General features: G+C 55.5%; 13 protein-coding genes, 4 long non-coding RNA genes and 1 other non-coding gene across 52 annotated transcripts; 5 read left to right on the top strand and 13 right to left on the bottom strand.

Annotated features, from left to right (window-relative positions):
• Window positions 1-7,485: 7,485 nt before the first annotated feature.
• LOC103566841 (very-long-chain 3-oxoacyl-CoA reductase-B-like) lies at window positions 7,486-28,360 on the bottom strand. Of its 2 annotated transcripts, XM_008543384.2 has the most exons (11): window positions 28,090-28,357; window positions 27,754-27,800; window positions 24,091-24,166; window positions 23,439-23,549; window positions 23,216-23,283; window positions 9,871-9,915; window positions 9,608-9,642; window positions 9,305-9,386; window positions 8,775-8,840; window positions 8,129-8,269; window positions 7,486-7,954 (listed from the first exon to the last, which is right to left on the bottom strand). In XM_008543384.2, the coding sequence occupies exons 1-11, from the start codon at window positions 28,247-28,249 to the stop codon at window positions 7,850-7,852; spliced, it is 936 nt and encodes a 311-aa protein (XP_008541606.1). In that variant the 5' UTR covers window positions 28,250-28,357; the 3' UTR covers window positions 7,486-7,849. The 2 variants fall into 2 exon arrangements, with proteins under 2 accessions (XP_008541606.1, XP_008541607.1); XM_008543385.2 differs by lacking the exon at window positions 27,754-27,800 and having other exon boundaries at window positions 28,090-28,360.
• Window positions 28,361-54,591: 26,231 nt separating this feature from the next.
• On the bottom strand, window positions 54,592-57,189 carry BLOC1S3 (biogenesis of lysosomal organelles complex 1 subunit 3). The gene is made up of 2 exons (XM_070632953.1): window positions 57,048-57,189; window positions 54,592-56,579 (listed from the first exon to the last, which is right to left on the bottom strand). Exon 2 carries the CDS (start codon window positions 56,569-56,571, stop codon window positions 55,969-55,971), a length of 603 nt encoding a protein of 200 aa, XP_070489054.1. The 5' UTR covers window positions 56,572-56,579; window positions 57,048-57,189; the 3' UTR covers window positions 54,592-55,968.
• Window positions 57,190-57,454: 265 nt separating this feature from the next.
• TRAPPC6A (trafficking protein particle complex subunit 6A) lies at window positions 57,455-67,048 on the top strand. Of its 20 annotated transcripts, none has more exons than XM_008543380.2 (6): window positions 57,455-57,731; window positions 64,605-64,672; window positions 64,894-65,011; window positions 65,670-65,753; window positions 65,935-66,028; window positions 66,710-67,048. In XM_008543380.2, the coding sequence occupies exons 1-6, from the start codon at window positions 57,600-57,602 to the stop codon at window positions 66,739-66,741; spliced, it is 528 nt and encodes a 175-aa protein (XP_008541602.2). In that variant the 5' UTR covers window positions 57,455-57,599; the 3' UTR covers window positions 66,742-67,048. The 20 variants fall into 20 exon arrangements, 18 of the variants coding, with proteins under 18 accessions (XP_008541602.2, XP_008541601.2, XP_008541600.2 ...); XM_008543379.2 differs by having other exon boundaries at window positions 57,571-57,731; window positions 65,653-65,753; XR_011543805.1 differs by having other exon boundaries at window positions 57,579-57,731; window positions 64,836-65,011; window positions 65,653-65,753; window positions 65,912-66,028.
• A 2,218-nt stretch (window positions 67,049-69,266) lies between these two features.
• Window positions 69,267-78,954, top strand: NKPD1 (NTPase KAP family P-loop domain containing 1). 3 transcript variants are annotated; one of them, XM_070632936.1, is made up of 5 exons: window positions 69,267-69,390; window positions 70,146-70,261; window positions 71,066-71,500; window positions 73,686-73,817; window positions 75,115-78,954. In XM_070632936.1, exons 2-5 carry the CDS (start codon window positions 70,162-70,164, stop codon window positions 76,908-76,910), a joined length of 2,463 nt encoding a protein of 820 aa, XP_070489037.1. In that variant the 5' UTR covers window positions 69,267-69,390; window positions 70,146-70,161; the 3' UTR covers window positions 76,911-78,954. The 3 variants fall into 3 exon arrangements, with proteins under 3 accessions (XP_070489037.1, XP_070489038.1, XP_070489040.1); XM_070632937.1 differs by lacking the exon at window positions 71,066-71,500; XM_070632939.1 differs by lacking the exons at window positions 69,267-69,390; window positions 71,066-71,500 and having other exon boundaries at window positions 70,035-70,261.
• A 1,917-nt stretch (window positions 78,955-80,871) lies between these two features.
• PPP1R37 (protein phosphatase 1 regulatory subunit 37) lies at window positions 80,872-120,789 on the bottom strand. The gene is made up of 13 exons (XM_070632928.1): window positions 118,765-120,789; window positions 88,800-88,897; window positions 87,186-87,231; window positions 86,827-86,927; window positions 86,102-86,221; window positions 85,481-85,631; window positions 85,215-85,370; window positions 83,958-84,070; window positions 83,205-83,346; window positions 82,952-83,118; window positions 82,089-82,827; window positions 81,700-81,790; window positions 80,872-81,617 (listed from the first exon to the last, which is right to left on the bottom strand). Exons 1-12 carry the CDS (start codon window positions 118,964-118,966, stop codon window positions 81,708-81,710), a joined length of 2,118 nt encoding a protein of 705 aa, XP_070489029.1. The 5' UTR covers window positions 118,967-120,789; the 3' UTR covers window positions 80,872-81,617; window positions 81,700-81,707.
• LOC139085480 (uncharacterized) lies at window positions 109,407-112,714 on the bottom strand. 2 transcript variants are annotated; one of them, XR_011543803.1, is made up of 3 exons: window positions 112,551-112,714; window positions 111,726-111,886; window positions 109,407-110,599 (listed from the first exon to the last, which is right to left on the bottom strand). It is a non-coding gene; the product is annotated as an uncharacterized lncRNA (long non-coding RNA). The 2 variants fall into 2 exon arrangements; XR_011543802.1 differs by having other exon boundaries at window positions 112,440-112,691.
• GEMIN7 (gem nuclear organelle associated protein 7) lies at window positions 118,995-132,703 on the bottom strand. Of its 5 annotated transcripts, none has more exons than XM_070632932.1 (2): window positions 129,470-129,693; window positions 118,995-119,220 (listed from the first exon to the last, which is right to left on the bottom strand). In XM_070632932.1, the coding sequence occupies exons 1-2, from the start codon at window positions 129,691-129,693 to the stop codon at window positions 118,995-118,997; spliced, it is 450 nt and encodes a 149-aa protein (XP_070489033.1). The 5 variants fall into 5 exon arrangements, with proteins under 5 accessions (XP_070489033.1, XP_008541595.1, XP_008541594.1 ...); XM_008543373.2 differs by lacking the exons at window positions 118,995-119,220; window positions 129,470-129,693 and adding exons at window positions 120,796-121,603; window positions 132,377-132,703; XM_008543372.2 differs by lacking the exons at window positions 118,995-119,220; window positions 129,470-129,693 and adding exons at window positions 120,796-121,603; window positions 132,437-132,672.
• On the top strand, window positions 131,420-135,574 carry ZNF296 (zinc finger protein 296). Its single transcript, XM_070632931.1, has 3 exons — window positions 131,420-132,177; window positions 132,397-132,546; window positions 134,505-135,574. Exons 1-3 carry the CDS (start codon window positions 131,880-131,882, stop codon window positions 135,470-135,472), a joined length of 1,416 nt encoding a protein of 471 aa, XP_070489032.1. The 5' UTR covers window positions 131,420-131,879; the 3' UTR covers window positions 135,473-135,574.
• A 447-nt stretch (window positions 135,575-136,021) lies between these two features.
• Window positions 136,022-160,122, bottom strand: CLASRP (CLK4 associating serine/arginine rich protein). Of its 3 annotated transcripts, none has more exons than XR_011543801.1 (21): window positions 160,008-160,098; window positions 158,924-159,054; window positions 150,754-150,851; window positions 150,089-150,190; window positions 149,792-149,871; window positions 147,576-147,660; window positions 146,216-146,364; window positions 145,329-145,425; window positions 144,256-144,334; window positions 144,100-144,173; window positions 142,735-142,776; window positions 141,628-141,843; window positions 141,222-141,512; window positions 139,389-139,646; window positions 139,065-139,108; window positions 138,671-138,731; window positions 138,381-138,439; window positions 138,237-138,283; window positions 136,618-136,700; window positions 136,380-136,404; window positions 136,022-136,160 (listed from the first exon to the last, which is right to left on the bottom strand). XR_011543801.1 is itself a non-coding variant. In XM_070632930.1 (21 exons), the coding sequence occupies exons 2-21, from the start codon at window positions 159,020-159,022 to the stop codon at window positions 136,118-136,120; spliced, it is 2,028 nt and encodes a 675-aa protein (XP_070489031.1). In that variant the 5' UTR covers window positions 159,023-159,054; window positions 160,008-160,122; the 3' UTR covers window positions 136,022-136,117. The 3 variants fall into 3 exon arrangements, 2 of the variants coding, with proteins under 2 accessions (XP_070489031.1, XP_070489030.1); XM_070632930.1 differs by having other exon boundaries at window positions 139,069-139,108; window positions 160,008-160,122; XM_070632929.1 differs by having other exon boundaries at window positions 139,069-139,108; window positions 158,881-159,054; window positions 160,008-160,066.
• Window positions 160,123-160,237: 115 nt separating this feature from the next.
• On the bottom strand, window positions 160,238-185,171 carry RELB (RELB proto-oncogene, NF-kB subunit). Its single transcript, XM_070559525.1, has 13 exons — window positions 185,090-185,171; window positions 184,734-184,904; window positions 183,562-183,609; window positions 180,680-180,688; window positions 178,600-178,946; window positions 171,435-171,592; window positions 170,020-170,111; window positions 169,697-169,828; window positions 168,093-168,197; window positions 163,830-164,045; window positions 162,964-163,032; window positions 162,750-162,827; window positions 160,238-161,054 (listed from the first exon to the last, which is right to left on the bottom strand). Exons 1-13 carry the CDS (start codon window positions 185,169-185,171, stop codon window positions 160,672-160,674), a joined length of 1,890 nt encoding a protein of 629 aa, XP_070415626.1. The 3' UTR covers window positions 160,238-160,671.
• A 4,169-nt stretch (window positions 185,172-189,340) lies between these two features.
• Window positions 189,341-216,623, bottom strand: CLPTM1 (CLPTM1 regulator of GABA type A receptor forward trafficking). 4 transcript variants are annotated; one of them, XM_070632925.1, is made up of 14 exons: window positions 215,506-216,623; window positions 209,758-209,870; window positions 203,636-203,759; window positions 202,480-202,638; window positions 200,429-200,546; window positions 196,052-196,137; window positions 195,229-195,349; window positions 194,526-194,770; window positions 193,825-193,918; window positions 191,687-191,877; window positions 191,330-191,425; window positions 190,896-191,031; window positions 190,158-190,325; window positions 189,341-190,049 (listed from the first exon to the last, which is right to left on the bottom strand). In XM_070632925.1, exons 3-14 carry the CDS (start codon window positions 203,636-203,638, stop codon window positions 189,766-189,768), a joined length of 1,701 nt encoding a protein of 566 aa, XP_070489026.1. In that variant the 5' UTR covers window positions 203,639-203,759; window positions 209,758-209,870; window positions 215,506-216,623; the 3' UTR covers window positions 189,341-189,765. The 4 variants fall into 4 exon arrangements, with proteins under 4 accessions (XP_070489026.1, XP_070489025.1, XP_070489027.1 ...); XM_070632924.1 differs by having other exon boundaries at window positions 215,666-216,591; XM_070632926.1 differs by having other exon boundaries at window positions 215,532-215,820.
• Window positions 216,624-219,125: 2,502 nt separating this feature from the next.
• Window positions 219,126-221,565, bottom strand: APOC2 (apolipoprotein C2). The gene is made up of 4 exons (XM_008506824.2): window positions 221,453-221,565; window positions 220,650-220,725; window positions 220,324-220,483; window positions 219,126-219,372 (listed from the first exon to the last, which is right to left on the bottom strand). Exons 2-4 carry the CDS (start codon window positions 220,702-220,704, stop codon window positions 219,282-219,284), a joined length of 306 nt encoding a protein of 101 aa, XP_008505046.1. The 5' UTR covers window positions 220,705-220,725; window positions 221,453-221,565; the 3' UTR covers window positions 219,126-219,281.
• Window positions 221,566-222,014: 449 nt separating this feature from the next.
• On the bottom strand, window positions 222,015-225,091 carry APOC4 (apolipoprotein C4). The gene is made up of 3 exons (XM_070632922.1): window positions 223,905-225,091; window positions 222,758-222,899; window positions 222,015-222,224 (listed from the first exon to the last, which is right to left on the bottom strand). Exons 1-3 carry the CDS (start codon window positions 223,978-223,980, stop codon window positions 222,059-222,061), a joined length of 384 nt encoding a protein of 127 aa, XP_070489023.1. The 5' UTR covers window positions 223,981-225,091; the 3' UTR covers window positions 222,015-222,058.
• Window positions 224,163-229,818, top strand: LOC139085479 (uncharacterized). Its single transcript, XR_011543800.1, has 2 exons — window positions 224,163-224,468; window positions 225,469-229,818. It is a non-coding gene; the product is annotated as an uncharacterized lncRNA (long non-coding RNA).
• A 3,745-nt stretch (window positions 229,819-233,563) lies between these two features.
• LOC103540272 (uncharacterized) lies at window positions 233,564-238,714 on the bottom strand. Of its 2 annotated transcripts, none has more exons than XR_011543798.1 (4): window positions 236,368-238,714; window positions 235,696-235,853; window positions 235,038-235,185; window positions 233,564-233,935 (listed from the first exon to the last, which is right to left on the bottom strand). It is a non-coding gene; the product is annotated as an uncharacterized protein (transcript). The 2 variants fall into 2 exon arrangements; XR_011543797.1 differs by having other exon boundaries at window positions 236,787-236,837.
• Window positions 238,048-243,029, top strand: LOC139085478 (uncharacterized). Its single transcript, XR_011543799.1, has 2 exons — window positions 238,048-238,220; window positions 239,799-243,029. It is a non-coding gene; the product is annotated as an uncharacterized lncRNA (long non-coding RNA).
• Window positions 243,030-243,765: 736 nt separating this feature from the next.
• LOC103540274 (apolipoprotein C-I-like) lies at window positions 243,766-246,959 on the bottom strand. Its single transcript, XM_070632921.1, has 4 exons — window positions 246,934-246,959; window positions 245,804-245,877; window positions 245,146-245,317; window positions 243,766-244,048 (listed from the first exon to the last, which is right to left on the bottom strand). Exons 2-4 carry the CDS (start codon window positions 245,859-245,861, stop codon window positions 243,952-243,954), a joined length of 327 nt encoding a protein of 108 aa, XP_070489022.1. The 5' UTR covers window positions 245,862-245,877; window positions 246,934-246,959; the 3' UTR covers window positions 243,766-243,951.
• A 10,444-nt stretch (window positions 246,960-257,403) lies between these two features.
• On the bottom strand, window positions 257,404-260,336 carry LOC103543835 (uncharacterized). Of its 2 annotated transcripts, none has more exons than XR_011522688.1 (3): window positions 259,433-260,336; window positions 258,620-258,791; window positions 257,404-257,521 (listed from the first exon to the last, which is right to left on the bottom strand). It is a non-coding gene; the product is annotated as an uncharacterized lncRNA (long non-coding RNA). The 2 variants fall into 2 exon arrangements; XR_011522689.1 differs by having other exon boundaries at window positions 259,603-260,197.
• Between the last annotated feature and the right edge of the window lie 15,770 nt (window positions 260,337-276,106).

Here is a 276,106-nt window from a genome sequence, read left to right as displayed (position 1 = left end):
CAATGAATTTGGCAACTTAGTTGAAATGGACAAATTCCCTGAAACACGCAAATTACCAAAATTGGCACAAGAAGAAATAAGATATCTGAATAGCATTATAACTATTAAAGAAATTAATTCATAATTGAAAACCTTTCCCCAAAGAAAATTCAAGGGCCAGACAGCCTCACAGTTGAATTCTATTAAACATTTCAGGAAGATGTGAAATCAATTTTACAGAAACTCTTTCAGAGCAGAGAGGAGGGAAGAGAGCTCACCAACTCGCTTAACGAGGCCAACATTACCCTGAAACCAAAATCAGACAATACAATAAAAAGAATTTTATTGTACAATAAAAGAAAAAGTACCACCTATATCCTTCATGAACATAGACATAAAAATCCTTAACAAGATATTAACGCATCTATTACAGCAATATATAAAAAGGAAAATATCTCTTGGGAAAGTGGTATTTACTCCAGACTACAAGATGGATTTAACCATCATAAATCTGTCAATGGAATTCACCACATTAATAGAATTTTGGAGACAAATCATATCATTGCAATAAATGAAGAAAATAACTTGACACAATTCAACACGCATTCATAATAAAAATTCTTGGCAAACCAGAAATTGAATGAAATCTTCTCAACTTAATACAAGGCATCTACAAAGACTCCTACTAACATTTTACTTAATGGTAAAAGACCGAACACACCCCCTCTAGGATCAGAAACAGGGTAAGGATGTCCACTGTCACCACTTTTACTCAATACTGTAGTGGAGATCCTGGCCAGGGCAACAAGGCAGGAAAAAGGAAATAAAAGGTAGCAGATTGGAAAAGAAGTAAAATTCTCTTTATTTGTGGATGACATGATTACGTACATAGAAAATCCTAAGTATTTTAACAAAAAAGAAACTAGCACTAAAGAGTGATTTTAACAAGGTTGCAAGATACAAGGTCAATATATGAAATTAATTGCATTTTTATGTATTACTAACCAACAACTGGAAAATAACATTTAAAAATATTATTTATAACAGCGTCACAAAATATAAAATACTCATATATAAGGCTAATAAAATATGTGCAGGATGTGGGCACTGAAAACTATAAAACACGGATGAGAGAATTTAATGAGAATGTAAATAAATGGAGAGAGAAACCATATTCACGAGTTAGAAAGCTCGCATTGTTAAGATGTCAATTCTTCTCAAATCTACCTATAGTTTTCAATGCAATCCCAATCAGAATCCCAGTAATTTTTTGGTAGAAATTGACAAGCTGATATTCAAATTCACGTGGAAATGCAAAGGACCAGGAATGGTCAAGATAGCTTTGAAAATAACAAAGCTGCAAAGCGAACACTATCTGACTTCAAGATTTATTATACAACTATAATAATCAAACAGTGTGTTATTGATATAAATACAGACAAATAGATCAATGGTATAGAATAAAAAGTCTGGAAATAAAACTGATCAAAACCCCAGCAAACTCTTGTAGAAAATGACAGGCCGATTCTAAAGTTTATATAGAAATTCAAGGACTTAGAATATCAAAGATGGAGGGCTTTACTATCTGATTTCAAGACTTCCCATAAAGCTACAGTAATCAATAGCGTGGTATTGATATAAGGACGTATGTCACACACACAGAACAGAGAGCCCAAAAGTAGACCCACAATTGCTTTTCCATAAACATGTCCACATAATTCTATGGCAGGAAAAGAGAGTCTTTTCAATAAATGGTGCTGGGAACAACTGGATATTTGCATGAACAAAATTGAACCTAACACACACACACACACAAATTATCTCAGAATGAATCATAGACTTAAATGTAAGGGCTAAAACTATAAAACTCCTAGAAAAAAAAATTGGAGAAAATCTTCAGGAACTTGGGGTAGGCAAAGATTTTTTAGACAAGACGCTAAAAGCACTGACCATAAAAGAAAAAGAAAAAGATAAGTGGGACTTCATCAAAATTAAAAACTTCTGTTCTTCAAAACACATAATTAGGAAAAGGAAAATGTATGCCAAAACCTGGGAGGAAATATTTGCAATATGTATTTCGCAAAAGAAGTTGAGTCCAGAATATATAATTACCCTTATAACTCCATAATAAAAAGATTAAAAAATCCAACTTTAAAAAGAGCAAAAGCCTTGAACATTTTCAAAAAGAAGACACATGAATGGCCAAGAAACCCATGAAGATATTCAACATCTACAATCACCATGGAAATTCAAATTAATGCCACAAAGAGATATCACCACATGTCTTCAGAAAGGCTAAAATTTTTAAAGACTGACAATACCAAACATTGGCAAAAACGTGGAGCAGCTAGAATTCTAACAACTTGTTGAAGGGAGTGTAAAACGGCACCCCCACTTTGGAAAACCCGTTGGCAATTTCTCGTCAAGTTGAACATACATTTACCCTATGACTCAGAAATTTCTCTTGGGTATTTACTCAAGAGAAATGAAAACATGTGTCTACAAAAAGACTTGACACAAATGTTCACGGAAGCTTTATTCATAACATCAGAAAACTGGATATAACCCAAATGCTCATTAATAATAAATTGCAGTGTACTCATACGATGGAATATCACTCATGGGCAAAAAGGAACATACTACATCCGTGTGACAACATGGATGAATCCAAAACTGTTACGCAGAAAGAAAGAAGCCAGTCCCCAAAGTGTTCAGACATTATTTCAATTGTATGAAATTCTAGTCCGGGCAAAGCTCATCAGTCGTAATGTAAATCAGATCCGTGATTACCTGGAGGAGTTAAGATTGGCTGGAAAGAGGCTCAAAAAGACCTTCTGGGATCATAAAAAGGTTCTATATCTTGATTTGTTTGGTGATTACACAAGCACATATATTTTTCAGAACTCAATGAACCGTACACTCATAGTGTGAGTGTTTTAGTATACATAAATTATGTTTCTATAATGTTGGTTTAAAAAGAACTCATTGAAGAGATTTAACAGCAGATTACTGACAACAGAAGGAAAGAACAGGAATCTTGAAGACAGATCCATAGCAATTATCCACGATGGAGCTCTAAGACAAAAGAATGGTACCAAAAGCCCCGCAAAAGACGTGCATGAAATATGGGGCCACTGTTAAACGATCTGCCACGTGTAGAATGAGGGCAGCATAAGGAGAGAAGAGAGAGCATGGGTCCAGAAGTCATTTTTAAGAAGCGCTTTTTGGAGAAATTTCCAAAATGCGTGAAGAACATCAACTCACAGATTAAAGAATCTCAGTGAACCCCAAGCAGTATAAAAACCAAGCAGGAAAAAACACCTAGGCATTTCATGGTAGAACTGCTGAAGCCAAAGAAAACTGAAAATCAGGAAAAGCATTCAGAGAGAAAAAAACATCACATTTAAGGGGAAAACAAGGGCGTCTGACTTTTCTTTTCTTTTCTTTCTTTTTACTGAGGAAGACTGGCCCTGAGCTCACATCCGTGCCCATCTTCCTCTACTTTATATGTGGGAAGCCTACCACAGCGTGGCTTGTCAAGCGGTGCCATGTCCGCACCCGGGATCCGAACTGGTGAACCCCAGGCCACTGAAGCAGAACGTGTGAACTTAACCACTGCACCACTCGGCTGGCACCCCCTACATATCTTTTTGGGGAGGACACCATTCAACCCACAATACATGCCAGAAGACAATGGAATGACACGTTTAAAGCACCGAGTGAAAAAAATGAACTGTTAACCTAGAATTCTATACCAGCGGTAACATCCTTTGAAAATGAAGCTGAACAAAAGGAGAAATAGATCAGTTGGACTTAATGAAAATTAAAAGGTTTGGTGCTTCAAAGGCTAGCATACCGAAAGCGAAAAGACAGCTCATGGAATGAAAGAAAATATCTGCAAAGCGTGGATTGGATAAGAGGTTTGCATCTAGAATATACAAAGAACTTTTGCAATTCAATCGTAAAAAGACAACCCAATTTTAAAATGGGCAAGGATCTGAGAAGACGTTTCTCAGAGAAGAGAGACACCTTCTCAAGTGTCCAAAAAGCACATGAAAAGATGCTCATTTGCTTTTAGGAAAATGCAAATCAAAATCACAATGAGGTACCACTTCAACCCACTAGGATGGCTGGAACAAAAAAGACAGGTCATAACAAGTGTGGGCAAGGATGTAGCGAATTTTGAACTATCATACAGATGAGCCACTAATGAATTCCTAACCTGCAGAAAGTGAGAGATAATAAATGATTGCTATTGTCTCAAGCCAGTAAATTTTGGGGTGATTTGTTACACAGCAATAGGTCACTAGCGCAGTGATCTTAAACACAACTGTATTACCAAGTATATTAAATATAAATGAAAATAAACACCCTAGTTACAGGGAGATATTGTCAGACTGGATGAGAAACAAGATCCTTTTATATACTCTGTTAGAAACACATTTTAAATATAAAATCAAAGAAGAATTTAAAATAAAAGAAATGCAGATGATGCACAAAGCAAACAGCAACCAAAAGAAAGAAAAAAGCTGGTGTGGCTATATTAATATCAAAGCAGACTTTAGATAGAAGTATTACGAGAGTTAAAAAGTGACAGTTCATAATTTAAGATGGGCTCATTAGGACCATACAACAATCCTAAACATGCATGCACCTAATAACATCCTCAAAAACATAAAGCAAAAGTTGACAGAACTAAAAGGAGAAGTGGACAAACCCACAATCAGAGTTGGAAATTTTAACATGCTTCATGCAGTAACTGACAGAAGAAGCAAAAAGTATATTTCAGAAAGAACATAGATTTGAACAGTATAATTCATCAATTTGAACTATCAACACATATAGAACGGTAGATCAAACAGCTGCAGAATATACATTCTTTCTAAGTGTATATGGCCTTTTTAGGTAGCTTCTGGTTTCCAGTTTCACATATAAGGAGCTTGGAAGTTGCCACTCTGTCTTAACAACAAATAAAAAGCTGAACAGAGATGAGGACACGGGGTGAAACACTGCCCCTAAGATTGGATAGACGGAGAGGCAAATACAGGCAACCACAACTTTCCGGAGCAGAGACTCGTGGGCAGACACTGCCGCGGGAACCAGTGCTGGGGTGGGAAACCGGCACCGTGATTGATGAGGCTCAGTGTGGACAAGCGTGAGAGTTGAAAACTCTAGGGGAACCCAGTCATAGGAAGTTTTCCACAATTTGGGGATTTACCTCTAGGAGCTCAAGCCACTTCCCACAGTAAATATCAGAGAAAAATCCCCTTGTGTTCCTGGCAGGGGGACGGGGGAAAGGAGCATCTTGAAATTCATCAGAAGCACTCTGCTCTTCTTAACAAAGACTGCCCTGGAGGGACTAGTGACCCAGAGCCTAATCTTCTGGGATATTATCAGATTCTGACAGAGCAGGGTGTAGGGAAGGGAAATGCCCAATCTCAGCCCACACTAGCCACACTCTCCTGCTTAAGAAAGAGAAAAAAATTAAAAACACTTGTGAAGTTCACAATCTAGAGGCACTGGCTTACTAAACGACTGAGATCTAATCATGGGACTACAGAATGCACCACCCCCCCCAACTCACACCTCACCACCACGTTACGACAGACCTATTCAGTTCCTTTTACCCAGTACATCATGTCCGGCTATCAAGAAAAAATTACAAGGCATACCAAAAGGCAAAAAAACCCCCACAATTTGAAGAGACAGAGCGAGAATCAGAGCCAGACGTGGCAGGGGTGTTGGAATTATCAGACTGGGAATTTAAAACCGCTATGATTAAGGGCTCCAATGGATAACAGAGACAGCGTGCAAGGGCAGATGGGCAATGGAAGCAGACAGATGGAAATCTTAGGAAAGAACCAAGAAGAAATGCTAGAGATTAAAACCACTGTAATAAAAATGAAGAATGTCTTTGATGCTTACTTGCTAAGTAGGCACAGCTGAGGAAAGAATCTCTGCGCTTCAGGCTATCTCAATAGAAACTTCCAGAACTGAAAAGCAAAGAGAACAAAGACTGAAAAAAACAAAACAGGACAGAACAGAATATCCAAGGACTGTAAGATGGCTACCAAAAGTGTAACACGTGCATAATGGAAACACCAGAAGGAAGAGAGAAAGGAACCGAAGAAATATTGGAAAGAATGACTGAGAACTTCCCCCCAAATAATGTCAGACACCAAACCACAGATCCAGGAAGCTCAGAGAACACCAAGCAGGATAAATGTAAAAAAAAAAAAAAAAAAAAAGACACCTTACCTAGAGAGGAACCAAGACAAGAGTTACATCTAACTTCTCTCCAGAAGCCATGCAAACAAGAAGACAGTGAAGTTGAGCATCGTTTCATATAGTTAAGGACTGTCTGTGTTTGTATCTCTGTGAAGTGTCTTTTCACTCCTTTACACATTTTAAAACATTGGGCTTTTAGTCTTTTTCTTTCTTTTTGAGGAAGATTAGCTCTGAGCTAACATCTGCTGCCAATCCTCCTCCTTTTTTTTTTTTTTTTTTTTGCTGAGGAAGAAGGGCCCTGAGCTAACACCCATGCCCATCTTCCTCTACTTTATATGTGGGATGCCTACCACAGCATGAATGCCAAGTGGTGCCATGTCTGCACCCGGGATCAGAACTGGAGAACCCCAGGCCACCAAAGCGGAATGCACGCACTTAACTGCTGTGCCACTGGGCCGGCCCCTAGTCTTTTCCGTATATATTAAGGAGATTCACATTTTGTGCATAAGTTGTAAATATTTTCTCTGAGATGGTCACATTTTTACTTTGCTCATGGAATCATCTTTTCCAAAGTAACTTCTAAATCTGCTTAAGTAGTTTTATTTTATTTTATTTTTATTATTTTATTTTATTGCTCCTGGATTTTCCCCACTATTTTATTATGAAAATTTTATTATGAAAAGGGTGAATTTTATGGTATGTGAATTATATCTCAATAAAAATAATTTTTAAAATGGAGACCCCCTAAGTATATGTATATATAATTAGATCCATTCCTCACACCATACACCTGCATAAACTCCAAATGAATCAGAAATCCTCATGTAAAAGAGAAACACACAACTAGAAGTGTACACGAATAGAAAAGTTGAAAGAAGTGTACAGTGAAAAAGCATGTATCTACCACTTAGGTTGTATTACTAACATTTTACCAGACTTGTCTTATCTCTATCTGCTCCATCTATCCCACTATCCACGAGTGAATTCATCTCACTTTTCAATGCATTTCAGAGGAAGCTTCAGACACTTTCCCTAAGGAATTCAGCCTGCATGTCATTAATAGTTCAATATTTATTAGCGATTCTTTTTGTTGTTGCTTTTAATTTTCAGTATTAATTAGAAACATTCTCCCACTCCCAAGATGGAGAAGAATTCATTCGTGTACACTTCTAGTTGCGTGTTTCTCTTTTACATGAAGATTTCTGATTCATTTGGAGTTTATGCAGGTGTATGGTGTGAGGAATGGATCTAATTATATATACATATACTTAGGGGGTCTCCATTTCAAAAATTATTTTTATTGAGATATAATTCACATACCATAAAATTCACCCTTTAAATGTGTACAATTCAGTGGATTTTAGGATATTCACAAAATTTTGCAACCATCACCGCTACAATTATATGTATATTTTTTGTTTTTCCCCAAACGCCACATATTGAATACTCCATCTTCCCATTAGAGGTTTGAGATCTGCAGTTGTCACCAAATGTGCAGGTGTTCGGGGGGTCCAGTTCTGTTCCATTGGCCTGCCTGTCTGTCTGTTCTCCCGGGTGGGACATCTTTGCTAACAACGACAGCTCTGGCCCGGGATTGGGGGGCGGGGGAGGATGGACAAGCGGCCACGCCTCTTCAATGCCTTTAATTCGCGAACTTCTCGTTAAGCCTGTTCGCCCACAGAGATGTCAACTTCACTCCCCAGCGCGAGAGAGAAAACCAACTGGGCAGCAGAGGCAGCAGGAAACTCTGGGAAGGAGAGGTACCAGGGATCAGGATGTGCCCCCATCTCCTCTCCTGTCTCCCCAGCCCAGGGTGGGGGACCTCCCCTCCCCTGGACGTCTCTCCGCTCTAAGGACTAGTGGACCGGAGCCAGGGAAGGTTCCCTCCAGCTCTCTGCCCGTGATTGCCCCGTGAAGGCACCTGCAAAGCGTGGCTCAGGCACCCAGGCGTTTGCGAGGTGAGGCCAAGAGTGTCCAGCGCCTCCCGAGCAAAGTCTTCGGCATTCTTTCCGAAGCTCATGTCACGGGTCATGTTTGTGGCAACCGTGTAGGGGCTCACTGTCTGCAGGAAGGAAGCCGGTAAAGAAAAGAAGTCCCCTCCCACCCCAGCCTACCCTCCCAGGCCCTCTCTGTGGATCCCAGAGGCTCGCCTTCTAGCTGCAGTCCCACGTGGGTCCGAGTGTCTGCCCTGAGACCACGCCCCCTAGATGCCACGCCTGGAGAGACCACGCCCTTAGACACCACGCCCCCCAGGAGGCCACGCCCCTAGATGCCATGCCAGAAACACGCCCCCAAGAGGCCACGCCCGTAAATGCCACGGTCCCAGGAGACCACGCCCCTACATGCCACTCTTCCAAGAGACCATGCCCCCCTGACACCACGCCCCCTAAGCAAAGCCACAGCTCTGAGCTCTGGTCACTCCAGCTATTCCAAATCACTATCCTCTTTCAGACATCTCTCTGCTCCTAGAAGCCTCCACTGTCCCTTAGCTCCTACCCCGTGTCCATGCCCCTCCCGTTCTGAGCTGCCACGTGCCTTCTGAGCCCCGCCCCTGCGGAGTCAGGTACCTGTACGTCGACGCCCTGAGAGAAGTACTCTGCGCCCACCGCCCGGGAGAAGCTTCGCACAAAGGCCTGTGGAGGAAGGAGAGGGAGGGTCCCAGGACCGAGAGCCGTCCCTGTGCAGAGCACTCCGTCCGTGGATCCAGCAGGCCCCGCTCCTCGCGGCCCAAGTCCTCACCTTAACACCTGAGCGCTTGCGTGTTCTGAGCCCTCTCTCTGTTCCCATACACGCACTCTCCACGCCAGCCAGGCCAGTCTCTGAATTCCCAGACCTCCTTCCCACCTCACGTGCTCCCTTGACCCCAGCCTCCCTTTCTCTTAAAAAACAAACAGAAAAACCTAGCTTGCCCACTGGATTGTGTCCCAGATGTCTGTCTGACCTATGAACAGCTCCAGATTCAGGTGGCACACCTCTGTCTCACACATACACACATTCAGGACTTTTCCCCCAGAACCTTCAATGCCAGAATAAAGGGCTACAGCAGGAATCGAGAATGGCAGGACAGCCCTCGCCCTGGGTCTGTGGGTCTGGGTACCTTAGAGGCTGCATATGCTGCTAAAAATGGACAGGGTCTCCTGTCAGATAACGAAGAGATGTTGATGATGATGCCTTTGCCCCTGGAGGAGGAAGCATTCGTTGGAAGGTGATCAATGCCAACCGGAAATAGAGGGTCCAGGTGATTCCCCCACTGCCACCCCTTAGCCCGAGCCCTCATCTGAGAAACCTCAGAGGGACAGAGAAGAGTTGGAAACGTGGGTGGGACCAGCGGGGAACGGAAAAAGCCTGGAGGTTGGATGGGAGAGGATCCAGAGTGGAAGAGAAAGAGACTGCCTCTTACCTGGCGACCATCTGGGGCAGGACAATTGCAGTCATCTGTAGAGAAGAGTGGGGGAAACTCCACCTTTCCCTTTGCAATCCTTCCACCCGCCCAACGACTCCTGCTCCCTCCTCCAGTTCACTCCCTCCGCTCCCTTCAAGCCTCAGGGAATAGCCCCTAGCACCTTCTCCATGCCAGGTCCGGTGTGGAGGGATGCTGGGGACCACCCAGAGTAGTCAGAGCTACACTGACCGTGGACCCAGCGCCTCCTGGCCCAGACTCACCTGGACCACAGACATCACGTTGCAGTTTACAACATCCGAGAGTCTCTGGGGAAGAAAACAAAACCAATCATCACCAGCCCCGCCACAGCGCCCACCTTTTCTTATTTCCTAACTTAGTTTTACTTTAACACAACACATTTTGTAAAAGTAGCACCTACTGCACGTACCCTTTGACCCACCAACTCCACTTCCGGAAATTTATTCTTTTCCAAGATACTCACCCGTGTGGGCAGTGAATTTTCATCGCAACACTCTTTGTAGTCACACAGAACAGGAAACATCCTGAATGCTGATCAATAGCAAAGTGACTAAATAAATACAGTGTAGCCAATGGATGGATCGCTGGGCCGCAAGTAAAAAGAATGGGTCATGGGGTCACCCCGTGGCGAGTAGTTAAGTTCACGCGCCCGCTTCAGTGGCCTAGGGTTTCCCTGGTTTGGATTCTGGGCGTGGACATGGCACAGGTCATCAGGCCATGCTGAGGCGGCGTCCCACACAGAAGAACTAGAAGGACCTACAACTCAAATATACAACCATGTACTGGGGGACTTTGGGGAGAAGAAGAAGAAAAAACAAAAAGAAGATTGGCAACAGATGTTAGCTCAGGGCCAGTCTTTAAATAAAAAAAATAATAATAAAAAAGAATGGGCCAGCGATTTATTCTGATTAGAATGATCCCCAAAATACATGCCTACTTGTGAAAGGTGAAGTAGGAAGAAATAAAGTATTGACACTTTTCCAGATTTCCCCCTGTAGTCACTGTCCTTGCCTCCCCCTGGGTTACCCACTATCCTGACCTCTAATACGCTCTAGAATAGTTTTGTCTGGTTCTGACCTTCATATAAGCGGAGTCATACAGTATGTACCGTTTTATCTCTGGCTTCGTCTGCTAAACATTTTGTTTGTAAGATTCATCCATGTCGTGTGTAGCAGAAGTGCATTCATGTTCATTGCTGTAATTTTCCACTCGATGAATACAGCATGCTTTATTTATCTCATCGACTACTGACTGACATTTAGGTTGGGTCCAGTCTGGGGCTATCATAGATAATTTATCTAGGAACACTCTCGAATGTGTCTTTTGGAGCACCTGCGCACTCACACACCACCAGGAGTGAAATGGAGGGATGCTCGTGTACGCCTATTTCCAATCTTAGGCGGTATTGCAAAACAATTTCCCCAAATCGTCCAAATTTATATTCCCACGAGCAAAGCTTAAGAATTTCGGTTGTTCCACATCCCCAGCAGCACATAGTATCGTCAGTACTTTTAGGGTTAAACTTTTTAGTGGCTGTGTAGCTGTATCTCATTCTGGCTTGAATTTGGAGCTCCCTAATAAGAATGAGGCTAAATACATTTTCATGTGTTCACTGATCTCTTGGATTTCCTCTTTTGTAGGGTGGCTATTCAAATCTGATTCCCCTTCTTTAACTGGGTTGTTTGTACTTTAAAAAGATTTATATAACATATATAATATATAACATAATATAATAATATAATATATATTAATATAATATATAATATAAATAATATATTTATATATGATATATTAATATATATAACTTGTATATGACATATTAATATATGTAAATTCTAAATACAAGCCCCTTGGTGGTTACTTGCACTGCAAATATCTCCTCCCACTTTGTGGCTTGTCCCTTCACTCGCTTGTTTGTGACTTTGAATGAACAAGAGCTCTTAATATTAACGTAATCCAGTTTTCTGATCCCTTCCTTCATGGCTTATGCTTTTTGTTTTCTGTTTAAGAACTATTTCCCAGGCCAGCCTGGTGGCGCAGTGGTTAAGTGCGCACGTTCCACTTCAGTGGCCCAGGGTTCGCCGGTTTGGAACCCGGGTGCAGACATGGCACCACTTGGCACACCATGCTGTGGTAGGCGTCCCACATATAAAGTAGAGGAAGATGGGCACAGATGTTAGCTCAGGGCCAGTCTTCCTCAGCAAAAAGAGGAGGATTGGCAGCAGATGTTAGCTCAGGGCTAATCTGCCTCAAAAAAGAAAAGAAAAGAAAAGAAATATTTCCCAACTGTAATTATGTGAGGTGACAGGTGTGTTAACTAACCTTATTGTGGTCACCATTTCACAATATATATGTGTATCAAATCATCATGTCGTACACCCTAAACTTACACATTGTTATATGTCAGTTATATCGCGATAAAGCCAGGGAAAAAAAGACAAATATTTCCCTGCTCCATGGTCGTGAAGACATTCTCATAAGTTACCTAAATGTTTCTATGCCTCACCAGTCTGAGTTCGTAGTCAGATCCATGATCCAAGAGGAAATGACTTCTGGGTAGGGTGTGAGGTAGGGAACAAGTTTCCCTTTTTCCCAGATGCCCACATCCACTTTGATTGATTGACAGAGCCTCTTCCCCCTCACTGATCTGTAATACAGTCTTGCTATAATTTCGATGCCCATATATGTGGGAGTCTATTTCTGGACTCTCTTCTGCTCCACTCTTCTATTTCTCTATCATTGTACCAGTGTCACACCATCTTATTTACTGTAGCTTCATAATAATTCTTGTCATCTGGTAGAACTTTTCTTCAAGATGTTCTTGGCCCTTTGCGTTGTCAATTTACACTAAAGAATCTGCTGGGAATTTGTCTAGGATAGCCCCGAATTCAGTGAGAGTTTCTTTACACACTGAACCTGCCAATTGATGTATATTGCCTACAATAGAGGTACTAAGTATGCCCCTCTTTTAATTTAGGTCTTTTAAAATTTCTCTTAGTGATGTTTTATAGTTTTCTGTAAGGAAAAGTGGTCTTACATATTTTATTTCAGATTAATGCCTAGATATTGGATGTCCTTACTGCCATGATAAATCTTGCCTCTTAAAAAAATTACTTTTTGTTGTTGTTGTTGAGGAAGCTTTGCCCTGAGCTAACATTCGCTGCCCATCTTCCTCTTTTTGTATGTGGGATGCCACCGCAGCATGGCCACTGACGGGTGAGTGGTGTAGTTCTGTGCCTGGGAAGTGAACCCGGGCCACTGAAGTGGAGCATGCTGAACTTAACCACTAGGTCACTGGGGCTGGCCCAAGAAATTACTTTTGAGGGACTGGCCTGGTGGTGCAGTGGTTAAGTGAGCACGTTCTGCTTTGGCGGCCTGGGGTTCACCAGTTCGGATCCCGGGTGAAGACATGGCACCGCTTGGCAGGCATCGCACATATAAAGTAGAGGAAGATGGACACGGATGTGAGCTCAGGGCCAGTCTTCCTCAGCAAAAAGAGGAGGATTGGCAGCAGATGTTAGCTCAGGGCTAATCTTCCTCAAAAAAAAAAAAAAAGAAATTACTTTCTAGTTGTTCATTACTGATATATAGACATAAAATTTGCTGAGTTGATTAATAAATAAATTCTTCTGGGTTTTCTACATAGAAAGTCTTATCATCTGCAAATAATGACAATTGTACTTCTTCCTTTCTTAGCCTTATAACTTTGATCTCCCATAAAATGTTAAATAGAGAGGTCATAGCAGACTTCCTTGTCTTGTTCCCAACCTCATGGAAAAAGCATTCAACATTTCACCATTCGGTATGATGCTAGTTGCAGGTTCTTTGAGGATTGTTTGCCAGATTAAGGCAGTTTTGTTCTATTCCTAGTTGCTTTTTAAAAAGTAATGAACATACATTAACTCTCAGCAATTGACTCTTACTTTCTCTGTATCTATGCAGATAATCATGTGGTTTTTCTCCCTTTTTTCTATTAATATGGTGAAGTATACAGATAGATTTTCAAATTCTGAATTATCCTTGCACTCTTGGAATAAAGCTCATTTGATCGTGATATTTAATTCTTTTTATGTATCACAGGCTTGGTGAGCTAATTATTTGGTCTAGGATATTTGCATTTATGTTCCTGAAGGAAATTAGGCTCTAATTTTTTCTTCCTTGTAATTTCCTTATTGGGAGTGGGTATGATGGTTGTATGCCCTCATAAAATGAGGCAGAAAGTGCATACTCTTTTTCTAGTCTTTGAAAGAGTTTAGATGAGATTGTTTTTACTTTGTGCTTAAATATTCGGTAGCTCACGGATAAAGACATCAGGGCCTGGAGCTTTTACTTACAGGAAGGTTTCATCTTTTTAAACTTGCTATTGAAGAATAGCATGGATGCTGAAATGTGCCCACACCATAGATGTAGAGCTCAATGAATTTTCACAAACTGGATACAGCTATGTGACCAGCATCCAGATTTAGAAAAACAGAATTAACAGCTCCCAAGGAGCCCCCACCCACGTACCCTTCCACACACTACCCCTCCAAGAGTAAACACTATTGTAAGGAGCTTTTACATGATGGGTTCAATTTCTTTAAAGATATAGCACTAGTTAGATATTCTATTTCTTTTTGTTTTTGTATACATTGTGTTTTCTAGGAAATAGCTCCAGTAATCTAAAATTTCAAATTTTTGCCATTATATCTTAGTAGGATCTTCTTACAGTTTTGATATCACCAAGGATATCCTCATTTTCATTTCTTTTTTTTTTTTTTTGAGGAAGATTAGCCCTGAGCTAACTGCTGCCAATCCTCCTCTTTTTGCTGAGGAAGACTGGCCCTGAGCTAAGATCCATGCCCATCTTCCTCTACTTTACACATGGGATGCCTATCACAGCATGACGTGCCAAACGGTGCCATGCCTGCACCCAGAATATGAACCGGCAAACCCCGGGCCACTGAAGTGGAACATGAGAACTTAACTGCTATGCCACCAGGCTGGCCCCTCATTTTCATTTCTGGCATTACTTATCTGTGCCTTCTCTCTCTCTCTCTCTTTTCCTGATCAATCTCGCAGAATTTTCTCAATTTTATTTGTCTTTCAGCTCAAATTTTTTACTTTCTAAATCCTGCTTTGAAAGTTTCTATGCAATTGCATTGGTGGTCATAGTGATCCTGGAATTTGATTTGTGCTTGATGTCTTTTGTCAGTACTGCACAATATTTAGCCATTATGTTTTTAATATTTACATCATGCCTATTTACTCCTTTTTGTATTATGGGACTCCAGTTACACACATATTGGGCATTTTCACAATACTTCATATATCTCTTATCCCTTTCCATGTTTTCTATCCTTTTGCCTCTCCAGGCAAGTGCCTGAGTATCTACTTCTGTCCTTACTTCCAGTTCACCAATTCTCTCTTCAATTGTGTCTGTTTCATTATGAAATCTATCCATAAAGTTGCTTTTCAATAAATGCATTTTTCAATCCTAGAATTTGAATTTTCTAAATTTCCAGTTTTCTGAGTAAATTCTCTGTTGTGATTTTTAGTATGTTGAATATATTAATCATAGTTATTTTAAAATCTATGCTGAACAAGACAACACAAAATGGCAGAGCAGGAAGTGCTAGGGGTCATTTCTTCCATCAAAGCAACTATTGAGCTGGAAAGAATAATTGGAATGAACTATTTTGGAACTCTGGGACCTGACTGGACACTTATAACAATCAGAGGAGTGCTTCATGGACAGGCTGCTGATCTTTCATAAGTGAGTGGTGTGGGCAGAACACCCAGCATCCTCTACTTCTCAGCCCCACTGTGGTTTTGGGAATAGCATCTTGCATTCCTGAAGTAGCTGGCTAGTACCAGGGAGGGCAGTGAGGACCTTGTCCTCCAAAACTGTGAGCTTATGCATTTTGGTTGGTCTGGTGGTTCCCTAAGGGAAGGGTGCAGACACTTGCCTTGCCTTTGGCCATCTTAGAAGCAATGGCTTCCCCTGGCACTATCTATTAGAAGATTTAAAGAGATAAGAAAGACACTACCCTCCTCTGCTTTTGGAGCCGGACACTTAAGGAAATATTTGTCAGGTCACTGGATGATCCCAGAGATAATGGAACAGAAACTCCAGTGACCACACACCACAAGAAGACACACTTTGCAAAAATAGTTTTTAAAAAGTCACAAATGACTTTTTCTCAGTAAGCAGAAGTCAGCAACCTCTGAGGAGTGAGGAAGTCAGATTTCAAGAGTTGACATATTTTAATACTCTGAATGTCCAGTTTTCAACAACAACAAAAAATACAAATAAAAAGGAAAGGGTGGCCCATACATAGCAAAAAAATAATTTCACAGAAACCATCCCTGAGAAAACCCAGAACTGGAATTACTAGTCAAACACGTTAAGCCAACTGTCTTAAATATACTCCACTTGTTAAAGAAAGCCATAGAAAAAAAAGAACTAACGGAGATGTTTAAAAAATGATATATGAACAAAATTAGAATTCAACAAAGAGAGAGAAATTATAAAAAAAAAAAAAAAAGAACCAAACAGAAATTCTTCAGCTGAAAAGTTCAATAACTGAAATGAAAAATTCACTAGGGGGGTGTTCAACTGCACAATTGAGTGGGTGGAAGAAAAGATCAGCATTCTTGAAGATAAGAGAATTGAAAGTATCTGGCTGGAAGAGCAAAAGAGAAAGAAAAGAAGAAGAAAAATGAACAGAGTCTGAGGAACCTGTCAGACATCATCAAACAGCATTATACACATCATATAATAATAATATATAATATATAATATAATAATGACTGAAAACTTCTCAAATCTGATGAAACATACATATCCAAGAAGCTCAACAAACACCAAGCAGAATAAATTCAAGGAGATCCACACCAAGACACACTGTAGTCAAACTGTCGAAACCCAAAGAGAATTTTGAAGGCAGCAAGAAAGACGTCCTCATGATAAACAAATAGAATTAACAGCTTACTTCTCATCAGAAACCACAGAGGCCAGAAAGCAGTGGGATAACAGATTTAAAGTCCTAAAAAACAAAAGTACAAAATCCGTCAACCAAGAATTCGATGTCCAGCAAAACTATCCTTCAAGAATGAGGGGGAAAATGAAGACATTTCCAAATAAACAAAAGCTAAGGGAAATCATTATCTGTAGACCTGCTCTAACAAGAAATGCTAAAGGGAGTCCTTCAGTTTGAAAATAATCAAAAACTAGAAAATAATCAAAGCCATAAGAAGAAATAAAGAAACAGATTAAGATAACTACATAGGTAAGTAGAAAACCCACCACTGTTTTACTTTTGGTTTGTTACTCCTGTCTTTTCAGCATTATTGAAAAGGCAAATGTATAAAGTAATCATTATAAATTTGTATTATCTATGTTAATGGACACACAATGTATGAAGATGTGACAATAACAGTATAAACAAGGAGGGAGCATATGTATAGGAGCAGAGTGTTTGTACACAACTGAAAATAAGTTGGTATTATTAAAACTAGTTTGTTATAAGTTTAAGATGTTAACTGTAATACCCAAGGTAACTTACTAAGAAAATAACTTTGAAAACACACAGAAAAGGAAAGAAGAAGGAAATCAAAATGGTACACTACAAAAATTCAACTAAATAAAAAAGTTATTAGGAATAGAGGGGAAATTAAGACATACAGAGAAGAAACAGCTAAATGGCAGAAGCAAATCTCTTCTTATCAATAATCACTTTTTACAAATAGATTAAACGCTTCTATTAAAAGACAGAAATCGACATATTGGACTTAAAAACGTCACCCAACTATATGTGTCTACAAGATATTCACTTTAGATACAAAGACACAGAGACATTTAAAGTAAAAAATTAGAAAAAAGATAGCCCATGCAAACAGTGATGGAAAGAGAACTCGGGTGGCTATAAATATGTCAGAAAAAATAGACACTAAGTTTCAAAAACAATGCAAAAAAAAAAAGAAGGGCATTATACATATATATTTTTTTTTCCAGAAAGATTAGCCCTGAGCTAACATCTGCTGCCAATCCTCCTTTTTTTGCTGAGGAAGACTGGCCCTGAGCTAACATCTGTGCCCATCTTCCTCTACTTTATATGTGGGATGCCTGCCACAGCATGGCTTGATAAGCGGTGCCATGTCCAAACCTGGGATCTGAACTGGTGAACCCCAGGTCACTGACAGAGAATGTGCAAACTTAACTGCTGCACCACTGGGACAGCCCCAGGGCATTATATTTTTTAAAAGTTCAATGCAGCAAGAAGATATAACAATTATAAATATATACAGACCTAACAACAGAGCCCCAAAATATATGAAGCAAAACACTACATACAAAAACCTCAAAATGGATCAAAGCTCTAAAGGTAAGAGCCAAAATTACAAAACTTTTGAAAGAAAACATAGGGGAAAAGCTTCATGACACTGAGTTTGGCAATGATTTCTTGGATATGACACCAAAAGCACCACAACCAAAGAAAAATAGATAAACTGTACTTCATCAAAATTAAAATGTTTTGTACATTAAAAGACACTATCAATGGAATAAAATGGCAACTCACAAAATGGCAGAGAATGTTTGCAAATAATACATTTGATAAGGGATTAATATCCATAATACATATTGAACTTCTACAATTCTTAAACGCCAATGAGTCAAAAAAGAAATCACAAAGGAAATTAAAAAATATTTAGAGACAAATAAAAATGAAAATAAAAACACAACATAGCAAAACTTACGGGATGCAGGGAAAGCAGTGCTAAGGGGGAAACTTACAGCTGTAAATACTTCCATTAAAAGAAAAAAATATCTCAAATCGACAACTCTATACCTTCAGGAAGTAGGAAAAAAAATAACAAACTAAACCCAGAGCTAACAGAATAAAATAAATAATAAAGATTAGAGCAGAGAAAAATAAAAGAGAGAATAGAAAAATAACAAAGAAAATCAGTGAAACCGGAAGTTGCTTCTTTGAAAGGGTTAACAGAATTGACATTTATCTAGACTGACTAAGAGAAAAAGAAAAAACATTGAAATTAATAAAATCAGAAACAAAAGTGGGACATTACTACTGATTCTACAGAAGCAAAAAAGATGATAAGAGAGCACTACAGACAACTGCACGCCAAAAAATTGGATAATCTAGGTAAAATGGACAAATTCCTAGAAATACGAAACCTACTAAAAGCGAATCAGGAAGAAACAGAAAATCTGGATAGACTCGTAAGTAGTAAGGAGATTGAATCAGTAGCCAGTAATCAAAAATTTCCCAAGAAAGAAAATCCCTGGACAGACGGCTTCACTGATGAATTCTACCAAACATTTAAAGAGCTAATGCCAACCCTTCACAAACTCTTCCAACAAATTGAAGAGGAGAGAATACTTCCTAACTTCTGTAAGCCCAGCATTGCCCCGACACCAAAGTCAGACAAAGACATCAGAGGAAAAGAAATCAACAGACTGAGATCCCCTATAAACATTCACACAAAAAATCCTCAACAAAATACTAGCAAACTGATTTCATCAGCATATTAAAAGGATACACCATGACCCAGTGGGATTTACTCCTGGAATGCAAAGATGGTTCAACATATGAAAATTGATCAGTGTAATACAACACATTAATGGAATAAAGGGGAAAAGTCACAGGATCATCTCAATTGATGTAGAAAAAGCATTTGACAAAATTCAACACTCTTTCATGATTAATTAACAAATTAGGAATAAAAGGAAACTACTTCAACATAATAAAGATACGAATAACAAACATACGAAAAGCCCACAGCTAACATCATACCCAATGATGAAATACTGAAAGCATTTTCTGCTTTTTGCTGTTTCTATTCAACATAGTATGGGAAGTTCTAGCCAGAGCAATCAGGCAAGAAAAAAAAAAAAACAAAGGCATCCAAATTGGAAAGGAAGAAGCAAAGTTATCTGTTTGCACATGATCTTATATGTGGAAAATCCTTAAGATTTCACGCAAAAAAATGTGAGAACTATAAAGTGAATTCACAAAGCAGCAGGATACAAAAATCAACATTGAAAAATTAGTTGCGTTTCTATACACTAATGACGAACCATCCGAAAGGGAAGTTATGAAAACAATTCCATTTATGATAGCATCAAAAAGAATAAATATACTTAGGAATCAACTTAACCAAGGAGGAAAGACTCATATACAGAAAACCACAAAACATCACTGAAAGACATTAGAGAAGAGATAATTAATTGGAAAGACATCCCGCGGTCATGGATTGGAAGATTTCATACTGCTAAGACGTCATTACTACCCAAAGCGATCTACAGATTCAACACAATCTCTATCAAAATCCAAAGAGCATTTTCTGCAGAAATAGAAAAACTCACCCTAAAATTCATAGGGAATCTCAAGAGACCCTGAATAGCCAAACCAATCTTGCATGCATCATTTCCACTTCTGGGTATATGCCCCAAAGAATTAAAAGCAAGGACACAAACAGATATTTGTACCCCAATGTGCATAGCGGCATTATTCATAACAGCCCAAAGGTGGAAACAACCAGAGTGCCCATCAATGGAAGAGTGGATCAACAAATTGTGGTGTATCCATACAAGAGAATACTACTCAGCCTTCAAAAGGAAGGAAATTGTGATACATGCTACAACAGGGATAAGCCTTGAAAATATTATTCTAAATGAAATTTCAGGCACAAAAGGACAGATACTGTACGATTCCACTTATCCGAGGTACATAGTGTAGTCACATTCACAGAGACAGAAATTAGAATGGTGGCTTCCAGGAGCTGGGGCTAGGGAAGAAGGGGGAGGTATTGAAAAAGTTCTGGAGGTGGATGGTGGTGATGGTTTCACAACAATGTGAGTGTACAAAATGCCACTGACCTGTCCATGTAAATAAATGTAAAAATGGCCAATTTTATGTCTATTTGTCACAATTAAAAAATAAAGAAAATAAAAGGAATGAAGTTGTGATACTTGCTACAACAGGGATGAAATGGAAAACATTATGCTGAGTGAACTAAGCCAGACACAAAAGGAAAAATATTCTAGGATCCCACTGGTATTTAGAATCAGCAAATTCATAGAGACAGAAAGGACAGGGGTTGGGAGTAGGGAAGAATGAGGAGTTATGGTTTAATACATCCAGAGTTTCTGTTTGGATATTATATAAAGCTTACCACAATTTTAAAAAAATCTATGCTGATATTTCCATTATCTTGGTCACATGTGGACTAAATTACATGATGTATTATTTATTTTGTTTTCTGTCATGATTTTTCTCCTAAGATTCCTGGTTATATTTTGTCGAGTGCTGGATATTTAATACATAAAAAATCGTATGGCTAATTTGAGGCTCTGAACTATATTGTTTTCGTCTAAAGATGATGTGTTGGTTTTTTGTGCTTCCAGCCAGCTAAACTAGGGGGCGCTGAAATATCAGGTCACATTAATCCCGACGGGAATGGAATTCACTGGAAACTCTGTTTCAGTTCCCATGCAACCTAGTTTATTCTACTTTACCCCAACTCCTAATTGATAGTTTCTCAGGGTACCATCTTAAAACTTGGGATATTTCCCAAAGCTTTGAACTACATTATTCGTTGGAGCAAGAGTAGGTTGAAAGCTGTGCTTCGGTTCTTAAACTCTGAGCCACCTTGAAGTGAAATTTTGCTCCAAATGTCAAATTCCCTTCTTGGGTTCTCTCCTCCCTCAAATCTTGGTGCTAGGTTCTTCATTGCCTTCCTAGCTCTGTGATGTCTCCAGTTATTTTTTATAACATTGTATCCCGCTTTCCTAATGGTTCTCATTCACAGCGTTAGCCTCCAACAACTTCCTCTAATACCAGAAGCAGAATACCCAGCTACCCTCTCGTTACGTTTTATAAAATGAGCATATGTTTTCCTCTTGAAATAATAATATTTAAAATTTAAAAACCACCCTGATCTTCTGTTTTGTCTATGTCTAATAGTAATAGCCAACATTGATGGAGTGCACAACTTAGATTTATGTTCATTATTTCATTCCATTGTCATAACAGCTCTGTGAGCCCAGCAAAAATATTTATTTTCATTTTATAGACATGAAACTGAGGCTCAGAGAAATGAAGTCATGTATGCAAAGTTGCGTAACTGATAGAAAACAGAGCTGAAATTTTTACCATCCATGCACCCTTTCTCAGAATGCTACTGGAGGACATGCTCCAACAAAATGAGGGAGTAAACCGAAGGAAGCTATAACATGTGATAGAGAAAATAGGGGCTTCCTAGGAGAAAGATAAAGAGAGGTCCCAGGATTTGTGACACAGAGGGTAACCAGTCCAGACTGGAGCAGGACAGAAGGCTCTTGGAGAGATTCCTTCAAGAAGATGAAATTGCCTGGAACATTTTTATATTTTTGGATTACAATTCGGAGTTGAAGTAATGATAAGCACATAGCAATCCAAGCAGATGAAAAATCGAGGCAATCACTAACTCCAGGGAGAATAAAAAGTTGTTATAGAAAGGAAAACTACATGGCGCCACCATGGACAGCATTTTCAAATGCACAGTAATGTGATTCTGCAGCCACACCTATGAAACATTATCCTGGGGGATGGGAGGCCTGGGTGTGTGTTTGTGGTGGCGGCACCGGTGTCTGCGAACCGGAAATAATCCTCCTCTTCCGCTGGGGGTAGTCACCAGATAAGGGCTAAAGCTGAGAAATCAAGATGTACCCTCTAAACAGGATTATTTGAAAGGATGAATTATATACTTTTTCAGGTTGAAAGCGGTAGCTTCCAGGGCAGTGGTTCTCAGCCGGGTGGGGTTTTCTCCCCAGGGGATATTCGGGCGTGAGTGGAGCCATTTTCTGTTATCACAGCTGGAGGGCGGATGCTGCTGCCATGTGGTGGGTAGAGGCCAGGGATGCTGCTGAACAGCCTACAGGGCACAAGAGAGCCCCCACGACAAGGAACCATGAGCCCAAATGTCAGCAGGGTGGATGTTGAGAAACCCTGCTCTGTGGAATAGGAGATGAGAATGGCGTATGCCGTTTTCTTCAACAACCCTTGTAGAACTATTTGACTCTTTATAACTTTGATATAATTTAAAAGACAAAGAAAACAATTAATTTAACAACAGAGGTTGGCAGCAGAAACTGAGGTCCAAGTGACTACTGGACTCTCCTAAGAAATACCATGGGGCTATATGCACAGGTGATTAGGAGAAAAGAAGCTGTGGGTTCAAGAATGATCCCAAATAAAAATTTAGAAAGCCACACGCTCCACAAGGCAGGCACTGGTTTTCTCATGTGGGTCCCCTTTCCCACGTGGGTCCCCTTAGTGAGCACCAGGGAATAGGAAAGGGCAGAAGCAGGCTCAACTTGAACAGTCGTGCCGGTTGGGCACTGCACAAGGGCGCCCCGTCGAAGGAGACCGCCTTCACGTCCCAGACATCATAAGATCTGTAGGTTTTAAGACAATTTTCCAGCGGAAGGCAATAGAGTACCTTGTTCTAACATGGGTAGCGCACTGCGTGAGTTTTCCAACAGAGGGCAGTAGCGTGAGAGGAGGGGCTGGAGAGGCCAGTCCTGTCCTCGGTTTCACTCACTTTGGCGACATTGTCACAGTCGAGCAGTTTCTTGAAGCCAGGTGTATACAGCATGCCCACATTGTTCACTGAGCGAGAGGGGACAAATTGTCTGAGTCACTCCAACAGGCCCAGGGAGACCAGGTCGGGGCAGAGGGAGGGCCACCACAAAAGGGTCCCAGGTCACGGTGACCTTGGGGGCAGTGGAGGGAAGGGCTGCCCCCGAGCAGGCACGGGGACTTACCCAACACTCCGATCTCCAGGTCCTTCAGTCCTGCCTCGATGGCGCCGTAGATCTCCAGGCCCCCGGTGAAGTCGGCCTGGATGACTCGTGTGATCCTGCCATGAAGCCGCTCTGGGAAGCGAGGACAGCGGGAGCCAGACCCTCAGCTGGAATCCAGTCCCACCTCTGGCCCAACCCCATCCCTGTGCCTGTCCAGCCCAAGCCTCTGCCCCATGCCTTCCCAGGCCCCCGCCTCCGCCATGGCCGCGCCCCCGACCACTGGGGGCCCCGCCCCCGCCCCCGCCCAGACCACACCCCCGCCCCGCCCCCTGACCACGCCCCCGCCCGCGCTGGCCACGCCCCACTCGCGCCCTGGCCACGCCCCCACCCTCTCGCCACGACCGCACCACGCCCCGACCACGCCCCCGCCCCCGCGATGGCCACGCCCAGACCACGCCCCCGCCCCGCCGTAGCCGCGCCCCCGACCACGGGGAGGGGCCCGGCCACGCCCCCGCCCAGACCACGCCCCGGCCACGCCCCGCTCGCGCCCTGGCCACGCCCCCACCCTCTCGCCAAGGCCGCGCCACGCCTCTGACCACGCCCCCGCCCTGGCCGGGGTCTCGCCCCGGGCACTGTCCCCAACTTCCCCAGCGCGGCCCCCCCTGGCTCTCACCTATCTCCTTTGCCTCGTAGTCCAACTTGCTCAGGCTTCGACTGATGAGGACAATGTTCAGACCTCTCCTGGCGAGCTGCAGAGAATTCATCGATTGACTGATTGATTCGTTCTACAAAGATTTCGTGTGGTGCCTGCCCGGGGGCACCGTGTGGTAGGCGCTGCGGACGCAGAGGCGAACGAAAGAGAAAAAAGATGCCTGCGCTCCGGGGAAGGCGCAGTCCAGGCAGGCGGAGCAGGAAGCGCAGAGGCCTTTGCACAAAGGCTGGGAGGACAGCAGGAGTCCCGCGTGCCCTGGGGGCAGTGGCCCGTGGCACAGGAGCCCAGTGAGATAGGCAGGGGACCAGATCATAGGGCCTCGGATGCCCCGGTAAAGACTTTGGCTTTTATTTGCAGTGACAGAAAAGTCCAATAACTCAAGCGTTTGTTCCTTCCTTCCTTCAAATATTTGTTCAAGGTGTGTTTGCAGAGCACCTGCTCTTTGCTGGGTGGTGCTGGGGACACAAGGTACCCGTGGCAAATTCAGTCTCGCTCCCTCCTCTTCACCCTCCACTCGGCAGCCAGAGGGCTCTTTCTAAAGCACAAACCTGCCCCTACCTCTCCTGTCTTGACTCCCCAGGACCCTTGGGACAAAACCATGTTCCTCACCCTGGCTCCACGTGACCTGGTACCAGCTCTCTATGGGAGTCCAGGCACAACAGATGGTTCATCTAGCCCCACAAGTATCTCCTGGATTTTCCTGCCTCTGGGCCTTTGCACATGCTGCTCCTTCTGCCCTGAATGCCTTCCCCCTTGAAAGAGAGTTAGCAAATATTTGTGGAATGGGCGCCAAGTAGCATTTTGGCACACATCTGACCCTCTCCTCCTGTGTGTCTGAGGGTGATGTATTATGTGGAGCTCAGTGTCCATCAGCTTCGGAGAGAGGCCAGGCACAAACATCTCAACAGCTCCATGCATCTGAGAGGTTGGTGCTATGAAGGCCATTCATTCATTCCACAAACATTTGCATAGCATCTGCTTGTGCCTGGTCCTGTGCCGGTGGCCCTGACCAAGACAGTCCCAGCACTGCCCTCACGGGGCTCAGAGTGCAGAGGTGGGACAGACCAACTCTCAGCCAGCAATAACCCAGAGTGGCCATCAGGACTCGCTGACTTGCAACTAAACACAATCCTTTCCCTTTCCCCCAGGGTCACCCTTCTACTCCAGCCCTAGCTTCCCCTCCCTTCTTGCCCGCTGAAGGACATTGCTCCAGCTTTTCTCCCACCTTCCCCTGCATCACGACTTCTCGCTCTTCTGGATTATTCCCATCAGCATACAAATCTGCTGTGGTCTCTCCCACTTTCCCTGTCCAGGTGTTGCCCCATTTCTTCTCACCCCACCTGCTCCCTTCACTCAACATTCCAAGAAAGGATTGTCTACACTGTTCTCCTCCCGTACCCTCTCATACCCACTCCAGTCGGGCTCCTGCCCCGACCTTGCCACCCAAACCACTCTGGTCACCAATAACTTCCCCGTTGGTAAAGCAAATGCTGTATTCTCAGCACCTCCCAGCGGTGATTGACACGGTGATCACTGCCTCTTGCTGGAAACATTCTTTATGTGGCTTCCAACACCTCTTCTCCATCCCTTATACTCTGGTTTTCCTCCTACTTTGTCTCATTTCTTGTTCCTCCTCATCTTCCACGCCTCTTGACTTTGGATGGTCCAGGGAGCTCTTTGGGGTGATTCAGACTGTGCTCCCCTTCTCCATCTCCACCCACTCCCATGGCCATCTCATCTAGTCTCATGACTTTAAATGGCATCGCTATGTTGATGATGCTTACATTTATATCTCCACCCAGACTTCCCCTCGGGACTCCACAGTGCTATACCCAGCTGCATACTTTGCAACTTGGATACCTAATTGGTATCTCAAACTTAAAATGTCCAAAATTAAATTCCTGTCTGTTTTTCCCCAAACCTGGTCCTCCCTCAGTTCAACCCCATCTCAGTAATGGCAGCTCCATTCTTTGAGGTGTTCTGGCCAAAAATCTTGTAGTAGTTTATTTTGTGAGGCAAGCATTATCCTAATACCAAAACCCAAACAAAGATATTACAAGAAAAGAAACTCATAAGTTTACACACAAAAAATCCTCAACAAAATATTAGTAAATCCAATCCAGTAATATATAAAAAGGACCAAGTGGGATTTATCTCAGGAATGCAAGGTTGGTTCAACATTTGCAAAAATCAATCAATGTAATTTCCCATATAAACAGACTAAAGAAGAAAAACCATACGATCATTTCAATAGATACTGAAAAATTACTTGACAAAGGATAAAAACTCTCAGCAAGCTAGGGGTAGAAGGGACCTTCCTCAACCTTCTAAAGGGCACATAAGTAAATAAATGAGTAAATAAGTAAATGAAACCTAGAGCTAACATTACGTTTAATGGTTAAAGACTAAATGCCTTTCCCCCAAGATCAGGAATAAAGAAGGATCTTCACTCTCACCACTCCTTTCAACAGCATATTGAAGTTCCTAGCCAGTGCAATAAGGCATGAAAAGGAAATGAAAGGTATACAGACTGGAAAGGAAGAAATGATCTCTATTCACAGATGATGTAGAAAAATCCCAAGAAATCCACAAAAAATTTACAATAACCAAGAAGTGAGTTTAGCAAGGTTTCAGGTTACAAGGTAAAAAGCTGAGTCATACTCCACATCAAACCTTTCCGTATATCCTGTCAGCTTTATCTTCAAAATAATCCAGAATCCAAGAACTTCTACTTCTGTCACCCTGGTCTGAGTCATCACCATCTCCTGCTCAGGTTGTGCAAGAGCACCTTAGCTGATCTCCTACTTCCACCCTCACCCCCTACAGTATCATACCCCTCTTCTGCTCAGAACCCTCCCAGGATCCCACCTCACTCAGCAAATAGTAAGGTATCCACGATAACCTACCAGATTCCCCAGGATATGCCCTGAAATTGCATCTCTCTCCTCAACTCCTATGACTCCCCTATTCTTCTCACTCTGACACAATCACAGTGGCCACCTCTCTGCTTCTCTAACAAGCAGTTCTCCCTACCTCAGGGCCTTTGCACTGGCTGTTTCTTCTCCCTGGAAATCCCTTCTCCCAATTATCCACATAACTCCCTCCTTCACCTCCTTCAAGTCTTTTCTCCATTTCACCTTTTCAGTGACATCTTCTCTGATCATCCTATATAAAAATGGGAACCCACACATCCCCAGGATTCCCTGTTCTCCTTTCTTGATTGATTTTTCTCCTTAACCCTTGGCACCATTTGACACACTGTATATTTTATTTATTAATCTTATTTACACCTGTCTCCCCTCACTAGAACATAAGTTCCATGAGGGCAAGTTCTTTTGGTTTTTTAAACCTAGTTTGTTCACTGCTGTACCCCCCAGGACCTGGAAGATGCCTGGCACGTAGAGGGGGTCAATAAATATGTTTTGAATGACTAAATCAGGGTGACAATGGGAAAATGTTGAGGGGCTGTAGAAGCCTGGAGACCAGAGGGAAGGCTTCCTGGAGGAGAGGACATCTGAAGGAACCAGATAAAGCATGCAGTTTTCAGTCTAGCAGGGGCAGCTGCTGCAAGCTAACAGACAGAAACTCCTAGCATTCCCTAGGCTGTAAGACATCATGACTCACCTCGTGCGCATAGGCTTTGCCAATGCCGCTGGTGGCTCCTGTCACCACTAGAGACGAGAGGAGGAGGGAGGGCAGGAGGAGGCAGCCACAGACTTTGCCCCAGCCCAAGCTCAGCCCACCCCAGATCCTTCCCCCTGCCGGCTCCTCCACTCTCCCTCCTGGCCCTTCTTGTGCCTTTTCTGGGTGCCTCCCTCGCCCTGGTCACCGCAGCCTTCACCTATCTTGCTTCCAGGAGTCCTCCAGCCTCTGTTCTGATCGGGGGTCCTCACCTGTCACCCGTCCTCATTCCTGCAGCCCCCACCCATACCCACTTGGCACAGAGCCCTGGCTCCTCACCTGCCCAGGCTCCATGTGCCCGGAGCCAAGGGGCGCCCCGGCGTGCCTGGGGCAGCAGGTAGACATAGACTAAGTGGCCCACCTCCCAGGTCACCCTCAGCAGCAGCCACAAGGCGGTAACCGCCCCCAGCGCCCTCAGCGCGTCCCACTCCGACTCCATCGCAGCCCCCAGCAACGGGTCACCAGACCTGAGGACAAAACTAGGAGGCTGCCTCCGGGAGCAGCGATTTGAACGCTGGCCTGCCAACTCCGGGTTAGCCCCGCCCACACTGCCAGTCAAGCCTTAGGCCCCCCGCTTTATTCTGGCGGACAGGCCACGCCCATCAGCCCTAGCACCGCCCCTTGCCGTCTAATTAGGTCACATCTGGGCTTAACGCCCAGGTACCTTCCCGGACCAGAAGGTCTTATCTCCCCTCACCCTGCACGGCTGGGCAAAGGACACCCACAGACTCCCTCTCTGTTTGGGTCGCTGAACCCCTCTTAGCTGCAGGTGGTCTGACCTGATAATACCCATCCCAAGGGAGTTTTGTCAATAACACAGAGTTTGTAGGAAAAACGTGCCCTTCAGATTTTCTGCTGAGGCACAAGTCAAAGCCCTGACAGTGGGCTTACATGACCCCGCTCCTCATTTCCCCTTACAAAGTCTATATCTTTTGTTTTTTTTCACTTGTTCTGAGTGTTTATAATTATTGTGATAAAATATACACAGCAAAATTTACCATTTTAACCCTTTTTGTGTTTGTTTTTTTTTGTTGAGGAAGATTGGCCCTGGGCTAACATCTGTGCCCATCTTCCTCCATTTAGTATGTGGGATGCCACCACAGCATGGCTTGATGAGCAGTGTGTAAGTCCATGCTGGGGATTCAAACAACGAACCCCGGCTGCCCAAGCAGAACATGCGAACTTAACAGCTGCACCACTGGACCAGCCCCATATCTTAACAATATTAAGTGTTCCAATCCATGAACATGGGATGTCTTTCTATTTATTTGTGCCTTCTTTAATTTCTTTCAGTGATGTTTTATAGTTTTCAGTGTACAAGTTATTCACCTCCTTGGTTAAGTTTATTCCTATTTTTTTTTGATGCTATTGTAAATGAAATTGTTTTCTTAATTCATTTTTTTGGTGTGTTCATTGTTAGTGTGCAGAAACACAACTGATTTTTGTGTATCTATTTTGAATCCTACAACTTTGTGAATTTGTTTAGTAGTTCTGACAGATTTTTTGTGGACTATTTAGGGTTTTCAACATATAAAATCATCTTGTCTGAAAACACAGATAATTTTTTTCTTCCTTTCCAATTTAGATGCCTTCAAGTTCTTTTTTTTGTGATTAATTGCTCTGGCTAGGACTTTCGGTACTACGATAAACAGAAGTGGTAATGTTGACATCCTTGTCTTGTTCTTGACCTTAGAGGCAAAGCTTTCGGTCCTTCACCATTGAGTATAATGTCAGCTGTGGGGTTTTTCATTTATGGCCCTATTACATTAAGGTAGTTTCCTTCTATTCCTGATTTATTGAGTATTTTTATCATGAAAGAGTGTTGAATTTTGTCAAGTCATTTTTCTGCATCAATTAACATAATCTTGTGCTTTTTCTTTATTCTGTTAACGTGTCACATTACATTAATAATTTATAAATTATTACTGTATGCATTTGTCTTTCAAATTCTGTAGAAAATAAAAAAGTGGAGTTACAAGCCAAGATTAAAATAATACTGGCTTTTATATTTGCCATTATATTTGTATTAGAGGACTTTGTGTCTTCACATGGCTTCAGGTTACTGTTTAACATTTCAACCTGCAGGACTCCCTTTAGCATTTCTTGTAAGGCAGGTCTAGTGGTCATGAACTCCCTCAATTTTTGTTTATCTGGGTGGAAGCTTACTCTTAAGGCTTAAGGCTTCCTAAGGTGGAAGCCTTAGGGGAGAAGAGAGAATGGTGCTTGGAGAGTCGGTGCTGGCGTCCAGATTATTTTGAGCTGAAGACATCTGAGAATCAACAAATGCTGGAAAGCCTTTCTCTGAACTCTCCTTCTCTGACTAAAATCACCTCCCCGGGAGTTTCATCAACCAGAGAAGATTGACTCATCCCAGGAGAGCAGACTAGAAGCCCTCACCACACTCAGACGGACGTTGTTACAATTTCTCCCTCCCTTTCCCCATTAAGAGGTAGATAAGCTCTCAAATCCCACTTTTCTGGGGGACGCACTTTTTTCTTGATACCCCCATGCACATGAAATGAAAAATTAGTAAATTGCTCCTGTCATGCCTCTTCTCCTGTTGATCTGCCTGTTGTCAGTTTATTTTGCAGACACAGCCACTGAACCTGGGAGGGGAGAAGGAAACTCCTTCCTCCCGTGTGGTTTCTGGCAATGGGGATGGGATATCATTGGCTGGAAGGCTCTTCACACTCTGGAGGCTGCAGCTGAGAGATCCTGGGACCTCACAAAGGCAGCAAAGGGCAAGAATTCTGGGGGCCAGCCCTGTGACTGAGTGGTTAAGTTCACGTACTCTGCTGCAGCACCCTGGGGTTTGCTGGTTCGGATCCTGGGCACAGACCTGCACGTCGCTCATCAAGCCATGCTGTGGAGGCACCCCACGCAGAGGAAGTAGAAGAACCTACAACTAGGATATACAACTATGTACTGGGGCTTTGGGGAGGAAAGGAAAATGAAGGGAGGATGATTGGCAACAGATGTTAGCTCAGGGCCAGTCTTCCTCATCAAAAAAAAAAAACCAAAAAACCTTTTCAGTTTCCTTTGGTCTCTGTATGGGGGGACCAAGCCAAGCAATATTAGTCTGTACTGTCTTTTCCCTTTCTAAATTTACATTAGCCGGAGAAAACATTTGTAAGAACTAGTCTTTTGGGTACAGCAACTCTTGTGATTTTTCTTTTGAGTACTCTTGGTTTTCATTGATCCTTTCCCTTCCAGAGATGGTCATCGTGTTCCTTCGCCTCTGTCTCTTGTGTTGTTCGTCATAAGGAGAATCACAGGGTAGAACAAAGGCATAGTTCCTACCAGCCTGTTGTTTAAGCCGGCCTCACAGCCCGGTGAATTCACGGTTCTCACCAGACTGCCCTCTCTGTGGACAAACTTTGCTGTGGGTCACCAATAAAAAAACAAACCAGGGGCCCTCCCGGTGGCGAAGAGGTTAAGTTCGCACGTTCCGCTTCGGCGGCCCGGGGTTCCCCGGTTTGGATCCCGGGTGCGGACATGGCACCGCTTGGCATGCCATGCTGTGGCAGCATCCCACATAGAAAGTAGAGGAAGATGGGCACGGATGTTAGCTCAGGGCCAGTCTTCCTCAGCAAAAAGAGGGGGATTGGTGGCAGATGTTAGCTCAGGGCTAATCTTCCTCAAAAAAAAAAAAAAAAAAAAGAATTAAGCCCAATAAAGAGAATCCTTGTATCTTCTTTATAGTTCTCTTTACACATTTCTAATTGTAAAGTGACTCTCTTGGCTCTTGTCTTGGCAGAAGCATTCTGTCCATCCCCATGTCATCCAATCCCCAATACAATTGTCCCCATTGAAATAACATCAGTAGGATTGCATCCTGGCTATTGTTTCCAATGGTCATCTCTAGTGTCCTTGCCCAGGAGGAAACATTAATTAGTTGTACCATCAGTGCTCTCAAGTGAATGTGTCAAAGCCTAGGAAGAAATTCTTGGCTTTGGAGTAATTGTTCCAGTGACTGTGCTTTCTCCAGCTTCAGGTGTGCTAATTGTTACTGCATCATCGAACCCAGACATGAGGGAATTAGGAAAAACAATGCACAGCATTAAAATCAATAGTTCTATCTTTTCTAGGGTTCAGGGGAGGTAGCCGCCATCGAGTGTAATCTTCTTTACTCCTTACAGGAATGCAGCACATTAGCTTATTCATCCAAAGAAGTTTGTACTGTTCAACATGTAAGCTTTTTTTTTTTTTTTTTGCTGAAGAAGACTGGCCCTGAGCTAACATCTGTGCCCATCTTCCTCTACTTTACATGTGGGACGCCTACCACAGCATGGCCTGTCAAGCGGTGCCATGTCCACATCTGGGATCTGAACCAGCGAACCCCGGGCTGCCAAAGTGGCACCTGCACACTTAACCACTGCACCACCAGGCCGGCCCCCAACATGTAAGCTTTTTTGTCTGCAGCATCCTATGTTGTTCTTCCAACATCTTTGGACTTCCCAGCCAGCTGATTGGCTCTGGGTGCATCCCCGTGAGAGGTGGGACCTCTCCAGAGACTGAGACATCAGCAGCAGCCACCATCGTGACCTAGGACAGGTGCACTGACACAGACGCCGGTGGACGTTATTGGAGTTCTTCCCTTGGCCAAGAGATCAGCTTTATTCTGCGAGACTGACCTGCAGGGAGACATGGGGCATGTGACCTCATGTCTGTCTCCCCGATTCAGGATTTGGGGCAAAATTTAAGAGGTTAAGGAGAACAGGCTGGCACATGGAAAGGCTGGTGGGGCAGGTTTTGGTTGGTGGGCTTCAAACATTTAAGACGAGGTTCTAAACATTTATGACAGGGCTGTAAACACTTATGGTGGGTAGGGAAGGAATTCTAACACCGGATCTTCCTGAATGAGGGACCCCTCGCTTCTTGTAAGAGTCCATCTTTCAAATTCCAGTCGTGTCCTGGTCCTTGGGTGCCGTGGGAAGGAGGGTCTCTGGTTCTGTGGTCATTTCAGTCCAAGATTTCTTCTTCTGCGCACGCTCTGGCTACGTGACTTGGCAAGTTTTCTGAAATGCAATTCTGAATCACTCTGTTGATAAGAGATGGGGTCAGCTGAACTGGTCCAGGAGGGGCCGAGGTCACCGAACCAGGGAATTCTTGTTTGTTACCTTCCATGGATAATCTAGAGAAAAGCCAGACGTACTCTCTCCCTTTTTGGACATATGTGAAATCTAGTTGTAAGTTTTTTTCCTCTTGCCTGCACGTGCGCTGTTTTGTGAACGAGAGATGAGCGGTGCCTGCACTCACGCGTCCTGGAGCGGTTCCATCAGCCTGCTCTGATGGACTGTTTCCCGGGTTCGAATTCCTCCCCTTGGTTATCAAATAGACTCGTTTAATTAACCTTTACCAGGACTCTTTATCTCAGTCGACACAGGAAATGGCACAGATGGAGGCCGATACACAAGGTTTGAAAGAGGGACCCTGGACGCCTTTCCTCCGAAGGTGACCTGGCCCAAGGGTGAACTTAGGGCCCAAGGGTGCACTCAGAAAGAAGGCCAGCACCCCCAAGCTTTGTGGGGCGCGTCACACAGGCTTTCTATAGACACTGCAACAAACCGGGAAGCCTCAGAACACATCCCTTCTTTAGTTGGAAATCTTCTCCTTGATATAAAGGGGGAGGATCCGGACTGGATTTCTTAATTGATGCCGGTGCAACTCTTCCTGCCGTCGGCTCAGAGGATTTATCTCCACTTGTCGCCTCTAATTCTGTTCAAGCTGTGGGGTCTCTGGGCAGCCTGTCCTATTGCCTCCATAGCAGGCCACCCCGACATTCTTAGGTCCTCTCTACACTCCCTGTGTCTTTCTAGTTTCCGATTCCTCACCAGCAAATCTTTTAGGTAGAGATTTGCTATGTAATTTTTTTTTTTTTTTTTTTTTTTGGTGAGGAAGATTGGCCCTGAGCTAATATCTGTAACCAATCTTCCTCTTTTTGCTTGAGGAAGACTGTCGCTGAGCTAACATCTGTGCCAATCTGTGCCAATCTTCCTTTACTTGGCTTGACAAGCAGGCTGTAGGTCCACACCAGGATCCGAATCCATGAACCCCGGGTCACCAAAGTGGAGTGTGAGAACCCAACCACTAGGCCACTGGGTCAGCCCCAAGATTTGTTATGCAAAATTACTGCCGCCACATGCCGTAAGAGAAAGGGGGTTTTTTATGTCCCTGCCCTCAGACCAAACCTCAAACTTCCTACTTTCCTTAATGGAGACTCATTTCGATTGAAATTCCTCTGAAGAGGACTTGACCTTAAAATGCGTCCCAATCAGTCTTTGGGCCTCATATGCAAATAGGGCCGAATTACTATTAAGTACAGAACCTTTATGCCTTGCCTGGGAAAGGAATAAAGCTCTCCCATGCGTAGCCCAGTTCTCATTCTCTCTTTCCCTCTCTCTCTCTCTCTCTCTCTCACACACACACACACACACACGCACGCGCACACACACGCGCGCGCACACACTCGCGCTCGGGGCGATGCAGGATAAGGACTTGACCTCACGATGCACTTTCCTTGACATGGGAGTGCCCTTATCTTCCCTTCCTCGCCCTGCAAGATTCCGATCTCTGCCTGCCATAAAAGAAGGGAAGATCGATTCAGAAGAGCATCAAGTCTCCCGAGGGGTGCAAGGTCGAAGAGCCAACGCCCCTTGTAACTCCTCGCCGCCCCGCAGCCCCCGGAGCAGCCGCTGTCCGCGCGCGAGTCCTGCTGGCTCCGCCCGGCTGCCTTTCCATCCATCGCCTCCTGACTCGCCATGGCCCTTTGCGCTGATGTTTGGAGGGAGACGGGGAACACGGGCTCGCACGCCAGGGCGGCTGCGAATCTCCCTCAGTGTTGTCCCGAGTCCTTAAAGCTGGCTGAGACTCTGCACCTCTAGGCCAGACCCCACCCTGTTCAGCATGTTCATGTTTTCTCGCTCTGTAACTGCACTGGGCAGGGAGATCTCACGACGCCCTCGTTCTCCTTAAGGTGCTAGCGGAACACACCCAGAGAGCCTTCATGTCTAAAATTCAGAGGGTGCGAACCGCTGGCACCCGCTTACGACACGAGCTATCTCAGGGTATTCAAATACTCACCCCAAAATGCCTTGACTCAATTCTGTCCGTCCTTCTCCCCCAAACAAAAAAGCAGCTTTGTGAATTTCCAGGGGCAGCTGGGTACTGCCACCTGGATCCCTATTTTTCCTGCCCTTGTTAATCCCTTCTATGCCCCCTTCCTGGATGCTACTCTAGGGACCTGAAATTGGCCACCCCAAGATATGTCTCTTTGGCATCAGGATTATTTGAGGCTGATTGCTTGATGCTCTTCTGAATCGATCTTCCCTTCTTTTGATAAACTTCCCTGCTTTTGATAAACTGGGACACGGAAGGAGGCTCTGAGGAATGGAACTTGCCCTTTGTTAGGACACATTTACATTTGTGGGGTAAATCTCTATCTGTAAAGGGTGCCTCCCTCTCTGTACGAGGAAGAAGAAAGGAGATGACCTTCTCTCTAGAAACTCTTAATCAATGCCAAAGGCAAGGACTTAAATCTGCATTTTATTGTGCTTCTCTGGTAACCTCCTGTAACTGACTTCCCTCCCCCTCCCAACGTTGGCATGTCCTTAAAGCATCTTTCTTTAGGCTGGGAACCGATTGCAGCGCTCACCTGTGACCCCCCAGTCCGAGGTAACACACCTGCCACCCCACTGCATTCACTGAGACAGCAGACCTATTTGCCGTTTCCATCAAGAGCTGTGCTGACAGAGCAGCCTCGTGACTATTGTAAAAGGGACATTTCAATCACGCGTGAAACACCCTGTTTGGGGCTATATAACCACTCTGTGCACCCCACTTCTTCGGTGCCCTTTCTTCCTTCGGGAAGAAAGGCCCCGGGCCATGGTTCCTCATAAAGCTTTGTTTAATTTTCTCTTGCTATTCTGTCTCATGTGAATTTAATTCGTTCTCCGGCCAGACGAACCCACACTTGGGAAGAGGAAATGTCTTCCTCCCCTACACTACTCAGAACCCACCTCCTGGCTCCTGGAGGCATGAACCTCCTTTGAAACTTTAAAACAGCATTTTTAAACTCTTTTATTTTTAAACTTTTAAAATAGCATAAATAAGCATTGTCCACACCCTCAGCTCTCAGCTTACCTTTTTTTTTTTTTTTTTTTGGTGAGGAAGATTGGCCCTTAGCTAGCATCTGTTGCCAATCTTTCCTCTTTTTGCTTGAGGAAGATTGTCACTGAGCTAACATCTGTGCCAATCTTCCTCCATTTCATGTGGGACGCTGCCACAGCATGGCTTGAGGAGCGGTGCTAGGTCCGCACCAAGATCTGAATCTGCAAACCCCGGGGCCACGAAAGTGGAGTGCACGAACTTAACCGCTAGGACACTGGTGAGCCCTCAGCTTACCTAATTTTGGCTAAGCTCTTCACCTACACTGCCGTGAGGATGGTGGAATGGCTGCACTTATTTTAGGACGATCTTTTGCCGCTCAGATCCGTCCTGTAGCATATTTCTCATGTCACTTAGACCCTGTGGTGTCACATGTCTGTGTAGGGCGGCCGCAGCTGCTGCCCTAATTGACAAAGCCGGGGCTCTCACGTGAGGCTCCCTGGTCACCTCCATACTCCCCACGCTGTGTCTGCTCTCTTCGGAGTTCAGAGGACACAGCACCCCTCTACATGGCGGCAGACCATCTGCGAACAGGCCCCGTGAACCCACCCCTTCATCATCTTCCGTCGCTGTAACTTTCCATCCGGCTACTCTAGGGTCCCTCCCTGATGGTGGAGAGCCCGGCTGCATGCCCATGATTGCCCTGCAATGACAGAAATGCTCTCCGAGCCAGGAGAGGACCTCTTACACCCCCACCTCCAGCGATAACCCAGACTTATTTCCATCCTCTGGCGGCTCCTGCAGATGAGATTTCTGGGGAAACATAACAACGGGTCATGCCATCCCTTCCCCACGTGAAACCCTTGAAGCATCCTCTTCGCCCACTATGTAACCAGCCCATGTGGCTGGGCTCATGGCTCTTACTAGAGCTCATCGCTGGCAAGGGGGAGAAATGCCGCTACTCCCACTGACGCCAGATATGCTTTTAGAGTCGGCCAGGCTGCTGGCACAGCTGGAAATCCTGTGGATTTTTTTTTTATTGAGGTTTATAATATTATATAAGTTTCAGGTTACAGCATTATGTTTCAATTTCTGTGTAGTTTACGGCATGTTCACCCCGCAAAGACCAATTACCATCCATCACCACACACCTGTGCCCAGTCACCCCTTCTTCCCTCCTCCTTTTCCTATGGTAACCAGCACTCCAACCTCTGTGTCTATGTACGTTTGCTTTTGTTTTTCATCTTCTACTTATGAGTGAGGTTGTACGGTATTTGACTTTCTGCCTCTGATTTATTTCACTCAGCATAATACCCTCAAGGTCCATTCATGTTGCCACGAATGGCCGGATTTCATCATTTCTCATGGCTGAGAAGTATTCCATTGTGAATAAATACCACACCTTCTTTATCCATTCGTCCCTTGATGCGCATCTAGGTTGCTTCCAAGTCTTGGTTATTGTGAATAACGCTGTGATGAACATAGGGGTGCAGGTATCTTTATGCCTTCGTGTTTTCAAGTTCTTCGGATAAATACCCAGCAGTGGGATAGCTGGATCATATGGTAGATCTATCCTTAATTTTCTGAGGAAACGCCATACTGGTTTCCACAGTGGCTGCACCAGTTTGCACTCCCACCAGCAGTGTACAAGGGTTCCCTTCTCTTCACATCCTCTCCAACACTTGTTGTTTCCTGTCTTGTTAATTACAGCCATTCTGACTGGAGTGTGGTGATATCTGATTGTAGTTTTGATTTGCATTTCCCTGCTAGTTAGTGATGTTGAGCATCTTTTCATGTGCCTGTTGCCCATCCATATATCTTCTGTGAAAAAATGTCTGTTCAGATCTTTTGCCCATTTTTTTACTGGGTTGTTAGTTGTTTTGTTGTTGAGATGCATGAGTTCTTTATATATTTTGGATATTAACCCCTTATTAGATATATGGTTTGCAAATAGCTTCTCCCAATTATTAGGCTGTTTTTTCGTTTTGTTGATGGTTTCCTTTGCTGTGCAGAAGCTTTTTAGTTTGATGTAATCCCATTTGTTTATTTTTTCTATTGTTTGCCTTGCCCGGTCAGACAAGGTATTTGAAAATATACTGCTAAGACCCATGTTGAAGAGAGTACTGCCTACGTTTTCCTCCAGGAGTTTTATGGTTTCAGGTCTTACATTTAAGTCTTTAATCCATTTGTGGTTAATTTTTGTGTATGCTGTAAGATAATGGTCTACTTTCATTCTTTTGCATGTGGCTGTCCAGTTTTCCCAACACCATTTATTGAAGAGACTCCTTTCTCCATTGGATGTTCTTGGTTCCTTTGTCAAATATTAACTGTCCATAAACGTGTGGGTTTATTTCTGGGCTCTCGATTCTGTTCCATTGATCTGTGTGTCTGTTTTTGTGCCAGCAGCATGTTGTTTCGGTTACTACAGCTTTATAGTGTGTTTTGAAATCAGGGAGTCTGATCCCTCCAGCTTTGTTCTTTTTTCTCAGGAATCCTTCGGCTATTTGGGGTCTTTTGTTGTTCCATATAAAATTTAGGATTCTTTGTTCTATTTCTATGAAAAATGTCATTGGAACTGTGAAAGGAATTGCATTGACTCTGTGGACTGCTTTAGGAGGTATGGACATTTTAACGATGTTAATTCTTCCAGTCCAAGAGCACGGGATATCTTTCCATTTCTTTGTGTCTTCAATTCTTTCAATAATGGTTTATAGTTTTCAGTGTACAGATCTTTTACCTCTTCGGTTAAGTTTATTCCTGGGTATTTTACTCTTTTTGTTGCAATTGTAAACGGGATCGTATTTTTAATTTCTCTTTCTGCTACTTTGTTGTTAGTGATAGAAACACAACTGATTTTTGTATGTGGATTTTGTATCCTGCAACTTTACTGTATTCATTTATTATCGCTAAAAGCTTTTTGGTGGATTCTTTAGGGTTTTCTGTGTATAAAATCATGTCATCTGCAAATAGTGAGAGATTCACTTCTTCCTTTCCAATGTGGATCCCTTTTATTTCTTTTTCCTGCCTGATTGCTCTGGCTAGGACTTCCAACACCATATTAGACAAGAGCAGTGACAGTGGGCATCCTTGTCTGGTTCCTGTTCTTAGAGGGATAGCTTTCAGTTCTTCGTTGAGAATGATATTAGCTGTGAGTCTGTCATATGTGTCCTTTATTATGTTGAGGTATTTTCCTTCTATACCCATTTTATTCAGAGTTTTTGTCATAAATGGATGCTGTATCTTGTCAAATGCTTTCTCTGCATCTATTGAGATGATCATGTGATTTTTATTCTTCATTTTGTTAATGTGGTGTATCACGTTGATAGATTTGCAGATGTTGAACCATCCCTGCACCCCTGGAATAAATCCCACTTGGTCATGGTGCATGATCTTTTTAATGTATTGTTGTATTCGATTTGCTAGCATTTTGTTGAGGATTTTTGCATCGATGTTCATCAGTGATATTGGCTGTAATTTTCTTTTTTTCTGTTGTCCTTGTCTGGATTTAGTATCAGAGTAATGTTGGCTTTATAGAATGAGTTAGGAAGCCTCCCCTCCTCTTCAATTTTTTGGAAGAGTTTGAGAAGGATAGGTATGAGGTCTTCTTTAAGTGTTTGGTAGAATTCACCAGGGAAGCCATCTATCTGGTCCTGGACTTTTATTTCTGGGGAGGTTTTTGATTGCTGTTTTGATCTCCTTAGTGGTGATTGGTCTATTCAGATTCTCTATTTCTTTTTGATTCATTTTGAAAGGTTGTATGATTCTAAGAATTTATCAATTTCTTCTGGATTATCCAATTTTTTGGCATATAGCTTTTCATAGTATTCTTTTATAATCTTTCATATTTCTGAGGTGCCCATTGTAATTTTTCCTTTTTCATTTCTGAGTTTATTTATTTGAGACTTCTCTCTCTCTCTTTTTTTTGGTGAGTCTAGCTAAAGCTTTGTCAATTTTGCTTATCTTTTCAAAGAACCAGCTCTTAGTTTCATTGATTTTTTCTTTTTTTTTTTTAGTCTCTATTTCATTTATTTCTGATCTAATTTTTATTATTTCTTTCCTTCTGCTGATTTTGGGCTTTGTTCTTCTTTTTCCAGTTCCTTTAGGTGCACTGTTAGATTGCTTATTTGGGATTTTTCTTGTTTGTCGATGTAGGCCTGAATTGCTATGAACTTCTCTCTGAGAACCACTTTTGCTGTATCCCATACATTTTGGCATGTCGTGTTTTCATTTTCGTTTGTCTCCAGGTATTTTTTGATTTCTCCTTTGATTTCTTCATTGACCCAATAGTTTTTCAGTAGCATTTTGTTTGATCTCCACATATTTGGGTCTTTTCCAATTTTCTTCCTGTAGTTGATTTCTAGTTTCATGCTGTTGTGGTCAGAAAAGATGCTTGGTATTATTTCAATCTTCTTAAATTTATTGAGACTTGTTTTGTTGCCTAATGTGTCATCTATCCTGGAGACTGTTCCATGTGCATTTGAAAAGAGTGTGTATTCTGCGGTTTTTGGACAGAATGTTCTGTATATACCTGTGAAGTCCATCTGGTCTATTGCGTCATTTAAGGCCAATGTTTCCTTATTGATCTTCTGTTTGGATGATCTATCCATTGGTGTAAGTGGAGTGTTAAAGTCCCCTACTGTTATTGTGTTACTGCCTATTTCTCCTTTTATGTCTGTTAATAATTGCTTTACATATTTATGTGCTCCTATGTTGGGTGCATAGATATTTACAAATGTTATATCCTCTTGTTGGGTTGTTCCCTTTATCACTGTGTAGTGCCCTTCTTTGTCTCTTGTTACAGTTTTTGTTTTAAAGTCTATTTTGTCTGATACAAATATTGCTACCCTGACTTTCTTTGCATTGACACTTGCATGGAGTATCTTTTTCCATCCCTTCCCTCTCAGTTCGTGAGTGTCTTTAGCTCTGAAGTGTGTCTCTTGTATGCAGCAGATATATGAGTCTTGTTTTTTTACCCAATCAGCCACGCTATGACTTTTGATTGGAGTATTTAGTCCATTGACATTTAAAGTAGCTATTAATAAGTATGTACTTATTCCCATTTTGTTTCTTTTTTCTGGGTGTTTTAGTAATTCTTCTCTTCCTTTCTTCTTGCTCTCTTCCCTTGTGGCTTAATGGCTTTCTTTAGTATTATGTTTGGGTTCCTTTCCCTTAATTTTTTGTGTATTTATTATAGGTTTCTGGTTTGTGATTACCATAAGGTTCATATATAATAATGTACATATATAGCAATCTACATCAAGTTGATGGTCTCTTAAGTTTGACCTCGTGCTGAATCCTCCACTCTTTTGCTCCCCTCCTCCAACATCTTTTTTTACATTTTATGTATTTGATATCATATTTAACCTTGTGTGTGTGTGTGTGTGTGTGTGTGTGTATCCATTACCCTCTTATCATGGAAATAGATAATTTTAGTACTCTTGTCTTTTGATCTTCATATTAGCTTCATAGGTGGTTGATCTGCTACGCTTACTATATATTTACCTTTATCAGTGATTTTATTCTTTAAAAAATAATTTTCTTATTCCTATTTGTGGTCTTCTCTTTTCCATTTAAATAGGTTCCTTTAGCATTTCTCATAAGGCTGGTTTATTGATGATAATCTCCTTTAATTTTTGCTTATCTGGGAAACTCTGTATCTCTCCTTCCATTCTGAATGACAACCTTGCTGGGTAGAGTATTCTTGGCTGTAGGTTTTCTCCTTTCAGCACTTTAAATATATCACTCCACTCCCTTCTAGCTTGTAAGGTTTCTGCTGAGAACTCAGCTGACAGCCTTACGGGGTTTCCTTTGTATGTAACTTGTTGCCTTTCTCTTTCAGCTTTTAGGATTCTCTCTTGATCTTTAACTACTGACATTTTAATTACCTGCAGATTCTTGACCTCTGCAGGCAGCCCTGCCTCCAGCTGGGATACCATTGCTGCTGTGTCACAGGCTATTTACCTCCCTGCCAATATTGCTCCTGTTCCCTGTGGAGCCCACACCAAGGACACCGGCACTATATCTCTAGGGAAGGACAGGGCTGACCAGGCTGGTAATCACGCAGCCCAAAAGGGACTCCTCACCCTTTCTCTACCCAACGTATAAACCTGCCCTCATCCCTGACTAATATTATTAACTAGTTAGGCAAATGCCCCACAGTCTGAAAAACGAAAATGATACAAAAGGGTGCCAGACAGTTATCAGCCAGATGGTACCTCAGGGCCCTGTGGCCCCTTTCTTCTGAACTGTTGGCTTGGACTTATCTCCCATCAGATGGGACCAATGTGCAGATGGGGGAGAATGAAGGAACTAAAGGACAGTTGGTTCTGCCCTGGCATCCACCAAATTTCTGACCAAATTACCTCCCAATGTGCTGTTTGTGAATCTCACCACATTTCTGGAGGAGAACAGTATCCCTCAGGAAACCCTCCAAAAGCCACACTATGCCTCACGGCATTCCAGATGGACCCCATAGACTGACCTCCAGCTTAGGCAATTCCCGCTGTTTGCAGACTGCCTGCATGCTCAGTGGATGGACTGAATATTTTCCAACTAGATGGGTCAACGCTATGACAGCGGTAAAGAAATGAATAACTGAGGTTATCCCACAGTTGGGCATTCCTCTATGGATTGAATTAAAACAAAGAACAGCAGAAATAAACAAAAAATAAATAAATGCCATAGTCCCCTCTTATCTGTAGGGGATACATTCCAAGGCCCCCAGTGGACGCCTGAAACACAGATAGTACTGAACCCTATATGTGCTATATTTTCCTATACATACATACCAATGATAAGGTTTAATTTATAAATTAGGCACAGTAAGTGATTAATAACAATAACTAACAATAACATAGAACAATCATAACAATATACTGTAATAAAAGTTATTGTAGATCTTAGCGACGTCAGCACACAATTTTTTCCCTTTCCTTACGAAGTCAAGAACTTTCACCTTATCACTTTAAGGAAGCACTTTACGACTTTTCTTTGGCATATCCAAATCGCCAGCATCACCACTCTTGTGCCTTGGGGCCATTATTGAGTAAAATAAGGGTGACTTGAACACAAGCACTGTGATACCGTGACAACCAAACTGATCACCAAGACGGCTACTAAGTGAGGTAGTAGTACTATGTACTAAGTACTTACTACATACTAGTACTAGTGACTAAGTACTTAGTACTAGTGACTATGTACTAGTACTAAGTGATGGGTGGGGAGCGTGTACAACCTGGATACACTGGACAGAGGGATGATTCACATCCGGGGCGGGAGGGAGCAGAATGGCTTGAGATTTTATCATGCTATTCAGAACAGCAAGCAATTTAAAACTTGTGAACTGTTTATTTCTGGAATTTTCCATGTAATATTTTCAGACCATGATTGATCGCAGGTAACCAAAACCTTGGAAAGCAAAACCATGGATAAGGGGGGACTACTGTAAGTAAATCTAAATAAATAAATAAGTAAATACAGCAGGAACAAATCACTTCCCTGCCAAAACTCCTGGGTACTTAGGAAAATTTCATACCTCGTGACACCCTCAATCACTGGGGAAAGTGGAATGCAAAAATCTTGAGATAAAGAGGACTTTAGGGGCCTGCCCTCTGGCGCAGCAGTTAAGTGTGCATGTTCCGCTTCACCGGCCCGGGGTTTGCCGGTTCGGATCCCAGGTGCGGACAAGGCACCGCTTGGCAAGCCATGCTGTGGTAGGCGTCCCACATATAAAGTAGAGGAAGATGGGCACGGATGTTAGCTCAGGGCCAGCCTTCCTCAGCAAAAAGAGGAGGATTGGCAGATGTTAGTTCGGGGCTTATCTTCCTCGAAAAAAAAAAAAAAGAGGACTGTAGGAAAAATCTATCCAGAAACTGGACTTTAGGGGCTGGATTCATGGCTTAGTGGTTAAGCTCTGTGCACTCTGCTTCTGCAGCCTTGGTTTTGATCCCTGGTGCAGACCTACACCACTTGTCAGCCATGCTATGGCAGCGACCCACGTACAAAGTGGAGGAAGGTTGGCAACAGATGTTATCACAGGGCTAATCTTCCTCAGCAAAAAAAAAAAAAAAAGAAAGAAAGAAAGAAAGAAAGAAAGAAACTGAACTTTAATGGCCAGAAGCATTATCCCTGGTCCTTATAAAATTCCAGAATACTCCAAATAAGAGACACAGGTTAAATCCTTTAGAAATAGTTTTTGGTCACTCTGTGTCTACTGGCATCTCTGAACCTTCCATTCCTGCACTGAGTAAACATCATGGGGACCTGAGCGAGTAATTTGAGCTATGACTAGCTATACGCATGAAGTAACTAACGTACTTGGAGCATGTGGTCAACAGGTCTCCACTGGCCAACAAGCCTCATCATCCCTTTTGACCAGGAGACTGGGTGCACATCAAGGTTTTTAGAAGGAATCATGCCCTGTCATCTTGCTAGGAAGGACCTTGCAAAGTACTGCTGACACCTGCACTGTGATCAGAATAAAAGAGAGGTCCTGCTGGAAGTCCTTCCCTAGAGGTGATGTCAAACGAAGGATTTCCAGAGCGAATTCCCAGGCTCCTGAAGCAGATGACGCCAAGAAGTAGACACTTTTCCCCAAGATCACAGATCAACAACTTCGTCTCCACCTTTTTTTTTTTTTTTTTTTTTGGCCTTTTTCTCTCCCCTTGAACTCCTACTCCCAGAGCAGGGGGGAAAAACAAGACAAAACGCCTTTGACTTCTTAAATGAAAGTTTCCCCTTTTCTCCCATTTATTGAAAGGCTGATTGGAAAAGTCCTGTCTCAATCTGTCCTATTCTCTCTCTGATCCTCCACTAGGGGCTCTCTTCTGTCAACTTAAAAAGCAAATTCACCTGTTATTGTGCCCTCAAAATAAGTTTATTTGGGAACAGCCAAAAGAATTGTGATTCGGAGTGCACACGCTATGGCAAATCCAGCAAAGGAGGGGAGCTGCCTTTACACAGAAAAAGGGGGAGGAGGGAGGGGCTGCTCTAAAGGGAAGTCCACTGGGGGAAAGTAACAGTTCACCATGGCAACAGCTTCTCATTGGCTGAGCTGTGGCGTTTCTCATTGGCTGAACTGCAGTGTTTCTCACTGGCTGAGCTGTGGTGTTTCTCATTGGCTGAGCTGCAGTGTTTCTCATTGGCTGAGCTGCAGTGTTTCTCATTGGCTGAGCTGTGGCATTTCTCATTGGCTGAGCTGTGGCATTTCTCATTGGCTGAGCTGCGGCATTTCTCATTGGCTGAGCTGTGGTGTTTCTCATTGGCTGGGCTGTTGCTGGGTGGGGAGAGAAATCTTCCTTCAGTAGTAAAGCAGTTTTATTTCCTGTTCAAAATGCAGCTTCAGGGGCACAAGGGTTAAGTGTGCATGTTCCTCTTCGGCAGCCTGGGTTTGCCACCAGGATCCGGGCAAGGATGTGGCACCCCTTGGCAAGCCATGCTGTGGCAGGCGTCCCACATATAAAGTAGAGGAAGATGGGCACGGATGTTAGCTCAGGGCCAGTCTTCCTCAACAAAAAGAGGAGGATTGGCAGCAGATGTTAGCTCAGTGCTGATCTTCCTCAAAAAAAAAAAAAAAAAAAAAAAAGCTGCAGCTTCTGTCTCTTCCCGTTTGGTATAATTGACATGTGCCACAGGGTATGAGAGCTCCCCCTACAGGCCTTCCCGACTCCAATTTAGTTAAGCTTTCTTTCATTAATGTCCACACTTTCAAACTGTAAATTGCTCCTACGAACTCTGACTGCTTCTAATAGGCCGAGGACAAACCCAGCTCAGCTCCTAACCTGAATCTTCTCTCCACAACTGTCAATATGTGAAACCTCATGCGAAGTTTCAGATGGAGGAAGTGGAGGAGATCCACCTGGGCCAGCCTGGCACGAAGACTAGTTTGAACTGAAGACATCTGAGAACCAACAAATTCCGCAGAGGCTTTCTCTGAACTCCCATTATCTGCCTAAAAATAGATTCTCTGACAAAAAGAATTCAGTTGTCATAAACCACCTCCCCGGACTTCTCATCAACCAGAGAAGACTGACTCTTATCCAGCAGGGGAGACTAGAAGTCAACACCACACCCAGACGTCGCCACAGGCCATCATCTCTCCCATCCGTTCTCCTAAGGGCCCATTTATCTTTTATAAAAATAATTATTCTCCCGTAAGTGGCCTCTCTCCCATCCCTTCCCCCTATTAAGATAGTATATAAGATCTCAAATGCCACTACTTTTCTGGGGTATTTGCTTTTTTTTCTGATAGCCCTGTGCACATCAAATTGAAAATTAATAAATGTGGATGCCTTTTCTCCTGTTAATTTGCCCGTTAGTTTATCTCGAAGACCCAATCATTAAATCTAGGAGGGTAGAAGGAAAGTCCCTCCTCCCCTACAGAAATATCCAGATGTCCCTAACCCCCCAACACACACATAATTTATGTCACGAGCAAACGATTTAGGGGCGGGCCCAATGGCTGAGTGGTTGAGTTCACGCGCTCCACTTCGGCGGCCCAGGGTTCCACTGGTTTGGCTCCTGGGCGTGGACCTGGCACCGCTCATCAGGCCACGCTGAGGTGGCGTCCCACATGCCACAACTAGAAAGACCCACAACTGAAAATACACAACTATGTACAGGGCGGCTTTAGGGAGAAAAAGGAAAAATAAAATCTTTAAAAAAAAAGATTTAAAAGATTGCTTGATCCAACATGTGCAGTATTAATTGTTGCAGGCAAGAGCTACTGACAGATGCTAAAATTAGTGGGCAAAAGTTCGGGGAGAAACAGCGTATTTGTATAGTCTCAAAGTGTCTCCCACAAGGGATTTATTGATTACAATGGGAAAAATAGTAACCTCACACTGAAGAAGCCCAGCAGACACCACCTTAACCAGTGAGCAAGGTGAATATCACCCATAACAGCAACGTTATGCACCCTAGCTATAATGCACTGAGGCACAAAACATCGCTTCCGTGGTATTCTTCACAAAAATGCACAGTGTCAATCTAATCACGAGGAATCATCAGACAAACCCAAATTGAGGCATATTCCACATAATAACAGACTGATATTCTTTTTCTTTTTTTTTTTTTTGGTGAGGAAGATTGGCCCTGTGCTAATATGTGCTGCCAATTTTCCTCTTTTTTTTTTTCCTCCCCAAAGTCCCAGTGCATAGTTGCATATCCTAGTTGTAAGTCCTTCTAGTTCTGCTATGTGGGATGCCACCTCAGCATGGCCTGATGAGCAGTGCTAGGTCTGTGCCCAGGATCCAAACCTGTGAACCCTGGGCTGCTGAAGCGGAGCTCACGAAATTAACCACTCAGCCACGGGGCTGGCCCCCTGATCGATATTCTTTAAAAGTGCCAAGGCCACGAAAGGTAAGGAAAGCCTGAGGAGATATCACCAATTGTGGGAGACTAAGAAGAAAGAACAGCTAAAAGCCATGTTAGATCCTGGATTGGCTTCTGGAGCAGAAAAAGGACATTAATGGAAAAACTGCTGCAATTCAAATCGGGCCTGTAGTTTAGTTAATGCTATCGTACCAACGTCAGTTTCTTGCCTTTGATAATCGTACTATCGTTGTGTAAGATGCTAACGTTAAGGGGCCCTGAGTGAAGGGTTATATGGGTACCCTGGTACAATTGTTGCAACTTTTCTGGAAGTCTAAAATAATTTCAAAATAAAAAAAGTTCTTTTAAAAAAAGAAACAGCCTAGGAAAATACAGCTGGTTTTCTTCACCTAAAAGGCACTTTGAGCATGTGGAAGGGGAGAGAAAAATATTAAGCTGTGGGGCACTTGGGAGAGGCTCCCGGAAGCCCGCCTACTTCCACAGGATGGCGGTAGCGCCCCCACATGGCTTGAGCCCCACTTTCTGTGAAAAAGCTTAAGAGCGGGGCCTTCCCCAGGGCCAAGCGGTTAAGTCGGCTCCCTCTGCTTCGGCGGCCTGGAGTTCGTTGGTTGGGATCCTGGGCACAGACCTAGCACCACTCATCAAGCCGTGCTGTGGCAGGTGTTCCACATATAAAATAGAGGACGATGGGCATAGATGTGCGCTCAGGGCCAATCTTCCTCAGCAGAAAAGTGAAGGATTGGTGGCAGATGTTAGCTCAACAAAAAAATAGAAAAGAAAAGAAAAGAAAAAATACCTGCGGTGTCTGCTTTCCATGCACTGGGAATGCCCCCCCTTACAACCCAGTTGCCACATGGAGGAGATGGAGATGCCCTGGCTGACGGCCCCAGCTGAGCTCCCAGCCAACGGCCACGCGAGTGAGCCGTTTGGGGCCGTTTAGTCAAGCATCTGGATGACCGAAGCCCCGGCTGTCACCACACGGTGCAGAACTGCCCAGCTGAGCCCAATAAACCCAGGACAGTTAATAAGCGAGCGCTGTGGTTTTAAGGCACGAAGTTGCAGGGTGTTTGTTGCGCAGATTAACCCAAACAGCCTGCTTGTCTGCTGTGTTCCCCACACCCAGCATGCTGAATAAAATGATTGGCAGCCCTACGCACACGCTAAGCCCTTGACACGTTAATAACCACCCCAGGGGCTGGAGAACATTCTTATCCTGACTTAATAGATGTCTTAGTTTGCTCGGGCCACCAGAACAAAATGCCACAGCCTGGGAGACGTAAACATAGAAATTTATTCCTTGTGGTCCCAGAGGCTCGATGTCCAATATCGAGGTGTCACAGGTTTGGCTTCCTCGAGGCCTCTCTGCTTGGCTTGCAGACGGCTGCCTTCTTGCTGCGTCCTTATGTGGTCTTCCCTCTGGGCACGAACCCCCAGCGTCTCTCTGTGTGTCCAAATTTCCTCTTCTTATGAGGACCAGTCGGATAGGGTCAGGGCCCACCATAATGGCCTCATTTTAACTTCATCCTCTCTTTAAAGGGCCTGTCTCCAAGTACAGTCACATTCTGAGCTACTGGGGGCTAGGGCTTCAATGCATGCATTTTGAGAAAACACGAGTCAGTCCACAACAATAGATAAGGAAATTAATGCACAGGGAAGTTAAGTAACTTTTTCAAAGTCACACAGCTCTGAGGTGGCAAAGCTCAGACACAAACCCATGCAGGCCAGCTGCAGAGGCAGTGCTGTTAGCCACTGAGCTCCAGCACCTCAGGGAGCAGGAACTGAGCTGGCCTCAGCCAGCATGCATTCTCCCCTACGGCCAGGACTGGGCAAGCACTTTGTCAGAGCCAGAAGGAGCAGAGAGGCGGGGCCAGCTCAGATGACATTAGGGATCTTGAGATGGGGATTGTCCTGGATTATCCAGATGGGCTCCAAATGTAATCACACGTGTCCTTCTGAGAGGGAGGCAGAGGGTGATTTGACAGAAGGGAGAAGGCGATGTGACCGCCTCAGCGGAGGCCGGGAGGAATGGAAAGGTGCTGCGGGCTTTGGAGATGGAGGAAGGGGCCATGAGTCGAGGAAGGCAGGCGGCCCCCTGCAGCTGGAGGAGGCAAAGAAATGGATTCTCGCCTAGAGCCTGTAGGAGGACTGCAGCCCTGTTGAGACCCTGATTTTATCCAGAACTGTAAGATAATAAATCTGGGTGAAGTGACCAAGTTTGCCATAATTTGTTACAGCGACAACAGGAAACCAATGCAGACCTCCATCCACTCGGGGGCCCAAGCCAGAAAGCCGAGTCATCCTTGACTTACCGCCTCCCCTCCCTCACTCATCAGCCGGTCTATTGACTTTACTTCCTGGACGGGGCTGGGCTCCATCCATTTGTCTCCATACGGCTTCTCCTGGCGACTTTGGAAGGTGGTCCAAGCCACCGTTCTGCCTCAGCCGGATCACGGCGCCATCCTCCTAACTGGGCTTACCGACCCCACTCTTCCTCCCATCCCATCTGCTCTTCACTCAGGAGCCAAAACGATCATTTTGGCAAATCTGCTCATATCACTTACCGCTTAAACTCTTTCCACGACTCCCCACTCTTCTCAGGAGAAAGGAAGAGAAATCTTACGGGCGCCCCGTGGCTGGTCCGGCCCCTGCTGACTGCTTAGCCACACATCACCCCCTGCATCCCAGCCTCCCGTGAGCTGCCTCCAGCCTCAGGACCTTTGCCCCGCTGCTCCCTCTGCCGGGGAACTCTACCCTCATTTCTTATTTGCACTGTAAAATATTTAAGACATGCAAACGCCACAAGGAACTATACAATGAACATCCCGGTCTTGACCACCCAGTTCAAGAGTCAAATGTCATCAGTTTAGATGAAATCTGCTAATTATTCCTCCCTCATCACACCCTTCTCACTTGCCCACCAGAAGCAGCCAATATCCAGGTTTGGGAGCATTTCATTGCTCCTGCTTTCTGTTTAATTTACAGGGCACGTGCTTACAAACCCAACAATCCAGACTGATCATTTGCTTGTTACTTAACTTTAGATGAGGGATAACATCCTGAATGTAGTCTTCTGGAACTGGATGTCATCTTTTCTTCTTTCTTTCTTTCTTTTTTTTTTTGCTGAGGAAGATTGGCCACAAGCTAACATCTATGACAATCTTCCTCTATTTTGTATGTGGGACACTGCCAGTGTGGTTTGATGAGTGGTGCTAGGTGTGCGCCTGGGATCCAAACCTGCAAACTCTGGGCCGCCAAACCCGAGCGCACAAACTTAACCACTACGCCACCAGGCCGGCCCCACTGGCTGTCATCTTTTGACTTCCTGATGTGGGGATTGATCCACATTTATGCTGGCACCTTTAGCCAATTCATTTCCACGGCTGTAGAGCACTTCAGTCTATCAATATACCAAACTGTGTATCGTCATTCTGCTGCTAATGGGCATTTCATCACCAGTGTTTCTACGGTCGTGGGGTGGGCACCCCTTCAGCCACCCCAGGCAGGGCCAGGTTGCCTCTCCCAGCAGTCATGTCTAGGTACATTCTCACCCACAGGATGCGAACGTTCTCTTGTTCCACCTGCACAACAAACATGACTGCTGTTAGACTTTTAAAACGTTGCCAATCTGATAGGCGTGAAGTGGCGTCTCGTGGTGGTTATTGCTTCGCCTCCCACCATTTCAAACCGCCCTGATACCATTCTTCACCTATCAGATCGGCAGAAAGAAAGCGCATTGGTGACACCGCGATGGCCGTGCAGAGGGGGCAGGCGCTGTCCGCGGAGCTGGAGCAGGGTGGGGGTGCCTGTGAGGCGGCACAGCTGCATGCAGGGCGACGGCCAACTCTTCTGGTTATTTAAGCGTGTTCCTCCATCGCTCTACACAGGAAGCGTATGTTTTCGTGTCCTTATTTTTCAGTTGTAGGTCAGGCAGACAAAGAGGGCTTGAGATGTCCCCGACCTTCAGCCATCCTCTCATCTCCTGTTTTCAGAATAGACCGGCCTGCCCACCCCAGGCCAATAACCGCTCTCTTATCCCCTCCAGAGGACTCCCCAGGTTTTTTCCAGAACACGGGAGGAGTGGCTGCCTCACTGGCCGTGAGGAAGGGCTATAGGAAATCGGACTTTCAATCGACCCTTCTGGATTTTTGCCTTCTCTGCCTCCGCTGTCGCTGTTTCAAACAACTCCTAAAGTTTAGGGGAATTTTGCTGCTTAAAATTGGTTGGTTCCCGGCTCTCCTGGCTTCCGAGTTGTGACCCACTTTTCTCAGGATTGCTGCCATCTCCACCGCTCATCTCGGCGCTTTCCAGCTTCCCGAGCATGGGTGCGGTTGCATTGTCATCCGTGCTTTCAAAACTTGTAGGATTTTGCCCTCTAGGAGGCCCTTTTAAAGAAAACTAGAATGAACCTGTGATGTTGGAGGGCAATAGAAAGAAATACAAAGCACGTTTACGTCCACACAAAAAACCTGCACGGAAATGCCTACAGCAGCTTTCTTCCTAATTACCAAAACTTGGAGGCAGCCAAGACGCACCCCCCCCCCAGGGGTGGATAAATAACCCAGCATTTCCAGACAATGGGGTGTTATTTGGTGCTAAAGAACCAATGAGGTATCAAGCCACGAAAAGACTGAGGAACCTTAAACACATCTTATTAAGTGAAAGAGGCCAATGTGAAGAGGTTGCCTACTGTATGGTCCCAACTATACGACGTTCTGGAAAAGGCCAAACTGCGGAGACGGGAAAAAGATGAGGGGCTGTCAGGGACTAGGGGAAGGGGGGAGTGAAGGGTAGAGCAGAGGACTTTTAGGGTGAAGAGTGGAACTATTCTGCAGGATATCAAAATGGTGGAGATGTATCGTTATCGATTTTTCCAAACCCACAGAAGTTACAAGAGTGAACCCTAATGTAAACTATGGACTTTGGGTGATAACGATGTGTCACTGTAGGTTCCTCAGTTGTAGTGAATATACCTCTCTGGTGGGGGATGCTGATAGTGGGGGAGGCTGTGTGTCAGGGTGCAGGGGCCATACGAGAATTCTCTGCACGTTCCGCTCACTTTGGCTGTGAACCTACAACTGCTCTACGTATCAAGTCTACTTAAAAATGTGTGCGTGGTGTGGGGATTAGGTACATATTTTATTGGTTTTTGTTTTTCCTCTAGGTCTGTGCACTGAGAGCTCCTGGGAGCGGCAACACCTCAATAGTGATGAGCACACCCAGCACCCACACCTTGGCTTCTAAATACCATTTTCCCACTAAAAGGAACCAGAGATCCTTACAGAGATGGCTGATTCCAAGGCTGAGGCCCAGAAAATATGAGATGAGCCTGGATCATCTTGACCTGGAGAGCAAGAAAGTCTTCAAAGAATGGTGGAGAAATGCCAGGAAGACACAGAAGCTGGCTTGAATGGACGGTACTGGCCAAATTGGAGATAATTTGAGCATCAAGATAACGAGAGTAACATATTACAACCCATTCAATAAAATAGGAATCTGGAGCACCCCTGACCTGACTCCCACCCTCTCTCCGGGGGTCTGCGTGGCTGCTTATGTCTCAGGGGATCATCTGCCCAGGGCAACATGAAAGTGAGGAACTAGAAAAATCCAAGGCTTTTCCACTGTCCACTCCCCAACCTACCTGCAGTGATTTCCAAGTCTATCCACATATTCTGACCCTCCCATCCATCCGGGGTCTATGTCTACCCACCCACCCCTTGAATCTTGGCTGGACTTGGTGACTTGCTAATAACCAAGAGAACACAGAGGAAGCAATGCTGATTGACTCCTAAGTACTTCTGCTCTGTCCACTGAAACACTCAGGTCAGAGCCCTGAGCTGCCGCATAAGCAGTCTGACTACTTTGTGGCTGCCATGCTAGGAGGAAGCCCAAGCCATACGAGGAAGCCACATATAGACACTCCAGTCAGCAACCCAAGTCTTTGAGTCATCCTGGCCCAGCCACCAGAGTGAAGTCATGTGGACCCCTTGATGCCAACCCATTGCCAGCTGAATACCTGAGTGACCTCAGTCATTACTACAAAGAGCCAAAGAATCTCCCAGCTGAGACTTGCAGGAATTCCTGACCCACACAATCTGTGGGCATAATAATACCGTTGTTTCAAGCCACTAGGTTTCGGGTCATTTGTTACAAAGAGAGGAATCAGAACCCTATGCCAGATCACCTCTTTGTCCTGGGGATTTCTCAACATTTTACATTATTCCTCAGGATTCTTTCTTTCTTCTGGTTTCTCCAAGGTTAAATCGAGGGGAGGGAACTAGTAGCCCATGCTAGTTCATCGTTTGGTCTTCTGGTGTGCTTTGCAGTTTTCGATTGTGAGCTTAAACTTGGTTGATCTTAATCTGCTGTAACTCTGCACAAAGCCGGCTGAGAGTGGCTTCCCGGCTTTGGCCAGAGCCAACTTGCAGCTCATTTCTATGTGTGGGGTTTCCTGGAGCACTCCACAGGGGTCAATTCAAGCCCCAGTTGGCCTGAAGGCAGGTCTGTGGTCATGAATTCCCTGGGGAAACATTTCCTCCACCCAGAGCCCAAGTCGAGACAGACAAGTTTCCTAGGCGCGCCTCGATGGTTCCAATCAGATTTTTTTCTAGCACATTCTTTCATTGAAGGTGTTGCTCTTCAAGGGACCAAGTTCTATGCAGGGGCCTCTGCTTCTCTCCAGACACCCCAGCCCCAGGCCTGGAAGCTGTTAAAATCTAATGCCTTGCGTCTCTGGCATTGACAAATCCTGTCAGGGCATCTGCGGCTTGAAGCTACCTCTGCTTGGGGCCCAGATTTTCCAGGTTCTAGTCTGAGCTCAGTCGTACATTTAAAAGGATGTTCCTTCATTTTTAAACCAGCATTTCTGGGTATTTTTTCAGAGGCAAACCACACTGCAGAAGCACCAGCCTCAGAGTGTCCTTTTAAAAACACACATCTAATGACATGATTCTCTGCTCACTGTCCAATAAAGGCCAAGAATCTTCACCTGGTTTAAGAGCCCAGCTTCGTCTGGCCCCTGCTGGTCCCACACTCACCTCCCTCGATAACACCCCACTGCCCCATCTCCACTGCTCTCTCCACTCCAGGTGGAGAACAGAAGGTGTCACCTTCTCCTGTCACTTAAATAGGCTATGCTCCCTTCTGACTCAGGACCTTTGCATATGCTGTTCCCCTGCCTGTAACTCTTCTCCACCGCACTCCGGTTTCACCTATTTATACCTTTAGGCTCGGCTCAAACTCACTCATCACCTCCCCAGGGAAGCTATCTGACTCAGCCCCGTCCCCCCCATGGCGCTAACCGTGGTGCCAGAAAAATTATAAAGTTATAATTATTAAAACTATCCATTTATTTACCAGAATATTTTATTAATGTCTGTCTCCCCCAGTGGACTGTCGGCTCTGTGAGGGCCCGGACGGGCTGTTGCCCCCCCAGTGCCCAGCACAGGACAGGCACAAAACAGGCCAGTGAATGTGTGTCCAATGAATGAAATACAAATAAATGCAAAGCCAGGGCAGAAAGCTTAGGGTCCTCTCGTGGGACCGCATTCTCGAAATCACCAACCGACCCACCCCCAGCTTAGGTGGGGATTCAAGAGGAGTTGAGCACATCAGTAATGGTTTTGAGTTTTAATGAGTCCGCTATAAAGTGCTTTTCCCCACATCTCCATCCTGGGGGCTCAGATCTCAGCTTCCGCCTGGGATAACAGAGTTGGGGGTGGGGAGGAAATGTGAATGGGACCAGAAGAGGGAGCAGAAGGGAAGGGGCAGAAAGAGGGAGCTAAGCCCCGACACTGACACAATTCAGAAATCCAAGTCCTTTTAGCATGCAGGGGCCGACAGATCCAGGGGTTTAGCATGCACGGACCAGGCATGTGATCCTTATCTGCAAAGGGCTGTCATCTGGCGTCCAAAGTACCAGGGCAGGGCTGTACTGGGCCCTGAGTACCTGAAGGGTGCCACCCTGGTCCTGGAGAGTCAGGAGGACCACCCCTTTGGGTCGGTAGGGGGCCTCATCTTGGGCCTGAGGAAGGAAACCACAGGGGGCCTTTGGAGCCCCGGATCAGGTAGGTAGTCCAAGCAGGATGCGAAAAGCAAAAAGAAGCAAAACCAATCCTAGGGGGACAGCTGGATCCAGGATACAAGATCAGGCCGAGGGATTGGAGCTAAGTCTGAGGAGGAGCCAGGAGACGGCAGAGCAAGAACTAGAACGAGGAGAGGGAAACAGAACCAAGCCAGGGGAGCAGAAAAAGGGCCCAGCCCAGCGGGACAAAATTCCAGAAGTGGAGCTAGCATGGGAGGCAGAGCCAAGGGAGTGAAGGAAGATGCCAGGGAATCTGCCGTGATTCTGGGATTCCTGTGGGAAGAAAGCAAACTCAGACAGGCAGAGAGCAAGGAAAAGGTGGAGCACGGAGCCCCAGGATGGAGACACATCAAGGAGCGGCTAGTTAGCCAGGGGCTGGAGCCAAGCCTTAGAGACAGGCTCGGAACCAGGGAGCAGGGCCAGGACCAGAGGAAGGAACAGATGCAAGGGGCAGGGCAGGGCTGGGCTACGCGCCAGAAGATGAACACATTATCCACCTGACACACAGTATTATACAGGGGGCGGGGTTAGTCCTGAGAGTGACAGGGAGATGCGAGGGGGCTTCACAGGGTACGAAGCCAGGTCCTAGGCCGCAAGGCCTATCCCCAGGGCGCAGAGTCCAGCGGTGCAGTGGGTCAAGGCTAGGCCCGCGGTCCCGGGTCTTGCTCCGGCTCGGTCCCCGGCACGCCGCGGATGTCGGGCAGCAGGCGGCAGCCGGCCACGATGTCCAGGCGCTCGGCCAGCGCGCAGAGGTCCCCTCGTGCCAGGCGCACGCTGTGGGCCGCCGCCAACCCCGCCGCCTGGGCGGCCGCCAGCCTGCCGGCCAGGGCGGCCACGTCGCGGCCCGCGCGGCGGTACACGCCGCTCACGGCGGCCGCCACGTCGTGGTCCAGCCGCGCCTGGCTCTCGGCCAGCCGGAGCTGCAGCAGCGAGCGCGCGGGGGCGGGCGCCGGGACCTCCTCCGCGGCCCAGGCCTCCCCCGCCGTGTCCCGCTGCACCACCAGCGGAGGCAGGTCCCTCGGCGCGGCCGTCGGCTCCGGCTCCGGCTCCGAGTCGGTCTCCGCGGCCTCCCCGGCCACCCGCAGCCCCGTGGGGCGGCCGCGCGTCGGGCCCGAGGGGCCCAGGTACAGCTCCTCCTCCTCCGATGAGGACGCGGAGAGCTCCGAGTCCGTCTCGGCCGCCTCCCCCGGCACCACCGTCTCGGGCCTCCGCGGCGGCCTCCGCCGACGACCCTGGGACGCCATGCGCCGAGCTAAGGGGGAGAGGAGCGGAGGGACGGCATGAGGGGCGGGCGCGCGGCGGTGGGTAAAGGGCGCAGGGGGTGGGTTCCCAGCCCCTCCACTGACTATCAGCGATTTGGGGCCGTCTGCTTCCCTTGCCTGGGCCTCAGTTTCCTCCTAGGTAAACAGGGCTCATCATCCCTGCCTGTGATGGTGGGGGCTCCTGGACCCCAGCCTCTTCCTTGTACGGATGGGGAAACTGAGGACCAGCTCGGTTAAGGCTCTGAGGCCTGATCTCCCAGAGACCCAGACTGAGCTCTTTCCGATGCTGCCTCCTACAACACTGTCCTCCAAGCTGGTGTCAGATGCGGAAGCACACGGGCTCCCTGGCTGCTCAAGGGACCAGTGCCAGGGTCACAGAAAGGGTGACAGTCCGGCTGCACTCTGGGGAGGGTGCATTAGTGGGGGCGTGGGGAAAGCGCCATCCCGCAAGGCCGTACCGGGTCACCGAAGCTCCGAAGCCGCGGGATCCGCTACCCAGCAGAAACGCGGCGTCTTCACCGAGGGAGATGGAGAGAGGCAGCCCCAACCAATAGGGGAGCAGGGGGAGCGGGCGGTGGCGGCCAATCACGTGGGCCGCTTGGCTATCAACCAGGAAGCAAGTCCTCAGGACCGGCTTTGAGGGCGTGTCTGAAGTCACGTGAATGTAGGCAGGGCCAATAGGAAAGCAGTTGGGCTGGCGCTTCCGGGTTGAACGCGAGGCGAGCGGACAAATAGGAATTTTGAAAAACGAGCTGTGTCACGGGTAACCGGTGCCTCGGCCAATGGAAATGCTCGAGGACCCGGAAACAGGGAAGAGACGGAGGGAAGGGCGGGGATACCGTCACGTGTGGCCAATGAACGACGTAGACCCTCCCCCTGGTCTCCCAGGTTCACGCGCGCCCCGCGTGAGCCAGGGGGAGGGAGGCGGGGCTAGTCTGAAACACCAATGGAAGCAGGAGTAGGCGGGGTCGCGCCTAGACGCAGGAGGCGGGGCTTGCCCACCCGGGCCAATGAGAGCGCGAAGCGCCGGGCGCTCGTTAGGCGCGGGAGGCCGGCGCATGGCGGACGCGGTGCTGTTCGAGTTTCTGCACACGGAGATGGTGGCGGAACTGTGGGCGCATGATCCCGACTCCGGCCCCGGGGTGAGCGCCGGGTCCCCGGGGGAGGAGGAGCGGGCCGCGGCGCGAAGGCCGGATCGAGGCCCCGGGGAGGGCGGAACCCCGGCCCTGCCTTGCTGGGCGACCTCGGGAGCTGGCTCGTCCTCTGTGAAGCGGGGTCGCCGCGGGGCTGGGCTCGCGGGTCACTGCTGGGCTCGAGCGAGACAGCTCTGCGAAAGCCCTTAGCACCAGGCCTGGCCCCGGGTAGGCGGGTAGTAATGACAGTCATTACTCTTACTGGATGTGTACTGAGGACTTAACTGTCTGGGTTGAATCCCGCCCGCGCCACTGAGTATAAGAGCCGGTGACTCAATCTCTGTGTGCCTCAGTTTCCTTCTTTGTCAAATGGGATCGTAACAGCACCTCAGACTCATAGTGAGACATGTATTCATTCAACAAGCTTAATGAGCGCCGCGTGTATTCCAGGCAGTTTCCCTCACCTCGCGAAGCTTACGTTTTCGTAAGGGTCGTAGGGGAGTCAGACAAACAAATAACATCCTATACCACCGGCTAGTTAGAAGTTCTAGAAAGAAAACTTCAGTAGAGTCAGGAAAAGAAAAGGGATGGAGTGGGGGATGGTGGAGAAAAGCCTTTCTGCGGAAGAGAATGGAGGAAGCAAGCCTCGTGGATAAAGGGCTGGTGGGGGGGGGGGGGGGCGGAGAGCATTCCAGGAAGAGGGAACAGCAGGTGCAAAGCCCTGAGGTAGGGCATGCTTGGCATTTTAGAAGCCGGTCCTTATGAAGAACAAATGAGCTCAGACTTTAAAGCACTTCAGGCGACGTCTGGCACGTAATCGGCCCTCAAACCCGGGGAGCTCTTGTTATAAAATCAGTTACCAAGAAGAAAGGAGGGAGGGAGGAGGTACTCAATAAACAGGAGCTGTTGTCACCTGTTTCATTGTTCTTACATCATCATCCTTATGCAGGACATTTTTATTGGCTTCGGTTTTCTTCCCAATTTCAACCCTAAGGAGAGTGTTGCTTATTATCATCTCCAAATAGTTTTTCCGAGTTCATTCATTCAACAAACTGTCACTAAAAGCTGCAAGGCGCCAGGCCCTGCTCTAGGCTCTGGGCTTTACTCGAGGAACCGTACAGAAATCCTTGCCCTTCTGGAGCTCATGTGGTAGTGGAGAGACAGACAACTAAGACAAACGAGTAAAGTGGAAGGTACCCCGGGAAGATGCTGGGAGAAAGCTAAAGCATGGCGAGGCACTCCTAGAAACCCAGGAGTCCCCGACATCTGCCTTTTCTCTCCCCGCTCCAGCCCTCAACCAGGCCCTGCCTGTCCTGCTGTCTAAGTATGTCTCCCATCTCTCCCCTCCCCTGCCTTGGCCCCGGCCCCTCCTCCCTCATCCCCCAGCTCATCTCACCCGTCACCTCTTCACGGCATTCACACCTGTTCATTCTTCGGATCTTGGCTCGAATGCCCTTCCTTCTCAGGAAAGCCTTCCCTGAGCCCCCAGTGGAAGTCGGGTGTCCTTGTACATGCCCTCAGCCCCCCTCCCCAGCTTCTCATTGGTAGCCCTTGTCACACTCCATAAGTACGTATCTGAACGATCCTTTGATTCAGATCCGTCTCCCCTGCCAGACTGCGCACTGTGTGAGCCGGGACTGGGTCTGTGTTGATCACCACATAGTAGGTCCTTTGCACACGGTAGGCCCTTGGTGTGCATTTGTTGAAGTGGATGCAGCTCCCCTGCTGTGGAAGGTGGCGGTGGGGACTGGCGTTCATTTAGTACTGTGACCAATGATAGCACTTACCATAAGTCCTTGCCACGTGCTCTCACGGGCTTCCCCCTCCTGATTTCATTAGATCCTTCTCACAAACCACAGAGGTGGGCAGGTCCGCCCCACTTTGTAGATGCAGAAGCTGAGGCTTTGATGATGGAGTGCTTGCTCTCAAGTGGCAGGGTCAGGAAGGGAACAGGCCTCCCGCTTCTGAAGGCTCTCCTGTAAATCGCCTGCGTCTCCCACAGCGTGTCTTCCCTGACACTCTCCGGGACCATTTTAATGGGATTCTGTGGTCAAGCAAGTGTGGGAAACACCGGGTTGCTCGGCGTGCTCGCCCAGGGCTTTTGGCGCACATGAACTGGACTGTGACTCGGCCGGTGGCTCTGCTCGGCTGCCACCGGAATCCGAGGCTGGGGGCCAGAGATGCCAACGGAACAGGGCCGGGAAGTCCGGCCTCACAGAGCCCCCGGGGGTTCCGGGTGCAGCCAGGCGAGGGGACCGTGGCAGTTCCCTCACACTTCTCGGGGCTGGGGAGCCCCATTTTTCAGGGGCCTGTTGTGGGAAATGGCTTCGTTGTCTCAGTCCTTTCTTGTCTGCTCCTGGCCCCTCCTCCATTTTCTCTTCCTTCTCTCTGGTCCAAGTGTCCTGTCTGACGCAAACGCAGGCCTCCTGTTTCTTGGGAACGTATTGTATCCCCAGCACAGTATCTCATCTGATTTAGTCCTCAGAACAGCCCCACGATGTAAATATTGCTGTCCCATTTTACAGAGGAGGGACTGAGGCAACAGAGAGGGCGGGCTTTCCCCGGGCCACACAGAGGCAGAATCAGGACTCGGGCCTCCGGCTCCAGAGCTTGTCTGTGGCACCGGGTGTGCCCCTTCCACCAGCCCCAGAGCTTCTCGAGGACAGGGACGCTGGCTGGTCCGTCTCTGTGTCCACGGCACGGGCGCCCAGGAGCCACGGTCGTCATTCCGTGCTGGCTCTGGCGAGCTCCGTACCCTGCCCGGTTCAGTTCGCTGCTTATCTGTGGCTGTTGGATGGATGCTCCTGGACGGTTAGCGCTTGAATGGCAGACTGGTCAGACGAGCCTTTGACCTTTGTTATCAAAGCAGTAAAAGCTCCGGGAGGAGGCAGAGGAGGCGGCTGTGGTTTCTCCACTTCAGAAGCTGGGAAGACAAGGGGAGCTTGTGGGAAAGGAGCTGGTCGCTCTGCCCCCCACTGTGAGCCTGCAGGGAGCCCGGGAACAGCCCTGCTGGCTGGGCTTTCGTCCACCAAGGCCCAGGAGTGCCCACGCCGGCCCTTCTCTCAGGAGGCCTGCGGTGGTGGAGTGGCTGTCAGACACAGTCCTTGTCCTCGGGCAGGCACGAGTCGGGGAAAGCCACGGGTTCCTGGTAGAGTGGACAGCGGGGACAGAGCCCTGGAGGGGGCCCGCGGCAGGGTCTTCATGGGCCGGCCCTGGAACTGGGGCTCTGTCCTGAGGGTGGGGAGCCATGGAAGGCTTAAACTGAGGTGTGTGGGGCTCAGACTTTAGAAGGACCTCCCTGGCCACATGAATGAGACTGGATGGGGGTGGGGTGGGCCCTCCTGCTGCAGGAGCCCAGAGCCGAGGCGAGGGCAGGCCCAGTGGAGGGGTGGAGGAGGGGGGAGGACGGGCGGGCTCTGGAAGGAGTGTCAGGGGAGAAGGCGGGACCCCTGGGCGGATGAGGGGGGAGAGTCCAGGGTGACAGGGATAGGCAGGCTGGCTGCCCCCTCACTCATCCTCAATCCCGTGTTGTCTCCCTCTACTTTTGGGTCTTCTGAGGCCGCTCCCCTTGGGGAAGCCGAGAACTCGTCCCCTCTCCCTGTGCTTCAGGCAGGAACCAGGGCTGCTGCTTCCCTGCGCCCCGCCCTGGGCTGCACGGAGTGGTCCCATGAGTGGGGGTGGACTTCACAGATAACCAGGGACAGGGCACAATCACAGCCCCCACTCAACGCCCTCCTGCTTCAGCCCAGGACGCCCTCTCCTCCGAGTCACGTGCTCAGGATGTGTGTGGAGCGCAAGTTCGGCTTGCTCGTCCTCCATCCATCCTCCTCGGAGCCCTGTGACCCTTCTCAGTCTGAAGCCTGAATCTGCCTTTAGCTCAGCACAGTCGTCTCTGATCACCTCTGAGTATTTCCTCTCCTGCCTTGTTCCGCCCGTGCCTTTCTGACACTCTGATGGATATTAGACTTAGTGGATCTCTTCAAGTGTCCTACAACTTTTCTCTCCTTTTCTCAGCCTCGTGTTTTCTGTTGACGATCTGAAAGGCATGATTTACCATACAGATCTGTCCGTTTTCAGCTCCCTTGTTAACAGATGTTGATTTTGGCTGCCCCATTTTTCACCTCCGTCCGTTGTGTCTTCCTCCTAGCGCCGCACTGGCTGGACGCGCCATCAGTGCCAACACCCATCTCCCTTCTCCAGGGGGTTCCCCTCCATCGCTGCCTTATCTCGCTTCCTCTCACTGGGCTGTTGTGTAAACTCAGCTGTGCCCAGAGATGCTGAAGCAGCTGAGGCATCCACTCCCTTCCTCCTCCACCCTCTCTTCCCCGTCACCTGCTCGTGCTCGCCTCTTCTCTTCCCACCTTGCCCTCCCTGTTCTCATGAGTCCATCTCCCCAGACGCCCAGTCTTTCAGTTCAGGAGATCTTTAGCTGGCCCCTGTCAAGGGCTGGTACGCAGGGGTGAGAGGTAACAACAGCTGTGGCTCCAGCTGTTGCCGGGTGCCAGTCACACTGCCACGGTGAGGTAGTGACTCCTGTCAGCTCCATTTCACGTGTGGGGAAACCGAGGCCCGGGGCCATTACACAGCTTGCCCAAAGTCACGCATCCAGTCAGCGGTGGAGCCAGGACTCAAACCCAGGCAGTCCGAAGTCACTGAAGGGAAACCTTCCCACACCCCTCTCGGAGCTCCCAACCTGGCTGAGGGCCCGCTGACTCTCTAGCTGTCCCCTCTCGGGGCTGCTGTCCCTTCTCTCCCCCGCTTAGCTCCTCTTCCCTCAGACTCTGCGCAGACTCGGCCCCTCCTGGAGCCCCGTCACCACACGGCTTGTCTCCGTCCTGGCAGCCCATGACCGTGATGGAATCATGCCTTGCTCGCCCCAGAAGGCCAGCTCCATTGGGGCGGGGCTGTCTGCACCATCCCTGCCGTGGCCCGCATTGAGAACGTTCAGGCAGCATTTGCCACACGGGGGAAACACCCCCTCCTTAGCCTGCGTCACGGGGGCCCCTCCCCTTCCCCAGTGCCCCCCCATGGCCTGAGCTGCATTCTCCCTCCAGCCAGTCCGCTCTTTCCTGCCTCCTTGCCCTCGCACACACCCTCTGCTTGGAACACCCCCCTTCCTGTCCCCCCACCCTCCTGGTGGAACTGGCCCTGCTGCTCTGTGCTGCCCGGTTCCCCGCACAGGGGGGTGGCCATCACCTGGGCACTGTCAGCCCATCAGGCTGGGTAGGGAAGCTCCCAGGGGGATGAACGAGGGAGCCCTGGCTTCTCGTGGTCACACTGGGAGGTCCTCAGGGACACAGATGCCCTGGGTCAGAGTGGAGCCCCGTCCTGCCTCCTCCAGGAGCTCTTCTCTAGGTGGGTGACACCGGAGCGGCAGCCACCACGCAAAGAAGGCTGGCCAAGGGCCGGGCAGCCTTCTATGTGCTGAGGTCCGTCAACCACAAAACAGTGCCCCTCCCTCGTGGGGTCTTTCTCCCAGCCCAGGACCTCAGCCCCTGTCCCCCAGGGGGCCCGTGACCAAGGCTGACAGCCACAGGGGCTGTGACTGATGCTGAGAACACTGCCTGAGCCCGACTGAGTGCTTGGCTTGCGTTTACCAACTCCTTTAATCCTCATAGGACCCCTGGGCCATAATGCTGTTAACACATGGGGAAACTGAGGCACAGGGCAGTTAGCCACCGCCCCAGCCCCACAGCTGGCAGGTGTCAGGGGCTGGTCTGGCTCCGGACGTTGCACTCAGCCGCTGGGTACAGGTTTCCCTCACTGTCTCTGACACACCAAGCTCATGGCCCGCATGTCCTTAGTCATCAGAGCCCCCCGGAGCCCTCCCCGTGCAGCTGACCCTCCTGTGCCTGAGGAAGCCAGGGGAGCACCGGGGGCAGAGCAAGAGCCCGCCAGGGTTGGCCAACGGGTGGCCGTGTCGTCACCCAGGCCCAGGCCCGGCCCGCAGGAGGCACAGGGAATGGCGGGCGGGGGCCTGGGTGCCAGGTGACCTGGCAGAGGACAGGGGCACCTTGCTCTGAAACACGGGTGGCCTCTGCTCCGATCTCCCTGCTCCTGGCACCGCCCGCCAGGCAAGCCCCAGCCTGTGCCACCTCTCTGAGGCCGAGACAGCTGTGGGTGTCGTCCCGGCCACCAACCCACCTGGCTGTCCAGGCTTGGGAGCCGACCTGCTGGGGCTGAGAGACAGCCCCGCGGCAGATGGTGCGTGTGGCAGGCTTACCTGCCCGCTCAGAGGCCCAGGCGCCGGTGTGAAAGGCAGCCTGCTTTATGGGGTTGTTAAATCCAACACAGGTTCACAGAGAGCAGCGGCACGCTCGAGTCCCGACCGCCACTTGCTCAGCATCCGCTTCCCGTCCTCCTGGGTGCGGAGCCCTGTGTGTGCGGAAGGTCGGCCGGGCCCCCACCCCCACAGAGCTGCCTCCCTCCCCGGGCTCTGCACCTGCCTCCCCTCTGCTTGCCCACCCAGGTGTGCCCGACCTTCTCCTAGACATACACCCTGGAAGTGCTTACACTAAGTGAGGGTGAGGGGTGTTATCAGGAGACAGTTGACTGAAACTGAGCCTGGGGAAGACCCCCATTTTTCCAGGAGCAAAGGGGAGCTGGTCCTGAGGCCTGATGGGGTGGGAGCATGGGGATTCAGAGGGCCCAGGAGGAGGACAGGTGTCCCAGGGCAGAGGGGCAGGGCCAGCCTGCCTCTGCAAAGACCTGAGCCTGTCCTGGCTGGCCAAGCAGGAAGGCTCTCCCTCCGGGGTCTCCTCGCCCCTCGACTCGCAGGGATGGGCATGTTGGCCCTGGAGTCCCCTTTGCAGCTGCTACACCAGGTGGCTCCCAGTTGGAGGTGGCTGAGGGCCCCTGAGCCTCTCTTCCTTGGCCTTCCAGGGACAGAATATGAGCCTGTCTGTGCTGGAGGGCATGGGCTTCCGTGTGGGCCAGGCCCTGGGCGAGAGGTGAGAGCTCACCCCTCCTGTCCTTCCCCCACCCCACTGGCTGAAGATGGGCAGGACCGAGGTTGGGTCCCTTCCTGGGCGCGCCTGGGCAAGGAGGGTGGCATTGCTTCATGCAGGAACCCAGCCTGGCTTCCTCCTTCTTCCTCACCCTGGGCTCCTCAAGCCTGGCCCGGCGACCCCCCAGCATCGGCCTGGCCCAAGTGTCTGCCGCTGCCCCCCAGGCTGTCCCGGGAGACGCTGGCCTACAGGGAGGAGCTGGACATCCTCAAGTTCCTGTGCAAAGACCTGTGGATGGCCGTGTTCCAGAAGCAGATGGACAGCCTCCGCACCAACCACCAGGTGTGTGCATGCACCCGGGCCCCGGCTTCCTGAGCACAAGCAGGGGTGGGAACCCAGGAGCACCCGCGAGGGGCCACCCCCACGGAGGGAGGTTGCAGCAGGCCCAGCCCGCCCGTGGGGCCTGCCAGAAGCTGGGAGGCAGGAACCGGCTGTCCCATCGGCAGCCACAGCTCTTCCTGGGGCCTCTGTCCAGTCCTCTGAGGGGGGCTGGGAGGCTACAACGGGGCACCAAGGCTATTTCCAGATTCCCACAAGCCTCCCAAGGTGGAGCCCCAGAGCCGGCAGAAGGCGTCCCGTGGCTGGCAGCATCTTGTCCCGGCGTGACACTGCTTGTCTCAGCCTGGTTCGGGTTCCCATTAGACGCCCACACTGTGCCCGGCCCCACACTGGCCGCTTCACGGCTGGGCCTGCAGCTTCTCACCTGGCAAGTCGTGCGGCCAGGGGGCAGGGCCAGCACACGGCGGGGGCGGACACCGGGCCTAGCGTGGGGAGCCCTGGCCCTCTGCGGCGCTGAAGCATGGGCCCCTGCCACAGTGGTCTCGAGAGAGGGGTCCTTCCAGACTTCAGCCCAATGTTGGGGGGGCGGGGGTGCTGGGTCCTGGCTTCCCTGCCCCCCACTACAAATGCACAGACCCCCACAGGCTTCTCCTCTGCCCAGGGGACCTACGTCCTGCAGGACAACAGTTTCCCCCTCCTCATCCGGATGGCCTCGGGCCTGCAGTATCTGGAGGAAGCACCCAAGGTATGGGGGTGCTGGGAGCCCCCCTCCATTTCACTCCCCCTGTTTACCCAGCCCCCACCCCAGGGTAGGCCCAGGGCCCAGGGAGAGGACTGGCCGCACTGTGAAGCCCGAAGCCCAGCGTGGCCCCGGTCCTGGGTGTTGGCTCCCTCTTCCCACAGTGACCTGTGCCCCCCGCCCCCAGTTCCTGGCCTTCACCTGCGGCCTCCTGCGTGGCACCCTCTGCACCCTGGGCGTCAAGAGCCTGGTCACCGCCTCCGTGGCAGCCCTGCCTGCCTGTGAGTCGGGGAGGTGGGGATGGCGCCCATCCCGCGGGAGTGGCAGGGCTCGAGAGCTTTCCTTCCTGGCTCCCGCGTGCCAGGGAGGTGGGGCTGGACTGCCGAGCCCCACTTGACAGGGGGCGAATTTGAGGCTCAGAGAGCTCACATCACATGCCCAGGCCACACGGCTGGTGCGGCCCATCCATGCACCGGCCCCAGGTGTCCTCCAGCCTGCCTCCCTGGGGTGAGCCAGTCTTGTGGTTTCCAACATTCTTCCCAGCGCAGGAACCCAGGGGGATGTCAGAGAAGTCACCCTGGTTGGAGCTCTGATGAGGAGAACTTGCAACCCGCCTGACGGGGTGTCCTTCTGCCCTCCATTGCCCCTCCCCCCAGCTGTCTTCCCCTCTGCCGGTCCCGAGGCCCCCTCATGGGGGCATCTGGGGCCCAAGTGGGCAGGACCTGAGCATACCACAGAGGCCCGTGCCAGGCCCCTCCCTGTGGCCCAGATGCTTGGCCTTTGTGCCCCTAGTTACCCACAGCCCTAGGATGCAGGCCAGGTGGGTGGGGAGCATCACCCCCCATGACCAGTGAGGAAACTGAGGCCCAGCCCAACAGACAAACAGCTCTGAGCTGTCGGGGCGCTTCCTGCCTCTCCCCTCACATGCCAACCTCAAGCTAATGCCAGCCCTTCTCTTCCAGGTAAGTTCCAGGTGGTGATCCAGAAATCCTGAGCAGCCCCAGGCCCCCACCCCCAGCTGAGCCTCACAGCCGCCTCTGGCCCAGGGACCCCGGGCTGCTGCCTTTGGAGGTGGCCAGAGAGCTGATGCTAGGGACCCCAGGCTGTGGGGGAACGAGCAAGGCAGGGGGTCCAGCCGCTTCAAGGCGTCACAGGTGCTCAACAAGTGGGTCTCCTCGGGAGGTGGGGGTGTCCCGGGGGCAAGGTGGCCCCGGCCTCAGTTGGGGCCCGTGTGCCAGGATCCCCCATCGGGTCACTCTGCACAGCAGATGTTCAATAAAGCTTTTGTATGTGGAGCCAGATTTAACGTGGAAGCTGGGGGTCACTCTGAGAGTGCTGGGGGGACGGGGTGTCTGAAGTGACTGTCACAGGTCCCACTGTGGGGTGGGGGAGCAGAGCACTGTGGGGCTCCCCACCCGTCATTCCCTCCCCTTCCGGGCCCCCTCCACCCGCAGCCCACGGCCTGAACCCGGGAGCTTGCTGCACCCCTGGCTAGGGGACAGTGGCCCCGGCACTGGTGGCCCCCCCCCAGTGTCAACAAGCCTGGGGCTGCCTTCTGCCCAGCGGGGTGCACAGAATGGACCTCTCCCCAGGGAGCAGGGCAGGGGGCTGCCAGGACTCAAGGACGGACGGAGAGGGAAAATGGGCCAGACACCCTCGTTCCCCCCACACACACTTGCATACACATTTCACGTGCCTGGCAGATGAGAGTCATACCCAGAACAGTGGCCCAGCTGACTGGTCCCTGGACAGTGTGGCCTCCCTGCCCTCACTCCCCCCACCCCCTCCCTGTTTACATTCATAGCATCTGGGGGCATCCCGCACCTGGGCCCTGCCACCTGCTGCGTGACGTGGGTAAATAGCCCCTCAGAGCTGACAAGCAAGGCTGGAGTGAGACCTGCATGGGATGACGAAGGGTCTCCTTGCTTAAAACACCCCCAGGGATGGGGGCTCCTCAGCCTCTGCGGAGTTCAGTGCAGACTGCCCGTCGGGCCCTGCCTGGGCCTGCCCCTCCCAGCCCACACAGCAGGTCCCTGTTCCCTGGCCCGCCTTGGTGCCTTTGCACACATGTTCCCTGCTGGGCCACCCACCCTGACCCACTCTCCAAGCTTCTGCTCCCTCTTCCTGTCCAGTAGTCATGGCCTCTGCTGGCCTCCGCGCCCACTGCAGGGGTTACTCACGGGCTCTGTGCCTGCAGCCCTGGGCGGACTCCTGCCCAGCCTCCTGCCCTGTGGTGTTGACTTGTTTATGTTCCGACGCACTTCCTCTTGGGTCCCTCAGGATCCCTCCTCTGGGTGGTGGCGCTGCCCGGTGCAGAGCCTGGCAGATGTTTCCCAAATGAATTGTGGCTGCTTAGCTACACTGTGCACATGGGCAGTGGGGGACCGGCCCAGTGCTGCCCTCGAGAAGCTCATGGGCCCGTCCTGGAGGTTCCCCTACTCAGGCGCACCGGCCCTGCCTCCCTGGTGGCCTGGGTGGTGGGGGCTGCTCGGCGCGGGGGACACAGTCCCGAACTGGTGGAGGACAAGGAGGAAGCCTCCCCAGGAGAAGTGGCTTGAAGGCCTGGGGCAGGAGAGACAGGCCTGGACCCAGGGAGGGAAGGGGGCCGAGCCCTGGCTACAGAGGCAGTGTTCGGTCACCCGGGTGGGACCCCCAGAGGGGTGTCCTAGAGGGCCAGAGGGTCCCCTTCTGTCCTGAGGCTTGTCCTAGGTGCTGTTCTCTGGTTGCCTCCCCATCGCCATCAGGTCACCCCTCTCCCCGGGCTGCAGAGAGACAGGACCCTGCAGAGCGGAGGCCGCCTCCCTGCCCTCACCTCTGCAAGGAGGTCTGCAGGTAGCCCCCTACACACACTCAGCTGGCAGCGGGCAGAGCACCACCACTCCCTGTTCCAGAGCCCCGCTCTGCCTCCCCGTGACCTGGTGCGAAGGACCACACCTTTCCGGGCCTCGGTCTCTCATCTGCAAAGTGGGCATCACCCCTGGCACGGGGGCAGGGCGAGGAAGGACGGGGCTACTGCAGGAAAAGCGTGGCCACTGTGCGTGACTCCTGGGAAGCGTTCATCGTGTGTGTCGTTGTCGTGACACGTGAAGCATCTAGAGCAGCCTAGCAAGTGGGTCAGTCAGCCCGGCAGGTGCCACCGCTGTCGCTGCCCAGTGCCAGCCTATGCTCAGCAGACTCCTGACAACTCTGAGAGGCGGGCCTCGACACCGGCCTGCTCAGCAATGAGGAAGCTGAGGCTCAGACAGGTGAAGTCACTTGCCCAAGGTCACACAGCTGGGCCCTGGAGGAGCTGGCATCTGAACCAGGTACTGTTTGTTCTCTCGATCCTGGGCTCTTCATCTGCATCCCAGCTTCCTGCCCTCCCACCGCAGAAGTGCCCAGGGGCTGGCCCCGTAGACCTTCCGGCAGCTCCCGCCCGACCATCCCCATCCCTTACCCGGGGTGCAGCCCCCAGTCCTCGAGAGCAGAGCACGGGACAGGACAGGGCGGGCTTTCTGGGGAAGGGGCGGGGACAGGACGGGCAAACCGGTCGGGCAGCTCGACTCCCAGCTCCGGGGCCTCAGCAGTCGGGCCTGCGCTGACAGCGGAGGACAGGTACAGCAGCTCAGCCGGCAGGGAGCTGGGGCCGCGAGGCTGCCATCAGGTACGGGGGACCCCAGGCCGGGGGGGAGGGCGGCTTGCAGGGGCCACACGCCGGATCCCCCGCCCCCACTGAGCCCAGACCCTCACCCCCTGAGTTTCCCCTGCCCCTCGGCCTCACTTGTCCCGCCCTCCGGACAGCATCCTTTCCTCCCTTCTGCTCTTGGCTCTTTGCGTTTTAAACCCAGTGCACCCATCTCACCCCGAGTTCGCTGAGCCTCTCCCCAAATTGCACCATCGATTCCATTTGCTCCCCCAGAATTCCCCTCCCTCCATCCCCTCATTCAGTCCCCGAATATCCCCAGCCCTGAAATTTCAGCCACTCCGTTGCTCGCTGCCCCCGGCTCCCAGCGTGCTGCTTTCACGTCCCTTCAAACGGCACCAGCCCTCCCCTCCCACGGCGCATCCCCCCAATACCTAATCCCCCCGAATTTTACCCAGCCACCTGCTGGCTCCCACGGTACCCCAGCCCACATCGGCTCAGCACCCCATTGTCCTGGCCTCTTAGGAACTCCCAGGCGCTCCTAAACAGTCCGTCTCACCCACCTCAAATCAGCCCCCGACCCCCACAGCCGCTCTCCATCCTTCATCCGTCCTCCCTCCCAACCTCTCCCTTTTACTGGGGTCTCGCCAGGACCCCAAGCTGGTGGACACGGTCTCTCACTGTCCCAGGTCACAGGGAGCCGTCCTGGGGGTGGGCTCTCTGCCGCTGGTGCTCGAGGGGGCTGGGTGCTGAGCCCACTCTCTCCCTCCCCCCAGCAGGCCCCCCACCACCATGCACAAGCATTACACGGTCCACTTTGCCAAGGGTGCCCTGCCCCCCGGTACCCCCACCGAGTGCTACTTCTTGGACCCGGAGTTGGGGCACCAAAAAGGTAGGGGTTCAGTTTGGGGGGTTCCTGGTGGGGAGAGGCCTGTGAGTGGGGGCTGCTGAGTGGATGGGGGAGTGGAAAGAGAACCTCAGGAAGGAAGCATCACCAGGACCCCCACAGAGGCTTCTGCACAGAGGTCACAGGCAGGGGGGGGACTACAGGCCTGTGGGGGGCCAAAGGTGGGAGCCTGGGCTGGGGATGCCCAGCTGGCCTGCCGCTTCCCCCAGTGTGGGAAGAGTTCCCCTGCTGCAAATTGCCAGGCATGCGGAGACTGCCCCCCACTCTGGGGGGAGCAGTGTGGTGGGAAGGAGGGGTGGGAGAGGGAGCCCCCCCCTACTGAGTGTGTATGAGTGAGGCTGTGATGGCGGGTGCTCGGGGTGGGGAGGGGGCAGTTACCTCCCATTAGGGCCGATTCAGCCTTCTGGGCTCGGGCCCACCCTCCTTCTTCCCAGTCCCCACCCTGTCCCCTCTCCACGGCCACCTCCCATCGCTCCAGCCTCCTGTAGACCAACCAGGTCAGCTCCCGATGGATCCCTCTCAGTCCACCCCCGTGGGGACCCCCCCCAAGGACTGAGGACTTTGGGGTGGCCAGGGCATTGCCCCTCTCCAGCCCCTGCACCTGTTCCCCCACCCATGGGAAAGCACAGAGCCCCGCCGCCCCCCACCCCTCCTCGTTTTTTCTCTGACTTCTCTGGGCCTCAGCTGAGGGATCAGCCCCAGCCTCCACCTGAAGACCTGGCCTGCTTCCTGCCAGTGCCCTCCAGGGGCCAGGACCCAGGCCCAGTCACCCCACTTCCTTCCTTCCAGGATGCTGTCACCAGAGGTGCTGTGACCCAGCGGCCCCTGGAGCCCACAGGCCCTGCCGGCCACCCCCCAAGGTGCGCTGGCAGCTGGCCTACCACAGCCAGGAGGGCTGTGTCAGGGCCCCCCTGCCCCCCATCCTGCAGCAGCAGCAGTGGCAGCCCCAGCCTCCACCTCCCAGCCCCCTGCGGCAGCGGCTCTGCCCGGTTCACGGGGCCCAGAAGGGGCCGCCTGCAACCGCCACTGCCCCCATGGGACCGGCCAGCGCCCCCCAGCTGCCCCCCGCGCCCACCACCTCAGCCACCGCGGCACCCGCCACGGCCAGCAGCAGCCCCGGCCTGCGCTCTACCGCCGGCGCCCTCCTGCAGCCCAGCCGGCCCTCTGCCGCCCGGCCCCTGCCTGCCCCACCAGCCTTCGGCCTCTTCACCTCCTACAGCTCCGGTGCTCACCCAGTCTCCCTGGCTCTGTGCCTGCTGCCTCTCTGCCCACCCGGGCCTGGGGCCTGCCCTCCTCACCCCTGGCTCTGGGCCGTGTCTGGGCGGGCGCTCGTCCCTGACCCTGGGCCTCGGGGAGGGGGGCCGCCTCTGTGTCACCTGTTGGGATGCAAGGCTTCCGGGCCAGGCCTGTGCCCGGAGCCCGGCAGTCTCCCTCCACTGACACCCTGGCTCTGCTTTCTCTCTTCCCAGCCCTCCCTCTCTGGCCCAGCAGGCCACGGAGGACTTGGGCAGGGGTGACAAGCGCCAGCTTGCTGGCTAGCTCTGGTGTGGGGGAGACGGGGCAAGAGAGCAAGAGGTAGGGAGCGGCCTGGGGGATGGAGAGAGCAGCACAGCGAAGAGAGAGACCCACGCACCCCATTCATTCATTCATTCATTCCCCGACTGAGTACTGGACGCCTGCAGTGGGTGCCAAGCTGTCTTCTCGTGGGGCGGGCAGCAGGGTGCAGGGCTGACAGATGGCTGCCCTCATGGAGCTCATGTTCTACGGGCAGTGGGGGGAGACAGGGATGGCAAACAAGCAGGGAAAGTGTAAAAGTGTGTCCCTGGGTGATAATCACGTTGGGGAAAGACAAAGCAGGGAGAGGAGGTAGGGAGCACTGGGGCTTACAAATTAAATAGGGTCATCAGGCGAGGCCTCGTTTAAGGCGACAGATAAGCAAAGATGGGGCGGTTCTCCCAAGGAAGGGGCAGCAGCATCAGCAAAGGCAGACTGAGGTGGCCTGTTCAAGGACAGCGAGGGGGTCAGTGTGGCTGGAGCGGAGGGAGTGAGCGGGAGAGGGCGGCAGGCAGGGCCGGGAGCTGAGTGGGGATGCAGCAGGAATGGACCATGGGAGGCAAGGGTGGGAAGCAGGAGTGCGGGTAGGAGGTGCTGGTGGCCTGACCAGAGAGGTGGCAGCGGAGGTGGGGACACATGGCCGGTTTCCAGGTCTGGGTGGAAAGCAGAGCCACAGCTGAGCAGGGACTCCGGCTCCAGGTCGGCACACAGCCCTGCTCTGGAGCCTCCGGGCCACATAAGCCCATTTCACACACAGGGAAGTAGAGGCTGAACCAGGTGAAGTCCCCCAGTGAGCAGGTCAGCTCCACCGGGGCCACCGCCTCAGCCCACCTTGTCCCCAGTCCTCCTCCTGCCCTCCCGGCTGTGCCCCCAGGCCTAGGGCCGGCCCTCGGTGGATAAGGGCTGGATCCTGCAGCCCATGAGGCCTCTGGGAAAGTGGGCGTGACATCCCCATCACACACTGTGAGGCTGGCCCGGTGCCCCCCAGGGAGTGGTGCTCAGTGGGGCCCCGGGGCAGGGCGCCCTCTGCAGAGTAGACATGGTAGTGCCTGCGCATGGTGCATGGTGCGGGACTTAAGCGGGGATCTATGCCCTAAACGGCCATTCTGGAACGTGGCATTGACCGAGGGCCGCCCCTGGTCAGACCCTTTGGCATCCCACCCTCCAGAAGAGGGGACTAGGCCTTCCAGAGGCATTGCTCTGCCCGGGTCACGCGGAGAAAACAGGGGGACGTGGTGGGGCAGGACCAGAAGGCAGGTCTGCCTGGGCTCGGGCAGGATTCGTGACTCGTGGGCATGGGGTCATGCAGAGGGAGAGAGGTCCAGGTGAGGGTGGCGGGAGCTGAGAGGATCCTGTGGTGGCTGTTCACACTGGAGCCAGGCTAGCAGGGCAGGCGGGAGCTGACACGTGCAACTTCCTAGCGTGGAAAGTGGTGTCTCAAGCATCTGAGAGCCTCGAGTCCCAAGAAAAGCTATGGGACTTTCCCAGGTCAATCACGGGCTGGTGGCTGAGCCTAGTGACCTAGGGCCAGGGCAGCCAAGTTCCCACAGGCCTCTGGGTGGGGGCCTGGCGGGGGAGCCTCCCAGTCTTTACCTGGCGGATCTGGGGCTCAGCTCCCCCTGGAGGTCAGGAGGGCACAGCTGGCCCTGGAACAGGGGGCTGCCGGCAGCCGCAGAAACTTCCCTTCATCCGAGGCTTGACCGGGAGTCACCTCGGGGAGTCAGGGAGGGGAGAGCCGGTGCAGGGAGGGGCTGAGGGGGTGCTCTGGAGGGCAGACGGGGAGGAGGGTGGAGCCCAGGCAGCCTCACTGACTCCATTTCCCCACCTCCACCCCCTCCCCAACCCCGGCCCCCAGATATCCTGACAGAGGATGACGTCTACTGCAGCTGCCTGGCCAAGACCCTCTGCCACGTGCCTGTCCCCGTGACGGTGGGTTTCTACGCCTCCTTCGGCTGCCGCCTGCACATGATGCTGGACAAGATCACTGGTGAGGATCGGCGTGCGCTGGGGGAGGGGGAGGAAGGGACTGAGGCCTCTGTCCCTCCCAGCCCCGGGCTTCTCCAAGACCAGCTCGCCCCTGAGGCCAGGCTGCCCCAGTCCAGGTGCCCAAAAGTCAGCATTAACCAGGTCCCTCCCCCCGCCCCCGGCCTCCGACCCCGGGTCCCTGCTCCAGTTTCCTCTCTGGCCTCCTGGCCTCCGGTGTCACCCCCCACCCCCACCAAAACCACTTCAAGGAATCTTTCGAAGATACAGATCTGGCCCTGTCCTTCCCCTGCTCAAAAGCCTTCTATGGCTCCCCAGCACCCTTGGGAGAAAGACCAGGTTCCTCACCGAGGCTGCCAGCTCCTGCCAAGTCCCTACTGTCCTCTGTGCCCCCTGGGACCCATTTCTTCTCCTCAGCCCTGGCCCTGGCCCCCACAAGACCCCCAACAGAGAGATGTTCACTGAGGACAGGAGCTGAAACCTGGCCAGGTTCCACAGCTGGGCGGACCTGGTTCAAACCCTGCCAGAGCTCAGACCCCAGCCGCAGTGGTGGCCAGGGGGCTGGAGGTGACTCATTTCCGTGTGCGAGCCCTGCTGAGCATCTGCTAAAGAAGCCCACGTCTGCCCTTTGTTGTCAACTACAGACGGGATCATGGGAGGGGAAAGATTAGGCTGTAAGGAACAAGGAAACAGCGCAGGAGCTCCTCTGTGCCCGCTGACTCCCACGCCTGCCCACTCACTCCTTCACCGACCTCCGAGCAGGCACATCCTGCTCCAACCTCTCAGGTCCCATCCTTCAGACGTTCCCCCAGCACTTCCTGCGTGCCCAGGGGCCGCCGGGTAACCAAGATAACCAGGGACCTGCCCTTCCTGGACTCACGGTCTGGCGCAGGAGACAGACCTGTCCCCAGACAGTGACGACCCGGAGTGGGCAGGGCCTGGGGATCAGGGAGGGCTTCCTGGAGGAGGAGACGGGCTGAGCTGAGAGCTGCCTGAGGAGGAGGAGGACCAGGAAGCCAGGAATCTCAGACCAGGGCTGTGACACCCTAGCTGCCCCTCACTTCTCTTCCTCAGCACCTCGCGTGCATCCTTTAATCCCTCACAGCCTTCCCCGCCCCCTCTCTCCCCGACTTCTGCCCACCCCGACCCTCGGCCTCGCCCTCAGACCTCTTCGGTCCAAGCCCCCAAGCCCGGCTCCTGGCGTCTCCTGGCGCCCCTGCCCCGGCTCCCGGGCTCAGATCCAGGCCCCGCCCCCCGCGCCCGCCGCTCACGCGGTCCCCGCCCCCCCCCCCCCCCCGCAGCGCTGATGCAGCAGGAGGCGGAGCAGCGCGAGGCCGAGGAGCTGCGGCGCGTGCAGTGGCGGCCGCGGTCGGTGCGCGGCTGGGGCTTCCCGCAGCTGCTGTGGTACCTGGTGTTCCTGCGGCCTGTCATCACCGAGGTGCACCTGCGGCGCAAGAACGTGAAGTTCCTGTTCATCCGCTTCAGCGCCTGGCAGTACGCGGGCACCGACAAGCTGTGGGCCGGCCTGGTGACCACGCTGTGCGAGGGCATCCGCCACCACTACGGCGCGCTGCCCTTCAGCGTGTACTCGGTGCTGGGCAACAAGCCGGGCACGTCGCCGGGCCTCTGCCAGCGCGAGTGGCACTGCCGGCTCCGCGTGTGCCTGGCGCTGCTGGCGCTGCTGGCCGCGCTGTGCCTGGGGGTGGGCCTGCTCTACCTGTCGGTGGGCGCCCGCGCGCCGGGCCACGGCGGCGCCAGCCTGCTGCGCGTGTTCGGCGGCGCGGCCACCACGCTGTCGGGCTCGGGGCTGCTCATGGCCGTGTACTCGGTGGGCAAGCACCTGTTCGTGAGCCAGCGCAAGAAGATCGAGCGGCTGGTGTCGCGCGAGAAGTTCGGCAGCCAGCTGGGCTTCATGTGCGAGGTGAAGAAGGAGGTGGAGCTGCTCACCGACTTCCTGTGCTTCCTGGAGATCTACCAGCGGCGCCGGCTGCGCGTCGTGCTCGAGGTCACCGGGCTGGACACGTGCTACCCTGAGCGCGTGGTGGGCGTGCTCAACGCCATGAACACGCTGCTGTCCGACAGCCACGCGCCCTTCATCTTCATCCTGGTGGTGGACCCCAGCATCCTGGCCGCGTGCCTGGAGAACGCCGGCTCCATGAAGGGCACGGCCGACAACGGCTACCTCTTCCTCAACCGCACCGTCACGCTGCCCTTCTCCGTGCCCATCATGGGCCGCCGCACCAAGCTGCGGTTCCTGCACGACGCCGTGCAGAGCCGCGACGACCTGCTCTACCGCGAGCTGACGCGCAAGCTGCGGCCGCCGTGCGGGGGCGCGGGCGGCGAGGGCGAGGAGCTCCTGGAGGGGGAGACGCAGGCGGGGGGCGAGCGCGCGCAGGGCCGCATCGACGCCGAGGCGGCGCGCCGCATCCAGGAGGCTCTCTTCTGCCTGCACGACGAGCGCGACTGCCTCTACGAGTACGTGCCCGACAACGTGGTGTCCATGCGGCGCATCGTCAACACCGTGCCCATCACCGTGCGCCTGCTGCAGCAGCAGCAGGGCAGCTTCGGGGGCCCCACGCCGCGCCAGGCCGTGGCGTGGGTCGTGCTGGCCAACCAGTGGCCGTGCCGCCTCAGCTGGGCGCTGCAGTGCCTGGAGGACCGGCAGCAGGCCGGGGGCGCGCCCGAGGCCAGCGCGCGCCTCTGGGACGTGTTCTGCGACAACAGCTGCGAGCTGCACACTATGACCAAGGCGTTGCAGAACGTGCTCGACCTGGACGGCGACCCCGAACTTTTCGAGCGCTTCCTGGGCGCCGACTTCCCCTTCACGGTGAGGGAGGCGCAGAGCCTGCTGCGCTGCACCGTCAACCTGGACCACTCCATCCGCCGCCGCATGGGCCTCATCCGGGCTGTCAGCGCGCTCAAGCCGCCTGAGCCGCCCAAGTCCCATGCTGGCGACGACCCCCACGCCACCACTGGAGCCAACTCCCCTCGGGCGGCTGTGTCAGGCCACACTGCAGGGCACGCCCCTGCACAAGGCAACGAAGCCCGCCACCCCCGGGACCGGGCACACGGGGGCAAGCCAAGGACCATGGCCTGAGCGCCCCTCCCTCAGGGGGAATCCAACCCAGGTGGGCCTTGAATGGAGGACTTGGGGGCCAGCAGGAGGCCACAGCTCTGTTCCCCCAGATGAGGGTAGATGGGGCCCAAGGTCCACAGACTGCAACCTGTTGTGGCCACATTCCCCAGGTGAACCTGTGAGCTGGAGAAAGCTGCTGGCAGCAGCCACCAGGAGCACGGCAGTGTGTCAGTACCCGGTCTAAAAACCACACAGAAGGCCCAGTGAGGAACTCAGGGTTCAAGTGCAATAAATCAAGGTGTGAAAGCCCCCAGTGGTCTTCGTGCCGCGGTCTCCCCGGCTCAGCGAGCGCTGGGAACCAGGCTGCCCCGTCCTGCCAAGCCCGCTTCAGCCCCAGGGAGTTGCTCAGCCTCAGCTGGCATCCTTGGTGGCAGGAGGGGCTGTGGGGGCGGCGGGCGAGGCCACCAGGCAGGGGAGATGAAGAACGGATGTGCAGTTGACTCAGGCAATGGAGAGCACCCAGGCCTCAGGGCATTGGGTCCTTGTCCCCATGCCCTAGCCTGTCCCTCTGTGGGCAGGGCAGGAGCTGGCATTTCCGAGGGTGGTGTCCCCGGTGACCTCAGCGGGCCGTTCCACTCTCGGGGTGGCTCCACCCCCCCATAATGGGTTAATTAGGCCTCAATGGCACCTTAGCCAGTGGGGCGGGCAGACAAGTCACTATCCAGGGGTGCCTGCCTTACGAGTCACTCCAGGGCCACTTAAGGGCCACCTGATGAACCCTTTGACAAAGACAGGGAAGTTGAGGCGCAGAGAGGGGGCATGTGTAGGCCATACAGAGTCGGAGCTAGAGCCAGGCCGAGCTGTGGCTTTCCCCAGGGCTGGACTCTGCCTGCCCAGCTCCCCACCTTCCTCTTCCACCAGTGGGACAGAGACCTAGGATGCGTGTGTCACTCCTCCAGGCAGCTTCCCGCTCCTCATTGGTCAAAGAGCCACACACTCAGGGCTGTGGCAGGCCCAGTCTTGTGGGGGAGCGAGGACCCACACTTAACCTACCCTGTGTGCCCCAAGGTCGAGGGCGTGACCTCTGAGCCAAGGCCCTGAGGGCTGAGGGGACAACCCAGAGGGAGCCAAGAGCGCTGCGAAGGCACCCACCCTCAGGCTATGCGACCTGGTGGGGGACTGACCTCCTGTGCCTTGGCTCCAAGGCTGGGCGCGGCACCCCAACACCCCTGGCCAGCGGCTGCTTCACAGGCTGCAGGGCAGAGCGCGCCTGTGATGGACAGGAGCTGTCAGGACAGAGGCTGTTCTCCAACCCCGGCGTGGCTAAGCTGGGGGGATGAACCTGGACCTGCTGGGAGATGCTTTCCAACAGCAGGGAGAGCCTGCACAAGCAGCCGCCGCGGAGAGCCCCTTGGGGCCTCGGGACACTGTTAGGTCCGTGTCTCTGGAGACGTGCTCGTGGAGCCAACGTCCCTTCCCTCGGGCCTCCCTTAAGCCAGTCTGCCTCGGGCTTCTGTTTTTACCACCTGAGGTCCAGGCTGAAAACAAACGGGGCCCAGGAGTGGGTGCTGCCAGACAAGACGAACCCGTGGCCTTGGCCGGAGGTCAGGAGAGGACTGAGGAGCCCCAGCCCCAGGGAGGAGCTGTGGTCCCTGTATCAAGGTGCCGGGCAGTGGCCAACTGTTGCCTGTTTCTCTTAGCCTCTGACCACGTGCCTGCCAAAGATAGTGATTTTGGAGACCATTAAAAAACAAAACAAAACCCAAACAGGAAGAGTGGCTGGGTGAGGCCCCCAGCACTCGCGGCCCCTCCATAGTGGGAGGCTTTTCTGGAAGCTGAGAGGCCTGGGGCTGGTTCTCACTGACATAAGGGAGTGAAAGTGCTGTGCGTCCCTCCCGACCGTGGCAACGAGTTACGCAGCAGGCCTGCCCTCTGCACGCTCCCATCTGCCCGCTGGAGGCAGGGACGCCTGGAACCCAGGGGGCAGCAGAGCCGTAGGGGGGAGATCAGCTGCCAGACCCTGAACTGCCATGGGCGTGAAAATAAATGTCTCCTATGTTAGGTCGTCAGCGTCTTTAACATTTGGTACAGCGTCCAGCCAGGCATTAAGACAGACCCCTTGTGTCTTTATGAGCTCGGGCGATGCCTGGGTGGCTGAAGGCGAAGGAAAGAAAATACTTGGTGGAGAGGATCCCCCCTGTGATCCAGGACCCCCGAGTCGGAAAACTGGGAGCCCTGCAGAGCTGCTCTCAGTGTCCTGCGGCTGCCGCAACCAGGGCCCACCCACTGGGTGGCTGAGGACAATGGGAACTCATTCTCCCACACTTCTGGAGGCCAGACGTCAGCAGGGCTGTGTACCCCCTGAAACCTGCAGGGGGTCCCCCCTGGCCTCGCCCAGATTCCGGCGCTCTGCCGGCCGGCCACGTTCCTTGGCTGGTGGCTGCACCACTCCAGTCCTCTGTGGTCACAGTGCTGGGTCTTCACATTATCTTCCCTCTGTGCGTGTCTGTGTCCTAATTTCCCGTTTACGAGGACACTAGTCACACTGGATCAGGGCCCACCCTCTGACCTCATTTTAACTTGAGTGCCTCTGTGCACACTGTTTCCCAAGAAGGCCCCACTCTCAGGTCCTGGGGTAGGACTTCGCGTATCTTTGTGTGTGTGTAGGGGTCGAAATTCAACCTTGGAGGGTTGGAAAGGCCTAGTTCCTTCCTGCAGCTAAATTTACTGCAAGGGAGGGGCGAGGCTGGGAGCAGACCCCCAGCCCCTCACAGGCCCCACCCAAGGGACAGGTACGCCAAGCCCCCCCAGTCCAGCCTGTTGATCACCCAGCCTTGAGGTGGAGGCAGAGGGCGAAGGGGATGATGGGTGGGCAACCAACACTGCTGCCTACAGCTGCCACTGGGGTTGGTTCCTGGGCAACAGCTAAAACCGACCAAGGACGTATTGAGATGTGGGGGCTGTTCTGAGGGACGCCCACCTGGCACCACACTGTGGCTTCTCACCATCCCGAGACACACCTCAGTCTCCCAGGAAGGGGGCTGAAGGAAGGACAGCCTGGGGGGCCTTGTTGCACCACCACCTCACCCCCAATCCCAGCGGCACCAGCTGGAGGACGATGCGGGCCGGAGCTCGGGACTGGGATGCAGGGTGGGACACTCGGGTGGCTGATGTGCATGGCTCCCCTGAGCCCTGCCCAGACGGGGGTCCTAACGGTGACTGTCCTGGGAGCAGTTAGGACACTGGTGGGTGCCAGTGGCTGAAGAGCAAACTGACTCTGGCCGAAGTAGGGAAGGTGTTCATCCCAGATGCCAGGGGGCTGGGGGCAGCCTCCAGGGTTTGTGCAGGAGCTGAGCGGTACCAGGGCTCTGGGCCAGCGACACTGCCATCCCCATAACCTGCCCACCGCGTCTCTACCCGCCCCGTGTTGGCCTCCCACGTGGGAAAGAAGCGGTGCCTGAGAGGGCCTTGCCCCTTTGGGGAGTTCTCTCGTTTTGTGATTCCCAAGAAATGCCCCACAGCCCCCCCGCCACCCCCCCCTCCAGCGCTGGGGGCACACACACCCCTGAATGTCTTCGGCCACCACAACAGGCTGGCGTCTGTTCTCCTCGAGCCACAGGTGATGGGGCAGAGGAATGACCTCTGACCTGAGCACTGCATCCATCACCCTGAGACCTAGGCCGGAAGCTGGAAGACGCCTGAGGGGTGTGTCCCTCTGAAGGCAGGCAGGTGTAAACAGCACTGTGCGTGAGGCAGCTGGATGGGACAGAGGCGCGCAGACACGCGGAGGACGGCTCCGAGGCGGGAAGGTTGTGGGAAGAAGTGGCTTTCGCCTGTCCAGCCTCGTTTTCCTCCGGGGGCCCCTGCCCGTGTCCCAGCAGATGCTCCTGGCCCGGGCGCTGTCTGGCCCTGCCCGCCCCTCCCTGTGCCCCAAAGCCCCACAGGGCCCCAGGATCCGCAGAGGCAGAGAGCAGGCAGATGGTGCACCCAGCTCTGGTTTATTAGAAAAGGTGTGAACAGAATTGCACCGACAGGAGTAGGCCCTCCCCCCCCCGCCCCCCCACGCCCCCCCCCACCGGGCTGTAGTGCCTCTCAGGGCGCAGCCTCCAGTGGCCTGGACAGCAGGGTCTCCAGAGCCCCGGCTGCTCCCCCCAGCTCCCTGATAGATTTATTGCACTTAAGAAAAAGAAAGCTCTGATCCTCCGCTCCCATCTCCCCCCACCACCCCGAGCCCCGCGCCCACCCTGTCGGGGCTGCTCTACCGCCAACCACCACCGTCACGCACCGCCCTCCCAAGCCATGCCTCCTGCCTGGACCTGTGCCCAGGGCCACGGGGGGACCACCCCACCACCACCCAGGATTCCTGCCCTGTACAGGGCAAGCCTGGCCAGACAAGCCCTCTGGAAAAGGGGCCTGGCCTTGTGGCCAAAGTCCTTGGAGACTTCCTCCCCCTCCTCCTCCTCCTCTTTCTCTCTCCTCCTTCCATCCACCCCCAGCCCAGAGTCTTCGAGCGCCAAGTGTGGACACATAAATACAAGTGCTTAAGTCAGGGCAGGCAGGCCCACTCCCTGCAGCTCCTGCACCCTGTGTAGTGTTGCTGTGGGGGGCGGGGGTCCCCAGAAAGGCCCCCACACCCCTGGCGTCCGGGCCTCAGGAAGACTGGGCTGGGGGTGCGCGGATCTTGGGGCTCCGGCCTCAGCTCATCGAAGACCGATGGGAAAGAAGGAACTTGGGGAGGAGATGAGGAGGCCCATCAGGCCAGGGCTCCATCATGGCCCCGGCCCCGGCCCCGGGCCCAGCCCTCGCTCACCTAAAGTGTCACAGTGTCTCCTGCCCGGATTCCTGACTGGCTTCCAGAAGCAGCTCCTCGAGCTCCTTCTCGTTCTTGGAGCAGCTCAGTTCTGTGAGGGGAGAGCGGGCGGGGAGCCCCCAGTCAAGGGGGCAGGGATGTGGGGACCAGCCCATCCCCACAAGCCCTGCCCAAGCCAGACCCCCCAGGGCAGCACAGGGCCCAGGGACCACTGAGACCATCAGACTCCAGTCGACAAATCTTACGTGTGACTCCCCTAGGGAGCACTCTCAGGGGTGCAAGGGAAGCCAGGTGGGGACGGAGGATCAAGGGCCATTTTAAAGAGGAGGAAACTGAGGATGCTCACACAGCACCCAGGGGCCCCTGTCCGGCCCCAGAGCTCTCCTCACCGTGTTCTAGGCCACAGCTGCCCGTCTTGGCCTCAGGCCCCGGGGGTGGCTCTGGGGGCAGTGCGAGGGCAAACTCGGGCTTCAGGCCGTTGGGCAGGGGTGGCCCTGGCTGAGGCGGCTCTGCCTGTGGCTGAGGCTCCGATGACCCGGGGTCCCAAGTGCCAACAGCCGCAGCTGGCGGTAGGGCAGGTGAGGGCGGCGGGGAGGATAAGGCAGGGGGGGAGGGCGGACAAGGAGGGGCAGGGGGGGAAGGAGGGGCAGGGGGCACAGGTGGCTCTGCCCTCTCAGGTGGACTCTCCACCCGGGTCACCACAAACACCTTGTGGCCCCGGCCCGGGCTGGACACGGAAATGCGCTGCTCGGTGAGGGAGGAGGGGCTGCCTGGGGGACTCCTGTCCCCAGGGTGCAGGGAGTCCGTGGGGGGCACCAGGGCGGGGCAGGGGGCCTCCGCCCTCTCCCCGTCCTCCTCCTCCCCGTCCTCGCCCTCGGAGTCTGAGTCTGAGTCTGAGTCTGGCCCGGGCGCGGGCCCTGGGGCCCCATTCTCCTGCGCCTCGGCGGCGGGCTCGTCCCCAGGCTCCTGGCCGGGCTGGGGCTCGGTGACGGTGATCTCGGGCATGGAGGCTGACAGCTGCAGCCGCTGCTCCTTCTCCTCCCGCTCACGCGCCAGCACAAAGTTGCGCTTGCAGCCATTCTGGATCTCAGCGAGCAGCGCCTTCTGCGTCTCGATGAAGCTCTTCACCTGTGGGCGGAGTGGCCTGGCTAGGGCTCGGGGTGGCCGCCCGCCCTGTGGCGGGGCCTGGGGTTGCCCCAGGCCGGCCCTGCTCCCCCAAACCTGCGTGCAGCCACAGGAAAAGCCAGCTCACCGCCTCCTTCTTGGGCTCACGGTCAAGGTCCAGGCGCAGCAGGGAATGGTTCACCTTGAGGGCCAACGACAGTGCCATGAGCCCGCCCGTCTTGATCTCGTTCTCCCGAAGGTCCAGTCTCAGGAGGCGGGGGCTCTCGGCGATGAACTCCGCCACTGCCACCGCGCCTGGGAGGGGGACCGCAGGGGCTGGCCACGGGCCCACGCCCGCCTGGCCGCCCCCAGCCCGGCCCGCAGCCCTCCCTGCACCCTACCCTCGCACGTGAGCTTGGTGGAGGCCAGGCCGAGGCGCAGCACGCTGCGGTTGCCGATGAGGCCGTTCTTGAGGTTACGCACGCCCTCATTGCCGATGGGGTTGTGGCCCAGGTTCAGCGTCTCCAGGCTCTGGGTGTGTGGCTGGAGGGGGCAGCAGTGAGAGTGAGGAAAGGCCCAGAAAGCAGTCAGGAGAGGCAAAGCCACGCTGGCTCAGCAGTGCCGCCAGGTGAGAGAGCCAGCACGCTTATGCTCAGGGCCGCACCCCTCGCACCATCAGTGCCTCCCCGGGCACCAGCTGCCTGGTGCATCCCCAGCCTCCAAGCATCCAGCCCACCTGCGCCCACAGCCCGGGCCACCTCTGCCCCTTGGCATGCCAAGGATGCGGCACAGGCCCCGCCTGGGTCCTCCCAACCTGGGAGGAGTCCCAGTGCCTGCAGACTCGCTGCAGATACCGCACTGTAAGAAGCCGAGAGACGGCGACGGCTCCCAGAGACATTAACTCTACACAAAGCAGGCGTGCCCGGCACGAAGCGCAGTCCCAGGCCACAGCGCTGAGCGCAGAGACGAGTGAGGAAGGGCCACTCTCCTCGGGCAAAGAGGATGGGGCTGAAGGAAGACCAAGCAGGCCAACAGGAGCAGGTGAGGGGTTCTGGAAGCTTAAGGATGAGTGTGCCTCGGAGCCACACCGGGTGGAAGAGGACCGGGTTGGGAGCCAGGCCGTGGCACTGCCCTCCCCTCTCCGAGCGACTCACCAGCGTCATGCCCAGGAAGGCCATGCCCGTGTGCGTGAGCTGGTTGTTCCACAGCACCAGGGTCGCCAGCCCCTTCCTCTGCTCCTTGAGGCCCTCGCAGATGTAGGCCAGACCTGGGGGAGGCCCGTGGACAAGTCCGTCTGGGGTCCAGGCGCCTCCCCAGGGGACACCAGCGCGGTGGGACTGCCACCCTGCCAGCACTCAGCAGCTCCCAGGGCTCCGCCCCCCGTCTGCCCAGCCCACAGCTCGGCGGCCACCTCCTGCTGCCGCACCCCTCCCTCGGGCTGGGCCGGCACACAGGCTCCCCTGATCCCTGGGATCCCGGGCGGGAGGAAACATTCCTCCCGGGCACCCAGATGAAGGCCTCTGCAGTCGCTTCAGATCTTCACTCAAATGACCTCCCACGTGACAGTCCCTGGCCAGCCCACCCTCCAGCCCACCCCTGCTGCTGTATTTTCCTCCAGAGCACGTCTCACCATCTGACAGACCCGCCGCATGATTAATTTATCTTGGCTTTGCCCAGGGCAGAGACCTCTGTCTCACAGCCGTGAGTGCACATGGTGGGTGTTCAGTGAACGTGCCGGCTGGGCCTGGCCCCCCCAGGGGAGGGCACTGGCCTCGCCAGCCCACTCTGCCCCGCTCTTCCTTCACTGAGGCCAGGGCACCTACCCGATGGTGCCCAGGTCACATCGCCCTCCCAGGGTGAAATCCATTCCTCCCGCTGATGGCCACCCACCACTCCCTCTTCTCGTCTCACTCACCTCATGGCTTGTTAGGGCTTTTCCCCAAAAGATCCAACATCCAAGCTCCTTCCCACCTCTGGGCCTTTGCTCTTGCTGTTCCCTCTACCTGGATTCTCTTCCCAGGCTTTTCAAATGGCTGGGTCCATCCTCAGCCTCCGCAGGGGCGCCCCGAGGCCGCCTCCCAGCACTATCCCAACAACCTTGTCCCCTCCAGGGCACTTATCCTAGATTGTAATTACTTTATCTGTTCAGTACCTCACCTCAACCTGCAGGTCTCTGCTGAGCTGTCCCTTCCTCCAGGAAGCCCTCCCTGATCCCCAGACTGGGTCAGACATCTGCTCTGGGCTCCTGCAGCCCAGCCCTGCCCAGTCTGGGTCGTCGCTGCCTGAGGATGGGCTGTGAGCCCCATGAGGGCAAGGCTGAGACGGTCTTGGCCACCACTGTGTCTCCAGCACCGCCGGGCACCTGGCCGGGCACACAGTGCTAGGGTTGGGTGGGCAGACCTAGCACACACCTGAGTCCAGCACGTGGTTGTTACGGAGGTCCAGGATCTGCAGGGAGCAGTTGAACTTGAGCAGGTTGCCCAGCTGGGCTGAGTCCTGCAGGCCGTTGAGCTTGTTGTCAGCTAGGTACAGCTCCCGCAGATTCATGTTCATCTTCAGGGCTGTGGCTGGGGGAGCAGGGAGGGGCCATGACTGGCCGCCCGAGGGAGCTGGGCAACAGCCCCGGCCCACGAGGGCTGGGCATCACGGCTCAGCCTCCCCCAGGCCTGGGGCTCACCGAGCAGCATGAGGGGCCGGCCCGACAGGCTGGCGTTCTCCAGGTGCAGCACCGCCAGGCTGCTGCGGATGCGCAGGGCACGGGCCACGAAGGGTGCCGAGTGGTCCAGCAGGGGTGTGTTCCGGGCGTCCAGGTACTGCAGGCAGCTTGTCTGAGGGGCAGGTGCGGGGTGGGTCAGGCTGGCTCCAGCCCACTCTGTGTGGGGAGCCTCCCACCCTGCGTCCCCGTGGCTGGTGAGGGAAGGCCCAGCCTGGGGTCCCAGGGCGAGCGAAGCAGCATAGGTGACAGCCGAGCTCCCTGACGGCTGTGCGGCAGAGAAGCCCTGTATGTGAATGAAATGGGGGGCGACTACAGCCGCCTCCAGGGACATGATCACCTCAGAGGGATACAATCGGGCAAGGGTGGGAGGAAGGACAGCATTCGTAGGCACCAGGGCAGGATGGACACAGGGCACCTCTGGGCACTGCTTTCCCACTGGCCTGAAGCTGGAGCCTGGCACCCCATGACGGCCCACGCTCTGAGGCCTCCTGTAACGGGGCTCTAAGGGCAGGGGCCCCGGGAAAGCGCTGCCCCCTGTGCCCAGTCCCCTCCATCCCGGAGGCTGCTGGGGGAGGCGCCCACCTTGCGCATCATGTGGGCAGCGGCCTGCCAGCCCCGGGTGCCGATGTGCTTGTTGAAGGAGATGTTGAGGTGGGTGGCTGACTCATAGTACTCGATCATGTCGAAGAGCGCCGAGGCTCCCTGGGGGCACAGGCCATGGGGCTGAGCCAGTGGGTGGGGAGAGCCTGAGGCTGCCCCAGCGCCTGGGGGCCGGGAGCGCCCTCCCCCTTCCCTGCTGCAGTCAGCCTGCCACCCGCCTCCTCCCGCTCCTCCCCCCTGGGGTCCCGCCCAGCGTGCTGCTGACCAGGACGGGCTCCGCAGCGCTCCAGCACCCCTTCCCCTAGGTCTCCTTATTGCCCCAGACCGGGAGCCCCAAACCCTGGGCTCCTCGTGGCCTCTGAGTGTGGGAAGGTGAGGATAGCTGGACCTCAATGGGGCAGCTCAAATTCTGCCCTCAGGGTGCTCTGATCCTCGGGGCCCACACCTCCTCCCCCTTAGACCCGGCTCTCCAGTCTCTCCCTTGCTCACAAAGCCCCTGCCTGGGGGGGGGTCTAGGAGAGCCCTTCTCTGGGCCCCGCGCCCACCCCCCCCATCAAGTCACACTGGGTGTCTCCCCGTTTTGTCCTTCAAGAGGCCCGCCCAGCCTCTGTCCACAGGGCTTCCCTCCTGCAGTGCCATCTCCCCCGCAAACCTCAAAGGGGCAGGGGGATCAGGGAGAGGGCAAGGGCATGGCAGGAGCTGCTCACATCCTCGTCCAGGTTCGTCTGCTCCAGATCCACGACCTTGAACTGCAGCCTCTTGAAGACCTCTTCCAGGGCCTCACAGGCCTTGTAGTCGAGCTTCTCACCTGGGACGGGGCGGAGCGTGTGCCTCTGTGAGTGCGTGCCCGCTCGAGCGCATGGTGCGGGGCTGGGTGGAAACATGGGCTCCAGGCCCAGGGAGGGAAGAAGGGCCCTCCGCCCCCGTCCCTCCCCATATGGCCCGGGCCCAGCCCCTCTTCTGGCAGGACGACCACCTCCAGGAGGCCCAAGCCCAGGCTCCCACCTCCAGGGAGACTTGGCCCTGCCACAGCCCCAGGGCTCCCAGCCTCCGTCCAGACACACACCTTTCAGGTCCAGACAGTCGAGGCGGTGCCCGAGGTCCGTGAACTCCTGGGAAAGCAGAGGGGACGGGGGTCAGGTGGGAAGACCCCTGCAGGGGCCAGGCTGGATCTGGCTCTGTCACCTCTGAGGAGAGGCCATGTTCCGGCGAGGGGCAGGGCGTCAGAGAGCAGGCACCTCTGCCCTCACAGGGCCTGAGCCCCGCAGGCCTGGGTGCAGGCCTCTGCTCAGCTCAACGAAGTGAGGGGGCGGGTCCTGGGTGTCTCGTGGGCAGCCATTCCAGTCAGAGGGAACGACCAGTGCAAAGGCTGTGAGGCAGGCACTAAGGCCGGGAAGGCTGACAGCACGGGGTCTGAGGCCTGGGGATGAAGCCAGGGCCCCGGCCCGGCACACAGCGGTGCTCAGTGAGGAGCGAAGGCACCGGTCAGTCATCTTCCCAGGCCTCTCCTGCTCTGAGCCCCAGCCCCACCCTCAAGGGGGTGAGGTCCTGTTCTCCGGGCTCTACACACATTGACCATGGGGTGAACCCAGGTACAGCCTGAGGTCACTCACTAGTAAAGGGCAGGCTTGGTCTGAACCAGGCCAGTGGACTCCAGAGCCCACACTCTTGGCCACCACCCTGAGTGGGCATCTTTCCCTGGGTGTGGCAACAAGCCCTTCTAGAATCTCCCAACCCAGGTGTGCAGAGATGGGTGGCGAGTATGACTGCTCACAGCAGCACTAAGGGAGCAACAGCCCTAGAAACAAGCAACCTTGGAACATTCTAGAACGACCCATCCAGAGAGAAGGCACTAAGGTGTGCTTTACTAACGTGGCAGCTGGGCGGGCACACCACAGGTACGGGAACACCCCATTCAAATAAAAACAGAAACGGCCCTGTGTCTTGTACCTCTGGGTAGTGACCCGCCCTCTCACAACCGGCAGGAGAGGCCAGAGCAGGAAACCCCAGCTGTCAACGGCCACTCCTTGGGAACGGGACTTGGGCAAGAAGTGACAAGTAGATTTGCTTTTCATGTCTGTAGCATTTTCATTTTTTTTTTTGAAAAAAATTTTAGCTTTTAATTTTTTTCTAGCTTTATGGAAGTAAGATTCACAAGTAAAAATTGTAAATGTTTAGATTGTACAATGTGATTTTTAAAAAGGTGTACAAGGTGATGATTTAATACACAGACATTGTGAAATGATTGTCACAATCAAGTTAATTAACACACCCATGACCTCACAGAGTTACCATTTGCGTGTTTGGTGAGAACACTTATCTACTTTCTTAGCAGATTTCAAGTATACAATGTAGCATTTTCATTTTTTAAAAATTAGAGAATATATATCACTTTCGGAATTCAGACCCTTAAGAATAAATATCATATACATGGCCTGGGGAGGAGAATTTCTTTGAGGAGTGAAAGATACTTGAACTTCTGACTTTGTATAATTCTACACTGTTGAAACATTCATGAAGAGCCTGATTACTTTTGTAGTTCACCAAAGGATTTTCAAGGACTCATTTACACGCCCTCAGCTGGGTGACCAGGCTTCGAGTGCCCTCTCCTGCTGGGGGTGGACGCCAGAGGCCCAGCTTTACCCCAGGCGCCCCCCCCCCCCCCCCCGACCTGGCGTACCTGGAGCTGCCTGAGGAGCTTGGGGATCTGTCTGCAGTTCAGCTTCTGGCAGGCCTGCTTGTAGGCGCCAACGACCTCGTCCACCGTCACGTTCTGGGCTGCCGGCACACAGAGAGGACGCAGGCCTGTGACGCCCCACCCCCCTCCTGCCGCCAGCCTCAGCCAGCACCCTGCCCCTCAGCCTCCACGATAAACGCCCCTCCAAGAACCCACTGAGCTCTGCCCTCCTGCTGAGGCCCTTTGCCACCACCGCTACCCTGGGGAAGCACCCCCAGCACCCCAAAACCAGTCAGCCTTGCCCTCCACACCTCCCTCAGCACCTTCACACAAACGTTATACAACTAACATCACACGACTTTTCTACTTGTCAGCTGTCTCCCCTACTAGATTAGGAGGCCCGGAAGGGCAGAGCTGGGGCTGTCTTGGTCACCACCATGTCCCCATCCACCGTCCAGCCCAGGGCCAGGCCCAGAGCCGGCGTTTGATTTGTGTTTTTTGGATGAGAGAGTGAATCTGTACTTGGACCCTATGAGGAGGCTGAGCACGGGGAGGTGAAGCACTTGCCAAGGTCACACACTAGTAAGTGGTGGAGCAGGATTCGAACTCGGCCCTTAACTGTGAGGCCCATGACCCTCCCTACTCCAGAAACAGCCTCAACAGTGAAACCTTCCCTGAGGGCTACTCAGGGCTGGGCCTTCGGTCTTGGGGACACAGAGGGGAGTAGGAGCGGCCCAGTGCCCCAGGGCCACAGGCGGGGGCTCACAGAAGCAGGGAAGAGATGCAGCTCAAACCCAGGAGCTGCCCATGCGGCCTTGGCCAGCACAGGGGAGGGGAGGCGGGCCTCTGTGTGCCCAGATGTACCCCTTCTGCACATTTCACACAAACACTGATAAACACCGGAATGTGGCCTCTGGCTAGCTTCTTTCACAGCAGGGACTCTGAGTTCCCATCCCTTTTCTGAATAGTAACTGTGTGACGCACTCTCCAGGTGAGAGACATCAGTATTGTTCTCCCTCTTGAGGCATTTAGATCTTGGATTGTGCCCAGGGGCAACCCAGAGAACAGGAAGGAAAGGCTCTGAGCAGGGCAGGCACAGGGTGAGGCCTGGGGTAGAAAGCTCTGGGGCCCAGCAGAAAGGAAGGTGCCGGGCAAGAAGGAACGCGCCAGGAAGGGGGCCCTCTGGCAGTCCTCTCGGCCTTCCCTCGCCCTGCTGCCACCCTGGCCTGGCCCTCAGGGACGGCGGGAGCCCCCTGTGGAGCCTCTGCGTACGCATCTCCAGGGAGTCTCCCTTCAGTGGGTACTCTGGCGGGGCGGCGCAGCCCTGGCCTCACCAAGCGCTACCCTGTCTTCTAGGAGAGGAAACCGGGCTCCAGGGAAGGAGAGCAGCGTCCGGGGCCAGGCAGCTGGTCCAGGGCAGAGGCCAGCACTGGGCTCCACGCTCCTGTCTCCCCACGGGGCTGGAACCGCTGTGCTGGAGGACAGAGGCTGACGGAGGCCAGGCCCCATCCTCTGCCTCACTTCCTCCGCAGGCCTAGCGAGGGAGCTCTCCGTCCGACACGCACCCATGGGCCTGGTGGCTCTCAGCTCTGGGGGGACAAGAGCTGGCCCTGCCCCTGAGATTCAAGCAGCTGCCTCAGCAGGGTCCACAGACCCCTAAGTCCATGAGCTCGAGTGGGGAAAAATGACCTCTTTATCTTCACTAACTGAACTGAAATGAAACTTAGCAGTTCCTTCTTATTAACGTAGGCAAAAAAAAGAGAGAAAAGGAAGTGTTTAGCAGCCCCTCGAACATGTGGAAGATAGAAATGGCAAGTGTTTTCGTATCACATGACGGCTACTGCAGGTCTGAACGCCCACGGCTACCCTGGCGGACCCTGGGGACTGTCGTCAGAGCCACGCTATGTCCTGTTGTCTCACGTGTCAACAAGGAAGAGCGTCAGCACCAGATTACAACTTGGAAGCGCGCTTAGCTAACTGTGTTTACGCTGGTATCCTGTGTGATCCTATTTTTTGCCTTTAACAGTCATCACTCCAATAAGGGGTCCCCAGGGTCTATCAGCCGCCAAAGGGTAAACACCGCTCCCCAGACTGCAGGCTTTAGCAAAGGCCCCCGGGGCCCAGGACGGGCTGTCCTGGCCACATCAGATGGGGACGAGGCAGGGAAGTCCCCTGGGATCTGCCCTCCTGGCCCTGCCCACCGGGTCCGTCTTTGTTCCTAAGAGCCTCCTAGTGAGCTGAGGCCCCTCCACACCACCCGCGGCTGCCATCCGGCCACCCCTTCAGGCAGAGGTCCACAGGGTTTCGTCGTAGGCTCAACCTCAGAGCCAGAGGTCAGGGAGGTTGCACCTCCCCAGGCATTTACAGAAGGGGAAACTGAGAGCAGGGGGTAGGCACACTCAGAGAGGGGGAGGGCCCACGGCCCAGAGCAACTTGATGACCTCTGGAGATAAGATTGACAGCTGCATCTTGTCACTTTCCTCTGATGCCTAGATACACTTCCGGGGTGGGGGCAGCACTGGGGAAAGACACTAAAGGAACAAGAGCGGGGACTCCGTCCACTGCAGCATGGGCCTGGCAGCCTGGGCACAGCCCGCCCTGCCTTGACGTCCTCTACAGCGTTACGAGCTTGGCACAGCATGAGGGGGGGATGCACAAGAGTGTCAGGTGGCTTGGGAATGACCTTCTAGCAATCATTGGGCATGTGTGTTTCACTCACGTATTAAGGAAAAAAGAACTACCATGTCAAAACCAGGATTTTGCATGAATTGTTGCTTGGGAATGAGATGCCACGTACTCCAATTAAAAAAAAAAGAACCAATTTAAGAAAAAATGGCGAGGACACGGCAGTGCGGGTGCTTCAGAGAAACTAACAGGAGGCGTCCACACAGCACTTATGCTGTGCTGGGCGCCACCCCGAGCACTTCACACGCTGGCAGAGCTGGGAGCAGCCCCACACTGTTCATTTGTGATGCTGTGACGAAATGATCACGGGGGAACTCGGTGAAGGTCGGGGAGCTGGAGAGGACAAAGCTCCTCAGACCCCGCCAGAGGGCCTCTAGCCTCAGGTCACCCCCTCAACTTCTCCAGCTTTAAACACACGGGCCGTGGCGGCAGCCCCTGCAGCAAATGGGGCGTGAGTCCACGAGGTACTGGCCCAGTCCACTGCCCCAGAGGCTGCCGCTCGGCACCCACTTTGCCTGGCTCTGACCTGTGGACCTGCCAGGCGGGCAGGAGCGCGGTGGGGCAGGAGCAGAGCTGGGGAAGGGACAGCCCCACAGGACACGGCTCCCGCAGTGTGTGGACTGGACACTAGGGGCAGGCTGGGGAGTGCAAGGCGAGGTAAGACCGAGAAGTGCAAAGGCCTGGAGGCGCTGGGCCGAGGTGAGAGGCCCAGGTTGGCGTTCCGGGCCAGGTTACGAAGGGCAGGACAGCCAAGTGGTGACGGCACAGCTCTGGTCCCAAGTGACTGGCACCTGAACCCTGGCAGCCTCCCTCCCATACTCTGAGACCTTGAGTAGGGCACCTCAAGGTCCCCTTGCCCCAGACGTGGGGTCCTACCAAGTGGTTAAGAACATGGGCTCTGCAGCCAGGGCCAGCTGTCTGTCTGAGGCCCCCGAGCCAGGAGCGGCAGGACTGGATCACATGCTCAGACCCGACTCGCTCTGAAACTGGAGCTTGGCTTAATTCTCACACGACCTTGATTGCCTGAGGAAGAGGAAGGGGCTGGGGCAGAGGCAGGCTGAGGGAGCCCTGGCCTCTGGGGGGAGTCAGGAGTGGGGGTGAGCTCTGGGGAGGGACACCGCTGCGCGGCAGCCGGCAGGGGGGCCTCCAGCGGGGACGAGGCTCGGCCGCCCGCCCCAGCAGCTGGCGCAGCTTCCCAGGTAGAGGCCGTGGGGCACACACAGCCTGCACTGCCACCTCGGCTGTGGCCCACACAAAAGGACAGAGAGAAACCCTATGCCAGGCATCAGGTGACAGGAGAGAGACGGCTGTCTCTCGTTTGCACACAGGTGCAACAGCACCCACGAGATGCAAAGATAGGCTGGGCACCAGGGGGCGGCGATGACTCAGGCCAGCCTGGCACTGCCAGCCTGGAGCTGGTGGGGGAGACAGACACAGTCATCCAAGTGGGAGTCAAACACCAGGAAGCAGCAGGGGACGGGAGGGGGAACCCAGGGAGAGGGGACCAGCTCCCACTGCAGGGGCTTCAACGGACACGGAAGGGACAGAGACAAATAGAGAGCAGGTAGTGGCCCCTGGGAGGAATAGGTATGACGGGGTGGGGGCAGGCCTGGGACGATCCAGGGCACCAGGAGGCCAGAGCACAGGGTGGGAGGTGAGGGGGGGACACAGTGAGCCTCAGTGAGGACTTCGCTCTCCTGCATGACACAAGAGCCAACTGGGGCAGGGTTCTGGATCATTCTGTAGGCATGGGGCTCTCCCATTATCCCCTGCGTTAGCCAGCAGCTCGCAGCTCTGACCTCCCCAGGCCCGGCTGCCGCCTCAGCAGAGCCCACAGAGAGAGGGCTGGGTGTGTGGTGACTGGCACACAGGAAGCCACCACCGTGTGCTCCGGTTGTTGCCACCACCCTGAGCCTGCACGCTCCTCCCACCCCACTAGGGGCACCACCACCCTCACCCCACCTGAGAGACAGGAACCGAGAGTCCCAGGCAGGTAGGTGACCTGGCCCATGCGAGCCCTGGGAACAGGCTCCCGGGCTCCTTCCTGCAGCCTCCCCAGGCCTGTGCTCCTAGGACTCGAGGTCTGCGGACCTCCACCCCCACCAAGCAGGCCACTCGGGCTCACACTCCGGGGCAGAAGGCCGGCTCAGAAGGGAATGCGCTGGTGTTCAGGGCCCAGGGAGGCCGGGAGGCTGAAGCGTGGAAACCTGTGGCCGCCCCACAGGCAGACTTCGTGTCAGGCACACAACCTGTCTCCATGGTGAGCGCTGCCCTGGCCGGGACGCCTGTGAAAGCACCAACTGGCCCGCTGCCCTCCTGCCCACCCTGGGTACACCAAACAGTCCCCACCTCCCTCATGCACCATCCCAGGACCCCAGGTGGGGCCGCTGACATTACCTCCACCCTCCGCTGTCCTCTCCAAAGGTTCCAGGAGTGACAGGTGCTCTGTCCACAGCCCCTGTCACAGTGACTGGTTGAGGACAGGAAGGTGACCCTTGTAGAACCAGCCACAGCCACTCCCAGGGCCCATGCTGGAACCATCAGGAAACAGCTCTCCCCTGGCTAAGGTAGTCTCCCATCTCCTGAGCTGCTGGTAGCCCTCCTGGCACCCACCAGGACAGCCAGCCTTCTGAGAATGAAGCCGACTCAGAGGTAAAGAAAGAGTTCTGATGACGTTGTTAGAGATCCTGGATCCAGCCAGTCCTGAAGCCAAACTATTCAGGACTCCTCAGGCCCAACAAATTCCCCCTTTTTGCTTCAGCCCCTCTGAGTTAGGCTTCTAACCCAGGAGAATTCCAACTTAGGTACCATCTGGCTCTTGCTCTTCATTCAGTAAACATACCTCAGGCCTACTGCATGCCAAGCTGTGTGTGGGCGCTAAGGGGACAGGGATGGTTCTGAGCTAGTCCCTGCCCGCCAGGGGCTCTTGTCTGGGGAAGGGATACGCACGCAGAGGATCCCTGGAAGCCCTAGGAGAGCACTGTGAAGGCTCTCGACTGAGCCAAGACAAGGCTCAAGAGGGAGCCCACTCCGAGGTCGGTGTCAGCCCTGCAGATGAGCTGGAACCTTCCCTGCCTGCTGGCACTGGGCTCTACCCACGCCCCGAACTCATTCCCTTCTCAGAAGAGCCCAGTGCTTCGCTGCGCCTCAAACTCTCCCTCCTTTACGTAGTACACTCTCTCATCTCAACTCTCAGCTCAGGTGTCCCCTTTTCCGGGAAGCCCTCCCTGACTCCCCGGCTGGGTCGGCCCCTTTCTGGGCTCCCCCAGCCCAGCCTTGGCCACTCTGAGTGGTCACTGTCTGGAGACCACTCTGTCTCCTTCGCTGGACTGGGAGCCCCAGGACGACTGCCTGGGGTTTGTGGCCCACACTGCATCCCCAACGCCGCCCAGCAGGGGGCCAGGCACAGAGGAGGCACCAAGGCAGCGCGAGGGAGGGACCAACAGACAGGGCTCCCATCTGGCTGCTGTACTGGGCCCCGAATGTGGCTGGGGCGTTCTGGCGGGGGCGGGGGCGTCTGCACCCTGCGTGGAAAGACCCGAAGGCCCACTGAACAACGAGGAAGCCCAGAGGGAGGGGAGCGGGAGGCCAGGGCCCAGACCCTGAGGGGAGCTGCTCCCTCTGTGAAACACACTCGAAAATCTCCGGTGCTCCCGGCACACGGTGGCACGAGGTGCTCTTTCTTCAACCTGAGTCCCCACCAGGCGCTCTGTGCTGTGTCTTTCACAGCCTCCAGCCTCCAGCCAGTACGGAGGAGGAGACTTCATCTCCTGAGGCCACGCTGCTGGGCAGGGCAGAGGCGGGTCAAAGCGAGGCTCCCATCTCCTCCTGGTGCCGAGACCCTCAGGCCCCGCGGCTTCAGGCTGCACAGACAGGTTTCAGGATAGGGAAGCTGCCAGAGGGCTTTGTCCTTCTCTCGGTCTGGGATCTGGAGAGCGGGTCCACCCGCAGGGAGCCGCCCTCCAGGTTTCCTGCCTGCAGGCTGGGCATAAGGGTGAGGGTGCAGGGCCAGCTGCTGTGCTCTCACCCGAGGACAGCCCTCTCCCCTCCCCCAAAGTCCCCAACAAGCAGCCACCGATCCCCCACCTGCCGGCCCTGTCCCAGAGCCCCTGCGTGGTCAGGGAGAGAAACCGGAAGCAGCGGCAGAGCAGCAGCACAAGGCCAGGAGGGAGGGTGGGGAGGGGACAGGGAGGCGGACAGCTGGCATCTGCTGGGAAGGGAGCATCTGGAAGAGTGTCATGGAGCAGGTCTTGAGGAGTGAGACAGCGAAGAGAGGAAGGCACCCCGGCAGCGGGAACTCGTGAACTAAGTGCACGAGTTTGGGTGTGAGCCCAGGATGGAGAGGGTGGAGGATGTGTGAGAGGAGAGGGATTGGCAAGGAGGCCAGGGGTGCCCACAGAGGGCCTCACTCACAGAGCACGGGATGGGGGTATCATTCTAGAGGTACAGGTAGCAAAGCCTGTACACAGGAGAGGTGCGAGGGCAGACCTGACTCAGGGGCTACCGTATCAAGATCCCCCCCACTCCTCATCAAATCCGGACGCAAGGCCTCAGAGCCTTTGCACCTGCTGCCCTTCTGCCCAGACCACTCTTCTACATCATATCCCCAGAGCTAGCTCCCTCCCTCCCTGGCTGCAGGTTTCAGCTCCAACATCACCCCCTCAGAGGCCTTCCCCAACCACCCTCTCTGGTGCCCCACACTCAGGCGGTGAGGGTGTGCACGTGATGAGTTCACGGGGGCATGCTCAGCCTAGAGGTGGCCCAGAGCAAATGCCTTCCATGCATTTTCGTTGGGAGCCCGCTTCCTTCCTGCGCTCCCACCATGCCACACATGTCCCTCCCATGGCCTGGGCTGCCCCATAGCGGGGGCGGGGACAGGAGAGGGACAGAGCTACACAAAGCCTCCTGGGGCCTGAAATGCAGAGGAGCCAGAGGGCACCCACAAAGCTTTCTGCTGGGGCCGCTGCACCTGAGGCCCCCACCTCTGCAGAGCCAAAGCTCTGGGGTCTGTCCCTGCAGAGCCAGGCGGCTCTGCTGCCCACACGCGGATCCTCCCCATCCCAGCCAGGGCCTCAGCCAGGCTGCTCCTGGACAGAATCGGAGCCTGTGGGGCAGGGGCTGCAGGAGGCCCAGTCCAGCCAGCTTCCCGAGGGCAGGCATTTCCCATGGGAGCGTCTTTACCAAAGGGACCCACGGCAGGCCAAGTGTACTCAAGTTCAGTCCTGGTCAGCAACCACAGAAGGATGCCCACGGGGCACCCGGCACCCAACTGTGACCATCCAGGGGCCCCAGCTGGTCGTCTGTGCCTACGGCTCCCTCGCAACCCCTCAGGTCCTCGCTGTGGCAGTCAGCTCCTCCAGGGTGGGGAGGCGCTCGCAGCTGCCAGCCTCCTTCCTGTATTGGGGAACTCTCTCCCTTCTGCTACCCAGCAGCCGCTCCCGCCATCCAGGGCTGCACACGGGCACCCCCCCCGCCCCCCGCAAGCCGCCCCTGCTGCTGGCATCCTCTGCACGTGCCTCTGCTGCGAGCAAGCGCTGCAGGGCTGCATTTCTGGGCCTGCGACGAGCAACACGGGCCTCACACGAGGGGACACGGAGGCCCGGAGGAGGCAAGTCCCTCGGCCCAGAGTGGGGTTTGAATCCAGGCCTGTGCTTCTGACCCCATGCTCCCAGCCACTGCCCTGCATCTCCAAATACTGCTCCTTCCCGCGCGCTCCCTCGGCCCCCAGAACCCTGCATGCACTCAGCAGAGCAGGAGGAGAAGGGAACACCGCGCTCAGACCTGCCTGGCGCTCTGTGGAGCCTCGCGCTGCATCTCACCAGACTAGTGAGTCACAAATCTGATCCTGCCTATGCCTCCCACGGCCCAGAGTAGCAGAGCCAATTTCCAGATGAGGCTTGGAGGTGGGAAGTGACCTGCCCAAGGACTCTTCCCCAGCGAGGGCAGAGGCAGGAACTGATCCGGTGCCGTCTGCACATCCCACATTTGCCCAGTGGGCTGGCTCCTGGCGTGGGGAGGGGCGCTGCCCTGTGGGAGCTCGTCTAACTCTCCACCCCAACCTGCGAAGATGCCTTCTTTAAGTCCATTCCTCAAAGCAGGAAACTGAGGTTCAGAATTCTTAAACATTCAGTGATTCTCAGAATAAGAGAAGTGCAAATTGAATGAAAGTACGCCAACATACTATTCTTCACCTACAGACTGAGTGACACCCACCAGCGCTGGCCAGCACCTGCTGCTGGTGAGGCTGGGAAGCAGGCGCGCCCTTGCGTGGCTGCTGCGGGTACTGACTGGCAGAGCCCTTTCTGAAGGCAATCTGGCAATACCAGCCAAATTCCAAAATGCAAACACACATACCACTCGGCCACTCCTCTCCTGGAGACGCATCCACAGCTACACTTGCAAAGGTGCAAAATTATATACCTACGAGGTTATTCATGGCAGCACTGTTTGCGAACGCAGAACTGAAACCGACACCGACATCCACCAATGAGGGAGCAGTCAACAAAGCCCAGGCGCGCCCCCCCCCCCCCCCCCCCCCCGACTGGAACTCTCTGTGGCCACAGAGAATGAGCACGCCCCTTTGAGCCAACAGGGAACAACACCTAAGACACATGAAACAGAGAAAGCAAGGTGCGGAACAGCGTGCTGTGAACACCACCTCTAACGAAAGAAAGGGAGGAAAGAGACCTGGTGCTCACTGTCAACCAGCAAAGACACACAGAGTTGGAGCTGGAAGTGACACAGCTGGTGGCTCAGGGGAAGAAGGCCCCGGCTGCTGCCCCCAGGCTTCCTGGCAGCCCCAAAGCCACGTCCCGGGTGGTGGTCCCCTTCCAGCGGGGTGGCAGGGGGAGATGACAGCAGAGGACAGAGGGGGCTGGCTTGGGGCTGAGAGCCACACCAGCTCAGAAGCAACTCAGGACTCTAGGCGAAGCAACCGGTATCTAGCACTTGCCGCCAACAATGCCGGTGGGGACACGTGGCGGATACAGACTAGTCACACAGTGATCACGACTGAGCTCGAAGGGGGCTCATCAGCTTCATCACACCCCTACTTTGTGAATGTGAAAGCATCCACAATAAAGGATTAAATGGGGAAAGCTGTCACCGAGGCCCAGATCACTGAAGCCTCACAGCACCCCCAGGAAGGGGACGTGACGCCCGGACCCTCAATCTAAGACAAAGAAAAGCAAGTGCAGCGAGGCGGCACCGCCTGAGTGACCACACGCTCTAGGGCCTTCCTCTTTCACTGCTGGCCACTGTGGCCCTCAGAGTGGCCTCCTCATCCGCACTCCGAAGTCAGCCCCACTGCACTCACTGCCAGGAGGAGGCTTCCTCGGACGCCTTCGGCCACGGCAGTTACAACCCCTGAGGCCTCGGGCTTCCCAGCCCACCACCCTGGGGTGCCCTCTCCTCTGCCAGGAGGGGAGCTCCCCGCAGGACTTGGCAGAGGTCAGTGCACCACCTGCTCCTACAGGGTGCTCTGGGGGACAGTGGCAGGGTGCCAGCAGGCCTGGCCACAGAATGAGGGCAGTGGCAGGAGGCCCAAGCAGGGACTTCTAGAGCTCAGCCTGCTCTGGAATCTCTGCCAGGGACCCTGCCGGAAAAATGAAGGGACACTGGCCATGAGTTATTCTTTAGATGAACCATCACTCAGGCTTCCTCCAGGCTGTCAGTAACTCAGAGGGACCGAGGGGGTGTGCAGATCACGACAGGGCTGCAAACTGCAGGGCCAGGAAGGGCACATTCCCCAGCTGAGGGGGCTGTCCGACTGACACAACGGCGCCAAGGACGATGCCAAGCTCCACCTGTTCCTGAGCCACGCCAATGCCAGGGGCCGCTCTAGGATGAACTCCCTTGAAGGGAGGGGCTGCCACGCCTCATGGCAGCCTGGTTTGGAAGCGCCTCTGGCTTTGCTTGGTGGCCCCTCTGCCTGTCTGCCCGGGGCAAGGAGGGCGGAGGCGCCCTCAGGGGCGTTTGGGCTTTCCACCTTCAGAACTGAGCCGCACACTCAGGGTAGGCTGTACACAGGGAATCTGCTGAGGCCGTGCAGGGGACTCCACGCAGATGCCCCAGGAAACGGAAACTTGCTGCCTCGCATCCCTGCCCTTAGAGAAGCGGCAGCGGGCACCCCTCATCCTCCACTCGCCCCTGCTTCCCCAGCCATCCGCCTGGCTTCTACCTCGATTGTTCCTGCCTCCAGGTCTGTGAGGGCCATTCCCGGGACTCGGAAAGCTTCCCGCCCCTTCCCCTGCTCTTCCTAACTTGTCATTCCCATCTCAGCTCAAATGTCCCCTCCTCTGAGAAGCATTCCCTGACCTCTTTGAAAGCAGCACACACGCACACACACACACACACGCCATTAGTCTCCGCCAGGTGAGGGGCGCACCCCAGTCTGTACTGCGTACTTGCTCACTCTGTCCTGGACCAAGGGCTCCCTGAGGCTAAGGACGTGACTGCAATGTCTCAGGGAAACGCATGAAGGAGAGGACTTGCTCTGGGGACTGGACAAAGTCTCCCCTCCCTTCTCCCCAGAGAACCACATGCTGGAGGGGAGGGAACCACCCTGTGCTCCGGACAGAGGCCCTCAGGAGAGGCCGGGATGTCTGGTCCTTTCCTCTAGGCCCCTGTGGCCCTCCCCAGGCCCACTGAGGGGCCGGGGTGCCTGCAGCTTCCTGTGTGAGAAGCGTTCTCCCTTGCCCTCCCCTGGGAGCGGGGCGGCACGACTCGGGCTGCCACGTGCTGCAGGACAGCCAGCTGCAGGGGGCGGGCTGGGCTTACGCAACCAGCCAGGAGCTGGGCCTCCAGGCGCTGGGCCCCAGGCAGGGACTGAGGACATGCTCACTCCAGGGAAGGGCACAGATGCAGGTGCCTCGGGCTTGTCCCAACCCACCCCCTCGTTGTGACCTTCTAAGCTGCTCGGCCCAGCTGAAGATCCTATTACAGAAACACGTGTGGTCAGAAGTCTCCTGGGGCAGAAAGAAGGAGGCAGCTCACATACGACTCATCTCGGGCCACCATGGAGCCTCACACACAGCAGGAGCTTGATTAGGCCAGCGGTGCTCTTAGATGGAAGGGGGGACCGAGGCCTTAATCCTGGGTCCCGAGTCACACAGGGTGTGCTAAGTACCCAAGCCCCAGCTGTGCGCCAGGCAACTTTTAATTCTAAATTAGTATTACTCACAATAGCCAACACTCCCATAGCACTTGGCGTATGTTACCTCATTTACTGCTTTCCACAACCCTGTGAGGTGTGACTTACCATCCCCACTCTTCAAAGGGGGAATCGGAGGCAGGGGGCATGAAGCAGCCTGCCCGAGGTCACAGCATCACAGAGCCAATACGGAAGAGGCGGGGTTCAGGCCCAAGCAGCCTGGCTCCCTGGCCTTGCTCTTCGTCACCCCTCACCACCTTCCTGTTCACAAGCCCTGTGTGGGGTGCAGACACTTGTCCCCCACCCTTTCATGAAGAGGAAACTGAGGCTGGGGGAGGTGGAGCACTTGCCAAAGACACAGAGCCAGAACAGAAGGGACGGCACAGGGAGGCCTGCCTTACCTCAAAGCCCTGGTCAGTCGGCAGCGGGGGGGATGGCCCTGTCCCATGGAGCAGGCTGCTGTCTTCAATATTCTTACCTGAGCCAGGTACCCACCTGCCAGCCTCGCCACCTTATTATCTACCCCAGCCTTGGCTCATTTCCTTCCACATCCTTCTGTGGGTCCTGTTGGCTGCTTGGCTGACTTGTCTCTCTCACCTCCCCTTTTGGACAGTGAGCCCATGAGGTGGGGCCAGGTTTGTCTTGGCCACTGCTGTGTCCCCAGCACAGGACTGCCATAGAACACAATACCAGCTGACTGCCTGCCTGAACCACCAGGAAAACACATCCAACCCTGTGAGTGCAGACTAATGACACCCACAGAAGACCCGTGCCCAAGACTGTCCCACTAACTGACGGCTTTCTCCTGGGATGTGTCTGTGTGTGTGTGTAGGGGGTTCCTTTGTGGTCTCCTCGAGCCCCAGCTGGAAGGGGCTTCCCAAAGGGACGTATACACCTGAGGACTTGCACACTGTGACCACATCCACCTTCTAACCACAGGGAACGGTGTGGCACGGTGGCCGAGGGCCTGACGTCTGGAGTCAGGTCATGTGTCTGTGCGCCTGAGGGTGTCTGCAGAGCCCGGGCCCCCTTCTCTGAGAACTGCCCCAGCAGAGCGAGCCCGGTCCTTGGCCCCACTTGACAGGAAGGATGTGGGATCTTCACTAAGCCCGCAGGAGCCGCCTGGGTCAGCGACTTAGACTGAGCAGTCCTGCCGGGCCACCAGCATGGCCAGGCCTGTCTGGCCTGTGACCAGACAGAAAGAGGAACCACACAGGAATGCATGTGGCCTGGAAGTTGGCACAGTCCTGGTTCCTGTTGGCTTTCAGAACCCCCCGGGAACTGGCCGAGGCAACCACCCTCATTTACCTCATGCGGCCCTAAATGGATTCTGGCCCCGACAACTTAAACAGGCCGCAACCAGCACGGGAGAGGGCCCTAATCTCTTTATGGCTGATTCTCCTCATGTGGAAAATGGAGCCAGTGAGATGGAGACATGAGATGGAGACACAGGCTTCTGGAAGCAACTACCGAGATCACGCATGTAAAGCGCCTGGCACAGGCTTGGTGCTTGGTAAACAGGAGCCACCATCATCATCTGGCCAGGGCCAGACGCCTGGGCAACGCCGCAGAGCGGGAGCCGGATGAGCACAGGGCAAACACAGCGCTGGGCTCCAGCCGAGGCGCACGAGCGCCTGCCCGCCCCAGGCCAGCTGCTTCCACCTGTCCCCACCCCCAGCTCGGAAACACTGGTCACACGTGCTTCTGTTCGCCCAGAGGCAAATATTTACCCAGGGCTGGGTGCCTGAAGGTGCGGAAGTGAAGCCCCGGGGACACAGGAGCACCAGAGGGCGGCAGGAGAAGAGAGCCTCCTGGGGAGGCGGGGGCGCACGTGGGCTCAGGGACGGAGGCGCCCCGGCAGCTGGACTCGCCTCCCGACGTGGATGTGCCTTGGGCTGCCCCTCAGCAGAGGGGAGATGCTGCTCCCGTCTCCCAGCCCTGCCGCGAAGAGTCCCGTGGCCAGGAGGGAAAGCTCTCTGCCCGGGCTCCAGGCAGGCCTGCTGGCCGCCACCATGCAGCACAGGGCTGAAGGCGCCAGGCTCCTGGGGCACTGCCAGGCTCACCCCAACCAGCCCGCTGAGCTGGCCGCCACCCTCTGTGCCCGAGGGTCCCCCCACCTCTGAAATGGGGCCGCAATCCCACCCACGTCGTGGGATGAAACGCGGACAGACGGCTGATGCAGGCAGAACTCGGTGCCGCGCCTGGCATGCAGTGGGGGCTGCAAATGCCAGCCACCGTGACGCCTGCTGTGCCTGGCCTCTGCACCCACGATGGTCCCGCACAGCCCCAACCGCTCCTCGGGACCCACGACCCCTGCCTCACCCACTTTTTGTAAGGCTTCGCACAGCCTCCTCGTCTCACCCTCTTCAAAAGGACAGCCACGCCAACCGGCTGGCAGAGGGCTGGCACGGCCTCGCTCTCCGAGAGGCGCCCCTGCCGGTCCCGCTGCCGCAGCCTTGCACACGGTCGGAGCGGGGAGCAGCGGGACAGCGACTCCTGCCTAAGCTGCTGAGGGCGGAGGTCGTGTCCCCTCCATCTGCCACAGGGCCAAGCCCAGGTCCAGGCATCTTGTGGGCTCAGCCATTTGCGGAAGTGCTGGGCTCTGGGCCAGATGGGCCAGGGGCACAGGTCGAACTCCCACAAGTACTGGATACTAGGTTCCATTTCTTCCTCTTAATTCCACCTGCCTCAAAGGTAGCGTCTTAGCAGGAACTCGGGATCCTTCACTGAACACCTGCTCTGGGCCCCAGCCTGTGTGGAGTGATGCTGAGGACACAGCAGCCAAAACAGCTCTGGCCCCTGTCCACAGGGGGCTCCTAATCCAGTGGGGAGACAGACCTGTCCCTAGACAACTAGACAGTGATGACCAGAATGGGCAGGGCTAAGGCAGGGGAGCCCAGGAGAGAGCCTAACCTGGTCTGGGGGTCAGGGAGGGCTTCCTGGAGGAGGGGCCACCTAACACGACTGGTCACGGTGGGCCCTGACTGAGTCTCATTCACCGTCACAGCCCAGAACATAACTGCACCTGGCACCCAGCAGGTGCTCCGGAATACAAGCCGACGGAGACCTCGGCGAATGAGTAGGAGCAGTCAGCTACCGGAGGACGAGCTGCTTGAGAGCCTGGCCTTAACGCGCAAAGCTGCACACATCCCCGAGCGCCGAGCGGCAAGCCCACTCCCAGGTCAGCGGCCTGGACACAGTCCTGCGCACACCCCAGGGGACGCGCATCGCAAGGGTCTCAGCTGCACCACCTTGTAACACTGACAACTGGAAACAGCCCGAACTCCCAACAGCACGAGGCAAGAGCTAAAGCGCCATGACGGAAGACTCTAGAGCACGTGCACGGGTGAAACTGGGAAACGCATGCTAAGAGGAAAAGCAAGACCCCAGAGTCCACTCATGACAAAGCCGTTTTCATAAAACTCAAAAACAAGCAAAACTAAACACCATACTTTCCAGCATACACACACACAGGTGATAAAACAAACAAACAAAAAGGCGGCATGTCAATCCCAGCCTTCAGGAGAGCGTCACGGGGCTCTGCACTCCAGCCACATGCTCAGGGGCAGCGGCGCACGCCTGGCAATGTCCCCTCTCCCCTACATTGGGAGGCAGGCTCCTAGGTCCTCATTCATCACACGCTAACTGCGGTGTATGTTACACGGACAGTTCGCATGCCAAGAAGGGAATGTAATAACACTAATTTAAAAAACAGAGGGAGGGGAAGAGTGTTGCAGCAGAGGGAAGAGCGTGTGCAAAGACTCAGAGGAGACAGACCTGACGGTGCCTCTGGGGAACGGAAGGTTGCTGCCAGGGTCAAATGAAGTGAACTGGCAAGACACCCAGCACAGGGCTGGGGGCATCAAGGGGCTTGAAAAAGGTCTGTAAGTCACTCAGTGGATCATTGCTTCCCAATGCTGCCACCCACCATAGTCCTAGGTAGGTGACAGGCCAACCTGGGGGCAGGGGGCCTCTGAGAGAGTCTGGGGCCGTCGCAGGTGGCAATCTCAGGATGCCCGCCTCAGGCTGCCATGAGGGGTGCCAGGTGGCCAGCTGGGCTTGCAGGCTCTGCAAGAGTTTGAGTTTGGAATTTTAAAATCAAGTCACCACGAGTGGTTTACTGTCCAGCAAAGGCTCCAGGGATGGAGACTGGGTGCCTGGAACTGCCCACTACCCAACCCGACTCTCCCCACCTAGAGAAGGGGAGTCACACCGCTGACCCCGGGAGGCCTGGTTGGGAACTGAAGGACACATTTATTCATTCGTTCTGTACCAAACAGCCTGGCTGAACAGGCAATGGAGACAAAAGAGATCCAATCTCCAGATGGGGAATAACTGCCAGGAAGGCAGACAAGCCACAAATAAAAGTGACAAGTTATAAGACAAAAATATAGGAAAAATCAAAGCAATACAAAATTAGATTGGGGATGGCGTAGTGAGGAAAGACCTAGAGACAAAGGAACATTTCAGCCAAGATCTAAAGGATGAGGAAGAGTCAGAAGTTTCCCGGTTCCTTCAAATATTTCTCTAGCACCTGCCCTGTGCCAGGTACTGTTCTAGATACCAGGGAGGGCACAGCGAACACAGCAGCCGAACATCCCTCCCACGTTGCTGACACAGGAGCAGAGGTGCACAAGTCAGTAAGCAGACGGAAAGAGACAAACAGTAGCCACACACGAGTTGGGGAAATGCTCTGAGACAGAGGAAAGAGTCAGTGCAGAGGCCCGGCACGTGGATGCTGGAGCCAAACCTGGGCATGGAGGCGGGCAGCCTGAGATGAGGCAGGAGATCTGGCGGGGCCAGAGCCTGCAGGGCCAGAGAAGGCTACTCCTAGGAGATCAGGGACTCCCCAGGGGGTGACAGCATAGGATAAAAGGGAACCTGACACATGGCGTGTTCACGCCAGGGTGGCCCTGGCTGTGGGAGGAGCTACAGTCTGGGCTCCTGGGACTCACTGAGCCTCTGCAGATGTGGCAGGTGGGCTGTGTCATTATTCATTCATTCAAAAAAAAAAAGATCAAGAGAATCAAACAAGTCCTGTGGCTCAAGGTTTATAGTCCTATGCAGGCACAGATGGTATCTGAGGCGTCAAGGGTCCCCTACCCTCTGACCTGGTAAAATGACCCTCTAAGAATTTCTTCTAAGAAAGCTCCCCATGACGAACATAAAGATTTATGGACAGATGATCATCACTGCATTATTTATGCGACTGAAAACTGGAAAGGACCTAAATGCTCAGCAATGCGGAAAGGGCCAGAACAAATTGCAACAGCCCAGTGATGTATTTTAATCGTGCTTTGCAAAAAAAAGGGAAAATGCAGTGAAAACACAGAATGCTTAGCTGTGTACAGGCTTCTCCCAGTTGTTTTCTGTCTGTCTGCGGCAGGGGTCTAGCCATTGAAGAGAGACGGACAGAATGCTCCGGCATTTACGCTGACAATGTTCCACGCGGTGCAACAGTTCTCTGACAAGTCTTGCATCAGAACACATTTAGAAGCCTTACAACTCAATAAGAAGAAGATAAACAATCCCATTTTAACATGGGCAATGGATCTCAACAGACATTTCTCCAAAGATACACAAGAGCCCAAGAGGCACATGAAAAGATGCTCCACATCATACGCCATCACGGAAATGCAGATCAAAATCACGAGTTACCACTTCACACCCTGCAGGGTGGCTAGACCCAAAAGGGCAGACAAGGATGTGGAGGGACCGGAGCCCTCACACAGTGGAGGGGATGTCAAGTGGGGCAGTCACTTGGGAATATGGTCCGGCAGTTGTTCAATGGTTAAACAGTCACCACGTGACCCAGCAATTTTACTCTAGAGAAATGAAAACATACATCCACACAAAACCCATACATTAATAGCCACGGCAGTGTTATTCATAAGAGCCAGAAAGTGGAAACAACCCAAATGTACATCAACGGATGAACAGATAAATAAGACGTGGTGTGTCCATACAATGGAACATTATTCAGCAAAAACAAGGAATGAAGGACAGATACTCACACAATGTGGGCAAACTTTGAAAATATTATGCTATATGAAAAGAGCCAGACAAAAAAGGCCACATATTGTATGATTCCATTTACATGAAACGTCCAAAAGCTAGAGAGACAGAAAGCAGATCAGGGGCTGCCTTGGTCGGGGGGGGGGGGGGCGGGGGGGGGGTGGGGGGGTGGGGGAGAGAGGGTTGGGATGGATCGCTGGGGGGTATGGGAGGTTTTGTGGGGGTAATGAAAATGTTCTAAAACTGACTGTGATCACAGACGCACAGCTCCGTGAAAAACTGAAAACTAATGAATTTTGGTACACTTTAAATGGGTGATATGTACGTGAGTTACATCTCAATGGAGTTGTTCTAAAAAAAATTCCAGGGGCTGGCCCCGTGGCCAAGTGGTTAAGTTTGCGGGCTCCGCTGCAGGCGGCCCAGTGTTTCATCAGTTCAAAACCTGGGCGCAGACATGGCACTGCTCATCAAACCATGCTGAGGCAGCGTCCCACATACCACAACTAAGAAGGACCCAGAACAAAGAATATACAACTATGTACCGGGGGGCTTTGGGGAGAAAAAGGAAAAAAATAAAATCTTAAAAATAAATAAATAAATTCCAGATGGTGAGATTAACAAGTGATTTTCATTCTCTTTAGACGTTCCAACTTTTTTTTTTTTTCAAAACAAACATACCTTACTTTTAAAGTCAGAAAAACACCAAGATGGGGCTCCTTTCCCTAGTCACAAGCATCACCAGCTTCCAGGGCGACCGCCCCCCCCTTCTCCCCAGCTCCGTCCCAGGAGGAGACAGTGAGACTCCACGGCGGGCTGGAGCGGGGGTCTCCCTTTCCCAGAGCCCAGGCCTTTCCTACTACAACAACGTCACACAGCAAGTGGGGGCGGGGAACCCAGGCCCGGGGCAGACCTCTTCCCCCACCCTCACTGAGGACAGTCACTCAGAGATCCGGAGGAGGCTGAGGAGAGAGGCAGGAGTGCTGTCCTAGGGCCAGGCCACGGCTCCCCTGCCTCTGCCTGGCCTGTCTGAACAAGGAGATTTCTCCTGACAATCCCGACTCTGGAGATGGGGACGTGGGTGGTCGGTGAGCACGGGCATCTGGACCCAACAGCTGGCGGTGGTGCAGCAGGTCAGCTGGCCCCGCCTTCTCATGCCTGCTCCACCCGCGGGCCTCACTGGCCTAGGATGTCTTTCTCCAGGACCAGACAGGGTCAAGCTGACAGCAGACATGGGAGCTCCAAGCAGGGTTCCATGAAGAGCACGGTTTCCAGGCTCTACCTGTACCTACCCACCCCCTAACCCCATCCTCATGGAACGACACTCACTGAGCACCTGTTCTGTGCCTGCAGCTGTGCAGGGACCCAGCACTGACCGAGGCAGTCCCGGCCCTGCCCTCCTGGGGCTCAGGGCCCAGTGGGGGAGACAGACCCATCCCTGCACAGGGACGACCCAGAGTGGGCAGGGCTGGGATGGGGGAGCTCAGCACTGCAGATCCTGGAGGCTGAGCCCAGGCCCAGCAAGGAAGAAGGCCCCCAGGGGAACACAGCACTTCCTGGTCACTCTCATCCAAGCAGGGAGACTGGGTCAGGAAGTGAGGATCCCAAGCCCAGGAAACAAGAGGGTTACAGGGCAAGGAGAGAGACAAAGGGGAGGGGAGAGGACAGAGGCCTGAGCTGGGTGGCTGGCAGTCAGAGCCACTGACATCCCCCACCTCCTCCTGTGACACACTCTGTTGTTGAGAGGACAGAGCATCAGGTCACCTGGCACAAAGGTAGGAAGGCAGATCAGTTCCCAGAACCTGGGCTCTCTCGGCCCCACCCATGACGGGGAGGAGGTGCTGGGACCCAGTCAGTTCCCTAAATGGTGGGTGACCTACGCAGAGAGATGGGGAAACACATACAGTGGGAAAGGACCTCGGACACCATCTTGCTGCACAGAGAAGGCAGTGCCTTGGCCTATAACCCACAGCAAGTCAACAGCAAAGATGGGTCTGCATCTGAGTCCTGCACTCCACACCAGGCTGGCTAGCTCGGGGGTCTGCCGGATCAGGCAGGGGGCACCAGAGGCAGGTCTGGTGCCCTCCTCCTCTCCTCACACTCCCTTTTCTGGCCCCGGGCTATGTGAGGGCAGGCCCTGTCTAGCAGCCAAGGCCCAGCACCACACAGCGCTTCCTCCTCCACCTACCATCTAAGATCCTGCTTAGAGCCAGGCACGGGGACACGGGCTGTGGGCACCAGGGGAAACAGTGGCACCAAACCCAACCCACGCCCACTCTCATGACGCTCACAGTCCAGGGGGCAAGAGGGAACACCGGCAGGCCTGCAGACAGACAGGTCACTGATCACCTGATGGGGACCCACTCAGACGGCCAAGAAGGAAGGGTTTGCTGGTACTGGAAGGACGAGCTGGAGCCATGAGAGCAAGACCAGCACTCCAGGACAGGCTGTGGGGAGCTCCTTGCACCTTCTGGGAACTGAGAGGAAGCCACTGCACTTGAAGCTAGAGGGAGGCTGGGGAGGGGGATCATGGTGGCGAGGGTGGCAGGTGCTCTGGATCGGGTGCGACAGGCGGCTGGAGGAGTGGGTCACCAGGCAGGACCTGAAGCAGGGGGTAACAGGGTCTGCTCTTTCCGGAACGAGGAGGGAGCACAGGAGAGGAGGGAGAGCAGTCAGGACTCCTCCATCTGGCACAGGGGAGCACAGTCGAAGGGAAATAAATGTGGGTTGGCAGGGAAGAAATGAATGAATGGATGGATGGATGTGTGAACAAAGGATCCAGTGAACATTTATTTTTTCTAAAAGATTGGCACCTGAGCTAACATCTGTTGCCAATCTTTCTTTTTTCCTCCTCCTCTTCTTCTTCTTCTCCCCAAAGCCCCCCAGTACATAGTTGTATATCCTAGTTGTGGGTCCTTCTGGCTCTGTTATGTGGGATGCCACCTCAGCGTGGCCTCATGAGTGGTGCCATGTCCATGCCCAGGATCCGAACCAGCGAAACCCTGGGCCGTTGAAGCAGAACAGGTGAACTCAACCACTCGGCACTGGGCCCGGCCCCCCAAATGACATCTTCTTTCCCTCGCGCTCTCTCCACAGCCCCCACCGGCCGGGCTGGGGGGCTCCGAGGCACCTGGCACAGGGCGCTCGTTGGCGGACCCACTATGCCCCGAGTCTCTCAGGTCCCTGGGTGTGTGGCGTGGTTTGCCTCCCCCGGGGCGCCGGACAGACGAGATGCAGTCCCTCAAGGAGCTTCTGGGTCCAGTGAGGGGAGACGGACCCAAACAAATAAGAATGGTGTGCGGAGGTGTCATGGGAAGCAGGAGGGCACAGCAGTGTCTGTCTGGGAAGAGGGTGGGCCTCACCGAGGCGGTGGCGGCAGAGCAGCGGGGAAAGAGAGGGGGTGGTCGGGACAGGCTGGGCACTGCCAGGGCAGGCTGGGCAGAGGGAGCTGGCGCCTGCGGGTCAGGAGGGAGGGATGGACATCCGCCCGCCCGCTCGCTCGGAAGGGCCTGCCCCCAGCTCAGGGGTGTGGGCTCTATCCTGTGCTTGGAAGAAGCCTCAGAGGACAAGGACCATGCCTTCTGCTTTGGACGGGCTCCTCTCCTGACCAGCCGGGTGGCCTTAGTCCCCCGCGGGCCTCGGCTCCCCCTCGGTCAGCTGCGGAGATTAAACGAGTACGTGCCGGTGAAGAGCTCAGAGCTGGAGAGGGCTCCACAGAAGAAGGCTGTGATTACTGCTGCCACTGCCACTGGAAGCATGACCCCTGGGCAAGGCCACTTCCATGGGACCTGCTCTCGTCTTCTGGGAGCCCCTCCCTCCCACCCACAGCCCGCCTGCTCTGAGGCACCGGGCCAGTTTGGCGTGAAGGTGCTCTGCTCTGCAGAAAGGGGAGGGCTGCAGGAACCCGAGCGGCCCTCCCACAAACCCGCTGACGGCAGCTGGCACGAGACTCGGCCTGTGGAGAGACAGAGGGGTGGGTGTGAAGGTGGCACACGAGTCCGACCCCAGCGGGTTCCAAGAGGAGCCCACCCACCCGACCAGGGAGGACAACCCAGCTGGGATCCAAGAAGGCCCTGAAGCATCAGACGGAAGGGCTCCCAGCCCAGGCTTCTGCTGGAAAGGGAGAGGGCGAGAGGCAAGTCACATGAGCCAGGCGCTGTCAGCAGACCCTTCCAAACCACCACCCCCACTTGGAGGCAACAGCTCCACACCCACTGCAGAGTGATGAAAGGGTGAGAAAACTTTACAGCGCCTACTGTCTACCTCCATCCACCACCAATCCATCCAGTGGGAGGGCCTGCGAGCACCAGGCACTGCGAGAGGTTCTGGCGACACAGAGGGGAGCTGGACCACAATGGGCCCTGCCTTCGTGGGAATGCCTTCCAAACGCAGGGAAACATGACAAAGCATGAGGGATGTATGTCTGTAATTCCTGTTGTCACCCAGCCTCTGAACCCCTTCCTGGAACTGGGGACCCCTCCACCTCTCCCACACTAACTGAAACACCAGACCCCAGCCTCTCATTGCAGCTCCAGCCCAGGGGCCCTACCTGGGCTCAGCCACCAAGGGGCCACCCCAAATCCACCCCAGCTGCCAAAGGTGCCACGGGCCACCCTCATCCGAGCAGCATCCGGGGCCAGGACCCAGGACATTCTCCCCAGAGCCGCTTGAGGCTGGAGTTGGGGTATGCTCCCAGCTCTGAAGGCCTGAGGCCTGGCTCCTCCAGGAGTCTGACAGCTCTGAAATGCACTGCTCGATTGCCAAAATGGCTTCACACAGGGGAAAATGTACCACAAGGAGGTGCCTGAATGTACCCGAATTCACACAGCTAAATTCCCACCTGGGCACATGGCTCGCCTAGCCCATATCACCCAGAGAGGAGGGACTGTCATCTTGCTTTTAGAGAAGCGGGAGCCGGGGCAGGCTCCTGGCAGAGACACGCCTCATTCAACCTTACCAAGGCCTTACTCAGTGCCTGCAACAGCTAGTTACTGTTCCAGTCACTTTCCAAGGAAGGAAGACTCTCATCCCCGATGCCCACATGAACGGGGATCCCGAGGCGGAGAAGTCGTGTGACTCACCCAGGGGCAGAGCTGGACTGCGCAGTGGGCTGCAAAGCCCGGGCCTGTGCCGCTTCTCTTGTCACTACCATTTCACAGATATGCAGTGAGGCCCGCTGGGGGCTCCGGGGGACTCCTACTGGAAACCCTCGGGCCAGGTGGGTTCTGGAATTCAGAACGTCCTGGATTTTTGAAGAGTGACAAGAGAAGACCCCAGCAGGGTCAGAGACCGTTTTTAGAACTTTCTGGAGCTGGGAAGTGTGGGGCCTAAAGGGACTGTGGAGGTGAAGCCACTGCTGAGGTCACAAGGGGGAGGGAGGAGTGCATAGCTCGCATGCCGCCCATCACCCCACCTGGGCAGGCTGAACCAACTGCAGGCAGAGGGAGGGGGGAGGAGCACCGAGACCCGAGGAGAGATCGGATGGGGGAAACTGCACCTTACAGGTGCTACAGAAACAATGGTAATGGCAAACCCCTCCCGGGGAGGCTCAGACAAGTCTGATGCATACATCAATGAAGTCACATGTCAGGGTCAGCCAAAGCAGGGCCACATGAAGTGGGGAGTCCTACAGGCTCCTGGCCCATGGCCACCTCCCTGGTCTCCTGGCCTCCGTCTCATCCCCTCCACCTCCCCCAAGGTTCTGTTAAAAGAACCAGGCCCCTTCTCAAAGTCCTCTGCTGGCTCCCTGCCACGGGCCCCAGCCAGGCGGGCTCTCCCGCCTCCTCCCGCCTCACCTCTCACCCTCCTGCCCCCGTCTCCAGACTCCCCACTCCAGGAAGATGGGCCTTCTTCTGTTCCTCAGGTGCACCTTGCTCGCTCACTCTGCCCCCAACCCTGGCACATACTTCCACCGCTCCTCACGTGGCTACCTCCTGCGATTCCTTTAGGCCTCAGAGGGCCCTTCCTCCAGGAAGCCGCTTTTGCCCTGTCGGCCGGCCAGCACACAGCCTGGCGCTCTTCCTAGTCAGAGTCCTGGGCCCCAGTCTGATAAGAATTGTTACTGTGTGTCTCCCTCACTTGACTGTGACCTCAGGGAGGCAGGGACTGGGCCCGTCGCCCCGGCCCCTCACACCCAGCACGGCCTGGCCACGCTGCATGAATGCTGGTCACGGGGTCACTGAGTCACGCATTCAGCCAGGAGGTACCGAGCACCCACCACGTACCACATGGTGTAGCACAAGCAGAACTTGAGCCAAGGGTCGGAACAAGGTCTGCCCTCGCTGTTGAGGACAGAGGAGTGGCAGAGACCTCCCAGGCTCCGGAGCTGTCCAAGAACCACAGTGAACCCTGTCCTGAGTGCCCGCTGGGTCAGGCCCTTTACTTGGTCTGTGTCTCACCCCTGCCACAAGCCTGCAAGGCTGGAAGTGTCATCTCCATTTGAGAAAGGGTATGGCTCACAAACGAAGAAACCACACGGCATGCAGAACTGAAGGCAGCAGCCTGCCGAAGCTCATGCAGCCGGTGCGTGGAGGCTAAGAGGGCAGACTGGGTTTGAATCCCAGCTCAGTCACTAATGGCTGGTGACCTCAGGTAAGTTACGTCACCTCTCTGTGCCTCTACTTCCTCATCTACAAACTAGAAAGAATGGCACCCACCTCCTGGGGTGGCTGATATGCACTCAGGCCAGTGCGGGCACGTGGAAGGCAGTGAGAGGTCACTATTACGGTCATCCAGAGAGCAGGGGTTACAACCCAGGCCCCTCTAGCTCTCAGCAGCAGGCTGCCTTCCCAGCTCAAATCTCTGCGCTCACCTCAAGGCAGACATTTCTACTTGCTCCCAAACAAGTCTACAAGGCTGACCCCAGCCACCCGTCAACTGAAGTCTGGAAGGCGGTCCTGGGACTGGGTGCCGAATGGCTGAGCCGAATCAGGGCCCTGAGCAGAGGACAGCAAACCTGGCCGTCGGAGCCACCTGGGGAGCTTTCTAGAAACACAGGGTCCTGGCGCCCATTCCCAGAGGCTGCCTCAGTTCTGGCCAGTCCAGACCGGAGCATCTGGATCGGTGCTTCTTGATACTTTTGGAGCCAGATGCCTTGAGAGGACGAGAGCCACACACTCACTGCAGAAACGCGCATGCGCACCGAATCAGCGCCGCTGATGGAGTGCCCACTGCGCGCTAGACCGTGGGCTCCTTCTGGGGGCCCGTGACGGGCGCCAGAGCGCCTGCACACCTCTGAGGAGGTGCCCTGTCCTGGCACGGAGGGGACGGACCACTCCGAAGAGCTGCCTCCCCAACGCCGTCGCGGGCACCAGGTCTGAGAAGCCCCTGCCGACGCCCGTGCAGCGCCCGAGCCCCGGCGTGCGCCAGCCAGACCGAGCGCACAGGCAGCTCGCTTGCCAATGTGCCCTTGGAGAGGGGATCCGATGCGAACACAGATCAGGAGCTGGAGGCGGAAAGCACGAGGGCAGCCTGCCTCGGCTGGAGTGTGCGGAGCAGGTGTTCACACCGCAGTCCCAGCAACCCGGCTGCGTCCCGAACCCGCCGAGGGCTGGGCTGAGGGACCCATGCTACGGAGGGGCCTCGGCCCTCAGGGAGGAGCTGCAACTTGTCCAAGGTCATCGGCCAGTATCCAGAGAGGCCAGGACGAACAGGTGGAGTCTGGAATCTTTGTATCCTTGCCGCCGCGCAGGCGGGGGGCCAAGACATGTGGATTCAGTTTCAGCTCAGGGAGGCTGGGCACCTTGCCCACGGTCACCCAGCTTGTAACAGATAAGATCAGGCCTGGAGCCCAAGGTCTTTCCCACACCCAGTGAGGGACGCTGGGGCACTCATCTCGGAGGGACAGCAGGCTTCTAGGGGAAAGACGAGTACAAACGCACAACAGACAGGAGACCCCCTGAGGGTGGGCGCTGAAGGTGGGGCAGAGGACCGGCGACGACAGGGAAAACACGGGAGACATCTGCTGAGCACCCGCTCTGGACTCCGTTATCTCTCTGAATCCTCACCAGCCTACGAGGAGCTACTGCCGGCAGCTGCACTTTACAGACAGGAAAGTCGTGGACAGAGAGAACAATTGCCCAAAGTCACACAGCAGAGTCCAGTGCCAACGCCGGCAGTGGGAGGTGAAGCGGGGCCCGGATGGAAAGCCGCCCCCCACAGCCCCACGCCCTCCTCCACAGCAACACCGCTGCTCTCCACCGACAGGTGCATTTCTACCTGTCAAACCAGTTTCAAGGACTGAATTTGCTGCCCAGTTTCACTGCGAACAAACAGTAAGGCCTATTTCCACCCTTTCTGATTTAAGAACACCGTGGCCGCTGCCCCCACCATCCCTCTCACCACCGCCCCCCAAAGCTCAGGAGGCCAGAGGTGGCTGCACATTGGGGCCCCTCCCACCCCGCAGCCATCTCCACTTTCCACAGGAGTTTCCTGGTGAGCAAAGCCCCCTCCCCCACCTCAGGACTGACTCCAGGGCTGGAGGTCAGGCAGTGGGGAGTGAGTCACTGGCAGGACTGGAAGCGGGATACGAGCCTCACAGATTGTGGCCGGTGTCATGTGCTCTCTGACGCCTGCCTTGCAAACCCCATGTCTCCTCCCCACACTGTGCTCAGTGGGACTGAAGACCAGCCAGGCCTCGGGTCATCCTGGCAGTTTGGTCTGGAAGGGTTCCTGCTACGACCCCCACCTCGGTCCTCAGAAGAGCTGGGGCCACGGGATGGGGAGGGGTGCGTCCAGCTGGCCCCTCCTCACTGGCGCCCGCTTCCATCCACGTGGTAAGCGCAGCGCACACGTGCCCAGCCTGGCAGTACTGAGGAAGCCTCTTCCACTCACAATTTCCAGCCCACCTCCTCCCCAAGCTTCCCTTCCTTTCACACGCAACCGGCTTGCTGCAGGGACACTGCCCCAGCGGGTTCATTCCAGCCGCTCAGACAGTGGTCAGCAGGGCCAGGATCACTGGCCCTATTTCACAGATGAGGGAACAAACAAGCTCAGCAAGAACAAGTGCCTGTCGGAGGCCACAGCACGCTCCTGCCGGGCTGGCCTGGGAGCACACTTGGCTTCACGGGTCCCCCGCCTGTCCTGGCCTCGCCCCTTCCAGATCGGCTGCACACAGACCCACCAGCGCTCATTCAACCACTGTGACTGCGTGTCCTTCGCGGGGCTGAGGAAAAGCGGAAACGAGGACGGACAGTGTCTGCTCCCCCATTCCAGTGGGGGGAGACCACCAACACGAAGCACCGTGTAAGGGAGCATCAGCCGGCCGCCGGTGCAGTTAGGGAAATGAGCAGGCCCTGGCGCTGTGCGAGATACCAAGGCCCTCTGAGCGCTGGCCGGGTTGAGCCTGCGAAGGCCTGGACCCTCCCTCACAACCTCCCTCCTCCAGACGGTCTCACCTGCAGGAGTCCCCCGACACGTGACCTCAGGCAGACGCCCCCGAGGCTCCCACCCAGCTGGGCCACCACTTCGCCCCAGTCCCAGCCCTCCTCCACCCCAGCCAGGCTGTGGGCCTGGCCGAGCTCTCCTCCCACGGCAAGGCTCTGCCGAATGGGCACCCTGAGCTGGGGCCCGAGAGCCCTCCAGCGCTGCTGTCTCCAGCCCGGGGACGCCGCGGCACCACCTGGCCCAGGCAACTTCTCCATCTCTACGATGGAAGATCGGCTTCTCAGTGACGCCTCTCCCAATTCAGACCTGTCAACTCCTCCCTCGCCCTTGGCCTTGGGCTCATGTCACCAGGAAGCGCCAGAAGGACTCCGTCACCCTGCCCACTGGGTTTACAGCTCCAGTGACAGCCCCTGTGCCTTCCCACGCCTTACAGACCTCCAACAAGACCTCCGAGACCAACCAGCTCCCCCCTGCAGCCCCCAGCCAAGGCCCTCTGGCCTCTCAACCAGGGAGCCCCTGGCCCAACTTTCTGCACCAAGTTTCCTCCTCTGCGGCCTGGCAGGCCTCCGCCGGCCTGAGGCCCAGGCGGGTCACCACCACTGCCCTCCCCAGGCATAGAGGCTAGCCCCTGCTCCTCAGCACGGACAGGCCCTCCAACTTCCTGTCCTGCAAAGCTCATCGTCCAGACTCACCAACTTCACCAATCACCCTTCCCTTGCCTGGGGCCCAAGATCACCCAGCTCCTTCACTGTGAGGCCAACGCCTCAAGCCCTCCCCCAGCCAAGACAGATCACCTCCTCCAGCCGGTAAACCGACCCATTTCTCCACGCCATCGCCTCTCTGCCAGTCCTTGCCATCCCTCTCTAAACTCCCAGGAATGAGGGACTACCCCCCACCCCGCCCCCCACCGTGAGCGCTCACCACCTCCACCCCTTACCCAGGACAGGCCAATCAGCAACTGTCCTCTCAACTCCTCCCAACCAGACTCCAACGGACTCTCCTTCTTGACATTCTCCCCTCCCCTCGGACCCCCTCACTGCCTCTCCGAGACTGCCCATGAAAAACAACCCCAGCAAACAAAAACACGTATCTGCCAGGATCATGGCAGCTGCTATTTCTGCGGCAGGAACTTACAAGGACTATCTTATTTAATCCTTCCCATAGCAGAAATTAGCACCTCCATTTGCAGAGAAAGAAACAGGAGGCTCAGAGAGGAAAAACGGCTTACTCCAAGCCAAACAGCCGGTCACACACAGCTGTTCCTCTTCTGGGAACCTGCAAACCAGAACCTCTCCCCTACCCCACCCCAAGCCAAACTCTCCAACTGCCCCGGCCACAACCCTCCAGCCCACAAACTCACCATCTTCCCTGCCCCTTGCCCTGGGCCCACAAACTAACCACTCTCTCTGCCCCTCTCCTGGAAGTTTGCGACAGCAGGAACATCCAGGCCCCAATCTTGTGAACCAACTCCTCCAGACTGGCCCCTAAAATGACCAGCGTCAACTAACAGCAGCCCTAAAGCGACCAACAATAACTGATCTTCACGAAGGCTCATCCTGGCCACTTCTGAGACACAACCTTTTTCAGTCCTCTCTTAAACCCGTGGCATGGGGATTACCACCCACTCTACAGATGGGAAAACAGAGGCTCTGAGGAGTTAGGTGAGCAGCCTGAGGTCGTGAAGTGGGCAAATGGGAGTCAGGACGTGAACTGGAGCCTCTGCTCTTCACACCTTGCTCTGCCTCTCCAGGTCTCTCCCACTTCCTGCTCTGAACTCCCTGGACTGGATACCATGCTATACCCAGGACCCATTGTGACCCATTCCCTTCCTCAGCCGCAGTCCCCAGAGCCCTGCAACCCTAAAGAGACCACCTATCCCTGGGGCCTAAAGCCCAAGGATGTGGCTGGCTCCCAACATCAGGAATCTTAAATTAACCACTATCTCCTTAACCATAACCAGCCACACTGGTATCTAGGGTGGGCTCCCTGCGTGAGGGACAGAGAGAGAGAGAGAGATCAAGATCCTTCTACAGCCAGGCCCCAAAGCCCCTTTTTCAGGAAGCAAGAAGAGGCATGTGTGACTTTTCTTCTTCTCAATGCCAAGACCTAACTCCTCCTCTGACCATCCTCCGGATCCTCAAATTGACTACCAACTCTGCTCCTTTTGTGCGGATTTATTCTGACTCCCTTTCCACAACCCCAGGCTTCACCATCTCCTCTGCAGCCGCGCTCCACGTTCATTCCTCTTCCTCCTTTCGGCCAAGAACGTGAGCAACACGACCACCCCTTGCTCCACGGCTTGGAGACGAGCAACTTAACCTCCTTCCACCCCCACGGGCCCATCAAACTCTTCCGACTGCCCTTTCAGAGCCAGTGTTGAACCCCTCTCCCCTGATTGCCCTGTCCCTCTCTGGGGGAACTACGAACTCAAAGACTATCGCCCTCCCAATCCCCCAGGCCACCAAACTTCTTTAATTGCTCATCGTTTTAATTCTTAAAATGATCACCTTTAGAGTCTCTTGGGGCGGGGGCGGGGGGCAGTGGGCATAAACCGGCTACTTCTCACCTTCCCAACGCCAACAGCCGCCCCCTCTCCAACACCCTCCAGCTCTAAACTGATCCCTGTCTCCTTAAATCATCATTAGGTGCAACTTACTGAGCGCCACCTCCGTGCCGGGCGCTGCACGGACGCCCGGGTACCCCCCGAGCCCGCCCCCGCGCCCCGGCCGTAGCTACCGTGTCTCCAGGGGTCTTTGGGCTCCACCGCTCCGGAGACGATATCCTCGTCGGACGGGAACGTGACGCGCTTGGCCGCAGCCTTGAGGCGCCCGTCGGCGGGGGGCGACGCGGGGCTGGGAGACCGGGCCTCGGCGGGGGCCTCCTCGGCGGCGTCGTCCGCGCCCGGCCCGGGCGGCGCCTCCTGCGGCGGGGTCTCCATCGCCGCCGCCGCCGCCGCCGCCGCCTCCTCACGGGGGCCCCGGGGACATGCCCCGGGCCCCGGACTCGTCTCTCCGGGACCGCCCGCCGTCCCGGGGCATGGGCTCCGCCGCCGCTTCAGGCGCCGCCTCCGTCCGCTCGCCTGGTCGTCGTAGTCGTCGCCGCCGGGAGCCCGAGCGCACCTCCCCCGAGCCCCGCGCGCGCCTGCTCGTTCGCAGCCGCACTTTCGTCAAGGGCCGGCGAGCCCGTCGCGTACTAAGAAGAGCAGAAAATCAATTTAAGCCATCTGCAGGTAGAGTTGCTCGCAGGTTGTTGGAGGAGGGGACAAAAGTGAGAAACAGCCACGAGAAAAAGGAACGTGGGCAGCGAATCTGCAGGACCGGAACTGCAGAGCATGAGGGGCGGGGCGAGGTGGACGCCGTCTCCCAGAGCAGCGCGCAGGCGCGAACCCGAGCCGCCCCCACCCCGCCTCCCCCCTCCATCTGGATAACTGATGTTCTCGCTCGCACACATTCGTCACGAGCTCAGGCAATGGAGAGGGGAGTGGAGTTGACAGAAATAAAAACATCTCGTTGGCGTTGGCTGGGCTAGCCCAACTGGTAAGGAGAGAGGCAAAGGGATGGAGAACTTAAAAGGAAAGACGATAGGAGCTGTGATGAACGGCGATGGACGCTGACAGAGGGATCCTCTGCCTGGAGGGGAAGCCTCTGCCCCCTTGCTATTATTCTCTAGCCTTTCATTTGCAGACTGCAGTTTCATCAATAGTTCTCTGTATTTGGATAGCGTTGCATAAATATAACTTAAATTTAAAAGCTAAAATAAATATGAGCCCATGAGTATCAGAGCCTTGATCAAAAACAAAAAAGTGGGAGAAGGAAGAACTTCCCAAAGCAAGAGACGAATCTGCCCACCTAAATACCGGGCAATGGAGCAGGTAGATTGCCCAGCTGGGAGCGAACCAGCACGAGCTCGAGCCCCGCCCCTAGGGGCTCACTTCAATCGCTTAATATTCGCCTTCGCACTTTCGCCAGCCTTTCCCAACCCTTCCGTCAATTTGGGTGGGGAAAGGCGGGGCTAAAACCAAAAAAAGGGGACCCGGGGAGGAGCCAGTGACGTAGTTGCCAAGGCAACTTGACAGCTTTGCCCGGCACTCGCGTGAGGTGGCGAAGTGAAGCTGAGGCTCTCCGCTTGCCCCATTCAACATCGGCCGCCGCACTTTCGCCACTGAAGACGGACGGTCAGTCTCATCTATACTCAATGGGAGCATCACTTCCATTCCGAAGTCGATGGGACTACAAAGGGGCAGACGTTACTTCTTTGAAGCGAATCTGCGGAAAGACTACCAGTGGCGGGATAACGGACGCGAGTGACACTTATCCATCCACTGGAGCGAGATGGAGAAAGCGTGAAGCTTCACCCTGACCCCGAATGCCCAGCCTCTTCTCTGTGTGGTCCCGGCGCAGGGTCCGACCCTTCCCGCACGGGCAGGGTGGCTGACCCTCGGTCTCTGGTGTGCGGGCCACACCGCCCAGACACCGGGGAGTGGGGGGAGCGCGACAGTGTCACCCAGCGCCAGCCACGCCCCTCGCAGTGTACCGCCCCCCACCCGAGAAAGAAAGCGAGTCCAGGTCTCCTAAGCCGGCATTCCGGTCCCGGGGACGAAAGGTGATCCGCTCCCGGCGCCTTTATCCGAGTTCCTCCCAGCCCCTTGACGTGTCCTCCCCTTCTTGGCCCAGCTCCACCGATCCAGCCCTCGGATAGCCACCCTTCCACCCGCTAAATCTGGCTCGGTCCCTGAGTGGTACACTTAAAAAAACAACAGGAGGCGAATTTTCCTGGGAGTATTGGTTCTTTGGCAGGAGGGGAGTATTGGGGAGCATCTTCAGGGTGGCTGAACTTTGTAACTTCCTTAATCAACAATTAACCACTCTGCCATTTGCCTTCCCGCAGTCCCCCTCCGCCTCCCCAGTCCTCAGGGTTTGGCATGAGGCCCATGTTTCTGTCCAGTTTAGAGTTCTGTGAGGTAGAGCTTCCCTTTCAACACGATCTGGAGCTCCTGGGGTTGCAGAATTTTACTGACTAGACCCTGGAGGATCCAAGAAACCGGTTGCTTGGAGCTTGGTTCAAAATGCTGAAGGAGTTCAGAACTCTATGGGGCCTGTTGTTCTGGGCTCAGGATCATTCGGAGGCCCGGGACATTGTGGCTAGGCCCAAGGCAGAACATAATAATGTCTTTAGGGCTTGAAGGTGTATGCAATGATGTCGCTACACCGGAGCAGCGCCTCAGCCTGCACACCTATCGGAGTCTGCAGCTGCGACACGTAGAAGTTGGCCACGTCCAGGTCAGTGGCTCCGAAGTGGGCAGTCACATGCACGCCCTCGTGCAATGTGAAGCTCACCTGGCGGCCCACCATGGCCAGCAGGCTGCGGAGGTAGCGTTCCCGAAGGGCGGCTCGGGCCCGCTGTTCCTGGGATTCCTGGGATTCTGGAACTCCGGGAGACTCTGGGATTCCAGGAACCTCTGGCTTCAGGGGGGCCCTGCGTCCATCGGGGGCAAAGCCTCGGCTCCAGCCATCAGGGCCCCGGGGGAGGCGGAGCACAGGCACAGGAATGGTCAGTGGAGTCTGCATAGTCCTGGCTGTCGGGTGAAGAGCAGGGAGCCATTACACGGGGGGGGGGGGGAGGCAGGAGGGAGGACTGGGTGCAGAGGCTGGTCTACCGCATCTCAGCTTAACCCTCCTGAAACCCGACTCCTGATTCCGCCTCCTAAAATCCGCGCCACCCCTCACCAGGGACTTCTGACTGCTTTCATCACAGCTTTTTCCCCTGACAATAAACATGTGCTGAAAGAACGAACCCCAGCCTCCTCTCCTCTCTCGCACGCTGCCTATCCAATCCATCGAGAAATGCCAGCTTCCAGATAATTCCTAATCACACAGGGGCCAGCTTGAAAGGGCTCCCACTGGCCAAATCAGAACGGTTGAACATGAAACTAATGATAGTTATAGATGGAATAAAATAGAAATCCACGAGTCCACACTAATTATAAATAAATAAGTGAATAAATAAGGGGAGAAGGAAAATTCTTCCTTACAGAATGGCAGCTAAAACCATCAAAGGATGCTAAAACTTGTGGCTGAAGGTTGGATGAGGCCCAGGAGACCTACATAGTCTTAAAGTGCCCCTCGCGAGATACATTCGTTGTGAAGAGTAAAGAGTAACTATGGTGGAGAAACCTGGCGGACACGGCCTTAACTTAGGCACCAAAGCCACCACGGGCAGGAAAGGGACAGACGGACACCAATACCTCCTGATGGGAGGCACTGAGGACGGGGCACTGTTTCTGTGGTATGCCCACCCAAAATGGATTACCTGATGCTAATCATGAGGTAACTCAAATTGAGGGACATTCTGCAAAAAAATTAGCCTGAGTTCTTCAAAAATATCAAAATCGTGAAAGACAGAGAAAGGCTCGGGGCGGGGGGGGGGGAATCTATATATTTATTCATTCACGACCTGACACTCCTCACTCTCCACTGCCAACATCTTGGTCCAGCCGCATCACCTCCTGCCTGGACTATGGAGTCCGCTCCTCCCTGGGCCACTGGTTGCACCTTCACCCCGCCATCAGTCTGTCCCCATCCACAGCCAGAGCACCTGGTCCCACCTGAGTCAGATCACGTCTCTCTTGTACCCAGAGCCCTCTCTGGCTTCCATCTCCCTCAGACCCAAAGGCAGAGTCCTTGGCACAGCTGTCAAGACCCCGCACGCGGCTCTCTGCGCCCCGCCCACACTGGCCTCCTCGCTGTTCCTCAGGCACGCCTGGCACGGCCCCACCTCAGGCCCTTGAATTTGAGGTCCCCTCGGTCTCTATCTCCTTTCCCCCTCCCCTGACCGCCCTGTCTTAACTCCCCCTCATCTCCCTCCACCCCCTCGGCTGGCCTCATCATTCTTTGCAGCACGCGCCACTCCCAGACATGATACTGTATATTTATGGTTCTGCTCATGGGCTTTCTGCCCTGCAGGATGGCTGCTCCCCATGGGCAGCGACCTTGCTTTTCTCACTGCTGCATCCCCAGCTCCTGGAACACTGAGTGGCACACAGACCAGGCTCCGTAAATACGGTTCCTGCTCTCCCTGCTGGTGGAGATTGAGCTCCTAGGCCTGCTGAGCTGTGTGACCTCAAGCGAGAGCCAGTTTCCTCTTCCACTGTATGGAGAAATGCCACCAACTGCCACCTCTGCTTGTTATCAGGATTCATCAGGCTCATGAAGGACAGGGCCTGGGCCGTACTAGGTTCTCCATAACGTTAGCTACAGTTATTAATTTTAGTATTGCTGTGTGACCTGCGGTAAGTTGCTTAACTGGTCTGGGCCTTGGTTTCCTCATCTGTAAAATGGGGATGATATGAGGACCCACCTGAGAGGGTTCTCATGGGGACTAAATGATCTAACAAATTGACAGTGTTTAGCATAGGCCTGGAACATATTCAGCGCCACTGCCGTGATGTTGACGGCATTCAGGAAACACTGGCTTTGTGGGTAGGAGACGAGAAGGAAGTTTCAGGAAGCTGCGCCCCTCCCCGGGGCTCAGGCCCCTCCTCTCTAAAGGGATTAACTGAAATGACTGACAAGTATCAGGTACCCAGCATCACTGGGGCCACTCTCGGCGTGGAAGGGACTGAGACTGTCCTTGTTCTCATCACGCCCTTTCTGTGCCTGCAGCTTCCCCGTGAGCAGCTTGCTAGAAAGGACCTCGCAGGCAGATGGGCCCAGGCTGCAGACCGGAGGCTCTGGCCTTGACACTACTGACATCTGGGGCTGGATCATCCTTTGTCGCGGTGTGGGGGGCTGTCCTGTGTAGAGGTGGAGGGTTTTCGCAGTGTCCCTGGCCTCCCCCTACAGACACCAGGAGCGCCCCCCACCCCCACCCCAAGTTATGACACGCAAAGATGTCCCTGTGGGTGAACACTACGGGAGAAGCATTATATCTCGACAAAGCCATTTTTTTTTTTAAAAAAACAGCTCTCCATATATTGCCACGTGTCCCCTGGGGGACGAAATAATATTGTCTCTGGTTGAAACCCACTGATGCGGACAAACAGGGGGAGGGAAGGTAAAGACGGCTGCTGAACACGTCAACATACTCACAACCTCACCGACCCCTCGAAGGGGAGTTTGACGACATCTAAGAACACTGTCAACGCACAGGTCACTCAGCCCATCGAGAGCCCGGGGCCGGAGACTCTGGGAGGCCCGCCTTCTGCACCTTCTGAATTCCATACCACGTGTTTGTATAACCTTTCCAAAAGCATTTTTAAATTCTAATTTTAAAAAGGAAGGGGTATATTGTAACGCTTCCATGCCCCTAACCCACTCCCCAAACCTCTTTCTGTCCCCAGCCCAGACCTTTCCCAGCCCCCTATTAGGAGCTGCCACGTCCTCCCAATGGGACGCCACCACTGGTGGCCCAGATCGAATCCTTATCAGCAGAGGCCAGCGAATTTCTTCTGTGAAGGGCCTGATGGTAAATGTTTTAGGCTTCACGGGCCACAGGGTCTGTGTCACAACGACCCAACTCTGCCATCGGGGCAGGAAAGCAGCCAGACAATATGGAGTCAGTGAACGCGGCAGCGCTCCGATAAAACCTTACTTGCTGGGACACTGACGTTTGAATTGTATATAATTTTACACGCCACACACATTTTTTTAAAGTTTTCCAACCACTTACAAATCTAAACCCCTCTCTTAGCTCACGTATCATACAAGAACAGGTGGCGGGGCCCCAGCTCCCCCCGGGCAGAGAGGATGGGGGCGAGGGCCGGCAGAGCAGGCGGGCCCCAGCCCTCCCAGATCCACTACGAAGGATCTGGGCAGGTCGACTCCACGAGCAGCCCCTCAGCTCCGGTTCCTCATCTGTGACATGAAGCATAAACAGGCTCCTAGGGCATCAGTATCCAAAGGATCTTTTCAGACACCATGTCTCCTCAGAGAAGAGAAACAATAGAAAGAATAAACAAATGGGACTACATCAGACTAAAGAGCTTCTTCAAGGCAGGCGAAAACAGGATTGAAACAAAAAAACCCACTAATTGGGAAAAAATATTTACAAGTTATATATCCAACAAAGGGTTAATCTTCATAATATATAGAGAACTCACACAGCTCAACTACAAAAAATCAAACAACCCGATCAAAAAGTGGGCAGGGGACATGAACAGACATTTCTCCAAAGAAGATATACGGATGGCCAACAGGCACATGAACAGATGCTCATCATCACTGATCATCAGGGAAATGCAAATCAAAACTACACTAAGATATCACCTTACACCTGTCAGAATGGCAAAAATAGCCAAAACCAAGAGTGACAAATGTTGGAGAGGTTGTGGAGAAAAAGGAACCCTCATACACTGTTGGTGGGAATGCAAACTGGTGCAGCCACTATGGAAAACCATATGGAGAGTTCTCAAAAAATTAAAAATAGAAATACCATACGACCCAGCCATCCCACTACTGGGTATCTACCCAAAGAATTTGAAGTCAGCAATTCCAAAAGTCCCATGCACCCCTATGTTCATCGCAGCATTATTTACAATAGCCAAGACGTGGAAGCAACCTAAGTGCCCAGCAACTGATGACTGGATAAAGAAGATGTGGTGTATATGTACAATGGAATACTACTCAGCCATAAAAAAGGACAAAATTGTCCCATTCACAACAACATGGATGGACCTTGAGGGTATTATGTTTTGGTTTTGTTTTTTGTTTTAAAGATTTTATTTTTTCCTTTTTCTCCCCAAAGCCCCCTGGTACATAGTTGTATATTCTTCGCTGTCGATCCTTCTAGTTGTGGCATGTGGGACGCTGCCTCAGCGTGGCTCGACGAGCAGTGCCAAGTCCGCGCCCAGGATTCGAACCAACGAAACACTGGGCCGCCTGCAGCGGAGCGCACAAACTTAACCGCTCAGCCACGGGGCCAGCCCCGAGGGTATTATGTTAAGTGAAATAAGCCAGATGGAGAAAGATGAACTCTGTATGACTCCACTCATAGGTGGAAGTTAAACATGTAGACAAAGAGAACAGATTAGCGGTTACCAGGGGAAAAGGGGCGTGTGGGGAGGGCACAGAGAGTGAAGTGGTGCACCTACAACATGACTGACAATAATGTACAACTGAAGTTTCACACGGTTGTAAACTATCATAATCTTAATAATAAAAAAAAAAGGCTCCTAGGGTTGTGGAGAAGATCTTTCTGGGGAGGCTGGTGATACACAGGCAAAGGACATCCCACAATGCTCTGGACTCCTCACTCTGTCTCCTACCCACATCCAGGGGCCGGCCCGCTGGCGCAGTGGTTAAGTGCGCACATTCCGCTTCAGCGGCCCGGGGTTTGCCAGTTCGGATCCCGGGTGCAGACATGGCACTGCTCATCAGGCCATGCTGTGACAGGCGTCCCACATATAAAGTAGAGGAAGATGGGCACACATGTTAGCTCAGGGCCAGTCTTCCTCAGCAAAAAGAGGAGGATTGGCAGCAGATGTTAACTCAGGGCTAATCTTCCTCAAAATAAAAATAAAACAAAAACAAAACAAAACAAAAACACACCCAGGATCCAGTGACTTCCCATCACCCCCACTCTGCCCCCTCCTCGGTCCAGCCACCATCACCTCCCATCTGGACTATTGCAGTCACCTCCCCACTGGGCTCCCGGCCTCTACCTTCACCCCACATCAGCTATCGGAGGGCTCCCATGAGAACTAAGTCCAATCACATCCCTCCTCAGCTCAGAGCCCTCCCACGGCTCCCACCTCACCCAGTAAAAGGTAAAGTCCTCCCAATGGCTACGAGGACCTATCACCTCTATGACCTCATCTCCTAGCCCTCTACCCTTTGCTCACTGTTGCAAGTCCTTGAACATGCCAAGCACTCCTGCCCCAGGGCCTTTGCACTACTGTTCTCACGGCCTGTTACCTTCTTCCAGATGGGAGACATATATATATTTCTAGACACATGCGTCACCTTCCTCCCTCACTCCACTCAGGGAGGAAAATAGGAGCCTTTCACTTGCATTATCTTTTCTTCATAGCACAATCCCCTCCCGACAGTATGTCCTGACTTGTTCATCTCTGTCCAGTCTGTTCTGCCACAGAACATAGAGCTTTGTAAGAAGGGCCATGTCTGATCTCTTCACAGCTCCACCCCCAGCCCCACTTAGGGCCTGGCCAACAGGGGGACTCAGGAAAGATTTGTCGAAGGAACAGAGATCCACCCCTCCACATCATCCGTGTGCCTGCTCGCTGCTGGCCCACGCTGGGTGGTGCTGGGGACACAGCTGTGAGTGAAACTGCTGGGCCCTGTCCTCATGGGCTCACAGTCCAGTGGGTGACACAGATGTGTCTCTAGACAATGCCGACCCAGAGTGGGCAGGGCTGGAAGGAAGGAGCTCACAGGCCTCAGGAGCCTGGAGGGGACGCCTGGCCCAGCCTAGGGGGCAAGGGGTCTTTTCCAGGAAGGGCGCTTCGGGAAGATCTCTCTGATAAGTGACATTGAGCACAGACCTAAATGAAATGACGAATTGGGGGACGAGCATTCCAGTGAGGGGGAACAGCGGATGCAAAGCCCATGCAAGGGTGAGTCTGAGGCATAGCAAGGAGGCCAGTGTGGAGGCGGGGGCAAAGAGAGAAGGGCCTGGAGGGCCGTGGTGAGAATTTAGACCTCTACTCTGGGACAGATGGGAGCCGTGGGAGGTTCTGAGCAGAGGAGGGACAGGACCCGACTTCGGTTTTCACAGGATCGCTCTGCCTGCTGCACAGAGTGGATTGTGGGGGACAAACAGAGAAGCAGGGAGCCAGCAAGGAAGCCACCGTGGTGGTCCCGGTGGAAGATGGCGGTGCCTGGGACAGGGTGGGGGCAGCAGGGGTGGGGAGACTAGGGTTGAAGGGTTTCGAGGGTGAGACCCCTCACAGTTTGCAGATGGACTGAAGGAAACAGCAGAGCCAAGGAAAGACTCCCAGGGTTTTGCCTGACGGGGAAGACCACAGAGACCAGGATTAAGGGATACACATTTTCTAACTTCTCTGACCACTGCACTCCAAGCTTAGCCATCAGTCATCAGCCCCCAGGGCTTTCCCCCAACATAGGTTAACCTTCAAGTGTTTTAAGAGAAACACCCTAGTCTTTGGGGTTATTACTTAATTAAGGACTGATGGAATTAAGCAAGTGGCCACAGAATTAAGTCCCTGGCCACAGAGTTAAGTCGCTGGATAAAACAAAATTAAGGGTGGGTCAGTGCAGGGCCTGGTTTTCCTGATTAGGGGAAAAAAAACAAACAGGGAGTTGGTGGCCCCAGTGCAAGCTCCATTTTCCAGAAGAGGAAGCTGGAGCGGGGAGATGCCAAATCATGTACCGGGTTTAAGCCGACAAGTGGCAGGAAAAGGGAGCGAACCCAGGGCAGTCCGACAGCAGAGCCAAGGCCATCCCTCCTGCCCTATGTGGAAGGGCAGATTTATTCCAGCCAGCAGAGGGGAGCCCTGGCAGGTCTGGGAGCCCAGGTGCGACCTGATGGGAAGCTGGTTGGAGAAAAGTCACAGAGAGTGTGCCCAAGAAAGGCAGGCACCATCCATTCTTCCTGGTGACCTGGCCCCAGAGCCCTTTATCCCTTTCAGAATCCGAGCCAAGGATTTCCTGCCTGCCCACCGGTGTCAGGAGAAACGTCCAAACCCATCCCCCACTACTTGAAAAACTAATTAACTCAAGAGCCCATCGCTTTGGTCAATGGTAGGGGCAGGAGCGGAAGGGACCGCCCTGCTGGAGGCCTCAGTGCTCACTGTCAAGAAAATGGGCGGGATCAGCAAAGTGGGCCAACATTTAGCTGACCCTTCAGTGACCCGGGGAGGGAACCAGCTGAGCGGCCAGGTTAAGGGGAAGACCCCAGACCTAATTAACCAAGGTCCTGACCCGTCCACACCCCATCCACACCCCGCCTAAGGGTGGATCCCATCTGGATGCAAATTAGTTAAATGGGGCCTCCCGAGAGGGTCAGGACCCCAGCACAGATCCCTCCCCTCCCCTCCCCTCCGCCCCGTCGGCCGGTCAGTCTCCTCTCCATGCCCCCTGGCCGCCCATCACTCTCCTTTTCTTATACTAAGCAGGTCCTCCCGGCCCCCAGGGGTCCACTCCCCGATCCGCCCAGGGCTGGACCCTCTTCCCAACTCCCGGCTCCGATTAGGTTCCACCCCAGGAAAGGCGGGAGTCTGAGGATGGATGCCCTGATTACTGTTATTACCGCCGTCGCTATTATTTTCCCGAAGGGGAGGATTCCGCGCCAGCACCCGCCCCCCCTTCCCCCGACCTGCGGCGTCGGGATGTCCCCGGTGCGGCCGCTCGGGGACCAGAACCTGCCTCTTCCCGCCACTCCCGGCCCTGCAGACGGGCGGGCGTCCCGGGCCGGGGCCGGGGAGCAGGGACGCGCCGGCCACCCGCCGCCACCACCCCGCACTCACCGAGCTCCGCGGCGGCTGGCGCCCCACTTCCGCCGGTGCCGCCGCTGCAGAGGGCCGGCCGGGCCGCGAGCCGCCGAGCCTGGGTTCCGCCCGCGCCGCCGCCGCCCCACGTGGTCGCGGGCGGGCTCGCAGGCTCGGAAGCCCGCACGGCCCCGGGCACCACCCCGCCGGTGGCTGGGCCGGGCGCTTTGATGGGATCCAGCAGTGTGCGAGGTGGGGGGCATCCGGGATGCCCATTTTACGGAAGGAGAAATTGAGGCTCAGAGAGGGGAGGACTTCCGCCCGGCTGAGAGAAGGGCAGAGCGCGGTCTCAGCATCCCCATCCCCCTACTCGTGCACACGCCTACCCCTCACGTCCACCCCGAGCCCCACGTTCCCTGGCTGAAACCCCGAGATCGTGCTCTCAGCAGCCACGCACGAGGACGAAGCCTTGGAGAGAAGCAGCCAGGATGGACCAGAGGCGGTGGGTTGGTCCTGCAGCCCCATTTTACAAAGCAGGAAGCTGAGGCCCTGCAAGGCAGATCGGCGGGCCTGAGATGCTGTGGAACCTCTGCTCTGGGCACAGACAGAATTCGCTTCTTCCGCACAGTTTCACTAAGGGAGGGGCGTTGTGGGCCTCTGATTCCCGGCTAGATCCCCAAGGCCTCGTGCCTGGCACACAGGCCCTCTGCAAATATCCACGGAAAGAGTGCGCATCACAGGAGCGCCCTACATATTTGTTGACTGGACTATGAACCAATAGGGGCGCTCCCTGGGAACAAGATGGACTGGGCTCCTGTGCTCTCAGAATCTTCACTCTAGGGGGGCTGAAGGGGCAGGATGGGGTGTCCATGAGTGAGCACATCAACAGGATCCTTCAAGGCTCCATGAGGGATCTAAAAGGGATAAAATACGGGCAAGGGGATGGCGGGTGGCAGGGTTGGGGGAGCTTTTTTAAGTGGGTGCTCAGAGGAGGTGACAGAGAAGAAGATGCCACCTCATGTAACAGGTGGGGAAACGGAGGCTCTGGAGGGAGCTGGAGATAGACGGAAGTGGTGGAGGGTAAGTTGTAAGGCCGTCCACAGGGTGGGGCACTGTAGATCCGGTGGTCAGGGAGGTCCCCTGCTCTGACGAGGACAATTGGGCAGAGACCTTGAATAACAATATGAGGACCCTGGGGCCTGGGGCAGCACTGCAGGAGATTAGCATGTGAAACTGACTCCGGGCTGCGCTGGGGACACGTGGGGGAGGCCGGACCCTGGCCCTGACCTCAGGGGGCTTGTGGTGTGTGTGTGTGTGTTGGGGGGAGGAGGGGTGGAAGGAGAGGACAGTCAACAAGCAGCTCTCTATCACGATGTGGTCGGTGCCAGGAAGAGAGAAAACTTGTAAGGGTTGGAGGGTGGGGCAGGGTGTCGATGCCACTTCAAACGGCGACCAGCGAGAGATGCTTTGAGGAGGGAAGTTCAAGGAGGCCCTAGCGGAGGGAGCTAAGACAGCTGGCTATTCCGTTTTAAGGGCGATTCCAGGTCTAGGAGCGGAGTGTGTGGGATGGCAACCCTCCGTGCAAACTCCCCGCCCCTTAAAGTGGTCAAAAGACCCTCTTGGATCTGACCCCGTTTTCTCGCAGAACTCAGTCACCCACCCCTGTACTCCCCCACCTTTTTATTCTTGAATACACACGCTGGCTGGCTGACTCCTCAGCTCCTGCAGGTGGCAAATCCACCATGCCCTTCCCGGGCATGGGGAGAAAATTGAGCCCCCTCCCCCCCACCAGTAACCCTGTCCCTTTAGAACCGTGCTTAGCTTTATTTTGCTCCGTGGCATTTATCCTGGAAGACAGTCTGTATTTACATAGTTATCTCGTGGAGCATCCGTCTCCCTGAAAGAATAAACTGCCTCAGGCCAGGGATTACTGTTTTCATCCCTGCGGTATCCTCAGTGGTTTGAATAGAACCCGGCACACAGTAGGCGCTCAATAAATGTTTGCTCAGTGACTTTGTATTGGAATGCATTTAAGAGAATAGTCCCGATTGCTCTTAGGCGCCCAGTTAGAAACGTGGCCCCTACCATTTTCTCGCTCGGGGGTGTGTGTGGGCACCCTGTGCCTCAGTTCCACCAGCCCGAACGCAGGATCGGGAACAGCTGCTTCAACGCGTGCTTGTGTAAACGCGGCGTCGTTAAGGTTTGGTCACTAAGCCAAACGCAGTGGGCACAGCCTTGATTGAGTTTGGCTGCCGGCGGGGCCCCTACGGGGCCTCGCGTCCTCTCCCGTCAGGCCCCGCCCCCGGTGGGCGGAGCCACGGGCCGGCCCAGCACGTGTAAGAGTTCGCGGCGGGTCGCCGCAGTCACTCACCTGAGCGCCTGGGTCTGAGCGCGCACGGCCCGCGCGTCCTCCGCCCGCCAGCCCGCCAGCCCGCCCGGCCCGTGACCCATGTCCCGCCGCAAGGCCGGCTGCACGCCCCGCCGAGTGGACCCCGCGCCCGCCGCCACCCCCGGCGACGAGATGGAGATGCCAGACCTCGTCATCGAAGTGAAGCCCGAGCCAGACGCGCGGCCCCTACAGGCCCCGGGGCTGGGGCCCTTCTCCCCGAAGGAAGTGCCCGTGCCTGGGCGGTTCGAGGGCGAGCCCCGCCACTCCCCCGGCCCCGGGCCCGCCGGGGGCCCCCTCCACGCCCTCGGCGCGCGGAACCCGTGGGCGCTGTGGACGCCGCTGATGCCGAACTCTCCCGGTGAGCGCCCCCTGCCCATGCCCCGGGCCCCTCCGACCTCCCCCTTCCCTCTCGCGTGGGACCCCTTCCTCCGGGCACCGACCCCCGGCCTGCCTTATTTCCCAGGCCGGGTCCTGGCCTTCAGCCCCTTTTCTGACCTGCGGGTTTCCCCTCTCCCTCGGAACCCCCAGCCCCCATCCTGGCCCCACCCCACACTCACCACCCGCTTCCTCCCTGCAGACCGCCAGCCCTGGACCGACAAACACCCAGATCTGTTGACCTGCGGCCGCTGCCGGCAGACCTTCCCGCTGGAGGCCATCACCGCTTTCATGGACCACAAGAAGCTGGGCTGTCAGCTCCTCAGAGACCCTAGCCCCTGCCAGGGCTCAGGTGAGTCCGGTCGGGATGCGGTCCCCCTCTGGAGTTAAAGGGCCCGGCTTCCTGTGGGCACAGGGGCTGAGCTGGACAGGCGGGGCAGTGAGAGCCACTTCCCCTTTCTCGCTCCCCATCGGGTGCAGCCTAGGCGTGGCCAGGGCCTGCCCTGTCCTAGGGCTGGGACTACTAGTGGCGAGGGTGGGGGGGCAGCGGGGGCTGGGCAGGGAAGGAGGGCCGCCCATAGGGTGTGGCCAGCCCCAGAAGACTGGTCTGGGGATTTGCCACACACACACCCCCCCAATCTGGTTTCACTTCTCCTTCCCCTTGGCCAGAAATAACTGGCCAGGTGGCTGGACCAGTGTGGTAGTAGGGGGGACCTCAAGGGAGGAGGGCAGCGGCCTGGGGGAGGGGGAGCGGAGGCCAGCTGGAAGGGGGCATTGGCGACCCTCTCCCACCTCTCGATCACTTCTGGTTGAGGTGCTGGTGCGTTTGCTCAGAGCCAGGGAAGGGGGCCTCCCTCCCTGATGGAATCTCCCAGGCCTGCATGCCGGGAAGCCCCTGGTGTGAGGCAGGTCCTGGGTGTCCGGACACCTGGGTTTCTCTTGGGAGGGAATTAAACCGTTCGCATGCTGCTAGGCTCATGGTCAGCTTTCGGTTAGTGTTGGCTGTGTGGCTCATCCAAACCGACGAATTTCTAGCCCCTGGCCCCTGTGCTCCTGGGACTTTTGAGAAATGGAATTATGTGGAGGGCTGGGCCTGGGGGAGGGTCCCGTGGGGGGAGGGAGGAGGAGCTGTGATTGAATTAGCTGTGGAGTTGGAGCAGGGAGGGTGGCCGGTCCCATGAGGGAGGGGCTGTGATGGAATTACTGGAACCCAACACTCGGAGATGGGGATGCTTAGTCTTGGAGAACTGTGGGTGGCTCAGCCCCTTGGCTCAGCTAAGGTTTCCTGAGGGCTTACGTGGACCCGAACTCCCAGCTGTTGTGCATTCGAGGTCACAACCACCCTAAAAGAGAGAGGACCCCTAGGATCCCCATAGCCTAGCAAATGAGGAAACTGAGGCTCAGAGAGGGCTATTTCTTGCTCAAGGTCACACAGCTAGGGAGCAGGAGGGCCAGTTCTAAGTCAGGCCGGGCTGACCCTCTCCACCTCCCACCTGTGCTCTTGACCCTGGGCTTTGCAGCAGGAAAGCCACCCCCATCCTGTCTGGCCTTGGAGAAATAAAGGCAAGTGGATCAAGGAAGTCCCTTACGGACAGCACCTAGAGGGTCCAGAGAAAACCTCCAGTTTGGAGGGCTCTCAGGGTGGGGTCCTAGCTTACTACCCCCATCTAGACCTTGCTCCTGTCTTCTGTAAGATAGGGAAAAGATCATGCGTGGAACCCCTGAGCTTGGGGCCCCGGCACAGAAACTCACTCAGTAATCAAGAGCTGTTTTTATTATCAAACCAACAATCTTTTTGTGAAAACCTGTGTCTTCCACTCCCTGGGTTTCTGGATTGAAACCCCGGCCTCACCCCTTGCAAGCTGTGTGACCTTGGGGAAGTGCACCTGGCTCAGTTTTCCCATCTGGAAAATGGAGGTCTTCTTTCCTGCCTCCGAGGAGAGCTGTGAGTGGGCTGAGGCGGGGCCCAGCCTGGCACACTGAATTTGGTCCCTTCTTCCACAAGGCCTTGCTGACCCCCCGACATACAGCAGCGCTCCCCCGTCCCTCACTCGGCTTTAACTTTTCCTTAAAGATCTGCAAGCACACAGAGAGAATCCTCGTGGCCTCATCCCCCACTCCACAGACCTTCCCTGCTTCTCGTCCTCCCACCCGCCTCTCTGACACTAGAGGGCTTCGCCTGTGTGCCCGCTCTGTGCTCTCGGCCCCTGGAATGGAGCCTTTCCCACGGGGCGGCCAGCTGGCAGCTGGGCACTGCGAGGGCTGACTGTTGGCCGTGCCGCTGACACCTGCTTTTTCTCTTCCCTGCAGACGGCAAGGACCTGGAGGCCCTGAACTGCCTCCGCTGCGGCAGACAGTTCACGGGTGCCTGGAAACTGCTGCACCACGCCCAGTGGGACCACGGCCTGTCCATCTACCAGACGGAACCCGAGTCCCCCGAGGCCCCGCTGCTGGGCCTGGCCGAGGTGGCCGCGGCCGTGTCGGCAGTGGCAGGGCCGGAAGCCGAGGCCAAGGGCCCACGGGTGAGCAGCCTCGGCCGGCGGAGCCCCACCTGCCCCGTGTGCACCAAGACCCTCAGCTCCTTCAGCAACCTCAAGGTGCACATGCGCTCTCACACGGGCGAGCGGCCCTATGCCTGCGACCAGTGTCCTTACGCCTGTGCCCAGAGCAGCAAGCTCAACCGCCACAAGAAGACCCACCGGCAGCTGCAGCCCCAGAGCCCCTGCACGGACGAGGGCAGCCAGGAGCCTGCCGCCCCTCCAGAGCCCGCTGCCCACGCCGCCGCCCCGGCCAGCACCCTCCCGTGCAGCGGCGGGGAGGGCGCTGGGGCCGCCGCGACGGCGGGGGTCCAGGAGCCGGGGGCGCCTGGTGGTGGGGCTCAGGCAGGTCCTGGGGGCGACGGTTGGGGAGCCAGCACCGAGGAGCGGAGAACTGACCCCAGCAAGAGCCAGAAGGCGTCGCCCAAGAAGGCACCCAAGCCCGTGGGCAAGAGCCGCGGGCCGGGCGGCAGCTGCGAGTTCTGCGGGAAGCACTTCACCAACAGCAGCAACCTGACGGTGCACCGGCGCTCACACACCGGCGAGCGGCCCTACGCCTGCGAGCTCTGCTCCTACGCCTGCGCGCAGAGCAGCAAGCTCAACCGCCACCGCCGCATGCACGGCCTGGGCCCCGGCGGGCCCCGCTTCGAGTGCCCCCACTGCTGCGTGCCCTTCGGCCTGCGCGCCACCCTGGACAAGCACCTGCGGCAGAAGCACGCCGAGGTGGCCGGGGAGGCCTGAGCAGCGGGAGGGCCCTCTGCTGCCCCCGGTGCCGCTGTTCCTGTCGCTTGGGTTGACCTTGTCCTTCCCTCTGCTTCGAGTAAAGCCGCCCCCCTAGTTACACATGGTTGGTTTGGACTCTGGCTTTCTCGGGGTGTCTGAGGTGGCGCGGGAGGCGTCCCTCTGTGGGGTGGACGGCTGGACAGACCGGTTTGGAATGGGGGTGAGGGGAAAGGCCAGCCCCCAGTGCCCGGGGCGCAGCGGGACTGGCACAGAAAGCCGTGCTCCCGGTTTCCGGAGTGGGCGAGGCCAGGGCAGGGGCCGAGCGAGGGCGGGGAGAGGCCTGGACCTGTCACCGGAGGCCCCTGGGCAAAGTCCTGGCCTGTCCTCCACAGGCTGGATCGTGCCCCTGCCCTCACGGGGCCGCAGCAGGAGCAGTTCTGATGAACAGGGAGCTGCTGTTCAGACACCCCCACGGGGCGCGCTCCCTCCCCGCTGGCCCTGCTGCTGCTGGGCAGGGGCCTGGGAGCCCTGCGCCCGCCCCACAGACGAAACTGAGGCCACAGGAAGGGCATTAAATAACGTGATTTTATTTCATGAGAGAACCAGCAGCCTCACTCTTGAGCCCTCGCCCCACCCCTCAGCCCCCGGCGCCCGCGCTTCTGTCTAATGCCGGTAATGGGGGCTCCGGGATCGGGACCTTGAGCGCCTGGAGAGAAAAAGCAGAGGGACCCCTGAGGTTGGGCAGGGAGCCCTGCCCTGTGCGCACACACGCACCAGCACGCTTCAGGGTCACGGGGGCTTCAGTGATCAAGGGAGGAGGCAGCCCCTACACCTGGAGGGGGGCAGGGTGGTGACAAAGGAATCAGGGCTGTGACCTCCCGCCAAAGGGCAACTGCCTTCCCAGGGGGCTGGGTGGCTTGCTTACCTTCGGGAAGAGCTGTACTCGCGACCTAGAAAGGGAGGAGAGGATGAGGATTCGGCGAAGGCCAGGGACAGGAGTGGGCGCCAGGGCGGGGCTGCTGGTGGGTCGATGGCTGAGGCCGCACAGGTGCTTCCAGTCCACCGCCCGGACTGCGGCCCGTGCCCTCAGCCCGCACGATGCCCCGGGAACGCATCTCTCCTCATTCCCGCAGTGCGCGCACAGGGAGGACAGGGACACTCACTGTATCGGGGGGACGGCGAGCGGCTCTGCCTGCTGTACTGGCGCTCCCATTCTTCCCTCTCCTTCTCTCGGCGTTCCCGCTCCCTGCAGGGGTGGGGGTGAGGGGGAGCCTCAGCTCTAGGCCCCAGGGGAGAGCAGAGCAGACCACGGGGCGGTGTTGCTGCCGGCCACCCTGGAAGGGAGGGCACGGGGCGCAGAGAGGGTGCTGGCCGGCTCACTCGCTTCCTGACACACTAGAGCACAAGGACTTACACGCTAAGGGCTTAATTGGCCTTCGTCACAATGACCCTATTTGCTACCCCAAGAGCTAGGTTTATGGGGCGCCTGCTCCGTGCCAGCCCTGATCTCACCGAATGCTCCCAGTGAGCCTGTGAGGTGGGACAGTGTTGTGTCCCATGGAGCAGATGTGCAACGTGAGGCTCAGGCAGAAGAAAGGCCCACCGCTGGGGGGCCAGAGGCGGCACCAGAGCCGGTCAGACTGACAGCCACGCGGAGTCCCCGGGCACTCCGCCTCCGTCTCCTGGTGGAAGCACGGGGCAATAAACAGCAGCAACTACCAGCAGCAGCGCTAGCTGATCAAGCTTCCCGCATCCGGACGCCAGGCCCCCGCTGGGAGCCTTACAGCAGGATCCCGCAGAGGCGGGCGCCTTATTACCTCTGTCTCACAGAGGAAGGAGTCCCGACTCGGACAGGTTAAGCTGCTTGTCCAAGGACCCACAAGTACGGGGTGGAACCAGAAATGAGTAACAGGCGACATGGCCTAGTCACTGCCAGACTCCCCTCCTTGCCAACAGTGGGGACCATGGACTCCAGGCCCGCCCACGGGCCCCGGGTGGGCTGAGGCCCCAAAGGCACTAATCCCCAAGCTACACCGTGAGGTTGGCACCGAGAGGGCCAGTGCCTGCTCCAGAGCCACACAGAGAAGGGCAGAGCTGGCCTGGGACCCCAAGTCCATGTGACCAGGCACCGAGCCACTCTGCTCTGCAGTGGAGAGTGAGAGGGGAAGAGAAACAGAGGGGAGCAGAGGGAAGCCCTGCCCCCGGTGCTGAGCCAGAGCCCGCCAGCGGCTGCGCAAGTTCAGTCGCTCCACAACATTCACGGGGCACCGCCTCAGCGTTCCCTGGGCTCAGCACACGGCGAGCGGGCGGCCAGCAGCCAGCCCTGCCGGCTCAGTGGGGACGCTAACGGTGAATGAGTAAACAACAGACAACGCCAGCTGCTGGGGGGGGGGGGGGGGTGTGTCAGTGCCATGATGACAGCGGAACGGGGCTGGAGGAGGGAGCGTTCGTTCGGCACGCTTCTCTAGACAAGAAGGCCAGGGAGGGCCTCCCAATGAAGCGAGGGAGTGGCCTGGTGGGTCCCGGGAAGAGCGTGCTGGGCCAGGAGAACAGCAAAGGCAACGCACGCCAGAGGCTGCAGGAGTGGTGGAGGTCGCAGTGGCTGGAGATGCCAGGGGTGAGGGATGAGGCAGGCTGAGGGACAGGCACAGGGACACAAGGCTTTGCTTGCATCCACCCACACTCGGGCAGGCTCTAACTAGGAGCTGGGCCATGAGCGGCGGGCAGCCCTGAAACAGGCGGCTGTGGCCCGATACAGGGAGCGAGCAGGGGACGGTCTTACTTCATCCGGATCTTGCGGGCCATGGCGCGAAGCTCGTCTTCCCGCTCCTGCGGCACAGACAGACAGAGATGCAGACACACGGAGGGCTGTGAAGGCAGCCGGCAGGGCGCCCCGGACGGAGCCCCACCCTTACCCCACCCCTACCTGGCGCTCATGCTCCTGCTGTATCATCTTCTCCTGCGCTGCTTTCTTATCCGCCTTGACTGTGGGGAGGGAGGGACACGGCGGCTGAGGGGTGCTCTCAAGACCCCCTTCCCAGACGCAGAAGCTGAACTCAGAGAGGCCGACCAGATGACCAAGGCCCTCAGCACGTGGCCGCAGAGGGGGCGCGCACCGCTCCTCCCCAAGTGCCTCCCTGTCCAGGAAAGGGGAGGCCTCCCAGGGCCAGGCTGGAGAGAGGAGCCGAGAAGACGGGGACAGAGAGGGGCACATACACTGCCTGTTCAGCGCCTTCTGCATCCTCAGCTTCAGCTTCTCCTGCGGCGTCAGCTTGGGCTGGGGAAGGGGGAGAAGAGGCGGGAGAGCGGGTGGGTGTCCCGGAGCTCCCACGACCCACCTCGTCCAAGAGCCTGGGACTTGCGGGGGAACGTGGAAGGAGGAGCAGGCGGTGGACACCTGCCACAGGGGGCTGGGAGGCCCAGGGACAGCCGGAGCCCCGGCGGAATGAGGAGGGGAGGGGGACACGGATCTCATGGGGGCAGAGCCCTCCCAGCCCCCCGACGCCCGGGGCTGGGTCTCCCGGCCCGCCCGGCCCCCGCAGGCCCACCGGGCCCAGCTCTCGGGCACTGCTGCTGGCGGGAGTTAGACGGGCGAGTTCCAAATTCTTACTGACTTTGGCAGCTCCTGTCTCTTTACCAGCGGCAGGTTCGGTCCTGGGAGGAGGAAAGGGCAGCTGCCACTGTGACCCCCTGCACTGCCCTCGGACCACAGAGCCAGGCCACGGGCCTCAGACACCCCAGGGAGAGACAGGTCCTTTCGGATCCCTCAGGACAGGGCTACGCCCCTCTCTGACCCACATCCGAGGCAAGGCCATGTCCCCCAAACTCCCCCAGACTCTCAGGGCAGGATCAAGCCCCTTCGAAAAGAGAACTGTGGCGTCGCCCTCCCCACCTGAGGCTGGCACCCCTCTCCCCCGGCCCTGCCCCCGCTCACTTTTTCAGCTTCTCGCCCACAGCAGGGGACGCCGCCGGCCTGGTCGGCTTCTCCCTTGGGGGTGATGGCGAGTGACTCTGGCTGCGGCTGCGGCTGCGGCTCTGGCTGCGGCTGCGGCTCTGGCTGGGGCTGCGGCTCCGAGTCAGGCTGCGACTACGAGACGGGCTGAGGGACCAGCTGCTGCGGCTGCGGCTGCTGCTGTGGTGCCGGGGGCCACGGCCGCCCCGCCGGTACCGGTCCCCTGAGCGGGAGCGGCTCCTGGGGACAGAGTGGGACAGGAGGGGGCTGTGAGGCTACAGGGACCTCGTCCATGCACCCCTCGCCCTGGCTCGGAATCTGCAGTCCTCCTGCAAGGTGCTGTGGTGGGTCCCGGGATGACTCCACTTCTCTCCTGCCACTCTGTCCCAGGAATGCCCTGAGCTGCTCCCTGACCTGGCTCAGTCTCTCAAGAGAGACCCCTCTCTGGATACCCTAACCGCCCTAAGATGGCTCTTGACTTCTCACTCACCAGACACCCATTCACCCCCTTCCCTGGGCGGTGACCTCTGCGAGGACAGGACCCGGCTGGTCAGCTCCCCCTTGACATCCTGTGTCCAGCTCCGGACACCCAGGTGTGACGTCATCTACACCCTCACCACCTCCTCACAGTGCAGGGGCCCAGGGTATTGACACCAGTGGGGACCACCCCCTGGCCCCTCTCCCCACCTGTCTGCAGCAGAGACCCACCCGGCCCAGCCTGGGATGCGCAGCCCCCTCATCTCTCTGCTCAGGACCCGGGGGGCTCCTGAGCAAGGGCTCACCCTCAGGCCAACATTCAGGATGTGACCAGGCTGCCCCTTCCCCCAGCCTTTCTCCTGTCATCACCCTGGGTGAGGCTACAGGGCCTGGAAGCCAAATCCAGGCCACACACTGATCCTGTCGGGCCTGTCCTGGGTTTTTACAAAACCCAAACTTGTCGGCAAAATTGAGAAAACAAGAGCTGTCCTTTAAAAATCCAGACTCTCAACTTCTCTTGAGAAACCAGAAGACTGGGCAACACTGGGCCTGCCACCAAGTGGCCACTGACCCCATCGTGTGCTCCGCAACTCCCCAGGGCCCACCTGGGCCCTCTGTTTTACCTGCCAGACCCCGTGGGTAGCTGACGGGATCCAGGCAGCGACCAACACAGGCAATGATGTTGACGACCACACAGCACTTACCAAGTGGGGGCCCTGTGCTAAGGACTCACATGGATTACTAGTCAACCTCTACAACCACCCAACGAAGAGGATGCTGCCTCTATTCTACAGGCGAACGAACGAGGCCCCAAAGGTTCGCCAGCAAGACCAGAACGACACCCAGGCAGTCGACTGCGGTCCTTGCTGCATTCCCATAAGCAGCCCTGGCCCCTGGGGACAAGGCTGGGAAGGATGTCCCAGGCCCTGGATGCTTTATTTCCTGCCTGTCTGCAGCACTCACGTCAAACCCTGCCTCCTCTGCAAAGGACAGCCTTCACTTTACCGGCCCCTCCCCACCCACGCGTGCATGCACGCGACCATCTCCCCACGGAGCGCCCTAGCCCCGCGGACCAGTGCCTGCTGCAAACCACAGGCCACCTGGAGCGTCTGTGCACCTCCAGCCCCTCAGCCTGGGCTTCCCAGGGAGAAGTGCACTCTGTCCCTGCCCCATGTCCCCGGGAAGGGCACTGTGCCCTATAGTCACATGTCCGGAGCGCCCGCAAGGGGGCATGCCTTTCCTGCCAGCCTGGCGCTTCCTGTCGCAGGGCAGTGGCCCGCCCACCATCCTGGGAGGCCCAGGTCTCCCACCCCCCGCCACACACCCAGCCACACACACCTGCTTCTGCGCCGGGGCCCGTACCCCCCCCGCCGGGCGGGCGAGCGGGAGTAGCGGTGTCCATCCCGGGAGCCCCCAGCGGAGTGCCGCCGGCCACGGCTGCGGGACCGGGAATAGCGCCGGGAGCGGGAGCGGGAGCGGGACCAGGAGCGTGAGCGGGAGCGGGCGTGGCGGCCAGAGCGGTAGTAGCCCCCGCCACGGCGCGAGCGGGAGCTGGAGCGGGAACTGGAGCGCGAGCTGGAGGTCCTCGAGGCGGAGGAGGAGGAGGAGGAGGAAGAGGAGGAGCGGCGGCTGCAGGCGGGGCACGGGGGGCCAGTCAGCACCCGCCTGGACTGTGGCCCCCCGCTGCCCCGGGTCCCCCCCACGGTGGCCAGGGCCTAAGGCGGGCAGCGTGAGCGTTACCGACCGGGCGCTGGCATTGCGTCCCGGTGCGGGGCCGCCGGGCTGGGGGGGTGCGGGGGGCTTCCCTGGGGCGGCCCCTGATGCGGCTGCTGCAGCCGCAGCTGCGGCGGCCTCCTCGTCGCTGCCCCCAAAACTGGTGATGAAGGTGATCTTCTCCTCGCGGCCCGGGGTGGGGGAGCGGGAGCGGGAGCGGGACTCAGAGCTGGACTCCGAGGGTGACCTGCAGAGTGGGGAGGAGGGGGCTCAGCGGCCAGGCTCCTCGGGCCTGTCTCAGAGGACCGTGAGCACTGCAGAGCGACACAGGGAACAGCGTGGCCCCGAGCAACAGCACCACCGACAGAGCCCGAGGGCAGACAGACACCCAGCGACATGACAGTCCGATTCGTGACGGTGAGTCCGTTCAAAGTAACCAGGCACGGGAGTGACAGGAAACTACTGATTCCACGGGGCTGTTACAAAGGGACGAGCAGATCTATGCACTTAACGTGAAAAGATCTCCTCAATATATATGTCCAAGTTGGGGGAAGCAAGTTCTAAAGCATAGAGTGTGGCACAACCCCCTTTTTGTAAACCAAAGCCCCAGTGCCCCTCACAGATCCCATGTGCTGAGCACTAACCTGGGCCAGACGTCCCACCCAAAGGGGACAGGCCTCACCCCACCCATCCCCCAGGAGCCCTGAGGTGCCGGCCCTTCCAGCCCATTCGGCAGGAGAACTGAGGCCTGCCCCCTCCACGCCCTGTGTCAACTGCCCCCACACGCAGGTGACACACGGTATGTGGCAGGGCCATTCCGTGCCTGTTGTTTCCGGGAGTCCACATTAAGCAGACTTTTGCTTTCAAAGTCACGCCTTTCTGCCACGTTTGGCATTTTTAACACAAGAACGCATTACGTTTAAGTCAAAAAATTAAAGGCGGCTCCTGTTTAAAGGGAAAATGGACTGGGAACAGAGGCTGACATTCTGGAAAACAGGAACGCATTTCAGATCCACAGCTGACCTGGGTGTAAGAGCCCAGAGCACACCACCTGGGCGGAGCTCTCAGGGAGGCCTAAGGGTGACCCCCGCCCCTCCATCGGGGGTTTACTGGCGGGCGCCCGGGTCCCGGAACTCACCGCTTATAGGGGTCGTAGGTGGGGCTGTCTCGGCGGGCGTAGCTATGGAGAGGAAAATGGAACAAGGAGGGCCTTGAGAACTGGGCGGGCATGAACCGGGCCTAACCCCCCAAGCTGGGCACCCAAGGCCAGGCCCAGGGCACGGAGAGGAGCAGCTGCCAGCCAAGTGATGGGCCTGCCTTGAGCCCACTGCTGACCTCGCCCCTGATCTGTCCACAGCCTGGACCTCGGCCCCACCCCACCAACCACGTCCCAGACCCGTCCTGACCCTGAGCGACAAGGACCTCAGCAGCCTCAGTCCGCCTGGCCTCCAGACCCACCTCTGGAAGCATCCCTCCTCCCGGTCCACACCTCCGCGTCTGCTAATTGGGTCCCAGCTTCCACAGGATGATGAGGATGAAACCAGAAGAGCTAACATGTCTGAGAAGCTTACTACGTGCCAGACACCAAGCACTGGACTTGGATGAACTCAACTGCTCTTCAGAGCGACTCTGTGACGTGGGGGCTAGGATTACTTGCTCTTCACAGGTGAGCAAACCGAGGCCCAGAGAAGTGAATTCACTTGCCCAGGGTCACAGAGCTCATAAATGCAGCAGCCGGCATTCTGACCCAGGCCACGTGGCCCTGAACCCATGTTCTTATGCACTACACTGAGTCGTGCCTCTACAGTGATGAGGACGACGATGAGAATCAGTGCGACTCTGTAAGGAACGTTTTCCAGACCCCATACCAAACCCTGAACCCACAACAGGTTGCTTAAGCCTCATGGCGACCCTCAACTACTCCACCCGAACAGAGAAACATGGCAAAGAGAGGCATGGGTTTGCATGGGGCCGCCAGCCTCAGAGGCTGGGCAGGCTCTCCCGGAAGCCGCTCTCCAGCCCGCAGCCGACCACCCCTCAAATGTGCCCAGGCCCAGGCTGGGGACACTACACAGCCCCTGTCCTGGGAGGGGATGGTGCCTCTTTGCCAAAGGAGGAAGCTGAAGCTCGAGAGGACCTCACTTGCCCAAACTCTGACATCCAGGAAGCGGCCCAGCAGCAGAAGCAGGTCGGAGTCCAGGGCCAGGCCCATGCCCCTCGCCACTGCCCTCCACTTTGCCAGCCCCCATGCCGCCTGCACTGGCTCCCGGGAGCCCAGCCAGGGCCTGAGTGCAGCAAGGTGTGGGAGTGGCTGGCAGGACAGGGTGTCCACACCCCGCTCCTGGCTGCTCCCCGTCTAAACCTTCCTTGTTCACTGCCCCGCCAGGAGGACTCTCCCTGAAAGCCAAGAGCCCGGCCCCGAAGAACCTTCCTGAGCCCCAGCGCCCTGAACCAGAGCCTGAAAGACTGAGCAGGCACGTGCGCACAGGGCAGGCCCACCTACCTGGGTGGGCTGATCTTGCGGCCCCTCAGCCGCTTCTCCCGGAACTCCCTCCGCTGGCGCCGGGAGCGCCGGCCCTGGAGAGGGTGGGGACAGGCTGTGAGGGGCACGTCCTCTCTAAGGCCCGCCAGCCCCCGCCCAGCCAGGCTCAGCCCTCACCGAGTACATGGCCTTCTCCTCCTCCAGGGCCTTGGCGTGTTTGATGGCCTCCGCCTCCTCCTTGTCTTTCCGGAGCATCCTACGGGGGGATGAGGGTCACAAAGGAGGAGGGGGCAGGCCACAGGCAGGGTCGTTGCAGGCGGTGAGGGAACTCATGCCACCCTGGGGTCTCTCAACCATTCGGCACTGTTATGCATCACCTACTGCGTGCCAGGTGCTATTTCAGATATCAGGGACTCAGTATTGGAAAAAAAAAAAAAAGCCCTCGCTGTCGTGGGAGCAGACGGACAATGACAAGGGACCGTAACACGTGGTATGTTAGACGGGGGAAACATGACGGGAGAACAAGTCACGGAAGGGGGAGGGAGTGCCAGGAACAGGCAGAGGCTGCTGCGCTGTCCACAGTGAGGTCAGGGAGGCCGCAAAGAGCAGGTGACAGCTGAGGAGACACCCCGGGAGTAAGCTGCACAGACGGTGCTGGGCCCACGGCACACAGAGGGGCCCAGAGGCCGGACAGGGCAGCGGGCACTTGAGGCGTAAGGAGGCCGCGGAGGCTGGGTGGGGGCAGAGGGGCAGAGGACCAGACGGCCGAACCCTGCGGCCAGGGCGAGGACGCTGGTTGCTCCTGAGCGGGGCAGGAGCCACAGGGCTCTGGGCAGGGGTTGCTGGTTCAGACTTGGGGTTAGCCAGATTCTGACTCAATGCCTGTTAACTGGAGCTATTCCATGTGCTCTGCACGGGCTGTGACACGAGGCAGAGGCTCAACCAGCAACCAGAGGGAGCCAGCCAGCGCAGGAAGCCTCTCCACCAGAGGGCGCTGCCACCAGCCCAGGCACCGGGGGCTTCCAGCGGTCACAGCCCACAGGCCACACGGAGCCGGGGCGCCTGTTTGTACATAGGTGAGGCTGGCTCACGAGTACCCCCCAGTGAGCTGGGGCAGCTGTGTGCGTGAAACCCTCGGCGCAGGGTCCGGCACACAAGTGCTTGGGAGCAGGGTGGCCGTCAGCACTGGGGGGAAGGACAGAGACGCCAGGCCCACAGGGCGGGGAGGGGTGCTGGCCAGCAGGCCTCACCTGACGAAGTCGCCGTCGGCCATGCCATAGGTCGTGGCCTGTTTGTTGAGGTCGGCCACCTGCTCCTGGTTCAGTTCGTCCACGTCCACCTCCACGTCTGCACCAAGAGAAAGGCTGTCAGGGGCCAAAGCCAAGCAAGAGGACAGGGGAGAAGGGGTGGTGCCCCGGGCGCTGAGGCGGGGGCGCCCACCAGGATGGAGGCCTCTGCAGGAGGAACGAGTTGCCTCATCTCGGCATCCTGAGGCCGGCACAGGGCTTGGCCAGAGGTGAGCACAACCAACGGTGGGGGCTGTGTGTGTGGGGTAATGATGAGGGGCCAGTGAGCGGCGGCGGGGTGGGCGAGCAAGGTGTGTGGAGGAGTGATGTGAGAGTGGAGTGAGCGGGGGTGGACAGAGTGGAAGGATGTAGATCCAGGGCGGGAGGAGGGCAGGGCGCGTGCACACAGGAGTCTGGGGGCAGGACGCATGACGGCTGAGTGGATGGATGCTCCACACAGGCAGGAATGAGGAACCGGCTGGTGTGGTCAATGGAGATCCAGGGAGGGGTGAAGGGTGGGTGGGCGATGAGGGCGGCTCCGTAACTGGATGAAGGCTCAGAGGAGAGAGGAGGAGGAGAGGCAGAGGCAGAAGAGCATGGAGCCAGAACCTAGCTGGGGACAGTATCATAAAAGCACTGTCCTAGAAGTGAGAAAGGAGAGGGACAGAGGGAGGCCAGGAGCAGAGGAGCACGAGAGGGAGACAGGGAGGACGGCAGGGGGCTGGAGCGCCCCGGGGCAGGGGTGGGAGAGACGGGGCTCATAAGCACGCAGCGTCCCACAGAGGGGGAGGGACAAGACACAAAACGATGCCCAGGGACTGCGGGGGGGGAGGGCAGAGAGGGGACCCCACCGATGTCGGGGATGACCTCATCTTCGTCCGAGTTGCTCTCCTCCTCGGCCGGTGACTCCTCCTCCTCTGGCTTCTCCGCTGCCTTCTCTACCTCGGCCACCGTGCTGTCCTCATACGTGTAGCCAATGGATGCCTTCTTCTCCGCCAGCCTGGGACAGGGAAGCCCATGAGCCAGGGCAGCGCCCAGGGGAGAAGAAGGACCGGGTGGGACGCAGGCCAGGTCGAGGGCCCGCACACTGAGCCCCTGCACATGGGCCTCTGGAGCTGCAGGGCAGCACGCCCTCGCCTCCAGGCCCTCCCACATTCTCTCCTCCAGCCTGGAAGCCTCTGCGCCTCCTCCACTGGCTCCTCCCTCTTCCTCCAGGGTCCAGCTCCAATGTCCCATCTCCTAGGAAGTCCTCCCTGAGGTGGGGTCAAGCAGCATCCTGGCCCCTCAACCCCACCCATGTTGGGTCATTACTGTTGGGGACAGGTCTGTCTCCCCTACAACCAAACCATGAGCCCCGAGAGGCAGGGCCCAGATTTATCTTGGGTAACAACACAGTCAGCTTTGCCCAGAACAAAGCAAGGGCCGAGCGCACGTCTGCTGCTGAATTAACTTAGTCACATTCCCTGTGCTGGCCTTGTCCTAAAAGTGGGGCCATGGATAAGGATCAGACATCCAGAAGCCTCCGGTCATGTCCGTGGAAACTTCACATGGACCAAAGGAATAAGTGCTTAGGATCCCAAAGGGGTAAGCCTTGGCTGCAAAAGGAAGGAGTCAGGGCTCCAGGACCACTGTGGAACACGTGGGCCGGCAAGTGCCCTGGAGGCGGGGAAGGCCATCCCTGGCAGGAGGGGCAGCATGTGTGAAGGCAGAGGGGGACCACGCATGGCCAGACAGGAGTGGAGAAGAGATAAGCGAGACTGCCCCATCGCTGCTCTCCCGAGATAGAGACGGGGGTCGCCCTGCACCGGAGGCCACTCCCCCCAGCCACTCCTGAAGGGACACAGCCTTGAGAAGCCCTCTCCAGAGGAGCAGCCCTTTACAAGCTCCATCTCCTGTGGTCCCTCATCTGACAGGAGCACAGCAAGGTGCAGAGGGCAGGCCTCGGGGGCAGGATGTAAACCCAGGCCTGCTCCCCCAGGGCGCCTCCCACCACCCAGCAAGCTGAAACGCATCCTGGAGGGCTGTCAGCAAACCCCTTCCCCCGGCCACCACTGCCTCCTCTAAACATTTATTAAGTGAGCGCCTACTGTGTGCTCAACACCGGCTCCGGCTCCAGGAGACCAAGGTGGACAGGAGGGACGAGGCCGTGCCCTGGGGGCGCGCGGTCCTGCTGCCTCCCCCAGCCCCGCTGCACCGCAGCCCCAGACTCACTTCTTCTTCTCGTCCTCGCTGGGTCTCTGGAGGCCTCCGTACAGCTCGTCGATGTAGATCTGGTACAGGCACTGCTCCTCAGAGACTGCGGCAAGGCAAGAGCTCGCGGTCAGGGGGGCTGGGGACACTGGGAATTCGGGGGGGGACACAGCAACGCAGTGGGGGACAGGACGGCAGGTGCAAGCCGAGCGCAGCCGAGGACCGTCCTGGGTTTCCAGGTAATCACAGACTGTGCGTGCTGGCGACACAGCAACGCAGGAGGGCCCTGGCTCCAACCCGGCGCGCCACAAAACTCAGGTCAAGCGACTCAACCTCTCCACGCCTCCGTCTCCTGCTCTGTGGAGTGGGAGCCCCGCAGAGTGAGCACCTGGTGCTTGGGTGCTGCTACTACTATCACGGTTAGGAGGCCTTTGGCCGGACCCTCCAGAACTATAAACCTATCCTGAGCGCCGGCCGTGCCCTGGACCCTGCGGGCCACGTCACTGTGTGCCCCTCTGTGGCTCGGTTTTGACTGAGTGGGTTGGGGCACCTGGGCTCTCGTTCATCCACAACATCCAACTTGGGGGGCTCAGCAACGTCCCAGAGCCCACCCTGGTCCTCCCCACAGTGAGGCACACGTGCCTGACTTGCTCTGGGCCCCTGGGCCAGTCCCCTTCCCTCCATGGGCCTCAGCTTTTCTATCTGTAAGGCGAGGTGGCTGGGCTGGGGGAGCCAGAGGTGACACAGCACAGCCCTTAGGCTCCAACGGCCACCTCGGTTCTGGCCCGCAACTACAAAGGCCGGAGGAGAGGGCCCTCCGCCCCGTCACACAAGCCGCCTCGCTCGCCCGGCTCCAGACACGCAGGCCTTCTCTCTGGCCCCCAGCAGGGCTGTTCTCATGGCCCGGAGTCCTGCGGCCTACCTCTCCTCACCGTGGGCTCCTACGCGCCCTTCACTGACCCAGCCTCAGTCAAGCACCTCAGAGAAGAGCACATCCCCTGTCCTCACACCGCCTTGGTTTGTACCTACCAACCCCGCTTCTGACTATGTGGCTATTTCCCTCTCCTCCCCAGACCCCTGATCCCAGAATAGTGCCCGACACGCCACAGGTGCTCAGGAATTGTGGGGATGAATGAATGAACGTGGTCAGACAGAACTAAGGCAAACTCTGGCTCCATCACCGAGAACCCACGTGGCCTTGGGCAAAGGCAAAACAACAGAGTCGACAACGATGAATTCTCGCCTCTAAGGCCTCACTGATGGCTAGAATCCTGGCCATCTCTGACTTTAGAGATGCCGAAACGCCTATCTTAGAATCAAAGAAACGTGGGAATAGTGACCCCTAGAGAGGCCGACTGTGTGGGTTGGGTGTTGAGGCGTTCTGCCGCCCTCACAGAACCCTCACCACCACCCCGAGGGACAGACAGCATCACCACCACCCTTCTCCAGAAGGGGATGGGGACCCACCAGGCTGAGGGGCTCGGGCGCGGCCCACCCTCCCCTTGACTGTGCAGGAAAGCCCTGGGGGGTAGTCTCAAACTCATTCCCAGGAGGCGAGCCGGAGTCCGGAGCCATCGTTGGGAGGTAGCAGTGATTGGGGACACAGCGTTCCCCTCAAACCCTGAGCCTTGATGTCCTCATCTGTAAAATGGGGTATCACCACCCCTACCTTGCTACATGGTTGTGCAGATGTAATGAGGTAATACAGACAAAAAAAGCCCAAGTCTGTGGGGGTCCAAGCGCCCCCTGGGCCAGCCCAGAGTGGGGAAGGTCTCTCTGAGCCCGTTTTCCCATTTGTGAAGTGGCAGTGGTGACGGTGTGGAGAAAAATCCTGGACGTATACAAACGCTTGGCAAATTGTCACACTGTCTAATAAAATTTCCTCTTTAGGGCTGACATTCTGACCCATGCAGGCAGGGGAAAATATACAGAGGAAAAAAGCATGATCTTGCTATTTTCCCTGACTTTTCAGGAAAAAAGCCCATCGAGTCAGAGGGCACGGGCTGTGGAAGTGGCCCTGGGAAGACCAGCCAGTTCAGCAGACAGCTCCTGTCATGATTCCAGGGCCGGAGACCCCGAGAGGGACAGATGTGGATGCGGCGAGGCCGTGACAGAGCTGGGACCGACCCAGGGCCCCTTCAGAGAAAGCAGTGGGATACCACTTTCCTTCCCAAACTCGTCTGGTCTTTAGGCCTCCAGGGACCCCACAGCCGCTCCTCCCACCCAGGAGCACTCACTGCCAGCAAAGTCGTTCTGCACCAGGCCGCGGTAGCGCTCGTAGTTACATTTCCGTTCGTCCGACTCCTGTTCCGGGGAGCTTTGGGGGAGGGCGAGGCCTTGAGATCAGAGGGAGAGGGGAGTTCCCACCCATGCCAGCAGGAAGCAGGAGGAGGGAGCTGGCTCAGGCCTGGGGGCGGGGACTGCCCTTGCATGCCTCCTTCCTTGCCGGGGGGCCAGGCAGGTAAGGGCCTGGGAAGGAAGAGGCGCTGCTGGGGCAGATGCCCTGCCTGGCAAGCCCGGGGGCGGCGGCTTACATGGTGGTGAGCAGCGGCGGGGTGTAGTCAGGGATGTGGTCCAGGTGGGCGCGGACGTCGAAGCGGTCGATCATGTTGTTGGTGTCCCCCTGCCAGGGCATCCTGAAGTGGGGAGCAGGGCAGCAAGAGCTTAGGGTCCCCTCTGCCCAGGACACAAAGTGCCCGTTCCCTGCCACCTCGAGCTCAGGGGCCTGGCCCTCAGCCCCCTCTGGCCCCCTGCCAGGGCCCCACCCTCACCCCACCTCTCCATCCTTTAACGTATTAAGCCCTCCGAATCCACATTCAGGCTCCTGGCCTGAATACTGCCCTGGGGACACTCAGGCCTTACTTCTCAGAACGAAGCAAGAGTGGGGAACGTGAAGCAGGTCCTAGGGGTCACTTGCAAAGCCTGTCACCCGGAAACATCCCCTCTGGCAACCTACTCCCTGCTTCGTCTGGGCCTCGGGCTCTGGCCCTGCCCACCCCCCTCTGAGTCCTCCCACCAGCACTGCCCCTCGGGGCCTCCATCTCAACCCCTGCCAGTCTCCTTAGCCGGTGACTGTCACGTTCCCATACAGGCCAACTCTTCCCTGCCTGAGTGCCCCAAAGTCTGTCCACACCCCAGGTCCCTTCTGACACCCAGCCCTCAGTCACAGACACTCCCCTGCCCCCACGCTCAGTCTTACATGTTAACAGGGCTCTCGGCGGCCAGGGCGACTGCGGAGTCCAGGTGCACCTTGCAAGCTCGGCCGTGCACCTGCAGGAACTGGGCCGGGTCCTTCTTCTGCAGGGACGGACAGCACAGAGGTCACCACGCAACCGAGCCCCAGACCCTGCCTCCCCCCCACAAACCCAAGCCTAGCAGCGAGCTCACCTCTGACGTCAAGCGGGCCATACTTCAGAGGTAAGCTGACCCGCACGGGGTGGCGGTACTAACAGGGGCCACCTAGCCTCTAGGGGCAGGGGAAGGGATTCCTCCAAAGCAGTGGCAGAAGGCTCTGAGCTCTGGCCCAGCGTCGTGCACAGACAGCGCCGACACCTCCCCCACTAAAATAGCATCCCCAGCTCTTCACCCCAGCCCACCCCAGGGCCACGCCTCCACAGCCAGGGGTGAACACTTCCGCCAGGACCCGGCTCTAAGACACGAGGCCCACAGGAGCACATGGAGAGGTGATCAGTGTCCCTGCTCCTCCGAGAAAGGCCTGCCCGAACCAGCAGACACCACTGCACACTCACCAGAATGGCTAAGAGTGAGAGGCCAGACGGCACCCAGCACTGACAAGAACGGGAAGGAATGAGATTCTTCAAAAAGTTCAACAAAGCATTGCCACACGTCCCAGAACTCCGCTCCTAGGTGACTCCCCGACAGAACTGAACGCAGACGCTAGACACCCGTGCACCAGTGTTCATAGCAGCACTATGCACAACAGCCCGCAGGCGGAAACGGTCCAGACGCCCGATGAGGGAAGGGGAGGGTCAAAACATGGTGCTCCCAGACAACGGAGAATGTTTGGCAATAAAAAGGAATGGAGGGGCCGGCCCAGTGGCGCGGCGGTTAAGTTTGCATGTTCTGCTTTGGCGGCCTGGGGTTCGCCGGTTCGGATCCCGGGTGCGGACATGGCATCACTTGGCAAGCTATGCTGTGGGAGACGTCCCACGTATAAAGTAGAGGAAGATGGGCATGGATGTTAGCTCAGGGCCAGTCTTCCTCAGCAAAGAAAAGAGGAGGATTGGTGGCAGATGTTAGCTCAGGGCTAATCTTCCTCAAAAAAAAAAAAAAAAATCATAAAAATATTTAAAAAAAAAAAAAAAAAGGACTGGAGTGCTGACCCAGGCCACGACCGGGATGGACCCTGAGAACACAATGCCAGGTGAAAGAAGCCAGTCACAAAGGCCACACGGTGTATGATCCCATTTTTGTGAAGGGTCCAGCAGAGGGAAATCCATGGCGACGGAAAGGAGATGAGTGGCTACCCAGGGCTGAGAAGGGGGCAGGGGGAGCCAGGGACTGACCGCTAACGGGTACAGGGTTTCTTTTTGGGGTCATGGAAATCTTCTAAAATTAGAACGTGGTGACGGTTGTATAACCCTGTGAAACTACTGAGAGCCACTGAATTGTACGGTATATAAATTATATCTCACTAAAGCCATTTAAAAAAATAAAGGGTATGGAGATGGAGACGGATGTCTCAAGTCCACGCCCCCCCAGGCCTGAGCCCTCACGCGTACGGGCGCCACAATTCCCGGTCACCGGAACCGCACCAGGAAAGGGTAAGATCTGCAAGCAGCGGCTCCCGCCGCTGGGCTTCCCGCGCGCGGGGCCCTGGCCGAGCTCCAGCTGCGTGCCACGTCAGGGAACCCGCAAGAGCCACGGGGCGGGCTGCTGGTGCCACCCACGACATCCTGGCCAGGCTCTGGCAACACGGCCCCAGAGTCTGCCCCTGGGCCAGGCAGCATCTCCTCTCCCCGGACACTCAGCACCTGTCTCAGCTCCCTGCTGCCCTTCCCACCCCCAACCCAGTCCATTCCCCCCACGGCGGCTGGGCTGTCCTGCCACAGCCTGTGGGGCCGCATCCCTGTCTGCAATCTCCCCCTGCCCTGCTCCAGGCAGCCAGTGCCCCCCGCCACTCCCTGAAGACGGCGGGCACGTCCCACGCTCCGCTCAGCACCTCTGTGCACGCTCTCCCAAGGCCTGCATGGCTCCTGCGCACGGGTGCCCCTCATACATTTCAGACCTTCTTCCAGAAGCCTTCCTTGTCAACTCTACCTCAGTAGCTCCCCGACCACCCCTCGTTTACTCTCGCTCCTTTTCGTGCCTGTTTTCCACAGAGCACCTCACAGCCACTGATCACCTGTCTCCCACACCAGAACGTAACTTCCACGAGGCAGGGATCTCTGCTCTGTTCCCCGTGGTGACCCCCGCGCCTAGAACAGGCGTGGCCTGCAGCAGGCAGGCGCTCAGAAAACTGACTGGAGAAGAGAGAGAAGGAATCCTCACTGGCACATGAGGAGACTGAGCCCCCACAGGGAAAACCATCAGGAGACTACAGGTTTCCAAGGTGACCACCTCCTCACTGTCCCCATCATCCACCCCAAGCCCCAGCCAGCAGATGGGCAGCTGTACCAGCCACCGACCACAGCCAAGGTGGGGCCACTGTCCAGCCTGCGCCCGCTATGTGCCAGGCGCCAGCCAGCGTCTTGCTCCTCTCCCCTGAAGAAGATGAGGGTGGAGGAGCCCAAGACCACAGGGTGTGGCAGGGCGGTGCTGCTGGAGCCCAAGTCCGCGCCCTGTACCTCGCCGGCTCCCTGCGTCCGTCCTCTCAGGTCTCCCAGCTCCCTCAGCCCCGGGAGGGCCCCTCACAGTCCCGAGGCTGCGGGAGGCCAGATGCCAGCTCCGCAGCCAAGCCTCGGGGACGGCGTCTGCAGGACGGACTTTGGCCCGCATGGAAGGCCGCCAGCCGCGCCGGCCCACAGAAAGCAAACAGCGCTGGGCTGGGAGTGCAGACCCGAGCCCGGGGCCTGGCCCTGCGCCGAGACTCTGGAGCGGCCCACGGACCGGATCGAAAGCAGGGCGCCCCACAGCGTGTTTCCGTGTGCTTCCTTGCTCAGGCTTCTCGGCCGCGGGGGACAGGCGCTGCTCTTAGTGGCCCGCTCCAGAGGAGGGACAGGCACAGAGGGCTGAGGCCCACTTTCTTGAGACCACACCAGGAATACAAGAACCAGGTTGAGAACCCAAATGGGCCTGACTCCAAACTCCACTCTTTTTTTTAAGAGTAATTTTTTTTTTATTGTGGTAAAAAACATAAAAGTTACCATCTTCACCACTTGGGTTTTTTCAGGAAGCCTGGCCCTAAGCTAACACCCGTGCCCATCTTCCTCTACTTTCTATGTGGGATGCTGGCACAGCATGGCTTAATGAACGGTGCTAGGTCCATGCCTGGGATCCGAACCAGCACACCCTGGGCTGCCAAAGTGGGACATGCGAACTTAACGGCTCTGCCACCGGGCCGGCCCTTCACCACTTACCCCACCCCCCTCCCAAAAGATTGGCACCTGAGCTACCAACTGTTGCCAATCATCTTCTTTTTTTTTTTCTTTCCGCTCTCTCTCCCCAAATCCTCCCAGTACATAGTTGTATATTGTAGTTGTGGGTCCTTCTAGTTGTGGCATGTGGGACGCCACCTCAGTGTGGCCTGATGAGCGGTGCCATGTCCTCACCCAGGATGTGAACCAGCGAAACCCCGGGCCACCACAGCAGAGCATGCGAACGTAACCACTCGGCCACAGGGCCAGGCCCCCTTCACCACTTCTAAGTGTACATATAGTAGCTTTAACTAGAAGCACCTTGTCATGCAACAGATCCCTAGAGCTCTTTCATCTTGCTAAACTCAAGCTCTACACCCACTGCACAACAACTCCCTTTTCCTCCCCCAGCCCCTGGCGACCACCATTCTATTTTCTGCTTCTAAGGGCTTGACGACTTTAGATATCTCATACACCTGGAACCCTGCAGAATGTGTCTTTCTGTGACTGGCTTGTCTCTCTGGCACAATCTCCTCACCCTGCCTCCTGGCTGCAGCATGTGACAGGATTTCCCTCCCTTTTAAGGCTGAATTTCATTCCACTGGATGGACACACCACATTTTCTTAGTCCATTCATCAGTCCATGGACGTTTAATCTATTTCCACATCTCAGCCACTGTGAATCATACTGCAACGAACACGGGTGTACAAATATCTCTCCAAGATCCAAAATCCATTCTTTTTTTCTTTTTGAGGAGGATTAGCCCTGAGCTAACATCTGCTGCCAGTCCTCTTTTTTTTTTTTTTTTTTTTTGCTGAGGAAGACTGGCCCTGAGTTAACATCCGTGCCCATCTTCCTCTACTTTATATGTGGGACGCCTACCACAGCATGGCTTGCCAAGTGGTACCATGTCCGCACCTGGGATCCGAACTGGCGAACCCAAGGCCGCCGAGAAGCGGAACGTGCGAACTTAACCAGTGTGCCACCGGGCCGGCCCGCACCCAAAATCCATTCTTAACCAGAGGACTACTCTGCCTCCAAGGCCGGATGGGGTGAGAAGAGTTCACAGAGTCTTTCATTCCTTCAGTCAACTGTTAAGCAGGCACCTCTGTGTGCCAGGGCCTGTGCTAGGACCGTGGCAGTGACTGAGACAGCCCAGCCCTCACGGCTCACAGTCCCGTGTGAAGAGGGGGACGCCCGTCTCAGCCTGGGGCCTCCTGGAGGAGGAGACGCCTGAAGTGACTTAACCTATTTGCCACTTTCACATCAACAGGGATGAAAGAAGAACGTTGACAAGGACAGGAGCAATACAGAACTGGGTCGGCCATGGAGAGAGAGCAGGCACCAAGGACCAAGGAGGAGCACAGAAGCCGGCTCTGTGTGGCCGCAGCCCTCTGGCCTGCCACATGGACCTCAGCCTCAACACTCGCCCCACGGCCTCCTCTCTCGGCCCAAGAATAAGAGGAGAGACGCGTGTTTGCAGCCCGACCCCCTCCTCACAAGAAAGTGGCCACCAGCCATGCCCAGCCGCTGTCCACGGCTTGGCGGCTCAGATCTGAATGCTGATCACGTTCACATTCGGGGACAACGGCTGCTTGTACAGGCCTGCGCCACAAAGCACCCCACAGACACTGGTTCTTGTCCTTGAAGCCCTTCCCCATCACCCAATGAGAGCAGCTGGCCATCAGCACTGTCCCCAAAGGGAAAATAAAGCTCAGGGAGCTCCCCCACTAACAAAGACGAGAGCCTGGGGTCCCAGGCCTTCTGAGAGACCCCAATTCCAGCCTTCTCTATCTGGATGAAAATTCCAGCTCTAACTTGGAGTAACTTCAGTAACAGCAAGAGCTGGCACTGACTGAGCAAGGGACCCCGGGCGGGCCAATGCTCAGTGGTCGCCGCGCGCCATCTCACTCAACGCTCAACAGCCCCGTGAGGGAGGGGCTCCTATCCCCCACCATTTGCGGCAGACCATTAATTGGCAACCCACATCCATCCCCCTCCTTTGGTAGCAACAGGACTCCTACTGCATCCAGCACAGGCCACGCAGAACACAGTCCATGCCTCTCAGCCTTCCTTGCAGCTGCATGTGACCGGGGGCCACTTTCTGACCAGTGGGATGTGAGTGGAAGCGTCAGGCGCAAACATCTAGAAACTTTAACAACTGGCATGAGCACCTCGGCCCCTTTCCCGTCCCTTCTTCCTCCCTGCTGGATGGCACGAAGACATGAGGCCAGAGCTTGAGCAGCCCTCTCAGACCTGGAGACAACACCGGGAAGAGAAGCCACGTGCAGCTCAACAGCAAAATGGTCCCCGAGCAAAACTGACCACGTCTGGCCTTTCATGTGAAGAGGAAATAAATTTCTGTTTTGTTTAAGCCACTGATGTTTCAGGTCTGTTATTCACAAGCAAACCCTTCCACATGCTACATCCCTTGATGTGCACAAGAGGAAACCAGGCTCAGGGAGACAGTCGCTCGCCCAAGCTCACACTGTATGTAAGTGCAAGAGCTGGAATCTCAGCCCAGAGCCCTATGAACAAAACTCTAAGGACCTACCCGTTTTGGTATTTTGCCCGCTGGCTGTGCCACCTGGGACAAGTTGCTGCACCTTTCTGAACTTCTATTTCTGCAGTGGAAAGCCCAGGTGAAGAACTAAGAGAGGGCAAGGGTCAGAGAGTGTGGGTTTGAATGCCAGCTCCGCCCTCTCGTTAGGTGACTGTAGGCCAGGACCCTCTGAGCCTCAGTTTGCTCATCTGTAAAATGGAGATAGCAGGAACCACCTCCTCAGCTGGGGTGAGGGTGTGACGGAGCGGGGACGCCTGTCCAGGGCTTAGCACAGTGGTTAACACACAAACGCTCACGGCTTCAGCCACGATTATCAGCATCACCTCTAACACATGGATCAGCACCAACCCCTCAGCCCTGCTGAAAAGACTAGAAAGAACGTGCCAAAGCTGTGGGCACTGGGTCCAGCACCCACGGGCCCTTCATAAAAGGCAGCCCCTCGTTCCTGAGCACTGACTGTGTTCCTGGCCCACTGCTGGGGCCTCAACGACGACCAACACAGACCTGAGCCCTGCCTCTGTGGTCAGGGGACAGTTATTCTAGCGCCACCAGAGACACGCCCTCCCTCCAGCCCCGCGGTCCCTTCCTGGGTGACACAAGAAGGGACAAGCTCTGGGGCTGGCCCCGTGGCCGAGTGGTTAAGTTCGCGCGCTCCGCTGCAGGCGGCCCAGTGTTTCGTCGGTTCGAATCCTGGGCGCGGACATGGCACTGCTCGTCAGACCACGCTGAGGCAGCGTCCCACATGCCACAACTAGAAGAACCCACAACGAAGAATATACAACTATGTACCGGGGGGCTTTGGGGAGAAAAAGGAAATAATAAAATCTTTAAAAAAAAAAAAAAAAAAAAAAAGAAGGGACAAGCTCTCAGAGATTCTTCTCCTAGGGCAGGAGCAGCATCTGTCTGCTGGGAGACTGCGGGGACTCAAAGAAACCGCGCATCGAAAGCTTTTCTCACATAGCCTGCTCCCTGACGAGGATCAATTCAAGTGGAACTGCTATTGTTAATACTATTCTATTCATCAATTCTTTCAAACCACATTTGTTGGGCCCAAGCTTGGGATGCAAACGTGACCCAAACACACTTAGTCCCCAGTCTTACAGAGATGTGTGTGTTAAATTCCACAAAGGAGAAGGACAGGAAGCCAGGGCAGCCATTCACAGGGGCACACCTAACTGAGCATGGGGGCTGAAGGGAGACTTCCCTGGGGACTGAGATCTGACTGATGAGTATGGGAAGGGCTCATGCAAAGGCCCTGAGGCCGGAGAGGGCTACAGAATTCCAGGAGGTAGACTTACACTTTTTGTACGTCTTTTGTGTTAGAAAAAGTCACTCTAGAGAGATAGAGAGCAGGGTGGTCTGAGTCTGGACCCCTGTAAAAGCCAGACCATGCAGGGCTTTGAAGGCTGTATTGAGGAGCCCAGGCTTTCTCTCAAGGGCACTAGGGAGCCACGGAGGAGTTCTGAGCAAGGGAAGGACAGGTCAGCTTTGTGCTTTAGAAAGACCCCTTGGGCCCCGTGAAGAGGGCAGATTGGAGGGGGCGGGAGTGGAGGCCAGGAGACACGGAGGAGGCTGAGAGAGTGACGCAGGAGTAAACGGCAACGTCTATGTAAACACCATCTAGCAGAACTGACCCTAATAAACAAGTACTACTTCAAGCTGGGGTCCCAAGCACAGGGAGGAGGTAAACAGGTGAAAGGAGGCATTACAGACACAAGGCCCTGTGGTGGCAGAGATGCCAAAGAGGACAATGGAACTGCCCAAGGACGAAGCTGAGAGGCTGGTAGAGGCCAGACCCCAAGGGCCTTTTAGGTTACAGGAGGGACGGAGTTTGGTCTTCTCTCCAGAAGCAACCGAAGCGTCAAACAGGAGAAGGAAATGGTCAGTGTTCACATAACGAACATTGACGGGGTGCCAAGCCAAACCTCAAGAACGGCTGGGCTCTTCTGGCCACCGTGAGCAAAGCCATAAGCAAGAGACACACGTTGTGGAGGCCAGCCTTATGTCTGGCCTGCGCTGAGTGTGACAAAGACTTCCCTTCCTCCTGCTAACCCCAGCTCTGCACTGTGAGGCCACAGCAGACACAGGAGGCTGTAATAAACGGAACGCCTCGGGTTTAACCCGTGATTATCCTCGAGAAATGAATACGTATTCTCCCGAGGAATCTGGGCTCTTGTTCTGACGTATTTCCCGGCCCAAATTTTACCAGGATGACCGGGGACCCACCCTCAGGGGAGCTCCCGACCCGGATTGAAGGCCGGGCACTCACGATCTTTTCGTAGTACTCCCGCCTCCGCTCTGCCCTCTTCTTGTAGTCCACCATCATGCCTCGAAGCTTCCGCTCATGCTTCCGAGCCTCGTGCCACATCGTGGTGAGGCCGAGCCCGAGGCCTCCTCGACCTGGGGGATGAGGGGAGGGGAGCGTCACATGGGCTGTAAAAACCATCTGGGCAGAACCAAAGTCACCTAACCAGTTGGAGACGGAGCTGATCCTAAATGCCAGCTTCGGGGACGGGAAGTGAGGCTGCAGAACGGTGCGCCAGATGCTCCAGCGCATCCAGGACAACTCCGATTCTGAAAATCCCCAGGGAGGATTCTGGACGGAGCATCCCCGGGAGAGGAGGGTCTTGGGCTCAAGGAGCTGGAATGGAGGATAAAAGCTTTTGGAACGGAAGGAGCGAGTGTTTGAAGGTCTGGAAGCTGCTGGGGCCGTAGCTCAAGGGAGGGGGAAAGAGCTGAAGGGGCTTCCACCAGGGGCCACGCGTGGGGGTGGGTGGGAGTTGCAAGAGGATGAAGATAAAGGCAGGAGGAGGAAGAGGAGAAAGACTACGGAAACAGGAGGGGCATTGAGGGCCGAGGGCAGGTGAAGGGCGTGGAGGGAAGACGACAACGCTTCGGGGAGGAGGGGGAGACAGGGCAGTGCTGCAAAGAAAGACCAGAACGGGGCTGAGGTCTACAGAAGGAATCCGGAGGGGGAAGGGAGCAGAGACCGAGCGAGGCGGAGCCGGCAGGCGGGGTGGGGGGGTTTAAGAGCTAGGCCTGCGGACAGGGGCGGAGCCCGGGGCTTGGGCAGGGCCCCAGGACCAGGTCTGGGCCTGAGGGTTCGGGCGCGCCTTTGACAAGGAGGCGGGGACCGCGGCAGGCGGCGGGGCCCACGCTGCGAGTCCGGGCCTGCGGCGGGGGGCAGGGGCGGGCCTGAGGGCCGGCGGGCCGGAGGGGGAGCGGGGCTGGCGGCCCTCGGGGCCGGGGCCGAGCGGAGGCGCGCAAGAGCCCGGGGAGAGGCCGAGGCGAGGGCGCAGCTGGGCTGACGGCCGCCCGCAGGCCAGGAGGTCGGGCCCGCCGCCTGCACTCACCGGCTCGTCGCCGCCTCCCACCTCTGCGCCCGCGCGCTGCCCGCACCGGAAGCGGAAGTGGGAGGCCGCGCGCAGGGGGCGGAGCGCGCTTCCGCTGACGTAAGGGGCGGAGTCTGGACGGGGCGGAGCCTGGGTGAGGGGCGTGGCCAGGAGGAGGGAGACGGGAGAGGCGGAGCGGAGGAGAGACTGGAGGCTCTGCGCAAGCGCGTGGAGAGTTTCTCAAGCAGAGATGAGAGCGGAGCCCCAAGGCTCAAAAACTCATCTTTATTAGGAAGACTGAACAAACAACCCACCCCCACCGTCAGGCCTGGGGAAGGAGGGCTGGGGCTCTGTGCCCTCCTCCCGTCTGTACACTCTAGAATCCGCCTGGAGAGGTGCCCCCGATCGCGGGGCGGACGCAGCTTTCCCAGCCCGTGCGTGGAGCCACGCCCCCTTTCCTCTCCAGACTCAGTTTCCTCGTTTGTAAAATGGGCTCGCGGGAAAGCGATGCTACGGAGCTTCTCGCCAGCGCTGAAGATGTCCGATTCAGAAGGATGAGGAGGTCGGGAGACGGACTCAGGGCGGCCCAAGGGATGGGGATGCTGGACATCCCGGTTGGGTCCGCCGGGCCCCGTGCACCTCCCTCCCCACCCAACGCCTCTCCTCTGCGTCCGCGGAGGGGGGGCTACGTGGCCTCAGGCCCCGGGGACAGGAGGCCGCCCCCAAAGCCCGCCTCGCGGTACTGGTTGGGGAACATGTTGCTGCCCACGAGGCTGGCAGTGCCCCCGTCCCCGGGGCCCGGGGCCGGGTACGAGTCCAGCGTCAGCGGCTCGGGGCCGGAGGGCTCCCCAACCGCGGCCCCTGCACCCCCGTTGCCCGTAACAGCGCTGGCGAGCGGCGGCGCGGGGGGCAGCATGTCCAGCATGAAGAGCGTGGGGGTCGTGGTTTCATAGGCAAAGCCATCGTCCAGGAGGTCCGGCCCGCCCGGGGGCTCCAGGCCGGGGAGGGACACGGTGCCAGGGAAGAAGTCTGTGTCCGGGAGCAGGGCTGACGGTGGGAGGAAGGGGCCTGCAGGAAGGAGAAGAGAGAGGAGGAAGTATGGTGGGCTTTAGGACCAACTTGGGGCCGGGTCCTCATCTAAGGTCCTGTCCCATGCGAAAGGTGTTATCAGCGTGGCCTCTTTTCATCCCAAGAAGAACCTTGGAGTATCCACTATCACCCTGATTTAATAAGCAAACTGAGGCAAAATAACTCACAGTCACACGCAGCTGGGGAGCTCTGGAAGCAGGATTGAAACGGTGCTCCTGCAGGGCTGGGGAATTTTCCCCAAGGATGAGGACGCTCCCCAACCCCAAAAGTGAAATCTCCACACTGTCAGAGACTCAAGTGAGAAGTCATCAGTCCCCAAATTGGAAGGTAAAATGATGTGTCATTATAAGAGTGTCTCTCTTTTTGAGACAAGACAAATCTCACCAGCAAAGGCTGACGATGTTTACCTCAGAAAGAGACACAGCGCTGCTGGGATTCTATTCCCCAGCCTCTCTTGCGGCTTGATGTGGTCATGGGACTAAGTTCTGCTGGTTGGAATGTGGGCCTGATGGCTGGAGCTGCAGCAGCCATCTTGGACCATGAGATGGAAACGGTGAGTTGAAAATGGCAGGATCTTGGGACTCCAAAGTTCATGCAGCCACCAAACCATCCCTGGACCACCTCCCTCTGGGCTGTGTTTATGTGAGAGGAGAAATAAAGTTCTGTCCTGTTGAAGCCCCTGTTATTTTGGGTTTTGCTGTGAAGGCAGTTACACGTGATCATAACAAAATGCAGGTGGCCCTTCTGATTTCTGGCAAGTTCCTAACATCTCCTGGGCACTAACTTTGTGCCAGCCATTCATGGGAACCCCTGGATGTGAGTTGGGATGAAGGCAGGAGAAGAAGGGGCTGCAGGGTGGTTGGGATTGAGGCAGGCTCTGAATTCGAGGTTGGCTGGCTCTGACGACCGCCCCCACTTACCCACCATCCAGTCCCTGCTCCCTGTGTCGCAACCAGCGTCACTGACCCACACAGACACCCAGCTGCCACTCCCTGCTCCACCACGGACCAACTGTGTGTTCTCAGACTAGAGGCTTCACCTCTCTGGGCTTCACCAGTAAAAAGCGGGCGGAGAGGGCTGGCCTGGTGGCACAGTGGTTAAGTTTACACGCTCTGCTTCGGGGGCATGGGTACACAGGTTCAGATCCCGGGTGTGGATCTACACCACTCGTCACCCATGCAGTGGCGGTGTCCCACTTATAAAGTGGAGGAAGACTGGCACAGATGTTAGCTCAGGGCTCATCTTCCTCAGCAAAAAAAAAACGAGGGGGGAAGCAGAAGGAAGACAGTGCCCACCTTGGAGGGAGACTGTGCAGATTAAATGAGAAAACACACACAAAACACTTATAAGCCTGTCCTATAGTGTCTGTAAAAATAAATACGTTAAATTTTAAAAGGCCAGTGAGGTAGATGTGCGGTGAGACTTTACAGGGGAGTCTCTGAGGCTCAGGGATGTGGAGCAACTTGGTGAACGTCACACAGCAAGTCAATGGCCTGGTGGAGATCAGAGCCTCTGGGCTGTTTCCAGAACTGCTGTTCTTTCCCCTTTAGGTTGCTGGCTAAATGGTGAGTCACTGGTCTCGTAGGAGCTCTTGGTGGCCCTGAGGAGGCCAGAAGAGCAGCTCACCCTCGGCCCACCCTGGGGGGCAGGGGCTCGCACAGAGCCGGGACCCACCTGAGCCCTGGCTGGGCAGGAAGTGGTCCAGGAAGGCTGGCTTTTTCCTCCGCCGTTTGCTCTCGATGCCGTGGGGGTCTGCAGGAAGGCAGAGATGAGGACCCCTGGATCCCGACCGCCCCTCCTCCCCAGTCAGGAGCGAGGCGGGGCCGTGGGGTCAGCCATCCCCTCCCAGAGGGGCAAAGGGGTGTGGAAAGGGGCAAAGGGGACGCACCAGAGCTGTTCAGCTCCCCAAGGACGTCGGGCATCCCCCGTTTCCGCTTCTTGTCCACACCATAGCTGTCTGCTCAGGAGACACCAGGGACATACGAAGTAATCCATCAACAAGAAGAATTAAGAATTCATTTTAGAGACCATTTAGGAGGCTGCTGAGCTGTTCTAGTTCTTGGCCGACCAATGCAAATAGATATCACACCTTAATCAGGATGAAACCCAAATCCACTTCCAGCCTCACTGGCCTCTTTGTTGTTCCTGGAACACCCTAGGCACAATCCTGCCTCAGGGCCTTTGCACTTGCCGTTCCAGCTGCTTAACACACTCTTCCTCAACTCCCACCACTTCCCTGGAGAAGCGCTTAGTCATCCTCCCATCCTCAGCTGAGCTGTCCCCTCCTCCAGGAAGCCCTCCCTGATCCCTCCAGGCAATCTGATCCCCTGAGCAATTCCATGCCAGTCCTGCCCACTCTTCTTGTGACTGCATGGGAATAGGTCCGTCCCCCACAGGGCTGTGAGACTCCTGAGGGCAGGGCTGGGGCTATCTCTGTCACCGCTGTGTCCCCAGCACTATGCAGCAGAGGGCCGGGCACGAGCAGATGAGCTGAGGGGCGGATGATTAAATACCGCCCAGACCCCATGAGGTGGTGCCATTATGATTTCCATCCTGCACAGGAGGAGTCTGAGGCTCGGAGAGGCCGAGGCCACACCGCCAGGAAGCAGCAGAGCCCGGAATCGAGTCCCAGTCAGTGCAGCTCGGCCCCTGCATTCTACTTCTGCCTCTCCCTCTTTGCCCTCCGGGTCACCCCAAGCGAGGCCAAAGCCCTGCTCCCCGGGGCGGCGGGTGATCCTGCATTGCTGCGGTTACCGTGGTCCCGGGGCAGGTACGTGAACGGCAGGGGCTCGCTGCAGACCCCGTCGGTGAGCCGCTGCAGGAAGACGTTGACCGTCACCGGCTCCACGATCTCCAGGTCCTCGTAGGGCGGCGTCTTGAACACGATGGCGATCTGGCGGTGCACGTCGGCCTGGGAGAAATCAGCCCGGCCTTCCCAGGAGGCCCTGCTGAACACCACTGAGATATCCTCTGGCGGGAAAGCGAGGACGTCAGCCAAGCAGGGACACCGGCCCACCGGGCCCCCAGCTCACTTGGCCGCCCCTCACCCCAACATCCCTAAGAATAAGACGAATCGTAGTGGCGGCTCAGTTCCTGTTGGGCACCTCCTGGGGCCCATTCAGGATCTATTGTCTCATTTAATACTTTTAACAACCTGAAAGGCAGGTCGAGTTAGTGTTGCCACCGGGTCAGGCGACCCCAAGGCCACAGTCAGATTCAGGGCTTCGCTAAAGAGGACTCACAAGACTCAGCCTATAGTCACCGCAGGAAACCAGGCCCCAGCTTCCAGGGTCCTCTCCCAGTGGAGTCACACAGGACATGCTAATTCCCCCCCCCCCCCCCCCCCCCCGTGACAACGCATGAGAAATGCTGTTTATGGAGGAAGCTCATTAGAGACTCTGCCTGGGTTTTTTTTTTCCCCCAAGGAAGATTGGCCCTGAGCTAACATCTGCCACCAATCCCCCTCTTTTTGCTGAGGAAGACTGGCCCTGAGCTAACATCCGTGCCCATCTTCCTCTACTTTATATGTGGGATGCCTACCACAGCATGGCTTGACAAGCAGTGCCATGTCTGCACCCGGGATCCGAACCTGCAAACCCCAGGCTGCCAAAGTGGAACGTGTGAACTTAACCACTGTGCCACCAGGCCCGCCCCAACGCCCGAGGTTTGTATTAGGGGCTGGTCACGTGGGCAGCCTCTGCTGGCACAGACCCAGATGCCAGACTCCCAGAAGGAAAGCAGGGGCTCAGCACACAATACTGCGCTTGTACAAACAGTTCAGGCACAATGAGCCACTCTGATCAGTCAGGGACTGGTGGGAACCCTCTCAAAACCCAAGCGCCCAGAAGCCGGCCACGGTCAACCTTATAAGCAGGCCCTTCAAAGGACAACAGTCTCAGATCTGCTGTGTCGACTCTTTTTTGTACACACCCACTTTAAAGATGGGGAAACTGAGGCTCGGGGGGGTTAAGAGACTTCCCCAAGGTCACACGGCTGGTAGCGGAGGAATCAGGATGCCAGTCTGCCTGCTATTTCCTTTTCTTGTCTTATTGCATTGTCTCTCATCACAGTAACTCCACATACTGAGGCTTTCTACGTGTTGGACACACACAGAATGCCTCTAAGTCTCACAACAACCCTATGAAGGTACCTTTAGGAACTGTGTTATATACAGGAGGAAGCAAAGGCACAGAGAAGTGAAGTCACTAGTTGAAGGTCACACAGCCAGCAAGTGACAGGAATCCAGGCAGGCTAGAGCTCTTCACCACCAGCTCTGCCAGGGCCTGGGGAAGTTACCCGACATCTCTGGGCTGAGTTCTTTCCCCTCAACAGAGGGAACAGCATGGGACCGACCTCACAGGTTGCTAGGAGGCTTAAACAAGTCACCCCAAGTAAAGGGTTGAGAAGGCTTAGTAAATAACAGGTGCTGAGTCGTGTGAAGCAGGATTGTTTCCAGCAGCAGTATGCCAAGTACTCGCTCCAGGCCGGGCACACAGACCGTCCTCAGTAAATGCTCTTTCTAGGGTAATTCTTGGATAGTTGGGATCCCATGTTCCCGTACCAGCGAGGCATGAGGAAACTGAGGCTCAGGGTCATGAAGTCATGAAGTCACAGCCCGAGACTGGCCGTGAATGAATGACGGCACAGGACTCTTGCCCCCTCTCATCGTTCACCCACACCTGGAAGAGTTTCTTGCCCCGGCCCCAACTCCCTGGCCCCTAACAATCTCCTGGTCATTCCTCAGGTCTCAGCTTAAACGTCCCCTCCTCCGGGAAGCCTTCCCAGATGCCCGGACCACGTCTGGTCTTCCTGTTGTTCCATCTCAGGGCTCTGCCTTCTTCCCTCTCAGCATCGCCCACAGTCATAACTTCTGTCTCTTTCTCTCCCTCCCACTGGGCTGGGAGCCCTGGGAGGGTAGGGCCGGGCCTGTCTCTGCCACTGCCATGTCCCTGCACTGCTCAGGGCAGGGCCCAGGACAGGGAGCCCCCCAAGAATTTGCCCATTCATTCAAGATTTTATAAGAACCTCCGCTCGTGGATATACAGCCACAAGAACTGAACACAGGTGTCAAATAAAACCTTATCCACAAAGGCTCACAGCAGCGCTGCATGTAACAGCCCAAAGGCAGAAACAGCCCAACGCCCAGGAGCGGATGAATGTGGGAGAGCCATGCAATGGAATATTACTCGGCCATGAAAAGGAATGCAGCACTGATCTAGGCCGCCACACGGGGGACCCTCGAGAATCCTGTGCTAAGCGAAAGAAGCCAGACACCAAGGCCACACAGTGTGTGACTCCGTTTACAGGAAATGTCCAGAACAGGCAAATCCACAGAGACAGAAAACGGATTAGCTGTTTCCAGGGATCAGAGGAGGGGGACTACGGAGTGACTGCTTAACGGGGACAGGGTTTCTTCTTGGGAGCAATGAAAACGTTCTGGAACTAGAGAGTGGTGGTGCGTGACATTGTGAATATGCTAAATGCCGCTGAATTAGACACTTTAAAATGGTTAAAAAAAGAGTGAACTTTGTAGCCAAAAAAGGATTTAGTGAAAAAAAAAAAAAAAAAAAAGGGTTTTCCTGAGACCCTGATGTGTGCTTGGCCTTGGACTGGGTGGTTCTGGGGACACAGCTGCTCACCATGACAGCCCCAGGTCCTGCCCTTAGGACCCGTGAGGGAGACAGATGCTAACTATGTAATCACACAACCTGAGAAAGGACGGGGGGATCCCTGAGGCTGCGACAGGTTCTCCCACTCCCCTCCCCTCTCGCTGCCCTCCTGTCCCGTCAACCTCGCTGTTCCTCCAACAGCCAGACCTGCTCCTACCCCAGGGCCTTTGCACTTGCTACTCCACCTGCTGGAACACCTTCTCGAGATGGCCACCCAGATCCTTCATGGCTCCTCATGTTCTCTCCTGAGAGGGGCATTCCCTGACCCCCCCTAAGTAAAATCATGCCCCCCAGCCATTCCTCCCTAACCCCTTTCTCAGCATTATTTTTCTCCAGATACTACTTTTTCACCACCTTCCTGAATGGTTTTTCAACTCTTTCTTTTTTATTTTTCCTCCCAGAAGAAAGGAGGAACAGCACAGACAACCTGGATTCAAATCTCATCTCTACCTGCGCAGTTGTGTGACCTTGAGTAAGTTACTTAACCTCTCTGTGCCTCGGTTTGCTCATCTGTAAAATGAGTATAACAGGACCCACCTCCTAGAACTCTTAGGTGAATAGATAATCTAGTAGAAGATGTGTACAAAGCACTGATGACAGAGTTTGGCATATAGCAGGAGCAAGGGAAATGTTAGCTTCTTGTTACTGTTGGGGGTGATGTTATTTATAATAGAGGAACATGAGAGAAAATGCAAAGGATAGAGAAAAGAAATAGATGGTAATAGGGAAGGCTCCCTCTTGCCCTCTGCCCAGGTCGGCAATCCCAGGTGGAAGGGTTTTTATTATTATTATTATTTCCTTTTTTTTTTTTTTTTTTTTGCTGAGGAAGATTGTCCCAGAGCTAACACCAGTGCCCATCTTCCTCTATTTTGTATGTGGGACACCACCACAGCGTGGCTTGATGAGTGGTGTGTAGGTCGGCTCCCGGGATCCAAACTTGCAAACCCCAGGAGCATAGGAACCTAACCACTATGCCATCTGGCCAGCCCTGAGGATTTTTTTAAAAACCCTGCTTGAAGAAGGGACTTTGGAACAGAAGTGAAAGAAGTAAACGAGCTGTGTCTCCGTCCTGTTTCCTTCACTCGGAGCCCTTGGCGCATCTGTCCTAAGGTTGTTCTTTATGCCATGCCACGGCGTTCCTCTCAGAGCCTCCTGGGCGGTGCGCTCGCCATGGTGAGGACTGCAGGGCGCCCGGCAGGGCGGGCACAGGCAGCCCCCATCCTCGCACGGGAATGAGTGAGCGAGCGACTCAGGGAGGGGGACAGTGATGGGCTCCAAAGCAGAGTCCCCCACGAGCCGCCAGACCCCGCTCCGCCCGCCCGCACGCGCGCTGCCCCAGGCCCCTCACCTTTCTGCACCTTGTCGCACAGCAGGTAGAGCTCCTCGCCGCCTGTGCACGGCCCGCTCTCCTTGTTGATCCGGCAGATCCGCAGTTCTGATGTGTTTGTGGACTCTGGGAAGAAGCAGAGGAAGGGGGATGGAAGAAAAAACGAGAATTCAGTCAGCAAACCCTTACCAGGTGCCCCGGGGGCGCCCACCCTGCGCCGTGTGCAGGTGGGAAATGGAGAAGATCCTCCTGGAACCCGTGGTCTGGGTGGAAAAAGAAGATGCTCAGGCGGGAGGGGTTAAGGGGCAATCGTGAGTCCTCCACGCTGAAGACTGGTGAGTGTCCAGCCAAAATGGGGACCCCAGACCTTTGGGAGAGCTGGCGGGGTCAGAGGTCAGAGACGATTCTTGGATGAGGGTCAGTGGCCTGAAATCTGTAGTGGACAGCTATTGTTTTGCCCGTCTAGCAGGCCCGGCCCTTCTTCTGTTAACAGCCTCCAATTTTCCTTCCAGGACCACTCCCCACCTCAGTCATGGAGATTGGGTGGGGCTGAGCCCGCTCCCAGCTCAGCAACCATCATGTGCCCCAGAACCAGCCAATCAGGGCATCGCCTCGTTCTGGCCACAGCTGGTTGGTCAGAGAGGAGCACATGGCTAAAACCAGGCCAATGAGAGACAGCCCTGAGACTCTGAGCAAAAATGCCTAGTATTTTCAGAGTGGGGGAGAGGTGACAAGGGGGTAGGATATAAGCCTAGACCTGCACACATTTTGCCCCTGCACGAGAGGGCCCTTCCAAGAATGACTCTAACATGGAGGAAGCATAGCTGAGAGGCAGAAAGAGACAGATCCCTAATGACATCACTGGACACCTGGATGCAGCCAGACCTGAAGCACTGTGCTACCTCTGGATTATTTTTTTAGTTAATGTAATGGAACAAATTCTTTTTTCCCTTATTTGAGCTGAAATTCTCTCTCTCGTGTCCATAAAAGCTCTGATTGAACTAATATCCCTCCCCATTTTGAGGCTTGTGGCAGTCACTGTAGGCTGGCTAAAATCTAACAGCCATTCCCAATCCTCTCCTCCATGCCTGTACCCCTCTATAGAGGATGAGAAGCGTAAATACTTGCTTTCCCAGACTCCCCTGCAACTAGTGGTGGCCGGGGGACCAAGTTCTGGCCAAAGAGACATAAGCAGAAGTCTACCAGGGTGAAAGATTACTTCTCACGCTGCCTCTTCCCTAGGGCTGCCTAGTTGTACAGGTTGCAGGTTCTATAACACTAGAGTCCCTGTTCCCACAGGCTACATAGTAAAAGCTGCCCCCTGGAATTGGGCAGTGTACAACCTGCACACCACACAGGGTGACACTGCCCACCATGCCTTGAACACAGACATGATGTGTGGAGCTGTGGCAGCCACCTCATGACCATGAGGGGAGGGCCGAGAGAATCACAGAGCTGCTGAACCCGGGCCCCGATCTGCTGAGCAACGGAATCAAGGGGAACAGACTTAATAACATAGACAAATAAAAATCAAGCGCTCCCTTGAGGCTCACGCCATGGTGTGCGGGGCTTCCTGGCACCCGCGGCCAAGGACAATCCTAACGGACACGGCCCCCTCGACTCACTCTTGTCGTAGACGGGCTCAGAGAGCACAGGGTCCATGCGGCGCATCTGTCCCTGCTGGTCCCTGTAAGAGGCCTGGAAGCAGATCCTGACGACGTTCATGTCCACCTCCTGATGGTTCTTCAGGGACCCGGCTGGGGGAGAGACGGGGGAAGGCTGAGGGCGGTGGGTGGAGATCCTGCGGGCGATGGTGGGTGGGACTGGAGGAGAGGGCGGGGACTGGAGAAGGCGAGGGGCCGGGGGCGGGGCCGGGGGCGGGGCGGGGCGCGCAGAGGGGGCGGGGGGCTCCAGAGGACCGGCCCGTCGGGCCAGGCGCGGGACTCACCATTGTAGGGGTCGATGCCGAGCTGAATCTTGCGCTCGATGGCGGCCTCGATCTCCTTCTTCCGCACGCACTGGATGCCCAGGTTGTTAAAGCTGGGGGCGGGGGAGACGGGGAGAGAGGTCGTCACGACGGGGCAGGTGTAGCTCTAACCCACAGCACGGCTCCAGCAGAGGCTGCCTCGAGGCCCCGTCTAGGGGCTGAGGTGCGCCAGGCCCAGGGGTCCCAGCGTCAGGAGGGGTGTGGGGTTCAAACCCCTCAGGGGTGTCGGGGACTCCTGAGGGCACCCGGGAACGCGTCTTATCTTCACCACCTGAAAACACCGGCCAACCTCACTTGGAACAAGAAAACTGCAAATGCAACACCAACGCGATGCCAATTTTTTAACTCATCCAAACAACAAAGATGAAAAGTTTGATAACAACCCGGGCTCGTGAGGTTCTGAGGAATCGAGGACTCACTCACTGTGGGGGGGACTGCAAATTGCTCCAGCAATTACACATAGGGGGACAATATGGCGGTGTTCATTCATGCCACAGATACTGCCTGGGGTGCCAGGCACTGGGCTAGTTGCAGGAAACAAAAGAGAAAAAAACCCTGCTCTCACGGAGCTGACATGTTCACGAAATTTATAAATCGGTAAAAGTGTAAACGTACAGACTTGGAGCCAGCAATGTAACTTCTAGGAATTTAACCTAGAGAAGAAATGATGTATATAGAAAGCCACACACTGCAGCACGGTCACTAATAATGCCACAGAGCCATTGGAAGTGCCCATTCATAGGAGACTTGGTCAATGAATTGTGCGCATCCACACACTGGAATACTACGCAGCCGATAAAAAGGACAAGAGAGCTCTAAGTGGACAGAGAGGAAAGATCTCCAAGATGTACGGGAAAGTAAAAACAAGGCGCAAATGTCTGCCAGCATTTACAAAGGGAGAAAGAAACGGATATGCGTAGCATATTTTCAATTGTCTCCGAGAAGGGGCACTGGCAGCTGGAGGACCAAAGATGGAAGGAAATTTATTTTCCACTGTACATCCTCTCTGAGCGTTTTAATTTTTAATTTATTAAAAACATATAAGTTATGAAGTGAGAGAGAGACGGGCCCTGCTGTGAAGGCAGGTCGGGAGTGAATCCTAGCTCGGCCACAGGCTCTCTTCCCTCTCTGAGCCTCAGTTTCCCCCTTGGCAAAATGGGGATATCTATAATGCGTGTGTACGTGTGGGTGGCTGGGTTCCAGGCCTAGGGAAGACCCTCCACCGCCCCCGTGCCTCGGTTTCCCCACCTAGGAAATGCAGTGGGGGAGTCTGGCTAAGCTGTCCCTTGTCTTAAGGTTTCCCTGGGTGACCCTCAGGATCTCCAAGAGCAAGGGCGAGGGGCGAGGGGTCAGGGGTCAGGGGTCAGGGTGGGTACCTGTGCCGGGGGCTGATGTGAGGCCGGAGCCGCACCCTGCAGACGCCGTCGGTGCAGTCCTTCCCCACGAGGCTGTGCGGGTGCACGCGGTGCGGCCAGTCCTTCCACACCAGGCACGCGGTCACCTCCACCTCCCGCAGCCCTCCACAGTCCCGGAGCTGCAGGGAGACAGGGGTTCCGGGGGGTCCCATCGCGGACGCCTGCACCCCCCCCCAAACTCCCCGGGGCCTCCCTCGGCAGCCCCCTGGCCCTCTCCCCCGAGGATGATGGAAGGCTGTTTGCTGAGACCCCGCTGGTGGCCTGGGGACCTCAGAACACGACGGCTGCCCCACAGATGCGCTTTCTTTGGCCACTTGGCTTTTAAAAATTGGATGCAGGTGGGGCCTCTGAGTACGTCCCCCAGATGACACACTGATGACAAGGGGAGGAAGGCGGCTTTGCAGTGGAGAGACCCGGGCGACATCACCTTAACCAGGTGACCGAGGTCAGCATCACTAACGACGCGGACGCCCCCTGACGGGCCGCGCCGGGAAGGACACGACATCACTTCTCCGAGTGCATCATCTGGATCTCGTCGTGAAAAAACACCAGACAAGCCCACATTGCGGGTCACTGGGGCAAAAATATCAGTGTCATGAAAGACAGTAAAACATGGGCTTGATATTTGGGGCAAAAAGAGAACAACTAACGTATTTTGACCTGGCTGGTAGTTGCACACTGTCTGCATGTGTAAAAATTCACAGAGCTGTCTGCTTAAGATTTAATCAAATACAATTCAGCTGAAAAATCAAGGAGAGGGACCAAAGAGGCAGGACAATCGATGCAACATCTGATGCTTGACTGGATCCGGGACTGAGGAGGAAGAAACAACCACCAAAGCCATTTTGAGGACAGCTGGGAAATTTAAGTGCAAACACTCTATTAGACGATATTATGGGATATTGCTAGTCTTCCGAGGATGGGAACGGTATTGTCCCCTGCAGGAGCTTACTCTCAGGCCATGAAGGCCGAAGTCTCTGAAGGTGAATCCCATGATATTTACAACTCATTTGCAAAAAAACAAGGTGTGTATTTGCGTGTGTGCACGTGTATGCGTGTGTTTGTGAGTGTGGACAGAGGGCGACAGATACACCACACATGGTGACTACAGGGGCACGGTCCACAGGTGCTTACTGTGCTAGCCTATTAATTTTTCTGTAGATTAAAATTTTTGTCATCAAAATGTGTATGTTAAATGTCATTAAATGTGTCCATTAAATACGCAATGCAATTTTTCTGTGTATCAATTATATCTCAATAAAACAAACAAAAAACTAGAAAAAAGCTTAAAAAAATTTTCCTTCACATAAAAAGTTGGAGCCTACATTGAAAAAGTGTGAGATACCAAATTATTCCAGATTTTCGGATTCTCTTTTGAATCAAGGAAGCCATGGCAACCAGGGTCAGAATTCCTGCTCAGTAGCCACAGATGGCAGTGGATAGAAAGCAGCCCCTTTAGTCCTGGCCCAGACCCTTTTGTCCACTGGGCTTTCCTGGGTCACCCAGGGGCCCAGGGGCACCAGCCAGGCTCTAAAGTCAGCTCTGAACTTCTAAAGCCCCCGCCTGTGAAATGCAAGGGTCCGGTGGTCTCAGTGGAAGAGTGCTGCCCTCTAGGGGGCATTTGGGATATTGAGGGTGATTTTGGTTGACACCATGATGGGAACCCTCAGCAGGCAGTCCGCGGAACCAGAGAAGCTACCCAACCAGGGGCAGTCCCACACAAGTCCTGCCCACGTTCACGTCAGTGACAAACCCGTTTAAAATGATCAGAGCCTAGACCCCCGCTCTGTTTTCCCATACAGTATTTCGCCCATAATTTTTAAATATGCAGAATTTTCAAGGACTGCAACCACCACGTTAATGGAGAGAAGCCTGGATTTCGTTTAGATGGAGAATGGATCGCCACTTCTGAAAACCCCATCACCAACAGCACTGCTGGGTGTGTGGACTTTAAATCACCAAGTCCCCCCGCTGGGTCCGGCTGCATGCAATGCGTGTTATTAAGTACCAGGCACACAGGAGCACTTAGTAAGTGGTGGTAATTACCAGAGTAAACTTGCTGTGTGCCCTTGAGCAAGTAACTTACCCTCTCTGAGCCTCAGTTTCCTCCTCTGAAAAGTGGGGATTAAAAATCCTGAATCTAGATTGGGAGACGGGTCGTCCCCTATTACTGGACACGTACTCTTCCAACTCTTTGAAATCACAACTGATGCCAAGCCAAAATAATTATGTGGAAAGACTTAGAAATAAAAAGTTGAGGGAAAACACAGCCTCGAAGTATCACCCCACAGATAACTTATTAATTACAAAGGGAAAGCAGGACTTGGACAATGGAGAGACCTGGCCGTCACTACCTGTTAGGGGCTAAATTGCATCCCCTAAAATTCATACCTTGAATGCCTAACCCCCAGTCCCTCAGGATGCGACGGGACCTGGAGACAGACCTTTTCAAGAGGTGACTGAGTTAGTGGGGCCATCAGCATGGGCCCTAACCCAATCGGCCTCACGTCCTTATTTGGACCCACAAAGAGACGTCAGACAAGTGTGGACACCAAGGAAAGACCACGTGAGGTCACAGCAAGAGGGCGGCCACCTGCAAACCAAGGAGCGAGGCCTCAGAGGGAACCAGCCCTGCTGACACCCTGATCTTGGCCTTCCAGCCTCCAGACCTGTGAGGAATCAACTTCCATTGTTCCGGCCACCCTGTCCGCAGTCTATTGTCACAGCAGCCCCAGTGGGCTAAGACGCCACCTTGACCACGGGGTCTGACTCAGCATCACTAGTGTTGGGACAAACTGCCACCTCACGTCCCTTGAAGTGAGATATTGAGTGGCCACAGCATCACCGCTGGGGTGTTCCCAACCAAACGTGTCACCCAATCTAATCTGGAAACAGCCAGTGAACCCAGAATGCGAGACGTTCTATAGAACCCCTGTCCTGTCCTCCAGAAGCGCCCACGTCCCCAGACGCAAAGAGAGAGTGAGGAACCGACCCCGGTCAACAGACACCCAAGAGACCTTCCTAATCCAGTCGGCTGCTGTGACGAAACCCCGGGAACCGGGTGGCCTGCGAACCACAGAGGTGCACTTCCCACAGTCCTGGGGGCTGGCATCCAGGGTCAGGTGCCAGCGCGGCCGGGTTCCAGGGAGGGCCCTGTTCCGGGCTGCAGACTGCTGACTCCCCACCGCGTCCTCACTCGCCGTGGGGGTCAAGCGAGCTCTGCGGTCTCTTGTATAAAAGTACTGATCCCATTCGTGAGGGCTCTGTCCTCGTGGCCTGAGCACCTCCCCGCTCCCTGTGGCCAGCAGAGCGGAGCCTGCCCGGTGTTTCTGTGCCACCCTCTCCCCTTCCAGGGCTCCATCAGACAGTGCTCCGCTGCGATTCATAGGGTTTTCACGGCCAATTTTTTCGCAAGTGGGTGGCCAGGTCCTTCTCTTAGTCCATTTTAGTCTGGAAGCTCGGCCAAAACCTGTCCACCACGGGGGACCCTGCTGGTATTTGAAATCCCAGTGACATAGCTTTCAGCATCACAGCCACACGCAGCCGCCACAGCGTGACAACCGACAGACAGACGGATGGTGCGGTTCCCTGATCAGAAACGAACTCGGGCTGCGGCGGTGAAAACAGCAACTCTAAACCACTAGAGCCCCAGGGCTGGGACCCTCAGCTTGGGGGTTAGGGTTTCCACATACGAATTTGCGGGACACATAAACATTCAGACGACAGCGAGACCTGACAACGAACCGCGGCACGCACGCGATCCTGGACGGGATATCAACAAGCAGACAACAACAGCAGCTAGAAAGGACATTTTGGGGACAACTGGGATAATTAGAATATGGACTTCATATTAGGCAGCATCCTTGTAGGCATATTCAGTTTCTAGAGTACAGTATAGGTTCTTCGTTGCAGGAAAAGCTCCTCATTCGTGAGAGAGACACAAAGAAACATTTTGGCTGACGCACCACCACATCTCTGCCTTCCTTGCAAATCCCCGTCTATAAACGACTATGTGTAGAGAGAGACACCACGTAAATGTGGCAGAAGGCGAACGAGTGTTCGTTGCGTATTCTTGTCTATTTTATACAGGTTTAAAATTTTTCAAAAGAAAAAGGTGGAACATCAAGTTGAAAAAAGAGCCCCTATCAAATTGGAAAAGGAGACAAAACGCTTAAAAATAAATAAGGGGCTACGTAATTGCCCCTCCATGCACCACACTTGGCCCGTTCCTGAAAATCCGGTGATGGAATATACAGGTCAAAGTAAACCATTGTTTTCTCCAGAATGTTCTGCTGACTGCATGCTACTGTTGGCCACGATGCCTGGAGCCAAATTAAGTAACACCACCAACTACGACCACCTAGCTGAGTAAAAGGAGGGGGCACGCCTGGGCTGGGTCGTCTCCCCGGTTTCCTCATTGTGTCCTGTGCGGACGGGAGCTTCAGGCCCATTTTACAGATGAGGACAACTGAGGCCAAGATTCACAGGGCTGGAAAGCGGCAGAGCCAGGACTCAAACCCACGTCTTTCTGATCCTAAAATCCAAACTTGGGGAAGGGTGCAGTGGCTCTGCTCATCACCCAAATGAACCTATGAGAGCAAATCCACTCGAGGGAGAGGGAGACGGAAGCCGGAGACCTCACTCGAGGAGCTTGCACCTGGGGCAGGGGTCAGGGAAGGTGACCCTGAGGTGGGCTGAGGCTCGCGGGTGAGGAGGAGGTGACCAGGCTGCAGGAGGAAAGCACTGCAGCAGGAGGAACAGCATGCGCAAAGGCCCAGTGGCTGGAGGAGGTGAGTGAGGACGGGTTGTATGGGAGGTAGCAGGAGCCAGACCGTGAGAGGTCTCGGAGGCCCAGGGAGGAGCTTGGGCTTCCTCCTCAGGGCACTGGGGAGCCAAGGGTGGGTTCTGAGCAGGGGAGAGGAGCAGGTGCATCATTTAACCCCTCGGGCTGCCTTCCGGAGGAAATCTGGAGGAGGCTGGGCAACGGCTGGGGACAGGACCCAGGGCTAGTGGAACGGTTGGTGCACCATTCAGACTCAATAAACATTTGGACAAAGATCCAGAAGCACCAGAAGGCTCCGTACTGGGGAGGCGCAAGGAACCAGGCCTCTCAGACGCCACTGGGAGAAACAGTCCGCGTACCAGCCCCGTGGAGGGCAACGTAGCAACATCCACCAAATTACCTTTGACCAGCAATTCCACTTCCGGAATTTACCAGAGTGATGCAGCGAAGGAAGTAATAGATGAGCCGAGTCGTTCTCTACAGCCCTGCTCATCACAGCAGGAGACTGGAAACAAGCTAAATGCCCACCCACGGGGACCTGCCTGATAATGCTCCACAGGCACACAACCGGGTACGACAGTGGAGAGAATAGGGCAGCTTTAGACATTCTAACGTGGGCTGAGCTCCAAGACATATTATTCAGTAAAAAAAACCATGGTGCACAACAGTGTATACATATATATATATGTACTATGCTCCCCTTTATGTACAAAAAGGGGGATAGTATATATGTAAGTATGTATTTGCCTGTATAATCATAAAATACTCCTAGAGGATATATTGACAACAATGGGGGAACCTGGGGACAGGCGTGGGGGACGTTTGTTGATTTTAATTACATTTCACTTAAATTCTGTTCATTGAACACGAACGTTTATATTTTTGAGTGTTTTCAACTACATCATCTGATTCAAAACTTTAAAACAAAATAAAGAGGTATATAGTTAAAAAATCTTACCTGTACCGTATCCATTTAGCACTTCCCCTCAAAAAGTAATCACCTTTATTTATTTCTATTTTTCCTTCCAGAGTTCCCCCTTTTTTTTCCTTGGTCAAGAAGACGGGATTAAAAAAAATTTTTTTTTTAAGTCTAATTGACATGCAGTATCTATCGGTTTCAGGGTACATCATATGATTTAATATTTGCACAGCCTTCTAGGGTTTCTCTACACACATACTAGCAAATACAAATATAAATCTTACTTTCCCTCTTTTTAACACAAAAAGTGATCTAATACCCTAAGCAGGGCTCTGCGCCTCCACTTTTTATTTGGATTATTAACGTGTCTTGGAGCTCCCTCCACATCAGCACCCAGGGGACATCATTTAAAAAGGTTTCTGTGTTAGCAGGATGTGTCTACACTGATCTGCCCCCGTGCACAGACATGTGTCACGGCCGCGGGGGGGTTCCCACGAGCAGGTGCCCACCAATTACTTCTCCAGTGGCTTCCTGATTAACACTGACATTTCCGATCCTTCACCATAGAAACAAGGCTGCAAAGGATAACCCTGGACATCCTCCCTTCGCGCAGCGGCAGGCACAGCTACACCACCAATTCCTAGAAGCAGAGTGGCCCGGCTGAAGAGTAATGACAACAGTAATAACACTAGTCATTACGGAGCATTTACTCCCTCGCAGGTCTTTGGCATGTACGGTTAACTCCTTCACTCCTCCCAACAACCCCAGGTGGCTGGTTATTACGACTAGCCCATTCTGTAGAGGAGGAAACTGAGGCACAGAGGGAGTGAGTAACCAGCCCAAGGCTGCACAGCTTAGTAAATGGCAGACATGGGATTTGAACCCAGGCCCTCTGATTCTTAAGGCCTTGCTTGTGAACCAGGAGGCTACCCGACCTTTACCAGCCATGGTAAATTTATTTATTTATTTATTTATTTTTGGTGAGGAAGACTGGCCTTGAGCTAACATCTGCTGCCAATCCTCCTCTTTCTGCTGAGGAAGATTGGCCCTGAGCTAACATCCGTGCCCATCTTCCTCTACTTTATATGTGGGACGCCTGCCACAGCATGGCTTGACAAGCAGTGCGTACATCTGTGCCGAGGATCCAAACGTACGAAACCTGGGCCCCTGAAGCGGAGCACATGTGAATGTAACCACAACGCCACCAGGCCGCCCTAGTAATTTTGATCAATATTGCCAAAATACCAGGAAGATGGCCTTTCTTTGAATGCCTTTTGAATTTAGGGCCAGGTGAGAGCATTACTCCTTCCAACAATAGCAACGGCAATAATAATACCCCCCAGTCAAATACAAGAATAAACACATGCACGTGAATGGGGGGGGGGCGAGGGCAGCGCAGCCCCCGCCCCGGCCGCGGGCCCCACCTCGATGGCCGGCAGCGTCTTGCTGGCCTCCGTGCTGCTCTCGCCGAGGATGCTGCCGGCCGAGCGGCCCTCGCACTCGTAGCGGAAGCGCATGCCGCGCTGCTTGGGCTGCTCGCTGATGACCAGGTGCGGCCGCGGCCCGGGGCCCGGGGCGGGGGGCACGAGGCGGCCCAGGGGGCAGCCCCAGGGCGGCGGCGTGGCCGGGGGCGCGGGCGCCGCGGGGCCCAGGGTGACGGTGCTCAGGGAGGCCGCCCCGCGGGACACCAGGCGTGGCAGCCCCTCGCCCGGGCCCGGCGGCGCCCCCTCCAGGCCGAAGCCGTTCTCCTTGATGTACTCGTCGATGATCTCTGCGGGGGAAGCAGAAAGTGGGGGGACGCTGATTCTAACAGCAAAGGCTTGATTGCCCCCTAGACCTGGGCCGCCCCGCCTGTTCCAGTCCATCCTTTTCTTCAAGACATATTTCTCCTGCGCGGAGGGCAGGGGCCTCAGCTCCCTACATGAAAACGCCCCTGCCCTCCTTCTCGCAAACGGCCCCCCAGGACCCCCCAGTTCTTGAAGCCAGACACCTGGGGGTGGCCTGGTTTGTCCTTCTCCTGCATGCTCACGTCCTCTCCCCTCCATCATGTCTCCGGAATCCATGCCTCCATCACCTCCCAGCTGGATAGAGACCCAGCAGCAGGTGCCCCTGCCTCCATCTCGCCCCATTTCATAACAACAAGAATGACAGCTTGAGATCCATCTCACAAAGCTGCGCCACTAGCCACCAGCCACTACGTGTGCAAGCTGGCAGGGCGCACATCTTTTCCGTTGCTCCACCGTCCCACGCCTGCTGTGTCCCGTCCATGAACAACTTCTGCCTCTGCGCGGAACGTGTACGTCCATTCCCACCGCTTCTCCCCACCCCCACTGCCTCCCCGCGGTCCCCGCTCCATCACCTCCCATCTGAACCCCTGCTCCTGTTTCCCACCTCGCCTCCTCCAGTCTGTCCCCACCACGTAACCGGAGAGATCTTACGTCAGACCCTGTCCCCTACCCCCACCCCCACCGTTTGCTGAGAAGCCTCCGGTGCCTCCCATCTTCCTTAGAGTCAAAGTCAACACTCTCCCCATATAAAACCCTCTCCAAACTCCATACCCCTGATCTTGGCCACAGAGCCTTGCGTGGCCTGGCCCTGCCCCTCGTCGCCCCTCCCTCCCCTGCTCCACTCTCTCTTCTTTTTTTTTTGTTTTTGAGGAAGATTAGCCCTCAGCTAACATCTGCCGTTAATCCTCCTCTTTTTGCTGAGGAAGACTGGCCCTGAGCTCACATCCGTGCCCATCTTCCTCTACTTTATATGTGGGATGCCTACCACAGCATGGCGTGCCAAGCGGTGCCATGTCCGCACCTTGGATCCGAACTGGCGAACCCCGGGCCGCCGAAGCAGAAGGTGCGAACTTAAGGGCTGCACCACCGGGCCAGCCCTCCAGCCTCCTTTCTGTTGCTTGCACCCACCCAGCCTGCCTGGCCCTCTTCAGGGCATTGTACCTGCTCCCTGTCTGCCTGTTCCATGCTCCCGGCATCCAACCCATGCTGGCCCCTTCTCAGCCTTCTGGTATCAGCTCAAACGTCCGTCACCTCTTCAGAAAGGCCCAACCTAACTTGTCTTCCCCAGGCCATCTCACCCTCTTCCTGTTTATTTCCTTCACAGCCCTAAGCCCAATCTAACAGGATCTTGCCCATCGATTCCTTTCCCTACTGTCTCCGTCACTAGGGTACCGGCTCCTAGAGGCAGGGACTTTGGTTCGAGAATAAATCCCCAGTGCCTAGAACAGGGCCGGGCGCGAGGCAGGCGCTCAGGGCGGTCCACGGAAGGAAGGAATGACAGTCGTGGTCATAGGGACACTAAAGGCAGCTCACATATGCTGAGTCTTTGCTAAGTGTCCAGCACTGCTCAGCGCTTGGGAACATGACTTTGTTGAAATCCCCCAGCAGTCCCGGAAGTCACGCTGTGACCGCCCCTCCCCAACAAGGCAGGCCAGACTCCCCTCTGTGAGCACCCGGCCTCCTCAGCTTCCCTGCAGCCCTGCACTGTGATACTCACCCAGTTCATCTGTGGAAGGAAGAGAAAGAGACAGGTGAGATTCAGAAAGGGGTGAAGACTTTCATCTTTTAAGACACCCCCCCCGAACCCCACCCTCCCAGGAACCCTCCCTGCTTCCCTTTTCCTCCATCCTGGGAAACCTGGGGCTCTGACTCCCTGGGGCGCCAACCCCCAACCCCACCTCCCCCTCCTGGGCTACCCTCCCTTCAGCTCCCAATGTGGGGGCCCCGGGATCAGGGCCCCCCACAAAGGCCTCCCCAAAACATTCAGGCCAGGGATTAGGAAGCATTGTGGTGAATCCCAGGAAAAGTCAAGGTCTGATCACCAGGAAAAAAATGGACACCCAAGATGGTAAGCACATTGTGGGCATGTCCTGTTCCTAAAGCCCACCGCAGCCTCCCAGGAGGTCTCTGGCTGGTGTCTGATCCTACAGCCACCTCCTGCATCCCAGCCTGGTCCCCCCGCAGGGCCCACCTGCAGTCCCGGACTTGCTCCCCCTTCCTGAGGGGGGAGTGACAGGGATGCTGGGGAAGCCCCTTACTCCCTTCTCGGGAAAGCTCAGCCCTGGAAGGAGCCGTGGGGAAATCGAAACCAACCTGCTGTCATTCCGTGAACAGGACTAGGGGAAGCCCAGAGGAGGCAAGCAAGCCTTGAGGTCACACAGCAAGGGAGGGCAGGCTGGGGCCAGATGCCCCCACCCAGGCCCCACCGTGGCCTGCGCTGGCTGCTGGCCGCGGGCTTATTGATGTGACCTGCCCCGCTGCCTGCCCTGTCTTCCTCCTCCACTCTCTGGGAGTGGCTCCTGGCAGCCAGACCTTTGCTCCGTGGAAGGCGGTTTTTCCGCACCCCTTATCTCATGCGATCTGTGAAGTCAGCAGGGTGGGGAAGAAGCCCCACTTGGTAGATGGGGACACTGAGGCTGGGAGAGAGGAAGGGACATGCGGCAGATACTGGCAGGGCCAACCTCCAGTCACTTCGACTTGCAAAAACCTTCTTAGGCCTCTGTGCTGGGTGCGCCGGGGACCCAAAGATGAGTTAGACTTGTCTAGACCCTCAAGGAGCTCCCAGGCTGCAGGGGGGGAAACTGAGGCCTGGGCAGCAGGGGCTGGAGCTTTGGACCGCCTCGGTTCACATCCTGGCTTTGCTATCTGCTAGCTGTGTGCCCTTAAGCCCATTACTTCACCTCTTTGTGCCTTGGTTTCTTCATCCATAAAATGGATGCAGTAATAATGCCTGCCTCATTGGGCTGTTGTGAAAATTAAATGAGCTGATAATGGGAAGCACGTAGAAACTGCCACAACAGTAGGCGCTACATAAATGCTACAAAGTAGGTGCTACATAAATGCTGGCCGCTCTTGGATGAAGTCTTGGGAGACAGTATTTTATGGACTTGGGTAAATGGCTTTCCCTCTCTAGGCTCAGTTTGTCTATAACACGAGGAGGTTGGAAGATGGTTTCAGAGCGTGGGGCATGGAGTTACACACATGTTGGTTTAAATGTGAGCTGTCACTCACCGGCTGCATGTGTCTGGCCTATCAAAATGGGGGAAATTTTCCCTCCCACTCTATCTCAGCGGTTCTCCCATCCCCAGCCTGCTATTCGATATCACGGCCCCCCAGACTTCTTCACAGCCTGTATCACATTTTATAATCGATCCACATGTAATTTCTTGTTGACGTGTCTGCGTCCACATCTAGGTTGGAAACCCCAGGAGGGCAGAGCCAGGGCTGTCTCGGTCACTGCCGAGTCCCGGCACTTCCCGGCACTGCCCAGCACAGGGCCAGGTACACAACAGGCGCTTGATAAATATTTGCGGAATGGATGACGTCAGAAATTACTCTCAGTTGAAACCAAAAATCTAGGTCTCGGGCCAGAAAAGTCTCAGCCTTGTTGCTGCCCAGAACCAGTGCCCAGGCAGCACCCACCCCCAATGCCACCTCCCACCTTTTGCCGTTGCCCAGATCTGTTAGAGAACCCGCAGAGCCTTCTCCGCAGCCAAGCCAGCACTTCTGGGGGCCGTCCCCCCAACACTCTACGCCCAGAGAGAGGCTCAGACTCACCCACTGGGGCCACCCAGTTTTCTTGGTGATGGGGCTCAGTCCTACCCTCCAAATTCCAGCAGATTTACGAGAGAGGGTCTTGTCACTTGCCCATGATTCTGCATTTCCCTGGGTAGCACTGAATTTTGGATGACACAGGCTGAGGGACCTTACAGACTAGAGGTTCTTAGCATCTCTTGGGAACTTGCTAGAAATGCAAGCTCTCAGGGCCCATTTTAGGCCTCCTGAATCAGAAACTCTGGAGGTGGGGCCCAACAATCTGTTTCAACAAGCTCCCTAGGTGACTCTGATGCACAGGAAGGTTTAAGAACCCCTGTTACAGACTGTCTAATAATAATGATTATTATCGTCATTATACCAGTAATGGGTAAAACTTATTGAGCCCTTACTGTGTGCCAGACACTGCTCTGAAAGTTCACCTGTATTCTCTCAATCCCCCTAAAAAGGAAGCACTGATATTATGCCCATTTACAGCTGAGGAAAACTCAGGCCCAGAGAGGGGAAGCGACCGGCAGACATTCACACAGGGAGGGAGTGGTGGCACCAGCATGTAATTATTACCTTCTGCACGAATATGGTGATTCTCTAAAGAGGACTCCTCTTAGAGCACGAATAGGTGGTTAATTTTACCTGTCCAGCTCCTAATCCGCCACCTGGGGCCCCCATCTCAACCGGCAGGGACGGATACAGGCCGTCAGAGGAAAGCTGAGGTGGACCTCGCAAAACCCCCAGGCCGAGGCGTGCCCAAGGCCGCCTGCACAGGACTCCCCCCGCCCCCGTCCTGAGCGTGCAGGCGGGCAGGGACTGCGGAGGGCTGCTCACCCGTGGTCCTGGAAACTGCGAGCGTGAGCGAGGGGAGGTCAGCGGGCCCTGCAGGGAGGGAGACACGTCTCAGGAGGCGATGGAGATGCAGCGGGAGGACCAGGGAATCTCCCAAGCCCCACCCCGTTCCTCCCCTGGCCCCGCCCCTTGGAGTCAGGCCCCTCCCCCTTGTCGCCTGCGGAGTCCGGCTTTGCTCCCCCTTCCCTAACTCGGGGACAGGTCCCCTGGTTTGTCATTCTCTCCACCTTTCATCACCCTCAGGCCCTGCTCCTTCTCCCCCTTAAGGTCGGGCCTGGAGGAGCCCTTGTCAACCTCAGTTAGGAAAGCCCCTGCCCCCTTCCTTCTCTCAGGGTCAGCCCCCTACCCCTTCACTTTTTCAGCCTCCAGACCGTCCCCATCTCCCTCTCAGAGACCCTGCCACTTCTCTTCCGAGGCGCTGCTGCCCCCGTCTTTCTTCTCTGAGTCAGGCCCCGCCCTTCTTTTTTCGGAACAGGCCCTCTCGGTTCTCTCCGCCAGGCTCAGGCCCCGCCCCTTGTCTCCGCCACAGTCTGGCCCCGCCCCCCCTCGCCCTCAGGCCCCGCCCCTTGTCTCCGCCACAGTCTGGCCCCGCCCCTCCTCGCCCTCAGGCCCCGCCCCTTGTCTCCGCCACAGTCTGGCCCCGCCCCTCCTCGCCCTCAGGCCTCGCCCCTTCTCTCCGCCACAGTCTGGCCCCGCCCCCCCTCGCCCTCAGGCTCCGCCCCTTACTCTGAGCAGGACCCCCGCTTCCTCCTCGGAGTTAGGCCCCGCCCCCTCGGTGAGCCAGGCCCCTCCCTTTTCTCCCTCTCGGAGCCTGGCCACGCCCCCATCCCGCAGGAGCGGCTCCCGCTCCTCCTTCTCCCAGTCAGGCCCCGCCCCACCCCTCAGGGAGTCGGGCCCCGCCCCCCTCTTTGCCTCAGGGTCAGGCCCCGCCCCCTTCCCACTCCACAGTGGGACGCCTCTCTCCCACCTTGGGCCGGACCCGTCCCCATCCCCTGCCTCCTTCCTTCCCCCTAATACAGTGTCCCCAGAACCCTCACACTCTCCCCGCAAAACCCCTCGAGTCCTGTAGGAACCATCAGACTCCTCCGGGACCCCCAGGACCCCCGCAGCTCCGGGCCCGCCCCAGACTCCTCCTGAACCCGGGCCCCGCTCACCCAAGGCCCCCAGCTCCGGCGCAGCGGACGGTCTGGCGACGCGGCGACTCGGCATGGCCCGACCGATGGGGTCGGACGGCCCGGAGGCCGGCCCACACCAAAACACACACGCGGGCGGGCCGGGAGGCCAGGCGGCACGGTCCGGCGGACGATCGTGGGTCGGGCGAGCGGCTCAGGGGCTGAGGCCGCAGGCCGGGCAGGACGCGCGGCGCCCGGGGCTGCGGGGGGCGCCGGGCCGGGCCGGGCGGGCGGCGGGCGGGGGCGGGGCAGCGGAATTCCCCGGCGCCGCCGGCCTGCGCGCCCATTGGCCCGCACCCCGCCGTGACGTCACGCGAGGGGAACGGGAAAACCCCCACGCGTCACGTGGTCGCGGGGGCGGGGCCGGCCGGGAAGAGGAGGCCGGGCGCCCTGGAGGGGCCGGGCGGCGCCGCTGCCCATTGCTCTGGCCGAGACGACTGAGGCCTGCTTAGGGCCGCTCACGGCCTCCCCCTGGAGCAAGTCGGGAAACTGAGGCCGGCCCCTCCGGTGTGCCTGCGGCACTCGAACCTGCTGTTTCTCTGGCTGGCAGGGCGCTTGGGGATCAGGAGGTCGCCGGGGCTCTGTAGCTGCCGTTGGTAATGATTTTTACAAAACCTCCGTGATCGCTACGCCTCAGTTTCTTCAACTGTAAATTGGGAGTGAAGATAGCTAAACGTTTAAAGCTAGAATGGCAGTTCTCAGATTTGTCTGCTTTGTTCCTTGCTGTATCCCCAGCGCCTAAGACAGCACCTGGAACACAGTAGGTGCCCAATAAATGTTTATCGAATGATGGAAGGATGTTTTATTCCTCCCCACAGCCCCTTCAAGTTTCCTAATGGCCCAGCGCACTTGCGGCTCCAAGGCTCAATGAGCGGAGCCCCCCGTGTACATATTAAGCTGCGCGCCCGACCCCTGAGCAAAGGGCTTACTGGGGGGCCTCCCAGCCGTCTCCAACCGTGCCCCAGCATGAGAGGCACGTGATGGAACGAGAGGTATTGCAGAGAGGAGAGACTGAGGCTCACAGAGGGGCAGCTATTCGGTTAGACCGCGTTCCTGCGCCTCCCTGTTCCTGAGGATGACTGGGTGACTATTAGGTTCCAGCTAGGATGCAGGGCACCCTCGGACCACAGAGCCAGGGTTTGGCGTCCTATGTCTGCTTGTGTAAAATGTGAGTGTTCCATCTCTTCTCTTCATGGCCCACGTGGACTCACTGATTCATTCGACATACACTTATTGAGCGCCTACTGTGTGCCAGTGCCTGCACGGGGCGCTAGGCCACAGCACTCACCAAGCCAGGCCTGGTACCTGCTCATGGGAGGCAGAACCGCCTACGGCGGCCGTTCTCCAAGCGCGGCCCCCAGGCCTTCCGGGGATGCGGCTGTAATCTCAAGTTGGAGAACTCCTGCCATAGAGCAAGATCTCAAGCAGACTTTTTCTGCAAAGGGCCAGGGAGCAAGTATGTCATGCTTTAGGGTTTCAGGACCAGGCGGTCTCAACACTCGATTCTTCAGCAAAAAGGCAGAAAAGCAGCCAGACAAGACAGAAGCGACGAGCGTGGCTGTATTCCAATAAAACACTATTTGATGGATACTGAAACTTGAATTCCATGTAATTTTCATGTGAAATGAAATATTCTTCTCGAGATTTTTTTCAACCACTTGAAAATGTAAAAATTACACTAGAACTGGAAAAAGCTGGATTTGGCCTCAGACTTTAACCTGCACACAATAAGAATGTTGCAAAAGAGGTTATGATTTGAGGGTTTAGAATCAGACTTCCTGGGTTCAAATCCTAGCCCTCCCGCTTACCAGCTGTGTGATCTTGGGCAACTGACTTCATCTCTCTGAGCCTCGGTTTCCTCATCTGTAAAGTGGGTCTAATAATAGGATGGTTGTGAGGATTAAATAAGATACTAATAAGAGATGACACTTGTATATAGCTCTTCCGGGGGCTCAGCACTGTTCTAAGCACTTCCTGCTCTAAATCCTTGTGTCGCATGACTTTGAGACCTTGGACCAATTACCTAATTTCTCTGGATTTAGGTTTTCTTATCTGCTCTTGTGAACATCTGGCTTACAGTTATTACACATGGTGGCACAGTGCTGGGGACACAGCAAGCAAGGGACACAACAGACAAGAGCCCCTGCCATCGTGGAACTTAAAATCCAGGTGAGGGTGACAGATGGGAAATAGAGAAGCAAATACACGTTTGGTAGTGAGGGTGTGTTACAGAATAAAGCAGGATATGTGGGTCGAGTTTGGAGGGTACTCTCTGGGTTAGAAGCTCAGGGAGGGTCTGAGATGCCATTTGGGCAGAGGGCTAAAATGGTGAAGGATCCATGTGGATATCTAGGGAAGAGTGATCGGCACAGAGGGAACAGCAAGTGCAAAGGTCCTGAGGTGGGAACATGTCATACATGTACGAGGAACGGCAGGGAGGCTGGAGTGGAGTGTCTGCTGGGGAAGCAGTGGAAATGAGGGTAGAGTGACAGACTGTAAGGTGACGGGGACACTGAGTAAAACACTACATTTAATGCATGGAGCGAACCACACACAGCACTTACGAGTTTGGCTCATGATAAGGAGCGTCCAGTAGTGGCTCCTCTTACAGGACCAGCAGTCCACCTGATTCCCCTCTGCCCTTTGCAAATGTCAGACCTCACGACTGTTAACTGAAAGGCCATGTCATAAACCCTCAGCGCTCAGGATTCGTCCTGCTCTGAGCCCCATGGGGGCAGGCCTGGGGCTCTCTTGGTCCCTGCTGTATACATGGAACCCCCAGCTCAGGGCAATGCCCGGCAGGGGCTCAGGGGGCATCTGTTGACTGCCTGTTAGTCTCGCCACCAGTCTTAATGCGGCCCCGTCAAGGTCCATGCTTCTGTTGTGAGCGTGTGTCTGTGAAAGTCAGTTGTGCAAGCATGCACTCAGTGCATTCCCAGAGCGCCGTCTCTGTGCCAAGGACATGGTGGTGAGCAAGACAGCCCTGCTTTTGTCCTCACACGGCTCAGTTCGGTGGAGAATGACCCGTCTCCAGACGGTGATGACCCACAGGGGGCAGGGCTGGGATGGGGGAGCCCAGGCAGCTGTGGGCGCCCAGAAAAGGTGGTCAGGGAGGGCTTCCTAGAGGAGGAGACAGTGGAGCTGCCACCTGGAGCAGAGGGGGTATGGTGAGTGGTGTGCCTGGGGGCATGTCCCAGGTTATCTATGGCTGGAGCTATGAGACCACAGCAAGTTAAAGCAAGGGAGGCTGCAGGGATGAAGTCCCCTCCCCTAAGGTCTTGGTCACCAGTTAGGAGCCTGGGGGCACTGGGGAGCCACGGCTAGTTCTGAGCAGGGAATGGGCCGGGTCAGGTTTGTGCTTTGCAAAGTTCTCTGCAGCTGCTGGATGGAGGGTGAATGGGAGGGGCAGGAGTGGGCAGGGGACTAGAGAGGAGGCTGGGTGGGGACCCCAGGGGGCGAGGAGCCTGGACCAGACGGTCTCAGTGGAGGAGAGACATGACTCGCAAGTGATCATGGGGGACAGCTGACGGGCCCTGCCAGAGGCTTGGGTGTGCGGTTGTGGGAGGAGGCAGGGGTGCTGAGGCCAGTGCGTGGGGGGGCCTGAGGGCCATGGCCCCTGGGTTCCTGGGAGCCCCGGAGACAGCCCTGCTGGGGAGCCCGGGATAATGCAGAGCAGTGGGGGTGGGGGGGTGCGCGGATCTGCGGCTGCCTGGGGTGGAGGGGCCTGCATGTGTGTGTGCGTGTGTGTGCATCTGTGTATGCACGCTCAGGGCTCTGCACGCACTGTCATATCCCAGGACCTCAGCAATCCCACCTGGCTCCCCAGGTCATGGTGGCGGGTAGAGCCTGAGGGACCCCAGCGTGGTCCTCAGCCCCGGGCCTCCTGTCCCCGAAGTGTTGGTGAGACCACTCCCCCAAAAAGTACACCTGGGAATGTGGGGCCCCGACCCTCAGGGTGCAGGGACGCCCGAGGCCTGTCTCCTGACCTACCAGGCAGGTGAGCAGCCCCAGCGCCCGGCTGGTTGGGAAGGCGCACGCACCACGCACCAAGACTGTGGCTGGGTCCGTGGTGCGGGCCGCCCTGGGGTGCTGAGGACACCCCAACAACTATGGAGCACTAGAGCTGGGCGTCATGCAAGCAAGGACTCACGCCTGAAGCCCTACCGCCCGCCTGCGCGGCGAGCGCATGAGCCCAGAGGAGCGCAGTCGTGCGCCCTCCCAGGGCGCTGAACGAGAAAGGCTGACCCGGACACGGGTGGCGGGCGGCCACTCTGCGGGAGGCAGGCCAGCGCTCCAGCCTGCCCGGTGGTGTCGGTGCAGGAAGTCAGTGGGCACAGGTGAGGCCGCAGCCTCACGGCCAAGAGCACAGGCCCATGGAGGTCCTGCCAAGCAGCCTCCCCACCTGTGGAGACAGGACAGGCACAGAGGGCTGCTGGGAAGAGGAAGGCGTGAGGATGAGGCCTGGCCCAGAGGGTCACTGTCCCCACTTTACCGTGTGCCGCACTCTGCAGGTCTCCCTCCCAGGCCCGAAGAGGCACCGGCACCCGCTCTCCGAGGTGGCGGAGGAAGGCAGGCGGGGGGTTGGCGAGTTTAAGTTAAACACCCATATGAATTTATTAAATCCAGACTGTGTTAAAGGGCGGTGGAGGGCGTGGGCCGGGACGGGGGACAAGATGATGGATGCCGTGGGTGTCCCACCGAGGGGCCCCGGCCCCGCCCCCACCTGGCCCCCCTCGGCAGCGCCACGTCGGCTTCACCATGATTCCCGATGGTGCTGGGCTGGCGGGGCGAGATGGCTAGAAACACAGAGGAACAGACGGACAGACGGCGCCTCCACGAACAACGTGCCCTGGGCTGCCCGGCCCCCACACCACACTGGGCCCTGGCCCGTGGGGGCCTCCCACCCCCGGCCCCATCTGTCCAGGGAAAGGGCGACGGCAGGGAGGCGAGGGGGCCAGGGTGGCGGGGGTGGTGGTCACCAGGAGCTGGAGTGGACGAGGAGGACGAGGAGTGGCTAATCCCTTTTCTTGTCCTCTGCTGGCTTTGGAGGGGCTTCCTGGGGCTCGCTGGCAGAGCTGGCCCCCTGGCTGGGCTTGGCGGGCAGGGGCGTGGGGGCCTCCTCTGTTGCGGGGGCCGTGGGCGTGGCGGGGACGGCTGGGAGGACCCCTGCTGCTGTCGGGGCCTCGGCCACGGGGGTGGCTGCTGTGGGGGCCTCGCCGCTCATGCCAAACTCGTTCACCCGCGTGGGGTCGACGCGGTAGATCCACCGTTGGTAGAGGTAGATGAAGAAGACCACATCTGGGGAGAACGGGGCGGGGTGAGGGGGGTGGTCCTGGGAGACTGGGCCGAGCCCCCTCCCTCAGACCAGGCCCTGAGTCGGCCTGTGCCCAGCCCTGGGGGCCTCACCGTCCCGCAGGCAGCCGATACGGTACATGACGGGCATCTTGATGACGAAGGCAAACAGGTCATCGATGAAGGTGTTGAGGGCCTTGTAGGTGAGCATGCGCCAGGGCAGGTGGGCCACGGACTTGAGCTTGTAGTTGATGAAGAGCTGGGGGGTCATGGTGATGAAGCCTGCGGTGGCGAAGGGTCGGCCGTGAGTGGAGGCGTCCGGACCCTGCCTCCTCTGACCGCGTTTCCAGCCTCCCTCCCCTCGCCACTCTGCTCCAGCCAGAGTGGCCTCCCTGCCGCTTCCAGCCCCCAGGCCCATCTGACCTCAGGGCCTTTGCACGTGCTCTGTCCTCCATGACTAGGTCTTTGCATGGCTCTCTCCTTAGCATCTTTCAGGCCCCAGCTGACACATTACCCCCCTAGAGATCTCCCTGACCCCCCTCTACCGTGCACCCCTCTCATCACACGCTGTAACTCGCTGTCTGCTTATTCACTCTGTGGGTCCCCTGAGGACAGGGACTGAAATGCACTGTTCGTGGCCTCCTGGAAGCCCTCTCTGACCCCCAGACTGGACCAGGCACGCCTTCAAGGCTTGCCACAGGCCACCCCTGCCCACCCTGGGCTGTCCCTGTCTGGGGACAAGTCTGGCTCCCACACTGGGCCGAGAGCAGGAGGGCAGGCCGGGCTGGTGTGATTGCTGCCGTGGCCCCAGTGCGGCCCGCGTGGGCGGGGGGTGTGCTCAGTGCTGCTCACCGAAGGTCAGCAGGAAGCCATAGAGCATGCTGAGCACCCAGGAGTACCAGCCCTTGTGCTCCAGGTACAGGAGACTGTAGACAGCGTAGCAGCCCAGGAGCGGGAAGAGGATCCACGACAGGTACCGGAACGCCATCTGTGGGGCACGGGCGGGTCTGGGACCGGGCACCCCTGCTCCCCACCCTCACTCACCCACACCTGGTCTGGCAGGCCGGCCCGGGGGATTTCCAGGTGGCCCTGGGAACTCTGGCCTCAGCCAGGAAGTATGTATGGCAGGCGGGGGACACTAGAGGGTGTGACATAGGCCATAAAGCGGGGGCCCAACAGGCAGCAGGCAGATGCGCTGGTCCCCCACCCACTGCCCATCCCCTGGCCCCCCAGGAGTGTGCAGGTGCTTGGAGCCTGTCCCGGGGCCCAGGGTGGGGGACACTCACGTCATCATACACTTTGGTCGAGGACTCGACGTACGTGGACTTGTCTTTGAAGGTTGGGCGGGGGAACAGTCCTGCCACCTTGTGCTCCCGGTCCAGCTGTGGACGGGGAGGGAAGCCGTGGTCAGCTGCCGCGCTGGCTCCCGCCCCCCCCAGCCAATTCCAGCCCCTGCCCTTCCCCACTGCTCCCAGTTCCCCTGCCCTCGTGTGACCTGAAAAATCCCCCGGTGTGAAAATCCCCTTGTCCTGGGAGTGTGGCAGGCGTTGGGAAACCCCCAGGGCCAGCTCCAGGGTCTGGCTGGGCCAGACGACCCCCTCCCAACCCCCGTGGCCCCTGGAACAGCATGGCGCTGGCCTTACCCGGACATCCATGACCTTGGTGATCTTCCAGAGGTCGATGAGGACCCCGATGAAGACGCTGACCTGGACCACAAAGTTGGTCTCATTGTCCAGGATATAGAGGAGGACCACGAAAGACTGGAAAACGCCGAAGAAGACGGAGCGCACGGACAGGCCCTCCAGGGACTGCCGGCTGTTCCAGAACTGGATATCTGTGCGTGGGAGGGGGAGGAAGCCAGGAGGTTGCATGCCCATCCTCCTCAGACCCTGGGCCGCGTTGGGCCTGCCGAGGGGAAGGGGTGCACGCTACTCCCCCCGACGAAGAGTCAGCTTCATGGGCACTGCCCGGAGCCCCAGGCAGGAGGACCTCTGCAGTCCTCATGCCAGACCCCCAAGGGTGCAGCCCCTCGACTGGTAGTGACGGTGACGGGACCGCTGCCATATCCCAGGTGCTCACCCCATGCCAGGTGCTAAGACCGGTCAGGGAGCCACTTCCCTGAGGCTGCACAGCCTGGCCTGGCCGAATCTGGACGGAAGCCGGGTCTCTGTGATGCCAGACCTGGGCTGTGCACCCTGGTGCCATGCCACTGCCCCTGGGAGGGAAGATCTGGGACCCATGCTTCGAGACCACCTCCTCCAGCTCGCCACCCTGGAACCGTGAAGGACGGGCCCATGGACGCACTTGGGACACAAGCAAGGGCCCTGGACACTGGTCTCCAACCGGAGCTCCTTCTGATGTTGCTCCAGGACCCACCACAGGGCCCGGTCTCCCCAGCAGCCAGAGGGGGACACAGTGCTGTTTGACCCTGGCTGGGCTGAGGTCTGGCGCCTGCAGCCACAGGGGCTGACCCATTGCAACGCCTGATAGAGGCGAAGCGAGGCCCGTGACACAGGGCCACTCGCCCGCAGGCTTCCCGAGTTCTGGCACACCTGGCAGGCTCCCCCCACCCCCATCAGACCATCACACCCTGGGGGATCTGAAGGGGACGCTCACAGAACCCCAATCCTGACCGCGAAGAAGGGGTCTGGAGATGGGGTTCTGGTGGGGGTGGGCGGCCCCAAGTACCACCTCACACCGGGGAGGCAGCAAACATGAGTGTGAAGCTGGGCTCACCCAGGCCCACGCCCCAGCTGTGTGACCTCAGGTGACTGACTACCTCTTTTGGGCCCTCATTTCTCGTCACGAAAAGAGGCACCCGAGGCAACCTGTTCGCAGTCAGCAGAGCATCTGTGAGCTGGCATGTCCCAGGCACAGCGAGCGTGCCACACACCACGGCTAAAGGACCCCCTCCCTACAGGTGGTGGGCAACACCTGCTGTCCAGTTCTGACATTAGAATTTTCTAGAAGGTAATTCTCAATCATGGCAATATTGTCTTAATAATACTAATAACAGTACTCATTACTACGGCCCCTTCCAGAAGCTGCAGAGCAGCAGGCCTCCGCAGACTGGGGTTCCCTGGGGAAGGGAGAAGGGGCCTGAGCGTGGGTGCTGGAGCCGGCTGCCTGGGTCCGATCCTGCCTGGGCCACCTGGGAGCTGGGTGACATGGGCAAGGTGCTAACCCCGAGCCCCCGTGGCCTCCCTGGAGTGTGGAGGCAGTGACAGGTGCCCTCGTGGGCTGTGGCTGTGGGGACCCAAGGGGCTAACAGGTTAGGGCACTCACAACAGTGCCTGGCACGTGGCCAGGCCCTGCAATGGCTGCCATCACCACTGTTGGCCTTTGGAACCTTGGAGCCTTCTGGGGACAGGGCTGTCACCTTCCCCCTCGGGTGGGCCCTGTCCAGTCGACCCCGAGGGGCCTCCCTACCAGGCAGCCTGCTGGGCAGGGGGCGGGAGCAGCGCTGGGGCTTCCCTGCTCCCGGCCTCGGAGTTCCCCGGCCGCTTCCTGGGCTGCTGGCCTGGCTTCTGCCGCGCAGAGCAGCAGGCCGGCCCCACCCAGTGCCGCGCCCGTGGATGGGAGTTTCTGGGCTGGGAGTTTTGAGGCCATTGCCCTCCCCAGCTCACCACTCCTCTGGAGAGTAGGGCCGAGAGACCCCAGTAGGGGGAGGACCTATGGGGATGGAGGGGAAGAGAGAGGGGGCAGGCCCTACCCAGTGCCACGCACCCTCCTGTCCCCAGCCCCCTGCGGCCTCGCAAAGGCCTGAGGGTCCCACCCCTACCGTTCTTGAAGGCCAGGAACTCAAAGACACTGTGGACGATGGACACAATGATGGTGAGCGCCAGTAGGTAGGGGTTGGTCTCTAGGAGGGCAACCTGGGGAGTGGGGGACACGCCTGTGAGCACTGCCGTGCCCTCGCCCGTGGCTGACCAACGCAGCACCCGCATGAGCCGACCCCTCTCTCCTCCCCTGGGAGCCCCAGAGGACCTGCTGATGTTCCCCACAGACCTGACCCCCGGGGCTGCCCAGAGAGGGGGAGAGAGTGCTGGCCAGGAGGGGAGTGGGTCAGAGCTGGGCAGACGGGCAGAGAGAGGTGGCCGAGTGACACACAGACAGGGAGGGAGGGAAATGGAGAGAGAAGGGGAGATGGGAGACAGAAACGCATCCCCAAAGACGACCCCAGGCAAGCACACCGGGTCTCAGCTTCACAGACACACGCAGAAGAGGGAGACACCAGAAGATGCTCAAGGACAGTGAGAGGGAGCAGACACGTCAAGCCGGAGCCCAGAGTCCGGGGCAGGAGCAGGGAGGGGCGTGTCCAGACGCAGAGGGCCCGGCCAAGCAAACAGCAAAGCTGACAGAGGCCCACAGACGCCTCGGAGCAGGCCCCCCAGTGAGCCAGGGCCAGAGGCAGGGGGCCCGGGAGGCGGGGGGACCGCGGGCCTCCTCAGCCCAGCAGGGGCCGGGCAGCCGCCGCCTCACCTTCACCGAGTCCTGCTCCTCGTCTGACTGCTCGTACAGCTCGTCGCCCAGGAAGTTCCAGGGCGACTTGGTGCTCTGGGCGGCGTAGAGCTGCCAGCGCCAGAGGGAGAGCGGGCAGAAGGAGACGCGCAGCGGCAGGCTGGCCAGGCTCTCGTTGATGGGGTAGTAGTCCTTCTGCAGGTTCCAGTAGTCGTTGAAGTAGATGATGGGGTAGTAGTCCCCGCTCACCGCGTCGAACTTCACGTCTGCGGGCACACGCGACGTGGCTCTGCTCAGCCCGGGCGGGAGGCCCCGGGGACCCGCGGCGGTGGGGACTCCCTCAGCCTCGGGAACAAAGAGGGCAAACAAAGAGTGCCCTGCGGGTCACCACGTGGCAGGGTTTTATAAAAGGAGTCGGAAATCTGGGTTTTTAAGTGAGGCTGCCCTGATTTCGAAGTTGGCAACTGATGCGCTGTTCGTGAAAACACCTGTGGGCTGGGTGGGGCTTGTCTGCAGACGGGTTTGGCACATGGTGGTCGGTGCTGGGGTCACCAGTGGGTGTGGCAGGGAGAGGAGGGGAGAAAGGGAAATGTCTGGGGAGGGGCCAGCCAGGGCAGGGACCCTGGGAGGGGTGGAGACCCAGTGAGATCTCTAGGGGGCGAGGGGGGCGAGAGGGGGCGGAGACAAGGAAATGGCGGGTGAGGAGCCCAGGGCAGGGGCTCACACTGGTCCAGGGGGGGAGGCACGCTGCCCTTCACCCACGGCGTGTGGTCGTCCACGATGTTGATGGTGATGTTGGGGTGCCAGTGGGAGATCACCTCCACGGGCCCGTAGTCCTCGGCCCTCTGAGGGGAAATGGGGTTTGGTGGGCCTCAGAGGCACTGCTGGGCTCCCCCTGAGGGCTCCCGTGACAACACGACAGCAGAAGAGCGACCGCCACAGCGACCGCTGGCCGAGGGCTCACTGTAGCCAGCCCCCACGCCAGCCTTTACAGACGCGCTTTCCTGGATCCCCCGGGCACCGGACAGCAGAAAACCCAGCCCGCAGATCTGGACGGGACCACAACCCAGGCTGCAAAGTGGGACCTCCACGCTCAGGGACCACCCCTCCTGCCTGGGACCACCTCGAGGAGAGAGCCCAGCTTTTGGTGCCCAACACAGGCAAGCGCCACAGCCACCCGGGAGGACTCCAATGAGAGCCCCACGATGGGGGCCTCGTCCGTGCCGGCTGAGCCCAGGCTCCAAGGCCTGGCTGCCGGCTGTGAGCCCCCGCCCTGCCGCTTCGTGGCTGCGACACTTGGGGCAAGCGTGCCAGGTGCCCACGCCGTCAGTGCTGGCGGTCACACACTCCCCCGAACCTCCCCGCCCCCTCAGAGGGAGCTCCTACTCCTAGCCCCATTCCAAGAGGGAAATCGAGGCTCATGGGCTGAGGCGGCTTTGCCAGGCCCTGCCGTGGCTCAGCAGTCGTGCCAGACGGGAGCTGGGTGGGTGGCCGCGGGGCTGTGAACGGCTGACGCCCCCAGGACCTGACCACGCCTCGGTGCTTACCTTGATCATTTCCGGGTCGGCCTCCGTCTCTCCCGTCAACAGGTTCTTGGTTTTCTGAAACCGCCGGCGCTTGTATTTGTTGATCACTGTGGGGGGAGGCAGGAAGCAGGTGGACATGAGACCTGCTGGTACCTCCGGGGTCTAGATGCCAGACCCCTGCCCACCAACAGCTGCCCCCACTCCTCCACCCGCAGCTGACACTGACGGCAGCCGGAAAGCCTGGAGGGCCCTCACCCTGTCCAGCCCCAGGCTCCCATCTTTACAGCAACGCCAACACGCCGAGACTGCCCCGGCAGAAACCCGAGTTGTCCTCCGCTAGAATCTGCGGCGTCCACTCCATCAGCCCATCCTGTGGACGCCTCCTCCAGCACATGCCTCAAATCCCACCACTCTTCCCACCAACAGGGCCAGCCACGGCGCCCGCTCCTGGATGACCGTGTCACCTCACTGGCCCCCGTTGGCTGCTCCTGCCCTCTCTGCAGGGCGGCCAGTGGTCCTTTAACCAAGTATCTGACCGTGTCCTCCTGCTGCTTCAGGACCCCAGGTGCCCCCGCTGGCCCTAGCAGGGTGCCTGCGATGCCCACCACAGCCCCTGACCTCTCAGCCCCTGCCACCTCCCACCCACGCCTGCCTCACTCCTCTCCTCCAGTATGCCAACCCTGGCCCTTCGGACGTGCTGTGCATCAACCTGGCACTCCCCACCGCGGCTGGAATCTTCCTGGGGGGCTCCTTCTCCCCCTCAAGTCCCTGGTTAAGTGTCCTTCTTCCACGGGGCTCCCCTGCCCCCCCACGGAAGGAGGCACCCGGCCATGCTCCTTGGGACATTTCCCCTTCCTTCACAGCCCTCTGTCGCTCCCCTGCATTCACCACCCGCTGCTGTCTGTTCCCTGCACCAGTCTGTGGAGCCCAGGAGGGGCTGGGCCCGTGTGGACCCCGATGCATCCAGCACAGCAGGGGTCTCCTCACAGGAGGGGCTCAGTGACGACCAGAACACATACACACACACACACACACACAGGTGGGCTGTGGACAGTTCCGGAGAAGGCCTGGGGCCAGCAATGTGAGAAATACTTCGGGGCTGTGAAACCCCAGCCAGGAGTGGACCTCGCTTCCACTCGCAGAGGCCAGGTGGGCCACAGGCTCTCTGCCACCCTGCCCAGAACCTCGCCAAGACTCGCCAGGAGACGGGGCTGGCGCTTGCGTATGCTCCATCTCCCCTCCTCCACCCGGGCCACTTCCCAGCTCTTCCTTATGCTGTGACAAAACTCGGCCTGCCCGTCCTGCCTTCTCCAGCCTGCCCCCGAGGGCCAGGGAGAGATGGGGAAATGGGAAAGGGAGCTGGCCAAGAGCAGGGGCCCTGGGTCACATCCCGTCTCCCATGAGCTGAGGCATGTTGGTGACCATGTCGCTTCCCTGGGCCCTGGTCCCTCCTCTGGAGAATGCGGATAAAAGCCCCACCTCTTCATGGTGGGACCATCGTGAAGCAGCTCCGTGTCCCACAGAGCGCAGCCAGGCAGTGTCCCTGCACATCCCACAAACCCCAGGGCCCAGCGCCCTCGCACCCCCTCAGAACCAGGGCTGGGGTCTTCTGGACGCTACGGACAAGCTCACGTTCAAAAACACTTGTGGGCACTGACTTGGGGTTCCAGCCCAGCGCCTGCTGCTCTTACTGCCACCACAAGTCCCATCCCACCACCTCTATCACTAGCTCATTTGAGACCTTGCCCCCACGTCCAGGAGAGCAGTAAACAGCTGAGGTCAGGCATACTGGAGAGCAAAGTCCAGGGGGACATGCTCCGCAGCTGGTCCACACCTGGGAGAGCACAGGGAGGGGAGGAGCCGTGCCCACCAGCGCCAGAGGGCCTGGAGGGGGAGGGACAGGAGACAGGCTTTGGCTCAGGGTGGAGAACATTCTGCAGCTTGGCAGCATCCAGATGGGATTACAATATGAGATGGACCTGCCTTCCGTGGGGAGGAAAGAGCCCCCTTTTCTAGGAATTAAAGCTTCTAGAACTGCACCACCCAGCGTGGTGGTCACTGGCCACAGCAGCCCACTGAGCCGGGACAGTGTGGCTGGTCCTGAGATGTGCTGTGAGCGCAATGCACACACCGGATGTGACCCTTAGTGCAGAGGGAGAGAGAATGTGGGAAGCCGTGTTCTCAGACTGATCACACGTTGAATGACAATACGCTGACCTCAATAAAATTATTACTAAGTTTAATTTTATGGGTTCTTTCAGTTTTTTTAATGTGGCCACTAGAACACTTAAAATGACTCTGCGGCTGGTGCCGCGTCTCTAGGGGACAGTGCTGCTCTCGGGACTGGTGACTGGCCCTCCGGGGAGACGGGGGCCTTTCCGATCCCACGCTCTCGTCCTCCGCCCTCCAGTCGGCGGGTGGCCAGCTTGGAGTCCCCGCAAGTCCCTGCTCCAAGGGGTCCCAGCTGTGAGGCCGGGGAGGGAGGCCTGGATGATCCTGGTGGGCTTTTCAGGTACACGGGCTAGACTCTATTTTGCAGACCAGGCCAAGATGTGTCGCATTAACCGTGAACATGACCTTATCACACAGTGACACGGATCACCAAACACAAAACCACAGAAATGATTGGTGTCACTTGGGGGAAATGGGACGCAAGTGAGCAGCCACCCACCTGGGTCACACTCAAGGCAAGCTCTGAGGCCCCGGGCACGTCTAACCCAGACCCGACGAACCCACCTTCGGGGACACACCCCTTCTCCTGCATCTTTGCAGATCTGGCTGCGCGGAAGCCAGCCGGGTGGAGCATCCTGCACAGCACATCCCACACTCACGCAGAACAGCATTCAGCAAACACAGGGGGACCTTTCCAAATTGGTTTTGGGGACCGACATAGGGTCACCAACTTTTTGTTTCCTCCAGTGTAGACGCTAACAAAAAAATGATCATCCTCTGAGATATTTTTCTACCAAAAGAAGCAGGAAAGATCTAACCCACAGGAACAGAAGTACATCTGTTGCTGTGCCACACGACAACAGCCAGGGACCTTAACCAAACCCACAGGTGCAGTGACAGAAAGGCAAGGCGGAGCACACGCAGTTCACCGGAGGGGAACGGGGGCTTTCTGAGGGAGCCGTGAGTTTCCAGATCTGCTGAAACGCAAGTACGGTGAGACAGTGGACTCAAGCACAAAGACACTGAGGGAGCAAGAAGACACCCACAACGATTAAACCCACAGAAAACAAGAAGTTGGACAAAGAAGAAAAATAAACTATGTTCACCATGCGGTTCAGATGCAAATAGCCATGTATTCAAAACCACTTTAAACACTGAATGTTAATCTAACCAAATGATATTCCTGTATTGAGATTTTTCTCTTCCAGAGCGGCAAGAGATAACGTCCAAGACTGAGAAAGCAAGGACTTGCAGTCTCGCCTCGTTACTGGGAGCCGTGGGGATGAAATAGCAGAGAGACAGCTAAGGAGCTGAGGGCAGCTGCTGTGGGGAGAGGGAGCTGTGGGAGGAGGGGCGGGGGGGACAGGAGATGAGTTTCGCTGTCTTGTTGAGTTATTTGTATTTTAAACCACATATGTGCAATGAGACATAAAGCTGAAGAAGCTGCCCTGGGTGGAGAAGACCTCAGTGTCAAAGGCCGCATCAGGAGTCGTGCAGGGCCAGCCCTGACACAGGGCTTCTCGGGGCTCCCAGTCCCAGGCACTTGTTCATGGATTGGGATTCTCCAGGGGGCACCCAGCGCCAGCCGGCGGCCAGCTAGGAGGAGAGTGGGGGACTTGGTCCAGTTACGCGGCCCTCACCACCCTGCCTCTGGCAAGGAAGGGTGCTGCCCAGAGGCGTACATCTGGGAACGGGGGGCCCACAGCACGGCCATGCACGACCGGCCAGTCAGGCCACCCGGGAGCCAGCATCATCCCACAAGACACCCCAGGGCGGGCATCTGTGCAGGCCTGTTCACTGGGCTGGGCTGATACAGACATGATTAGAGATCGCGCTGGATCCAACAAGTCCCCAAGGTCCCCCGGATCTCTCTGTTCATTTCTCAATTGGTCGTTCATTCCCAAACTCCTGAGCGGCGTCTCCTACCAGGCCCGGACTGTGTCCCAGACGGCCCCGCCCTTCCCCTTTGGAACTCGTCTCCGGCCCTTCAAAAGCCCCTTTCTCCTCCTGCTCTTTCGAAGCTGATTCCTCTCCCGTCTGCCTGTGGGGGTCCACAGAGGCAGACAGGGTGGGAGGGGCTGGAGCCGGCCTGCCTGTCCCAGCCTTGCTGGGCGCAGGCTGCCTGCCCACCCTCGTGCGCCTGAGATCTGAGGCCCGTCCACTGGCCCAGGGCTCCCAGGATGCCGGCCGCCTGGACGGCGGGTCTGGCTGCGGGGAGGGACTTACTCCGAGACATGTGGACCGTGGCGAGCCGGCGGTACAGGGCCTTCTGCCGGGGGTCTGGGTGGAAGCCACTCTTGGTAAAGTAGACATGGATGTACATGGAGCCGTTCTGCTGGACGCTCTGCATGGTGGGTCGACGGGGAGAAGAAACAGTGAGGCCCCACACCGCCGCCCCAGCAACTTCCCCATCCCCAACTCTCCGGCCGGCGGGCGGGCAGCGTGGCTGAGCAGTTAAAAGCACAACACCAGAGTCAGAGAGATTCGGGTTCGAATCCGCTCTGCACACCCTGGCCGTGTGACCTCAGGCTGAGCCTGTGCCCACCTGCAGGGGGCGGGTGATCAGTGCTGTCCCCACAGCAGTGCTGTGAGGACCACCCAGCACAGACACTGAGCCCAGAGTGGGGCTCAGTGACCATCAGCCCCTGATTCATTCCATAGGGGGACAACGCAGGTCGGCCTGCATGGGCACTGCCCATGGGAACTGCCTGACCCGGCGGGTTCACACACGTGACCCACGTAAGCCTTACGTGGTGGGCCGTGTTACAATCTCCATTTTCTGGATGAGGCGACCAGGGCTCACGCAGAGGGGTGATGGGACATGCAGCATCAGGGGAGCCGAGCCCAGGGTGTGGGCCCCTGTGCAGCTCTGCCTCTCACCCTGCGTCCCCTCTCCCCTGAGGAGGGGGCCTCTTCCCACCCCACCTGCAGAGACAGGAAACCGAAGCAGCGCGGGGTGGAGGGCCAGGGCCACGCCTGAGCCCTTGGCTGATCCTCGAGCAGAGCTTGGACCCCCCGGCTGCCCCGTGTCCTCCTTCCCTCCCTCTGTGTTAATCACGTTTTCTACATTTCACGTAGCTCTGACATCTTGGGGACCTAGCTGGCCAGGGAAAGCCTGTCCCTCCCAGGGCTCCCTAATTCCTGAAGACAGTTCACAAGGCAGCAGCCTGCCCACATGGCTTTATCCACAAACCAACCAATTCCAGTCTACACCCGAGCCACCCCCTTATCTAACGCTCACAGTGAGATGCCCTGGATGAGCCAGGGCAGGCGCCAGACACTAGAGACCCCTCAAGCCCAGAGCCCGTCACAGTACCCAAACCAGCCTGTCCCAGGCTGATTCCTCTGCCTGCTCTTCCCCTGGAAACCCTGACACGGTCTGCGGCCTTGGCTCTGGCTCCTGACCACACTTGGTGCTTCCCACGTGGCCCGCACGTGTGCTGTGCCCTTTCCTCTTGGGAAATGCAGTAAATTCTCCTTTCAATGGCATTGGCCTTCCCAGGTCGTCCCTCAATCACCTCCATAGATTAAAATCCCACAGGGACAATGACACACCCTCCTCCCACCCAAAGCTGGAAGGAGGGTTTGATCCAAGTCCTGGGAGCAGCTCCCACTGCCCGGCTCGCTGCCCCCCAGCCTTCCTGGGTCCAAGGAGGGGCCTGAGGTCTGGCTGGGAGCACCCCTCAGCATGGCTTATCCTACTTGCTTCAGAAAGACTGCATCCACACCCTGCTTCCATCACCCCCACAGACCAAGACAGACAGAGACACGCCCCTCCCCACCAGGAGGCCAAGGAGGAGATCTGCTGGGGATATGAATGAGAGGGCAGCCCCAACACTACGTCAACACTCACCGATTCTGCACCTGGCCCCATGCTGGCCAGAGCTGGGGGCACAGCAGTGACCTAGACGGCTCCAGCCTTACCCTCATAGGCTCACAGTCCCATGGGGAAAGTGACAACTCAGAGTGGGCAGACGTTGGGTGGGAGAGCCCAGAGAGGGCAACTACCTGAGCCTGTGAGTGTGGGAGGGTTTCCTGGAGGAGGCAGGATTTGAACCTGGGGATGCCAGAGTCCAGAGCCAGACAGCCTGAGTTTGAATCTCTCACTAGCTGTGTGACCTTGGGTAAGTCACTTAACCCCTCTGTAACTCAGTTTCCTCATCAGTCAAATGGAGATAACATTTCCCAGTTCCCAGGGTTGCCAGGAGGCTTCCACCAGATGGCCCAGCTTGGTGCCCTGCACAGCCTTGGGGCCAGAAACCAGGAACTGTCCCCACCTGTGGAATGTCGAGCTCGGCGAAGTGCTCGTAGCAGCCGTCTGAGTTCTCGCCGCTGGTCCAGTCGCCATACACAAGGTCGTGCTGCTCCCAGAAGAGCGCTGATGTGGCGTTGAAGTCTGTAAAGTGCTCGTGCTCTGAGATGTACACGTGCAGGTTCTGTCGGGAGGGGAAGAGGGGAGCTGAGGGCTGCTGCTAAGAGCCTCTGAAGGTGGACGGATAAAGAGCAGATGAAGAGCTGTGGTCGTGGTCAAGATATTAAGGAACCATGCTGTGGGGGAGGGGGTGGTGGGGAGAAGAGCAGCAGCTGGTAGAATAAATGTTCTCTTTTCTCATCCTCCCGCCACATCTGTCCTGGTCTGCGTCTGTGACATCTATAAGCAAAACGCAACTGAACCACGGCCAGGCTGCCAATTAGAATTTGGAGTGCGACAGCATCAGGATCTCCCTGAATTATCCTCTCCCTTCTCGGCCTCTGACAGCCAGGGCTCCGTCAGCTTATGGATAACACAGTCCAGAGGTGCGGGAGCATCAGCTACTGAGAACACAGGGAGGCGGGAAGCCGGGCCTGAGAACACCCTCCTTTCTCAAGTCCCCGCGGCCACCTTTGTCCAGGGCCCCAGTGGCCTGCTGAACAGAACAGCTGAGCGGTGGTCACCCTGCTGAAGGCCATGAAATCGGGAAGCCCAGAGCTGCAGAGACAGCGAAGGTGGCCGAGGCCTGGAGTCCGCAGCCTCGCTGTGGCCGCTCCCTTGCCCCACCCGACCCCGCCAGCCTCAGCTCTCTCCCTCCCACTTTCCTGCCATGGCCCCTGCACCCCTCCCTTCGCGACTTTTAGAGCCTGAACATACTTTTGAAACAAACTACGTATGGACCCTGTTAAGACAGCTCTTAACAAGCCGCGTGGAGCCTCTGGCGCCCCTTTCCCCAGAAAGCAGCACCATGAAACCTAGAGAATTTACTTTCTCCTTCCGGGTGTCGCCTGAGTGACTCAGGTTTCAAGGGCTGTGGCGGGACCCAGGATTCCTCAACCCCAGACCTGTTCACAGACCCGCCAGGGACTAGGGCCAGGGTGTGTCCCGATGGCCCCTGTCACTGCCCTGTGCCCTCCCCCGCGCCCTCCTCTCCAGGGGCCGCCTTCCCAGCTGGCGGTTACCATTAAAGTGTCTTTGGGGAACAGGTTGCGGCTGGCGACGCGCGGGGCTCCTCCGGGGCCTGCCTGGTCCTGAGGGGCCGGCCCTCGGCGGAACCAGCTGCTGATGGCCCAGATGATGAAGATCCTGAGGAGGGAAGCAGGGCAGGGTGAGGACCAAGCCTCTTCTCTCCAGCGTGGCTCCACCTGAGCTCCCGCTGACTCGGCGGCACTGCCAGGGCCTACCCGGGGCTGGTGAGAGGACGGACGCCCCCAAAGGCCGTGTCCGAGGAGCTGCAATTGTGTGCCAGCATGGGGGCCTGGGCTGCCCTGGTCTCCACGCAGACCCCCACCCCCAGTCCTCCAGGAGCTCCCAGTGGCCACGGGGCTGCAGGGGCTTGGACCCTCGAAACTTCTGGCCTAGGAAACCTAATGTCCCAGTCCCCTGGGATCCCCAAGTGAGAGGATGCTAAGAGTCTGGAATTGAAGCCTTTAGAGGCACCAGCTCAGGAAGAGCAGCACTTCAGAACTTCGGCTGAAAACTAGAGAAGCAGACAGTAAGTAACGGGTTAGTCTTCACCGTTAGCAGCAACAGGCTGGGGCTTCGGACCAACGCTCCTGCCGGAACCGACTCGGAGAAGCCGGAGAAAAATTAATCCTCTAAGAAAACCCATACTACTTTTACACATATAATTATACACCATGACGTAATAACAATATATATGGCTCATACGCGTTGTCTTTCATATATTTTTAATCAAGTTTACATGTGAATCTATGTAAATATATATTCTTAAAAGCACTGAAAAATGGACAAGACTGTAAACTTACCACACAAAAACTGAAGGGGAGATTGGAACCCAGAGAAGCAGGGGAGCACCGGAAGCTTCTTTTGGTGTCTGAGGACACAGGCTAGGTACTTTGATGGTGACAGAAATGCTGGCCCAGGGCCACACGAGCTCACCAAAGACCTACGCCAGGAGAAGCTAAGACCCCACAGGGCTCTGGGCCCAGGACGAGGGGCAGCAGGAGGGGCCTGGCCCTCCCTGGGAGTCACAGACAGGTAGGCGGGGCCAGAGCCTGAAGGTGGTTCGAGGAGAGCGGGGGGACGATGCCCCATGCCCCGGGCAGCCAGCAGACGCAAAGCAAGTCCTCTCTGCAGGAGATCGTGCACATCCCAGGCCTGAAATTACTCCCGTGACGAATTTTTCACATCTAACGACCAACGCACAGCCCAGGCTAAGCCAGGCACACGAGGAAACAGGCACTGAGTGAGCCCCAGCAGAGGCCAAAACAAAGTCTGCGATGCTCAGAAGCATGGAACGCAGAAGCCTCAGAATCTGTTAGAAAACCTGCGAAAGGTACATCGAGACAGCTTCGGAAGATGCGTACTCAATAACATGACAGGAAAAACAGAAATAAAAACAAAATGACGCTATCTCTGTTAAAACAGAGAGTTTACAGTCATCTTCTCCGTTCACAAAATTGAATAAACACGCTATTAGCCAGTCTGAGGACTGCAAGTGACTTGGGGGCAGCACCGGGACACTGTCCCAGGGGACGGGAGATGAAGATGCGCACAGAACGCGGTTCTGCTTTATAACACAGTAGTACACTCTGTTAACAACAAAGCTGGCCTGGGGGAGGGGAGGGGGAGTCAGGGTCTAACGGGGACAGGTTCCGCCCGGAGGATGAAGTTCTGGAGGCGGGTGGCAGGCATGGCTGCACCACACTGTCAGTGGATTCGTGCCACTGAGCTGCGCACTGAAAAGTGGGCAATGTCATGTTATGTGTGTTTTACTGCAATAAAAAGCCAAAAAAAAAAAAAAATCCAACCTGTATACACACCTTTACACAATAAAGACATAAAAGAGAAAGGTGTGAAATGACAGACGTCAGATTTTAAAGTACATTCCTGTGGCTGGGAAGGAGGGGACGGCATAGCGTAAGGAAAAAGAGAACACAAAACGCCTCAAAACACAAGACTGCCTTACAAACCGTGCATGATACAAACAGCGTGCATGGGGACCCACGTGTAACAGGAACACCACCAACACAGTGACGACGAATGATGGGCATCTCCAGGTGATTTTTACCTTCTGTATGCTTTTCTCTTTGAATTGTTTTTAAATGGGGCAAATAAAAGCCCCCAGACAAAACTGTAGCAGATTGCTGGTTGTTTCCCAATATCCATCTTCCTTTTCTTCCTCAATAAGAAAACTAAATTTTGGCTGGTGCCCTTGGCCATGCAGAATAAAGATTACAATTCCAGCCTCGCTTACAGCTGAGTGTGGACACGGGGTAAAGTTCTGGTCAATAAAACGGAAAAACAATGTGTTATTTTAGGCTTTTGGGAAGTAGCCTTCAAGAGAAAGAGCACCCCTCCTTGATTTCATCTTCCCTCCTGGAATGTGAATGTGATGGCTAGATCTTTAGCAGCCATTTTTGGCCATGAGGATAAAAGGCAAAATCTAGAAATGGTGGAACAAAATGCAGGAAGGAATCTGGGTCACAGAAGACTGCAGAATCCCGATCTGCCTAGGTCCAGACTGGTACACGAGAGAGAAATAAACTTCTGTTGTGTTAATTCAGGTCTCCCAGATACACGCAGCGGTGTAATTATTAAATGAGACAAGTACTTATTAACTACACATGTGAAAAGCTATATAACAGAGAGGTCAAGTCCTCAGCCTCTAAGCTGCAAATACCTGGATCTGAAGCCGAGCTATGCCACTTAGTGACTGTGTGACCTTGGGCGAGACTCAACCTCTCTGGGCCTCCATTTCCTCAACAGTTAAAATGGAGATAGTAACACTACTATCTCTCAGGGTTGTTTACAGACACTAAACGCACTGAGAGAGATGCACACACACATACGTAACGAGATGCATACATCTTCTGGAACAGAGCCTGGCACATACACAATAAGCGCTTCAGAAGTCTTACCTATTATTGCTGTTATTTTCATCACAGGAAAAAGACAGACAACAAACTCCGGCATGGAAAAACATTGTGAGGGAATGCGCGTGCAGGTGGGGTCCCTCCCTACCGAACCCCGAACCCCAGCGAAGGGCAGGCAGGGACTCGTCTCTCCCTGCAGAAGCCAGGGAGCCCTGGGGGCCGGGCTCCCAGGGGCGGGGGCCCAGCTGCGCCACCTGCTGCCTCGCCGAGAAGTCCGTGACGTGGGCGCTGGGGAAGGTCTGAGACCAGCGATCTCCGGGGACCCCAGCGCCGCAAGAGAGGCTCCCACTTTCGAAAATACGCCAAAGGAGAGTGTGGGAGCAGGGACACCCACGAGCAGAGACGCCCTGGCTTAGGGGGTGGTCTGTGGGGGTCCCAACCCCTCTGGACTTCTGGGTGCCCACACGTCAAACGAGGCAGACTGGGCCGGACTTTTTAGGAGTCCAGCCCCCTAGTCTCCCACAGAACATCTGTGCGTCCCCGTCCACCCACAGTTTTGCGACCCTCTCCGAGGGCCTGTGGACCCCGCCCGCCATCCACACCGCAGGCGGGAAGCCCCGCCCTGGGAGGCCAGCCCGCAGGGGACCAGCCCTCACCTAATGCTTCTCAACGTTCCAGAGCAAGCAAATAAAAGAGCCTTCAACCCTCCCTCCCACCCTAAACAGGTACTACAATCACGGGTTCAGAAAGATTTTGAAGGCATGAAAAGACGTATAATGAAGACTCTCCCTCGGACCCCGTCCATTTATCCGCCCAGTTGCCACCCTGCCCCCACTCCAGGTAACCACTGGTATACTTGGAAGACGTGCTGAAAACCACAGACCTGCCCTCTACCCACAAAAGGCCATTCCAAGGAGTTCAGAGACCCCTGAAACCAACCCTGAACCCCCTTGTAAGAAGCCCAGACGCGATGGTCTCGGGCCCCCCGGCCTGCTGTCTGGTGCTGCCGGTTCCAAGGAAGGAAAGTGGCGGCGCTGTGGGGGCTTAACCACGTCCACGGGAAGGAAGCTCCCCACGCAGCGAGGCGGAGATCGCGCAGACACACTCTTAATGAGAAAGCCAAGGTGCAGAACTGTGTAAGAGGCTGCCTCTTATGTAAAAATGAAGGGAAAGATAAAAATAATCTTTATTCATAGCTGCTTAAAGCATGACAAAAAGAAACCGATATATAAGAAAATTCTAGGTCCTTCTTGGACCCGGGGGAGGAGTGGGACAGGGTTCCATGGCTGAAGAAGCTTGGGGTCCACATCAGGAATGACCCCAGGTGTCCACACTGAGCAGTGGGACTTTCCTTCCTGCACGGCTGTGCGACCCTCTTGGAGGACAGCAGGCGGGAGGGCCTGTCCCTGACCGGAATGTGATTGGTGACCATGTCGGGAATTGTGGGCTATTTTTTAGTGTTTCTCTTTAGAACATACTTTCTAAGCTTTTTTTACGTTGAACAACAAAAGCAATCACGGCCAACTCTGGGGCTGTGCGGGCTCCTGCGTCCCCTGTTGGGAGATTCTCTCGGCATCCTTTCGGTGACCTGTGAGCTGGCAGGAGTCCTATCTCTGAGGTGGAAACTCAGGCACTAGGGGCGGTCACCTGACTGGTCACACAGCTCAGAGGTCAGAGCAGGCCTGTGCTGTTACATACTGGTTGACAGCCCCCTGTCCCTCAAATTTCTGGAGCTGATCCCCTTTTGTGGACAAGCAGGCTGTTCCCCATTCTTCTCTATTTTGAACAGCTGTGTGTGAGCATCCTTAAATAATCCCGTTAAGGCCAGTTACAGGTATGTTTCTGGGAGAGCCACCAAGATGGCACACTGCTTTATACTCTTACCTATTGTTTGAACTGTTTTATCTTCTACAACAAGCACATAATATCTATGAGTTTAGGGAAAATACTAATAGGACGGCACAGAAGAGACGAGTAGCTGCCCCAGAAACCAACCTCCCCTTCTTCCTCAGCAACAGAAGCCCTGCTCTGCAGCCCGGTGCTCCGTTTCCCAGAACCCAGACCACACTTCCCAGGCTCCCTTGCAGCAGGCCATCGCTGTGGGAAGATGTTCTAGCCAAGGGGAGGACTCTTTTAAACACCTCTGCCCTGGTATTCTTTACGGCACATAACGGGAAGAAGTGACTGCCTAACTGCCTGGCCTGGCCTCTTGACCGTTTTGTTAACACCTCTCCAGAAAGAGAAAGAAATGTCCACTTGGCAGAGAGGTGAACGAAGGCCCAGAGCAGAGGTGGGGACCACACCAGGTCTAGGCAGACAGGGACCGAACTCGGCCCCGGTATGTCCCCTGCCCCACACAGTGTCTCCCCAGGGCGTCCGTCAGGGGCCGGGCTTTGAGAAGGCAGGCCCTGCGCTTCCACCGCCCAGGAACGGCCAAGTGAGTCCACACGCGCACAGATCACCACGAGCCCGTCACAAAAGGACGCGCTGTGTCACTCACTTATCTGAGGTCCCTGGACAGCGGAAGGCACAGAGACAGAAAGAAGAAGGTGTTGTCGGGGGCTGGGGAGAGCGCGATGAAGACTCAGTGTCTAACGGGGACGGAGTTTGAGTTTGGGAAGATGGAAAAGTTCTGGAGACGGATGGGGGTGGTGGCTGCACAACACGTCAACGTGCTAAACGGTACACCTGAACACAGCTCAAGGGGTAAGTTTTCTGTAATGTGTATGTTGTGGCTGAACTGTGTCCCCCCAAATTCACCTGCCAGAGTCCTAGCCCTTGGTGCCTCGGTGGCTGCATTTGGAGACAGGGCCTTTAAAGCGGTGACTAAGGTCCTACGGGTGGGCCCGAACCCAGTGACTGGTGTGGTTCTAAGAAGAGACGATCAGGACACAGACACACACAGAGGGACCACGCGAGGACCCCGGGAGCAGACGGCCGCCGATCTACAGGCCAAGGGGAAGGGCCTCAGGAGAAAGCAGCCCTGCTGACAGGTGGCTCCCAGCCTCCAGGACTGCGAGGAGGTGCACTGCCGCTGTTCAGGCCGCCCGGTCTGTGCTGTCCGCCCCAGCGGCCCCAGCAAGCGGACCAGTCTACTGCACACAATGCAAAAATTCTATCATAGAAAAAAAGGCCGCCACCGATACGGCACGGACGGCTGTGCTCAGTGACGGTTTCCTGGCTGCTGCACGCTCTTCTTACCTGAATGATTTTCAGGGAACCAAAGCAAAGCCCCGTCTGCTCACCTGAACAGCACGCCTTTGATGATCTGCCAGGCGTTGGGTGCTGGCTGGGGCGGTGGGTTCTGGGGCTGGGTCTCTGCCGGCGCGTCCCTCCCGATGCTGCCATTGCTGGTCACCTGCCGGGGACAGAGCTGGGGTGAGGAGGGAGGAGGCGACCTGAGGCACTGGGGCTGTCCCAGGCACTACCGTGCACCCCGGCCCAGCGCAGGGCTGAGCACAGGGGGTGCCTGACCAGTAACTGGAGAAGGGATAAAAAACAGCACCTAGGAAGGGGCGTGAGACCTCTTCCTTCAAGAGGAAGACACTCTGCCAGCACCTACTTGGTGCTGGGGACACGGGTGACTGAGATACTGGGCTACCCTCCTGAGGCCCACAGTTCAGAGGTGAAGCCGGACCCATCCCCAGACAGGGATGACCCAGAGTGGGCAGGGCTGGGATGCAGGAGCCCAGAGGGGGCACCTGGTCCAGCCTGGGAGGCAGGGTGGACTTCCTGGAGGAGGGGACGTCGGAGGTGAGCCCTAAAACATAACCAGCTGGTCAGTGCAGAGAACACAATGAGGGAAGCAGAGGGTAGAAGGGAAGCTGAGAGACATGGGCTGACTCTGAGGACGGGCCATTGCTGGCTCCCTGGGGCCGGAGCCCAGGACGCAGGAGACAGTTACTGGGGACAAGGCAGAAGGTGCCAGAGCCTGCAAGGCTTGGGTTTCTCCCTCCCTGGGCAAACAGTTCCTGAGGCCTCTTCTGCGGCCAGCCCTGTGTGGGGCCCATCCCTCCAGGGGCTCCTGAGTCAGCAGGTGAGACGGATACAGAAAAACACAGCCAGAGCCAGAGCTGCGCTCCCACGAGCCTCAGCGGAGGCACGGGCAGCGGACGCGGCACAGCCTCCCAGGGCGGCCAGAACTACGGACGTCTCCAACCGGCAGCCGGGCAAACGGGGGCTCAGGGAATCTAAGTCACTTGTCCCAGTCACTCAAGAAGGGTGGCAGCAGCAAGGTGACGGGGGTGGGCAGGCTGGGGAGGCAGGCGGGGCTTCCCGGAGGAAGACTCCTCACTCAGACGCTCGGCAGCACAATTTCATGATGTCAGGCCTGGAACATTCTCCCAATTCTTCCCGCCCTTCTCCTTGCTCCTGCTGGCTCCCTGGTCCTCCCAGCTCTGTCCCCTCACCCCACTGCCTTCAAGAGGCAGGACCAGGACCGTCACGTCCGTTAGGCAGGAGCATCACCCAGCACAGGGCCAGCACAGAGCAGAGGCTCCACAGACACCTGTGGAATCAACAAATGCTCCCTGAAGGGCCCCCCGGGCGCCAGGCCACCCAATCCACTCCACTCCGGGCCTCCACTGCCCCGCCCCAAGCCTACTCCTCTGCAAAGTCTTCTGTCAGCCTCAAACACCCCGGGGGGCAGGGACAGAGGTCCCCCCCACCCAGCCAGATGGGGCTGCCACGGAGCAGAGGCCAGTGTTTGTCAAATGTGTCACTTGTCACCTCCTGCCCCTTCACCAGCAAGAGCTCTTTCTTGCCATCCCCCAAAGTGTGAGGCAGCACCGTGGTAAAAGGTGGGGGCTGTGGGATCTGATAGACCTAGGCTGCGGGTCCCTCAGTTCCCGGCTGTGAGACCCTGGGCCTGTCACTTCCCCTCTCTGACGCAAGGGCCACGTTGTGAAGATATCGGTATGTTTTAGACAGCAAAGACTTCCTTCGGGTGTTGGAAAAATATTTCCTGAGCACCTACTGTGCGCCAGGCCCTGTGCTAGGTGGTGCCTCCCAGAGCTCAGGGCCTAGAGGGAAACACGCCTGCAGAACAGTCAACAGGACCATTAAAGATGGAAAACAGGCAAAGTGGTCTGGAGGAAACAAGCAGGGCAGATGACAGCCACCAGGGCGGGGGACAGGGACCCACTTGGACTGGGCGGTGGGGGCGGCCTCCCCGAGAAGCTGTCAGACGTGTGGGTGAAGGGCCTACTGGGAGACAGAAAGGTGGAGGGAAGGGGCTGGCCAGGGGCAGGCCAGGTTAGACAGGCCCAGGGTCCCCTCGCTCAGGGCTGGCCTCCCTCCTGGAAGCTCTGGGGGGCCGAGTAAGGGTTTCCAGCAGGTCTGAGCTGATTCTGGGTCAAGAAACGGAAGTTTAAGGCCAGGCCGGGATTTGAACCCAGGTCTGGCTGACTCCCAGGTCTGCTGTCTTAGCCGCAGTGGTGGACAGGCTGGCAGGAAGCCCTCCCAGGGAAATGCAAACGAAACCCACAGCGAGCCGCCCCTTCAGGAGGATGGCCGTAACCCAAAAGACGACAGTCGCAAGTGCGGCTGAGGGTGTGGAGAAACTGAAGGGCTGCACACGGCTCGTGGGAAGAAGGGAGCCACTGCTTTGAAAACGACGGCAGATCTTTAGCAAGTTCAATGTGCCCTTGCTGCGCAAACCAGCAACCCGACTCGTAGGTCTCTACCAGGAGAAACGAGAACGGACGTCCTCACAAAAGCTTATACGCAAAGGTGCTGAGGGGAAGGCAGGGCTTCCAGACTGGATGGGGGTGGCGGCTCCGCACAACTACATAAAGGTGCCAAAAGCCACTGAACTCTCTCCTGACAACAGGTGAGTGTCATGGTATCAAAACTATACCTCGATAAACAGGTAACTTTCCCGTGGCCCTCCTTCCTTCGGAGTAAAGGCCAAGTCCTCACCATGGCCCCTCCCTGCCTCTCTGCTCTCACCCACCTCCCCTCGCTGACTGGCTCCAGCCACAACAGCCTCCTGGCTGTTTCTTCATCACAGCAGGCACTTCCCACCTCAGGGCCTTTGCAGGGGCTGTTCCCTTTACCTGAAAGGCTTTCCCCCCATGTATCTGCATGTCTCCCTCTCTCATCTCCTTCGAGTCTTTGTTCAAAAGCCGCCTCCTCAGAGAGGCCTTCCCAGACTACCTCCAGAGAGGCCTTCCCAGACTACCTCGTTGAAATTGCAACCCTCCCACCCACCCTTCACTTCCTAGCCCCCTCCCCGGCTCTATTTCTGTCCATGGCACTTATTGCCATCTGACCCGCTATATATTTTCACTTATCCTCTTTACTATCCCTGTGGGTTCTCCTCCCTGCCACACCCACACCCACGCCCAGCCCTCAACTAGGACGTGAGCCCCAAGCGGGAAGGACCTCTGTTCTGTTCCTGGGTGTACCCGCAGCATCAGCATGGGGCCTAGCATGCAGTGGGGACTCAACACACAGTAGCTGAAGGAATGAACGGGAGAGCTATGGACCCTGTGTCTGAGCCCCCAGCCGAAGGAAGAGCAGGCTGGCTGGAGCCTGAGACTCAGGGTCTGCCCACTCTGGGCTAGGCCCTGGAGGCCAGGCGAGGGTGGTGGCGGCTGTGGACACAGCAGTGACCAAGACACAGTTCCTGCTCTTGAACCCACATGTCCAACCTCACACACAATCCCCAGGAACACCCACTAAGGGGCTCAGGAAGCAGCTGAGACCAGGAGGCCGGGCCGGGGCTGGGAGTGTGAAGACAGGCTTTCCAGCACGTCCTCACTGACGGCCGGGGTCCACCGTGGGAATTCCACCTCAGCCTGGCCTCTGCCTCAAGAGCCATCCATCCCACAAACACTGAGCACGGCTCTGTGCCGGGTCTCGGGCCAGGCGGTGCTGGGGACACAGGGGTGACCAAGACAGTTTCACTTCTGCCCTCCAGGGGCTCCCAGTCAGGTGGAGGAGACAGACAGTGACAACCCAGAGTGGGCAGCACTGGGGCACGGGAGCCCAGGGGGCTGTGGAAGCCCTGATCCAGTCTGAGAGGGTCAGAGAGGGCTTCCTAGGGAGGGACATCTGAGATGCACAGGACCAGTAAGGATCAACCAGATAAAGAAGCAAGAAACACATGCAAAGCCTGGGGAAAGAGATAGCGGGCACACTCTCGGAAAGAAGAGAGGCTCGGGGCGGCTGATGCTTCTCTCGGCCAGGGGTCCTCCAGCGGGGGCAATTCTGCCCCCAAGGGGACATTTAACAACATCTGCAGACATTTTTGGTTGTCACAACTGGGGAGGGGTGTGTGCGCTACCGACATCTAGCGTGTAGGGCCCAGGGATGCTGCTAAACATCCTACAATGCATGGGACAGCGCCCACAGGGAAGAATTATCTAACCTAAGATGTCAACAGCGCCGAGGTTCAAGCAAAGTCAGATCACCCGAGGCCTTGATCTGCTAAAGTGTTTGTACTTTATCCTCAAGGCAAACGAGTAAGTCTGGAACAGTTTTAAGCAGAGGTGGGAAAAGAGATGATGGTGGTGGGGGGGGGTGTCTCTGGAAGCTCAGGGCTCCCTGAGCCCCAGACTCTCTGATCACCCCCCCACCACCACCACCGAGTCACAGAGGGAAGACCTCAGTAAGACTGGGAAGCCCCTGGAGACACGGACTGAGTCTTCATTCCAGCACTAACTCAATAGACATTTCCTGAGGCCGCCCCTGGTTGAAGATGCTGAACCAGGTATGTTGGGCTCTGTCACGCAAACTTCATCCTGGGGTCCTCCCCAGGTGACATTACTTGCCCCTCCTCTGGGCTCCCTCAGTCCTGGGCACAGACTTCTGGCACCACCCTAGCCATCCAGGATGCTAACTCTTTGCATGTCAGCCTTCTCTCCCACTCCACTGATGGCAGGGACATGGCTGGAGCTGTCTTTGTGGCCCATCCTACGGCTGGCCCTCCTGTCCAACCCCTCCATTCACCACTGGAGAAATGAAGGCCCAAAGAGGGGGAGTCACTTGCCGAGGTCACGCAGAAAGTCAGCTCCATCCTCCCTTCCCAAGCTGCCCTCCTCTCCCTGTGCTGCCTCCCACATGTCAGCGACATCCCAGTGGGTGGGTCGACAGCACCTTGCTGTCACTTTGTGGATTCCCTAAACGCTGGAAGGGTGGCTGCCTGAACTCGTACGTTCTGCAGCCTCAGTTTAGTAGAGAGGGCAATGGGTCAGAAGTCATGAGCACCTGAACTAACCCCCATAGGACTCGTTTATGCCAAAAGCACACCCATCGCTGGCCTGACCCCGGGGTTAGCAATGCCTGGTAACTTCCACACGGAATGGATCCCAAACCCAACCCGGGTGACCTTCTGCAAGTGCCTTAGTGTCGCCGTTCCTTGGATTCCCATCTGTAAAATGGGTCTGTTGGCCTCCACAGCCCGTGCCCTTACCCACGATGATAACCTGACTTCCCCAGAGCTAGAAAACTCCCAATTAATCAAGCACTGCCCACACCCCAGGCACCGCGAGCCCGACCACCCTAGGAACGGTCCTGGAGCCTGGAACCGCGGAGTCGAGAACCCGGGGAGCCTGGGTACAGGTCTGCGTCCCACCACGCCACTGTCTCCCGCCTCGAGCAACGAGGCTGGTGGCCGCCTAGCGCGAGCGTGCAGGGGACCCGGCGCGCAACAGGGCCCCGCTCCCCGCACTGTCCGGCCTCCCGGGCCGCCTGGCCTCGCCTGGGCCCGGCATTCAAGGTCCCTCTGGGCAAGGAGCCCCCGATGCATGGGATTCCGCGAAAAAGGGCAGGACACGCCCCGTGGGAGGACCACCGGGTGGGGAAGAACCCCTCAGGCCCTTCTCGGCCTCCGTACCTGACCGGAGCCGCCTCCCCCGGCCGCCACCACGGCGCTGCCGGCCCCGTCCGCCTCCTGCGCCGCCGCCATCTTCCCGCTCTGGGTCCCCGCCCCCGCCGCCAGCCCCGCCCCGACCCCGACAGCGCCAGCGTGATCGCGCGAGATTTCACACTTGGCCCGACGCGTCGGCCACCGTACCGGCAAAAGCGCCTCAGCCACGCCTCTCGGGAGAGCCGCTTCCGGCTATGAAAGAGCCAACCCAGCCACCGTACGCCCCCTCCCCACCGCAGCCCTTTTGTTTTCATCTAGTAGAAACGCTGCCTGCTCCGTACTCTCAGGACTCTCTCGTCAACATATGCGCTTCCTACAGGCTCCATTTCTTCTGCCTGCTGGAATAAACCCTCATCTTTCAGCTATATGAGCCTTCGAGGCGATCCTGTTCTCTTTGCCCCGCCGATTCTTCATGTCCTTCCGGTTCATGATTCTTGATCTTTCCCGGCCACCGTAACGCTTGAAAGCGTTGCGCTCCACCACGCCCCTCTTGCGTTAAAGGAGCCTTCCTGGTTGCCGTACCCAGGTTCGGGGAGCAGGGCTTTGGGCCAATAGCCTCGCCTTGTGACCCCTGGTCTGGTCCCCTGACCAGTCCCTTAGGTGATAGTCTTTCTGTGCCTTCCGAGTTACTATTTCAGGGTTCTCACGGCCACCACCTCTCTCTCACCTGTCAACCCCTCCCCAAGCCTTCGGGCCGCCTGATTTAGTGCGCATGCGCGTTCCCTCAGCGGTCGGCTGTCTAGCGAACCTCGCCGCTCTGGACTCGGCTTCCAGGGTCTGAGAGCTCCACCTCTTTCTTAGCTCTGTGTCTTTCTACAGCTCCAAGACTGGACACTTGTTGAGAGACCTCTGGCCCGGGGAGGGTGTCATGATCCCGGACAAGGGACATATCTCTTGGAGCCGCAGTTTCTTCCTCGTTTATAAACTAGGCATTATAGCAGTACCCACTGTTTCTCTTCCGCTTTTGCCCCGCCGGGTTGGGGGGAAGACCCAGTGAGATCGTGAATATAAAGCACCTGGCCCCAGGTCTCAGGCTTAGGAAGTGATCAGTATCATGCGCCGTTATTATGAACTTTACATAGTCCCTGGGAGGGTGAGCAGGTCTTGCATTGGGATAGTCTAGTTGTTTATTATTTTAGTATCTATTTCCACTTTCCTCTAGGTCTCAGCTCAGTAGTCATATCGCCTCCTCCAGGAAACCTTCCTTGACCCCCACCCCCCCCCCCACCCCCACCCCCCAGGCTGCGCAGGACGCCGCCTTCCAGTTCTCCTAGTTCCCTGGACTCCGCCAGCCCATCCCTGCCCACTTTGTGTCGTCACCGTCAGGGCTGGGTGTGGCGTGTCCTGCCCTGGCGGTCATGGTCACTGCTGTGTCTCCAGCACTGCCCCAGGGGATGATTGCTGAGTGAAAAGATGAAACTCTTGAGTGCAGAAGGGGAGTGACTTCCCTTTGACGACCGACACAAGGGCAAGAAGAAAGCTTAGAAAACTTCTCGCCCAGTCCCCTTCTCTTGCGGATAATAACGATAATGATAACGATTCTGTGAAATCGTAGGCCCAGTTTTCACGTCTAGGGATGAAATGAACATACTCATTAAGTCCTCCAGACAGGGGTCAGATTGAGATTTTGTGGGCCTCTTTTTAAAAAGTACAAAGTTATAGGTATACATTTAAATAGAGGACCACGTAAAGCCCAGGCAGTTGAGGGGCTTGGAAGCTTAATCTCCAGCTTCACTATAACCCTCTCTCTGCTCTCAGTTCTGGCTACAAAATGCCCCCGTCTGTCCTCCCTCTCTCATATACAGCAGAGTCCCCATCTGTTGGAGCATGAGAGGCTCTTAGCTAGACTGTGATCTTAGACGAGGTTCTTGCACAGCCCTCCCCCGTGCCTGTGGATTGACCGAGTAAATTCTTCCATTCCTGCTCACTGGTGAATGAATCACAGACGGATCCACTCTGCTCTCCACTAGGGGCCGCCCCACACCGACCAGAGGCTGTGATTTCAGATTCTACGGGAGAAGGGGGCTGGGGACCTGAACTTCTAGGTCCTGAGGAGGACTTGGGGGTCTAGACTCCTGAGTTGGAAGGAAGAGAAGTGCGGGATCCCAGACTGCTGAGTTCCGGGGGAGGAGTCGTCTGGGTCCTGGACTCCGGGGTGTCAAGGGGAGTGGGCCTGGGGTGGGAGCCTGAGAAAGGAGGGAGGAGTCTGGGAAGGGCCCCCGGATTGGTTGGAAGCAGAACTGGCCTGGGCAGTGGTTTGCTTTGGCTTGAGTCTGTGGGAAACAAGGGGACAGAGCAGGGCTTGTTCCTCCAGGGTGCCCCCCTCTCCAGCACCCCCCTGGGTTTGGCAGCCGTAGCTCTTCCCAGGCCCTGGGGACTGGGGAGCATTTCCCACAACCCCTCCGCAAGGCCCTGTTTTCTGCTAGAGTCACAGCTGCCCAGCCTCAGGACCTGGGAAAACTGCCCCAAGAGTGCTGAAAGCCTGGCTGGAGGTTAATGCCGAGCAGATTAGGAGAAATAGGAGCGCTGAGTCCGCAGAGGCCAGCAGCCCTACTCCCGGGCCTTGGGGGCCCAGGACCACCCTCTGCTCCCTCAGGATCCAGGAGTCCAGGCCCCAGCCCCTCTACCCATGGGCTCAGCCCTGTCCTCTCTCAGGCCACAGAGCCTCTGCTCTTGTTTGCACTCTCTGTGCTTTTTGTCTGCAGTTCCCCACTGCCGAGACACCCTCGTCCAACCGCTAACCACCCCACCTGGACCTGGGGCCCAGGGGAGTGTCCCCCCTCCCCTCCCCCCACTCTCCAGGCCCTCACACACTGCATTGTGATGTATCGCCCTGTGACCAGCCAAGCCAGGTCCTCTAGGAGGCCCGCCCTGTGCGGGAACTCACTCCCGCTCCGAGCTGGCCGCACCCAGGCCTCCATCTCCTCCCTTCCTCTCCTCTTCATTGCCTCCGTTGCTGTCTGAGGGTACCTTCTCCATTGGTCCTCTGGCTCATCCTCTGTCTCCTCTCCCCACCCCCCAGCCTCTCTGTTTGTGGCCTCAGGATGGAGCATAGCTTCTGGCCCTGAGTAGGAGCTCAGGAAATGTTTCTGTTGCTAATCAGAAGAGAGCAGGTCACAAAACATACCATCAAGCTGTAAGCACTAAAATCATATGGAATTGGGCCAGGACCCCGTCAATAGCTTTGTGAGGGGCCACATGAAGGCAGGAGTGTCTGTCTTTTCTCTGCTGTGTCCTCAGGGCCTGGGAGGGTCTTAGTAAATACACACGGGATAGATATATAGGAATTTTCACGGAGCACGGCTTTGGCAGGTCTGTCCTCTTGGGTCCCAGCCAACCTGGGCACCGACTTCCTACACTCGGCAATGACTCGTGGGCACAGTCTCCCCTCTGTCACAGGACCGCTGGACACCTCACAGTGATGGCACATTTAAAGTGTCAGCCCAGGGCCTGGACACTGCCACAGGTCCCTGCAGGCTAGCTGTGGTTTGTCATTTTGCGGGTGAGAAAGGTGGACCTTAGTGAAGGGTGGTCTCTAATTATTGTTAGGATGAGTCATCGTGATTATTACTATATTAGGTATAATATGTACAGATATATAAATATAATATATTATTCACCTCTCTGTTCCTACTGACCAGGTTAGGGCTGCGTACATAGAGTGGCTGCTCAGTAAATGCTGACTGGACTGAACCAGCCCCTCTATCTTGACCCCTGAGGTCTCAGAAAAGCAACCACACGGAAGAGAACAAATGGCGTTTTTTATTGAGAGAAGTCAGGCTACAATTGGGAGCAGCATGCCTGGAGCTGCTAGGAAGTGGGGGGGGGGGGGTGCCGTGGAGACAAGGGGTGGCTAGGGTCTGCACTCGCCGCTCCCCCACAATGGGGGCCCGGCTGTTACGAATCTCCCTTCAGCAGGGAAAGGAACTGGTCAGTTAGAATCTCTGCGTAAGTGCTCACAGCCGCTGTGCTTTTGCTGTACATGTCCCTGGGGAGAAAGGACAGAGGAACTGAGAAGGAGGGGTCAGGGCCCTGGACTCCTGGGTCTGAGGGAGGAGGGGCTGGGGGCCTGGACCCCTGGGTCTGAGGGAGGAGGGGCTGGGGGATAGACCCTTGGGTCTGAGGGAAGAGGGGCTGGGGGCCTGGACTCCTGGATCTAAGGGAGGAGGGGGCTGGGGGCCCGGACTCCTGGGTCTGAGGGAGGAGGGGCTGGGGGATAGACTCCTGGGTCTGAGAAAGGAGGGGGCTGGGACCTGTATTCCTGGGTCTGAGGGAGGAGGGGCTGGGGGCCAGACTCCTGATCTGAGGGAGGAGGGGCTGGGGATGGACCCCTGGGTCTGAGGGAGGAGGGGCTGGGGGCCGGACTCCTGGATCTAAGGGAGGAGGGGGCTGGGGGCCTGGACTCCTGGGTCTGAGGGAGGAGGGGCTGGGACCTGTATTCCTGGGTCTGAGGGAGGAGGGGCTGGGGGCCAGACTCCTGATCTGAGGGAGGAGGGGCTGGGGATGGACCCCTGGGTCTGAGGGAGGAGGGGCTGGGGGCCGGACTCCTGGGTCTGAGGGAGGAGGGGCTGGGGGCCGGACTCCTGGATCTGAGGGAGGAGGGGCTGGGGATGGACCCCTGGGTCTGAGGGAGGAGGGGCTGGGACCTGTATTCCTGGGTCTGAGGGAGGAGGCTGAGGGCCCAGAATCATGTGACCTGAGGGAAGAGGTGACAGGATCCCAAACTCCTGGATCCCTGGGTCGGCCAGGGCTGGGATCTCAGAATCCCAGGTCTGATGGAGTTGGGGGGGCTCGGGGCTGATACCTGGTCCTTGAGAAAGTATACATTTGAACCTGGACTCCTGAGTCTGAGGGAGGAGGGGCCAGGGGCTGGAACTCCTGGGTCCTGGATGCTGTAGGAGGCGGGGGCCAGACCCCTGGTTCCTGGGTGCGGTGGTACCTGATTTTCTCATCCACGGTTGTCAGGGATGTCTTCTTGTACAGGTCCTGGGCGGCTGTTTTGGCTGAATCCCAGTAACTAAGGAGTGATTCCTGCACCTTGGTGAGCAGGGGGGTGCTGGCCGCCTCATCTTCCTGGGGCTCATGGGTCCCCTGGACCTCTGCCGGGGGAGAGGGCATTAGGGGAGGGATGGGCCTGTCCGGGGGAGAACGAGGCAGGGGAGGCAAGGAGGGGCCAGGGGTAGGGCCTGGCGAGAACTGGGCTGGGAAGATGCTTGGGGCTTATCCCCCCTCACAGAGACCCTCTCCCCTGCTGACCCCACTCACCGAATGCTAATGCCAGGAGAACAAGAAACAGAGCCAGGAGGTATCGGGTGCCCATGGTGTCGGGAGAGCTGAAACACTGAGGAGGGTGTGGGACAAGCCACTGGAGGCATCTATTCCTGGGTGGAGGGCTGGGCTCCCCTCTTCTCCCTGCCCGCCTGAGTCAAGTTCCTCGTGGACTGGCTTGGGTCTCACTGCCTAACATTCTGTGATTCTGCCCTTGATTTAATTCTAACATCCATTGATTCACTCTAGGAGCATTTCTTGAGTACCTAGTGTATGCCAAACACAGATCTGGGCCCAGCCGTGAACACAGCAATGGCCCCCCCCCGACAAAGCTGACATGAGAGAGAAATATGATGAACAAATATTAAAGGAATAAAATATAAGGCATGTTGCACGGCAATAGGTCCTCCGAAGGGGAAAGCCTGAGCAGAGGGTGGCATTTACGCTAGACCCAGTTGGTGCGGAGACAAACCATACACTCAAGAACCCCCACTAACCGGGTCCTGTTCTACCACATTCACTCATCTCCTCCGTCCTCCACTGAGCCCTCTGGGGGAGGCACTCTCTGTGACTACAGTGCTCAGCCCCCCATAGGATCATCCACATTTTGTAGATGAGGAATTGGCAACTCCAACAGGTTGAGATCCGACCCAGGAGGGATCAGCAGTGGCAAACACTCTCGATTCTAACGGCTGCGATGCCAACCCGGGAATCTGACATCGGGCCTCTCGCAATTTCTAACAATCTTTGCTCACCCGCCTACTCACCACCCCCCTCCCCGATTTCAGCCCCTGTCTTACCGGACTCTAGCAGACTGTCCTTCCCAGCTCTGAGCGAGAAACGCTTTATAGCTCTCCAGAGCCACCCTCCTCCATAGCCGCCACCCCCTCCTCAACGCCTAGGCCAAAGTCCTGGCCAACAGAACCGCTGAGGGGGTGGGGCGGGGGCAGAGAGGGCAGTGACGTCCCCAAGGTCAAGCCACAGGCAGCCCCCACTCTGAAAATTCACCCCTGAGAGAGTCAGGCTGTTGGGGGGCTGTGGAGAGTCTGGGGGCTCCAGGCACCCACCAGCGTGGGGTCTGGGGTCTCCATCACGTGGAGGGGAAGGCAGAGCTCTGAATGAGGGGTCGCTGTGGGCACCTGCTAACCCTGCCTGCTCTCCAGCCCTCACCCTCCGTCCCCAACTGAGGAGGCTGAAGTTGCCCCCCCTCCCCCAGCCCGCAGATGGGGGCTCAGGACTGGGGGAGGGGGTATCCCCTTACTCCTTCCCCCAAGGCCCCCCCGCACTGTCTCTCCCCTGCCCCATTTCGCCCCCTCTGGTCATTAACTGCTGGGGGTGGGTAGGGAGGGAGTAGAACAGGCACACAGAGAAGAATTTCTTTATTGTGGAGGCTGCGTGTGAACACTTCAACCCTGGTTCTCGTCCCCGCAGAGAAGCTGGGGACACAGGCTGTAGGTCTTGTTCAGGAGGCTGTCCTTGGAGCTGTGGAGCCAGGCCTTGGCACGGGGACCCAGGTCCTTCAGGTGGTCATCATAGTATGTCTGCATGAAGCCTTGGAAGAGCGAGGGGCCCCTGTGGGAGAGGGGACATCACAGCTGAGACCCTTGTTACCCGTCAAGACCTCGGCCCAGGACACCTCTTTCTTCCTCTGACCTGGGAGTCCCTGCTCTCAACCCCTGCCCTACACTCCCCTCAGACCCAGGGCTCAGAGCCCTCCCCCACCCCACGTCACTCCCTCAGAATTCAAGAGTCCAGGCCCCCCGGGCCCTCCTCCCTCAGACCCAGGGGTCCAGGCCCCCAGCCCCTCCTCCCTCAGACCCAGGAATCATGCCCCAGCCCCTCCTCCCTCAGACCCAGGAGTCCAGGCCCCCAGCTCCTCCTCCCTCAGCCCTGGGAGTCCAGGCCCCAGCCCCTCCTCCCTCAGACCCAGGGGTCTAGGCCCCCAGCCGCCTCCTCCCTCAGACCCAGGAATCATGCCCCAGCCCCTCCTCCCTCAGACCCAGGAGTCCAGGCCCCCAGCCCCTCCTCCCTCAGCCCTGGGAGTCCAGGCCCCAGCCCCTCCTCCCCGGGCGTGCAGGCCCCAGCCCACTCCTGGGCACACTCACCACAACCACTGCCACCTCTCTCTGACCTTGGTCACCAGCGGCTCCATGAGCTCCTTCACCTTGCTCTGCACCAGGCCCCAGGGACTGCTCCCCCACGCTGGTGGGGGGCTCGGGGATCCTGTAGGCTCTTCTTGCTGGCACACTAGGTGAGACCAGAGGGCAACTTGGTTGGGCTGCGACCCCAGAACCCCTCTTTCCTCTTCCTCTTTCCTCTCCCTCCATACTCACCGTCGCTGTCACTCCTGGTAGCCCAGGGGCAGCCAGTCCTCTCACCACCGGCCCCTCCTGTCACCCCTGCGTCTGCCTGTGGCTTTCTCCCTCAGCCTGAGCCCCGCCTCTCTGACCCCCATCCTTTTCCTGATGCCTGCTTCACGACCCGATCTGGCAGCCTGCACTGTCTGAACCACCTCCACAGGCCGTGGCGGGCAAGCACAGGAGGAGGATGGCTGAGCCATGCTGTCACTTCCTCCCGGGGGGCCAGGGGTTCTGCCACAGATCACACCTGACTTCCTCGCACACACCTGTCTCTGCAGCACACGCACATCTGGGCAAAGCCCCACCTACAGAGACCAGCTGTCACACAGATACACGTCCAGGAATGTACAGAGGCACCTGTGTGACCTGTGGCGTGCCCTTGGCCAAGGACTTAACCTCTTCAAGACTCAGTTTCCCCTTCTGGGGCATGAGGTAATGATAGGACCTACTTGGTAGGGTTATTGTGCGAATTCAGGGTTAACATGTAGAAGGCAATTAGAATGGTGCCTTACACGTTGTAGGCATTATAGAAGTATTAACGTTTTAAATGCATGTGCAGAACCCAGACATACTCACATACAGACGCCCTCACACGTGTCCACACACTCAAATCTTTTGCATACATACCCTGCAAAGACACACGTGCACACAAACCCATGCATGTTCACAGACACACACAATCACGTCGACTGCCTACTCTCAGGCTTACACAGATGCAAACGCACACACTTGACCACTATCATTTGTACCAACCCCATGTACACACTTCACACACATCAGACGCATGCACACGTCTGCACGCCACCATGCACAAACCTGCATTCCACACTGACCGTCACGCTCACACCTCACGCCGCAGCGTGGTCCCCACATCCGCCCACCCACTCCTCACCCACAACCCAGGCCAGGACCAGGACGGAGAAGCAGAGAGAGGGCAGGGCCCGGGGTCTGTGTCCGGGGAGCGACATTCTAGAGGCTCTGTCCCTCCGTGCTTGGCTCTCCGGGCTGAGGGAGAGCGAGGCTCCACGGAGCAGAGCCCTCCCCAGGCTGCCTCCCCACGCCCCTTGGCAGGGACTTCAGATAGAGGGCCCCAGGTGACAGTGACAATCAGGCCATGCCCGCCCCTGCTGGCCTCCCTCCCTCCTGCGCTCCCAGCACCCCGTCCTGATGGGGGAAGGCACAAGGCTCTTCGGCCTCCCACATCGAACCGGGTTCAAATCCTGGCTCCACCTCCCATGACAGCCCCTCTTTCTGGGCTCAGTTTCCTCTTCTGTAAAATGGGCCTGGAATCCATCTTTCATCGATTGAATGAAATGACACAAGGACGGTCTTAACACGGAGCCTGGCACTACAGGTGCTCCCAGATCATTGCTGTTGATGATTATTCCTTTTTCGTCTCTGAGATCCCTTGGCTGCTGGGCTACGGGGCCAGATACAGCCTCACCGTGTGAGCTGGGTGAGTACATTCCCTTCTTGGGGCCTCCACGTTTTCATCTGTAAAATGGGGAAGGCGATGAGCGGCTGCCTCCTGGAGTCCATGTGGAGGCTGAGTGAGGCTCAGCGAGGGAAGGCTCCAGGCACCCACGGCAGTTGTCAACATCCGGCTTGGTCCCATGCTAGACAGAAAGAAAACGAGCCTCTTCTCTTGGAGGACTGAGCCGTGAGCCAGAGCACCCAGTTTGGCCGGGGGACTATGGGCTGGATTCCTTGGTCTAGGGTGCCAGATAAAATACAGGTCCCCCAATGACATTTGAAATTCGATAAATAATGATTTGTTTTTAGTATAAGTATGTCCCATGCAATATTTGAGAATTATACTAAAAATAATTTGTTGGGGCTGGCCCAGTGGTGTAGTGGTTAAGTTTGCATGCTCCACTTTGGTGGCCCACGGTTCACCGGTTTGGATCCTGGGTGCGAACCTATGCACTGCTCATCAAGCCATGCTATGGCAGCATCCCGCATACAAAACAGAGGAAGATGGGCACAGATGTTAGCTCAGCAACAATCTTCCTCGAGGAAAAAAAGAGGAAGATTGGCAACAGATGTTAGCTCAGGGTCATTCTTCCTCACCTAAAAAAAGAAAAAGATTTGTTGTTTATCTGGAATTCCAATCTAACCAGGATCCTGTGTTTTTATGTGGTAAATCTGACAACCACACCTTTGTGGAAACCTGAATGTCCAGACAGTATGGTCCTGACCTGGAAGCTTCCAGCAGAATGCTGTCTCTCCCAGTGGCCCCAGCATGGGCTCTGGCACACAGTAGGGCCTCAGCAAATGTTCCCTGGAGTTCCTCTCTAACAATAATCAGCACCTCCTAGGGTTTCTGTTGGGGGTGGTGGAAAAGTTCCAGAAATAGATAGTGGTGATGGTTGCACGACATTGTGAATGTACCTGATGCCACTAAACTGTACATCTAAACCTGGTGAAAATGGTAATTTATGTTACATGTTTTGCAGTAATAAAAAAAATAAAAGGAGAGATCCACCATGGGTCGTGTTATGAGAAGTAGCACGGCATGGGGGTCAGAGCCTGGCTCCCCATCTCCCCAGCTGTGTGACCTGGTGCAAGTTGTTTAACTTCTCTGGGCCTGCTTCTTCATCCATGAAGACTACCTGTGTGGGAGGGTAGAGGAGATCGCTTACGGAAAGTGCTGCGAGGAGCACCAGACAGGCCACAGAGGCACGTGGTCAACGTCGCCGCTGTTTGTTGAGCGCACGCTGAGCGCATGCTATGTACCACCAGCACATTAGCTCATTGAATGAACTCACAACAGCCCTATGGAGTGGGCATCTTTATCCTTCCCATTTGACAGATGAGGAAACTGAGGCTACGGAGCTGGGAGTGAGACCACTTACCAACAGCTACTCAACCAGAAAGTGGTGAGTTGGAACCAGGCCCCCTCACACTGCCTCGCCAAGCCAGCACGACCTCTGCCCCACCTCCCACCCAAATCCTAGAGGACGAGAGGGAGGCTGGAGCAGGGCCAGGGGCTGAGATGGGCCCTGGGGCAGGTCGCTGACCCCTGCCCCAGCTCCAAGGTCTGTGCGGGCTGTTTGTTTTTGCTGCCTGCAATATTTGTGCTCGCTTGGGGACAGGAACAGGCTGAAGGTCATTCAGAGCCTCAAAAACAACTGCTGGTGAGGGGATGGGGGTGGAAAGGTCACAGGAGGGAGTGCGGAGGGGGAGAGGTGGGTCCTGAGGCCCCAGTGTGTGTGTCGGGGCAGGGAGAACCTCATCCGGAGCCTGCAGGTTCCTGTGTATGAGACACCAGTCCTGACCGCCAGACCCCCGAAGCAGTCTTTGTCTGTTTTTCTCCACCCCAGGGTCCCTGCCCCAGTCTGGACCCTGTCCCCTCACCCCTCACCCCTGGACCCGCCTCTCTTCTAGCATCACTAACAACTCACCTCCCCGGCTGCTCTGGTTGTGAGGGAAGTCTGGGATGAAAAAGAGGTGGAAATGTCCCCTTCTTGATCCCTTCCTTCCGCCTTCTGTCTGGGCGATCTCCTTTCATTCTTTTTCAAAAACTGAGCTGGGGCTGGCCTGGTGGTATAATGGTTAAGTTCGCACGTTCCACTTTGGTGGCCTGGGGTTCACTGATTTGGATCCTGGGTGTGGACATGGCACTGCTTGGCAAGCCATGCTGTGGCAGGCGTCCCACATATAAAGTAGAGGAAGAGGGGCACAGATGTTAGCTCAGGGCCAGTCTTCCTCAGCAAAAAAAAAAAGGGGAGGATTGGTGGCAGATGTTAGCTCAGGGCTAATCTTCCTCAAAAAAAAAAAAAAAATTGAGCTGGGGCCAGCCCTGTGGTGTAGTGGTTAAGTTCACATGCTCTGCTTCAGTGGCCTGGGGTTTGCAGGTTCAGATCCTGGGCATGGACCTACACCACCCATCAGCCATGCTATGGCGGTGACCCACATACAAAATAAAGGAAGACTGGCACAGATGTTAACTCAACAACAATCTTCCTCACCAAAATAAGTAAAATAAAATAAAACAAAATAAAATAAAAATTGAGCTGTTCACATACTGTAAAATTCACCTTTTTAAAGTGGGCATTTCAATCGTTTTTAGTATATTTGCAAAGTTGTGCAACCATCACCATCATCTCATTCCAGAGCATTCTCATCATCCCAAAGGAAGCCCCGTTCCCATTAGCAGCCACACCCCACTGCCTCCTCCCCTCGGCAGAGAAACCACTAATCTGCTTTCTGTCTCTATAGATTTTGCTATTCTGGACATTTTGTGTGAATAGAATCACGCACTGCGTGGCTGTGAAAGCAGAAGGTTTTCATGGTTCATGCGTGTGGTTGCAGGCATCCATACTCCATTCTTTTTTATGACTGAATAGTATTCCACCATATGGATGGACATAGACATACACTGGATGTACACACACTCTGTGGACTTATTTATCCATTCATCAGTTGGTGGGCATTTGGGTTGTTTCCACTTTTTAGCTATTATGAAGAATGCTGCTATGAATGTTTGTGTACAGGTTTCTGTATGGACATGTTTGCAGTCCTTCTGAGTGGAATTGCTGGATCATATGGTAATTCTGTTTAACTTTTCCAGGAACTCATAGACTGTTTTACAAAGTGGCTCCATTCATTCATTTCTGTATGAAAGTTTCCCATCCATGTGTTTGTACGATAGACATTCATGGGTCAAAAAATTCTGCTGCTCGTCACACTCTTGCCCCCTTCTCTGTGTGATTCTGAACTGTCTTTCAGGTTTTAGGTGCAATGTCCCCTCCTCCAGGGAGCCCTCCCTGACCCCTTAGGCTGAGCCAGGTGCCAGCTGGCATCCCCATCCCTGCCCTGGCCACTATGTGTTGTGTGTGCCGTGGGTGGCACTGTCTGAACAAGCCGCCTCTGCTCCTGGAGGTAAACGTTTCTACGTACATGTCTGGGACTCACTGGGTGTCTGTTTCTTGGCATGACCAGGCCTATTTGCCCTCTGAGGTCCTGAAGGTATATTTGTAAACCTAAGGAGAACAAATGTATTGGCTGTAAAATATAAAGTGTCAAGGGAAAATTGCGGACTTAGAACTAACAAATTCACAACTGGGTAATGAATGGTAATCAAGCATCTACGTGTCAGCTGGTCCATGGAAGCTGAATGTCCATTCATTGATTCAGGAAGTATTGATTGAGGTCTCCCTGTGTGCCAGGCACGGTGCTGGGAACTCGGGGGCACGGCAGGGAGCAACACAGCCTCCCTGAACGTGACATCCTAACAGTGGGAGACACTGCCAGTAAACAAGTAAGCGAATAGACATATGATATATCAGACAGTAATAAATGCTGCAAAGAAAGGGAGATAAAGAGATAAAGGAGAACAATATGGGACTGGGGCACCATGCTGGGGGCAATTTTGAACAGACACCTGGAGGAGGTGAGATGGGCCAGGGAGATATCTGGACATCTAGGGGAGGAGCATTCCCGGCAGGGAGAACAGTGAGTGCAAAGGCCCTGAGGTAGGAGCCTGTCCAGCATGTTGGAGGAGCCATGAGGTGCCGGGAGCCGTGGCTACATCATTTGATCGGCTGTTTGACAGGGTCCAGCCGATTAACGCCGAGGGGTGCAGGGTCGCCCCTTGGTGAAGAATAACCGGCCGGCCCCTCACATAGTTCTGAAACCTGTGCTGCTTCTAATTGCCTTTCATTCCTTTTCCTTTCTTAACCTCCAGTTTTCACTCCTTTGGGTGGCTGCTTGGGAGGTACTACCTCCCGGGAGAATTAAATATAGTAAGAGAATGTGACCACCTGCAGGTAGCTTTCAAGATATTTTTCTGAGAGCTAATTTCATTTGATGCAGTTAATTAATGGAGGAGCACACAGTCCCTTTTGAGACAAGCAGAAAGGAATCCTGCCCAGATAAGATGTCGAATTAGGTTTATGGCCTCCATCCGGTTAATGTTTCCTTCTCCCTCCAGTTCTTTGTCTAAATATATATGCATCGTCCTCCCAAGTTTGCTGGTTAATTGGATGATCAAGAAGTATCTATATATTATTCTTGACCTTCTGCTTTCTGTTAAAATGTTATAGAGGTTTTCTCCTAAAAGCAATAAATAATAAATAATTGATGAGTAGAAGGGCCGAGGGGTGCAGGGATGCCCCTCGGTGAAGAATGGCCGGCCGACACCCCTGATATTTTCTGAATTATATGCATGCTTTCTAGCAAGGTTATGTGTATACTTATTTCTGTTTTTCATTCTTGAAGATATATCATTTAGCTTAGCTTTTCAGCCCTTTACTTTACTAATAAAATGATATTTTCTCCTGGCAGTGTGCTTAAGGGACTGTTAGCTCTACAATCTAAAAGACAAAGGAATGCTTTCACCCCCTAAGGGGCGCGGGAATGTAAAGATGCTTAACTGCCCGCTGAGAACGCAAATAGCCCTGGGGATAAGACACCCTGGAGTCGCCTTTTGTTCCCATTAACCATCTACACTAATGGCGTAAATGATTGAGGGAGGCAGGGATGGCTCCCCCAGGATGTAAACAGATGGACTGCTGTCCTGTCCGGAGGCCTGGACCTTCTCTCTTTGATTTAACTTTACCATGAATTACAACAGATGCCTAGGTACCTATCTCTTTTTGCTTAGAGACAACAAACACTAGTTAATTGCGGAGAAGACTACCATTAACCTTATGCTCTATAGAATAGAATGCTAATAAATATTCTTGTGCTCGTTTTTTACTTCCTTATCTCTCTGAGAATATTTGTAGAGCTATTTCTGTACTAATCCTGAAAAATATAGAAACGACACTTGTGCACAGTAAAGTCGGACTTGCTAACACCAACCAAAGTCTCACGTCCTCTTCATTTTCCCTCGTTGCACCGACGCCGTCCATCCCTCAGGAACCTGGACTCAGCCGGGGCGGGACTCCGGCCATGAGGAGGGATGGGGGTGTGCCACAGAGACGATCGGGACAGGCAGAGTGGAGCTTATAGAACTTCGTGTAATCTTTGGTTTTCCTCTGAGGGTGGAGGAGGGTTCTGAGCAGAGGAGGGGCGTGATCTGACTTGTTTTAACAGGATCCCCCTGGCTGCTGAGTTGGAAGAGAGTTTAGGAGCTTGATGGCGGTGGGGGTGGGGGGGAAGGTTGATTTTGGGGGGGGTCAGGGGCATTAAGTACAGAGAGTTCTATTTATTTATTCCCCACCTTTGTTCTCCCTCCTTCCCCTGTTCCTCTCCCCTCCTGAAGCAAACCTCAGATGTGCTTGGAGGATGTCCTCAATCATGGGAGAATTCAAATACACAAGGTTGTGCCACGTGGGTGTGTGCTCATGCTACATCGATGACACCACCTTCTGGATCTTCTCCAGACTCTTTGTCCCTAATGCTGCATGGTTAGATTTCTCCAAGTCGTTGCGTGAACAACTGGCTCATCCTTTCTGCGGCTCCATGATGTTCCCCATTTTAGTTTTTCATTCCCAGAGTGATGACCCCCAAGGTAACTTCCAGTTCCCGTCCCCCAAAATAATGCTGCAGTGAACATCCTCGCCCGTCTCCCCGTGTCTTTCTCCGGCCCCGGCATCGGAGCAGACTTGGGATCGCTGGGACACAGGACACACATACTTCACGTCACTAGAAACTGCCAGGCTGCTCTCCGTTGCAGTGACCCAGCCCGCAATCCTGAGGAGTGGAGGCAGCTTCCCAGGTGCCCACGTCCTCACCAGCACCTGCCATTTTCCACTCTTCTGCCCTCTGCCGGGGGACTGGGAGGTGACTGGGTCCTTTGGTGGTTTTCCTCTCCCTGCCCCTCAGCTGAAGGCTCCCTTCACAAGCAGAGCGCATGCTCATTCCAGAACCGCTCATCCAGCTCCTCTGTCCCTGTGGGTGTCTTGTGTCTCCGGCCTGAGAGCTTTCCAGGGGCTGATGAAAACGCTGGAAATAGCAATTGACTGCCTACAAAATGTGAAAAAATGGCCAACTGAAAATTAGTAAGTGTTGGGTTAAATCAGTATAGAATACACCCTCATGCCAACCAGCCAGCCCCAGTGCAGCACCTCCTACGATTTCTGCCTGATGAGGAAGGTGGGGCATTGTAATATGGCGGATGTGATGCCAATACGGCCGGGGGCGGGGCGTGTGTGCACAGTCGTGGCCACATGCTCGGCAGGGTGAGAGGAAGGCAGAGTGAGTAAGAATGTGACCCTAGAGCTGTCCTTGGGCTCAAATCCTGACTCTTCCCACACTTACTGTGTGACTCACACAAGTGACTTTAGCCTTCTGTGCCTCAGTTTCTTCCTGTGTACAATAGGGGCAGTGACAGCATCTACCACAGAGAGGTTTTGTGAAAATATAATATTTAGGTTTTTGGTGTTTTTTTAAATTTCAGATTTAGTATAGTTTCTTATTTCATCAAGTATATTGAGCTCCTGCACCATGCCCTGACCTGTGCTGGGCTGGGTTTTGGGACAGTGGTGACAAGAACCCTGGCTCTGTCCTTCTGGGGCTCACTTTCCAGTAGGGGAGAAAGGCCTGTCCCCAACCAGTGAGGACCCGCGGTGGGCAGGGCTGGGATGGAGGTGCTTGACCCAGCCTGGAGGTCAAGGAGGGGCCATCCAAGCTGAGACTTGGAGGGTGGCCGTTGGGTCTGTCTCCAGCTCATGTCAGACCCTTGTCCTCATCCAGATCCCTTTTCCTGATCCATTGACAGTGTAATAAACATCTCCTGTGTTCATGGCCATGAATCAACCCAGAGCCTTCTCTTGGGGAGCCCAGCCAGGGAAGAGCAGAGCAGAGCCATAACCCCAGGCTGGGCTCCACTGCGGTTCTCCACTTCCTGCCTGTGTGACCTTGCACAAGTGATTTTGTTACTGTGTCAGGTTCATTTCTGCCTTCTGCCCAGAAAGCCAAACACGGAGATGACGAGATTGCAGCAGAGAGAGGGATTAATCACAAGGCAGCCATGTGAGGAAGCGAGAGCATGACTCTCAAATCCGCTTCCCCAAAAATGGGGACTCAAGGATATTTATGGGATGGGGTGCAGGGTGGTCTGAAATGTGCAGATGGAGGATTGGAGGTGAGGAGAGGTGAGGTAATTGATGTTCTGCACAAGCGTCGTCAGACTCCATGCCTCTTCATAGGACGCATGCTCACAAAATGGTGGTGTGAGCATGATCTGAGGGTGGAGGTTTTATCCTCTTGACATCAAAAGGTCACCTATCGGACACCTGCATGGGTCCAGTTGATGAGCTGGTGGTCTAAACCAGCCTGAAGTGGACAAGGAGTTCTCATTCCCGAAAAACAGCTCACACACCCATTACGATGGTGACCTAGGCTCCAGGTACACGTTACCTACAGGAACCTGGTGGGAGTCAGACAGCCTTTTGCCTAAACAGCACAGTTAACAACGGGCGGGGGAACAAATAAAGCTGTGATCAGTAATTGCAAAAAGAAATAAAACTTTAGTTCCCAGCTGCTTCATCATCAATGGCTAACTGTTTGCCGGTTTCAATCCCTCTATTCCTTGGTCATTCCCTATTCTTGAGGGATTCCAGGTGACGACCCGTCTAGCTCCTTCCTGGTGAATTGGGGTGTAGGTCTGGGTTAGAGGAATGAAACTGTTAACACTCATTTGGAAATATTCTCTTGTTCCTGGCTTCAGGTTGATATTTTGCATTATTAGAATTTTGGACCTTAGGGTCGGCCCTGTGGCCGAGTGGTTAAGTTCATGCACTTCGCTTTGGCGGCCCAGGGTTTCACTGGGTTCAGATCCTCGGCGCGGACATGGCACCACTCATCAGGCCATGCTGGGGCGGTGTCCCACATGCCACAACTAGAAGGACCCACAACTAAAATATACAACTATATACTGGGGGGATTTGGGGAGAAAAAAAGCAGAAAAAAAAAAAGAATTTTGTACCTTGCTTGACAGCTTTGGAACAACATCTAAAGGCCCGTTTTATAATGAAGTATCAGACCAGAAGGATAAGAAGGACAGACAACCCAAATTTTAAGAGTCCCTGAAAAATAGATCTAATCCCAGTGGGGCCTCCACTGGATCACCATGGGGGCAGACATCCGGTCTTAGTTCCCATAGTCTTCTGTTCCACTGGATATGCATCAGAGACTGAAGCAATGCCCCATACCCCGATCCTATAGTTGTCATTGATGATGGCTATCAGCACAGAATGTCGGCCTAGGGTCCATCACATTCCTAAGGAACTCAAAGGAACAAAGTTATCAACTTATCGCAGCCTGGAGGGGCCATCAAATCTACAGAGCACAAGTGGGTTACTTAATCAGAGGTCATGCAAAGTTACAACATAGTTTCTTTTCTACAATATGGCTGCCCTTACGTCACCCTTGCGTCGATCAGGTAGCAATTTCACCTCTCTGAGCCTTAGTGCTCCCATGGCATTTATCGGGCCAGCTCCCAACATTCTCGTGAGGATGCTTTTGAGATTGTGAAGTTCTAAGTCCTCAGTGCAGAGCAGGGAGAGATGCTCCACACATGAGTCTTTGCCTCTCTTCCCTAAAGGCATGACCCCCACCCTGTCCCATGGTCCCCGCCCCACAGCAAAGAAGCTCTCAGAATTCTCTACAGGATTTTTATTGCGGGTGGGGGGTGTCGGGGACGAGGGATGTCATGTGGGAAGTCTTCGACACAGAGGCTGGTGATGTGGGAAATTTCAGAGCCTTTGTCTGGGCCTCTGTCTGGGACACAGCCCTGGAAACAAGGGGTGTATCCAGCCTGAGTGGGGACATAGCGGGTAGATCCTGCTTGAGTGGAGGCGTGGCGGGTGGATCCTGCTTGGGTGGGGGCGTCGCGAATGGATCCTGCTTGGTTGGACGGGCGGCAGGTGGATGCGGCTAGGATTGAAGGGTAAGAGGGGCAACCTGCTTCTGTGGACGGGAATGAGATCTATTTTAACTGGAATGTTTTTGGTTGTATTTGCCGCCACTTTCCTGTAGAGAGAGACGGGGAGAGGTCACTGTGTTTTGCCCCAATCCCACCGTACCCTGACTCCCTGGTGTTTCTCTTCCCCCACGACAACAAGGAGGAGCCCAGGACTGGGTGGCCCCACTCCTGTGTCTGTTTCCCAGAGGGACCAGAGCTCCTTGAAGTCAGAACACTTCACGCTAGCCCGGCACTCAAGGCCTGCCCTCTCTGCCCCCACGTCCCCTCTTGCCTTCACTGTACCCTGTCCCCTGCTGATTCAAGGACACTTTCCAGTCGCCCTGCCTTTGCTCATGGTGTTCCCTTGTCCTCCAGTGCCACTCTCTCCTTGACTATGTGCACATCTTCCTGCCTCAGGGCCTTTGCACTCCCCTTCCACAGGGAACATTGTCCCCAAGTTCCTGGTCCCTGCTGCAGTTTCCTTCCTTCAGATCTCAATTGAAAGTGTCACTCTTCAGAGCAGACCCAGTCGCCCTGTCTACAAGAGCTCCTCTCCGTCCCTGCTTGTTCTCAACACCCTGTTTATCGTCTTCTCAGTGCTGAGCTCCCTCTGGGCTCCTCTCCTGGAACTCCCTGGTTCATGGGCTGTTCCCCTCCGGCTCCCTCCCCCGAATGGCAGCTCCCCTTGGGGTGAGACTTCGTCCTGTTCATGGCTCTCATTCCCTGATGCACCAGGTCCTGGCCATGAGCCGATGCTCAATGAATATTTGTTCAGGAACGAATGCTTTCCTAACTCCTCAGACAGAGCCACTGTGGGCCAAACACCCTGGAGCGTCCACACTGTGCCAGGCCCCATGCGGTCCTCCAGGTCCTTCCCCTCAGAAGCCCCCATGGCACAGACGGAGAAACTGCGGCTCCTGATGTCACAGGAGGAGAGGGTCTGCCCCAGCCTATGCCCCAGGTCTGTCCCGTCCCAGCTTGGGCCTGTCCCCACCACCCGGGGCCATCTCCACATGAGCCTGGACAGAGTCAGGAACCTGTCCCCCAAGTCTGAGCACCCAGAGAGCCAGCTGTGTGACCGCAGGGACCTTGTCATCCTCCCCAGCCTCAGTTTTCCCAGTGTCTTCATCCATGCACCTAGCCCACCCGGGTCCCGGGAAGGGGACTCACCGGGTGACTGAAGCAGAGTCCTTCTTTTTCAGCTTGTCAGGGACTCCCTGGTCCTTGTTCCCCAGGGTGTGTGCAATCTTCTTCACAGTGTCCGGGAGGGCATCCAAGATGCCGGCTGGCTCAGGGACCGCCTGGACCCAGGATGGTCCTGTCCAAAGGAGGAGTAGGGTGGAAAGATTTCAGTATTGGGAGGCCTCACAATGAGCTTCCCGGGATGGGAAAGGACGTCCACCAAAGGGGTTCTAAGCCATCATCCTGTTAGAATGCGGGGAGGGTCCTGGAGCTCCCAGATGCAGCTCAAGCTGCCAGGAACCACCTTATTCTCACACAGAACACCCTCCCGCACCGCCACCCTCCCCAACCCCACCCCTGTCTCCCCTCTCCAGCCTGTGAAAGCAGGACAGCCAGTCCTAGAGAGGTGAAGGTCAGTACGTCATGGGTTGGTAGGGCTCGTCTGGGCGGATCTCCCATCTGCTGGACGAAGCCATAGGGAAGCTGAGACCCGCCTAGTGTGGTGTGGGGGGATGATTTGTGAATGACGGGGACCCAGGGCACAGAAGGGGCCCCAGAGATCTCCAGGGTCCTCTGAGCCTGGACCCCATGCCCGGGCTTCACACTTCCAAGTCTCAAACTCCCAGGGTCTCCTCTCCTCTTTTACCTTCACACACCATCCACAGAGCCACCAACAGGACTGGGAGTAACAGGACGAGCCTCATGGCTGGTGAGGGGTCTCTGGAGGCAGAAGCGGGGATGGGATGATCAGTGACACCTCATGTCCCTCTGCAAATCCTTCCGGGGAAGTGAGCAAGGACCTACCTGGACCAGTGAGGAACAAGTGAGGTGAGTGAGCCTGGCCTGGCCGGGGCCTTTATTAGGCTGTGGAGGGGTGGGGCAGGTCTCCACTCCTTCCCCCTGGGCCTCCGCTGAGCCTGCCTTCCTCTGTCCTCTCACCTTTCCATTTGTGCCCCTTGCTGATGGAGGCGGGTCAGGTGGGGCCCAGGCACGACCCTTTGGCCCGAAGCCTGTGGCTGTCCATCGCCCGCATCTCCAAATCTCCCTGACTGTGGGGCCCTCCGCCTGCTCCAGCCCCTTCCCCCTCAGGGGACAGTCTCCACCTCCCGAGCTGATGCACACCCTGCTCACAGCCTCAGGGCCTCTCCCTCTCCCTCTGGGTAGCTCAGGGACTCAGTTCACACTGGACCCCGGCCCTCTTCCATCCCGCCCCTCTTCACAAGCCACTTCAGTCCAAACAGCTCCTGCTCCCTGTCTGGGGTCACAGAGCTGCCCCACACTCCTACTCCCTGCAGGCCCCCTCCAATATCATACTCACACTCGCCCTTCATGCCCCACAGCTTGCATCTGGAGCACCCAGGCCTCGTTCTCTGCTCTCTGGGTCTGAACTTTACGGCCCCCTCTCTCCCTTTTGGGCAGGGGTCTTTTGAGCCTGTCTGAATAGCAACACCACCACTGCGAGGCTCACAGCGCGGGCCCCTCCATCCATCCCCCAGACCCCTCTTCCGTTCCTCCCCCATCTCCAAGTCAGCCGGGCCCGGTAAACACTCTGTCTGCTGTGCATCACCCTCCACGCCCCTCCTGGCACCCAGGCCCCCATCTCCCCTCTCTCCACCACATCTGCCTCTCAGGGCTGGATCCAGGGCTTCCTCCCTCCACTCAGCCACCTTTGACCCCCAGTGATCCCTGGCAGCTGGGAGAAGGGTGGCCCAGGATCCAGACTCTAGCTTGGCTGACCTTGTGTCCCCCAACCACGTGTCAGTCTGGAGATGAGAGGGGATGGTTTGAAAGGGACACACAGACACTACCCTGGCAGCATTGCAACACCCCTCTGGCCACCTCAGCACTTCCGGTCCCTGTCAGCCCCCCTGCTGCCTTCCCAGACATCCGCCTCCCTGGTGAGCCCAGCAGTCCCCAGACATGCACCCAAAAGTCTGCTCCCCTCCCAGTCCTGACTGAAAAGAAGAGAAAAACAAGTTGGCTTTTTCAGTCTCATCCGCATCCCAGCTATTGGGTTTTCTGTTCACAGATGGGGAAACTGAGGCACGGCCAAGAGCATTCAATGACTCAGTGAATGGTTAGGTAGGTGGAGGCATCTTAGTCCCTCCCCTTCCCAGACCTCTGGCTGTCTCTCTGCCTCCCCACCAGCGTCAGCCTCCTCCCCACAGCACCTCTGCCAGCCTGTGTTTCCTGAAGCTCCGTCCCCAGCCCCTGTTCCATGTCTTGACCTGACTGGGGCTGAGGTGAGGTGGGACAGCCCTGTCTGCTCAGACTTCGTCCTACGTGAGGATTCAGAATTGTCTCTTCAAACAAGAGACGTGGCTGGTGACACCTCTTTCCCTGACACCTTGGGAACAGCCTCAGAGGAGTGTCCCCAGCTCCAGGGCACACTGTGATCAGTGGAATGCTGAGCTGGGGCCAGGCCCTGGCCTCTGAGCCCACTGACCCTTTCCCTCCTCACTGGGCTCTGGGTGAGACACGTGGGAGAGGGGACCCGCCTCCACAGGGGCACCCAAAGCAGGGCCAGGGAAAGCCCTCGTGGTGCAGAGTGTGCCGGAGAGAAAGCAGGCACAGGCATGGGGAGAATGCAGCCTGGCCTGGGAGACACGAGCACCAGCCTGGCCCGTCCCCTGCGGTGGGAACCCTGCTCCCCTCCTCTGAGCACTGAGAGTGTGGGTGAGGAGAGGCCGGTGGCTGCCAGCTCCAGCCCTGGCTTCTCTAGTGTCAGCTCCAAGCTCCATCTCCCAGCCCTATCTCCTCCTAGCCCTGAGCTCCAGGGGCGGGGCTGGCCCTCCCAGGGTGGGCCTATCCTTCTCCCTGTAGCCTGGACCACCCACCCACTGGGCTTGTCAGGATAGACAAGAGGTCCACAACCCAGCTGGAGGAGGGAAGGAAGGGGAATGAGGTCAGAGGACAGGGAGGAGCAGCTCTGGGGGAAGGGACTTGCTAACCGAGAGGGAGGGAGAAAGGCAGAGGAACCAGGAACAGCAAAATCGTGGACGAGATGAGCCTGGGTGAGGGAGGGTGAAGGGAAAAAAGAAACAGTCAGGGTCAGGGGGGCAAGAGAACCCGGAGGTGGGAGAGTGAACAGAGAGTAGTGAAGGAAACAGAACCCAGAAAAATGAAGTCTCTTGGGGACAGGAGGTCAGCAGACAGAAGGAGCAGAATCAGGTAAGACGACAGGGACAATGGCATCGGGAAAGTGGGTTCACCATGACAGTGGTCTCCAGTCTTTTCAGTCACAACCCTGTAAACAGGTATTGTGAAGCTGAGATGGAAGGAAAGAGTGTGAGAGGCTGAGCTCCATGATGGAGGGAGACACAGAGAGGAAGATGCCAGAGACGGGGAGAGCTGAGAACAGTCAGAGAGAGGAAAGGCCGGGAGCTCCAATGGAGAAAGGAAGCAAGAAAGGAAGAGAGACCCCTAAGAGCTGGTGATAGGGACAGAAAGAAATAACAAACAACCCCGGAAGGAACATGCTCATCCTTCTCCCCGTATGTCTCTCTGGCCCCTGCATTGGACCATGTTTGGGATCCCCGGGACACAGGACACACAAATGCTTCGTGTCACTAGGGATAGCCAGGCTAGTCTCCATTCCAGTGACCCAGCCACAACTGTGAGCAATGTATGTAGCTTCCCAGGTGCCCACGTAACCAACCCATCATAGACCAAGCCGTCCTGTCCCTCTTGTATCCTATTGTATCCATAATGAAATGTCAGGGTTGTTTTGCAGGACCAGTGAGCAAAACCTGCAAGTCATGTGGCTGGAGCATGCTCAGAAGATGGAACCCTTGTCCTCAGATGACCTGGAGCCACCTAGGAAGCAAAAGTTCCATAACTGTGGAACTCAATGTGCAGAGAAAGTGGTGTGGGCAGCCTCACGAGAAGGGAGGGGTCCCTTGATGGGTAGCAATCCGGACTTCTAAGATTGTGACACTCCTGCCCTCCAATCACATTCCGCCAAGCTAGTATTCTGCATAACCACGCCCTCTCCCAACTCCATAAAGTCTGTCCCTGCTTCAGCTCTGGGAGACAGATTTGAGCCCTGCCTGCTGTCTCCTTGCATGTCAACCTTGCAATAAACCTCTTTCTTCTCTCCAAAGCTGGTGCCGGTGGCCTCTCCACCCATTGGGCAGTGAGCACTTGCTCAGTAACCAATTTGGTGACCACAAAGGGACTTTTGTTCTCTTGGCCACCTGGACAAAGCTCGGTGGCCCTCAGCAGGGCGCTGGTCCTCGTTATTGACGCTGAGCAGCCCCCAGGCTGTTTGAGTCTGGAGGGTCAACTTTGGGCTCTTGCTTCCCCATGGCAGCACCAGCAGCTCTTTCTGTTACTTTCACTCTTAAGAGAAGAAGCCATTTGTGGATCAAGATGTCTCTGCTTGAGTAACCTTAAGAAAGTGACTGTGCTTTATCTTATCTCTCTTGTTTGAGCCCCTGGAAATATAAGTATGACTTATATTTTAGGAAATCCTGGCGGGCTGACATGCAAGTCTTCGGCTTGGATCTGGGATAATTAGAGACAGGATAAGGGTTCACTCGGAGTTACTCCTGGTAATCTGGTCCTGAGTACCATTGGTAATCTGGTTCTGAGTGCTCCTGGTAATCTGGCTAGCATTCTAATCTATGTTACATGCAGAATTGCGTTGTGCATTATTGTGTATTAATGCTGTTTGTCTAAATTGAATTGGTTGTTTAGGGACTAAGTTCTGAGTGACCACAAGAAATTCTCTTTTGGAATTAATTTTAGGAAGTTCTTCTGACTGAAGAAGAGAGGCCGTGTTCCCTCCAGTCCCTCTGGATGTTCCCAGGTGACGAGGGTTTTGTGGAGGTGTCGGGGCATCTGCCTGTGACATGCAATGACCTCATAGGGACGACCCCCCAATATTCCTCAGCAAACCTTCCCTGTTCAGAGTGAAGCGCCTGACAGTGGCAGCCTGTCTGCGGTTTACTGCCCTAAACTCTGTTGGTGTTGGAACACGTACAGGAAACAGCTGACCCTTTGGTCATTCTCGGGGGAGTTGTCTCTGCAAGCTCCACACTGTCAGAATGTGAACCTCATCCATAGAGAGACCTTGTTTGTTGCAGCCACCTGGGAGTCAGCCCTCTGAAATGGGAAATGTAGATGACCCACCCCATGGAAGCCTTTTGGGACACATTCTTCAAAATTGGTTGATGTTCACTTGTAAGCCCATGAAGAAAAAGAAAATGATTTTCTTTCATAAGACATTTGACCCCAAGACTCACTGGGTCAAATGAGGTGTGGCCTGAGAATAGGTCTTTGAACTATGAGACCATCTTGCAATTAGACCTATTCTGTAAAAGGGAAGAGAAGAGGGATGAGATCCCTTATGTGCAGTCTTTCTTGTCTTGATCTCAAAAAAGAAGGGGTGCAAGCTCATGACCCAGAGGGAGGATGCACGGAAGAAACCCTATCCTTCCAGAATCAAAGTCAGAGGGTGACCTTGCCCTTGCCCATTTGTTGTGTCCTACAGCACCTCCACCGCATGCTGGAGGCACAGTTGGAGATGACCAGGAAGGGCATAATGACCCCCCTGATGCCGCTGACTTGGCTCAGTACCCACTTTGTCTAATAGTCAGTAAGGAATGGTCACCCTCCTCATACCCATTGGGGTCTTCAGTTCGACACACAGAACGTTCCACCCCAGGTAGGGAAATTCCCGTTAAGGCAAGTTCCCCACCAAGGCCAGCCCAGAGGGTTTCTGTAGGTGCATTCCCCCTTTTCCACTTCGGACATATACAGTTGGAAAAACAACATGCCTGCCTACCGAGATGATCCCCCACAGAGGGAAAGTTTGTTTACGTCCATATTTGCTACTCTGACCAACTGCGCCGACGTTCAGGCCCTCAGGGACACCCTCCTCACCCCAGAGGAAGGTGGATGATACTGGACAGAGCTCATCAGGAGGCCAAGAGACTCCATGAATCACAACTTAGCAATCCAATCAGGGTTCCAGTGGTAGAGGCCCTGCCCGGGGTTGAGCCAGGCTGGGACTCCAATGACGCTGGAGACTGGTCAAGCTTAAACCATCACAAAGCATGTGTAATAAGTGGAATGCAGGAGGGGGGCCCCAAGCCAAAGAGCCTAAATGAGGTTCGAGAGGTGCAATAGAGCCCAAAAGAAAGCCCTTCGACCCTCCTAGTGAAAGTCTTTGAAGCTTCCAGAAGGTATAGTGACATTGACCCGGGACATCTGGACCACATGAGGCTAATCAGTATGACTTTTATCAGCCAAAGCACCCCAGATATAAGGAAAAATTTACAAAGACTAGAAGGAGGATTAGAGATGCTGATGTCACAGCTCTTTGAGGTTGCCTTTACAGTGTGTAACAGTGGGACCAGATCCCAGAAAGACACAAACAACGGGAGATGGGACAGCAGGCTGCCCTGCTCACTGTAGCAATCAGTGGGAATCAATCAAAACCACAAGCATCCACAGCAAGAGGCAGATGACCATGTGTAAGACCCTCGGGGTCCCCTTCTTCCAATCATCCTGGGCATGTGACTTGGGGACTAGACAACGTGCCTATTGCAAGCAGGAAGCCCATTGGAAAAAGGGGTGTCCCAGTCATTCTCAGAAGGTGAGAAAGAAAACTGTGTGCCTGGCCACCAGATACCCCAATTTACTGACAGTTACCAAGAATGAAGGGGCCTGTGGGTTTCTCTAGAGTCCACCAGCATCACTGACATTTCCCACAAGGAACCCTGGGTGACAACTGCTGTGGGAAAAAGACTTGTAGACTTTCTAATGGACACTGGAGCTACTGATGCTGTTGAACCCGAGACAGGTCACCCCTCCCTCAAGACCACCAGGAAGATGGACCAGGACGTTCCTTCCGGGTTGTTTGTTATTTCTTTCTGTGCCTATCATCACCTCTTAAGGGTCTCTCTCATTTCCTCTTCCTTTCTCCATTGGAGCTCCCGTCCTTGCCTCTTTCTGGTGTCCATTCCTGGTGAATCTGGGGAAGTCTCTCCTATACCTTTCCTATAATGGCTCAAGTGTCACGTAGGGAAAACATACCTAAAGCACAGCTGTCTGTATATGCCCGAGTGCCCTATTCCATTGTGGGGGTGAGATCGACTAACCAAACGAAATGCCCAAGTGACTTTTGGACCAGAGAAAGTAGACATTAATGTGCCCCCAGATCACTCCTGCGCCCTCCAAGCTGCCATGTTGCAACTGGGAGACGAGCCTCCATCAGGAGTCCCTGAAAAACTTCTAGAAGGACAAGAGCAGGTATTTGGGCCGAGGGGAAATGTGGAGGAGAGAGGGTTAAGTCACAAGACAGCCATGTGAGGAAGCCAGAGCATGACTCTCAAATCCGCTTCCCCAAAAATAGGGACTCAGGGATATTTATAGGATGGCGGGGAAGGGTGATCTGAAATGTGCAGATGGAGGATTGGAGGTGAAGTGAGGTAAGGTAATTGATGTTCTGCACAAGCGTCGTCAGACTCCATGTCTCTTCGTAGGACGCATGTTCACAAAATGGTGATGTGAGCATGATCTGAGGGTGGAGGTTTTATCGTCTTGACTACTAAAGGTCACCTATTGGACACCTGCATGGGCCCGGTTGATGAGCCAGTGGTGTAAACCAGCCTGAAGTGGACAGGGAGTTCTCAATCCTGAAAAACAGCTCACACACCCATTACCATGGTGACCCAGGCTCCAGGGAGATGTTTTGTATAGGAACCTGGTGGGAGTCAGACAGCCTATTGCCTAAACAACACAGTTAGCAATGGGCGCGGGGACAACTAAAAGCCATAATCGGTAATTGCAAAAAGAAAAAAAACTTTAGTTCCTAGCTGCTTCATCATCAATGGCAAACTGTTTGTCAGTTTGAATCCCTCTATTCTTTGGTCATTCCCCATTCTTGAGGGACTCGGGGTGATGACCCATCTAGCTCCTTCCTGCTGAGTTGGGGCGTAGATCTGGGTTAGAGGAATGAAACTGTTAACACTCTTTTGGAAATATTGTCTTGTTTCTGGCTTCGGGTTGACATTTTGCATTATTAGAATTTTGTACCTTGCTTGACAGCTTTGGAACAACATCTCAAGGCCCATTTTATAATCAAGTATCTGAGCAGAAGGATAAGAAGTATAGACAACCCAAATTTTGACAGTCCCTGAAAAACAGACCTAATCCCAGTGGGGCTTCCTTCTGATCTCCATTGGGGAAGACATCTGGTCTCATTTCCCATAGTCTTCTGCTCCACTCGATCTGCAACAGAGACTGAAGCAATGCCCCATACCCTGATCCGACAGTTGTCATTGACGATGGCTATCAGCACAGACTATCTGCCCAGGGCCATCACATTCCTAAGGAACTCAAAGGAGCAAAGTTATCAACTTATAGCAGCCGGGAGGGGCCATCAAATCTACAGAGCATGTGTGGATTAGTTAATCAGAGGTCATGCAAAGTTACAACACGGTTTCTTTTCTACCATATGGCTGCCCTTATGTCAACCTTGTGTCAATCGGGTAGCAATTTCACCTCTCTGAACCTTAGTGCTCCCATGGCATTTATCGGGCCAGCTCCCAACATTCTCATGAGGATGCTTTTGAGATCGTGAAGTTCAAAGTCCTCAGTGCAGAGCAAGTAGAGATGCTCCACACATGAGTCATTGCCTCTCTTCCCCGAAGCCGCAACCCCCACCCTGTCCCATGGTCACCGTCCCACAGCAAAGACGCACTCAGAATGCTCTACAGGATTTTTATTGCTGGTGGGGACTGGAGGGGACGTGGGATGTCCTGTGGGAAGTCTTCGACACAGAGGCTGGGCATGTGGGAAGTTTCAGAGCCTTTGTCTGGGCCTCTGTCTGGGGCACAGCCTTGGAGGAGAGGGGCAGATCCTGCTAGGGTGGGGGCGTGGCGGGTGGATGCAGCTAGGGTTGGGGGTTAAGCGGGGCAGCATCCTTGTGTGGAGGGGGAACGTGATCTACTGTATCTGGAATATCTTTCATTGTATTTGATGCCATTTTCCTGTAGAGAGAGACGGGGAGAGGTGACTGTGTTTTGCCCCAATCCCGCCCCTACCCTGACTCCCTGGTCTCTCTCTTCCCCCAAGAAGATTCGGAGGAGACCAGAACTGGGTGGCCCGACTTCTGTGCCTGTTTCCCAGAGGGACCAAGCTCCTTGAAGTCAGAACTCTTCATCCAGGCCTCTCAAGGCCTGCCCTCTCTGCCCCACGCCCACTCTGGCCCTCACTGTCCCCTGTCCCCTGCTGATTCAAGGACACTTTCCAGCCGCCCGCCCTTTGCCCAGGCTGTTCCCTTGGCCTAGAATGCCGCCCTCGCCTTGACTATGTGCACATCTTCCTGCCTCAGGGCCTTTGCACTCCCCGTCCACAGGGAACATTCTCCCCACATTCCTAGCCCCTGCTGCATTTTCCCTCATTCAGATCTCAACTGAAAGTGTCACTCTTCAGAGCAGACCCAGTCGCCCTGTCTACAAGAGCCCCTCCCCATCCCTGCTTGTTCTCAACACCCTGTTTATCGTCTTCTCAGTGCTGCGCTCCCTCTGGGCTCCTCTCCTGGAACTCCCTGGTTCATGGGCTGTTTCCCTCCCTCTCCCTCCCCCGAATGGCAGCTCCCCGTGGGCTGTGACTTTGTCCTGTTCATTGCTCTCCTTCCCCACATGGACCAGGTCCTGGCCCTGATCCGAGGCTCAATGAATATTTGTTCACAAATGAATGCTTTCCTAACTCCTCAGACAGAGCCACTGTGGGCGAAACACCCTGGAGCGTCCACACTGTGCCAGGCCCCACGCAGTCCTCCAGGTCCTTCCCCTCAGAAGCCCCCATGGCACAGATGGAGAAACTGCAGCTCCTGATGTCACAGGAGGAGAGGGTCTGCCCCAGCCTATGCCCCAGGTCTGTCCCGTCCCAGCTTGGGCCTGTCCCCACCACCCAGGGCCATCTCCGCATGAGCCTGGCCAGAGTCAGGAACCTGTCCCTGAAGTCTGAGCACCCAGAGAGCCAGCTGTGTGACCGCAGGGACCTTGTCACCCTCCCCAGCCTCAGTTTTCCCGGTGTCTTCACCCATGCACCCAGCCCACCGGGGTCCGGGAAGGGGACTAACCGGGTCGCTGAAGCTCCATTCTTCTTGTTGATGTCGTGGATGATGTGTTTCACGATCTCCTTCCCCAGGTGCTTTCCAACCTTCTTCAACCCCCCCCAGATGACGTCGATGACGCCGTCCGGCTCTAGGTCCGCCTGGTCCGGCTCTAGGTCTGCCTGGGCCGGGGCTCGGCCTGTCCAGGAGACGGGGAGGGTGCAAACATCTCAGTATTGGGAGACCTCCTGATGAGCGTCAGGGATGGGAAAGGAGGTCCAGGAACGAGATTCTTGGGGCTCATGGTGTTAAAATGACGGGGGAGGGTAGTGGAGCCCCAGGTGGGTCTTAAGCTGCTGGGAATTGCTTTCTCTCCCCCTGGACACACCCCGCCCACGCTTCCACTCTGCAAGAGCAAGACAACCACCCTGGAAGGGTGGGGATCACTACGTCATCCGTTGCTGGGGTTCCCCAGGGCAGACTTCCCACCTGCTGGACCACCCCTTAGAGAACCTGAGACCCAGCTGATGGGATGTGGGGTGGGGGTGATGAATGGACGACAGGGGAAGAAGGGCACATAAGGGGCCGCAGTGCTCTCCAGGGTCCTCTGAGCCTGGACCCCATGCCCAGGGCCAGCTTTGCATGTCCAACTCTCAAACTCCCAGGGTCTCCTCTCCTCTTTTACCTTCACACACCATCCACAGAGCCACCAACAGGACCGGGAGCGACAGAGCAAGCCTCATGGCTGGTGAGGGGGCTCTGGAGGCAGAAGCGGGGATCGGGTCATCAGTGACACCCCATATCCCTCCACCAGGTCCCTCCCGCGAAGTCAGTGAGCACCTACCTGGACCAGAGAGGGACAGGACAGGTGAGCTCCCAGCTGGACCAGTGAGGGCCAGGTGAGATGAGGGAGCCTGGCCTGTCCTGGGCCTTTATTAGGCTGCGGAGGGGTGGGGCAGGTCCCCTTTCCTCCACCTGGGCCTCCCCTGGGCCTGCCTCCGAGTGTCCTCTCACCTTTCCATTTGGGCCCCTTGCTGATGGCAGCGGGTCAGGCGGGGCGCAGGCAAGACCCTTTGGCCCGAAGCCTGTGGCTGTCCATTGCCCACATCTCCAAATCTCCCTGACTGTGGGGCCCTGCACCTGCTCCAGCCCCTTCCCCCTCAGGGGGCAGTCTCCACCTCCCCTACTGATGCACACCCTGCTCCCAGACTCAGGGCCTCTGGATCTCCCTCTGGGTGGCTGAGTGACTCAGTTCACCCTGGACCCCGGCCCTCTTCCATCCACCCCTTCTTCACAAGCCTCTTCAGCCCAAACAGCTCCCGCTCCACGTCTCTGGGCTCACGCAGTTGCCCCACACTCCTACCCCCTGCAGGTCCCCCCCATCTCACTCTCAGACTCGCCCTTCACGCCCCACAACTTGCATCTGGAGCACCCAGGCCTCCCTCCCTGCTCTCTGGGTCTGAACCTCACAGCCCCCTCTCTCCCTTTTGGAGAGGGGTCTTTCCAGCCTGTCTGAACTGCAAAACCTGCGCTGCAAGGCTCCCAGTGTGGGCCCCACCATCCTTCCCCCAGGCCCCCTCTTCCATTGCTCCTGCATCTCCAAGTCTGCAGGGCCCTGTAAACCCTCCATCTGCTGTTCGTCACCCTCCCAGGCCCCTCCTGGCACCCGGGTCCCCAGCTCCCCTCCCTCCACCACATCTGCCTCTCAGGGCTGGATCCAGGGCTTCCTCCCTCCTCTCAGCCGCCTTTGACCCCCAGTGATCCCTGGCAGCTGGGAGAAGGGTGGCCCAGGATCCAGACTCTAGCTTGGCTGACCTTGTGTCCCCCAACCACGTGTCTGTCTGGAGATGAGAGGGGATGGTTTGAAAGGGACACACAGACACTACCCTGGCAGCATTGCAACACCCCTCTGGCCACCTCAGCACTTCCGGTCCCTGTCAGCCCCGCTGCTGCCTTCCCAGACATCCGCCTCCCTGGTGAATCCAGCATTCCCCAGACATGCACCCCAAGTCTGCTCCCCTCCCTGTCCTGACTGAAAAGAAGAGAAAAACAAGTTGGCTTTTCCAGTCTAATCGTCATATTGGGTTTTCTGTTCACAGATGGGGAAACTGAGGCACAGCTCAGAGCATTCAATGGTTTAGTGAATGGTTAGGTGGATGGAGGCATCTTAGTCCCTCCCCTCCCCAGACCTCTGGCTGTCTCTCTGCCACCCCGCCAGTGTCAGCCTCCTCCCCACAGCACCCCTGCCAGCCTGTGTTTTCCGAAGCTCTGTCCCCAGCCTCTGTTCCATGTATTGATGGGAGTTGGGCTGCGGTGAGGTGGGACAGCCCTGTCTGCTCAGACGTCGTCATATGTGAAGATTCAGAATTCATCTCTTCAAACAAGAGACGTGGCTGGTGACACCTCTTTCCCTGACACCTGGGGAAACAGGCTCAGAGGGGTGGCCCCAGCTCCAGGGCACACTGTGATCAGTGGAATGCTGAGCTGGGGCCAGGCCCTGGTCTCTGAGCCCACTGACCCTTTCCCTCCTCACTGGGCTCTGGGTGAGTCAGGTGGGAGAGGGGAGCCGCCTCCACAGGGGCACCCAAAGCAGGGCCAGGGAAAGCCCTCGTGGTGCAGAGTGTGCCGGAGACAATGCAGGCACAGGGGCGAGGAGAATGCAGCCTGGCCTGGGAGACATGAGCGCCAACTTGGCCCGTCGCCTGCGGTGGGACCCCTGCTCCCCTCTTCTGAGCACTGAGGGCGTGGGAGAGGAGAGGCCGGTGGTTCCCAGATCCAGCCCTGGCTTCTCTAGTGTCAGCTCTCAGCTCCATCTCTGAGCCCTGAGTTCCAGGGGCGGGGCTGACCCTCCCAGGGTGGGCCTCTCCTTCTCCCTGCAGCCTGGACTCCGCACCCACTGGGCTTGTCGGGATAGACAAGAGGTCCACAACCCAGCTGGAGGAGGGAAGGAGGGAGACTGAGGGCAGAGGACAGGGAGGAGCAGCTCTGGGGGAAGGGACTTGCTAACCGAGAGGGAGGGAAATAGGCAGAGGAAATAGCAACAGCAGAATGGTGGACAAGACGAGCCTGGAGGAGGGAGCGTGAAGGGAAAAAAGAAACAGGCAGGGTCAGGGGGCAAGAGATTCTGGAGGTGGGAAAGAGAACAGAGAGTGGTGGAAGGAAACAGAACCCAGAAAAATGAAGTCTCTTGGGGACAGCAGGTCAGCAGACAGAAGGAGCAGAATCAGGTAGGACGACAGGGACAATGGCGTCGGGAAAGTGGCCTCACCATGACAGTGGTCTCCGGTCTTTTGAGTCACAACAACCCTCTAAACAGATATTATGAAGCTGAGATGAGAGGGAAGCGTGTGAGACGCTGAGCTCCATGATGGAGGGAGACACAGAGAGGAAGATGGCAGAGACGGGGAGAGCTGAGAACAGTCAGAGAGAGGCAGGGCCGGGAGCTCCAATGGAGAAAGGAAGCAAGAAATGAAGAGAGACCCCTAAGAGCTGGTGATAGGGACAGAATGAAATAACAAACAACCCTGGAAGGAACGTCCTCGTTCATCTCCCCGTATGTCTCTCTGGCCCCTGCATTGGACCATGTTTGGGATCCCTGGGACACAGGACACACAAATGCTTCGTGTCACTAGGAACAGCCAGGCTAGTCTCCATTCCAGTGACCCAGAACACAATCCTGAGCAGTGTATGCAGCTTCCCAGGTGCCCACGAAACCATCCCATCATAGACCAAGCCGTCCTGTCCCTCTTCTATCCTATTGTATCCATAATGAAATGTCAGCCTTGTTTTGCAGGACCAATGAGCAAAGCCTGCAAGCCATGTAGCTGGAGCATGCTCAGAAGATGGAACCCTTGTCCTCAGGTGACCTGGAGCCACCTAGGAAGCAAAAGTTCCTTAACTGTGGAACTCAATGTGCAGAGAAAGTGGTGTGGGCAGCCTCACGAGAAGGGAGGGGTCCCTTGATGGGTAGCAATCCCGACTTCTAAGATTGTGACACTCCTGCCCTCCAATCACATTCCGCCAAGCTAGTATTCTGCATAACCCCGCCCTCTCCCAACTCCATAAAGTCTGCCCGTATTTCAGCTCAGGGAGACAGATCTGAGCCTTGCCTGCTGTCTCCTTGCTTGTCAACCTTGCAATAAAGCTCTTTCTTCTCTCCAAAGCCAGTGCCGGTGGCTTCTCCAACCATCGGGCAGTGAGCGCTTGCTCAGTAACCAATTTGGTGACCACAAAGGGACTTTTGTTCTCTTGGCCACCTGGCCAAAGCTCGGTGGCCCCTCAGCAGGGCGATGGTCCACCTTATTGACCCTGAGCAGCCCCCAGGCTGTTTGAGTCTGGAGGGTCAACTTTGGGCTCTTGCTTCCCCACGGCAGCACCAGCAGCTCTTTCTGTTACTTTCACTCTTGAAAGAAGAAGCCATTGGTGGATGAAGATGTTTCATGGTTGAGTAATCTTAAGAAAGTGACTGTGCTTTACCTCATCTCCTCGTTTGAGCCCCTGGAAATATAAATTTGACTTGTATTTTAGGAAATTCTGGTGGGCTGAGTTGCAAATCTTGGTCTTGGATCTGGGATAATTAGAGACAGTGTAAATGGTTCACTCGGAGTTACTCCTGGTAATCTGGTCCTGAGTACTCTTGGTAATATGGTTCTGAGTACTCCTGGTAATCTGGCTAGCATTCTAATCTATGTTATATGTAGAATTGTCTTGTGTGTTATTGTGTATTAATATTGTTTGTCTAATTTGAATCGGTTGTTTAGGGACTGAGTTCTGGGTGACCACAAGAAATTCTCTTTCGGAACTAATTTTAGGAGGGTCTTCTGACTCTGAGGAAAAGAGGCCGTGTTCCCTCCAGTCCTTCTGGATGTTCCCCGGTGACTAAGGTTTTGTGGAGGTGTCGGGGCATCTGCCTGTGACACACAATGACCTCATAGGCAAAACCCCCCAAATATACCTCGGCAAACCTTCCCTGTTCATGGTGAAGCGCCCGACAGTGGCAGCCTGTCCGCGGCTTACTCGCCTGAGCTCTGTTGGTGTTGGAACATGTAAAGGAAACAGCTGACGCCTTGGTCATTCTCGGGGGAGTTGTCCCTGCAAGCTCCACACTGTCAGAATGTGAACCTCATCCCTAGAGAGACCTTGTTTGTTGCAGCCACCTGGGAGTCAGCCCTCTGAAATGGGAAATGTAGATGATCCACGCCATGGAAGCCCTTGTGGATACATTCTTCAAAATTGGGTGATGTTCTCTTATAAGCCCATGAAGAAGAAGAAAATGATTTTCTTTTATAAGACAGGCTGGCCCCAAGACTCATTGGGTCAAATGAGGTGTGGCCTGAGAATAGGTCTTTGAACTATGAGACCATCTTGCAATTAGACCTATTCCGTAAAAGGGAAGAGAAATGGGATGAGATCCCTTATGTGCAAGCTTTCTTGTCTTGATCTCAAAAAAGAAAGGGGTGCAAGCTCATGATCCAGAGGGAGGATGCACAAATGAAACCCTATCCTTCCAGAATCAAAGTCAGAGGGTGACCTTGCCCTTGCCCATTTGTTGTGTCCTACAGCACCTCCACCGCATGCTGGAGGCACGGTTGGAGATGACCAGGAAGCGCATAATGACCCCCCTGATGCCGCTGACTTGGCTCAGTACCCACTTTGTCTAGGAGAATGGGATGGTCACCCCTCCTCATACCCATTGGGGTCCTCAGTGCGACACAGAGAATGTTCCACCCCAGGTAGGGAAATTCCCGTTAAGGCAAATTCCCCACCAAGGCCAGCCCAGAGGGTTTCTGTAGGTGCATTCCCCCTTTTCCACTTTGGACATATGCAATTGGAAAAACAACATGCCTGCCTACCGAGATGATCCCCCACAGAGGGAAAGTTTGTTTACGTCCATATTTGCTACTCTGACCAACTGCGCCGACGTTCAGGCCCTCATGGACATCCTCCTCACCCCAGAGGAAGGGGGGATGATACTGGACAGAGCTCATCAGGAGGCCAAGAGACTCCATGAGTCACAACTTAGCAACTCAATCAGGGCTCCAGCGGTAGAGGCCCTGCCCGGGGTTGAGCCAGGCTGGGACTCCAATGACGCCGGAGACTGGTCAAGCTTAAACCATCACAAAGCATGTTTAGGAACTGGAATTCAGGAGGGGGGCCCCAAGACAAAGAGCCTAAATAAGGTCCAGGAGGTGCAATAGAGACCAAAAGAAAGCCCTTTGACCCTCCTGGTGAAAGTCTTTGAAGCTTCCAGAAGGTATACTGACATTGATCCAGGACATCTGGGCAACATGAGGCTAATCAGCATGACTTATCAGCCAAAGCGCCCCAGATATAAGGAAACATTTACAAAGACTAGAAGGGGGATTAGGGATGCTGATGTCACAGCTGTTTGAGGTTGCCTTTACAGTGTGTAACAGTGGGACCAGATACCAGAAAGACACAAACAACGGGAGATGAGACAGCAGGCTGCTCTGCTCACTGTACCAATCAGTGGGAATTAACCAAAACCACCTCCATCCACTGCAAGAGGCAGAAGACCATGTGTAAGACCCTCGGGGTCCCCTTCTTCCAATCATCCTGGGCACATGACTTGGGGACTAGACAATGTGCCTATTGCAAGCAGGAAGCCCATTGGAAAAAAGGATTCCCATTCTTAGAAGGTGAGAAAGGAAACAGTGTGCCTGGTGACCAGATGCCCCAATTTGGCGACAGTCACCAAGAATGAAGGGGCCCACGGGTTTCTCTAGACTCCACCAGCATCACTGACATGTCCCTCAGGGAACCCTGGGTGACAACTGCTGTGGGAAAAAGACTTGTAGACTTTCTAATTGACACTGGAGCTACTTATCCTGTTGAACCCCAGACAGGCCACGCCCTCCCTCAAGACCACGTCCATTCCTGGTGAATCTGGGGAATTCTCTCGTACATGTTTCCTACAATCGCTCAAGTGTCACGTAGGGAAAACATACCTAAAGCACAGCTGTCTGTGTATGCCCGAGTGCCCTATCCATTGTGGGGGTGAGATAGACTAACCAAATGAAATGTCCAACTGACTTTTGGACCAGAGAAAGTAGACGTTAATGTGCCCCCAGATCACTCCTGCGCCCTCCAAGACGCCATGTTGCAACCGGGAGAGGAGCTGCAATCAGGAGTCCCTGGAAAACTTCTAGAAAGGCAAGAGCAGGTGTCTGGGCCAAAGGGAGGTGTGGAGGAGCCAAGATGGCTAACCAATGGTGGTAAAGCTCTGCCCAGACGCCTGGGCTCCAAATTTAAGGCAATGCCCTTGACAGAGAAATGAGAACGAGGGTACAAAGCCTCTGACAGCCACCTTCTCAAATGACAATCAATCCGACTGTGTGGTTCCCCATATAACACTCCCGTCCTACCAGTGCAAACACCCGGGACAGCAGACAATTATTTTCTACAGAATTTGAGAGCCAGTAACCAAATAGTAGAGGATCCACATCAGGGGATGCCAAATCCTTATGCTCTGCTTACAACTTCATCTGGAGGCTTCTGCTGGTTTACAGTTCTGGACTTCAAGGATGCCTTTCACTGCATACCCCTAAGCCCTCTGTCTCAGGATCTCTTCCTCTTTGAATGGGATGATACCGAGAAGAATGTAAAACAGCGATATTGCTGGATGGTCCTCCTGCAAGGATTCCAAAATGCCCCCACCATCTTCGGGGGAGCCCCAGCCAAGGACGTAAGGCATCTCCAGTTATGTGAAGGAGTCTTACTCCAATACGTGGAAGACATACTGATTGCCGGTAAAACTAAGGAAGCTTCAGACCAATCCATGATCATTACTTCAAACTTTGTAGCACAAAGGGGATATAAAGTCTCCCAGGGGAGGGCGCAAATTTCTCAACCAGCTTCAAAATATCTAGGATCTGAGTCATCAAAAGGACAGAGAAACTTATGACTGGACCGATGGGTGGCACTAGCTGAGTTGACTATCCCCACCACCAGAAGACAGCTGTGAGGATTTCAGGATTCGCTGGCTTTTGTCACATTTGGATCCCTAAATTACGGCTTATGCCCAAACCAGTATATGAGATTCTTAAAGGAAATGACTATGAACCAATAAACTGGACTGCAGAACGCCACAAGGCATTTTATATCGTCATGGAGAAGCTTCCAGTGGCCCCAGCACTTGGTCTCGCGGACATTAAGAAACCGTTTTCTTTCTGTGTGTGAAAGACCAGGAGTGAGCGTTGCAGCGCTAACTCAGAATTTAGGTGCTGCCAGAAGGCAGTAGCTTATTTTTCAAAACAACAGGACATTGTAACTCAAGATGTCCAGTTTGCCTCCAGACCGTGGCTGCAACCTGGGAACTTCTGCAAGAGCCTGAAACATTTACCCTGGGTCAGCCGCCTACTGTGCACCCTCCACGTCGTGTGCTACTTCTGCTTGAACAAAAAGATGGATATTGGCCTCCTGCAGGGAGACTGGGGAAATATCAGGCCATACTACAGGACAACCCAGATGTAAACTTGAAGGTGATGTCTCCCCTAAACCTGGACGCCCTGCTCCCCAGGATGACAGCAGAACCTGTCCATGGTTGTACACAAATGACTGAAGAAGTTCACTGTAGCAGCCCCGACCTGACTGCCCAGCCTTTGGAAAATCCGCATACGGAAATGTTGACTGATGGAGCATCTTCATGCACCGTGGACTCCAGGATGCTGAGTACACAGTGGTGACTCCACAGGAAAACCCAGAAGCAGAAGCCCTCCCTCCGGGTCCGTCTGCCCAGAAGGCAGAGATCAGCCCTCTCGAGAGCAGTGCACCTTGGAGCTAAGAGGAAGGTAACCATTTATACGATGCTCAGGATGCCTCCTCCATCGTGCATGCACATGGGGCGATATGGAAAGAGAGAGGACTGCTAACTTTAAGAAGAAAAGACATCAAACACGCGGAAGGGGTACTGGCCCTATTAGAATCTGTTCTGATGCTGGAAAAAGTGGCCATAGTACATTGCCTGGACCACCCAAACACTGATAGTTACATAGCTTCAGGACATAATTTGGCCAATCAGGCTGCAACATAGGCAGCCAGGACCCCAAACCCAGATCGTAAGGCCATAGCACTACTTCTGAGTGTGGATCTGTCTCTTTTAAGCCTCAATGCTCAGAAACGGATCTAGACAGAGCAGCTGAATGGGGACTGCATGCTCACTCTCGAGGCTTAGATGGTGATCCGTACCAAACCCCCAGAGCAGGCTGGATTTAGGATGAACAGGGACCAGTGCTTATACCCGGGCACTTAATGGAAGGAATTGTTACTCGTCTGCATCACGGAATCAATCATAGGAGGGATGCCACTTATCATCGGCTCCAAAAGTCTATGGTTGGGCCACAAAGGCAAAGAACCATCCAAAAGGTGGTACAAAATTGCCTGAATGTGCCCGGAACAATCCCAAAAGCGGGCCACTTCAATTTATAAAAGGGGTGCCAACCCCAGGGAAAGCACCAGGAGATGATGGGCAGATTGACTTTACTGTTCTACCAAGAGCCGCGGGAAATTAGACCTATTTGCTGGTATTTGGGGACACCTTCACAGGATGGGTGGAAGGCTTTCCATGCAGGACAGAAAAGGCTTTCGAAGTAATCAAGGAAATGATCCCTTGCTAACAGAAACGATGCCTCGCTTTGGGCTGCCTCTTTCCATTCAAAGCGATAACGGAGGACCTTTCACAGGCAAGGTAACACAAGAGATGTCCGGAGCCCTCGGAATACAATGGAACTTACACGCGTCACAGAGGCCTCAGTCTACAGGAAAGACTGGAAAGATGAACCAGACTTTAAAGAAAACAAGTGCTAAAATATGCCAGGAAACCAATTTAACATGGGAAAGGGTCTGGCCAATTGCCCTGCCTGGGGGAAGAGCAGCCCCAAGAAGCAGGCTTCCATGGAGCCCTTAAGAAAGGTGATGGGGGACCCCTCCTTCAGACTCAGTGTTATTGCAGTCTTGCAAATGGTCATATTGTGAAGGAACTAGATACTCTAAAATGGGGACGGTCTCTAGGGGCTGCTGTGTCTGCTACACATAAATATGCTTCTAGGCAATTCGTGTTCCCCACTGGCGTTCCCCTGAGAAAGCAGGGTGAGTAAGAATGTGACCCGGAGCCCTCCTTGGGCTCAAATCCCGGCTCTACCCACATTTGCTATGTGACTCACACAAGTGACTTTAGCCTGCTGTGCCTCAGTTTCTTCCTCCCTAAAATAAGGGCAGGGCCAGCATCCACCTCAGAGGGGTTCTGTGCAAATGTAACGTTTAGGTTTTCGGTGGTGTTCTTTCTTTGAGATTTAGTATAATTCCTTATTTCATCAAGTCTTATTGAGGCCCTGCACCATGCCCAGACCTGTGCTGGGCTGAATGTGGGGACACAGTGGTGACAACAGCCCTGGTCCTGTCCTTCTGGGGCCTGCTTTCCAGTAGGGGTGAAAGACCTTTCCCCAGAGAGTGATGACCCAGGGAGGGCAGGGCTGGGATGGAGGAGCTTGACCCTGACTGGAGGTCAAGGAGGGGCCATCAAAGCTGAGACTTGGAGATCATTGGTCTGTGTCTAGTTCATGTCCCACCCTTGTCCTCGTCCAGATCCCTTTTCCTCATCCATGGACAGTGTGATAAACAGCTCCTGTGTGCATGACCGTGAATCAACCCAGTGCCTTGTCTTGAGCAGCCCAGCCAGGGAAGAGCAGAGCACAGGGATAGCCCCAGGCTGGGGTCCTCTGTGGTTCTCCACTTCCGGCCTGTGTGACCTTGCACAGGTGACTTTGTTACTGTGTCAGGTTCATTTCTACCTGCTGCACAGAAAGCCCAACACGGAGATGACGAGATTGCAGCAGAGAGAGGGATTAATTGCAAGACAGCCATGTGAGGAAGCCAGAGCAGGACTCTGAAATCTGCTTCCCCAAAAATGGGGACTCAGGGATATTTATAGGATGGCGGGGAAGGGTGGTCTGAAATGTGCAGATGGAGGATTGGAGGTGAAGTGAAGTGAGGTAATGGATGTTCTGCACAAGCGGCGTCAGACTCCATGTCTCTTCGTAGGACGCATGTTCACAAAATGGTGGTGTGAGCATGATCTGAGGGTGGAGGTTTTATCCTCTTGACATCAAAAGGTCACCTATCGGACACCTGCATGGGCCCGGTTGATGAGCTGGTGGTCCAAACCAGCCTGAAGTGGACAAGGAGTCCTCATTCCAGAAAAACAGCTCACACACCCATTACCATGGTGACCCAGGCTCCAGGGAGGTGTTATGTATTGGAACCTGGTGGGAGTCAGGCAGCCTTTTGCCTAAACAGCACAGTTAGCAATGGGCGCGGGGACAACTAAAACCTATAATCGGTAATTGCAAAAAGAAAAAAAACTTTACTTCCTAGCTGCTTCATCATCAATGGCTAACTGTTTGCCAGTTTCAATCCCTCTATTCCTTGGTCGTTCCCCATTCTTGAGGGATTTGGGGTGATGACCCATCTAGCTCCTTCCTGTTGAGTTGGGGTGTAGGTCTGGGTTAGAGGAATGAAACTGTTAACACTCATTTGGAAATATTCTCTTGTTCCTGGCTTCAGGTTGACATTTTGCATTATTAGAATTTTGTACCTTGCTCGAAAGCTTTGGAACAACATCTCAAGGCCCATTTTATAATCAAGTATCTGAGCAGAAGGATAAGGAGTATAGACAACCCAAATTTTAACAGTCCCTTAAAAATAGACCTAATCCCAGTGGGGCTTCCTTCTGATCTCCATTGGGGCAGACATCTGGTCTTATTTCCCATAGTCTTCTGTTCCACTGGATATGGGTCAGCGACTGAAGCAATGCCCCATACCCTGATCCTACAGTTGTCATTGACGATGTCTATCAGCACAGACTGTCTGCCTAGGGGCCATCCCATTCCTAAGGAACTCAAAGGAACAAAGTTATCAACTTACAGCAGCCTGGAGGGGCCATCAAATCTACAGAGCACGTGTGGGATAGTTAATCAGAGGTCATGCAAAGTTACAACATGGTTTCTTTTCTACCATATGGCTGCCCTTATGTCAACCTTGTGTTGATCGGGTAATGATTTCACCTCTCTGAGCCTCAGTGCCCCCATGGCATTTATCGGGCCAGCTCCCAACGTTCTCATGAGGATGCTTTTGAGATCGTAAAATTCAGCGTCCTCAGTGCAGAGCAAGTAGAGATGCTCCACACGTGAGTCTTTGCCTCTCTTCCCTGAAGGCGCGACCCTCACCCTGTCCCATGGCCCCCGCCCCACAGCAAAGAAGCACTCAGAATTCTGTACAGGATTTTTATTGCGGGTGGGGGGTGGAGGGGACATGGGATGTCCTGTGTGGAGGGGGAATGCGATCTACTGTATCTGGAATATCTTTCATTGTCTTTGATGCCATTTTCCTGTAGAGAGAGACGGGGAGAGGTCACCGTGTTTTGCCCCAATCCCAGGGTACCCTGACTCCCTGGTGTTTCACTTCCCCCAGCAGATTTGGAGTTGACCAGACCTGGGTGGATCCACTTCTGTGCCTGTTTCCCAGAGGGACCAGACCTCCTGGAAGTCAGAACGCTTCATGCTGGCCTGGCTCTCAAGGCCTGCCCTCTCTGCCCCACGCCCAATCTTGCCCTCACTGTCCCCTGTCCCCTGCTGATTCAAGGACACTTTCCAGCCGCCCGCCCTTTGCTCAGGCTGTTCCCTTGTCCTAGAATGCCACCCTCTCCTTGACTATGTGCACATCTTCCTGCCTCAGGGCCTTTGCACTCCCCGTCCACAGGGAACATTCTCCCCAGATTCCTAGCCCCTGCTGCAGTTTCCTTCATTCAGATCTCAACTGAAAGTGTCACTCTTCAGAGCAGACCCAGTCGCCCTGTCTACAAGAGCCCCTCCCCATCCCTGCTTGTTCTCAACACCCTGTTTATCGTCTTCTCAGTGCTGCGCTCCCTCTGGGCTCCTCTCCTGGAACTCCCTGGTTCATGGGCTGTTCCCCTCCCCCTCCCTCCCCCGAATGGCAGCTCCCTGTGGGCTGAGACCTCGTCCTGTTCATTGCTCTCCTTCCCTAATGCACCAGGTCCTGGCCCTGAGCCGATGCTCAATGAATATTTGTTCAGGAACGAATGCTTTCCTAACTCCTCAGACAGAGCCACTGTGGGCCAAACACCCTGGAGCGTCCACACTGTGCCAGGCCCCATGCGGTCCTCCAGGTCCTTATCCTCAGAAGCCCCCATGGCACAGACGGAGAAACTGCGGCTCCTGATGTCACAGGAGGAGAGGGTTTGCCCCAGCCTGTGCCCCAGGTCTGTGCAGCCCAAGCTTGGGCCTGTCCCCACCACCCGGGGCCATCTCCACATGAGCCTGGCCGGAGTCAGGAACCTGTCCCCCAAGTCTGAGCACCCAGAGAGCCAGCTGTGTGACCGCAGGGACCTTGTCACCCTCCCCAGCCTCAGTTTTCCCGGTGTCTTCACCCATGCACCCAGCCCACCCGGGCCCGGGAGGGGACTCACCAGGTCGCTGAAGCTCCGTTCTTCTTGTTGATGTCGTGGATGATGTGTTTCACGATCTTCTTCCCCAGGCGCTTTCCAACCTTCTTCAACCCCCGCCAGATTACGTCGATGACGCCGTCCGGCTCTAAATCGTCCTGGTCGGGCTCTAGGTCCACCTGGGCTGGGGCTCGGCCTGTCCAGGAGACGGGGAGGGTGCAAACATTTCGGTTTTGGGGGCCTCCCGATGAGCGTCAGGGATGGGAAAGGAGGTCCAGGAACGGGATTCTTGGGGCTCATGGTGTTCAAATGGGGGGGAGGGTAGTGGAGCACCCAGGGGTTCTCAAGCTGCTGGGAATTGCCTTCTCTCCTCCTGGACACAGCCCGCTCACCCTTCCACGCTGTGAGAGCAAGACAGCCAATCCTGGAGGGGTGGGGGTCAGTACGTCATCCCTTGCTGGGGCTCCACATGGCAGACTTCCCACCTGCTGGACCACTCCTTAGAGAACCTGAGACCCAGCTGACGGGATGTGGCAGGGTGACGAATGTACGACAGGGAAAACCGGGCAAATAAGGGGCCCCAGAGCTCTCCAGGGTCCTCTGAGCCTGGACCCCATGCCCGGTGCAAGCTTCGCACTTCCAAGTCTCAAACTCCCAGGGGCTCCTCTCCCCTTTTAACTTCACACACCATCCACAGAGCCACCAACAGGACCGGGAGCGACAGAGCAAGCCTCATGGCTGGTGAGGGGGCTCTGGAGGCAGAAGCGGGGATGGGGTCATCAGTGACATCCCGTATCCCTCCCACAGGTGCCTCCTGGGAAGTCAGTGAGCACGTACCTGGACCAGTGAGGGACAGGGCAGGTGAGCTCCCAGCTGGACCAGTGAGGGACAGGGGAGATGAGGGAGCCTGGCCTGGCCTGGGCCTTTATTAGGCTGGGGAGGGGTGGGGCAGGTCCACTTTCCTCCACCGGGGCCTCCCCTGGGCCTGCCTCCGAGTGTCCTCTCACCTTTCCATTTGGGCCCCTTGCTGATGGCAGCAGGTCAGGTGGGGCGCAGGCAAGACCCTTTGGCCCGAAGCCTGTGGCTTTCCATCACCCCCATCTCCAAATCTCCCTGACTGTGGGGCCCTCCACCTGCTCCAGCCCCTTCCCCCTCAGGGGACAGTCTCCACCTCCCCTCCTGATGCAGGCCCTGCTCCCAGACTCAGGGGCTTCTCCATCTCCCTCTGTGTAGCTCAGGGACTCAGTTCACACTGGACCCCTGGCCCTCTTCCATCCCGCCCCTCTTCACAAGCCTCTTTAGCCCAAACAGCTCTCGCTGCCCGTCTCCGGGGTCACGCAGTTGCCCCACACTCCTACTCCCTGCAGGCCCCCTCCAATCTCACTCTCAGACTCGCCTTTCACGCCCCACAACTTGCATCTGGAGCACCCAGGCCTACCTCCCTGTTCTCTGGGTCTGAACCTCACAGCCCCCACTCTCCCTTTTGGAGAGGGGTCATTTCAGCCTGTCTCAACTGTAAAACCTGCGCTGCAAGGCTCCCAGCGTGGGCCCTACCATCCTTCCCCCAGACTCCTCTTCCATTCCTCCCCCAGCTCCAAGTCTGCCGGGCCCGGTAAACACTCTGTCTGCTGTTCATCACCCTCCACGCCCCTCCTGGAACCCAGGCCCCCATCTCCCCTACCCTCCACCACATCTGCCTCTCGGGGCTGGATCCAGGGCTTCCCCCCTCCTCTCGGCCACCTTTGACCCCCAGTGATCCCTGGCAGCTGGGAGAAGTGTGGCTCCGGATCCAGACTCTAGCTTGGCTGACCTTGTGTCCCCCAACCACGTGTCAGTCTGGAGATGAGAGAGGATGGTTTGAAAGGGACACACAGACACTACCCTGGCAGCATTGCAACATCCCTCTGGCCACCTCAGCACTTCCGGTCCCTGTCAGCCCTGCTACTGCCTTCCAAGACATCTGTCTCCCTGGTGAGCCCTGCAGTCCCCAGACATGCACCCAAAGTCTGATCCCCTTCCTGTCCTGACCCAAAAGAAGAGAAAGACAAGTTGGATTTTCCAGTCTCATCCGCATCCCAGCTATTGGGGTTTCTGTTCACAGATGGGGAAACTGTGGCACAGCCAAGAGCATTCAATGGCTCAGTGAACGGTTAGCCTCCACAATGGGTGTGGGGTCCTGGCTGCAGGGAGAAGGAGAGGTCCACCCTGGGAGGGTCAGCCCCACCCCTGGAGCTCAGGGCTCAGAGATGGAGCTGAGAGCTGACACTAGAGAAGGGCTGGAGCTGGGAGCCACCGGCCTCTCCTCTCCCACACCCTCAGTGCTCAGAGGAGGGGAGCTGGGTGGAGGCATCTTAGTCCCTCCCCTTCCCAGACCTCTGGCTGTCTCTCTGCCTCCCTGCCAGTGTCAGCCTCCTCCCCACAGCACCCCTGCCAGCCTGTGTTTCCCTAAGCTCCGTCCCCAGCCCCTGTTCCACGTCTTGACCGGACTGGGGCTGCTGTGAGGTGGGACAGCCCTGTCTGCTCAGACATCGTCCTATGTGAGGATTCAGAATTCATCTCTTCAAAGAAGAGACGTGGCTGGTAACACCTGTTTCCCAGACACCTGGGGAAACCGGCTCAGAGGAGTGTCCCCAGCTCCAGGGCACACTGTGATCAGTGGAATGCTGAGCTGGGGCCTGGCCCTGGTCTCTGAGCCCACTGACCCTTTGCCTCCTCACTGGGCTCTCACTGGTGAGTCAGGTGGGAGAGAGGACCCGCCTCCACAAGGGCACCAAGGCAGGGCCAGGGAAAGCCCTCATGGTGCAGAGTGTGCAGGAGAGAAAGCAGGCACAGGGGCGAGGAGAATGCAGCCTGGCCTGGGAGACACGACAGCCAGCCTGGCCCGTCGCCTGCGGTGGGAACCCAGCTCCCCTCCTCTGAGCACTGAGGGTGTGGGAGACGAGAGGCCAGTGGTTCCCAGCTCCAGCCCTTCTCTAGTGTCAGCTCTCAGCTCCATCTCTGAGCCCTGAGCTCCAGGGGTGGGGCTGACCCTCCCACGGTGGACCTCTCCTTCTCCCTGCAGCCAGGACCCCACACCCATTGGGCTTGTCGGGATAGACAAGATGTCCACAACCCAGCTGGAGGAGGGAAGGAGGGAGACTGAGGGCAGAGGACAAGGAGGAGCAGCTCTGGGGGAAGGGACTTGCTAACCGAGAGGGAGGGAGAAAGGCAGAGGAACCAGGAACAGCAGAATGGTGGACACGACCAGCCTGGAGGAGCAAGTGTGAAGGGAAAAAGGAAACAGGCAGCGTCGGGGGCCAAAGAACCCGGAGGTGGGAGAGAGAACAGAGAGTGCTGGAAGGAAACAGAACCCAGAAAAATGAAGTCTCTTGGGGACAGCAGGACAGACATCTAGGCCAGGGGATGGAAGGAGCAGAATCAGGTAAGACGACAGGGACAATGGCGTCGGGAAAATGGCCTCACCATGACAGTGGTCTCAAGTCTTTTCAGTCAAAACCTTGTAAACAGGCATTGTGAAGCTGAGATGAGAGGGAAGAGTGTGAGCGGCTCAGCTCCATGATGCGGGGAGACACAGAGAGGAACATGCCACAGACGGGGAGAGCTGAGAACAGTGAGAGAGAGGCAAGGCTGGGAGCTCCAATGGAGAAAGGAAGCAAGAAATGAGGAGAGACCCCTAAGAGCTGGTGATAGGGACAGAGAGAAATAACAAGCAACCCCAGAAGGAACATGGTTGTCCATCTCCCCGTATGTCTCTCTGGCCCCTGCGTTGGACCATGTTTGGGATCCCCGGGACACAGGACACACAAATGCTTCGTGTCACTAGGAACAGCCAGGTGGTCTCCATTCCAGTGACCCAGCCCACAATCCTGGGCAGTGTATGCAGCTTCCCAGGTGCCCATGTAGCCATCGTAGACCAAGCCGTCCTGTCCCTCTTGCATCCTATTGTATCCATAATGAAATGTCAGCCTTGTTTTGCAGGATCAATGAGCAAAAACTGCAAGTCATGTAGCTAGAGCATGCTCAGAAGATGGAACCCTTGTCCTCAGGTGACCTGGAGCCACCTAGGAAGCAAAAGTTCCATAACTGTGGAACTCAATGTGCAGAGAAAGTGGTGTGGGCAGCCTCACGAGAAGGGAGGGGTCCCTTGATTGGTAGCAATCCCGACTTCTAAGATTGTGACACTCCTGCCCTCCAATCACATTCCGCCAAGCTAGTATTCTGCATAATCATGCCCTCTCCCAACTCCATAAAGTCTGCCCCTGCTTTAGCTCTGGGAGACAGAATCGAGCCTTGCCTGCTGTCTCCTTGCTTGAAGGTATCGAGATTGCAGCAGAGAGAGGGATTAATCACAAGGCAGCCATGTGAGGAAGCCAGAGCAGGACTCTGAAATCTGCTTCCCCAAAAATGGGGACTCAGGGATGTTTATGGCAGGTAAGGGTGATCTGAAAGGTGCAGATGGAGGATTGGAGGTGAAGTGAAGTGAGGTAATTGATGTTCTGCACAAGCGTCGTCAGACTCCATGCCTCTTCGTAGGACGCATGTTCACAAAATGATGGTGTGAGCATGATCTGAGGGTGGAGGTTTTACCCTCTTGACATCAAAAGGTCACCTATCCGACACCTGCATGGGTCCAGTTGATGAGCTGGTGGTCTAAACCAGCCTGAAGTGGACAAGCAGTTCTCATGCCAGAAAAGAGCTCACAGACCCATTACCATGGTGACCCAGGCTCCAGGGACACAATACCTACAGGAACCCAGTGGGAGTCAGACAGCCTTTTGCCTAAACAGCACAGTTAACAACAGGCAGGGGAACAAATAAAGTTGTGATCAGTAATTGCAAAAGGAAATAAAACTTTACTTCCTAGCTGCTTCGTCATCAATGGCTAACTGTTTTCCGGTTTCAATCCCCCTGTTCCTTGGTCATTCCCCATTCTTGAGGGATTCCAGGTGACGACCCATCTAGCTCCTTCCTGGTGAATTGGGGTGTAGGTCTGGGTTAGAGGAATGAAACTGTTAACACTCATTTGGAAATACTCTCGTGTTCCTGGCTTCAGGTTGACATTTTGCATTATTAGAATTTTGGACCTTAGGGCCGGCCCTGTGGCCGAGTGGTTAAGTTCATGCACTTCACTTTGGCGGCCCAGGGTTTCACTGGGTTCAGATCCTGGGCGCGGACATGGCACCACTCATCAGGCCATGCTGGGGCGGTGTCCCACATGCCACAACTAGAAGGACCCACAACTAAAATATACAACTATATACTGAGGGGATTTGGGGAGAAAACAGGCGAAAAAAACAAAAGAATTTTGTACCTTCCTTGACGGCTTTGGAACAACATCTAAAGGCCCGTTTTATAATCAAGTATCAGACCAGAAGGACAAGAAGGACAGACAACCCAAATTTTAAGAGTCCCTGCAAAATAGATCTAATCCCAGTGGGGCCTCCATCGGATCACCATGGGGGCAGACATCCGGTCTTAGTTCCCATAGTCTTCTGTTCCACTGGATATGCGTCAGAGACTGAAGCAATGCCCCATACCCCGATCCTATAGTGGTCATTTTTGATGGCTATCAGCACAGACTGTCTGCCTAGGGGTCATCACATTCCTAAGGAACTCAAAGGAACAAAGTTATCAACTTACAGCAGCCTGGAGGGGCCATCAAATCTAAGAGCACGTGTGCGTTACTTAATCAGAGGTCATACAAAGTTACAACGTGGTTTCTTTTCTACAATATGGCTGTCATTACATCACCCTTGCATCGATGAGGTAGCAATTTCACCTCTCTGAGCCTTAGTGCTCCCATGGCATTTATCGGGCCAGCTCCCAACATTCTCGTGAGGATGCTTTTGAGATCGTGAAGTTCTAAGTCCTCAGTGCAGAGCAGGGAGAGATGCTCCACACGTGAGTCTTTGCCTCTCTTCCCTGAAGGTGCGACCCTCACCCTGTCTCACGGCCCCCGCCCCACAGCAAAGAAGCTCTCAGAATTCTCTACAGGATTTTTATTGCAGGTGGGAGGTGGAGGGGACGTGGGATGTCCTGTGGGAAGTCTTCGACACAGAGGCTGGGGATGTGGGAAATTTCAGAGCCTTTGTCTGGGCCTCTGTCTGGGACACAGCCCTGGAAACAAGGGGTGTATCCGGCCTGAGTGGGGACATAGTGGGTAGATCCTGCTTGAGTGGAGGCGTGGCGGGTGGATCCTGGTTGGATGGGGGCGTCGCGAATGGATCCTGCTTGGTTGGACGGGCGGCAGGTGGATGCGGCTAGGATTGAAGGGTAAGAGGGGCAACCTGCTTCTGTGGACGGGAATGAGATCTATTTTAACTGGAATATTTTTGGTTGTATTTGCCGCCACTTTCCTGTAGAGAGAGACGGGGAGAGGTCACTGTGTTTTGCCCCAATCCCACCGTACCCTGACTCCCTGGTGTTTCTCTTCCCCCACGACAACAAGGAGGAGCCCAGGACTGGGTGGCCCCACTCCTGTGTTTGTTTCCCAGAGGGACCAGAGCTCCTTGAAGTCAGAAGGCTTCACGCTAGCCCGGCTCTCCAGGCCTGCCCTCTCTGCCCCCACGCCCACTCTTGCCCTCACTGTCCCCTGTCCCCTGATGATTCAAGGACACTTTCCAGCCGCCCTACCTTTGCTCATGGTATTCCCTTGTCCTCCAGTGCCACCCTCTCCTTGACTATGTGCACATCTTCCCGCCTCAGGGCCTTTGCACTCCCCGTCCACAAGGAACATTCTCCCCAAGTTCCTGGTCCCTGCTGCATTTTCCCTCATTCAGATCTCAATTGAAAGTGTCACTCTTCAGAGCAGACCCAGTCACCCTGTCTACAAGAGCTCCTCTCCGTCCCTGCTTGTTCTCAACACCCTGTTTATCGTCTTCTCAGTGCTGAGCTCCCTCTGGGCTCCTCTCCTGGAACTCCCTGGTTCATGGGCTGTTCCCTTCCCTGTCCCTCCTCCGAATGGCACCTCCCGTGAGCTGAGACTTCGTCCTGTTCCCAGATGCACCAGGTCCTGGCCGTGAGCTGATGCTCAATGAATATTTGTTCAGGAACGAATGCTTTCCTAACTCCTCAGACAGAGCCACTGTGGGCCAAACACCATGGAGCGTCCACGTTGCCAGGCCCCATGTGGTCCTCCAGGTCCTTCCCCTCAGAAGCCCCCATGGCACAGATGGAGAAACTGCGGCTCCTGAGGTCACAGGAGGAGTGTGTCCGCCCCAGCCTGTGCCCCAGGTCTGTGCAGCCCCAGCTTGGGTCTGTCCCCACCACCTGGGGCCATCTCCACATGAGCCTGGACGGAGTCAGGAACCTGTCCCCCAAGTCTGAGCACCCAGAGAGCCAGCTGTGTGACCGCAGGGACCTTGTCATCCTCCCCAGCCTCAGTTTTCCCAATCTCCTCATCCATAAACCCCAGCCCATCGGGGTCCCGGGAAGGGGACTAACCGGGTGACTGAAGCAGAGTCCTTCTTTTTCAGCTTGTCAGGGACTCCCTGGTCCTTGTTCCCCAGGGTGTGTGCAATCTTCTTCACAGTGTCCGGGAGGGCATCCAAGATGCCGGCTGGCTCTGGGTCCGCCTGGGCCCAGGATGGTCCTGTCCAAAGGAGGGGTAGGGTGGAAAGATTTCAGTATCAGGAGGCCTCACAATGAGCTTCCCGGGATGGGAAATGAGGTCCACCAAAGGGGTTCTAAGCCATCATCCTATAGAATGCGGGGAGGGTCCTGGAGCTCACAGATGCAGCTCAAGCTGCCAGGAACTACCTTATTCTCACACAGAACACCCTCCCGCACCGCCACCCTCCCCAACCCCACCCCTGTCTCCCCTCTCCAGCCTGTGAAAGGAGGACAGCCAGTCCTGGAGAGATGAAGGTCAGTAGGTCACGGGTTGGTAGGGCTCATCTGGGCGGATCTCCCACCTGCTGGACGAAGCCATGGGGAAGCTGTGGCCCGGCTAGTGTGGTGCGGGGGATGATTTGTGGATGACAGGGACCCAGGGCACAGAAGGAGGCCCAGTGATCTTGAGGATCCTCTGAGCCTGAACCCCATGCCTGAGGCCAGCTTCACATTTCCAAATCTCTAACTCCCAGGGTCTCCTCTCCCCTTTTACCTTCACACACCATCCACAGAGCCACCAACAGGACCGGGAGTGACAGGACAAGCCTCATGGCTGGTGAGGGGTCTCTGGAGGCAGAAGCGGGGATGGGGTGATCAGTGACACCCCATGTCCCTCCCCCAATCCTTCCAGGGAAGTGAGTGAGCACCTACCTGGACCAAGGAGGACCGGTGAGATGAGGGGGTCTGGCCCGGCCTGGGCCTTTATTAGGCTGGGGAGGGGTGGGGCAGGTCTCCGCTCCTTCCCCCTGGGCCTCCCCTGGGCCTGCCTCCCTGTGTCCTCTCACCTTTCCATTTAGGCCCTGTCTGATGGAGGCGGGTCAGGTGGGGCCCAGGCACGACCCTTTGGCCCGAAGCCCCTGGCTGTCCATCGCCCGCATCTCCAAATCTCCCTGACTGTGGGGCCCTCCGCCTGCTCCAGCCGCTTCCCCCTCAGGGGACAGTCTCCACCTCCCGAGCTGATGCACACCCTGCTCACAGCCTCAGGGCCTCTCCCTCTCCCTCTGGGTAGCTCAGGGACTCAGTTCACACTGGACCCCGGCCCTCTTCCATCCCGCCCCTCTTCACAAGCCACTTCAGTCCAAACAGCTCCTGCTACCTGTGTCTGGGGTCACACTGTTGCCCCACACTCCTACTCCCTGCAGGCCCCCTCCAATATCACACTCACACTCGCCCTTCATGCCCCTCAACTTGCATCTGGAGCACCCAGGCCTCGTTCCCTGCTCTCTGGGTCTGAACTTTATGGCCTCCTCTCTCCCTTTTGGGGAGGGGTCTTTTCAACCTGTCTGAATAGCAACATCACCACTGCGAGGCTCACAGCATGGGCCCCTCCATCCATCCCCCAGACCCCTCTTCCATTCCTCCCCCATTTCCAAGTCAGCCGGGCCCGGTAAACACTCTGTCTGCTGTGCATCACCCTCCACGCCCCTCCTGGCACCCAGGCTCCCATCTCCCCTCCCTCCACCACACCTGCTTCTCAGGGATGGATGCAGGGCTTCCTCCCTCCTCTCAGCCACCTTTGACCCCCAGTGATCCCTGGCAGCTGGGAGAGGGTGGCCCCGGATCCAGACCCTAGCTTGGCTAAACTTGTTTCCCCACAACCACGTGTCAGTCTGGAGATGAGAGGGGATGATTTGAAAGGGACACACAGACACTACCCTGGCAGCATTGCAACACCCCTCTGGCCACCTCAGCACTTCCGGTCCCTGTAGCCCCCCTGCTGCCTTCCCAGACATCCGCCTCCCTGGTGGATCCAGCATTCCCCAGACATGCACCCCAAAACTGCTCCCCTCCCTACCCTGACTGAAAAGAAGAGAAATGCAAGCTGGCTTTTCCAGTCTCAACCTCATCCCACCTATATGGGTTTCTGTTCACAGATGGGGAAACCGAGGCACAGTCAAAATTATTCAATGGCTCATTGAGTGGTTAGATGGCTGTGGATAGTCCCTCCCCTTCCCAGACCTCAGGCTGTCTCTCTGCACGCCTGCTGGGGTCAGCCTCCTCCACACAGCACCCCTGACAGCCTGTGTTTCCCGAAGCTCCTTCCTCAGCCCCTGTTCCACAGCTTGACCTGACTGGTGCTGCCGTGAGGTGGGACAGCCCTGTCTGCTCAGACATCGTCCTACCTGAGGATTCAGAATTGTCTCTTCAAACAAGAGACGTGGCTGGTGACACCTCTTTCCCTGACACCTGGGGAAACAGGCTCAGAAGAGTGTCCCCAGCTCCAGGGCACACTGTGATCAGTGGAATGCTGAGCTGGGGCCAGGCCCTGGTCTCTGAGCCCACTGACCCTTTCCCTGCTCACTGGGCTCTGGGTGAGTAACGTGGGAGAGAGGACCCGCCTCCACAGAGGCACCCAAGGCAGGGCCAGGGAAAGTGCTCGTGGTGCAGAGTGTGCAGGAGAGAAAGCAGGCACAGGGGCGGGGAGAATGAAGCCTGGCTTGGGAGACACGAGCGCCAACATGGCCCGTCCCCTGCGGTGGGAACCCAGCTCCCCTCCTCTGAGCACTGAGGCTGTGGGAGAGGAGAGGCTGGTGGCTCCCAGCTCCAGCCCTGGCTTCTCTAGTGTCAGCTCTCAGCTCCATCTCTGAGCCCTGAGTTCCAGGGGTGGGGCTGATCCTCTCAGGGTGGGCCTCTCCTTCTCCCTGCAGCCTGGACTCTGTATCCACTGGGCTTGTCGGTATAGACAAGAGGTCCACAACCCAGCTGGAGGAGGGAAGGAGGGAAACTGAGGGCAGAGGACAGGAAGGACCTGCTCAGAGGGAAGGGACTTGCTAACCGAGAGGGAGGGAGAAAGGCAGAGGAACCAGGAACAGCAGAATGGTGGACAAGACGAGCCTGGAGGAGGGAGCGTGAAGGGAAAAAAGAAACAGGCAGGGTCGGGGGGCCAGAGAACCAGCAGGTGGGAGAGAGGACAAAGAGTGGTGGAAGGAAACAGAACCGGGGAAAATGAAGTCTCTTGGGGACAGAAGGTCAGCAGACAGAAGGAGCAGAATCAGGTAAGACGACAGGGACAATGGCATCGGGAAAGTGGCCTCACCGTGACAGTGGTTTCAGGTCTTTTGAGTCACAACCACCTTCTAAACAGGTATTGTGAAGCTGAGATGGGAGGGAAGAGTGTGAGCGGCTGAGCTCCATGATGGAGGGAGACACAGAGAGGAAGATGGCAGAGACGGGGTGTCCCAGTCATTCTCAGAAGGTGAGAAAGGAAACAGTGTGCCTGGTGAGCAGATGCTCCAATTTGCCGACAGTCACCAAGAATGAAGGGGCCCGCGGCTTTCTCTAGACTCCACCAGCATCACTGACATTTCCCACAAGGAACCCTGGGTGACAACTGCTGTGGGAAAAAGACTTGTAGACTTTCTAATTGACACCGGAGCTACTTATGTTGTTCAACCCCAGGCAGGCCACCCCCTCCCTCAAGACCACGTCCATTCCTGGTGAATACGGGGAAATGTCTCGTACACCTTTCCTACAATCACTCAAGTGTCACATAAGGAAAAGATACCTAAAGCACAGCTGTCTGTATTGCCCGAGTGCCCTACTCCGTTGTGGGGGTGAGATCCACTAACCAAACGAAATGCCCAAGTGACTTTTGGACCAGAGAAAGTAGACATTAATGTGCCCCCAGATCACTCCTCTGCCCTTCAAATCGCCATGTTGCAACTGGGATACGAGCCTCGATCAGGAGTCCCTGGAAAACTTCTAGAAAGACAAGTGCAGGTGTTTGGGCCGCAGGGAGGTGTGGAGGAGCCAAGAAGGCTGAGCAATGGTGGTAAAGCTCTGCCCAGACGCCAGGGCTCCAAATTTAAGGTAATCCCCTTTACAGGGAGATGCGAAAGAGGGTATAAAGCCTCTGACAGCCACCTTTCTCAAATGACAATTAATCTGGCTGTGTCGATCCCCATATAACACTCCGGTCCTACCAATGCAAACACCCGGGACTGCAGACAACCATTTTGTACAGAATTTGAGAGCCAGTAACCAAATAGTAGAGGATACATATCAGGGGATGCCGAATCCTTATGCTCTGCATAGAACTCTATCTGGAGGCTTCTGTTGGTTTATAGTTCTGGACGTCAAGGATGCCTTTCACTGCATGCCCCTATGCCCTTTGTCTCAGGAGCTGTTCCTCTTTGAATGGGACGATCCAGAGACGAATGTAAAACAACGATATTGCTGGATGGTCCTCCCGCAAGGATTCCACAATGCCCCCACCGTGAAGCCCCAGCCAAGGACGTAAGGCATCTCCAGTTACGTGAAGGAGTCTTACTCCAATACAGGGATGACATACTGATTGCCGGTAAAACTAAGGAAGCTTCATTCCCAACTACAATCCTTACTTTAAACTTTCTAGCAGAATGGGGATATAAAGTCTCCGAGGGGAAGACAAATTTCTCGACCAGCTCTAAGAAACTCAGGATTTGAGTCATCGAAAGGACAGAGAAACTTCTTACTGGACCTAAGGGAGGCACTAGCTGGGTTGTTGTCCCCAACAGCAGGAGACGGCTGCAAGGATTTTAGGATTGGCTGGCTTCTGTCACATTTGGATCCCTAATTTAGGGCTTATGGCCAAACAGTATGAGACTCTTAAAGGAAGTGACTATGAACCAATAAACTGGACTGCAGAACGCCATAAGGCATTTTATATCGTCAAGGAGAACCTTCTAATGGCTCCAGCACTTGGTCTCCCGGACATTAAGAAACCATTTTCTCTTGTGTGTGAAAGACCAGGAATGAGTGTTGGAGTGCTAACTGAGGATTTAGGTGCTGCCGGAAGGCAGTAGCTTGTTTTTCAAAACAACAGGACATTATAAGTCAAGATGGCCAGTGTGACTCTGGGCTGTGGCTGCAACCTGGGACCTTCTGAAAGAGGCTGAAACATTTACACTGGGTCAGCCTCCTACTGTGCACCCTCCACATCGTGTGCTACTTCTGCTTGAAAAAAAGGTGGATATTGGCCTCTTGGAAGGCAAGATCAGGCCATTATACTGGACAACCCAAAGGTAAAACTGGAGGTGACATCTCCCCGAAACCTGGACCCCCTGCTCCCCAGGACGACAGCAGAACCTGTCCACGGTTGTACACAAATGACTGAGGAAGTTCACTGTAGCAGCCCCGACCTGACTGCCCAGCCTTTGGAAAATCCGGATCTGGAAAGGTTGACTGATGGAGCATCTTCATGCACCGTGGACTCCAGGATGCTGAGTACGCAGTGGTGACTCCTCAGGAAAACCCAGAAGCAGAAGCCCTCCCTCCAGGTCCGTCTGCCCAGAAGGCAGAGATCAGCCCTCACAGGATCCCTGGATCTTGGAGCAAAGAGGAAGATAACCAAACGGTCATATTGTGAAGGAACTAGATGCTCTCCAATGGGGACAGGCTCTAGGGGCTGCTGTGTCTGCTACACAGAAATGTGCTTCTGGGCGATTCATGTTCCCCACAGGCGTTCCCTGGCTTGTACAAGCCCGGAGACTGGGTCCTCCTTAAGACTCGGAAGAATCAACACCCTGAGGCTCCACTATGACCGGAGCGGAAGGGACCCTCTGGAGTCCTTCTGGTGACACATTCTTCAGCTAAGTGAAAAGGAGGTAAACCTTGGAGGCATCACTCACAAGTAGCAATCATACCCATTTTTCGTCAGGATTCCCTCCCTCCTCTCTAGGATCCGGAAACAAGTCACACCTTCCAGGACAACAGGAAACAGAAGGAGCAAACCATGCAAACAGTGGACGGCCATGGAGGCCTGAGGCCGACTTTTCCACCCAAGAGTGTTCTTGTGAACCTTGAACTGATCTAAGGTTACTTTTCAAGAAAAAACAGACCAAAACTGAGGGGGCTCCAGAATCCCCAGAGAGAGAAGAAGCTTTTCGTGTCCCTGAAACGAGCCTCCACCCCATCAGGTTGAGAGGCCAGAAGGAAGCGACAGCTGAGGGAAACGGCTTCCCCAAGATCCTGGGCCGGTCCTCTATTGATGCGATTTAATGCCATCTTGCTCTCCCACACACTAGTCTGCACTGCTTAGTCCATCACTCCTACCTCCTTGTTTGAAACCCCACAAAAGATTAATCAAAATTTTCGGCTTCCCCCTCAGATGTCATTCCATATGGACTCACTCTCTGACTATGAAGCCCCCTCATTCAAGCAGCTTTGCCTGAGTCCTTCTGGCATGTGGTTGGAACCATCTTCTTCATTGATTCCAGTCCAGGCTCTAAAGTGTCCCCGACTTTTCTTTACTATGTTCTTGTGTTTGCCCTGGACGCTCAGGCGTGGTATGATAACTGCTTAATGAGAATTTCAGGGGCTGCCCAGTGGGACAGTGATTAAGTTCAGGTGCTCCACTTTGGAGGCCTGCAGTTTGCAGGTTCAGATCCCAGGTCCGGATCTATGCTGTGGCAGGCGTCCCACATAAACTAGAGGAGATGGGCACGTATGTTAATGCAGGGCCAGTCTTCCTCAGCAAAAAGAGGTGGATTGACTGCAGATGTTGGGTCAGGTCTAATCTTCATTAAAATAGAAAAAAAATTCAGAGGCCTTTTCAAAATCTGGACACCTTACTGACTGTTGGATCTGCCACCCAAACCCCTACTCAGGAACTGATCGTGGTCCCCCTGTAATAATGCCAGTAATCCTGGGGCCAGCCCCATGGCGTAGTGGTTAAGTTCGTGCACTCTGCTTTGGCAGCCATGTGTTCGCAGGTTCGGATCCTGGGCATGGATCTAGCACGGCTCATCAAGTCACGCTGGGGCAGCGTCCCACATAAAAGAGAGGAAGATTGACACAGATGTTAGCTCAGGGCTAGTTTTCCTCAAAAAGACAAAAATAATGCCTGTAATAAAATTCTCAAGCATCCCCAATTTCATTGTGACCTATGACAAAACACCTTTAGAAGTAACCTCTAGAGTCAGATTGATGGACAGACAATCTGCAGTCCCCTGTTTTTCTTAACTGAGCCTAAATTTGATCCTCTTCTCATGTCCTCAGATCAAAAAGATGACCCTGGGATCTACGCTTGTCAAGGCTTCAGTCATGGCACCTCTTGGTCAGGATGTTGTAAAAACCATCCCTATTTTTGGCAGCCTGTGTCCCTCCCATATTTAAGATCCAAGTGTTTCAACGAGCAAATAAGAATCAAAACACTCCTCTATGTATAGAGCTAAGACAGGAGAAAACACGTTCCTCTAGGGGCACTCCCACCTCTGCCAGGATCAGGTTAAACTGTTTCTCCAGGAGTGCACACTGGCCCCTGGGTCAACTGGGCCCTAAACAAACTCCCCCAAGATGAAATCCTAAGTTTTATGAGGATGTCTGATATTCCATGTGCCTCCTCAGGGTACATCTTTGTCGACATGTGGGTGCAAACAGCAACCCAGGGCCTCTAAATGCCTTGATAGCTGGTGCATGGGAAGTGCTTGTCTGTTAGGATACTCCATTCACGTACATAAATCAAGCAAAGCTCAGCATTGGACAAGTTCTTTCAACTTCTTACTAGAACTAGAAGATCTAATTAGATGGGGATTCCATCTGGGGAACATCTGACAAATATTTGCCTGGGGTCAGTCAGATGCTGCTGGATATTTCTTTGGACAAACTCTTTACCCTGTGGGGTGTGGCTGCTCATGAACATAGGATTAGACATCTTCCTCTCACCTTAGGAATGATAGCTAGAGAAACGGCCCAAGCCTTAGCTTCTGCGGCAGAGAGCATTGGATTCTTTGGCTAAAGTAGTGTTAGATAACCGAGTTGCTCTAGATGACGTGGTAGCTGAGCAAGGAGGTGTTTGAGCTGTTGCAAACTCCTCCTGTTGTGTCTGTGTTAATGCCTCTTCAGGGGTTGAAACTCACATGGATAAAATTACACAACCAGCAACTTGGCTCCAACAAGTGTCACCCCAAGAACCTGGCTTTGATCTCATGAGAAATATCTTCTCATGAACCCCAGCAGGAATAAGGTCGACGCTTGAACGGTTGCTTAAATGAGGTCTAATTATTTCATGTTTGTTGAGATGTGTTTCTTCTTGTCAAACTCTGTATTTGTTCTGTGCCCTGTATCCTTAAACACACACCCTCAAAGCATCCGATGACTATTCAAGGTAAAGGCCCAGACACTGGGAGCCCTGGATATTTGCAATTAAAGACAAAGGAATTTCATTCCTTGAAGCCCAAGTCTGCGCCCCTAACCAGCAGGAAGTAGCTAGAATGGATGTCGCTACTCAGGATGAGGAATGGACAAAGAAAGGGGGGTATTTGTTAACATCACTGACCAAACCAGACTGGCCCTCTTGTTTCCTATTGTATCAATAATAAAATGTCAATGTTGTTTTGCAGGAGCATTGAGCAAAATCTGCCAGTCACATAGCTGGAGCATGCTGAGAAGATGGAACCCTTGTCCTCAGATGACCTTGAGCCTCTTAGAAACCAGGGGTCCCCTAACTATAGAACTCAGTGTGCAGAGAAAGCCGTGTGGGGACCCTCATGAGAGGGGAAGGGTCCCTTGATTTGTAGCAATCCAGACTTACAAGACTCTTACACACCCGCCACCCATCAGATTCCGTCAAGCTAGTATTCTACATGACCCCTCCCTCTGCTGACTCTACAAAGTCTGTCCCTGCTTCAGCTGGGGAGACAGCTTTGACCCTTGGCTCCTGGCTCCGTGTTTGTCGACCTTGCAATGAAGCTCTTTCTTCTCTCAAGTCAGCCGTGTAGTATTGGCTTCTCTATGCATCGGGCAGCAAGCCCTTGCTCAGTAACACCCACATCCTCACCAGCACCAGCCATTTTCTGCTCTTCTGCCCTCTGCCCGGGGACCAGGAGCTGACTGGGTCCTTTGGTTGTTTTCCTCTCTCTGCCCCTGAGCTGGAGGCTCCCTTCACAAGCAGAGCGCACACTCACTCCAGAACCGCTCGTCCAGCTCCTCTGTCCCTGTGGGTCTTTTGTGTCTCTGGCCTGAGAGCTTTCCAGGGGCTGATGAAAATGCTAGAAATATCAACTGAATGGTTGCAACATGCTGGAAAAATGGCCAACTGAAAACTAATAACAGTTGGGTTCAATCGGTATAGAATACAACTTCATGCCAACCAGGCAGCCCCAGTGCAGCGCCTCCTATGATTTCTACCTGATGAGGAAGGTGGTGCATTGGAATATGGCAGATGTGATGCCAACGCGGCTGGGGGCGGGCATGTGTGCACAGTCCTGGCCGCATACTCGGCATGGTGAGAGGAAGGCAGGGTGAGTAACAATGTGACCCTGGAGCCCTCCTTGGGTTCCAATCCTGGCTCTAGGCACTTTTGGCTTGTGACTCACACAAGTGACTTTAGCCTTCTCTGCCTCAGTTTGTTTCTCTGTAAAATAGGGGCAGTGACAGTATCTATCTCAGAGGGGTTTTGTGAAAATGTAATGTTGAGATCTTTTTGGTTTTGTTTCGTTTTTTTTTCAGATTGAGTATAGTTTCTTATTTCGTCAAGAATATGGAGCCCCTGCACCATGCCCAGACCTTTGCTGGGTTGGGTCTGGGGACACGGTGGTGACAACAGCCCTGGTCCTGTCCTTCTGGGGCTCACTTTCCAGTGGGGGAAACAGACCTCTCCCCAGACGGTGATGACCCAGGGTGAGCAGGGCTGGGATGGAGGTGCTTGACCCAGCCTGGAGGTCAAGGAGGGGCCATCAAAGCTGAGACTTGGAGGGTGGGCATTGGGTCTGAGTCTAGCTCGTACCGACCCTTGTTCTCCTCCAGATCCCTTTCCCTGATCCTTTGACAATGTGATAAACAGCTCCTGTGTGCATGGCCATGAATCAATCCAGTGCCTTCTCTTGGGGAGCCCAGCCAGGGAAGAGCACAGCAGGGCCATAGCCCCAGGCTGGGGTCCACTGCGGTTCTCCACTTCCTGTCTGTGTGAACTTGCACGAG

This window comes from Equus przewalskii, chromosome 9 (assembly GCF_037783145.1).
Source record: "Equus przewalskii isolate Varuska chromosome 9, EquPr2, whole genome shotgun sequence".
Lineage (NCBI taxonomy): Eukaryota > Metazoa > Chordata > Mammalia > Perissodactyla > Equidae > Equus > Equus przewalskii.
This window is presented reverse-complemented; position numbering and strand designations above follow the sequence as displayed.

Coding starts and splice junctions, on each gene's coding strand:
- NKPD1 (XM_070632936.1), top strand. CDS start 70,162: ATGCACAAGCATTACACGGTCCACTTTGCCAAGGGTGCCCTGCCCCCC. Junction 71,501..73,685: donor CTTCACCTCCTACAGCTCCG/GTGCTCACCCAG, acceptor CCCGGCCCCCAG/ATATCCTGACAGAGGATGAC. Junction 73,818..75,114: donor GATGCTGGACAAGATCACTG/GTGAGGATCGGC, acceptor CCCCCCCCGCAG/CGCTGATGCAGCAGGAGGCG.
- PPP1R37 (XM_070632928.1), bottom strand. CDS start 118,966: ATGGAGACCCCGCCGCAGGAGGCGCCGCCCGGGCCGGGCGCGGACGAC. Junction 84,071..85,214: donor CAACCACGTGCTGGACTCAG/GTGTGTGCTAGG, acceptor GGCCTCCCCCAG/GTCTGGCCTACATCTGCGAG. Junction 83,347..83,957: donor CCTTCCTGGGCATGACGCTG/GTGAGTCGCTCG, acceptor TGCCCCCTCCAG/CCACACACCCAGAGCCTGGA.
- CLPTM1 (XM_070632923.1), bottom strand. CDS start 215,423: ATGGCGGCGGCGCAGGAGGCGGACGGGGCCGGCAGCGCCGTGGTGGCG. Junction 202,639..203,635: donor TCCCCAAAGACACTTTAATG/GTAACCGCCAGC, acceptor CCCTCCCGACAG/AACCTGCACGTGTACATCTC. Junction 191,878..193,824: donor GTTCCTGGCCTTCAAGAACG/GTAGGGGTGGGA, acceptor TCCCACGCACAG/ATATCCAGTTCTGGAACAGC.
- APOC4 (XM_070632922.1), bottom strand. CDS start 223,980: ATGTCGCTCCCCGGACACAGACCCCGGGCCCTGCCCTCTCTCTGCTTC. Junction 222,900..223,904: donor GGTCCTGGCCTGGGTTGTGG/GTGAGGAGTGGG, acceptor GGTCTCACCTAG/TGTGCCAGCAAGAAGAGCCT. Junction 222,225..222,757: donor GAGAGGTGGCAGTGGTTGTG/GTGAGTGTGCCC, acceptor CCTCTCCCACAG/GGGCCCCTCGCTCTTCCAAG.
- LOC103540274 (XM_070632921.1), bottom strand. CDS start 245,861: ATGAGGCTTGCTCTGTCGCTCCCGGTCCTGTTGGTGGCTCTGTGGATG. Junction 245,318..245,803: donor TCTGTGGATGGTGTGTGAAG/GTAAAAGAGGAG, acceptor TCTCCTGGACAG/GCCGAGCCCCGGCCCAGGCA. Junction 244,049..245,145: donor AATGGAGCTTCAGCGACCCG/GTTAGTCCCCTT, acceptor CTCTCTCTACAG/GAAAATGGCATCAAATACAA.
- ZNF296 (XM_070632931.1), top strand. CDS start 131,880: ATGTCCCGCCGCAAGGCCGGCTGCACGCCCCGCCGAGTGGACCCCGCG. Junction 132,178..132,396: donor GCTGATGCCGAACTCTCCCG/GTGAGCGCCCCC, acceptor TCCTCCCTGCAG/ACCGCCAGCCCTGGACCGAC. Junction 132,547..134,504: donor TAGCCCCTGCCAGGGCTCAG/GTGAGTCCGGTC, acceptor TCTTCCCTGCAG/ACGGCAAGGACCTGGAGGCC.
- BLOC1S3 (XM_070632953.1), bottom strand. CDS start 56,571: ATGGCGTCCCAGGGTCGTCGGCGGAGGCCGCCGCGGAGGCCCGAGACG.
- GEMIN7 (XM_070632932.1), bottom strand. CDS start 129,693: ATGCCCCCCACCTCGCACACTGCTGGATCCCATCAAAGCGCCCGGCCC. Junction 119,221..129,469: donor GCCAGCCGCCGCGGAGCTCG/GTGAGTGCGGGG, acceptor TGCTCTTCTTAG/TACGCGACGGGCTCGCCGGC.
- APOC2 (XM_008506824.2), bottom strand. CDS start 220,704: ATGGGCACCCGATACCTCCTGGCTCTGTTTCTTGTTCTCCTGGCATTA. Junction 220,484..220,649: donor TCTCCTGGCATTAGCATTCG/GTGAGTGGGGTC, acceptor CTCCCCCGGCAG/AGGTCCAGGGGACCCATGAG. Junction 219,373..220,323: donor ACCGTGGATGAGAAAATCAG/GTACCACCGCAC, acceptor CTTTCTCCCCAG/GGACATGTACAGCAAAAGCA.
- CLASRP (XM_070632930.1), bottom strand. CDS start 159,022: ATGTGGCACGAGGCTCGGAAGCATGAGCGGAAGCTTCGAGGCATGATG. Junction 150,852..158,923: donor GGGAGTACTACGAAAAGATC/GTGAGTGCCCGG, acceptor CCGTCCCTGCAG/AAGAAGGACCCGGCCCAGTT. Junction 136,161..136,379: donor GAGTACAGCTCTTCCCGAAG/GTAAGCAAGCCA, acceptor TTTTCTCTCCAG/GCGCTCAAGGTCCCGATCCC.
- RELB (XM_070559525.1), bottom strand. CDS start 185,171: ATGGGCAGCGGCGCCGCCCGGCCCCTCCAGGGCGCCCGGCCTCCTCTT. Junction 168,198..169,696: donor TGAGCCCGTCTACGACAAGA/GTGAGTCGAGGG, acceptor GCTTCTTCCCAG/AGTCCACAAACACATCAGAA. Junction 163,033..163,829: donor GTACCTGCCCCGGGACCACG/GTAACCGCAGCA, acceptor TCTCCTGAGCAG/ACAGCTATGGTGTGGACAAG.
- TRAPPC6A (XM_070632940.1), top strand. CDS start 57,600: ATGAGAGCGCGAAGCGCCGGGCGCTCGTTAGGCGCGGGAGGCCGGCGC. Junction 64,673..64,788: donor GGCCAGGCCCTGGGCGAGAG/GTGAGAGCTCAC, acceptor TGCTTCATGCAG/GAACCCAGCCTGGCTTCCTC. Junction 65,754..65,911: donor ATCTGGAGGAAGCACCCAAG/GTATGGGGGTGC, acceptor CTCTTCCCACAG/TGACCTGTGCCCCCCGCCCC.
- LOC103566841 (XM_008543384.2), bottom strand. CDS start 28,249: ATGGAGTCGGAGTGGGACGCGCTGAGGGCGCTGGGGGCGGTTACCGCC. Junction 8,270..8,774: donor CTCAGGGCGTCGACGTACAG/GTACCTGACTCC, acceptor TCCTTCCTGCAG/ACAGTGAGCCCCTACACGGT. Junction 7,955..8,128: donor GCCTGAGCCACGCTTTGCAG/GTGCCTTCACGG, acceptor TCTCCTTCCCAG/AGTTTCCTGCTGCCTCTGCT.